Source organism: Patagioenas fasciata, chromosome 1 (genome assembly GCF_037038585.1).
Source record: "Patagioenas fasciata isolate bPatFas1 chromosome 1, bPatFas1.hap1, whole genome shotgun sequence".
Taxonomy (NCBI): domain Eukaryota; kingdom Metazoa; phylum Chordata; class Aves; order Columbiformes; family Columbidae; genus Patagioenas; species Patagioenas fasciata.
The window spans coordinates 21,669,601-21,913,393 of record NC_092520.1 but is presented as its reverse complement, the minus strand read 5'-3'; the positions used below and the strand labels follow the sequence as shown (position 1 = coordinate 21,913,393).

The 243,793-nt window shown below is 37.8% G+C and overlaps 2 protein-coding genes across 13 annotated transcripts; one reads left to right on the top strand and one right to left on the bottom strand.

Moving 5' to 3' along the window:
- The first annotated feature begins 1,422 nt into the window (after nt 1–1,422).
- SACS (sacsin molecular chaperone) lies at nt 1,423–66,158 on the top strand. Of its 3 annotated transcripts, XM_065830822.2 has the most exons (11): nt 1,423–1,679; nt 21,653–22,221; nt 33,095–33,245; nt 36,128–36,215; nt 39,225–39,310; nt 42,878–42,989; nt 44,256–44,402; nt 45,539–47,021; nt 49,459–49,550; nt 52,021–52,047; nt 53,381–66,158. In XM_065830822.2, exons 2-11 carry the CDS (start codon nt 22,199–22,201, stop codon nt 64,939–64,941), a joined length of 13,770 nt encoding a protein of 4,589 aa, XP_065686894.2. In that variant the 5' UTR covers nt 1,423–1,679; nt 21,653–22,198; the 3' UTR covers nt 64,942–66,158. The 3 variants fall into 3 exon arrangements, with proteins under 3 accessions (XP_065686894.2, XP_071660297.1, XP_065686886.2); XM_071804196.1 differs by lacking the exons at nt 1,423–1,679; nt 21,653–22,221 and adding an exon at nt 32,725–32,827; XM_065830814.2 differs by lacking the exons at nt 1,423–1,679; nt 21,653–22,221; nt 52,021–52,047 and adding an exon at nt 32,725–32,827.
- Nucleotides 66,159–68,763: 2,605 nt separating this feature from the next.
- Nucleotides 68,764–198,046, bottom strand: SGCG (sarcoglycan gamma). Of its 10 annotated transcripts, XM_071804235.1 has the most exons (11): nt 197,672–198,046; nt 159,555–159,646; nt 135,935–136,107; nt 132,575–132,772; nt 116,350–116,451; nt 112,294–112,381; nt 98,077–98,196; nt 95,016–95,088; nt 86,063–86,147; nt 81,932–81,996; nt 76,269–80,630 (listed from the first exon to the last, which is right to left on the bottom strand). In XM_071804235.1, exons 3-10 carry the CDS (start codon nt 136,001–136,003, stop codon nt 81,964–81,966), a joined length of 768 nt encoding a protein of 255 aa, XP_071660336.1. In that variant the 5' UTR covers nt 136,004–136,107; nt 159,555–159,646; nt 197,672–198,046; the 3' UTR covers nt 76,269–80,630; nt 81,932–81,963. The 10 variants fall into 10 exon arrangements, with proteins under 10 accessions (XP_071660308.1, XP_071660316.1, XP_071660310.1 ...); XM_071804207.1 differs by lacking the exons at nt 76,269–80,630; nt 81,932–81,996; nt 86,063–86,147 and adding exons at nt 68,764–72,518; nt 74,093–74,216 and having other exon boundaries at nt 197,672–198,036; XM_071804234.1 differs by having other exon boundaries at nt 76,269–81,996.
- Between the last annotated feature and the right edge of the window lie 45,747 nt (nt 198,047–243,793).

The following is a 243,793-nucleotide window of genomic DNA, read 5'->3' as shown; positions in this document are numbered from 1 at the left end:
ATGTTGGCCTCCTCCAGTAAATTGCTTGTGGTAGCACAAATAATTTCACTTACTATCAGATGTACTTTAACATGAAACAGGTTCCTTTTCCTTGGAAGATTAATATATCCTTTTATACAATGCTGCAGATGCCTCTTAGTGTTTGCAGTGTCACTTTAACCTTCAACATGAGAGAAGTCAGCCTCAGCTCCCTGGGTTTTTTTAACCAAAATCTGCAGAGTCATAGTAAAGTTCAGGAGTTCTCTAAGGAGGAGTCCCTTCTGCAATAGCGCTGTGTTTTCTTCCTGTCAGTATTTGTTTTCTCTGCCTCTGTGGGCATTACCCTGTAGATAAGCTATTTCTAGGGCATCTTCTGTGCAGCCAAGGACTGCAGAAGCAAAAAAGAGCTCCAGATTCCCTAAGAATCCCTAGTTTCATAATTTTGGCCAGTCCTGAAGCTCTTCTGAAGTTCTATATTGGTATAGTATTTTAAATGAAGACTGACAGAGGTTTGAAGTGTATGTTTGAGGCAATGGGTTGCTGGACCATGGTAAGGGACAGAACTCTGCACTGACACATGGAATTCAAAGCAGGAAGACTGGCAAGATTAGAGGAGCTCTCAAAGGAAAGGTTTCTTTGCTTTTCTTGGAGAACAACAACCTGACAGGTTAACATGGGTGACTAAGATGAGAGATCTAAGATCTAAAAATCTTACAAATGCCTTAAACTGTCCACTCTGATCTTTTCTTCTGTTCAAGATCTGCTTTACACACAGCCGATCACATGAATGTGAAGTACATAAGGAGCTAAGTTTTAAAATGAGTAAATGCTAGCAGCTACCTGTGCCAACTTGGAAAAGAGAAATCAAACCGAGGATACTACAGGTACCACATAGTATTCTGAGTCTTGATGTAATCAGCACTGAAGAAATTACTCTGAGGCAGTCCTAAAGAGCGTGAGCACTGCACACTGTTGGTAAAGGAGATGGGCAGAAGCAGAATAGTAAGGGTATTTACTAAAGCTGCTATATAGACAGAAGTTTTCAGAGAGCACTTCTTCAAGTAATGAACATTTTTAAAAGTAAACATTATTTGACATAGCTGGATAGTTCAAGCATGAAACAGATAGAAAATCAGCTATTTCTGTTGTAAAAGATGAAATAAATGGAAAAAGTGAAGAAATAATGCAGCAAAATATCAGGAAGTAAATTTGACTGAAACAGGACAAACCACAAAACTGGATCTGCTACAGGAGGTATTTACGTCAAATGTAAGCCATGCCTGGAATAGTATCTCTTGAAAATGTATTATTTTGACCTTCTGTCTCAGTATCCTTCTCTGTTCGACGACCACCCTGTGCCTGCAGTTTGTATTGTGCTTCAAGGATCATATCTCTTTAAAAAGAAAAAAACCCAAACCACACACAGACACACACACAAAGACAGACAATCCCAGACTGGGAAGGGGGAGCTAAAGCCTCTGCTGCATTGGGCTGCCGGGAGACCCAGAGGCTGCAGCAGTGCTCAGCAGCCCTCCGCAGCCCGCTGATTTCGCAAAAGAGACTGGAAAAGGATCGTTTCGCGGTCCAGATGCTGTCAAACACAAGCAACCAATGGAAGAAATGGCACAATGAGCAGACAAGCATGTGGAAGCAGTTTATGAAGAAATAGTTAAACATCGAGCTTTGTCCCGGCTGATGCTGTAAGTACAAGCTCAATAGCAGTGGTGACTGCAGTTGTTTGTGGGACAGGTTTTATGGATATTCAAATGCTTTTAGCACTCACAGGTGGCGAAAGCATTGACTGTGATACATTTGATAGTGTATTTGGGCGAATAGCTGTATCGTCTGTGTCTCAACAGGATTTTTGGGTGAGTCAGGAGCTGCAGTGCGCTAGCAGGGTGAGTGAAGCACAGGACTCTGCCCATCAGCTTGTTCTCCTTTGCTGATGGCCTGTCTGGGCTCTGCTCTCCAGGGCTGCTGGCAGATTGCTGCAGTACCACCCGCCCTGGGCAAAGGCCTCGCTCTGAATTTCAGAGCTGCTTTCAAGCACTGGGATACACAATGCATTTTTTTCGCACTACAATGGCTGACTTAATTGTAAAAAATCCTAAAATTATTTGTTACACAAGCTTACTTCATACCAAATGCTCTATTCTTAATTTTTTTCTTATGTATGCAGTTGTAGAAAGCTTATGAAATTCCAACAGCTTTGCGTGTTACCATTTGGAGGCTGGTTCTTAACATAGCTTTCCCAAAGAGGCTGCCAAGCATGATTTATTACTAAACGAATGAACATTTTCCTATCTTTGGGCTGTTTCTAGGTAAAGCAGATGTATGCATTTTCAAATGTAGACAGTTGTTCTTATGGAAATCTAGTATCTTGTTCTTTGGCAAATGATTTGATGATTTTTTTTCTGCATATGTTCTAATGATCTAGTAGAGTTTCAAAAACCAAGTCAAAAAGCAGAGCTAGAGGAACTTTACTGCACTGTGTTTCTCAGCAATATATTTTTTTTGTAATTAGGCAAAATTCTTTATTGTAGCTAAAACTATGCATGTCAGTAGAGAAAAAAAAAAAACCTAAGTATCGATTATTTTCTTTGTTATTTTATGATGATATTAATTTTGATTTCATCTGTCTAAGTACTGCATAAGGTGATTTGCTCTAAACCAAAGAATGTCACCTATTTGATGGTTTCTGCGGCTGTACCTTGGTACTTACCCAGCTGCTGCAGAAACCACTGGGAGGTCTCGCTCCAGCAGCAGGGGAGGTGACAGCGGGGCAGTTGTGATGAACAGCCTGTGCAGGCCTGTTAGGGAGGATGAGCAGATGTTGCAAGGAGGAGTCTTCTTTTGTGCATCTCTTTTGGGACCTGGCAGAACTGCATCTCCTGATACTGATGCCTGCAAGTAACTACACACTTCTGCCCCCATCACGCTGATCACCTCAGTGGGGATGTAAGGCAGAATCCCCCTTACACCGAGGAACCCACAGTTTTCCTGTTGTTGCTTTTGGAGTTGCCTTCACCTTGTATTCTCAGAGGTATTACAGCTTCACCAGCTTTTTCTGTAAAACAACTTATTGCTTGCTACCAGAAGCTGATTCACGGTATCACAATTTAGCCCTTAAGGAGTTTATAACAAAATACTGTTACCTAGGGAGTGCTTCAGCAGTAAATGTGAATACTAAGGTTGGGATATTGTCTGTGGTTGTTCTTGTCCCTTTCCTCTCCTGTGTCAGGATTGTCAGCCTCCCAACATCAAGAAGCAGCTCTAATTGGAAACAGGATTTCTAAAGATTAAGAGAGTAATCATTCGCATTGTCATGTAAAAGTTATAAGAATACAAAAACCCAATCCCACGTAGAGAATTTCTGTTCCCATACTGAAAATGTGCGGGACCATGACATAATCTAATTAGATAAAATTGTTTTATAGGCTGCCTACTGTTCTGTGAATACAGTGGGAGAAGTTCAGCTCCTGTGTACTTCCATTGTTCTCAGCAGAATTTCACCAGGGTGAATCTGGCATTGTGGGGGTCAACTGGAAAACCTTTTCTTGCTCTGTTCCTCTTTCCTAATTGTTTTCCTGTTTCTCAGACATGATTTTTTATGACCTCCAGGGCAACAGGCCCAGATTAATAGAAAAATAATATGGAGGATCTAAGATGCTCAAGTCAGGACGGTGTTTGCCTGTGGCTCCCTGTAAAATCAATGGAAACACAGGCACTTCCAGGAAAACTGATATACATACCTAAAATTAGCCAGTGGTCATTGTGCCTCACAATGTCCGGGGGCTGCTTGGACCCTGCTCTCAAAAGCACAATTTCTAAAATACAGGATGAGTTTTTATGTTAAAATATACAAAAGTGTAGGTTTTTATAATCCAAAAGAGCATTTTCTTGAAGAGTTCAAATAATGTCTAGCTGCCCAGTTTATATAAACCCTTGGAGCAATGCACAGAATTGAAAAAATGCATGTAAGATTTTGAAGTATTTGGAAGACTTAATCTTTTTAGAAGTAAGTGATAATTAGTTCAGCAATATTTTTTGTTATACACATAATTATTCAGCAATTATTTCTGCCTCAGCTAAGAAATATAACAAGTCACACATTAATTTGGTACAGTAGGTTTTCTCTGTAGATGATATTAAGATTTTTCTTATAATTGTGTATTTAAAGAATATATTTGCATTTTAGCAGTCTTGAACTAAATCTTTAAATAGGGTGGTCTAGCTTATTAGTATTTTTTGCCTTCTTTTTGACCAGCTCAATGGAAAATAGTTACTATTTGGAATTTATAGCAAGTACATTCTTGGTTGTGGTGAAGGTACACCAGAGCTGTGTGAAGAAGGAAGGCTTCATACTGCCTTTGTAGATCTACATGTGTTTACATACAAAGAGATGTGCAGCCATGAAGGTCAGGGTAGAAATAAATCAGGCTTAGCTGCCTTCCCCAAACTTACCTGTAGAAATTGTCTCTGTCCATGTGAATCCAAAATAAGGCACCATTTCTAGCAGGTGATGATTACTCAGGATGTGATGGGGCAGGTGTTCTGAGCTCCTCTAGTGACCTCTCAGGGGGACACATGTGCCCCAGGATCCCCTCAGTGGTAAGGTTTGGCTTCTTTTTTCTTGCAGGAGAATGATACAGCTGGTTGCATATCCCAGTCACCACTTATTTGAGATAAGACAGCTGGTGGAAAATAGGAAAGGTCAGAGCTTTAATGCTCCGGTCTCTCATGAAGAACAAAATAATAATGTTAGTATTCAAATTACCAATTTTAGTTAAAGCTTCAGTGAAACAAAAGTAGCATCTCATACCCTGGACAGGCTAATTTACCTGGCTATCTCTCTGTTAGTTATACATGGTACATGGTGGAGCATTGCAGCATGAACAGAAATTACTATAAGGTTTTAACTAATGTAAGCTGAGATCCTTGAGAACATGATAGTAGCTTCAGAGCGGTCTGATGTGCTTTACAAGCGTGCACCAGTTGTCACCAAGTCCTGTTCCATAAAATCATTCACACTATGAAAGAAATTGCTAATGTCAGATGTCTGGAAACCTCTTGGGAGAGAAGGGGAATTGCAAGTACTGTGCTCTCAGTCCTTGCTTATGCTACCTGTGCTTTCCCCATAAACTGCCCCCTACATATTGATCTTTTTGTCCTCCTCAGGCCCATTCCTATGTGAATTACTGCTTCCAATCAACTCTCATGAGGGTTTTTTGGAACATCAATCTCTCTTTTCTGCCCCAGTCTCCCAGCAGCATCTCACATTTCTCCTACTCCACAGGGGTGAATTTGGAGGTCCCAGCCATCTCTGTGCTGCTAAATAAGAGAGGTAGGGAAGAAAATCTGCTCTGGTCATTATCTCTCTTCTTTGTTCTCAGAGGTGCAGCCAAGCTTGTGCCTGCACAGGGCCAGGACAGGCATGTGCTGAGCTGGGTTCTCTGCTTAGAGCAGTCCATAGACCAGAAATCACAGTATCACAGAATGGTTGGGGTTGGAAGGGACCTCTGGAGATCATCTAGTCCAGCTGCTCTGCTAAGGCAGAGCAGGTTGCACACGGAGATGGAGCAGGTTGGGCACTGGAGGGTGATCTTTTGAACTGCACAGTGGTGTGGAGTCTTATTCCAGATGATAACAAGTAATTTTCACCTCATTACCTTCATTTTCATATTGGACTGGCTTTGGAAACACATCCCTGTCTCTTGGCATAGGGCCATGTTACCCCAGCGGATTGGTGCTGTGCAGTATCCCAGCATAATAGCGTTGATTCACCACAGCAAATTAAATTTAAGAGCTGAAGGACTCAAAGTGCTTTCTGTTAGGTTTGTTTGTTTGTTTGTTTGTTTGGTGGTGTTTGTTTGTTGTTTTTGTTTTGTTTTGTTTTGTTACTTCTGTCAATGCTAAACACAACTTTAAAACTCATACTGGTTGTTTGATGTTTAGGCAATATATGTACATGTACACAGGGACTTCCCCCAAACAGCAGTAGTGATGTGGAAAGCTCATCACTTCAAGACATACACAATTAAACACAATAAATTATTTGGTTGCGTATGTTAGAGAGCACTCCCCTACTGCAGAAAATTGGATCACTAGACCTGAAAGAGCTTTTTCACCTCATCTGTGGTGCCACAAAAACTGATTTATTTCAGTTTCTCATTAGCTGTGACAAGGATGATGTCAGACAAGTTGTGCATGCCCTGTCTTATACATAATAAATGAGAACTACGTTTCTTCTTTCTCTAATGGATCAGTGTTATAGGTGGATGCAAAAGGCACCAGCTTGCTTTATGGAACGTGATGGAGTAAGAAAATTGCTCAGACTCAGTTGAGTGTATTGATCCCAGGGGCTCCAGCTTGCCCCTTCATCTTGATCTCTGGCATCTCTCTCATCATGTTGTAAAATACTACTTTGATTAAGAGGAATAACAATAAGCTCTAAAAGTTTTATTAAAAAAAACCCCAAAAAATAATACAACAAAGTGCATGTTCTTTTTGGTCAACCGTAACACTATAATATAAAAATCTTCCAAATATCCTTTCAGTGGAGCTTCATTTGTTAATTATTAATTTAGCAATTATATTCTGAAATGTGCTTCTCATTTCTTTCTTTCTATTGCAGTGCTTGCAGAGAGTTTTGTTGTTATAAGCTTCTCATTAGTCATAATTTTCTCTAATAAGGTGCTGTTTAATCAAGTAGTTCAAAACACTCGGCAAGCACTCATGAATGCAGCTTTCTGATACGCTTGTTGCTTAATATAGCTGTTTCTGAATAATGTTACTTCAGTTTCACATGCTAAAATGTCCATATCTGGTCCTGTGGTCATTTTCTTTCAGTGTTAGGGCACCTTTTTAGCCTTTTCAACTATGAAAAAAAAAAAAAAAAAGATAATTGAAATGCCTGTTCAGAAAGTAATATCTAGAATTAGGTATGTTGTGAAGCAATAGAAGAAAAGGAAGAGATGTCAGATTGTCAGATCATGGGCATGCCAAATCTTGGCAGAGTTCTGAGAATATTTTTCACAACAGTTGCTGTAGTGAAAGACACCTGCTAAATAAACAGGCTACATTTCAGTGCTTTCACGTTGATTTGCAGCATCAGCAAAGGAGTTAAGTATTCTCAGCTTTTAAAATAATTTCTCCCCACTGTCTTGATATGCTGTACTGAGTGAAATCTCTTTGTTAATATTGTTTCTGCAACATTTGACATTCCTAGACAAAAATTTTCAGCATAGTGTGTCTCAATTTAGGGACAAGCCCTCCTACTTATGAAGAAGAAATTCATATAGATAAATTCCCTGCTTAAAAGCATACTAGTCATAGAAAGAAAATGCCATACCATTTGTCGTCAGTTTGGGCTGACAAATGGCATAGATTAAAATACTTCTGGTCATGTCTGTCAAATGCTATCCATACTTGTGTAACTATGTAGTGATCTTAAGAGCGTCTTCCTGCTGCTTTTACAAAAAATAGAAGATAAGAAAGAAAATGTGCTTATTATATATGTAACTGAAAATAAAATTTGGCCTTGTAAAAAACACTTCAGAAGTCTTTATCTGTTGGTCTGAACAACACCCTTTGCCAGGTAGATGAGCAGCACTCATCAAAGCTTGTCTCACTTTTGAGTCTCTTTCTGAAACAGCTCCTGCACCTTGCAGGAAGATTTGTCTGGCTGCTACATGGAATTCTTCCAGAGAGAGAAGACAGTCAGCAAAATATTCCCCACTTTTTGCTTATGGACCTGCCTCTCTCCTTGACATGAGTCAGGGAGGCATGCAGCATTAAGTCTGTGGTAGTGACTTTATGCTACAAAAGTACCATGTTTCTACAACCTAACCATCATTATTTCAGGCTTTTTGACCTAAAAAGAATCCTACTGGTCCCCCAAAACTCCTACAAATCTGCCATGGATGTCACATGGGGCAGAGAGACCCAGGAGCAGGGCTATGTACGGGGTGTGTGGCCCAGATCTAGTCTAGTTCTGACCTTGAGCACATGTGAGTCAGTATGTACCATTTAGACTGGGGACCAAGTCCTGCTTCTGGGGCAGAAGGCTGCAGTAGTGTAGACACAGTCTAAGTGCTGTATATGTTTCCAAGATGGAAAAAGAGACAACGTCCAGCTGGTCTATAGGCTATATACATTTATGTAAATGTAAGTGGTCGATTAGGGGCAGGATGGAAACTTTTCTTAATCCTTCTGCTCTGCCATACAGCTGCCTCTATCTTGTTGCATAAAGTGAATTTTCTGTCTGTCCTGGATCTTAAATACTATAATACAGCATCCTTCCTGTGCTTTTGTAGTTACAGTCTTGCCCTGCTGATACTGACCCAGACGCTGTTGTGCAAATGATTTTCCTGACTTGACACTAAGGCCACCCTGTTCTATGCTTTTCTTGATTCCTCTAAGCATCAAGCATGAGCTGCCTGTCCTTATTTTCAAAGCCTTTGCAGCCCTCATGCATGCTCCTCTCCAGCACCACAAAGCTGACCTCCCTTTTTGGTTGGCTAATAATGACAGTCTCTAATGTTCCTATGCTATTTTTGTAACTGAACCGCTCAGTATTTTCTCTCATGAAAGTTCAGCAGTTGCAACATGCTGATCTGAATCAAGTGAGGATGATGAGGAGGCACTGTGCAGCTTGTTTCTGAAACCATGTCACATAACGTGGCCTTATGTCCCCACCAGCTGGTGCTAATGGGGAGGAAGGAAATTATAGTTGCCTTTAGCTCCGCCATGCCTTTCCTCATTACTGTCCTCTTCCAAAAATATCTTAGAGAACTCTTGTTTGGTAATGAGGTATTAAAAATGGACAGTCTTTCAGCTACTTTAGTGTTACAGCAACACCATGTCCTACTAACAGGTACTGCAGGCCCTGCTTCCAAGACTATGATTCTGGGTTCAGTACCAGGGTGTTGGGACTGTCATTATTAGGGGATTTTGAACTGCCATGAAGGGAGTTTTCTGAGATACCAAGCAAGCCTCCGCACTTCAAGCAAGCAATTTTTTACTCAAATACTGTAACAACTCAATACCAAGTATTAATCACACACGTCGGTCAAGCTCTAAGCATAAGATACTGTAAATCTGATGCTCCCTGATTGGCCCTGATGGACACAATCTTTGATGGCTTAGTCTCTGAGGCTGAGATGACCAGTCTTGAGAGCTCTTCAAAGAGGGAAGCCAGAATTAGAGGGCTTCAGTTTTCCTCAAGTGCCACTGTGTATTGCTGGAGTTTATGTACACTTTTCCATAGGTCAGGACAAGCCTGTTGCAAAATTACACCTTCTCTCCTCACAGGTCTGATCTATTTGTTCAGGTAGCTTATGTATTTGCAAGCTGGTTGCTGAGTATATGATTTCTTATAACAGTTGCAGATTGAGTACCTCTAGTCCTGATTTGATACTATTATGAAACTGTAGCAAACGAGCAGATGTTACAAAATATTTTGCTTCCTGCCCTAAATCAAGCAGTCCTGTGGTATCTGGGTGGAAGGGAAAATTGATGTGTTTCACTTTTCTGCCTGAAATTGGTCAGTCCTGTTGTATGCCCGGGTGCAAGCAAACAGAACAAAATCTTCAGCATCAACATAGAAATTCCCCGCTGGCTGACTGAACAACAGAGTGAGCTTCTGTTTCAGGAGACGACAGTAAAACAATTTTGCACTTAATGTATCCATTAATTTCTTGGTTTAGAGCCATATATTCAGAAAATCTGAGATGCATGAGTGAGATTTCTTTAAACTAAAGCTTTGTTGACACTATGCTGACAACACAAAAGAATTCCCACACCAGAAACACAAGATAATTTCATTTTATCCAGTTCTGTTGGAGAAACGGGCAGTGAATGCAGTGAACTGGTAACGGGGCCCGCAGGCCAGCAAACTCAGCTGCTCTCAGGTAAGAGGGCAGATGTGAATTTCAGAGTTGAGAGCTCCTCCTCACCCCTCCGTAGCTTGCCTTTTTCCAGATACACAAATTTAGCCACTGTCAGCTTAGATGTCCCAAGCAATTCCCAGGGCTTGGCTGTGCGCAGAGGAGCACTGTGGGCTTGGAAGGAATCTCCTGGAAGAGAGCGGGGATCTGATGTCATGGGCTGTGAGAGCCTTTTTTGGAAGAAAGCTGACACTTTTCTCTGCTTGCATCTCCTTTTGGAGGGCTGCCCGAGAACCTCATTGCTTTCATTATTCGTTTTTCCCCACTGTAGGCTAAATTTATTGCAGAGTAATTTAAACCTACGTAATTTTGTACTCAAAAGATCTACCAGGTTAAAAAGAACTTCTTCCTTTCCTGTACTTATCCATCTAATAGATTTAAAAAGAATAATCCCACCTTTTCTTTGCTATCTTCCCTTTCATTATCCTTGGCTAAAGATACCAGTTTCTCATAGTCTCTGCTTAGAGGACAGGCTGTTGATTCCCTTGGCCGTCTCTGTGGTCTCAAGTCGTGTCTGTGGGGAACTCTCATTAGCTTCTTGTTATCATTTGCTATAGAGCATCTTTTTCTCCTTAACTAATAGTTGTTGACAAGTTCATTGTTTCAAAAATTCAAGATATGAGATTTATGCCATTTCCTTGATCTGGAAAATATTTTTTAATTGAAGCTATTAGGTTGATTTTGCATATTATGTTGTATTTCAAAATTTTGCATTTGCTTTCATGTCTTTAATCAGTCTTTCCTTCCTAAAGCCTTGAACACTTATTGATGTTGCAAAAACAATCTATAGTTGCCCAGATCACTTTTTACCAGTCATACAGTACTAACTTCAGTTTGATTTATTAAAAATATTTCCTACTAAAACTGCAATTTGGTGTTTCAGAGTTCTGGGACAGAGATAATCTGGTTTCTTCCAACTAGAGTGAGTTAACTTGAACTCCTACCTCAGTTACAGTAATTTCAGATTCTACATTTTTTTTTTTTTGCCTACTAGCCATGTAATCTTGGTTCCCATATTGAACACTAAGAATAAAAGGGAAAGCTATTTACCTCTGTGACATTACGTCCATTACAGGTTGTGCATGAGGCTTTCTAATAAAAAGGCCATATCTCAAATTGTGCCCAGAAATCATTTGGAAGCTGTTGCAGAGATGCATAATTCGATGAAGTGGTAAACTGCACAAAATCTGCAGTCCAAAACTGCTGTGAAGGTCCTTGACTTGATGAATCAAAGACGCAGTTATGTCAGACGTAGTTATGTCAGCAATACACACTTGTCTCACCTGGAGATCCCTCAAACCAGGGCTCTCTGCATATCTCATACCTCCTGAAGGAGCAAATGACTTGGCAGCCTCATGATGTTATCAAGATTATCTCATAATAAGCTTTCCAGTGGTTCAACATGAAAAAAGGTTCTTTGCCATAGTAATTGAGGACAGGATAAGTATGAGGAGAAGGCTTGGCTTCTTGAATGCTCCTTTGAGAGCTGCTAATACCTTCCTCTCCATGAAAGCATTGGGAATATTCCGTAATTGCTGACTTGATATTTCCTTGTCAGGCTTTATCAATCAAATACAGATTTCTGAGTTGTAGTACTGAGAACGTCAATCTACCTCAAACATTAGAGGACATACTACAAAACGCATTCATACAATAAATAAATAATTCACATTTATGTGTACCTGATACAGGTTTGTGTTTTGTGGCTATCAATTTTACCTGAGTCCAAATATCTTAAACAAAAGGGAGAACCTCCATATAATAACAAATACTCATTTAATGAAAGAAAAAAAAATAGTTCAGCACTAGAAACAGCTTTTCTTCTCAGGACTTTCGAATTCCTGTGATAAACAATTGTTTACAATCTTACTTGCAATAATAAGAGTAATAATGAAAAAGAGACCCTGAACTGTCCTTAGAAGACAGAAAGTCCAACTAAGAACAAAACTGCTCCTAACAGCAGGCTAACACTCTCCCTTATGGCCATCTGTGCTGCGAGGTGATCCAAGAAGAAGATGTTAGGTCAGAGAAGGTAGTGAGGCCTTCATATAGCTGAGGTTACACAGCATTCAGGGAATGGTAATGCCTAAATCAAACATCAATTTATTTTACTGATTGAAGACAATTTTTTTAAAGATCTGAACCTGTCTGCTCTTAATTTAAATGTTGAAGTAAGATCAGTAGGAAGATTTGGATAAGCTAAACACTCTACTTGAACGTAAAATAAAAAATATGTTTAAAACATTGTGTGAAAGAATAACTTTCCGTATTATGTATATGTATATGTATTGTTTGTGATAATTATTTGGAGTTTGATTTAGTTAATTGGTAAGAAATTTTCCTAAGTATATTTTTTCTGCTTTACACATTTGAACATAGAGACTTAACTATTTGCGATCACCTAAAACAAGTTCTATTCTCATTCAGCATAATTAAGCCTGAACTTCCTGCTAGTTTACAAGGGAGGGGGCAAAACACATAAAGAATTCAGACATCAACATTAGCTATTCAGAATTTAGGGCATAACTGACTTCGTGGTAAATAAATACTCTTCCTAAGTTCATCTTTAAAACAAGAAAATTTACTGTTATATCTTAAGTACATTTCTGCATAAAGTACACTCTTAGACTTCATGATAGCAGTCTTCTGGGTACAGTACTATAAAGTGCCTTTCTGTAACCACAAAGGTTATGTGGTTTTGCTTGTATTTCAGCCACTAGTAACAATGCAAAACAATAATCAAGTTGTGAGTTTTCCAGGTTACTTCTGAAGAAAAGTGTTGGAGGGAGATATTTTTGTAGCTAAAAGAATGATTTTAGCAATGAAAACAAAATCTAATTAAAACAAAAACAAAGAGAAGGAAATCTGTAAAAGTACTCACTCCCCCACTGGGGAATAGTATTTCCAGAACACTTGACTGATTACTTTTCCTTCCAGGCCTGTATCAGTTACAGAGATCAACTTTAACAAAAAAGGCTGCTGACATAATTATCTTCAAATTTTGGTATTTTATATACAAGGGCTCAGGTCCTACCCTGCCCTCAATCAGGTGTCTCATCAGGGACTCAAGAGACTGACATCCCACTGTTAAATAATTCATAAACTCTGATATTGGCAACAGTGTGCTGCTGCAGTGGATAGTCCAGACTATCTCAGATACTAGAAATTATACAGCTGCATTTAACCCAGTGTTTAGGTTGGACTTAATGTACCCTGCTTTAGAGCAAGCAGAGCTTGTCAGTTAAGCTGGGTATCTCTAAATGGCATTGTATTGTGCAGTCAAGTCATAACTCATATTCCTGCAATTTTGTCTCTGCTTAATAGCCTCATTGTTCATGTTTGTGACTACAGAGCTCTTTAGGTTTCTGTATGATGGTTCATAGACAGTCTCAGTTTTCTGTTTCATTGGAAAACACATTAAATGGTTCAGAACTAACCCTAAGAGCCAGTGGTTCTCCTTCTGCTTGTCCTTTTGTGTGGCACACACTGCTTTCAGTTTCACAGAAGAGGTCTTAAAACCTCTAAGTTTTAGAGAACAGCAGTGAGGATTTAACCACATGGCTTTTTCCCCTCAATGTTGGGATTTTTTTCAAGCCTTTTTCTCCAGCTGTCATGTGTTGTGGAGAAATCACTTTGAGACATTTTCTTTGAGTATATAAGTGTACTTCACTAGAATTTGATGAAAGAATGCTTTAAGCATAATTCAACCACACAGTCCCAGATGGTTACTGTAAGATCATTTCAATACCACAGAATGAAACTGTTAATTAGTCATATTATTACAAGTCATTTTTAGAGTTTTCATACGGTTTGTATGTAGTCATTCCTCTTGAGTCACCTTTTCCATAAGTGAAGTATTGCAAATCTTGTGCTAAGCACATTTACATGTTGAGAATTGTGTTTCCTTTGTTCCTTCAAGAAGGAAACAGATGAAGCTGGGATGGGACCTATCTTTGTTTTCAATGAACTTAGTCTTGTTCTTGAGAATAAGTATTGTACTACCACTTCAGGGTAGTGATCACCTTAACTGATGTCTCCATGCAGCACTGAGCTGTGAGGAGATGCCAGCTTCATCCTGAGAACCACAGGGCCATGAGCTCTGCCCACTGCAGTGCAGGGCCATTGCTGCTCCTGGTTTTGGAGCTAGAAGCTTCTCCATGTGCTCAGGTAACTCTGAACCATTTTCCACTATGTGCTACAGATGTATCCACACTGAATTCACCTTCATAAGCCTTTCTCGTGCTTCTTCAGAAATCACTAAGGAAACATGAGCCCTGAGCTAAGTTGTTCTGGTTTTGTTCTACGAAAAAGCACTCCATCCCTCAAATCTTTGCTGGAGATTTTTATCTTGGGGAGCGCTCCCTCTTTCTGTGGACAGATCTCAGCATACTCTGGATTTAGGCAGACATGAAGAGGGAAAATTTTGTACCATAATCAGACTGGCTTGCTCTAGCTGCCTGATTTAATACATTAGAGATGCTCTCCTTTGAAGAGGCTGGGAGCTGGGGTCAAACAGCTTTCAGAAGTAGTCAGAACCACTTAGTGCTTTCATGGACTTACAGATCACTGCTGTGATGTTGTTAGGTACTGTGAACAAGGCAGGCTACCTGTAAGGACCATCTTAGAAAATATGGTTAACTTTGCTCTCTGTCGTTTATCAATTTTTGGCACGATAGCGAAGCCAGCAGTACATAATCATCCTGCCACAGGATTTGTCCTTTGAGCAGATAAAGAAGTCAAAATGAATACATTCAAAGACATTGATTAACATAATTATATACAGGCATGTATTTGGTATCTGATAGGTCACTTTTGGAGGAGATTTGATCACTGTCTGATTGAACTACAGCCCCTGCTTCTGGGTTTCTGCTGGTGCCTGCAGGGATCAGGAAGAATGGACTCTTCCCTTCAACACATTGGTGTATCTTATGATTTCTGACTGCACATTTTGGATTTTTTTTTTTTTATAGCTTTAATTTGAGGCACTGGAGATGATTTACTACAGATAGGTTGTAAATAAAGATACGCTGGTATATGGGATGTCATTAAAGTCTCTTGAATACCTGGTTGGGTATCTGGTTCATGAAGTCAAGGTTAAATACATTCCCAGATTTGTGATTAGCTTGGCAGGGTCTCCTATGGGTTTTGCCCCCAACTTCCCATGTGGCATATAGTCATCACCTCAGGTTTAGCGGGGAATTCTCTTTGTTTATCAAACTTCCTGCTATTCTAGGAACCTATGACAATTATAGAGTTGCTGGTCTATCACTACTACTAGTCTATGGGATCTAAGAGGGATAATTGCTGCTCTTTCCATTGCTGGTGTGACCTTGGAAGGGGTAGGCACAAACAACAATATTTGTTCCAAAAGAGCAATGACTACAAAATTTGCCCTGTTTTCCATCTGTTAAATATGTTTATCCTTGTATATAAAGGAAAAATGCCTACTATGCCAAATACATCAAAACTATCATACTCTAGAAAAATAATCTGTACTCTGTATAAAAATCAAGAAGAGCGCATTTTTATTAATGATAACACTGATATCATTAATAATACAGTATTCATAGTATGAATACTATAAATAGTTTAAATAGTATTAAATTGTTGGCATTTTTGAAAGCTTTTAGTTTGCATTTAATTTTAAAATTGCATGTGGTAAAGCATGAAAGCTCACGTAGTGCATTACAGTGTAAATGCAGGGCCATATACTTCACTGATGACACTACTTTGTATCTGCTGATGACCTGGACCACTCATTTCAGTTGAATTTGCTGCACCAAAACTGTCTAGACAATAAACATATTATGGACATATCTACTTTACTTCCAGCATTTTTAGCTTGCTGGCATATTATTGTATTACACTATATCAGGTCCATCTCATATTTCTGGAGAACAGCTGTCTCTGAGAAGTGACTCTGTACATTTGTGTGGTACCTGGGGTTGTGCGATAGCCTTACATTTACTTTAACCTTTGACAGGCACGCATTTTGAACCAAGCCAGTATACTTCTGTATTGACAGGAACAATTTGTACTTAAGAGGTGCCTGTTTTCTCAAATTTTTGATATCTGGATGCTCTTTTTTTTCAAGGTTTAGCTGCTTCTTCTCGCATGCAAGCTGTATACAGATAGATCTGTTTCAGGCTGTCTAAAACTCTATGACTGAAAGACTGGAGTGGAATTGGCTGAACAGTTACATATGTTAGTATTCATACAGGTTCATTTCTATACAAGATTCTCTATCTTGTTCTTTGTATACTTCAGTAAAGCCTTTGACACAGTCCCTCACAGCATCCTCACAGCTAAATTGAGGAGGTGTGGTCTAGACAATAGAGTAGTGAGGTGGGTTGCAAACTGGCTTAAAGAGAGCAGCCAGAGAGTGGTGGTCAATGGTGCGGAGTCCAGTTGGAGGCCAGTATCTAGTGGAGTGCCTCAGGGGTCAGTACTGGGGCCAATATTATTCAATATATTCATTAATGATTTAGACGAGGGAATTGAGTGTACTATCAGCAAGTTTGCTGATGACACTAAGCTGGGAGGAGTGGCTGACACGCCAGAAGGCTGTGCTGCCATCCAGCAGGACCTGGACAGGCTGGAGAGTTAGGCGGGGGATAACCTGTTGGAATTTAACAAGGGAAAGTGTAGAGTCCTGCATCTGGGCAGGAACAATCCCAAGTTCCAGTATAGGTTGGGGCATGACCTATTAGAGAGCAGTGTAGGGGAAAGGGACCTGGGGTCCTGGTGGACAACAGGATGACCATGAGCCAGCACTGTGCCCTTGTGGCCAGGAAGGCTAATGGCATCCTTGGGTGTATTACAAGGGGGGTGGTCAGTAGATCGAGAGAGGTCCTCCTTCCCCTCTACTCCGCCCTGGTGAGACCCCATCTGGAATATTGTGTCCAGTTCTGGGCCCCTCAGTTCAAGAAGGACAGGGAACTGCTGGAGAGGGTCCAGCGTAGGGCAACAAAGATGATTAAGGGAGTGGAGCACCTCCCTTATGAAGAAAGGCTGAGGGAGCTGGGGCTCTTTAGTTTGGAGAAGAGGAGACTGAGGGGTGACCTTTTTAATGTTTATAAATATATAAAGGGTGAGTGCCACGAGGATGGAGTCAGGCTCTTCTCAGTGGCAAACAATGATAGGACAAGGGGCAATGGGATCAAGCTTGAACACAAGAGGTTCCACTTAAATTTGAGGAAGAACTTCTTCTCAGTGAGGGTAACAGAGCACTGGAACAGGCTGCCCAGGGAGATTGTGGAGTCTCCTTCCCTGGAGACATTCAAAGCCCGCCTGGACACATTCCTGTGCGACCTCACCTAGGCGTTCCTGCTCCAGCGGGGGGATTGGACTAGATGATCTTTTGAGGTCCCTTCCAATCCCAAACATACTGTGATACTGTGATACTGTGTGATACACAGAGTACTGTGTTCCTAACGTGCAGTGGTGAAACTGCTAGAGTTCACATTAATATATAGAATCAAAGAATGTCCCAAATTGGAAGGGACCCACAAGGATCATCAAGTCCAACTCCTGTCCCTGCATATGACAACCCCACAGTTCACACCATGTGTCTGAAGGTGTTGTCCAGTCTCTTCTCGAACACTGTCAGGCTTGGGGCTGTGACACCTCCCTGGGGAGACTGTTCCAGTGCTCCAGCACCCTCTGAGGGAAGAACCTTTTCCTAATGTCCAACCTAAACCTCCCCTGGCACATCTTCCTGACATTCCCTCGGGTTCTGTCATTGATCACTGAAGAGAAAAGTTTGGTGCCTTCTCCTCCTTCTCCCCCTGTGAGGAAGCTGTAGCCACCATGAGGTCTCTTCTCAGTCTCCCCTTCTCCAGGCTGAAAAAACACGTGACTTTAGCCACTCCTCATACAGCTTCATCTCCAAATCCTTCACCCAGGTTTGTAGCCCATAACATACAGTGTTAAAGTTGAATGTGTAGCAGCACAAAGCATTGGCAGTCCCTGTTATAGCCATGGTGAGTGTGGTCTGTGCTCATTCAGACCTACTGCTGCTATTGCATAGCATGAGGTTTTAATTGTGAGAATTAAACCTGTCATACACTCCTGCCTCATAAATTCAGAAGACAGAATTCAGTGAAACAGTGGAGCCATTCTGTATTCATAACGGTATACAGGAGATTACAGACTAGCCCTGAGATGATCCTATGCTACTTGAGATCAGCGATTAGACCTCGAGCATACTTGGTTTCCAGCTTGTTCTGCCCCTCTTAGCACTCATTTGCCAGCCTTCAGTTTTGCCAGGCATCCTTGTTTTTTCCCTTTTAAACACGTGTTTCTCTTGTGCACATGGGTTTAATATAGAGGAATGCAAGTTCTTAATATCACAAGGTGCATCTCCCTGTATTTGCTGGTAAAGCCATTATTGGTAAAACTGAACGGATGTCATGTTTGTGAGATAGGAGTTGTATTTTTTAATTCAATTTACAGTTTACTAAGGAAGCATTTGGGAGTGAGAGTGAATGTCCTAAAAGAAAACCCCCACCCCCTTTACACATGGACTATTTGTATCTGTGGTACTGCAAGGAGCATGATTAGCATGAGGTGATTGTGCTATGGTGTATCCTTAGACCTTGAGGAGAAATGCCAGGTACAGCCAAAGTTACCCGTGACTGCAGCAGACAGACGTGGTTCCTTTGGCTGTGCACATCCCACCAGTGACACAGCCATGCTGCACCTCTGGCCAGCTCAGCTCATGCTGTGCTGTTCACTGCAGCTCTGCTGCTGGAGGACACAGACCTCCTGTTGTGCTGTCTTGTCTATTCCAACAGAAGTGTGCATAAGCAATAATGATTTTGTGATCAAATTGTGCTTATAAACTGCGTAAAGCATGAATCAAGAATAGGCTACTACTGTGCTTTGTTCACAAGTTTTGTCATGTAAGCTTTGGTCTGTGTTCAGTGGCTCCAATGGCTCTCACATGCTTCCCATGCTGCTGAGTGGAGTACTAACAGTTTTGATTTAGTTATTATTGTTGAAGAAATAACGTTATGTAGTATGTGTAGTTTAGACTTATTCCAACATTAAAAGTATGGATGAGAAGTGAACAGATAGATAATCACACAACCTCTAATGGTTTTCACACCAGTAATTTATGGAGTAGTATTAATATACATGTACTTACCGGACTTGAAGACAAAATTAAGTATTTGCACAGCTATGCACTAGTACCCATGCCGATGGCTTCATCCTTACAACTAATCACGGGCAACCACAATACCAGAGATTGTTTTTACAGATTGACTACTAAACCTGCTCTACCAAAATTCAATTAAAGACAGACATAAAATCCTCCAGTAAAAGATGCTTCCTTTTATAAACTAATAAATCCCACAGTAGAAAACTAGCATAGGCAAAGGTTGTAACTGTTTTTTTCCCAGGAGACATTTATGGTTATGTCTATATTAATGAATTAAATGACAGAATGTTCTCAGATGCTGCAGCTCAGTATATGAAGATATAAGGTATGCTCAAGCTCTGAAGAAGTGTAAAGTCAGGAAGTCAGTGTGCCAGGCTCTGTCTGTAGCTGATATCTGACAGCCAAGCTGGCTCTCTTTCTTACCATGGGAGACAACATAGAAAAGACTGTGTCAAAATCTTTCTAGGACTGTAATGTGATCTGGTAGCAAACACCATTGGGTCCCATCCATATTGGCAAGACCAAGCTCCTTCGAGGACTATCAGAACAATTTGCCAGTGTAGAGATGTCACTTCATGCTGTGATATAACTTGCTCTTCTGCTAAGCAAACTATTTATTGAATTAATAATAGCTAGGCTGCTTTCAGGTACTTTAGACCTATCAATTTTCTGGACAAAGTGTTATTGTCAAAAATCCTCGAAGATATTTTTATTTTTCTAGGGATGTCAGTACTAAGAGCAAGCAACATATCAGTTCTTTTGATACAAGGGGCTTTTCAGTGTCCTGGGGAAAATAGCAGTGATTACTGTCTTACTAAGATAATGGATTTAGCTGGAGTCTTGTCAGCATGCAAGTCATGTACAGTCCTATGTGAGAAATCATGCAAAATTGCAATGAGTTAAAAAGCTTCCCACTGCAACAAAGTAAAAGAGAATCTTTGAAAGGCCAAGCCTAGAAACAGAATGCAGTCTGAGAAAGTGTGCCACTCACTAATTATGGAGAGACTCTCTCTTAAAGTCATAATTAGCTTTCTATTATAAACCTTTTTTTTTTTTTTTCTTCTTTTTCCTTCCCCAAGACAATTTAAACTACTTAAATAACTAAGCATTTTTCATGTGTGATTTTACTAATGATGTTTTAGGGAGAACACTATAAGCTGGCCTGGTCTTCCAACTATGGCTGCACCACAGAGTGCCAGGAGCCAAACTGATTTTCCTTGGTCCTTCCCTCCCAGCTGCAACCCATTATGCAGGGGGGCTCCAATGGTTTTAAACTCTCTATAGAATCATTCACAACTAGACAAATGAGGCTGAATTTGCTTGGCAGTTTGCTTAAATCCGTGTTACTTAAGTATGACTTAAGTGAGGAACTTGTCTTTGGGTTACATGCTAGATACACTTCTCAACATCTGTAGAATGAAAAATTTATATTGAAGCCATTTAGTAACACATCATGCTAAGTTACATTGTCCATGATGCTTTTCATGGTAAGCATGCATTCAGAATTCATTTCAGTCTATATACTTTGATATTTCATTTACTAACTGAGTAGGTAAATTCCTAAGTATTAAAAAAATATTAAAGCCACAAATTCTGGCCTCCATTCTTTCATATGGTATTTCAATACCATACTTACATAGTAAACTAGTTCACCTTTTGCAATTTAGCTATAGTTTCCCTTTCTGGGTCAGGAAAAAATGTCTCTGTGTTACTGTTTGAAGAGGGACATAGGCAACTGCACATTATGAAAAGACTTGCCAACACTGTCAGAGGCTCAGAGAAGGATTTACATTTGCCAGATGCAGAACAATAATGAAATACCCCTGTCATCCTCCCAGCTCTCTCAAACATATTTTCCTTGGGTAATAACTTAAAACATATATTGAATGAAACTTTTTCTACTGCTTGACAGCACATGCCTTACCTCACTTACCTGTTATTCTGGCGCCACAAAATTTCTGTGTGTCAACTTGAAGAAAATAGTTCCTGAAGGTATGTGCAGCATAGGGTAGATGCTGACCTATATAGCTGGGAGTGGAGATCAGCTGGGAAGACTTTGAATCCTCCCTATGGAAAGTCATTGCAAACTAGTTAATCTCTTCCCCTAGCTGCAAGATATTTGAATAGATGGGCAAAATACTTCTCCATAGATGTTCCACACAGGCCATTTTCTTTGATGGCATAATTTCATGTCAAGGCTGTAAAGTATATCCTAGAGCCTTTTTGTTTGTTTGTTTGTTTTGTTTAGCAGAAACTGATGCAAAGGAAGAAAATGAAAAATTACCCATTTATTCAGCATACTTAACAGCTTCATGTGATAGTTATTGTACTAATTGTACTATATTGTACTGGAGGAGAAGCAGGAAACCTCACTGTTCTTTTTCAGTTCTCCATGTGCTTACAAGTACTGTAACACACAGGCAGTTTATAATTAGTATCGTGACTCACTTAATACTAGTAACTGCAACTATGCCCTCAGAAGAAATTACTTTTCCATACCCTTCAGTTCAATTCTGTTTTGTATTAACAACCCACCCCTTTTCTCTTGTGTCTCTTCTTCCAGAACTCCTGAGCTGATACTAAGAAGTCGCTTCTAGCAGGTGTGAGGGAGAAGACAAGTCAGACTTTAGCCCTCACAAGTGCTCTTCCAACTGTGCCTGCTGCCAGAAAAAAAGGAAGACAAAGCAGAAACAGCAGCTTCCAGAATTCCCTTCCTTCTCCCGAAGATTAATATAAAACAATTGCACAAGAACATAGCCTGAATTCAGTTAAAGAAAGTAAACAAGACCTTCTGGCTTTCTGAGACCTGTCCTATTAAGTCTGTTCCTAATAATAAGAGGGGGAACTTCTGTGAACAATTAAGCAAGTGGCTCTAAAAGAAAACTGGAGAAGTAACAGATGGTGATGCACACAGACATCTTAAGAGACATCTTTGGGAGTTCAGGGATGCAGTGAACACTGAGTTGTGTTTCATATGCTTGGGTTTTCCAGTGTCCACCGAAGAGACGATGAGCCACCAAGCAATGAAGGTTTAAAAATTATTTGCTAATTTATAAATCAAATATCTGCTTCATGTTCCTATCAGGAAGATATCAAAGAAAAAGAGACAATGGAGATCGAGGATAAGAACAGGTAAAAAAAAATTAAATCCTGAAAGAATTTTCAGTTAGGCTGATATGTTCTTGCTCAAATCCCCATGGTCAGTAAGTTAAAGACCAAATGTTTGTAAAAAAAAATTACTACTTTTAAAGGTGAAATTAATTTCTTACTTTACAAAATCATACAGATGCCACGTTCTGCTGCATTTACTTACTAATTGCCTCAGTGAAATTAATCAGAGTTGCTTGAAAAAATTAATCATTCCTATGAGTAATGGATTCAGAGTCTAACTTTCAGTTTACATGTACAGATTACATTCACTATAGTATTTTTTTAAAAAAAGTGAAAAAGGAAAGTTTTATTCCTGTACTTGCCTAACTTTGAATTCAATATATTGTTTTACTGTATAATCTTGCTAACAGTTAAAAAGCAAAGCTAGGCCCTTGGGTGAACAGTGTATAAACAAATCTTACAAGATAAATGCTTCTTTGAATATGAAGTTGTAATTAGAAATGTTCTTATTTGCTATCAGTGAGCCTGCATGAAGACAAGAGCTTCCACACGGAGCCTTGCAATCTGCAGAATCCCCATCGACATGCAACCCTGTAATATACAGGCTCTGTTTTTGCCTGTGTGTGAAGAACGTGGGCTTTGCATTGTGTTAGAAAGTCATTGTTGGCAACAGCTGACTATTGCTTCAAGGTCTGTTCCACTGGTTTCCTGGATAATTTTGTGAAAATTCAAGAAAGTAATGTATTTTTATTACAAGGTGACTGCAGGATGGAAAATGTGGAGATTTGAATCTCTCTTTCTTTTGGATCAATTAACTAGGGCCTTCTGATGCAGATTTTATACATCTGGAAAGCTCTGAGGTTTAGACATCGTGCAAATTATTCATGCAGCAAGTTCTTCTATTATCCAGTAAGACATGAAGGTCTCTTGTGAAGACCTAGTCTGACGGTCAGCTTGGCTGGCATGAAGGACTAAAATTGGACCAGAGATGGAACTACAGAACTGTCAGGGACCAGAGCTGGCAAGTATGGATTGTCCTAGATTAAGATGCAGGGCCAATATTCAGGCTGGAGGCTGCATTAGATAAAGGTGGGACTGAAAAAAATCAGGTTTCGTAGGTGGGAGAGGCAAACAGACTTGACCTGACACATAATTGACCTTTACATGTGAATGTCTCAATCTGTTCTGCTCAAAGCAGACTTCTTGCAGTGAGTATTACTCATGCTGCCAACAATTTAAAATTCTATATTTCAATATTGACATTTTTGGATACTATTAAATGATGGGCTTTGTTCCACCAAGATCATAAATGACAAATATCCTGTTATGTCAGTTATATAGTGATTTCTGCTCATTTGTTTCCATGCAGTTTACATTTTTAATGTAAGTCTCATTGAAAGTGAGTATCTACTAGACTATGTTGTAATATATTTCAAGATCCCCTGTGGAAATTTTTTATTCCAGTATCAGTCAATGACAAAATATTACAGATCTCAAATATTTTGGTGAATTATTTTACCTGAACTTCAATTTTAATATTGATATCATACCTAGTTATTTTTAATGGTAGTCAAGTGTCAGTTTTCAAATCTGTGCAAAATTAGGACTTTAGGTAGATACCTAATTTGAAGCAAACATATCAGTTTTAGCAGACCCTTGTGATGTCATATCAAGTTAGTCTGCTTCTCATATTTTGATGTATGCCCTTCTTTCTGCATGTCTTTAGTCCACTGCACAGAGATGCTTTTTGGGTCAGGGCCAAGCTTTCATGCTTTTTAGGGTTTTTTTTGCATGCTGTATATAATAACAGGACTGTGCTCCCAGCTGGAGCTCCCGGGAGTTTATGCAATATATGCAAAAAACGGTAGCTAAAGTACCAACTTCTTGTCCAGGTTTTGAAGTTTTAGAACTTTTCCCTTTATTATATATATTTGGTACTATTAAGTTAATGAATGGTAATAGGTGTGCAATTCCCTTAAATTCCCATCCTCAGTACTCTTTCCATAAACATGCAGATGCAATGCAAACACTTGAAAAAAACAAAACAAAACTTTTTTAGCTAATTAAAATGAGCTTCTCCAGAAAGGCTTTATTGATTATGCTGTAGACAGGTTTAGCTTCCATGTTAGTTTGTGTTAAGCACAAGCTGCCATTAATCTGGTTACTATACATCTACAAAAATCTTTAGGTACTGAAGTGCTTTAAAATGGTCCATGACAGGAGGGTGGCAGTACAGTCACACTACAGCGTTAGTTAGCACAACCCATCAGCTGCTAATCCAGACATCACTGACTGGGAAACGCTTTATTGCTGCAATTTTCTTTTTTTGGACTGTGGCTGCTTCTGTTCAAGATAGGCACTAGCAGGCTAACTGAAGAGAAGTTAACACAGGCTTAGTTAATTTTGCACTGAAGTCATACCCATATTTCAATAAAGATTTTACATAAATTATAATAATGGCCATACTGTACCTAATCAACTCTTTCCATGAGTGTGTATGTGTAAATATGAATATGTATGCATAATAAATAACCACACAATCTATTGTACATTTAAAAATCTGCTCTGTAGCCTCTATAGGTGTCCAGGTCCCCATCTCACTTTCCTTAACCTTTGTAGAAAACTCCTTTGACTTCTACATTTTCTGCTTCTCTTGTGTCCAAATATACAGAGGTATGACAAGCAACACACCATATATGTTCTGTCACACTGACAGAGATGTAAAAAACAATATCATTTCTAAAAGCAACCTGAACTCTGTCTAAATAAGCCAAATTACCTTAAACAATCCAAGTAGTAAGAATTTTATAAATTGGATAATACCATCTGTGCTGGTTTGGACTGGGATAGAGGTTTTTTTTTTCCATAATAGCTACTGCAGGACTGTATTTGGGATTTTTGCTGAAAGCATTGTTGATAACACAGGGATGTTTTAGCTACTGCTGAGCAGCCTTACACAGGGTCAGGGCCTTTTCTGCTCCTCACGCCACCTACCAGCAAGTGAGCTGGGGGTGCACAAGAAGCTGGGAGAGGACACAGCTGGGACAGTTGACCCCAACTGAACAAAGGGATATTCCACACCATATGATATCATGCTCAGCATATAAAGCTGGGGGGAAAAAGGGAGGGAGGATGTTCAGAGTTATGGCATTTGTCTTCCCAAATAACAGTTGCACACGATAGAGCCCTGCAGTCCTGGAGATGGCTGAACACCTGCCTGCCCATAGGAAGCAGTGAATGAATTCCTTGTTCTGCTTTGCTTGCTCACACAGCTTTTGCTTTACCTATTAAACTGTCTTTATCCCAGCTCATGAGTTTTCTCACTTTTACTCTTCTGATTCTGTCCCCCATCCCAGCGGTGGGGAGTGAGCGAGTGGCTCTGTGGGGCTTAGTTGCCAGCTGAGGTTAAACCACGACACCATCTGAACCAGGGCAAGAGGCAATTGTGAAAGAAGTTCCACCAGTAAATTGGAAAGAAGAGTGAAATGCAGCTGGGGTGTAGGATGCTGGAAGTAATGTCTTACCCCATGCTACCTTGTGCAGGACAGGACAGGGTAACATAGCTTCTGATTCCCAGTGAACAATTCTGCAACTCTTGTGTACGAGCTAGTGTTTGGAGCCGTATTTACTGGCAGCTATTATACTCATGTGACTGGAGATGTCACGTAACCCAGGAATCCTTGTCCCTTCTTTGTTTTCCCAGAAGAGGATGTCCCGTGTCCTTTCTTCCCCTTTTCCTCCCTTTCTCTCACTAGGACTTACATATGGCTCATGTTTCTTCCTCTGTGTCACCAATCCTTCTGTTGTTTGAAGGATAAATTGTTGCGTGTGTTTCTGTATGAAACCCTGTTACGAAGGAGATAAAACCGATACAGAACTGCTAAAAAGCCAGCATTATCTGAAAGGAAATTTCTCGGTATCATCCGCTACCTGATGTACAGATACTTGCAGAGGTGCTTGAAGTTGTGGCTTTTAATAATTTAAGAAAATTGCATATCTTGAATTTCCTTCTCTTTGATATTCTAATTTTTTCCAAATACATAGGAGTCTGTTCACTGATGATTAGAAAATATTACGAAGCTTTGAAGCATGATTAGATGCAGTATTTAGAAGCAATAGGGATGAAGAAATACTTCTTAAAGTGATTAATGCATGAAGAATCTGGTGCCACTGATCTCATTGTACTTATTGAGTGGATTTTCCTCACTTATGTAGAAAGATTATAGCTTTGTTAAGTACTCTAGAATGAAAATAAGAAAAATGTCTTTAGATTGTATGGAAAAAATACCTCTGATAAGCTGATTACTGTGTATCCTCAATGGATGCAAACCCCTAATCCTGGATTCATTATGGTATTTAGGAAGCTACATTAGGCACTGAAATAAATTTTCAAATTTAGGCTCTGCTTTTTTGATGCTTCAAGGTTAAAGCGGGTGTTCTAAATGTGGCCCTTTTATTGGCACCAATGGCTGCAAGAAAACACCAACAGTAATTTCACATATTGCTTATTAAAAATGTATGCCAACAGCAGCTCTTGCAACACTCAAGTCCCTCCTAATGCAATTCTCTAAAGAGCAGTTGAGGAGTTTATTTTTATCACTATTTTGGTTTAATCGTTTGCACAAATTTAAATGCCATGTATTTTGTACTGTTATTTTGTTATTTGTACTATCTGGAATAGAAAACCCTGTGATTCTTAGAAATGCACATTTCTAGAGAAATGTTTACTGTACTATAGTTGAAAGTAAGGTTAGATCCTCACTTTGAGGATTTAATTTAAAATAATCTTTACCTAGAGGTAGATCTAAGAGGCAGTTTTCTGCATTTGAGAAAATTTTTAAATTTTATCATTTATTTGTGCCTTCTTGCTCTGCTCTTTATTTGCACAGAATAAACTGAAACAATTTTATGGGTCTTTTCAGTACTTCCCATTAGCTTTTGCTTAGTGCCATTGAATAACTGGTTTGAACAGTAAAGCAAATAACTGAGAGATCAAAATCATTACATGGAAATAAATGGATGTTCCTGACCTCTCTGCCTTTAAATATTTTCTTTATTTTTAGTAGCATTTAGAAAGTATCCTGTTCTTTTGATATTTGACATTTAGAAACACATCAGCTTGCAAAAGGAATAAGATAATACTTTCCTTCAGTTCTTTAATATTTGACCGAGCCATGATCCTACAGATAGTTTGCTTTGAAGCTGTCTAAAATGGTTTCACATGAGGAGTGCAGAGTGTCAGAATTGATTTAAACTCACTGCACCAATCTATAATAAAATAGTTTCAGCAAATTACATTGTGTAACAGATTTTAGGGCAAAACTAGGTATTTTGTTTTAATCAAATGCTTCAGAGGCTGGAAGGGTTGTTTTTTTTTTTGTCATTTACATTAGACAGGACTATAGCCATTTCAGTGATTCTGTTAATTGAGCTATTCAAATAATATAGAAACTTTCCAGTAAGGGGTGGCTTTTCGATGAGTAGCACATGTGTCATCAACAAATGGCAGATTTATTCTCAAACTTCTTGAAAGGAAGTAGCAGGCAAGGATAAAGCAAGCTCCTGCCAGTGACGACAAACCAATTCAACCCCCGATCTCCAGCTAATGTGAAATATATACCACGTAATGTTAAAAACATTTACTAGAAACTCTTAAGGAATTAAGAATGAAGATCACAGCAAGTTTTGATTTCACGTTCCGTGTGCCCTGTCTCATGTCTAGTGGTGGTTGTTGAGTCACTGCTGCTGCGCTGCCAGCTCTGCAGGCTGTTCTGTGCTGCACTGCAGTGTGTTTCCTCCCACGTTACTGACCTAGTAACGCTTGTTTCTTATCACACCGCTCCTCTTGCAGACTCCATTCCACCTTTCTAAGCACAGTGATAAGGAAGGGACTTACATCCATCTCTTTCTGCTACTACACACTTATTTTAAATTACTGGAAATATGAGGTCATCCCACAACACAGAATTTTCTGTTTTCAAGAAAATGTCACTATAAAAATGGCTTTCATTTCATTTTATAAAAAATACTTAAATGTTGCAGAGACTCTTTCATTTTTTTTAAATTGCATGTCCCTTCTTGTAGAGGTTATATGACCTCATTCTGAACCAAACAGAACACTTGTTTATAGCCACAGGAAAATTTTCCATATATATTTTTAAATCTAAATGCTGTTCTGCTTGGAAAAGTATTTATAAAAATTATATCATAGGAATTTCTATATGAAGTATTTAAAAATTCTGAACTTAGTCCCAATCATTTTAAACTGCCATGGCTACAAAATTCTCACCTAGTCAGGTCAAATGGAATGTTTTACATTGTCATGTGCAATCATAATATTAGTAGTAGTTCTGTATAACAAATATGTATGTGATATATTTAACTTCACTGGGATTACACAGCTTCTGTAGTTCTGTTTTCTAAAGGCATAAGCAAGATTAAAAATTAAAAGAAAAAAATTGTTTTTTGTTATGAAAATCTGCAGACTGGAACATATACTCCTTTTTGGTCAGACAGTGTAATTTTTATATAATCACTTTTCTAGCACATCTTTATTTAGATATCAGGAAAAAAAATAAACTTTACAAAGGTCACTGTAGTAAGCTGTAAAGACAAGGGATAAGAGGATATGTATAAATCACTTTATAATAAAAAGGAGATTTATATATATATATATATATATTAAAAAAAATATATATATATTATATATTCATTGCCAGATAAATGGCCAGAATGTTGCTGATAGAAATCAGCATTATAATTACTGCTGTAGGAGTGGCTTTAAATTCCAATTTCCTTTCTGCAAGTAGGCTTCTACTGAAACTGTACTTGGAATACTTCTGCTTTTTGTGTCTGTTCATTTGTAGAGTTTGAGAAGAGCTTGTTTTTCCCCAGCAGTGTTCACTTTATTCATTATTACTTAAATCAGTGCCTCCTCTTGTTAGGACTCTATGCCATGAAATTGGTAATTTGCAATATTAGCATAACTGAAATCAGTGTGAGTCTTGCTTATTATCATCAACAGCAACATCAAGCCAATAACTAAAATGGGATGTTGCCCTGTGGAAGGGGCCAGAACTTGAAGGGTAAAGGCATAGCTCATGTCTAAAGCAGCCTTTGGCCCTCAACCAAAACGTCCTTGTCCATTCTGCCTGTGAGGAGTTGTCCCTGTTTTATGAACCATGCCTGATCATTGTCCTGAAGACCGGTCGTGGTTATGGGACAAACTGTGCCAAGGAGCATGCCAACAATTAAACACTGTGGCTGATCAAAGGGCTGGATTGGAAAATATGCCCTAGCCATGCTTGCTCTATTAATACAGAGGTATTAAGAGGATGAGCATCTTTCTTCTATCTGGATGGACAGGGAAAAAAACAACCTGAAGGCAGGAATTATTAAAAGGGAAAAACAGAATAGACAATGCATGATAAAAGAGAGGCAAATGAAAGATGCCCCATAGTAAATAGGAATGGGACATTCATTCCTGCCAGTATGAAAAAAACAGCCTCCCTTGTAACAAGAGGATCAGATTTATAAGTGGAACAGGTATGGCCAGTTTTCAGGAGCTCAGGAGTCCCAACTCCTTTGTCCAGAACCTTGCACAGTTCCAGTTCTTTATCAGTGGTTCCTCCCAACTCCTCCACCTCTACAGCAGAGGTCACATACTAGAGAGAATCTGTGGTACCCAGAGTTTTTTCCTCCAATATTAATGTTAAATCATCACAGGACATAATTTGGGAGTATTGCCTTGCCATGTGATGTGACAGGACTTGAGGAACTTCAGCCAATCATTGATAGCACAATTGTTTAGGCCCCTGAATGCCCCACCATTTGAGATGTTCAGTAGAGAGAGGTGGCTGTTAAGCAAGAGGGCTGTTTCTTGCCAGGGTCCCACTCAAACAACTATGCACGCTTCATAAAATGCTAAATCACTCCTGTGATCTCAGCTGGCAAAGAAGAACTTGATTTTGCCAGTGTGGCTTGGTGGTTCAACTGGTCTGGAGACTGTTTTAGTAGCTGATAGGGATCAGTCTGCATCAGGTTTCACCCCTTCCATCTGGTCCAGTCATCCACACTTGTGCCTCTCCTCCCACACCCTTCTGCAGGTAGTATATGCCCTTGGTATCAAGACACAAAAGACCCCAAACCAACCACCAAAAACCCCACATGAAAGACTGGAAAGCAGCCTTTTCATTCACTTGGACATAGTATGAAAAAATCCATGATAATAAACTCTGAAGGGAATGTAACAAAATGCAAAGTTAAAAAAATGAAATGGTGCAAAATTAAAGGAAGTCCTAAAGTAAAGCAAACAGTTATATCCATCTTGTTTAAGTTAAAACAGTTTTTATATTATTTCTGGGGAAGGCAGGATCAGACCCACAAAATTTCTAACATTTTCTTATAATCCTGTAGCATTCAATATACAAATATTGCTGATTAATGAAATAAGATGTTGCAGCTCTGGCAAAGCTCAGATACTGTAGACACTAGATACTACGCTGGATCCTAATCAACCTGACCTTGGTGGGTTCTAAGCTTCCTTCCAATTTAGTCGCTCATTTTTTCCTAGCTTGATACACTTTCTGCAAACAGGTAGATTTTGTCTTTTCCCACCTCCACAGAAACTCTGCTGTCTGTTGCTGCCAAGTGGCAGTTTTAACTCCCTGACACTGAGTGAAGTCAAACATTTTAGTTTAGTTATGGACTGGAACTGAGGACCTGTTGGAATTCAATGGAATTGTTGGCTGGAGGTCTGTAGTCCATCTTCTTGCTCAAAGCAGGAGGATCACCAATACTGGATCAGGTCAGTCATGGCTAAGTCTTGAAAATCCCATATGAAGACTGCCTCTGGACAACCCATGCCAGTACTGTGCTACTCTCCCAGTGACAGGTTTTTTTCCTATTGTCCAGTGTGAACCTCCCAAGCTGCAGTTTGTTGCCACTGATCTGTGCTAGTCTTACACTACTAAGAAGAGTTCAGTTCCATTGCCTTTGTAACTGCTCTTAAGGTAGTTGTGAGTTGTTACTATATTGCACCTTAGTTTTCTATTCATTAGTTTAAACACGCCCAGCTCCTCCATCTTCTTCTTGTAAGTCACGTACTTGGGTGCCTGACCATGTTAGTAGTTATCTGCTGGGATCTGGAACTGAGAAAGTGCAAAATATCACATTCTGGTCACAATATTCTAGATCCAGCCTCATCAGCACTGAGCAGAGGCTCACTTCCCTTGATATGCTGGTCATCCTTCTTCTGGAGAGAGCATGTTGCTGCCTCATCTTCAGCCTGGTATCCCCCAGCTCCTTTGAAGCAGGGCTTTTATGCAGCCCATAACTGATGCACAACCCATGATCCCAGGTGCAGAACTTTGCACACAATGAAGCTCACAGGTTCCTGTTTCTCAAGGTTGCCTTAGCTCATTGAGATCACAGATAGATTAAAGCTCTGTTTTCAGGAGAGAGCACACTTTCTACAAGTCTTGAATGTCATGAGGACTTACCATACACCTTATGAGCCAAAGTAGAAGACAGAATCACAGAATGGTTGAGGTTGGAAGGAACCTCTGGAGATCATCTAGTCCAACCTAACTACTAAAGCAGGTTCACCCAGGAACGTGTCCAGGCAGGCTCTGAACATCTCCAGAGAAGGAGACTCCACAACCTCTTTGGGCAGCTTGTTCCAGTGCTCTGGCACTCTCAAAGTAAAGAAGTTTTTCCTCATACTCAGACGGAACCTTCTATACTTCATTCTGTGCCCATTGCCCCTCATCCTATTGTTGGGCACCACTGAAAGGAGTCTGGTCCCATCCTCTTGACATCCACCCTTGAGATATTTATAAACATTGATGAGATCCCATCTCAGGCTTCTCTTCTCCAGGCTGCACAGACCCAGCTCTGTCTCTCTTCATAGGAAAGGTGCTCTAGGCCCTTAAACATCTTCGTAGCCTGAATGCATGCCAATAAATATTCATGATCAATCAAGTGACGGACAGAAGAGCAGAAAAATGAGGTTTCCTTCTGTGTTCTGCATACTTGAAAAGCAAAAGGTTTATCAGGTGTAACTTCGCGTGCCCCATGCGGTGGTGCCTGAATGCCGAGAACTACGTGCAGTGTCAGCGCCGGCCTGCCCGGCTGCGGGAGGAATGTGGCTGCGGTAACGTCTCTGGATCCCAGCATTAGTCACGGCTCCGGCAGCCCCACGCCACACACGCACCGCCGGCCAAACCAAGCCACCTCCTCTCCCGCCCGCGGAGCCCGGGCTCGCTCCGCCGAGAGCTCCGACAGGCAGCGGGAGCAACGAGTCCCACGAACTGGGCCGCAGGAAGCCTCCCCCAGCTCCGCGGAGCCGGGGAACTCCGCCTGCAGGGTCTCCCAGCGCAGAGGCAGAGCCGAGGGCCGCCACCCGCTGCTGAGACCCGCTGAGAGACCGGACCATTGGTGCCTGTCAGCCGCTGCCTCTGCTTTCACGGCTGCCTCTCCCTTCGTTCACCGTTTCCTCTTCCTCCGCGGCGCAGCCCTCGGGGCCGGCCCCTCCCTTTCGCCGTGCGCAGCCCCACCCCTTCCCCATGTGGGGAGCGGCGGCCGCAGCGGGAACGGCTAACGGTTCTTTGTGTGCCGCGGCGGGCATGTGAGTGCCGGCGGGACGGGATGGGGCGGGAGGCTGCGGGCGTGCGGCGCTGCGGGAGCGGCTGGGCTCGCAGGCCCGGCTGGGCTCGCAGGCCGAGCGGCTCTTTCACCGCGGAGCGCGGGCAGGCGCCCGCCCGCCCATCGCGGTACCCGCGCGTGCTCTGGTGCCCGCCTCGGGCCTCCGGGATGCCCGAGGGGGAGAGCGAACAGGCGGCGGGACAGGGCGCTGCGTGTCTCTCTTCAGCTGGTGTCTCTCGTTTTGCCGCAGGCTGGCCCGGGTGACCGTCCTCCATGACTGCCTGGGCTGCAGGACCTTCGAGCTGCCGCCTTCCGCGGCTGTGCGGGACGTGAAGGCGCGGATCGAGGCAGAAGGCGGCTTTCCCCGCGCCGAGCAGCGGCTGTGGCACCGCGGAAGAGAGGTGAGGAGGGGCGGCGGGGACACCTCCGCTCAGCTGGTGGCCTCTCACACCGCCGTGGTGCTGGATGTCCCCACTGGCTGCCGTTTGCATCCTGCCGGGTGCTCTGGTGTGTGTGGCCTCAGGTGTGAGCCTGTATTGCAAAGGAAGGAGGTCGTTTGGACAAGCAGCTAACCTTCCCTTGTACTCGATGGTGCCAGCTTTAATAATTTGAGTTTATGTGTCTTTCTCTGATATAATCCATGTGCTTTATCCTTATTTCTTTTGGGGGTGAGCAGAAGATTCACCTGAGAGTGCTTATGTGCTTGTTCTGGCTTCCTTTTGATCTTTAGTTGATTTTCTACCTGCTCACCAGCTTCAACAGCAGAGTTGACATCACCATGACAGGAATCTCTTACATGTGAAAAATTGAGGTCTGCATATAGGAGACAAAGTCAAATGAATGACCTTGTTCTGTTGAAGGCATCAGCCTGGGGTTACTGTTTCAGTACTGCTTGGCGTTCTTCTAGACACACTTTTGGGAAATGGGAACCTGGAGATGTTGGTGGGATGGGATGAGTAGAGGCAAGAAAGGGAAAGGAGGTTGAAAATTAGGTTAAATAGGGCAAGAGGACTTGCAAGTGTGTAAAGGGAAACTGTTTTGTGGCCTTTCAATATATAAAGGGAGTTTATAAGAAAGGAGAGAGATTTTAAATTAAGGCCACTAGTGACGGGCTAAGGGGCAATGGTTTTAACCTGAAAGAGGGTAAGTTTAGTTTGTATATAAGGGAAAGAACTATTTTTATCATGAAGGTGGTGAAACTCTGTAACAGGCTGCCCAGAGAAGCTGTGGATGTTCTGTCGGTGCAAGTGTTCAAGGCCAGGCTGGATGGGGCTTTGAGCAACATTGTCTAGTGCAAGGTGTCCCTGCCCATGACAGGGGGCTTGGACTAGGTAATCTTTAAAGATCCAACCCAAACCATTCTATTGTGCTAGGAAAGAACTAAATGTTAGTAGTTGTATTGCTCAAGAACTTAGATGGGGAACACAAGTAATCTTTGAGTGCTCAGGTTTTCAAACAAACCGTCCACATAGTTTATCTTTTATTTTCTCGCCTGGCTTAGTGTGTCCTTGAATTTGTTCTCTCCAGGCCTTCGTGTTTTGGGAAGAACGAGATCGGTACGTCACTTTCTAAAATTCATGTGGAAGCAAAGATCAGAACAGCACTCTGGCACAGAAAACTGTATTTTGGCAGGGAACAGTCAGTAAGCAGACTGTAACAGCTATTCTGATATATTTTTTTTTTAAGATTAAACTAAGATACATATGGTAATAGTTGTACCATATTAATTTTGAAAATATTTTATAAACTTTTGAACTTTTGGTCAAATTATTTTTTAATTTACTGAGGTAACAAAATCATCATAGGTAAATGTTTTTCCATTAAAGCTACTGCATGCAATTTACAGATGTTAAGTAAAATCCAGTATATTGTTCTCTCATAGTTCAAGTGTTGGATTATTAATTTGAATCCATCGATTCTCCTACTTTCTGCCAGTGTTTTGCTACAAGAATCCTACCTGAGAAAACTCAGGTATTGTATCCCTTTAATACTTGATGATGGATTACAGCGTTCTGTGGATTCTTTTTCATTTTAAAGAGTCCGGAGTGAGTGGTATACCCAGTTTAAGCTATGTTACATCTTGAGACAAGATAATCTTAAGAGTAACATTTCTGTAGGAACCTAAACACACTGTTGTTGTAAGTACTATTTAAAACTGGATTAAGTAAAAAGGAATATGACTTTTTTTCTTATTAATGTTTTTAAATTATGACTACATACTGTGGACTACGACAGTCTTTTGCTTATTGAATGTAGTTAGATTCTAAGCATCAACATCTGTGTAAGCACCAACTTCTCTCTAGTGATCTGTTTTTACCTTCTGAAGTGAGGAAGTAATCCTGAACTTTGTTATAAACGGAGACTAATAAAATAATATAATTTAACATAATAAAATTTTAATATAGTTTACTGTAAGTGGAAACTAGTTTGGATTGGTTAAGTTTCTAATTAGCACAGCACAACTTCTAATTCTACATTTGTTTTTGTGGTATGTGGTATCACATCACATTGTACTTGACTGTTTTAGCATCACATCATATATGACTGGGACACACATATAATATGAAACTAGAATTGCAAAAAAACCATAATGTGCTATGATTACTGAATAGCTTTTCCTGTTAGGGAATTTATTGCTTAGTTTGCCCCAGTTTCTCTGTGGTCTTCCTGGTGAAGTCCGTAGATCTGCATGGAGAGGTAGTGGGGAGATAAGGCTGTCAAAGTTTTCAGAGGTGTTTCTGTGCCATACTTTTGTCTCTACACGTTCTGTATTGCTAGCTGCTTTGAGCTGATACTACTTGTTTTAAAACTCCTGTGAAATTGCACACCCCTATGTACTTTTTTGGAGTACACAGACCACATACTTCCTGTGTATCTTTATTTTTTTTTATGTATGTGCGCCTTAGAACAATATCTGCTTTTGTCGTATGCTTCCAGAAGTTCCCAGAACATAGAACTTTTCAAATGTGAAAACAGGAGGTCATGCCTTGCTCTTGGTATGCTTCTGTTGGCATTTTTTCCACCTGATTTGTTTGTGGCTGGTTTCTTTTGGTCCTGTAACTGACAAACTGATACTTCCTCTGAGGACTATCAATAGGCAAGGGAGACCAACCTAAACATGGACAAATGAAAGTGCTGCTAAAACTGAATACTGGATGTTTCAGAGTATTTGTGTACTAGATAAAACCAAACTTAATAGAAAATATATATAGGAAGTGAAGCTACAGAAAACTATTTATGCTGCAGAATGTTCTGATCAAGATCCATCTTATATTTATTACAGTTATCTGATGGTATCAAGATTGTGGATCTTCAGAAGTCTCAAAATCAAGTTTTTCTGAATCTTCAGTCAAAAGGGTTAAAAGGAGGAGGTAGGAAAAATGCTAGTCTCTGTTTATCAAAGCATTTTGTAGCGCAGTCTGGAGTTAATTGAAAGTATTCTTCTCTTTAAATGGGAAATGATTTTCTCACAGGTCTTAGATATCATTTCACTTGTTCTTTTCATTCTGCTCTGGGAAAATAAAATTTCTCTTTTTAAGTGCCTTGGTGTTTTTTTGTTTCTTTGTGATTTCATGTGTAGAAATTAGAATATTGCTCTCCTTTGCCACTAATGAAGCTTGCCTTACAGTACTATTAATAGCTGCCTTGACTCATATAAAATAAGCTAAGTACTTACAAGCAATTCAGATACTGAAAGGGTATCTTTTTAGTAACCACTATGTAGAAAACTATAGCATTAATAAAAAACTGTATGTTTAGTTACATTTTCATTACCAAAATTGCTGATATATCTGTATGATATCCTGGATTAGATTATGATACCTGAATATCTTCAGAAATGCTCTAATTAAAATCTGCAATGATTGTGTTACTTGTTTGCTAATACTAATATTCTTTTAATGATAAATTTATTATAAGGGAATTAAAGAAATGATAGTGAGATGGTAGGCTGAAGAAAGAGACCCTTCTTTTCATGCAGATATGTTATTTGATATCACAAAATATTGGTGGTTTTTAGCCTATGTAAGTCATGAGTGCACTGCCTGGTGGTTTTCTAGTGACAGAGAGTAAATAACTGTTTGTATATTAGCCAGAAATTCATGTTCATATTCTCTAGAATGTCCAATGGTTAGAAAACACCTATGGAAATGGACCTCATGGTTCTATGGATCAAACATTTTTCTTCCATTCTTGACTGCATGATCTGGTAATTTTTTGCTGTATGTAAGCTGTGCTAGACTAAACAAAGTTTTTTTCTTTCATGAGCCACTCTTTGCTTTGCAAGTATATGGATAAGATAGTGTAGTAGCGCTAAGAAATCTTTGATGGGAAAGAAAAAATGTTGCCGTTTTTCGTGCCTATGAGTGGAGTATTTGACTGTGAGATTTTCTTAGAGATATTACTCTAAGCAGTCCGTGTTTGGATAAAGCACTTAACTTTTTCTGGCCCACGGCTCTGATGTAAGTCAATGTAAAACATCTGAAGGCTTTAGTACCACCAGCCTTTTGTGTTTCTTCTGGAGTCTGTCAGTTCTGAGATTTTTCCTCACAGCAGATAAATCAAGGAAGGCCCTGAATTTCTAACCGCAGGAAGTGCATGGTCAGCAGAGCCAAGCACATTGTTTGCTGAATTAATCTGAAGATCACCCATGTCACCTCTATGTTCATTCATCACTGGTGTCCGTCACATAATGCATGATCTTTTCATAAGATCGCAGAAGAATTCATGCTAGAAGGGGCAACAGGAGGTCTCTGTTCCAACCTTCAGCACCAAGCAGGGTCAGCTCTGAGGTCAGACCGGGCTACTCAGGGGTTGGTCTGGTCCAGTTTGGAAAGCCTCCAGGAATGGAGACTGCACAGGCTCTCTGGGCTGCAGTTCCAATGCTTGACTGTATTTACTGTGGAAAAAGTTTCTCCTTCAGATGTGTGGCAGAAGTTTTGTGTGAAATATGACAAGCTCTAACACTTAACAAAAATCAGTTCAACCTTTGACAGGGTGCAATAAGTCATGATCTCGTGATAAAGTAATTTTTGTGACATACATAGAACAGCTCTGCTATTAGATGTAAAGAGTTACAATGATGTCTATCTTAAGTGCTATCACTTAAAAGTTAGTTGTCTGGTTTTGTGGTTCCCATAGTGAAATGTGTTGTAGTTTCCATAGTGAAATGTGTTGTTCAAACACTTCCTCCTGCCTGCCCAATTCGGACTTAGAGAAGATTGGGTTCTTGATTTTAGAGAATTTCTCCTAAGAAAAGAAACACCAAAACTTTCTTACTATTCATCAGCTCACCTTATTTTGGAAGCTTGCATGTTGACTTAGATATACTTCTGTGTAATGTAAAAATAATAGAAGTTATAAATACTTTCCACACTTCCAGCTATGAGTTGTCATTTCTTTTTTTTTTAATTTATACTATTAAGCTGCTTTAAATAAAGAGTGCTAAGAAAATTTTGGAAAGAAAAGATGTTGGGTGTTTTCTCAGCAAATAGATCTCTCTTATCTGTCTCCTTTTTTCTACATTGCTAAGGATTCTGTGGAGGGGGTTTTTGTTTGTTTTATTCTATGATATATATAATGTATGTGTGTTTGAATCTATATTTCATAAACACATGTATGCAGAAGGGAAGGTATTAATAACTTTAAAGGGAAGTGATGCAGCACCAGAGTCAGTTTTCCTTGTGGGAATTGCATCATGAATATTTGTTTGAAGCATGTTTTAGAGGTTTGGATTTAGGGAGCTGCTCTTTATTCTCAGAGTGGAGTTCAAATTGAATCCTTTCATTCTGTGATAGACTCTTTCTCTTAGAGCAGAACTTCATGATGCTTGGTAGTACCTTTCTGAGACTCTTCCCTCCTGTGCTGAGCCCAGGGAACACCAAAGCCAGCACCAGGCCCAGCATCACCATGTGCCAAAAGAAGAGGTGTCCAGTGGACCCAGACTATACTGTGCCTCTCTGTAGCTGTCAGGGGGGATTGTCACTGGCTATAACAACATTAAAGCCACTGCTGCCCTAGAATACTGTCCTGCTACTTAAGAAGTAGTAGTCCTTTACAAGTTGCTATATTTAACCTCTAGTAGTTGGAGCTGGGATATAACAAATGCAGAGACTTAGCCCCCAAATTTTTTTCATCCAGACATGAAATGGTATGGTGACATTAACATCAAGACTGCTATTTTACTTTTATAAAAATGTTTATAATGTAGTGTTTTTGCAGTCGATTTTGGAAATGGCAAAATTTCACAATATCAGCCCTTGAGTTAATAAAAAAAAAATTCTCTAAAATCACAGTAATTGTTCAGGGAGTTTGTTTTTTTTAACCTGGAACTAAATGCATAGTAGCATAATACACAGATTAATTTTTGGTTGTTTTTTTAGGTCGTTTTGGACAAACAACTCCACCACTTGTTGATTTTCTTAAGGATATTTTAAGAAGATACCCAGAAGGAGGACAGATTCTTAAGGTATACAACAACTGGTATTTTTAGCAGTCCTTTCATATACCTTACATAATGCCATTAGTTTAACACTTTCCAGCAAACCTTGCAGTTGTCATATCTCATTAGATATTCATATTAGTGCAGGAGAGACATGTTTCCATTTCTGTGGACAATGCAAAGTGAATTGTGTGGCTTTTTATTTTGTGTGTTTTACCTTCTCTGAGTTTTCTTGTCACAGATGCCATTGTAATTTATAAAAAAACAGAGATAAAAGGCAGATGTTATAATTAAGTCAGGCTTCGTGAGGTACTTTCTGTAAGCAAGCTATCTCAAATGTTTCTTTTGCTTGTTACTTCATTATTCATCTCTTCTACAAGCTGTGGTAAACCCACATGAACATACATACAGATTTTTGGCAGAGGTTATCTTAGGATAAGATTGGGATAAAATGAAGGCTTTGATACAAGATTTTGCTGTAGAGATTATTGGTAGCTAAATATATTTTCCCCAGTGGACTCTGACAGTGTCACAAAGTTTCATCATTAGACTAAGAACACTTTTTAAATGAGAATCTTCGAGTAGCGTTTGAGAGACTTGCTCTAGAGTGATAAGAATAACAAACCTATCAGTTTTATGTGGCCTGAAAAACATTTTTAGTTTAGATATTGGTTCTTATAACAAAAGAATGCCACAGGATTTTCTGAACTGAGGTTAGTGTTCTTTATGGTGTTTTATCATGGATCCAGGAGACTTAAAATTATGCAGCAGTAGAGCATGTTATTTTGTGATGCTCCGTATTTGAAAGTTCTGTGTACAAACTTGACCATGGAAGTGATGACCTTGATTTAAGCACAAAAAATTTTTTTGGTAAATAGAATGGTGCACTGGTAGACTGCTGTTCACCCCACCTTTACACATGGCTGGAGCACATCTCCTGTGAAGAAAGGCTGAGAGAGTGAAGGTTGTTCAACCTGGAGAAGAGAAGGCTCTGGGGACACCTTGTTGCGGCCTTTCAGCATACAAAGTGGCCTATAAGAAAGATGGTGAGAGGCTTTATACCAAGGCCTGTAGTGATAGGACAAGGGGCAATAGTTTTAAACTGAAAGAGGGTAGGTTTAGATTGGACATAAAGAAAAGAAATATTTTTACAATGAGGGCAATGAGACACAGGAACAAGTTGCCCAGAGAAGTTGTGGATACCCCATCATTGGAAGTGTTCAGGGCCAGGTTGTATGGGGCTTTGAGTGACCTGGTCTAGCAAAAGATGTCTCTGCCCAAGAGGAGGGGGGTGGTTGGACGAGATTATCTTTAAAGGTCGCTTTCAACACAAACTGTTCTATGACCCTATGATCTGAAACAATACAGATCATCTTAAATTCGTCAGGTCCTGCAAGGGGAAAGACAGGTATCTGTAGAAGATTATTTGTTTTTGTTTATCATAGCTTTGTATGCTAACATCTGGAAATGCCAATTTGATTTTTTTGAAGAGCATCTGAGGTGATTACTTCATAGTTGGATATTAAATTCTCATCCAGAATGCTTCACCACATGGATGTTAGGAGATTTGTTTCCTTAATGTATGGGAACACTAGGCTCTAACTAATGGGGTTTGGTACAGATATAAGTGTAAATCTATTTGTATATATAAAACACACCCATGCAAATGGTGACAGATTATGAGAGTTCCTGCTATATCTTGGAAGAGTTTATTTGCAACTGTGGAACTGAAAGTCAATTATTTTTAGTGTGAATGCTTAAGATAAGCATAACTTCAATTGTTTTGGCAATCTGCTTCCTGGATGTGTTCTGAGCAGTGTCTGTTCATAGGATAGGTGCTTACATTTTTACTGTTTCCCAGTACTAGTTAAATCTCTAAGATGTGTTTGAATCATGAAAGGTTCAGGCTTTCGTAACAACTTAAACCCAATTTTTCATTCCAGTGTGAAGAAATAAGATAGGTACATTGAAAAGTAAAAATATTCGTGTTTTCATTGTTTATAATTTAGAGTTAAGAGACTTTTAGGGAGGGGTTACTATCAAGAATTTTGCTGATCTGTTAAAATGAATTTCACTGTTTGGAGTCTTCAACTACAATGTTGTTACAGCTGAATGTACCAGATGCTCCGTGTGCCACAGCATGAATGCAAGTCTCTCACTACATGGTGGTTTCTGTACCTATTATAATGTTTCTAGAGGCTTTGGCTATCTTTTCTTGAATGATTATTCTAATTATTTTAGAAGAAGAGTTGCATGTTTTTTGTAATTAAGTACTTCATGGAGATCCTTTAAAATGTGTTGTGTATGCTGAACTGTGAATATAGTTCTTGCTATGTGATCTTGCTTCAAAATTATGTAGAAGTAAATATAAATGTATTTTGATTAGTTGTGTGATGTGCTTTATGGACTGAACATACTGTTACAAAGTGAAAAATTGAGGGTTATAGTTTTGAAACCAGGTATTAGATAACAACGACTTTATTTTACTGTCAACAGCAGATTAGAATGCAGCCTAGTCTGAAATGTCTGCCACTGTTCGTTGCATTTTTAAAGTAAAGGTTCGTCTTGCTAGCAAGTCTTTTATTTTTGTGCATAATTGAATGAAATTTATGTTGTATGAATACATTGGATGTGTTGTGATGTACCTACATAGCTTTTCAATTCAGCTGAGAGACTTCCTTGTGTCAAATATACCACCACAAGCACACACAGGTGTGTGTGTGTATATACATATGTATAGGTGTGTATCTTTGGAGCCCTGGTACACCTTGATTCAGTATAAACAGAGCATTTTGTGAAGGTATTTTTAATCATGCTTGCATGTCTGCAGTGTGTAGTGCTATTTATATAAATGGGACTAGATAGCCATATTTTATTAATGGTACTATTTACAGAACTAGTTTATTGACATTTTAGTTCCTAGAGTTTTCCATAGCTCTTACCACTACTAATACTGTTTAACATAGTCCTCTTCCCAGTTTATGGGCTTCATTCAACTGGTGATCTCTCTTGGTTCATGATTTACAGAGTTACTGGTCAGAACTGTTCTGCAGACCTTTGCTGAAAGGGTACTGGGAATGGGCACTGTGGCTCTTGAACAACTGGTTCATACTGTGAAACGTTAACTTAAATGGACTTGAGTTGATGTAAAGCAGAGAGCTGTGTATTACCTTTTTATGACTTGTTGCCTCAGTTGACTTAAAGCTGTTTTGCGGGGTTAACATTAAACTTTGATATTTTTTTTTTTCTTTTGCCATTTTGCACTGTTTTGAGACTTGTACAACTCCAATTTGGGATAATATAGTTATAGTAGTAACAGTTTAGTAGCTTATTTCTAAACTATAACTACTGATTATGTATCGTATTTGAGCTCCAAATTCAAATCACTTTGATAGTATTTATCTGCATATTCCTTTTATAATTATTTCTGTTTTCATTGAGGTAAACCAGATAAAATTATTCTGGTTGAAAAGTAGGAAAACAATTGCACCTGAGACAATTGTTTTATTATTTTCTACTGTTTAAGTTGGAAATCCATTGCTAGAATCTGTACAACATTACTGCATTATACTTTCTTTTTTTTCCCTGTCTCAGGAACTGATACAGAATGCAGAGGATGCTGGTGCCACAGAGGTTAGGTTTTTATATGATGAAACTCAGTATGGAACAGAAACTCTATGGTCAAAGGACATGGCACAATATCAGGGTAAATAAAATCTGTATTAATTTTGGCCATTATTCTTCAATATGCATGTAGTTCTGTTTGTTTTCTCCTTTCTGTATGGAGATTACTCCATTGCTACTTCCACTTTACTAGGTTCATATTTTGTCTATGTTCTAATGCTGATAATTCTTTTCCAAAGCCACTGTTTCGTATTGAAGGCCTTATGCTGTCTTCTTGCAGGCTGTCAGTAGCATCTTTCCAGCTACTTCCATTTAATGTTGGTTGAGAAAGAGTAAAACAATGTGAAGACTAAGTCCATTCTCCCAGGGTGACTGTGTGTCCTGTAGTTCACTCTATATCCCAAAATACAAGAAAGGATTTTTAGTAGAGCAAGTAAACAAAATTTAATATGTAAGACCTAGGATAAAAGAATTCTTGGGGCATTAGACAACCATTTTCACATTTTTTACATATTAACCTCTACCTTTTGAGAGCTATCTCCAGTTTTTAATGTAAAAATTACCCTACCTCTCTACATTTCAGCACTTTCCAGGCAGTTCTGTTCGCTTCCCTATCTTTTATTCTCTCACCCTTATACCAAACTTTTCTCCATGCAAAGGTTTTTACATCATCTAATACGGCTTTGTGTGATAAGTATCCATTATGTATTTATCAAACAAATTAATTTGCATAATCATCCCAAAAGGCATTCAATTGTGATATGAAGATTTCAATGATGAATGACCCAATAGTTCTTTTTCTCTAGTTTTGTTTTTTTCAGTTGTTAATCAGCCTCATTATGTCTTCTAATTTGAACCTGTCTGTCTGACTTTCTAGACACAGGTTATTGTCATATCTTGCCATGTATTCCCTTCCAGTGGAAGTATTAATAAACTGTGATTAGTACATCTTTCAACATCCTTTTGATAGACTGAACAGACTGAGTTTAAGCCTTGTGCCACAGGACATGTGTTCTTTCAGAAGTTCTGTTGTTTTCTGCTTTCTGTTCAGTTTTTCAGAATAATTCTTTTAAAATGTGGACACCAGAACTAGATACCACATCAGAATATAAACCTCTTAAGTACCATATACAGAGGTAAATCCATCTTCTTGCTTCTGTTTTTGCTGCTACCCTATACCTCCCTTTCATCACTAAGCATAATTTGATGTCAGCTTGGAACATAGCTTCCTCATTAAATTTGCACATGCATAGTTTAGAGACATAATTTCTCAGTTCATTTCCTACAAATTTTTAACAGTAAGTAGTTTTCTTCTGTCATCTTTTTAATGCTTGCCTATTTATTATAGGGCCAGCATTTTATGCATACAATGATGCAGTTTTCACCCCTGAGGACTGGCATGGTATACAGGAAATAGCAAGAAGCAGGAAGAAAGATGATCCCCTGAAAGTTGGAAGATTTGGAATTGGCTTTAATTCAGTTTATCATATAACAGGTACTCTCAGTAGATATTTTAAAATGAAGATGTTGAAGCTTTAAATTGGTTAATTATTTTAGATATTCATCAAGCACTTAATATTTTCTCAATAGTCCATTTTTAAACAAGATCCCTGGCTAAGTTTCCTTAAGAAATGTTTGTATTTTTCTAAAATTCTGTAAGGTGTCCTTTGGATTTTGAAGGTTTTTGGAGGATATTTGTTTCTTCTAGTAACATCCTTATGTACTTAGTTCCTTTTATTGAAATGAACATTCCTTTACACTGTTACTTCAGTTATGCACAGTTGTTCATTTTATAGAGGCCCATAATACAGGGTAGATATGCAAGCAGATGTGAAAGTTTAGACTAGACTGAAGTTTTATGCAGGTTCTTTGTATAGTTAGCAGGTGTCGTATTTCATGCTATAAAGGATATTCCATGATAGAGCTGTATATACATTTACATTTTAGATAGTCCATACTTTTTCACAAGCTGGTAGTATTAAGTCTTGAAACCTATTATTCTGTCAAAATGCTTTACTGCTATGCAGAGGAACCATATAGTGTAAACTGCCTGGAGTCTATGTAGTAATTATAATAGTACAGGGTAAGAGGCAAATTTTTGCCAAAATAACATTTTTAACTTGTGAAGTGAGTTTAAGACACAAGATGTATTTTTTCACAATATTTTATATAGCAGAGCATAATTTAAACGTTCATTAATATGTTCAGTGATTTGATAATTTTTGGAATTTATGCTTTTAAATGTACACAATTACTGTTTGCAAACCTTCAAAGTCTGCAAAGTATGAATGTAATAGAATACATCTTTAGTAAATTAAATTGTGTTTTTTTCCTGAAAATATTGTAAATATAAAAAGCATAGAGTTGAAAAAAAATACACTTCTTGTTGCTCACTGTTTGCTAAAATTCAAGTAGGTGAATGACTATTTATATATTTAATTGCAGAAGAGGGATGTGCTTTTTTCTTCCTGTCAATAAGCACTGAACTATGTGTTATCAGAATTATACTAGGTTCATCACAATTGTGTAACATTTGTTTTTCTTGCCGTTTTAAAGTTTGTTCTGTAAGACTGTAATTGAAAAGTATATTGTCATAGGGTTATTAATGGTTGTTGGTTTTTATGTATACAGATGTCCCAAGTATTTTCAGTGGTGACCAGATTGGAATGCTTGATCCCCATCAAACCCTTTTTGGACCTCATGAATCAGGCCAGTGTTGGAATCTAAAAGAAGACAGCAAGGAAATCAATGAACTTACAGACCAGTTTGCACCGTTCATTGGTGTATTTGGCAGCACTAAAGAAACCTTTAAGAATGGAAACTTTCCTGGTACCTTTTTTCGTTTCCCACTTCGTCTGCAGCCTTCCCAACTGAGCAGCAATGTTTATGACAAACAGAAGGTTTTGGAGCTGTTTGAATCCTTCAGAGCAGATGCAGACACAGTGTTGCTCTTCTTGAAGAGCGTTCAGGATGTTTCATTGCATGTTAGGGAAGCTGATGGAATTGAGAGACTGATTTTCAGAGTAACTGCTAGTGAGAACAAGGCCTTGAAACATGAAAGACCCAATTCTATCAAAATCTTAGGAACTGCAATAAATCAGTATTGTAAGAGAGTTCCAAGCAATAGCATAACATGTGTGACCTACCATGTAAATATAGTTGTAGAAGATGAGAGTGTTAAGGATGCACAGAAAACATCTTGGTTAGTATGTAATTGTGTAGGTGGTCGAGGCATGTGTACTGAACTGGATTGTTTAGCTGATGACTTGAAATTTGTTCCTACTATTGGAATAGCCATGTCTTTGTCAGCTAATGGGACAGAAGAAGGAGCCATAGCAGATTTTTCAGGAAGAGCATTTTGTTTTCTGCCTTTGCCTCCAGGTGAAGAAAGCAAAACTGGACTCCCAGTTCATGTTAGTGGTTTCTTTGGTCTCACAGACAATAGGAGGAGTATCAAATGGCGAGAGTTGGATCAATGGAGAGATCCAGCAGCTTTGTGGAATGATCTTCTTGTGGTGAATATAGTGCCAAAGGCATATACCACGCTTATTTCGGAAGCAATCAAACGAATGGAGACTGAAAAGAATTCGGATTTTCCGTTGTCAGCTGAAAGGATTTATAGGTTATGGCCTGATGAGAGCAAAATCAGGGTACCTTGGAAACCAATTGTAGTACCTCTCTTTAAAGAGCTGCTCCAGCATACAGTTATTTACTCAATGAGTAATCAGTGGATAAAGGTGGAACAGGTGCACTTTTCTGAAATGGATGAGAGTTTGGAGTACACACAGTCTGTTCTCAACTACCTCCAGAATACAGGGAAGCAGATTGCCAAGGTACCAGCAAATATTGCTAGTGCAGTGCATCTTACTATTTCTACTACTAAAGCTGTGAAAAAAGTGACTCCTGCTGTGGTACGGCAAGTACTAAGGAAATCTGGACACAGTGGGCCTGCTGAAGAAAAGCTTCATCTTTTAGAATTCGTGCTTTCTGATGGAGTCTACAGTGAACTGATTGGATTGGAGCTGTTGCCATTACAAAATGGAAATTTTATTCCTTTTTCCTCATCTGTATCAGAACAGGATGTAGTTTACATAACCTCAAAAGAATATCCCAGGTATACTTAATATTTTAAATACTGCTTTTTTTAGATTAAATGCTAAAAGAGAACTTCAGATTGTTATTTGCTTATTGGGAAACAAGATGATATGCAGCAGCCTGTAATATAATGAAATAATGCACAGATAAAACTCGTTTTTCTGTGTGTATGCACATGTTTGTGTGCATATGTCTCATTTGAAAAGTTTGACAGCTACTTGCCATTATTGTGTGCATATGTCTCATTTGAAAAGTTTGACAGCTACTTGCCATTATAACTTTATAAAAAATCATGGGATCCAGGCTTTAGGGGAGTACCTCAAGATGTATTTCAAATTGGCTTTCTTCTGAGAATTATAAATAGGAGAAGGTTAGAAACTTGCATACTAGGAAGTGCATTAAATTAGATAATGATAAATGCTTTTATTAAACTTAAAACTTGAGATTACTTGGGTTTTTTTATTTTAATATAACACAGTTTCAGTGAAGGCTTTAGTATTAATACTAAACACTTGCTGCTTTTAGGAAGTAAGTAGATACTACCATGGAAAGAAGTTGGCTTGTCTTCTACATTTGCTTTCCCTTTGGTCTTTTTAGTCTCTCTCCAATAATTTATTTTCCCTTGCTTATTTCACAGCTGCATCAATATTCCAATTGGGTTCGCATTTCTTTTGCCAAAAAAGCTTGCACGGGCACTGGGCGGGGAATAGGAAAAAGCAGGGTAGCCGGAATAAGTGACCTTTGGGTCACTGGGAAGAAAGCATGACTACTGCTTTTTATGTCTGTACTGGGTTATGCACGTATAGAAGATCTCTTAAATCTGGACCCTCCTCCAAGCAGTCTCTGACGAGGTACTTCCTGAAGTCAGTCAGACACACTGGATGTCCTACCTGTAGCTGTTCTTAGTGATGAAGTGTTACCTGTATGCATGGTCACAACCACCCTTCCTCTCCTTTCCCTCAAAGTTCCACTAGTTTTCAGATGCTCAACTTGAGAGAATATGACACTTGGCATGTGTTTTGCTGCTTTTACTGCCCTATGGACTGGTTATAAGGGAAGTAGGGGCGGGTTGGTGCCAATATAGATATTATTAAGGTAAGAAGTGCTCCATACATAAATTGTGGTTTGAATTTATGTATACACAGCATATCTTCACAAAAAGCAGTTGGATGCAGGTAACTGGTCTCCCATGTTGCTTGAGAGGAGTTTCTTTTCTTTTTTTTTTTTTCAGGTCTGCTACTTATCTTTTTCTATTATATTCTAAACCCACCATCTTTCTTGTTCTAGACAATGATGCAGCTAATTTATCAGGGGATTGACACTACTCAGAGCCTGTGATTCTAGTGTCTTCTTTAAAAATTTCTCTGGTGTCTGTTGTGAGATGATTCATCTTTTCCTATTTTTTCACTTTGTTAAGCCGGTACACTAATATCAAAAACATTCCCACAAAGACTAACAGATCACAGCCCTGCTTCAGACTAGTCATAAGACACTATTTGGGGAATTTAATTATACCACTAATGGACTTAGTTTGTTTAGTCTTGTAAAACTGATACAAAAGCATGCTATACAAGGCATAAATCTACTTGATAGCTATGATAATACAGAAATTTGAAATAGTAATGCTTTATTTTCCTCTATTCTTCCCTACAGTAATTATTTTAAGTTCTAATTTTATAAATATGATAAATGACTTATGCTAGATGTTTTAAAACACTTTCAGCATAAGAGTTTGACTCTTTGTGTATTCAAATTTGGAGTCTGCTTAAAAAGCTGAAATAAGGTCTTACAAATTTCTTTCTGTTAACACTTGTGGGAGAATAAGAAAGATTCCATGTTGATTTACATATAACTGACGTGCCTGCTCTCAGAGTTTAACTGGATAGTTATTTTTGATTTCAGGAGGACCAAAGCCCTAAAAAAACTGTTTAAAGTGCTAACAGAAAGGGGAGGGATGGGCAGGATGAGACTGACTCTTGCCTATGATAGTCTTAACCACTCTCTGCAGATCTTTTGGGATACATAGATCTGCATGAAGTCCTGGAACTACGTGTTGTATTTTTTGTATGCTTTTAAATAGAATCTTTATGAGACATAGAATAGTAGGCACTATTTTACCTCTTTTTTTTGGTTAGAATACAAATAGATGAAAATAGTTTTCTAATCCCAATTTTTCTATCAAAAGAAAACTTGCTTAGTGCTGCTTTGAAAAGAAGAGTAGTTGGAAAAACTGGTTGCTTACTACTCTCCACTTCTAAATGTATGATTTTCTTATTTATAAGAAAAACGCCCACTGAAAGCCCAATTCTGCATATGTAAGCAATTGCTTTGCATGCGACTGTCTTACCATGATGATTACTGTGCTGATAATTTCTATGCAGCAACATAAATAAATTAGATGCTTTGCTAAAGCATGTTCTGGGGTTTTTTGTTTTCCTTTTTTATGATGTGCTTAGATCACTCTTTCCTGGGCTGGAAGGAAGGTTACTTTCTGATGACCTGAAGCCTGAGGTCCTCGCTGCTTTGAAAGAAGCTGCCAAAAGCCGAGGTAATATGTCTCTTGTGTTCTCATACAGTGAAACAGATTGCTAATGGTTGAACAGACTAATTCTAAACTCAAGTTCAAAGTAATGTTTTTTTGAAATGGAGTTCACATAAATAAGTTGGTAATCTAAAAAAATATTTAACATATGATAGACTGTTGTTTGAATTGGAAATCACACAAATGAAAACTATAAATGAGCAAAAATGCGAAAGCAAGGGAAGAAGGATGAAAATGTACAATAAAATAATAGATATTCACTTAGTAAACATACATTGAAGGTTCAGTAATTTTGTGCAAATAGTATTCCTCCACTTAAGACAGTCTGAATAATATTTTGCCTTCGTAGTATCTGCACATGCAGCAGTTATGTCATGGTTTTAGTATTATGAATCATCTTTTATCTCAGTATCACAAGTGTTCAAATCAGTGCATTTTTAAAAAATCAGATGAAACTAGCTTAAGCATCTAGCCTCAAACATGCTGTAGACCATATAATTTCATCCAGTGTTCCCTGAGTCTTAATTCATAGCTTATGGTTGTGTCAATGTGGGCCTACTGGAATACTTCCAGTCATGACCAAAATGATTGGTGAAGTTTGCATCTGTAGATAAGATGCTTATTAAGACAATATTTTTGCCTTTTTTTTCTACTTGGAGTTTCTATTCACCTTTCCACTGTTGCATTTCATTATGCATTCGATTGGTGAATTTGAAGTCTGAAGTCTCAGAAGTCCTTTCATGTAAACACAATTTGCAAACAAGTCACTCTTCAGCTGATTTTAAAATAGTATATGGTGAGCAATTTTACTCTTAAATGCCTAGAAAATGTACTTTTGAGAAAAAGATCCTTGTCTCTTGTTTTTAAATTGCTCAGTGTATCAGAATTTTTGTTCAGACTGAAGACGTTAGAACCAGACATAGAATAGTCTGAATCATTGTGTTGACTTGGTTTTCTTGATACCCTTCATCATGGTCTTCATTCAGTTGCAGTCTCTTTTTCCTCAGTCTATGTTGTGACCCCTTTTCCGCCTTCGATCTTTTATATGTTCTGTTTATTATTCTCTCTGTTAAGTTGGAAACCCCCTCCTTTTTCCGTTGTTTGATCATTACATCATTATCAAAAATAATAAAAAAATAGGGTAATTCTGAGGCCATTCAGTGATAAATTTTTAAAGTATGGTAAAAGATCTATGAAAAGATTGTAAGAATTGGGAGTGACTTATTGCACAGTGTAAACAGTGTAGATATTTAAATAATATTAATTGTATAGAAGATAACGCAATCAGTGCTGGAACTGTCATTCAATATGAAGAACAGCAAGTCTGAAACTGCTATAAAGAAAAACTTCGTTCTAAAAAGCAGAATTGTCAAAGCCTTATTGCCATATCTAGGATAGAACAATAAAGAACTATTGTTTACTCTAGTAGTAGTTGCTGAGACTTTAAAAGAACAGAAATACACAGGGATCAAGACAGCCATAGTGAGATTAAATGGATGAAAAATTGTTTATAAGCCAGGAATGCTAGCTTTGAAAAATGCCTTTTCCTTGTGATGATACCTTAAACTGACTTTTAAGATGTATTGTCTAGGGAATTTCCTCCAAGTGAACATCACAAAGCTGTCCAAAACCATGCTTAAATTAAAAAAAAATCAGAGCAAACCAACCAAAACAAAATACAGGTTTCATACACTATATACTTGAATACATCTTAAACAGAAAAAGAGGTGTGACTGAAATGAAAAAACCTTGTATATTCATAGAGCAATCCCTTGCTGAGTTGTAGGACATTCTTTCATTTCTGGCCTTGGTCTCTGGCTTGCAACAAAGTCTATCTGGTCTTTTTAGTTCCTGGGATGATTTTTGGTCACATTTAAGGTCTTGCTTCTGACTTGCTTATTCCTCTGGCAGTTTCTTTGAACATTTTTCTAGGTACTTGTTCTTGCTGCTCATTGATTTGAACAACATTTTTTTAGTAAATGAATATGACAAAGTATAATTCTTCTATATCTTCTAGAAATGCCTAAGGACTTTTAGATAATCCATTGCAAGATTGTAGTGGCCTACTTTTCATTCTACCTCCTCCTAAATTGTTCTCCATTCTATGGTTTTGCATAATCATAAAGCAGAACTACAGTACCATCAGAGTTGTGTGTTATTAATAAATAATGAGTATTAGAGGGGTTTGGGGCAGGTTTTGAAACCTGCCCTGTCAAGAACTTTTCTTATATAGCTGTAGAAATTGTATCAGAGAGATTCCTGATACAGTTGCAGAAATAAACAATTTCTTGTATTATTTCTTTGAGAAGATGGGATGCAATTTTTTTCTATTGTGTTGTACAAAGACAACCAGATCTCATTTTTTCTCTCCTAAAATGCCTACTGTATTTTTCTAGTTAATAACTGTTTTTATATCTAGTGTATTAATGTGTAACTCACAAGACTATTACTAAAAATAGATTTGATTATATTCTAGCCCAACAGCTTCTCTGGGGATTTTCAGGTATGGTTATTAACTGAAGATGTACTGGTTTGGATTGAAGCTTGATATTTGTGTGAATTTGATGATTAGCTATTCTCTTTACCCCAGCTTTCTTGTAAACAAAACTTGCCAAATAGATCTGCCGAAAGATAGATACCGAAGATAATTAGGAAAAGAGTTCTAAACACAGTTGAGGGGAAAATGCACATTGATGAAAGAAGCCTTGTACTTATGTTACACAGAAATGATCATTATTTTCATTGTTTTAAAATATGTTTTTAATAAATTGCCATGCCATAGGAAGATTTCCAGTATTTTCAGATCACATGTATAGATTTTCAAACAGTATTTCTAAAGTTCTGTAATGGGATTTAAGCTTAGCTTATCAGTAGATTCTGCTCTTGCTGGCCCGCTGCTGCAAATATTTCTTACTTCCACAAGGCTGCTGTGTTTCCCTGTGTTTTCTGTTCAGTAGAACTAACAATGTGTAGGTCCGTAGGCATGAACTGAAACAGTTTGGTTTTTTTCTGAAGGATGCCTTACTACCAATTTGTAGCAGAGCAGGGACAGTAGGTAATATCTTTAATTGGACTGTTGCTATCTAGATGGAAGAAAGATCTGAAATCCAAATATATGTCTTGCTTCCATTTGTGTAATTGTTTTTGATGTTGGGAGGTAGTGGTATTTTTATATTCTATGCTATTTTCATACTCCCAGACATCTTGTAGTTTTAAAGTATAAGCTGTCTAAATCATAGAATCATTTTGGTTGGAAGAGACCCTTAAGATCATGGAGTCCAACCATAAGCTAATCATGATAATTAAGACATGAAAGTTAATATCTGTTCTTTTAATGAAGATTTTAATAATAAGAATAAAAGCATATACTTCTAAACTTAGTTTCAGCCTGCCTTGTACAACCAAGTTTTGTTGCTTGTCAGTTTTGCAATTATAGACAAACAAATAATGGACTAGATTCTTGTTTACTGCTAGGCAAATAAGTGGTGTAAAGAATCAACCAAACAAAAAAATGTTTGAAGCTTCTACTTTGATTGTAAATCAGTAGTTGCTATGTATGCCTGAGAACTTGTGTCAAACTAACAAATGCAATAACATATTGATGATTTTCAATTTGTTTTTATTTTCATACTAATATGGAATGTATTCACTTGTCATTAACTCCTAAGAGCCAGTGGAGTTGGTATTTGCATTTCTATTTAACAAACATTTTTTTTCCACAAAAAGAAAAGGCAGGGCACAAGTTAAATTCCTCCCCTTGGCCCACAAGCAAAAGCACTTCGTTACGTAACTCTGCTCTGTGATTTTCATGGCTTGCCCTTTTGCTGTAATTTCAGGAAGGCCGTGCACTCAGCTGCAGCTTCTGAATCCAGAAAGATTTGCCCGCCTGATTAAAGAAGTTATGAATAGCACATGGCCTGGCAGAGACATGGTGGTACAGTGGTATCCAGGTTTGGAAGACAAAAATCACCCTTCAGTTTCCTGGCTTAAGATGGTCTGGAAGAACCTATATATACATTTTTCTGATGACTTGAGTGTGTTTGATGACATGCCACTTATCCCCAAGATGCTGCTGGAGGAAAACCAAACATCAGTGGAACTGGTTAGATTTAGGAATCCATCACCTATCATTCTGGAAGACGAATCTGAGACTCAGCTCCCGGAATATTTAGCTGATATTATTCAGAAAGTTGGTGGAGTTGTACTTAAGAAACTGGATATTTCTATCCAACATCCACTTATAAAAAAATATGTACATCCACCATTGCCAAGTGCTGTTTTACAAATAATGGACAAAATGTCTTTACAGAAGCTATGCAGTCAGGTTGCATCGTTCCCGTCAACACATAAAGATGCTCTTAGGGCATTCTTAGCTAGTTTAACTGATGCAAGTGAAAAAGAGAAAAGAATTATTCAGGAATTACCAATATTTAAAAAAATTGAAAAATCATCTGATGAAAGTGTCCCTGTTTTTACTGGGCTAAAAGGTAGTAAGGTATTACACCACACTGCCAAAATTCCTCCTGGTGTAAGATTTTCTGTGCCAATAATTGACAGCAGTGATGAAGCTACTATTCGCTTAGCTAACCTGTTGAAAATAGAACAGCTAAAGAGCACAGATTGCTTGAAGTTTGTTATAGAAGACATAAGAAGTGATTTTTATTCATATGATGAAACAACACAGATAATGCAATGGATTCTTGAAAATCTGACTTTTCTGAAAAATGAGAATACAGATGTGATAGATTGGCTGACATCACTAAAGTTTATTAAGATTTCACAGGAAAAGATAATGTCAGCAAATGAACTCTTTGATCCTGAGGTAGAACTTCTGCAGGATTTGTTTTATGCTGAGGAGGAAATTTGCTTCCCCCCTGTTATTTTTACATCTTCAGATATTCTTCATTCTCTGAGACAAATAGGCTTAAAAAATGAGGCTAATCTTGAGGAAAGTGATATTATAAGAGTGGCAAATAAAATTGAAAGTTTGCATGCTAACTCCAACACCAATCATGATTTACTGTTAAGAAAAGCCAGAACTCTCTTGATGATTTTGAACAAAAACCATACTCTGCTTCACTCATCTGAAACAAAAACTGTGCTGAAAAAAATCAAATGGATTCCTGCATGTAAGGAAAGACCTCCAAATTATCCAGGATCCCTAGTTTGGAAAGGAGATACTTGTAATCTGTGTTCACCACCAGAAATGTGTGAAATATCTCATGCAATTTTAGTTGGTTCATCAGTTCCTCTTGTGGAAAATGTGCTGTTGGATACAGCTAAAGCCCTTGGCATCTCCACCAAGCCCAGCATAAAAGCAGTCTTAAAACATTTCAAGGTGGTGGTTGATTGGCATGGTTCTAAAACCTTCAGCGATGAGGACTATTATCAATTTCAGCATATCTTGCTTGAGATTTATGGATTTATGCATGATCATCTAGAAGAAGGCAAAGAAGCTTTCAAAACCCTGAAATTTCCCTGGGTTTGGACGGGCAAAACATTCTGTTCCCTCTCACAAGCAGTAATAAAGTCAGTACCTGACCTTGATCTGCAGCCTTATCTACATTATGTACCAAAAACGATGGCAAAGTTTCACCAGTTGTTTAAATGTTGTGGTTCAATTGAGCAGTTAACACCAGATCACGTTTCTATGGTCATTCAGAAAATATATCTAAAAAGTGAGCAGTCTCTCTCAGAACAAGAGAGTAAACAAAATCTTCACATTATGTTGAGCATCATCAGGTGGTTGTACAGCAATCAGATTCCTGCTAGTCTGCATACGCCGATGCCGCTCTACAGTGGGAAACTTCCTTATAAGCTTGCAATGAGGCCAATTCATGAGTGCTGTTATTGTGATATCAAAGTTGATGACTTAAATGATTTGATTGAAGATTCTGTTGAACCAATAATTTTGGTGCATGAAGACATACCAATGAAAACCGCTGAGTGGTTAAATGTCCCGTGCCTTAGCACAAGATTGATTAATCCAGAAAATATGGGATTTGAGCAGTCTGGGCAAAGAGAGCCTCTGACTGTAAGAATTAAAAACATATTGGAAGAATACCCTTCCATTTCAGATATCTTTAAAGAGCTGCTTCAAAATGCTGATGACGCTAATGCAACGGAATGCAATTTCTTGATTGACATGAGAAGAAATATGGACATAAGAGAGAATCTTCTGGATCCAGGAATGGCAGCATGTCATGGTCCAGCTTTGTGGTCATTCAATAATTCTGAATTTTCTGACTCTGATTTCCTAAATATAACTCGATTAGGAGAGTCTTTAAAAAGGAGTGAAGTTGACAAAGTAGGAAAATTTGGACTGGGATTCAATTCTGTCTATCATATCACTGATGTTCCTATTATTTTGAGCCGGGAGTTCATGATTATGTTTGATCCAAATGTTAACCATATCAGTAAACATATTAGAGATAAATCTAATCCTGGGATCAAAATCAACTGGAGTAAACAACAGAAGAGGCTCCGAAAATTTCCCAATCAATTTAAGCCTTTTATAGGAGTTTTTGGTTGCCAGCTGCCACTGACTGTAGAATCTCCTTACAGCTACAAAGGAACGCTTTTCAGGCTGTCCTTTAGAACTCAGCAGGAAGCTAAAGTGAGTGAAGTCAGCAGCACATGTTACAATACAGCAGACATTTACTCTCTTGTGGATGAATTTAGCCTTTGTGGTCACAGACTGATAATATTTGCTCAGAGTGTAAATTCAATGGTTTTGAAATACTTGAAAATTGAGGCAGATGATCCTGGGATGGCACAAGATGTTGTCACTATAAAAAAAAATCTGTGTTCCTCCAAAGCCTTGACTGCTCCAAATGTATGTGTTTTAAAGGAAGCAGCTAAACTCATGAAGGTCTGCAGCAGCAGTAATAAAAAGCCTCCCACTGAAACACCAAAGTCCTCGTGTATCTTACAGATAGTAGTAGAGGAATTTCACCATGTATTTAGGCGGATTGCGGATTTACAGTCTCCACTTTTCAGAGGTACAGAAGATGATCCTGCTTCTCTATTTGAAATGGCTAAATCAGGACAGATTAAAAGATCAGCCGATGAATTACCACAGAAGACAGTAGATTCAACAACATGGCTTATATGTTCTTGCATGGACACTGGAGATGCTTTAAAATTTTCATTGCATGAAAGTGGACGAAGACTAGGTCTTGTTCCCTGTGGTGGAGTAGCAGTGTTGCTGTCTGAAACCCAGGATCAAAAGTGGATTGTGAAACCTAATTGCAACAACATAGGTGAAATATTCTGCTATTTACCTCTACGAATAAAAACAGGCTTACCTCTTCATATAAATGGCTGCTTTGCAGTTACTTCAAATCGGAAAGAGATCTGGAAAACAGATACTAAAGGAAGATGGAATACAGTATTCATGAGGCATGTTATTGTAAAAGCTTACATAGAAGCACTTTGTGTTCTACGTGACATGGCAATCAATGGAGAGCTAATTGACTACAGTTACTGTGCAGTGTGGCCAGATCCTGATTCAGTTCATGATGATTTTTCTATTATTTGTCAAGGGTTTTATGAAGACATAGCTCATATGAAAAGCAAAGAAGGGATCAAAGTGTTTTCTGATGGTTCCTCTTGGGTTTCCATGAAGCATGTAAGGTTTTTAGATGACTCCATTCTGAAACGACCAGATGTTGGACCGTCAGCCTTTAAGATCTTTCTGAAGTACCTTAAAAAAACTGGTTCCAAAAATCTGTGTGCTGTAGATCTCCCATCCTGGGTAAAGACAGGATTTGAAGAAGCAGGATGCAAATACATATTATTGGAGAATACTTTCTCTGAGAAACAGTTCTTTTCTGAAGTATTTTTCCCCAATGTTCAGGAGATTGATGCAGAACTGCGTGATCCTTTGATGCGTTATGTTCTCAATGAAAAAGTTGAGGAGTTCTCAGGAATTCTTCGTGTTACTCCATGCATTCCCTGTTCATTGGATGGACATCCGTTAGTTACACCGTCAAGACTGATCCATCCTGAAGGAAGAGTTGCAAAGTTATATGATGCTGAAGATGGAAGATTTCCTTATGGCACCACTCAGGATTATCTTAATCCAGTTATTTTGGTTAAACTAGTTCAGTTGGGAATGGCTAAAGATGATATTTTATGGGAAGATCTAATAGAACGTGCAGAGTCAGTAGCTGAGATTAACAAGATTGATCATACTGCAGCTTGTCTCAGAAGCAGTATTATATTGAGTCTTATTGATGAAAAACTGAAATCTAGGGACCCTAGAGCTAAAGAATTCGCTTCAAAATGTCAAACCATCCCTTTCCTTCCTTTCCTTAGCAAACCAGCAGGCTTCTCACTGCATTGGAAAGGCAGTGATTTTCAGCCCGAAGCCATGTTTTCAGCAACTGATCTTTTTACTGCTGATCATCAAGATATAGTTTGTCTAATAGAACCAATCCTTAATGAAAACTCCCACTCCTTTAAAGGTTGTGGTGCTTTGTCATTAGCTGTCAAAGAATTTTTGGGTTTACTGAAGAAACCAGCTGTTGATTTGGTCATAAATCAGTTAGAAGAAGTTGCAAAGTCATTTGATGGAATCACGTTATATCAGGAAAATATCACTAATGCTTGTTACAAATATCTACACGAAGCAATGTTACAGAATGAATCAACAAAAGCTATGATAATTGAACAACTGACAAACTGTAGCTTTATTCTGGTTGAGAATGTGTATGTTGATCCAACAAAAGTGTCTTTTCATTTGAATTTTGAAGCAGCACCCTATCTCTATCAGTTGCCTAATAAATATAAAAATAGTTTCCGTGAGCTATTTGAAAGTGTGGGTGTAAGACAGGCTTTTACAGTTGAAGATTTTGCTGTAGTTTTGGAACTAATAAATCAAGAAAGAGGGACCAAACAACTAACAGAAGACAACTTTCAGCTTTGCAGGAGAATAATCAGTGAAGGAATATGGGGCCTCATTAGAGAGAAGAAGCAGGAATTTTGTGAGAAAAAGTATGGTGGGATTCTGTTACCTGATACTCGTCTTGCACTTCTGCCTGCAAAATCTTTGTGTTACAATGACTGTCCCTGGATTAAAGTTAAAGACACAACTGTTAAATATTGTCATGGTGATATTCCAAGAGAAGTTGCAGTAAAGCTTGGAGCAATACCAAAACGCCATAAAGCTTTAGAAAGATATGCATCCAATATCTGCTTTACTACTCTTGGAACAGAATTTGGCCAGAAAGAAAAACTGACAAGTAGAATTAAAAGCATTCTTAATGCCTACCCTTCAGAAAAAGAAATGCTGAAAGAGCTCCTTCAGAATGCAGATGATGCAAAAGCTACGGAGATCTGTTTTGTGTTTGATCCTAGGCAGCATCCAGCTGATAGAATATTTGATGAGAAATGGGCACCACTTCAAGGACCAGCACTCTGTGTTTACAACAATCAGCCTTTCACAGAAGATGATATTAGAGGAATTCAGAACCTTGGAAAAGGTACGAAAGTAGGAAATCCCTGTAAAACTGGACAATATGGTATAGGTTTCAATTCTGTTTATCACATTACTGATTGCCCTTCTTTCATATCTGGCAATGATATACTTTGTATTTTTGATCCTCATGCTAGATATGCACCAGGTTCAACATCAACAAGTCCTGGCCGCATGTTTAGAGACTTAGATGCAGATTTCCGAACACAGTTCTCAGATGTACTGGACCTCTACTTAGGAAATCACTTTAAACTGGATAATTGCACAATGTTTAGGTTTCCTCTTCGAAATGGAGAAATGGCAAAAGTGTCAGAAATTTCGTCAGTTCCCTGCTCAGATAGAATGGTCCAAAATCTTTTAGATAAGCTGCGTACCGATGGAGCAGAACTCTTGATGTTTTTGAACCATATGGAAAAGATTTCTATTTGTGAGATAGAAAAGACAACAGGAGCCCTGAATGTGTTGTATTCTGTGCAAGGCAAAATCACCGATGGAGACCGACTGAAACGAAAGCAATTCCATGCGTCTGTAATTGACAGTGTAACTAAAAAAAAGCAGCTAAGTGAAATACCTGTGCAACAGATTACTTACACAATGGATACTGAGGACTCTGAAGGAAATCTTACAACTTGGTTAATTTGTAACAGGTCGGGCTTTTCTGCCATGGAAAAGGTTTCCAAAAGTGTGGTTTCAGCTCACAAGAATGAGGACATTACTCTTTTTCCACGTGGAGGGGTAGCAGCTTGCATTACTCATAATTACAAAAAACCCCACAGAGCATTCTGTTTCCTACCGTTATCATTGGAAACTGGATTACCTTTTCATGTCAATGGACACTTTGCTCTGGATTCTGCAAGAAGAAATCTATGGCGTGATGATAATGGTGTTGGAGTAAGAAGTGACTGGAATAGTAGCCTAATGACAGCGCTGATAGCACCGGCCTACGTTGAGCTGCTGCTTCAGCTGAAGAAACGGTATTTTCCAGGCACTGATCCTACAGTATCAGTGCTGCAAAACACACCTATTCATGTTGTGAAAGACACTTTAAAAAAATTTTTATCATTTTTTCCCGTTAATAGACTTGATATTCAGCCAGATTGGTATTGCTTAGTGAAAGCAGTTTACAGTTGCATTTATGAAGATTTGAAACGTCTTCTACCTGTTATGCGAGCTCCCAATATTGATGGTTCTGATTTGCATTCTGCTGTTATCATCACATGGGTTAACATGTCTACTGTGAACAAAGGCAGACCATTCTTTGACAATTTACTACAAGATGAGTTGCAACATCTCAAAAATACAGAATACAACATTACAACACGGAAGACAGTGGCTGAAAATGTTTACAGACTCAAGCATTTACTCTTAGAAATTGGATTTAATTTGGTATATAACTGTGATGAAACTGCAAATCTTTACCACTGTTTGGTAGATGCAGATATTCCTGTCACCTACGTGACACCTGCTGATGTACGATTATTTTTGATGACATTTTCTTTTCCAGACTCTAATTGCCACATTGGAAAGTTACCCTGTCGTCTTCAGCAGACAAATTTGAAACTCTTCCATAGTCTCAAACTTCTGGTTGACTACTGTTTTAAAGATGCAGAAGAAAATGAAATCCAAATTGAGGGCTTGCCACTCCTTCTTACCCTTGACAATGTTTTGCAAATTTTTGATTCAAAACGACCCAAGTTCTTAACAACATACCATGAACTGATTCCATCTCGCAAGGATCTCTTTATGAACACGTTGTATTTGAGATACAACAATATTTTACTTAGCAGCGAAGTAGCAAAAGTCTTTGATATCAGAAGTTTCTCTGAATTGTTATCATCTGTGTTGCCTAGAGAATATAAAACTAGAAATTGTATGAAATGGAAGGAAAACTTCGCAAGTGAATCTTGGCTTAAAAATGCCTGGCATTTTATTAGTGAGTCTATAAATGTTAAGGAAGAACAAGAAGATACGCAAGCAAAATTCGATGATGTTGTTGAAACTTTGAAGGACTGGACTTTGCTCCCAGGTGTAAGGTTTACTGTCTCAGCTAATCACCTTGTTGTGCCCGAGTGCGATGTTTTGCTGCCCCTCAGCATTATGCATATAGCTGTTTTTCCAAATGCTCAGAGTGATAAAGTCTTCCATGCTTTAATGAAAACAGGCTGTATCCAGCTGGCATTGAACAAAATTTGCTCCAAAGACAGTGCTTTAGTGCCTTTGTTGTCAGGATGTACAGCAAATATAGATAATCCTTCAAGCATTCTGAAAGCCATACAACACATGGTGCAGACGTCAGCTTTTAGGACTGAAAAGTTAGCAGAAAGTGACTTTGAGGCTCTCTTAATGTACTTCAATTGCAATTTATGTCATTTGACATCTCAGGAGGACATTAAAATTTTAAAGTCTCTTCCATGCTATAAATCGATTAGTGGCCGATACATCAGCATTTCAAAATATGGGATGTGTTACGTCCTCACAAAAAGCATCCCATCAGTAGAAGTAGACAGATGGACACAGTCGACTTCATCAGCTTTTCTTGAAGAGAAGGTTCATTTGACAGATTTGTATACTCTGCTTGGCTGTGTCTCTGTGGATGATCTTGAAGTGTACTTGAAACATCTTTTGCCAAAAATTGAAAGTCTGTCTTACGATGCAAAATTAGAACACTTGATCTACTTAAAGAATCGGCTAACTAGCATTGAAGAAACCTCAGAAATGAAAGAACAGCTGTTTGAAAAGCTTGAAAGCATTTTGATCATTCATGATGCAAGCAATAGATTAAAACCTGCAAAATATTTTTATGACAGGACTGTAAAAGTCTTTGAAGTTATGCTTCCTGAAAAACTCTTTATACCTCAAGACTTTTTTAAGAAACTGGAGCAACTTACAAAACCAAAAAATCCGGCTGCATTCCTTCCATCATGGGTAACTTTTCTACGACATATCGGATTGAAATTCATCATTTCACAGCAACAGTTATTGCAATTTGCTAAGGAGATCAGCATGCGAGCAAATACAGAAAACTGGTCTAAAGAAACACTACAGAATACTGTCGACGTCCTCCTTCATCACATCTTTCAAGAAAGAACTGACCTTTTCTCAGGAAATTTTCTGAAAGAATTGTCATTAATTCCTTTCCTGTGCCCTGAACGAGCTCCAGCAGAATTTGTCAGATTCCATCCTCAGTATCAAGAAGTTAATGGGACACTTCCTCTTATACGATTCAATGGGGCGCAGGTGAATCCCAAATTCAAACAGTCTGATGTGTTGCAGTTGCTTTGGACTTCGTGTCCCATTCTTCCTGAAAAAGCAACACCTTTAAGCATCAAAGAGCAAGAGGGAAGCAGTCTTGGTGCGCAAGAACAACTTGAGCAAGTTTTAACTATGCTAAATGTTAATTTGGACCCTCCCCTGGACAAAGTTATCAATAACTGCAGGAACATATGCAATATAACAACTTTGGATGAGGACATGGTGAAAACTAGGGCCAAGGTCCTAAGAAGCATTTATGAATTTCTTAGTACAGAGAAAAGAGAATTCCGCTTTCAGCTTCGAGGAGTTTCTTTTGTAATGGTGGAAGAAGGTTGGAAGCTCCTTAAGCCTGAAGAAGTGGTAATAAACCTTGAGTATGAATCTGACTTTAAACCTTATCTTTACAAGCTTCCTTTAGAACTTGGCACTTTCCATCAGTTATTTAAGCATTTGGGTACTGAAGATATTATTTCAACAAAGCAGTATGTTGAAGTTCTAGGTCGCATATTCAAGAACTCTGAAGGAAAGCAATTGGATCCTAATGAAATGCGCACAGTTAAAAGAGTAGTTTCTGGCCTGTTCAAAAGTCTTCAGAATGATTCTGTCAAGGTTCGGAATGACCTTGAGAATATGAGGGATTTTGCCCTTTACCTTCCCAGTCAAGATGGTAGGTTGGTAAAGTCTAGTATCTTAGTTTTTGATGATGCACCCCACTACAAAAGCAGAATCCAGGGTAACATTGGTGTGCAAATGCTTGTCGATCTTAGCCAGTGTTACTTAGGCAAAGACCATGGTTTCCACACTAAATTGATAATGTTATTCCCTCAGAAGTTGCGGCCTCGCTTACTTAGCAGTATTCTTGAAGAACAGTTGGATGAAGAGTCCCCCAAAATTTGTCAGTTTGGAGCCTTATGTTCTTTGCAGGGAAGGTTACAGTTACTGTTGTCTTCAGAACAGTTCATCACAGGACTCATTAGGATCATGAAGCATGAAAACGACAATGCTTTCTTAGCTAATGAAGAAAAAGCAGTAAGACTTTGCAAAGCTTTGCGAGAAGGTTTGAAAGTTTCCTGTTTTGAGAAGTTGCAAACAACATTAAGAGTTAAAGGTTTTGCTCCTATTCCTCACAGCAAAAGTGAAACGTTTGCATTCCTGAAGAGATACGGAAATGCAGTAATATTGCTTTACATACAGCATTCTGACAGCAAAGACATAAATTTCCTGTTAGCATTAGCAATGACCTTAAAATCTGCAACTGACAACTTGATTTCTGATACCTCGTATTTAATTGCCATGCTGGGTTGTAATGATATTTACCGGATCAGTGAGAAGCTTGACAGTTTAGGAGTGAAGTATGACTCTTCTGAGCCATCAAAACTTGAACTACCAACACCTGGCACCCCTATACCAGCTGAAATTCACTATACACTTCTTATGGATCCAATGAATGTATTTTATCCTGGTGAATATGTCGGTTACCTTGTCGATGCTGAAGGTGGTGATATATATGGATCATACCAACCAACCTATACCTATGCAATCATTGTACAAGAAGTAGAAAGAGAAGATGGTGAAAGTCACAGTTTTCTAGGGAAGATTTACCAGATTGATATTGGGTATAGTGAATATAAAATAGTGAGCTCTCTTGACTTGTACAAATTTTCAAGACCGGAGGAAAGCTCTCAAAGCAGGGATAGCACACCTTCCACCCCAACCAGTCCTACAGAATTTCCGGCACATGGACCGAGGATGATTCCACCTCTCTTCACTGGTAGAGAGAGCCACAAACCAGTGCCCTCAAAACATCACTCTCCAAAAAAGATAAAGTCAAACTCATTGCCAGAAATACTAAGAGAAGTGACATCTGTGATTGAACAGGCTTGGAAGCTTCCAGAATCTGAAAGAAAAAAGATTATTAGGAGGCTGTATCTTAAATGGCATCCAGATAAAAATGCAGAGAATCTTGATATAGCTAATGAAGTTTTCAAACATCTACAGAATGAGATTAACAGGCTGGAAAAACAGGCCTTCATGGATCAAAATATGGACAGAGCCTCAAGAAGGCCATTTTCATCTTCAGCTTCTCGATTCCAGTCAGATAAATTTTCATTTCAGAGATTTTATACTTCATGGAATCAAGAAGCAACAAGCCACAAATCTGAAAGGCAACAGTATAAAGAAAAGTGTCCATCTTCCACAGGGCCATCTTACTCGCAACGCTTTTTTGTCCCACCTACCTTCAGGTCTGTTGGCAATCCCGTAGAGGCACGTCGGTGGCTTAGGCAGGCCCGAGCTAACTTCTCAGCTGCAAGAAATGACCTTCATAAAAACGCCAATGAATGGGTCTGCTTTAAGTGCTACCTTTCTACTAAATTAGCCTTGATTGCAGCTGACTATGCTGTGAAGGGCAAATCAGACAAAGACGTAAAACCGGCAGCCCTTGCTCAAAAAATAGAGGAGTACAGTCAACAACTTGAAGGTCTCACAAATGATGTACAGACATTGGAAGCTTACGGAGTAGACAGCTTAAAAACTAGGTATCCTGACTTACTTCCTTTCCCGCAGATTCCCAATGACAGGTTTACTTCAGAAGTTGCGATGAGAGTTATGGAATGTACTGCTTGCATCATAATAAAACTTGAAAACTTTATACAACAAAAATTGTAAGAGATTTGAAGAGGTCAGGGAACTGTTTTGTCAAGAGCTTGGGGATTTAATGTGATGGGATACAAATGCGATTGTGCAGGTTACTGAACATCCAAGAGGTTACACATTGCCAAGCAGTTTAGAAGCATAGTGCACAAAGGCGGATAGTACTGAAGTACTTAGAAGTGAAATTTATTTAAACAGGATTTTTTTAAAAACTGAGCCTACTCTATAAGCAAACTATAAACCATGAATATTTTTTAAAATTTGCAAGGAAACTGAGCTGCAAAAATTAGCTGTATGTACAACATTGTGATTAATTGGTGTATTATTGAACTGCACTTTACATAACCAAAGCTTAGCTTTCTGTTAGATGAAGTCTGTAATTATAACTCCTTATTAGATTTTATTTCATTTAATATAATATTTCCAAAACCATTATGTCCATTTTCAATGTACTAATCTTAAGACTGGAGATAGAATGAAATGGGAGGTGGGATGGAAATTAAAATAACTTTGGAGGTTATTGCTCCAAAGCATTTCTGTATTCTTTTGTGTTCTGTGGACATTCTGTCACTCAGTAATACTCTTATCAGCTGGATCTGATTATGAATTTGCTGCAGCATTACATTGTGAACATTTAAAGGAAAGTTTAGTACCTATGAACTGGTACTGTTATTTTCATGCTGAATAATGATACTTGACTTAACACGCAACTTCATGTCATGCATTGATTGCATTTACTGGGTTATAAAATAATTAAATATTTAATTTACTTTTTTTTTTTCTTTTTCCTAGAGCCTGTCATTTTTGTTTAGTGAATAATGCATGTGAATGATATAAAATTGGTGAACATTATTATATGGTGGTTTATGATTTTTTTTTTAAACACCAAAACTCAGTTTTCAGATGTCTAAATGCTTGACTTTTTTTTTTTTTTCCTGTGTCTGTGCCTTTGTGTGTGTACATATATACATATATTTTTCCACAAACAAACATTGATAAGAGTACAGTTCAGTAACCCATTTTTGGTGTACACTGAGCACTGGTTTTTGTTACATGTTTAAAGGTGCTGCAATGTAATGCTGTTTTTATTTTGTTGTTCACTACAGCCCCAGAGAAGTCTGATTTTTAGTTCCCACTCTTCTAGTTTGTAATACTTTTGGTAATGTCATGCAATATGTTCAACATTAGCTATTTGTAAAAAAATTTAAAAATAAAAAAATATGGAAGGATAATGCTATATGGAAGGATTTTTCTTTGCTGGATCAGACACATTTAACATAAACGTTAAAAGACTTTCCAGTGACATACTATCACAATGTTTACTTGACAGCACAGTGAAACTGTAATTCAACTTAAAATAAACAACAGTGAGCTTGCAGGGCTGATAAAACTGCAATAGTGTTGTAATCCCCAAGTAAAAAATCATGCTGAAGGCTTCTGCAGTTTTGTGCAGATTAGAAAGGGCTTGTTCCCTTCTGAAAAATCTTGCAAATTGTAGTGGGAAGAAATGTGATGTTTGGAAAACAATGCTGCTTCTCATTGCGAAGCCCTATTATTATTTCTGCTATGAAATATTAAGTGCCATACTTTTAATAAAGAAAAATGCAAACATGTTTCAGTTTAATGTGTTTTGGTTTTATAAAGGAGACCATATTTACCTATTATTTCAAGCCTTCTTTTACAAATACACAATCTCTTTTCAATTCATTCTAAAGAACTGTACAAATATTAAAATACTATTTAAAAGGAATTTTTTTTCTTGCAATAACAAATGTTTGCAGTTTTCTCTAAGAAATGGTATATTTTGCTGATTTTTTGCAATAATTAGCATGTAAGTAAAACAGAAATCCAAGTGTGCCATAAAATAAATCAGTTTAGTTAATTTCCAGTGTTTTTGAAACAGATTCCTTTGTGGCTCTTGGTGCATGAGGTCAGGTGAATAGTATTCAGGGCAAGCAAAATACTAACAAAAAGAAACCATTCTCATGTTTTTCAGTTTAAATGGAGCTAAAACATAAGGCAGCACATTAGCATGAAACGAAATAACAGAGGAGCAATGTGAACACTTTCCTGGTTGTAGGAGAGATCTTGAGGAAGGAAATTTTTAAGCACATATCTGTGTTTTCTAAGCAATTTATCTTGCCTTCCCAATATTATTACGAACCATTAAAATTACTGTGCAGAACTACTGAACTAGTTTGTTTTATTTTGTTTATTTTGCATATTTTGTTGGGTGCTGACACTGTGAGTAAGAAAATGGTCCCAGAAGCTAACGGTCTGAAGTAACTTTAAATATTGAACCAAAGTGAGCAAGAAAACCTGAATGACAGAGAAAAATTAATTTATTCTATTATTCCTGGGTTGATACTGTCAATCAGTTACAATAAAATTTACACATGGAGCAGAGACAGTCAAGAGTGGTATCTCAACTGGAAGTCTCTTATTTTTTCTTCTTATTTGCTTACCTCACTGTAGCAGCCCAAATAAAGAGGCCTTATGAGACCAGGAAGCCATATTGTGATAGAAATTGACTTTGTAAGTGCCCTTTAATCCCTATTTGAAAAGAAATAAATAAAGTGCTTAATTCATGCTTCCTTTTGGCTCAGCTGGGAGCCTTGGGCAGCGCCAAATCACATATTTGTTCCTAAGTTGGGCATAGCTCAGAGCAATGTGTGATGATTTCTAAGGGTCTGTAGAAGTAAATGTTAGTGTGTAGGTTCCACGAAAGTGCATGTTACAAGTAATTCTGCACATTACACAAGCTCACATGAGAGAACAGGTCTTTTCAGACAGTTATGTGTCGCAGTTACCTTCAACAGATGCCAGTAATGTGTCCAGGAAAAGCAGCTTCAGCAATGCTGGCTTCCAGGACCAGAGCTGTGTGACTTAGCGACGATCAGTGGAACAAGAAGCTGATTTAACTGTAGGTTTAGTAGCTTAAATCTAAGCAACTGCGGTTGTAACAAGCCTTGGCAGGTTTGTTACTATTTATGTTCTTGTGGAAGCTTCATATTTTTCCTCCAAACCAATGGCATTAGCATCTGTTCTAGAAAGCCTTGGTCACTTGCCTCAGCAATTAGTGACAAGAAAGAGACCTTTTTTTTTTACCTTTCTCTCGAGGAAATAGATTTTTGTGTAACCAATCACCAAAATAAATGGTTTGTTGTATGAAGAAATGCAATTTTGCATTATTTGTACTCAAAATATCATCAAAATAAAGTTACTATGGTGATCTGAAGGTTTTAAGAACTATTCGTATAAGGACTACATTCATTTGGTACTTGGGTTGCTTTAAATGAGGCTTTAATAAGATCTATTATAATCACTCCAGTTAAAGCAAAGGAGGGGTAGTATAAACTTTGAGATTTCCTGTTGCTATCTGAACACTTTGAGGATGGCTGGATTGGTTTTGTGGAACACGGGCAGAAGTAATAGTTCAAAAATAGTTAACCCTGACAGCCAAAGTAGACGATTCCATTGGAAGCAGCACACAGTTTTTGTCACAGAGAGGTGTTTGTCAATGAGTTTTTCATCAAAACGATTTATAGTTTCTTTGTTTTGCTTTCCAGATGATAAATTCAGGAGCACTGGCATAATTTTTGGCTTACTTTCACCTACTAGAGAGCAAGACAAAATAATTCTATATGTCCAATGAAACCTAACTGTAAAGCATTTTCTAAATTCTGGAAAGTAGATTTTTAGTTGGGGCCAAGATTTTAATATTTTTAAATAAAGTACATTTCACATTCTTAAGAGTGTTGGGAAGATAACTGTGTTTTAAAAATGAAAACATTCATTTAAGCTGTGTTTTGTTCTAACACAAAAGGAGAAGCAGACTTTTCAAAATGTATAAAGTTTATTCAAGAACTCAGTTTTCAGTTAATTCTTGCAATTTCCTTTTTCATAAAGCTATATAAAGACAAACAAAAGTCAATCCTAAAGCACTGTGGAATGGAAACAAAGATGGTTGTGTTCGGGCAGTCACCAATAAAGATTTACTATGATTTTGATATTTTTACTTTTCCAGTGTATAACAATCCCAACAAGAACTGCTGTAAATAGTTATTTTTGAGGGAAAAAAAATGCAAACACTACAGTTCACTGTGCTGGGTAGTGTTTTGTTTTGTTTTTTTCTCCATTTGGATAACACTCTTGAAAATAAACTAGAGAAGTGTGTATTCTCACTTTCCTGTGCCATAATCATCTGTTAATCTGTAACTAGTTACTAAAGTTCGATTCAATTTGAAACAGTAATTTTGGTGTATTGAAGAGAGATTGAAAGACATCCATATGGAGATGATCAGAAATGACAATTTAGTGGTATATGAACTATATTGAGATTAACGATTCAGATTACAACATCAGCTGATTACACTGGTAATTCTAGCATAAACTTTGTTTCTCCACTAACCACAACTAAAAGAAAGAATCCCAAAAATATTCTTCATTGACAAGAAGTTGCCATCCATAGTTTAAAAAAATCTGCACAACTTACATAATGCAACGCTATTTTCGATGTCAGTTTTGTAGCATGATGACAAGAAGAATGAAGTTTAAACAAAGAAGAGGGGGAAGATGGTGACTTGGATCACGGCTGCGCTGAGGATACAGCAGACCTGTTTAGTTTTTGGTGCTACTCATAATCCATCTGTGGACTGAGGCAAGTCCAAAATGATCATCTTCACCAGAAAGGCAGTAATTACTGCAATGTTTAACTGAGGTGCCATAATGCTCAGTGGTGTGCTGAGCCAGGGAACTGCACCCTGATTTTCCTAGCTGTATACCACAGCTTTGTAAAAATGTTAACTAAACCAGAGCGACTTCAATGCCAGAAATTGTAACAGAAGTGACTTTCATATACCTGGTAGTTTAGGGGTTAGGTTACTCTTGCGCTACAGGGAAAGTCTGGATTCAGTCCCTTGCTCTGTACTAACTGGCAAATCACATTTGAAAGTGTGCCTCCAAAACACAAGCTTGAAATGCATAACTTAAAATGCTGTTTCCATTGCCAGCATAATAAGCAGATTGTAACTAATGTACTTATTTACAATATCTGGCTAACATGTAGGGATTAGATTAGGTGAATGAATAGTTTGGTACCACATGGAAGTGGGCGCATGTTCCTTGATGTCACAAACATAGGTATGATGGCAATTGAAATGCCTTCGAAACTAGAATTCTCTAAGGACTGAGTCCCAGTTTTGCTGTTGTTCATCCATAAAAGACTGTAGATGTCACAGCCCTCCAGGTTACCTGTAGCAGCAGTTTTTAGATATCTGGCACATGCAATGGAATTTGCTGTCCTTTATTTTAATACACAGACTTTCTACCCAATAAATAAGCCAAGATTATTAATAATTTGGATTGTAAAGCCTTGCACATGGAGCTGGAACCACCTAAGCTGACTTCAAAGGAACGCTAAAGACATGTTTCTGTTTAAGTCTGTTTTGGCTGAGGGCTTAGCTGTAGAGACACAACTGAGAGAGATAGTTGTAGAATAGGGAGAGATCACTCTCTTTAGGGCCAACAGCCCTGGACTCACTCCTGAAGGTGAATGTCTAAGCCCAGGAAAAAGCAATTTCAGAAATGGAAGTGGTGTGGCTTTCTACTTTGCTCTTACGCAATATGTCACTAATCAGAGCGCTCTCCAAATAACATGGGACGCCTCCATTCACTTGCCTCCTTTGCCTGAAGGGACCCAAAAGCTCAGCTTAAGCATGTCTTCTACTTTTCCTATTGAAACTTTTCTAGTCTGCATTAATTGCTGAAGGCAACACCCTGCTAATGAAGGGCAATTTCAGCATTGTACGTTAGACTCGCTGGATAAATCGCAAAGGCAGCCCTTGAGGCAGGAACTACCCAGGAGTTTATTACTATAGCAGTGGATGCTGTTAACTGGGGGTCTTTCTCAACTCAGTATTTTGTGAGTATCTGGGATCACAACCGAGTGATGGTTTCTTTGCTTGTCCATCAGCGCTGAAGTAGCGAGTTTAAAAACCGGCATAGTCTTAGTCATCCTTTTGTTCTGATTCTTCTGCCTTAAGGATGATGGTTCTTTTCTCTAAAGGATGGAAATTCTGTTGTTTAATAACAATTATAGGTAAAATTTTTCCTGTAAATAGACACCAAGGCACTATGTGATAGTAGCTCCTACCTGGGCAATAATATCATCAAGTATATAGAAAACATCATCAAAGGAGTTAAAAACCCATGAGGTTTAAACAACAGACTACTAAATACAAATCCTGCTACCCAGAGATGTGCAAACAATTTATTTGTGTTCAGTGCAACACTGTACAGGGGAATGGGTCTCCAGTTGTGTTTCTCTACAAGGTCAATAAATGGTTTGTCAACTCTGGTGAGCATTTACTTTGTATCCAAACTCCTAATGTAAAAAATAACAGAGAGTAGTTTTACTCTCTCAGTTTGTGATGGAGTCCCACTCTGACAGGATCAGAAGTATCAGTCAACAGCTGCAGATGAAAATGAAATAATCCTCTTAATTGAATCTTGTGGGCTGTACAAAAGTATTTTTTCCCCACTGCCCGAACAGTTCCTGGTGTCAGACAATCTGGAGCCACAGTAAGGATTTTTTTTCTTTATACTTGTCCAGCTGGCAGAGCAAATTGCCTTGTTGAATTAGCGTGTCCTAAAATATAAAGGGGTTTAAATGAGCATGATGGTACAGGCAGTACAACAAACTATTGCTATTATAAAATGTGCTAACATATTTCTCTGTTGTATAGTGAACAGTTCCGAGACACAGGGAGGTGTAAATGACTCCCGGAGTTTTTTCTATTAGTTATTTTTATAGGAATCTCAGTAATAAGCAAATCAGCATATATGTTGCCAAATTAAAACAGAAAGCCATTAGCAAATAAACACCTTTTACACAGAACTTATACAAATCCACATTCTTCATATCTTGTGTTATTGCAAGAATGAAATTGCATAGACCATTTGCTGGCACTTTCTGAATTTCCCAAATAATGCTTTGTCTTAGCAAATAGTTCAAGTGGTTTCCTCCATTTAATTTCACCCACTAATGCAGTGTTTACATGTAGTGAGAGAAAAAAACCACACAGCTCAAAAATGTTAACAATGACATAATCATCTGACTGAATAACAGTTGAGCAAGGAAACATTTTCCTTTTATTATTTTTTATGCTCTCTGTAAGGCTGTTTTCAAAGTGTTACTGACAGAACATATAATTTGATTCAAGTCATTCTTCTGAAGTTGAAATGTCATTTGTGCTTCTTCCCCTTTCACCCTGTAGTCCAGAATTGTAGATACAGATTTGTTTCCTAAAGTGAAGTACTTTGTTTCTCAAATTATTGAAATTCTGCTTTCAGTAATTCGCGTCAGCAATCATATAAAACTTAGACTAGCAAGGGGGTGTGTGGCCTTTTCTGGTGCCTCACTGGCAGACACGGCTGTATTCTTGGCAAGTGGAGCCCACACCGGCCACTGACAAGTAGAGCTTTCCATCTGGACACACGCAGATTTCGTAGAGCCCCTGAGAAATCCCGGATCCACCCCTGGTACCCTCGGGCAGTTTGGGCAGTCGCACAGTTTCAGCATCAAGCAACAGCTGCATGGGAAAAAGCAGGATAAATGGGCTCATTAGAGATAATGATGCAATAGTGTGCCATAAAACAACTTGACTTTGTCTAGGCAGTGGTTTAAGAATAGCCTTCTGCCCAGACTTGTTATATACAAAGCTGGTCTGAGGTTTAGGCTTGGCAGACACTGGAACACAGGAGAGGGATAAGCTGGTGCCCATCTTCTTCCTCAGCAGAGACCTCATGAAGTTCAACAAGACCAAGTGCAAGGACCTGCAAGTGGGTGGGGGCAATCTCCAGTATCAATACAAGCTGTGTGGCGAATGGACTGAAAGCAGCCCTGAGCAGAAGGACTTGGGGATGTTGGCTGATGAGAAGCCTAACAAGAGCTGGCAATGTGCGCTTGCAGCCCAGAAAGCCAACTGTATCCTGGGCAGCATCGAAAGAAGTGTGGCCAGCAGGTCAAGGGAGGTGACCGTCTCTCTCTGCTCCACCCGGAGTGCTGCATCCAGTCCTGGGGCCCCCAACATAAGAGAGACATGGACCTGTTGGGGAGAGTTCAGAGGAGGGCCAAGAAGATGGTCAGAGGGCTGGAGCACCTCTCCTGTGAAGACAGACTGAGAGAGCTGAGGTTGTTGAGCCTGGATAAGAGAAGACCCTGGGGAGACCTGATAGCAGCCTTCAAGTACCTAAAGGGGACCTACAGGAAAGATGGGGAAAGACTTTTTACAAGGGCATATAGTGATAGGGCAAAGGGAAATGGCTTTAAACTGAGAGTAGATTTAGAATAGATATAAGGAAGAAACTCTTTATCATGAAAGTGTTGAGGCACTTGGACGGGTTGCCAAGGAGAACTTGTGGATGCTCCAACCCTGGAAGTGTTCAGGGACAGGTTGGATGGGGCTTTGCGCAACCTGGTCTAGTGGAAGGTGTTCCTGCCCATAGCAGGGAGGTTGGAGCTAAATGATCTCTAAGGACTCTTGTAACCCAAACCATTCTGTGATTCCATGGCAAGAGACAAGGCCCCTGCACGTACACCACAGTGGGGCATGGGTGTTGCTGCTGCCGCTGGACCCAGGTCTGTCCTGGCCTGAGTGCTGAAGCCTTGCAGCCATGCCAGCTGGTTAAGGATGGACATACAAGTTGGTCTGGAGCCCGTCTGTGGAAGAAATGGCTTTGTACAGCCTCGCAGAGGGGATAAACCTTCTGCCTCATGTTGCGTGCTGTTGCTCATGGGGCAGCTCTTAGTGATGTCAGCAGAGCTTCACTCCTTGATTTAGCAGCTCTGGGGCTGAATGTCCACCTCTGGGACAAGGTCCCGCTGGGGTGCCTGGGGATCACTGTGCTACCGGGGAGCTGAGCACTATCAGAGTTTTATTAGAAAGTATTTCTTTAAGCTTATCCAACATTATGTCAGTCGGTAGTATTATTTAATCAGACCCACAAATAAATGTCTTATTACTGGCACCATGAATTTTAATATCCCATCTCCTAAATTCTGAGGAATTAAATTAACGGAACTTGAAAAAAGACTTGAAGTTATTAATTATAATTGGACAGCAAGATCAACCATAGTTATGGAAACAGAAGGGCTTGTACTCACCACACCATCACTGCTGTGAAGTTTGATATCCATCTGTGAAAGAGCTTCAATATTCCCAGCTTGCGCTTTCATATTAATTCCTCGAGGTGCATCCATGCTCAAAGATCGAGTCGGTGATTCCAGCCTGAAAGCAGGAAATCTGACAGTAGCACATTCTCATATGGTCCTTTATTTTAGAAAAATAAGTAAACTTTGAACAAGCACTCGAAGGATCTTGCCTAGATGCAGCTCCTTTTTTCTTCAGGCAGACTTCAAAAAGGAGGTAGCTATTTAAAAACAGCAAAGTTTCCCAAATGAAAAATATAGATGAATTCGTAAAAGAAAGGCAAGGTATTATTTCAGAGATAACTTCATATTATTTCAGTAAAATGGTAATTTATTCTTTAAAACTGAAACCCATTTTTACATTCTTTAGTTTGAATTTATTTTCATTTTTGACATAATAAGTTATTGAAATTAATATAATTAGTGCAGTTTGGAAGTTAAGTTTGGATGTTAATCAACAAGAGTTTTGACACTGTTATCAGTCAGATCAAGATTTCACTCTGTGTATGTTTTTTTAACTAGATAACATTTGAAACTTAAAAACCAATAACTTCATTTGCAATAAAAACTATACAATATAGCAGAAAGTTGCAAACCCTACAGTGCCACAAGATGGCAGGAAGGTACCGTATTAGCTGAGCAATCACCTTGTCAAGTCAGCTGTACAGGATTAATGACTTTTATTTTCCAAAGAGATAAGGCTTTGTTTCTTCAGAATTTTGGTATCATTTCCACGATAAGTAGCAGAGAAATACTAATTAGAAATCATGAGAAGGAAAGAAAAAGCCCAAGCTTAGCAACAAGCTAGTTATTATATTGCTTCTTTTGACCATCACCAAGAACTGCTTCATCTGGAGGTGCTGGGAACACCACAGGATCAGAGTTGATACATACTGGGCTTTGCTCCTCTTTCCTGATGTCACCAGCCTCAATTTTACACTCTCAGCCAAAATTAAACAGGTGAATATTAAGGCTAGAGGAAATCAGCCAGCTGGTGGTCCCACTTTACTTTACATGCATGTTGCCTTCTCCATTCTGTACGTTCACTGGACACATATAAAATAATGTGGGCTCCACCCATAACACAGAATTCAGACATGGGTCCCTGTTCCCAGGTCTGCAAATGCTCTCGAACTGTGTCTTCTGGAAATGCAGGGGTGTGTGTGGGTGTGTGTTTGTACGAGTGTCTGTGCGCACGCTCCCAGCAGGTGCTGTGCTGGCTCCACGTGTGCTCAGCAGCTGCTGCCCTGGGCGAGGGCAGGACTGTGCCCCAGCAGGTCCTTCCCTAGGTACGTGTCACACAGTGAGTCCTGATGCTGACTGCCAATCATGCTAAAGGAATGCAATGATTTCACACACGATCCTGATGTAGCTGTCTAAAGGGTTTCATTTACTCAGACTGCTGCTGTTCTTTCTTTTTTTTCATAGTTACTTGATTAAAACTAGAATTTAAAAGAAGTCAGTTTTCTGCTTGTGGGAAACTTCAGTTGTACCTTGGGAGTTCTGAAGAAGATAAAGCCAGCTGATATCTCAAAACCTAAACCCATGATATATGAGCACAGTCAAGCACAGCCACTGAAGCTTTACTTTTTATCCCCAAATCTGAAAATAACTCAGGCAATATTGGCTTATCACTGCTGACCAGAGGTAACAGGAGATTTCTATCTTGTTTGATCTTCAAAGGTCCCTTCCAATCCAAAACATTCTATGACTCTATGTTTCTATGATCTGCCTCTCCTCAACATCTTCTGGCTTAGTCACCTTTAATTAATTCAAACTCCAGACTGATAACTTAAATGCTAACAATGGGTAACTGCATCATGGTTCCATATTATAGGACTATATCCATAAAATAATTTGATGTCTTATCCCATGACTCTGAGATGGCACAAACTACTGTCATGATCAGGCTGAGTACAAGGGCATGAGTAAGAGCCTGTTGTGCATCAGCCATCTAACATAGTATTAGTAATCTTTATTAAGCAGTGTTTGTGATTTAACAGCTTTTCTATGACTTTTTGCTTTAGATCCTTAGATGTACACTTTTAGGAAACTGGAAGTCAGTTTTTCCTTGAGTGATTTGTATGGGAGGTCTGCTTCATGAGACTATTCTCCAATGCATATTTGTACGCATTATATAATGAAAAATTAATCAAAGTTTGTATTTTCAATATTTAAAGTTTAATACATTTTCATAAGTCAGTGTCAGGGTAGTTGAATACAATTGTTGCCTTGGTTTGTTTTAGCAAAAAGCTATAAACATTGAAAAAAAGTATTTAATCTATGTAAATAATCTATAGGTAGCCATAAATTTTTATTTTTAAGCTCTATTGAATATTACAAGAAGGCAGACTGTGACAGATTTTTGAAGAGCATATCAGACCTGGAGTTTGAAAAGCGGTCAAACATCAGAGAAATATTTCTTAGTTTCTACCAAAATGAATGCTGGCAAGCAGCCTACAGCCTTCGGAAGCATTTACAGATTTATTATATGACTTACATATTATTTAAATTACATGGCAGAATTACATTTGCTATATTAATCACAATCCTGAATTTCTGCTGTTTATACAGGTCCTATTTCTAGATTAACTAAGGGTAGATTTACCTGATTAAGTCACTGGAGCTTCCTGGCAATGGAAAGTGCAGTGAAGCTTAAGCAATGATTTTAAAGCCTTCTGGAGCTATCGTGCGTGAGATTTTAGCAAAGGCAACATGGAGTAACACTAACGATATATTTCTTCACACAGCATTCAAAGGTTCAGTGCCTCAAGTCCAGATGTAATAAAAGGGAAACAGGCACCTAGTGCAGACATGACATGACCGAGTTGAACCTTGACTTTACAGGTCCCTTTTCAGTCCCCACTTGGTCTCAGAAGACAAGTGACTTCCTCAGCCCCTTAGACATTGATCTTAAAGTCACCTAAAATTCTGCAGTGGTCCTGGCCCTGAGGCACTTCCAGTTTGTCACTGGTGGGCAGGTTTGAACTTCTGTATGCTGCAAGGGGGACCTGGGGACCAGAGAACTGTCCTAGCAAAGAGCTGACTGATGGAGAAACTTGCATGAACTCAGGGTGTCCCAGAAAGATATGAATAGAGCACTGCAATTATTAACACTGATGGTGTTTTAAATAGACATTAATAAAGTAAAATGTGCTCTTTTTTCATATCAGCGAACAGATGACAGGAGGAAGTTGCTCTGCACTGTGAATGATTTGGTCAGTCACAAAGACGACACATGACTGTGTGCAGATAATGGCTGATAAGAAAGTTTCAAGATCTATTCCCTAGGCAATAAAACGAGAAAGACAGTAGGTTGGGCAGAGCAAAATGTTGATGTGCATCCCTCAAAAGTCTTTGCAAAATAAGAATTCAATTTGCTTCCAAATGCTGGAGGGCGCATGGACACTCAGAGGACAGAAGTTGATGTCTTAGAGTTTTTGGTCCTTTTTTAGTATTTGTTTGAATTCAGGCAGTAGACTAATGAGGAACTCTATGGTTGTCACTTTTATATAATATTTTTAAATTACAGGCATATAAATTACGTTTAACAGAATGGAGTGAGGATCTTTATCATCTAGAGGAATTAATCTTTGTAATGTGCTTTCCTAAATGAGACATCTGTCACAGCCTGTATCTCATTTGGGAAGATGGATTCTGTACTTCGGTAGCTTTTAGGTACTGTGCAAGTGGTGTGGGGCAAGAGGAATTGATTGGGACAGCACAATATTTGATATGAAGAACCTGACAACCCCATTATATGTGTTCTGAGGAGCACTCTGGACAAGTTGTTGCCTGAATGCAAAGACTGGACACCCAGAAAAGCTGGAGCATCTTAGGTATTCTCCAGGAGAGCACAGCTTTCAGGTTAATTTAATCCAAATATAATCCAGTTCATGCGTCTCAAACACTTCCACAATGAGAAAAAATATTTGATGAGCTCAGGCAGTTGGGAGATTTCCCTCAAAAGCGTATTCCTAATTTTAAATTAAAACACTCATGTAGCCATATCCATGGAACATGAAGCAATGGAAACCATACCTCGGTCAACTCGCAGAGTAGGTGCTTTGCCTTTCCCTCCTCCACCCTGATCCCTTCAGCCACCTGGAGGTTTGTTGGCAAAGTGCAGGGAAACCACCTGAGCTAATGAAGGGCAGGGAGGGGTGAGGGAGTAAGTGGTCCCCCCTCCAGAGCAATTTCATAGCTCTGTCATCTGCTGGATATTGGTCCATTACAACTAAAGCAAATGATCAGAAGGAAGATAATATTTTTATTGGTGTCTTCTTCCTTGTTGGTAAGATAGTTCCAGAAGTTGACTATACTGTCTTGGACGGCTGCCAAAGAAATCTGGTACTGAAGTGTGCAGAATAGTTTATGAAGGATTGTGTGAAAGTCTTCTGAGGGAATATGGACAGCATCCCGGCTCTGGATCTGAAACTGTCCCAACAACCTACAACAGGGGTGTCAAACCCATTTTCACATCAGCCTTGTGGTTGCTTTCAAAGGGCCAAATGAAATTTTAGGACTGTACAAATGTAACTACTCTTAGTTTGACACCCCTGACCTATAAGCCTGGAGATTCCCACCCTCTCCTATAGGCATGTTGCTAGCTTGTGAAGACACCAGGTCACCAGCAACTGCTCAGCTGGCCATGTTTAGGAGGATGTGAGAGGAGTGATAACCTGCTATGGTTGTGGTAAAGAAGCAGCTGAGTTGAACCCTGACTTTGAATGTCCCTTCTGAGCTGGTGCATGCTGCGGGAATATCGATTTCTTCTTTCATCCTGTCCTGGCAGGAGATGGAAGAGTACCTTGCTGATATTATAAGTACCACAATTATAAGTACCACTAAAACCTGTTTTTAGTACTGCAGAAAGAGTACCACAGTCTTACAGAGCCCAAGTTTCCTGCTCCAGTGTAACACAGTTTGACTCTTAGAGCAGGACAGAGGAACCAGCTTGCTCTTGTGAATTTGGGGTACAGTTTATTCCTTCCTTCTGGTCACTTCTTATCCTTTCCATTTTATGAGTCAGCATCTCTCCTTAATTCAATGGGGACAGAATTCCTGGGTATGACTTTAGACTGAAGTTCCCCAAATGTATGCACTCCTCCCAGCACCTACCCGAGGAAGACCAGGGTTACTGTAAGTCGACTGGACAGACAGATGGACACTGCCTCTGAAATTGTGGTGCACCCCACTGGGGTGGCCACACATATATACAGTTGTTTGGGTTTTTTTTTGTTTTGTTTCCCCCGCCCCGCCTTCCTTTTGGTTAAAATAGCCTGACTAACCTTACCATACTGAGAAGATTTTATGAAATGTAAACATGGCACTAAAGTTTTAAAGGCATGGTACAGAATTTAGCAGTGTATAGTGTATTAAGTTAAATGTGTTCTTATATCAGTAAAAGAGAAACACCTAGGGCCCTTGTACGCAGGAGAAAATAAAATGCCAAATATACTAGACTTGATTTATTTTACCTTATAGCAGATTATTTCACAGCAGTAAGTTTGTTTAGGTCATTAACAAGATATTTGTCTGGTGTCCACCTACATGGTGGGATTTTTGTGTGAAGCCCTCTTAAGCAATGAAATATCATGAGATGAGTCCAGATGGAACCTAAATGCTGGCTAGTTCAGAATGCCTTTTCATTAAAAGTTTTTCACAAAGCTCGCTAGTATTGATTTTTATGAGAGTTCATAAAATATACTAATCCATCACTTCCACTTCTCTAATACACTCAATCTTCCTCCCATAGTGCTTTAGTATAATTAAAATAAATGGATCCATGCAAAAGGGTCAAATAAACATCTATATTAAGGTTTGATTTAAGAACAAAGTCATATGAGGGGGCAGAAGATGGTGACAGATCCCATGCCCCTTTCTGTCATTCAGTATTTGTAGAATTGAAGATACTGCTTCAAACTTTTTCCTAAGCATTGGCGTGGGACCATGCATGGGAAATACACTATTAAATACTGAAGAATGTGAAGAAAAAAGAGGAGATTTAGAAAATGTAATTCAGAAGAGCTGGAATAACGGTACAGGCTTCACTAGTGTGTTTTTGCATATTGTTCTTATTTCCCTTGAACTTCCGTGAAGATGCTAAAATCAAACCTGATTACCCTATAAAGACGTCTCCTACTCTTGTTTTTTGAGTGGGCTGTTAGACCCACCTCTCAGTAAACAATCTGCATGGCTTCCCACAGTTAGAAAACGTTTAAAGAAAATGAAGTGGTTTGACTAATCTGTTCCGGGGTGAAATAAAGGCACTACAGTGAGCCTGCATTCCTGTGAAAGCACACACCATGCAGTTCTCCTTGTGCACATGTACTTTCAAGACTAGGCTCACCTTTTTCTGAGATTATGAATATATGGAACTTTTCTGTCCTACTTTATTTGCTTGAGAGAAATGTGAAGAGTCAGAAGAGCAATGGTGACAGGCCTTATCACAGTCCATGAAGATGAGTTCTGAGGCTGCATAGGAGAGAAGCTGTGAAAATGGGGCACAGAGCATCAGATGCTGTCGGCACATAACCAAACCAGCTTTTTCACATTGTTAAGTATGGAAGAAACCCTCATATGCCTTTGGCGTGCAGAAAAGAGCCCTGTCATGAACACCTGTCCTTGAGTTCAAGTCTGACTCGAAAGGTGAAAGGGGAACAGAAAGGAAATTAGGTAGTGTTTGGAGGTCATGGAGCAGAGAAGGAATAGAAAAGGTAAGAAATGAAGGGAAAAAAAAGAAAAAGAGGGAAAAAAGGGGGCAAAGGAGAATCTTTAACTTGTCAAGAAACTAATTTCTTGAAAGTCAAAAAGCAACCTAGAGGATTCTGTGGGCTTAATTGGCCTTGGCTCTCTGTAGGTGTTTGCTTTCAGCTCTGCTCTTTGAATGCATGTTAACCTTTAAAAGGCAATAGGAGCATATTGGCTTTTCGATTAGTCTAAAAGCAGTCTAATTCACTGGCAATGAGGCCAGACATTGCAAGGGAGTAAACCATAGCCAGAGCATGCCCTAGGTACACAGGAAGAAGAGATTGTCAGCATTTATTTACGGTCCAATATACAGAACTTCAAACCATATTCTTTCTTTATGAGGAAGCTGATTCTTGTTGACATGATCTGAGCAGAAGTAAGCTGGAGCTGTGGAGGTGAATAGTGAGCAGCAGGCATGCACAAATGCCGGCTGCCGGTTCCCACCAATATTCAATTCACTTATCTCCCAGTAGCCCACTGTTCTGAGGTCAGGCAAGTGGGGAGGGTGATCAGGGTGGGAGAAGAACACGATTACCCAGAGCTACGGATGTTGGTGTTCTGCCTTGTGGCTTTTGGTTATTTGCCAGCAGGTCCAAAGGCAAACAAGGCCAAAACAACAGGACTGAGATCTCAGCCTCAGTATATGCCTCATTTCTGGTTTGGTTTGTAAAATTATTCTATTTGGAATGGTTCCTAAAATTACATCTTCTTGCAAACAGGAAAGATGAGTTTTGCAGCCTGTTACAACAACCATGTATATCTTAAGGACGTGGAAGCATTAATATTCAACAGTAAACTTTGATAGCTCTTACTGAATGCCCCAAAATACAAAATACTAATGACTCATTAAAGCTTCTGCCCTGATTAGCTTCTGCACAGTAATGGAAACACAGCAGTTACTTAGTCGAGCCTTGGCACAACATTCTGATTTGACATAACTAATGTAAATCTTTCAAATGCTGATTTTTCTTTCTAAAATTTCCCATTTTGCATGACACATATTGAATTTCTTCATTTAAATGTGGAATAATTGCTTCCTACCTGGATGATGCTGTCTTCCATATTTCTTCCTTTCACTTTGATACTCTGAGCTTCACTGAGTTAAACTAAATGAAGTATAATGAAAAAAATTTGACTGAAAACCAGCATCCATTTTCCTCTATCAAGTCTATTAGTTGGTCAATGGTTATACTACACCATCCCGATTTTTGCAGCTTAGTTCAAAGAAACCATTTTCCAAAGGTTATTGCTCCTTGGAGTTGCCTGCACTAGGATGCATGTTCTGTTTCAGTAAGACTAATGTCAATATCTACAGCTCCCTTATACTAAATCCCATGTTAGTCTATTATTTACATCACAATAAAATGTAATATGCAAAACAGTACACAGTACACAATTTGAATAACAATTACTTAAAAGGAAAAAAAAGAACTTTTTATGCAGTTTCTTCCAAGTGCATCTGGCTATGTCACTGCAGACAAATTCATAGGAAAACTTAAAATAGCACAAAATAGAGCTTAATTTTAGAATTGTACTTAAGTATGCTAAAGCTAATACCTCTCCAGAATACAGTTACTGTTGCAGAAATGAAAAAGCAGATCACTGGCATCTTTTGAAATACAGAAAAGTTGTCTGATAATATCAGGAGAGAATGAATATGGTAAAATTTAATTCAGAGAAACATACTACAAGGGTGTCTGTTTAAAAGCAAGTGCACATACACAGGAACTGCATTAAACAAAACTTATTTGGCTGGAATGAAGCAGCTGTACATAAAGCAACTCCTTTCTCTAGTAATTATGAAGCTTCAGTGGCACCACATTGCAATTTAGGGGTGATAAAATAATCGAGCAATTTGTTGTAATTTGATTTTAAAAGTAACTTCTTTCTTGACTCTCTTCTGCGTTCTGCTTAAATGAGTTAATGAAAAAGTAATTTTGGAAGGTCTATCATTTTGTCTGCAATCACTAAGGAAAGTCTCAAGATGTGCTGGGCTTTGCTGGCAGTTTGTAACCTCTCTGGCCTCTAAAAAGAAGACACAAATACATATTGTAATGCACTGAAACATCCCATATACTTCAATAACAGGAGAGCTACTCTGAAATAATTACACAAGTATGCGAGGTTCTGCTTTTTCTGGTAGCCTTCTTTCTTGGGACAATAATATACATATGTTGACAGTTCTAATGTGCAAAGCACTAGCAGTTGCTACAAGAGGGCTACTAATAGCAGGACAGGACTTTTGTATGGCATGTATAATATTGCTGTAGGAGTCTTTAAAAATAATTTTGGAAAATAATAAGATTAAATAGATTATTTTTGTCTGATATCAACAAGGCATAAAGTTTTAATAGTGTATTGCTACTGAGCTTAAAAAACAAACTCTCAAATCTATGACAGATTTTATATGATCAAGGAAAAAAATGTCTTCTAAAAAGCTGCTGTTACTTTTATAGCTAGAATTTCTAGAGGGCACAAAGTTTATTAGTTTCCCCTCCCAGATGTCTGTGTCAGTAAGGACTAGGAGCACTTCATTACTCAACCACTTCAGGGCTGAGTTCTCAGCTCTGTAGGGGAATAAAAGACCATTGCACCCCTTTCATGTTTCCCTTTCCACCAACTCTCAGGAAGGAGCTGTACACGACACATATATACAGATATACATGACACAGCTGGGTTTATTGTGCTGGGCTGAAATGAAGGGGAGCCACAGTGAAATGACAAAATCCCATTGATAGCAATGGCATCGATACTTCATGAAGAGCCATGTGGGGGATGGAATTGAGAAATCAAGAATTCAGATCAGAAAAAATCACTAGGCTCAACTAAGCATAGCTCACCTATAGGGAATGCATTTTCTAAAGCTAAAATAATCTTTTAATGACCTCATAGAATCTTGAGCTGCTGCAGTAATGGATTCTTAGACCATGTGTTTTACATTAAACACAAATTAAATCAGAATTAATCAGGTTTTGTGGATAAATTCACTTGTCCATAGATACATTTATCCATACAGTCAAGTCCATTACTTGCTCTAGTGTTGAATCACAGTCCTAAATTTAAAGACTTGCAACATCACAGAGTCATAGAATCATAGCATAGTTTTGGCTGGAAGGGATCATCAAACATTATTTAGTCCAACTCCCCTGCAATAAGCAGGAACATCTTCAAATAGATCAGGTTGCTTAGAGCCCCATCCAACCTGAAGGGGCCTCTGAGCTGAAGGACCCTAGAAACCAAAATGGATTGTGTTCCTGTAATGACTACTTTGTTAAGAAATCCATGGGAGGCTGACACACAAGTATTAAGATTACTATGGAAAATAAGTCTGAATTTGCTGCAGAAGATCTGCAGAAGGTTTTGAAGAAAGAAGAGATTCAGCAAATTGATAGCAATGAAAACATTAAGACTGCTTTTTAAATTCTCCATGTCTTTAGAGAGTATAAGATGACTATGGATTTTTACCAACTCAGAAAGAAAAGACACATCTTTTAGGTAAATACGATGGTGTTATGATTTTCCTGAAAAGACAAAGTTCTAGCATGGCCAGGACCTCCAAGCTATTTATTACCCTGGAAGGACGCATTATCTCATGCCTGATATCAAACAAGACCCAGTAATTGGCAGCATTTGATAATCCTAGGTACAAGGTTATATAAATTATGACTAATGATTTAGATGAATTTATGGAATATAGGGTTACAAGTAGAAAAGCTTTACTCTGGGATTTGATCATTTCCCAGCACAGTGCATGGCTTTGTTTCTTATGATGAATTTTTGTTTCTTCAGAGCTTAAGCAAACACGGCATAGTCGATAAGTGCGTGATTCCTCTTAACAAATGTAAATGCCTATAGAAAGGAGTGTAGGTGGTCCCCTGTGCATCCTTCAGAATGAATGGAGAGAAACAGGCACTACTAGGACATAATTAATCTGATCTATTTCAATTGTTTCTGTTAGGATAACGTGTAACGTGCTCTAACAGTACCTGTTGCCTTCCACCAAAATGGTGGGATCTGATGAAGATAGGTACGCTCTAGATGTCTAAATGAGTTGAATTAATTACACCTAAACTCTTTGCCCGAGCAGTTGTAAGCACCTAGGGCCATGCTCCAGGTATATTAGTGTCGCTGAAAAAAAAATGCATCTCTGTGGGGAGATTGTGGGAGGACGCCTTCCTACTTCAGTGAATGAATGGTGAATCAGTGCCTCTGCTTGCAGAGGGAAGGGAATTCTAAATCTGGATGAGCATCTGAGATGCATCTCTGTATTCTGGGTACAAGGAAGTCCTCTGGGTTTGGACTCTGCTGTGTGAATGCAGCCTGAATATGGAAGAGCTGAAAGGTAACCAGAAGTGTGTGCTGAATTCTCAGTGGAATTGCATGCAAGAATAATAAATAAATCACTTAGGATCAGCTAAAGTGGTAGGCAGATACAGATGAGGTTTTTTGTTTGTATGTTTGGTTTTGTTTTTTTAACCCTAATCCATATGTATAAGTGTGGTTGATTTTTAAACAAATAAGTCTATTTTTTAATATTATCTTTTCTTATGCTAAAAATGATCAAGGATAAAGGGCAGATCCCTGAGGCACTCCATTGCTTCTGGATGGCATTCTCAACTGTTGGGAGTATTTGCTGTTCTTGAAGATATCAGCTGGTATGTTCTTCAGCATATTTTCCTTTCCTTTAATTTAAACAAAAAAAAAAAAAAAAACTCATCATGGTTTTATGACTTGAAATAGTCTGTGTTCCAAATTTGTTCCGTATTTATGTTCTAAATCTGAAATGAGTGGCAACAGATGATTCCAGTAAAGTTCAGTTATGAGATTCTGGATTCAAGGGAATTGTTCAGCGTAAGCACGGCAGACACTGACACTGCTTATGGCGCAGGGGGTGATCTCTGTGCACAAGCACAATTAAAAAAGCAGATTTGAATAACAGATGTTTCCAGTTCCCAAGGTTTTAGTTAACAGAACTTATTTTATGTAAGCAATATAAAAGAAACGTTCAAAGTTCTAGGACAAATACACTTACATGTTCCCTTAAAAAGAAAATAAAACAGTGCCTAGTTTTAATAGTACTTTGAAAAGACTATAAAAGCAATTTAAACCAACATTTATAACCTATTCAAAAACACAGTAGATGTGCTTATTACAGTGTAGTTATTTGTTTACCTGTTCTCCATCCATCTTAAATATTAAGGTGTTTCTGCCTGTTTGTCCACTGTCACTCAATGCAGAGTTGTTAAAGGAATGAAGACTAAAGATCAGAACAAAGATATGATTAAAATAGAAGCTTCTCTCAAGACTGACAGTTGTGATAAAGAGTGGCGAGCAAAGCTAATTCAAAAGAGGTCTCTGTGATGACCTCGATTTTATGATGTGCTGACTCTCCAGGTAATTAAAAATGGCGAAGGCCCCAGTGAATGTGATTGAATCTGGCACATCACAGGTGTTTCCAGCATGGCTATCTTTTTCACATGACTTTAATTATATTATAAAACAACTTATTATAAAATTTTACTCTTATAAAATAACACTTTTTGCACCACTGTTGTAAAAATCTGGTTAGTGTTTTCATTATGAGTCTTTATTTTCATAAAATTATCTTCCAGGTTGAAATTTGCCATGCATTTCTTTTATATACCTCAACCACATTTTACTTTCATATGCAGAAGCATAGAAATATTTCAAGTAAATGGAATTCTTCAGTAAGTGTTGCTCATAGTGTCAACTTGTTCTGCATGAAAAGAAACACTCAGGTGAAGAGGGCTTTGCTGACAAGCAGGTCCTACCCTTCCCCTCTTTCGATTATTAGTACAATGGCTGAATGTGCCCAACTCCCATCAGTTTACACACAACTGAAGTATCACGACTGCACACACAGGCTGAGGGAGAGTGGAAATAGTGTGAGTAGTGATTGTGCACATGTACAATATACCCTGGAAGAACTACTGTTGTTAGGAAATGCCTCCCTTGCTTCCTCCACTGTTTGCCACACGCACATCCCTATGGTGGGTGACTCCTGCTTCATGCCTCCTCCACAGCTCTCTTGATATATGTGCAGACAGGCATGTAGGTGAAAGATAATGCAAAAGATGCTCTACCCAACTCAACATTTCGTTTTAGACCAATGACAGGACAATCACAGACTCACAAATAGAGCTCCAGGTGGTCATCTGCAAGGTGTCTATAACTGCGACAGTCATTAATGAAGTTTTCACGGTAGCTTGCGCTCCGGTGCAGTATGCTATAATCACTGATGACAAGTTCACTTTAGTAATCTCACTGAGCAGTCTGACATTGTCAGGTACCTAGTTGAACAGTGTAGGCATAGAAATCATTACACTTTTGCACTACTGATATAAGCAACTACGGAAAACAGGTAAATGGTTTCGTCCTGTACAAGTGGCAGAAACAACTATTGATTTTAATGTGTTAAGTGAAATCTCTGAAAAACTGAGGCTTTACACAGAATCACAGAATGGTTGAGGTTGGAAGGGACCTCTGGAGATCATCTAGTCCAACCCATCTGCTAAAGCAGGTTCACCCAGAGCAGATCGCACAGGAACGTGTCCAGGCAGGTTTTGAACATCTCCAGAGAAGGAGACTCCACAACCTCCCTGGGCAGCTTGTTCCAGTGCTCTGCCACCCTCAAAGTAAAGAAGCTTCTCCTCATACTCAGACAGAACCTCCTGTGCTTCAGTCTGTGTTCGGTGCCTCTCATCCTATTGTTGGGCACCACTGAAAGGAGTCTGGTCCCATCCTCTTGACATCCACCCTTGTGACATTTATAAACATTGATGAGATCCCCTCTCAGGCTTCTCTCCTCCAGGCTGAACAGACCCAGCTCTCAGTCTCTCTTCATAAGAAAGGTGCTCTAGGCCCCTAATCATCTTTAGGAAGACCATCAGCCACCTGTCTGGCTTAAGGGAAGGTCAATGATGGCAGTGGGCAGAAACCTGTCATGCGTTTTCAGGGAGACCTTACCTGGCAAAAGGGCCACTAACACTGGTGCACGGATTTCTTCTCCTCCTGTTACTGAAGTGTATTTCAATCTCTCACTGGTTTCAGAGGCCAGCAGTCTTTTGACACAGGAAAGGTGCTGCAGGTGCTCAGGAGAGCAGGTCTGACTGCCAACACATCTGACTGCCAACATAGGCTCACCGGGAGACCTGAGACTCTGTTCCCACTGGTCACCTAATGTCCCTCCTACCTCAGGAGGGAAACATCATCTGTGAGAGCTGGGCAGAGTTCCTCTGCAGACTTAGAATCACAGAAGGGAGGATGATCTAAGTGGCAGAGGTGAGCCTGTATTCTAAGGTCATATGGTCCATCCATACAATGACATATAAGCCCTGCAGCTGAAGCACTGTAGTTTGCAAACTCAATTGCAATGAACAAGATTTTGTAAGAACATGAGTGCACACGAATAGCTAGTAACACAAGACAGACAAAACAGATCATATTTGGAAAATACTTTTCACTTTAAGATTAGTATTTTCAAAAAAAATCACTGCTTAAAAGATTACTAGATGTGAAGTATTACCCAATTCTTTGCTAATAAGGTATTTTTAAATATCTGAGTCAGCAGCGTTTCTGAAACGTTGATAAACATGATGTCCCGTACCACATTCAATCCTTTTAATCTATGTCTTTTCATAGATTGAGTCCATAGGATGACTGGAAATATATTTTTTAAGCTGGCAAAAGAAGTATTTGATCATGTTCTTAGTTAACCTGAATGCAGTAAAGTATGTGAATGAAAATTTATACCTAGCAAATTCATGCCAGGGCTTATAAAATTACATTTCAGTAGAAACATCTCACTAGTCAGGGAGCAGAGATGCTTTACTGTCTTGGTTTTAGCTGGGGTAGAATTCGTTTTCTTCCTACTACCTGGTACAGTGCTGTGTTTTAGATTTAGAATGAGAATAAAGTTGATAATGATGTTTTAGTTGTTGCTAAGTAGGCAAGGACTTTTCAGCTTTTCACGCTGTGCGAGGTGCGCAAGAAGCTGGGAGGGAGCACAGCCAGGGCAGCTGACCCAAACTGTCCAAAGGGATATCCCATACCATATCATGTCATGCTCAGTATGTATTTTTGGGAAGAAGAAGGAAGAGGAGGACGTTTGGAGTGATGGCGTTTGTCTTCCCATTATGTGTGACGGAGCCCTGCTGTCCTGGAGATGCCTGCCCATGCAAAGGAGTGAATGAATTCTTTGTTTTGCTTTGCTTGTGTGCGCAACTTTTGCTTTACCTATTAAACCGCCTTTATCTCAACCCACAAATTTTCTCACCTTTACTTTTCTGTTCTTTCCCCCCATCCCATCTGGGAGGAATAAGCGAGTGGCTGTGTGGGGCTTAGTTGCCGGCTGGAGTTAAACCACGACATTTACAAATACTGACTCATAACTGCAGACTCAGTTTTCTGTTACAAAATTCATTCTCTCCTGACTGACTGGGCTTTCTATTTGCATAACGAATGCAAATAAAAATCACTGTATTTCAATTAGTCAGATGGTATTTTTAGGCAATTAGCATGTAAGCATTAGTATTACAAACATGATTAAGCAATGATTTAGCAAATGTTTTTACCCTGGTTGGCTTCTATACATTTCTTTCTAGCTTTCCTTAATAATTTTTATTCGTATGCTCATAAAACCCCACAACTTCAGTTTCCAGCCTTTCTCTCTGTCTTATTATGCAGTTTACCCTAGCAAATCTATACTTTGAGGGCAAAAGGAAATCGTATTATGAATGGGGAATGGAAAGGATAAAAGTAAAGCTTAGTAAAGAGAAGCAGAAGCCGTAAGAAAAGTGGAGCTATTGGATGCCACAGAAGCAAAAACTAAGTGAGACATATTAATTTTCAATATACAGATAGGAAGCTCTACCAGCAAGTAATCAGTACAGCAATTTACTTTAACCAAATATCTAGAAGGCGTATAATAATGCTGTCAAACTAATAATATTCTATAACACAGAGTTCACAAGCTAGCAATAATATATTTTAATGCTTTTCAGTGTTGGACATAGGTATTGCATTAAAATATGAAGCAATGCTTCTTAAATGATATATTTAAAGTTTTGGTCAATGACAGTATTACACATTTGTTTAAAATAGGTCTATTTTCCTATGAAATACTGAAATATTTTCAAAATATACCCATAAGCTGTTACATGAGAGTATTTTATATATATTCACAATCATAGTCTGACAAATGTTGACTGTCTGGAACATCATTCCTGCTATGGTGCTTTGCAAATGCAAAAAGGATGAAATGATGTGGGTCACTTTTAAACCTGGATGTAAACTCTCAGTTGAACTGGCAAAATACCATGAACTGACTGTACTAAAAGTGATTGCCCATGGGATTTGTGCTCAGAAGGTAGAGTTGCTGGCTGTCAGATATCCATTTATGGCAAATATAAGAACAAAGCTAGCACAAATCTATGAGCATTTTATTAATTACACACAGTACACAGATCGTTAATATGTAGAAAGATGTCACTTTTGTAAGCACATTTCCTTTAGTTTGGGAAATTCAAGTCCTCAGTTCAAAAATGTTGAGATTTACACAGGTTTGCTCACCCATTGCTTTCCCTTAGAAAACCTCAAAATGTGTAGATCACAAGAAGCGAACAATATCAAAATGACAAAACTATGTATGAGTTACATGTTATTAAAGAATATGAAATATAGATGAATAGAATAATATGCTAGATCATATTCTAAACTGCTATAAATTATTAGAAAAATATGTTACAATCAGACTGGAAAAATGTCTAAACTGAGACACTAATTTTTCCACAAAGAGATAATTGAGGATAAAAGGGTGTATGTACTGGCCTGAAACTCTGGGTAATATCAGAAGTACCTAACATGGAACCTGGGGAGAAGCTGTTTTTTAGGGAATCGCTAAAAATTACTACAGCAGCTAGTTCCACTAATTGTTGTTATACATTTCCCACTTACATTTTGGGTCACAAGTTACAAGTCTGAATATGGGCTTCTATAATACTGTTTAAATTCCTTCTTTTGGAAAGCAAGGTATCTGGTTTCCATTAAAACTCTGCTGTGATCCAGTTAGAATTGTCAGCTAAAGTTCATGAAAACGCCCAGAAGATCTGATTGAGGCAAGTTCTCAACATGCCAAATACACATCAACGCACAAGGGCTGTGGCCACTTTCATGGAAAACCATGGAAGAGGTAACACTTTCCGTATTTGTATAATATTCTAATTAATATATAAAATATACATTATAATATATATAGTGTTATATTACATGTAATACAATCCTATTGATTTTGATATTCAGCAAGGAATTATGAAGCATCAGTTCAATTTCTTCCTCATCTTGAGGGGGATGAAACCTGTATCCATTACCTGTGTTTACGAGACTACAAACCAGCTTGGAGGGAATAAAGAGCTGGATTATGGCCATCACTGGGCTGACTGTCAGTCTTTGCAGAACCAAGTAATATGTCAAGAAACAGAGCAAATAAGGAGTAGGTATCCTAGTTGTCAGGACATTCATCTGGTTCTTTTTCCAGAACTACTTTTGAAATCATAACTGCAAACCCCTGGTCTCCTTCTGTTCTTGTATGAATGCCCTGAACACAAGATTAACTTGTGCTTCCTCTTGCTTGCTCTCTGGTGGTCCCATGACCACACAGAAGAACAGGTTCAGCCAAAGGAAAGGAGAAATGTCCCAAGAGATAGGCGCTTGCTGTCAAAGAAGTGCTCCTGCACCTGGCCACTGTGTAACCACTTGACTATACCAGGCAACTGAATTGCACAGAGAAGTACGAGTCCAGACATATTTCTGTTCTCACTAATTACAGGTGGCTCATTTTAACCAGGTACATCCTCAGTGGTGTTTGTCTCAGAAGGATACTTCCTGGATATACCCAAATCTGCACATTGACGGTAACTATGCCACTGAGATGTTTGTTGGATGTTTCTTACATGTAAGATCCTGTTTTTAGGTCTCCACTACACCCTAAAGTCTTAAGAAATTTTTTAAGTGGAAACTAGGCATCTTATACGGAGACAGGAACTCCAGGAAAGGAATTCAAAAGTAGGCAATGTTATTTTAAACCCAGGAACGCTTCAATTTTGAAATGTAGATTTTGTTATTATAATTCTTCCTGCCAGTTGGAAGTGCAAGCACATCTCTGCTTCTTTACGGGAGAGTCATGAATTCAATCTATTAGACAGAAAAGGACTCTATATATTTCCTTGAAATTATGGGATGAAAAGAAAGTTACTGACCACAATGTAATTGCATTGCTCTGTCTCCATTACTTTGCTATAAAAAGATACGTTCTAACACACTTTCTCTTTGTTTCCGGAAAAGTCATCTATCTTGAAATTTGGCATTTGGACAGGAAAGCCAGCAGAATGTGTAATTTAGCAGGCCATTTGTGTCAGCTTTGTTTGCGATCCTGCCCTAAATCTGAATGACGGAGAATGAATGTGGCCTCCGTTCATATGACAGAAGTTGAAAAGTTATGAACATTAACAGTTTTCTAGTCAGCTCCTTGAAACATGCAACTACATTTCTATTGGATGGGTTTTCTTGAAGTGATATTCCCTATATTTAATGCTGCAGACCATGGCACCTGTTATCATATTCACCCAGTATCACATATTCACCCAGCACACCACATTCCCATGGCACAGCAAAACCACTGAAGTAAAAATAGAATAAAAAATAGCAGAAGATTGACAGATGGAGAAAATGTGAAGATAAGGCTTGATGTGAGCAAATAAGTTCTATTACCTATAACTTGATATTACCTTAATCTGGAAAGGAAGCATTTTCAAATTTAAAATAGAAAAGTAATACCTAAAATAGCATTTAAGATTTTCATATTGAAGTGCTTTTCAGTAGGTAGCTTCCTGTACTTAACAGTGTGGAATGAAAGAGAATATTTATAAAGCATTACAAAATTGCCATTCATTGGTAAACTTGTCTCAGCCCCTTCACAACAGAATGCATGGATTTTGTTTGCACTGACGTTTAAGGTTACCCTTGAAAATAACCTTTTTCCAGCATGTAAATTGCTCATCTCTGTCTACATCTTAACTTAGCATCTGCAATGCAGACAGCGCATTAGCTTCTCGATCCTCCTCAGAAATCCTCCATGCAATCATTGCCATCTCCGCTTTCAGACTTGACACTGATTACAGGTGGTAAAGATGGGGAAAAAAAAAGAAAAAATAAAAAGGAATGAGGCATTTTGAACTGCTCTGGGTGAGCATCAGTTCTTGAGGGCCAGCTGGGACATGAGTGAGTGCTGCATTCATTGCACAGCCTCATGTCCTGATATTTAGCATTTTTCTTTGGGTGAAGCCGATTTGGTTTCTAGTGCAGCTGTTCAGCAGCTCTGGATTTATGTCAGATATTAATGTCAGTCGCAAGTGTTAGTGTTGATGTGGCCATGTAGCTACTTTCCTGACATAATAATTACTAGCATAACTTCTGTATATTCTGGAAGAATCTGTACTTGCCACTATTTTAGGTTAACTGAAGACAAAACTGAGTGGAATTTTAACTATTACACTCAAACTCTGCTAACACATACCAACATTCTAGATCAAAATGTGCTTATAGTTGACAGGGTAAAAATCATAAAGAGCTAAGCCATGAAGTAAACTCATCCGTGCAGGAGAACTTTACAAACACTTTGAATTAATCTCAAGGGTTTCCTTCAAACGATATCCTATTTCAAAAACAGATGAAAAATTTATAATAACAATAGTTTTATGTAATCTGAAACAGTGTAATTATTTTTAAACAAAATGCAGATAAGAACTTAAAATGTAACATAGCATAATGGCTTCAGGATAAAACTGCTAGCTTCAAGCTTATTAAAATATTATTAATAGATGATGCATTTGAAGCAAAGTAACAACCACAGAAAATAATTGATATGTATCCTATTAAAATTGGCAGAGAGATTCTTGGCTTTGTAATTACGAAATTCGATGTCCTACTTTATTAAAATGGAGATAATCACAGGAAATGACAAAATTGCAACATAATGAATCCAGTCCCTCCAAAACCAGACAATGTTCACTACCGTGTAGAATCCTACTTATTGGTCAGTCACGTCCAAATTCTACCATACCAGAAGAAACACCTTTTTGAAAGCGGAGATCAACATGTAACAATGAATGTCTTGCACTCATTCTGCCTTAAAATGCAAGCACAAGGTACCTTACTCTAAGTAAATCTTATATATCAAGAAGAAAATACAAAGAAGTATCTTAATAGTCTCTCTTTAATTTGCCATTCTTAATTTGAAAATTTAGTCACCGAGATACAAGCCGTGTTCTTGAAAGCTTTAATCATCTTCTGCTACTCTCTAATAGTTATCCCCCTTGGAAAAGAAATACTAAGAAGAGAAATTATGACAGAAAGTAGCAGACTGCCAAGGTATGAAAGGACAGAAGTATAATTGTTAAAGAGATCCTCTTTCATTTCAAATCTTTCTGTGAACTGGCTTATAAAATGAAACATAACATGTTCATGACTAGAGCATAAATTGAGTTTATTACCTCATCATAACCAACATATTATAAACTAATTTGGGATACTCAAAATTACATAGAATAATGCACAAAGAAATGCTATCCCAGAGTTAAGGGACTCTGAAGCATACAAGGTACTTCATAAATATTTTCTCACTCCAAGTAGCTTTTTAGTTATACAGACTTCTGCACGTTTCCAAATTTTTCTTGTCAGTCTGTTTCCTCAAATTGATAGTAGTTTCTAAAAATCTTGACTAACAATAGGTCGATGACGTACTGCAGACAAGCAATTTTTATTGTAGAAAAAGTCATACTTAAATGTTTCAAGACTGAAAAGTGGAAGTTTACAGAAAAGCTCCACAGTATTTCATGTGGCTTTAAGTATTCACCATCACCAATAAATCATTCATAATATACTTGAAAATTGCAGAGCAATGTATAATTTTCCTTCAAAACAATATTTTGTGACACAAAAAGGAAAAAAAGTTCTGTAAATGCTGTTGAAAATCCCTTGTTCAGAAAAATACAGACATACCAAACAACATTTACTTACAAGATTTATGTTTTTATATGTAAATTCTTACCTAAGCTGTTTAAAAGCTTCTGCCTTTACAAGCGGTGTTTCTACAGAGTGTTCAAAAAGTGCCCCTTCAGGCCCTGAAAAAACAGAAAAATACTATATTGTAACAAGTTCAAATGTAAAACAAAAAATACCAACAGTGATTTATATGGCCACATTGATACCAGAAATTAAGATACAAAAATATATAGAAAAAATTAATAAGATAATTGACATACATATACAGTCCTACTATTACAGTATTGACTAGAATGACATTATACACAGGTAATGTAACATACAGGTGTAAATTCCTAAAATGAAATCTAAAAAGTCTGAAGACAGCATAGTTTTAAAGTAGTTGGGACAACTAAATAAATGAATAAGACTTTTACAATGTAACTTTCATTAGAGTTAACAGAGATAATTAAAATCCTACAAAATCTTTGCAAATATTACAGACTTAAAACATCATATTTATACATAACACAAATTCTGGGCTATAGCTTCAAAGCTTTCCCCCTATTTTGGGGCATGGAGGGTGTTGGTCTTTTTCCTCCAGTAACAAGTAAAAGGACAAGAGGAAATGGCCTCAAGTTGTGCCAAAGGACATTCAGATTGGTTATTAGTAAAAAATTCTTGACAGAAAGGGTTGTCAGGCATTGGAACAGGCTGCCCAGGGAAGCGGTTGGGTCATCATCCGTGGAGGTGTTTAAAAGATGTATAGATGAAGTTGAGTGCTAGAGTTAGGTTATGGTTGGACTTGATGATCCTGAAGGTCTCTTCCAACCAAAATGATTCTATGATTCTATAAATGTCTGCAAAAGATGCGGGACATTGCTGAAATAATATTAAAGAAGATGTAATTGGAGTACATGTTCCTTCAGGTAGCATTGTCATAAAGGGTTAAGTTGAGCTTCAGTTTCATACACTTAAATATCTGTGATGTAGGTGTCACAGATGAGCAATGTGCAGAATTTAGTTGCCTAATTATATGTACCTATTGTCATCTAAAATACCCTTGTACATCCTGCCATGTGGTGTCTCACATACTCTATGGTGTTTCAAACACTGCTGGGTGCTTATGTTTAAGCATCTGAACTCAGTCACTGTATTCAAGAGAGCTGAGCCAACCACTGAGCTCATCCTAAAGTGGACAACGGCATTTGGTTGACAGAAGAGGTCTCTACAAGAGATCAGGTGTCTCTTTCAAGGTGAGATGAATCACGCTCTAGGCTGTATTGACTGTGAGTTGGGTTAAGTTCACTTGTGTGAACATGGGCACCTGGACTCATCTGTGACTCTGAGGAGCACCTGAGACACTGCTGACCATGGCTTTCCCCAGCCACTTGCTCTTCTTCAGAGAGCAGAGAGAGTCTGCCACAATTTTATTCTACTGTGTGGGCCAGAAAATGTCTCAACTGCAATAATATGAGGTCAAACATACCAAATGTTGGAAAATGACAGTTCCTGAGGTGTTGGGTTGGATTAGCTTATTCTAAGACTTTTCATTTTTCCTGAAGTACCATAAATTACATACATTTGCACTCTTTTGTATTACATTTTAGTTGAAAACTGTTAGGTTTTCTTACAAATTGTTACTGAGCTTTTCATAATTCACAAAAATAAGGAGAAGTAAAATCAAATAGTTTACTATATTGTACTTAAAAACCTGCAAAATATTCTTCGTGTATTTTAAGCCTGAGGTAATCTATAGAACTTCTCAAAATTTATTTCACATCGATTGTGTTCTCTATCTAAAACGTTTAAAAAATTTTCTCAGTAGGCTAAGTATTACTAATTTATCCTTCATGCAAATAGTATCATTTAAATCACAATTTTAATAAATTAATTTGAAGCAAAGTAGGCATGAATCTCCTCTCACTTATATTAATTTTACACTGAAATAACCTCAATGACTTTAATGGATGTGCTTTCCAATTGTACTACAGTGTGAAAAAGAAGCAGGCAATGTGTCTTTCTACAATATCTGCTAAAGTAAACAATTATCCTTGCAGCATAAAGATTAATATTGGACAAGTTGGAATGCACATTTTAGCATAACAACTTCAACTCATGTATGAATGATTTTTACTTAGAGCAGATATAGACCTTTTCCAAATCAGTTAACAATTGCGCAGTTTTTCATATCTTTGTTAAACATGCTTTTCTATTAAAGTTTAGCATCCCTTGGGCAAACAATAATTATATGATATGGTTTCCTGGTTAAACAAAGTTGTAATTTCAATTAGGTTAAAAAGTAAAAAACTGAAGATAAGACCCTCAGGCGTGAACAAAATTATTAACACATTTATCATAACTTAACTTCGTCTTTGAGACACTAATTGTATAGTTACTACCACATTCGTCGTTTCGCACAGTGAAAAAATATGAACATATCCATTCAAATTAAGACCTTAAGATTGCAGAGGACCCATAATTAGCAAAAGTTAAACATGATATTTGCAATCGGGATAAAAATATTAAAAATGTAACTGAAAACAAGTTACAGGATAATTTAAGTATTTCCTTTAATAAATTCTTCTGCTTAAAGAGAAATCACAACTTGATGTTATCTGTTTTAGTACAATCTTAATGCCTAGAAAATGAAGGTTGACTTTATCAGGTCATGTGAAAGGAAATAGCTTTTCATGTGATAACTTCGACATCTTACTTTGTAAATGAGTATCTTGGTGAGTTGCAGAAATAGCCTAAGACAAACTTGCCTTTTGACAGATGACATTTAAAATATACTACAAACAACATCCTGTGACATATGTGCTACACACAGAGCAGGAATACAACGTCTTTCACTTTGAAAGATAAAATCATCTAAAAATATCAGAGAAAGTCTAAAAAGTTTTCACAAATAAAACTCAATACAACTCAAACTGGAATATTCAGAATTTTTTCAGTGTCAGTTAACAGTGTGCACTAGAAACATTAAATAATTCATAAAAAATAATGCACCAATGCTAATCGTTTTAAAATAAAATACACACAAACAGACATGCATGTCTATATATACATTTTTATTGTGTTTTTCTTGTGGCTATTATTTGGGCATCTCTTAAACTGTTACAAACCTGTGACTCGAAGTTTATCTGTGCCAATTACAACTTCATTTTCATCCACTGTAAAAAGCGGCTTGCCATCCTTTGAGCTGATCTGAAACTGCTGACCATGGAATTCTACCATTTTAGGACCTGTAAAGCACAGTAGAATAATGGAATAACTACATCAGTTTTCTTCAACTTCCTATATAAATTGCTAATAATCTGAATTGTGGTCTTAATAATTTAGTGACTCATTTAAGTACATTAAGGATCAGGAAGCACTCAGCTCTTCTAAGGACAGCGGCCATGTAAGTACTTAAGTTGAATAAGTCTATTTATATGATCTGATTTGTTTTTCAAAACTCTGCCTGGAGTCATAACTTCAAATTAGGTTTCCAGGGAATTTAGGAAATCCCTCATGAATTGATCAATGCAAACATTCATGTTCTTGGTGTTGAAATGGCTAAGAATCTTTTATCAGTATGAGTCTATAATTTCTCTTTTTTAACATAGAAACTAATTATCAAAGTCTTCACAGCATTCTCCCTTTTGATTCTGGAGGCTCAAATGCTTTAAAATTTACAAGCACCCCATGTAAGGGCAGGGCCCTCAGCTCTTTGTAACAAAAGCCAGTTTAGCTCCAGTTTATCTACCAAATGTTACTGATCATGTTCTTAGGAGACTTCCAAAAAGCTGCAACACTATTTACGATTGAATCTAGTACTCCAAAAATTAAAGTAATTGTATGCAAAAGAGTCTTTCCATATTATTAGATCCTAAATTCAGTAAATCATTCTGTTCTACAGTACTGTCTTGGTAAGCAGGTATAAATCAAATCCTTAATATGCTACTTTCTGACCACCTGATCAATTAAAAATTCGCATCACATGAGTTTGAATGTCTGTTGGATAGAATAATCATCTAAATCTATGTTCAGAATTAAAATTACAGAGAACGGTCAAAGCAGTTAAGACTACTTTTCAGCACTTTATTAAAGGTAATTCACAGACCATGCATGGGGTTGAGAGGCACTGAGCTGCCTTCTCCCCCATAAGAACGTGTCTTACCATGTGTACTCCTATAAACATTAAATATCTTCCAGGCAGTAATTCTCACAGCAAATAGGATATTTTATTAGCTTTTATGTTAAAATGGCATTAGATTACGGATGATTGATCCTGCTAAGAAATACATTCAGGTACTTCCTAAAATCTGCATAGTAGCTGATGCAAGAGATACACAGCATAAGGTCCTATACAAATTGCTTACTACTTCACTCAGTAGATGCAAATTATTGCTTTTAATTGCTCACCAAGCAAGGAAAGGGTTATAGAGGCCATAATGTCCCAAACTGAGCCAGAGAGCCCAATACCAATTCTACTTGAAAACAACCAGGACAGAGGGCTGAACTCTGCAGCACATTATACTCTGTTGGACACATGCACCCAAGCACCACCTCACTGATCTCCATGTGGCTGTTCTCTACAGCTCCTCCAAAGCACATGGTTTTATTTCTGAGAACTGTATTACAAAAAGTGAGCTGTGAAAACATCTTCATTCAGTGAAAACATGTTATGCATTTTTTTTTTTTTTTTTTTAGTGAAAGAAGCAGTACTGGTTAAGTGAAGAAAGGATGGATCTCTATCAATGCTTTCCTAGAAAATCTTGGTTAAGGTGTTTTGTTGTTTCTATTTCTGCCCAGTAGCAGTAATCAAATTGTCCATTTACGTAGTGTAGGTAGATCTTTGTTTATTCAAACAAATCAAAGGCCTAAGTAAACTGGCTGTTATTGACTTCCCTGGTGCTGCAGGGTCTGGTTCCTCTTCTCATCCTTCCCATTCATCCACCACCGTGATTACAGTGTTCAGCATGTGTGCGAGAAACACAAACTAAAGCCTCTGCTGCCCAATATAACATAGGTTGAGAGGTTCAGGCACACTGAGGGTACCACATTTTTGCTGGAAAAGATTTAAGGACTGATTCTCAGTCTCTTCTGTTGAAGATGTTTTATACCGGATAGAAAAGAAAGGTACTATTTGGAGCCTTGATTTCCTCCACAGGAAGGGACCTCAAGTGTCTGGTTTGCAGGGTCAATACGCTGGCTGTAGGACTGCTGGAGAAAAGTTGCTCTACCACTTCTTTTCCTGATGCTGCTTACTGTCAGAGCTCATTCTAAAAAGCAGGCAATTAAAATATCTGCTGGATTAGACCCAGTAGATGAGACAGAAATGAGAATGCTTACTCCGTAGGCTCTGACAAGGTTAAGTATTTTTCTTTTCAGTGCCGTCAATATTTTAGTAGGTCTGGCATGCCAGAAGCGAATATTTTTATATAGCAATAGAATATTTATTGATTAACATCATTAATAACTGACTAAGAATCCTGAAGACTGACATTTTAGGTATATGTACTTTAAAGTAAAGTAGGTGCCCAAGAACTTCTGCAGACTGAGTTCTAAGCTGAGAGGTTTTATAGTGCGGGTAATCTTTAAAATACTAATTAAGAAATGTTGTATGTTTGTGCAAGCCTGCAAACAACAGGCAGCAATACAATATCTCTAAAAGACAACGAAGAAATAGATATTGTTAATTTATGTATAATTGCTAATTATTTGCACATGATCACAGAAAAATACTATGATAAAATACTATATGTTTAGGAGGAATGCCTCTACTGATTTCCTTGGTACAAAGGCAGTCAGCTTTGAAAATAAATTGCTGGACCTGAATAGCAGCACTTCTGTTCTTTTCTTCTCAGCATCTTGGAAGACAAAGAAGTTTTACCTGATCATAATGCACTGGAAAGAACAATGGATTTAAAAGAACTGGAGAAGTGTGACATGATATGCACCAGCTCTGGCTTGATGTCATCTAGCCAGTACATTTATCTTCCTGATTTGCTAATTTGCAGAATCTATTTTAGAAACAGTCTTGTCAAAGGAAGATTTTTCATGTTTCTTGTAGTTAGAACAGGGAAGAACTACCTCAAACAGCACTAATCAATTCATTTAATTTTTACATCTGCGTATTGCCAGAAAATTGACAGGTTTTTTTTTTGTTAATTGCATTGTTACAGAATGTAGATTAATTCACAGAGAGATGTGACATGACAAAAGAAAAAAGTTACGGGATAAAGGATCTGCTTTAACTGTTTGAATTTAGGACGCATATATACACACTAAATAGCATGTACATACCTTGGACCAAATTATTTTCCTTTCACCTAACCAAAGCAAAGAATGCATGTTGTGCAGACTGATTTTCTCAGCTGTCCTCTCGAATGCAAGTTTCAGGCATGGTATCCATACAGAACACCATACTGATACAACAGGAGATGCAATCTATATAAGTTTAATTAAATTAGTACATGCATGCACTAACCCCATTCCAACAGTGACTGGAACGAGGCTGGGATCCAGTCTTTCCACTCCCAGCTGATTTTTATCATTAGACCACCTAAGCCCATTCTTGGGCTTTCCTCTTTTCTTCTGCTCAATATCTCATTACTCCAGGCAAAGCAGAACACCTTTACCCAGATAAACTGAGGGAGTCCCATTGAGACAGGAGAAAAACAGAGAAAAATCTCCTTAGAAGGGGAACAACAGGTATAACAGGATTTGTAGAAAAGTGTTCATCCTGGCTGAGCAGTAAGCTTTAGCAAACTAATCAATACATCTCTATCAACAAATTAGAGAAAGTCAAGGCAGAGGAGACACAAGCACTGCCAATCTCTGCTAATCTTGTGGCATGCACCTTGGCACAATCTCAACCTGTGCCTCCCAGACAGTGTCCCTGACCTGGGGCTGTTCCTCACAGGTGAGATGGATGAAGCTCTCCAGCTCAGGAGGGCAGCACGCTGAGCTGTGTCCTGATTGCTGTGCCAGACTGTGGGGCCTGGCCTGGTTTGGTCGCTAAGATAGATATAGTCTATTCCTACCTGCTAAACACTTCCCAACTTTAGATGTCTCTGCTCATGCACTGAGTGAGTCATTAAAGTATGTAGGGGTTGTCATTGCTTAAGAAAAGTTTGGTGCCTATTGCTCTTAACACTTCTTATTTTTTTCCTGCACAAGAGTTAGGATAATCTAAACATTGAACTTAAGCATGTAGAGGGGCAATTAGGTAGGATTTAAGATGGGTCCATTATGACCTATGCCTATTATATATTGAAGCTAGACTTATATAAGCAAAAGCACTACAAGCACTAACAGCACTCATTGCACACTACATGCTTCCCAAAGGAGTCTTAACTGGAGGCTTGTTGAAACTACAACTCACGGCCTTGCCCGTGTTGGGTTTGCATCCATAGTTCTCTTCTGGTTTATCCTGGTCCTTGCAAACTTGAATGCATCTTTAACAAGAATCTTTAGGTCCATAGTTTCCTCAGCATGAATGCCCCCGTAAAGTGCGACAAGGATTGTCCTATAGATAATCATTATTATCAAAGGATAGTATGGATAACAAATGATGCATATTAGATCATTAGAGGGAATGCTAGGGTAAACCAAATTCAAGCGTATGTGTTATTCATGCTAGAGATGAGACATCTCAGTATATGTGGAACAACTTTCAAAAAGCAAAAATAGGCTTTCAAAGAAATGCAAATAAATTTAGGTAACCAAAAGTAGCCATTAATTTCTCTTTGTTGTATTTCACAATACACATGCATTAGCTATATTGCAATAACATTCATCGTATTGTGACCCCAGTAAGACTAATTTTCAGCTCATAAACAGCAGCCAAATTCCATATCTGAAACTTTAATCTCCTAATTCCTAAATGCATTTTGTTTATAACCCTATTATACTAATGGCATGTAAATCAACTAATACTGTGTAATACTTGTTGATAAAATCCTACAATTAAAAACATAACATGACTGAATGCAGGTTACAGAGAGCATTTGAACTCTTTTCCCATTGCTGCCTGAGGCATCACAGGAATTCCCAGGACAATCAGCTATCCTTGCTAGTCAGGGTGACCAGTAATTGCTCATTGTTTCTTTTCACTTCCTTCTTTAACATGTGTAGTTCTGATACAGACCTCATGTGTGACCATCACATCACACACCTGTTGACACTGAGGATGTCACTTTAAATGCTGAAAAATTGTTCCAAAAACAAATGATGTATTGCTTGCAAAGAAGCACACTGCTAAACAGCATTTCTTTTTGTTTCTCCTCCTCACTCCCGACTGCCCTAGGTGGTTTTTCCATGGCAGGAAAGCTTTTTGTTTAGTGAGTCCATTTCAGTGAAAAAGCATTTAAATAAATTCCCTTCTACTGCTACCCAACCTTTGAATTCCAGGCCGATACAAATGTAGAAGGACAAGTTGGCAGAGAATCTCCTATCAAAAACAGGACCTGCCATAAAATACATATCCACAAAGACCTCAACGTCAATAAAATTGGTAACATGTAGACAGACTCTTCAAATTCAGTTAGTTCTGTCAAGTACTAAGCACTTCTAGCGTGTCTTTAGATCTTTCAGAAGAAAACGCTTTCCAACACCGAAGTTATTTATTTAACATATTTTATTTTCTTACTCTTTTCTGCTACCTGATATGTTGGATAACCTATGGCTATCACCTATTCACAGTATCACAGTATCACAGTATGTTTGGGATTGGAAGGGACCTCAAAAGATCATCTAGTCCAATCCCCCTGCTGGAGCAGGAACGCCTAGGTGAGGTCGCACAGGAATGTGTCCAGGCGGGCTTTGAATGTCTCCAGGGAAGGAGACTCCACAACCTCCCTGGGTAGCCTGTTCCAGTGCTCTGTTACCCTCACTGAGAAGAAGTTCTTTCTCAAATTTAAGTGGAACCTCTTGTGTTCCAGCTTGATCCCATTGCCCCTTGTCCTATCATTGTTTGCCACTGAGAAGAGCCTGACTCCATCCTCATGGCACTCACCCTTTATATATTTATAAACATTAATAAGGTCACCCCTCAGTCTCCTCTTCTCCAAACTAGAGCCCCAGCTCCCTCAGCTTTTCTTCATAAGGGAGACGCTCCACTCCCTTAATCATCTTTGTTGCCCTACGCTGGACCCTCTCCAGCAGTTCCCTGTCCTTCTTGAACTGAGGCGCCCAGAACTGGACACAATATTCCAGATGGGGTCTCACCAGGGCGGAGTAGAGGGGAAGGAGGACCTCTCTCGATCTACTGACCACCCCCCTTGTAATACACCCAAGGATGCCATTAGCCTTCCTGGCCACAAGGGCACAGTGCTGGCTCATGATCATCCTGTTGTCCACCAGGATCCCCAGGTCCCTTTCCCCTATACTGCTCTCTAATAGGTCATGCCCCAACCTATACTGGAACTTGGGATTGTTCCTGCCCAGATGCAGGACTCTACACTTTCCCTTGTTAAATTCCATCAGATTATCCCCCGCCCAACTCTCCAGCCTGTCCAGGTCCCGCTGGATGGCGGCACAGCCTTCTGGCGTGTCAGCCACTCCTCCCAGCTTAGTGTCATCAGCAAACTTGCTGATAGTACACTCAATTCCCTCGTCTAAATCATTAATGAATATATTGAATAATATTGGCCCCAGTACTGACCCCTGAGGCACTCCACTAGATACTGGCCTCCAACTGGACTCCGCACCATTGACCACCACTCTCTGGCTTCTCTCTTTAAGCCAGTTTGCAACCCACCTCACTACTCTATTGTCGAGACCACACCTCCTCAATTTAGCTGTGAGGATGCTGTGAGGGACTGTGTCAAAGGCTTTACTGAAGTCAAGGTAGACCACATCCACCGCTCTGCCATCATCCATCCACCTTGTTACATTCTCATAAAAGGCTATGAGGTTGGTCAAGCATGACTTACCCTTGGTAAAGCCATGCTGACTGCCCCTAATGACCCTCTTATCCCTGATGTGCCTTGAGATGGCACCAAGGATAAGCTGTTCCATTACTTTCCCAGGGACAGAGGTGAGGCTGACCGGTCTATAATTACCCGGGTCCTCCTTCTTGCCCTTTTTAAAGACTGGAGTGACATTTGCTTTCCTCCAATCCTCGGGCACCTCTCCCGTTTCCCAAGACTTGGCAAAAATGATGGATAGCGGTCTAGCAATGACTTCAGCCAGCTCCCTCAGCACCCACGGATGCATCCCATCTGGACCCATGGATTTATGGACGTCCAGACTACTTAATTGTTCCCTAACCCAGTCCTCATCGACTAAAGCAAACTCCTCCATTAACCTGGCTTCATCCGGGGTCTCAGGGGTACAGGGTTCCCCAGGACATCCTCCAGCGGAGTAGACAGAGACAAAGGCGGCATTCAGCAATTCTGCCTTCTCTGTGTCTTCTGCCACCAGGGCACCCACCTCATTCATCAGTGGGCCTACATTGCCTCTGGTATTAGTTTTATCTGCTATGTATTTGAAAAAGTTCTTCTTGCTGTCCTTGACCCCTCTCGCCAGCTGTAATTCTAAGGAGGCCTTGGCTACCCTAGCTGCCTTCCTGCATCCTCTAACAGCAGCCTTATATTCCTCCCAAGTGGCCAGTCCCTGCTTCCATGACCTGTAAACTCGCCTCTTCTGCTTGAGCATACCCAACAGATCCCTATTCAACCACGCAGGCCTTCTGGCTCCCTTCCTCGACTTCCTACGTGTGGGGATGCTCTGATCCTGAGCATGGAAGAAGCAATCTCTGAATGCAATCCAGCTCTCTTGGGCCCCTTTTCCTTCAAGCAGTCTTGCCCATGGGGTTTCCCTCAGCAGTTGCTTGAAAAGGCCGAAATTAGCCCTGCCAAAGTCCAGGGTTGCAATTCTACTTGCTATTCTGTTCCTGCCACACGAGATGCTGAACTCCACCATCTCGTGGTCACTGCAACCCAGGCAGCCCTCAACCTTTACTGCTTCAACCAGACCCTCTTTGTTAGTGAGGATGAGATCCAGCAGTGCACCTCTCCTGGTCTCCTGTATACTTCAGTCTTCTCCTTCCACCTAGAATCACGGAAGTGTTGAATAGAAGCCAAAATCCTGGGTGTTTTGGTGTATTGCTATGCAATTTCATTTTTTAGTTAATTTTTATTACATTAAAGCACCTTACTTAAAATAAGACCTTATTACAAGTGTACTAAAATTGTAATACACCTACAAATTCACTTCTAATTTCATAAGGAATACAATACTAATAAATGTAAAGTCATTACTTTCAGAAGCATAACATTAGTCAGATTTTCATATAGAATGGTATGGAAGTACTTGCTTGTCTTTTATTATAACAAGTACATTATTACAGAGCATTTGCAGCACATTGCATATATGCATTTTACATCCATATCACACATCACCTTTAAAAACATCTCTAATATATTAATATAACGCTTGCTGCTCCTGTTTCCTCTTTTTCTCTCAGTTTTCTCTTTATGCAATGGATGCAACAATTATGCCACCTCAGATCAAAGTAAGGATGCCTTACTGGCAGCACTTCTCTATGGCTGAACACAAGTCTAGACATTAGTTCTGAATGGTCATTGCAGGCACTGGAAACCCAACATAGTACTAGGTATTTAGGTGGCAGTACTTTCCCCTCTAAGAGTGATTTAGGTAACTTCATGTATTTATCTATCTAGGCATTATCCTTACAAAATACTCTATTTAAATATTAAAAAATAAAACCATTATATATTTCATTGTAAAATGGATTATTGCATGTAGGAACAACTGCAGGAATAGGAGACCATGTTTCTCACACAGTAATTTGACCAAAAGGCTATGTTGTCACCTTTTCTCTCAGGCCTAATGAACCAAGAATCTGTCACATGATGAATAATTTCAACAGGAAAGGGTGAAACACACAGGCCTCAGACAGGTAAGCTGAAAAGGAAAGTACTAAAGGAGATGAGGATGATAATTTGAAACCCTATATGCACAGAGAACAGCTGATCTGAGTTTCTCATCCCTGAGTGAATACTTTAACCACTCTGTCTCCTGCATAATGGATAATTCCTCTTCCACCAATTATTCTTTTTTACAGAAAGCCATGAGTTTATTTTCATAAGGCCAGCTCCAGCACTGTGTTTCAGGAGTAGTCTGTGCACGCCTATTGGATCTGGGCAGAGGACAATGTGAGAGGACCATTAAAGAGACAGGGTATTACTCCGTTGCCTACTGTCTACTGCCATTATATTAATATGTACTTTGGTGCTCCCTGCCTGGACTTCAGCTCATTTTAGATGCCCTAGAGTATCCAAGACTTCTACATTGGGCTAGCTAGTCTGACATGGGGTCTGTAAACAACCTGAGCTTTTCCAGAGTGTCAGCTTAAGACTGGGCAAGATGGAACCACAGAAGAATGCAAGCTAGAGGTCAGCTCTGGAGGTCACCCAGTCCTACCTCCTACTCACAGCAGGGTCAGCTTGGCTGGAATTTTGACGAAGATCAGGCTCTTGTCCAAGTGGAATTTTAATACCTCTGAGTAAGGCAAGTCAACAGCCTTCCCGGGTAACCTGTTCCCATGGTTATCCAGTCTAACAGTGGTATGTTTCCCCTCCTTCTATCCAGTTGCATTTTGCCTCACTGCAACCTATGACCATTGCCTCTTGCTCTTTTGCTGTGTACCCCTGAGAAGAGCCTGGCTTCCTCTTGTCGCTAGCCCTCCTAGTAGCAGGCAGAAATTAGAAGACCCCTTTTAGCCCTCTTTTCTGCAGGTTAAACAAACAGAACTTCTTCAGCCTCACGTGCTCCTTCTCCCTGAGTGTCTTCATGGCTCCCTGTGGGAGTGTCCCCAGTTTGCTCTTACTGGAGGGGCAAAGCTTGACACAGTATTCCAGATGCAGCCTCCTAGGAGTGGAATAATGCAGCCCAGTATGCTATTAGCCCTCATTGCCACAAGGGTACACTGCAGATATACGTTCAAGTAGTCCACCAGGACGGCAGACACAACTTCTTCTGCAGACCTGTCACAAGAAAGATAGGGATCTAGCTCCTTTTTTTTTTTTTTTGCCACTAAGTGCCATAGGGAATCTTGTTACACTTAAGAAATACTGTTACACTTGAAATTACTAGGATTTTAGACATACTTAATTGTCCAAATTCTCCCATAGATTCTAATCACAAGAAATGTCAGCTATTTAAAGCTAACCTTTACAAATTCATCTAGCATTAACCTATTCTGACAATTCAACCTTCTTTATACGTTAGAGGGAGGAAGTACAGGAACTGTCCTCACCTTAAGCAATAAGCATTATCTTCAAATTATCATCCAATGACTTATGTTAATTCTTCTTATACCATATGAACAAAAATACCTTTGGGATTTCAAATTTACTGAAGACTGGAAGTTGAGAAGGTTATAAAGTATTTAATAATTCCTCTTTCTTCACTTACTCCCATTGAAATAAACAGAAAATAGAGCTACTCAGGTGAGACATAGGTATCCATTATTTGGTTCCTTTTCCAAATAAAAATTTATTTCCCAAACATTAGTCTTTTTTTTTTCTTCAGAGCTAAGCTCTGTAGACTTATATGCATATTGCTTTTCTCTTCTTCTAGACAGAGAGAGAGAAGTGACAGCACAGGATTCAAATTCCCCTGACCAGGTTAAACTTCCCCTTAACTGTGATGCTGGCATATTTAAGCAAGTTGGCAATGCAGATTACCTTCTAGAGGGTCTTTAAAGTCTGGTTTAAGTCAGCATTGCTGACCCTGAACATTATCACATATTTCTTCTTAAGTTTATCATATTTGGTGACAGGGTGTGTAAATCTCGCTGTGTTAAGCACCTTACATCAATGGGATTTTTTTTCAGAAAAGTATACTTTTCATTTGAGTCTAAATATTAAACTTAAGCTGTAACGACTAAATTACTTTTTTCATAAATAAGTTTTCATAGTGATATGCTTAGCTAGTTTTAAATTAAATGTATATTGATTTGCTACTTACTTTTTTCTGCAATTTGTTTATATTCTTTTCAATATTACATCCATTTAAATACACAATTGTCTCACAGAAGATCAATAGCGTATGCATTTAATATAAAACAAACAGCTGTGAATCAAAACAGGAAATTAGAAAAGAGGATGTTTAGAAGTCTGTAGGAAGTTTTAGCAGCCACCTGTCATTCTCTAAATTTTGCTTGATCTGTGTCAAATAAATTTCACTTTAAAATAAAACTAGCATTTATGTTTTGATATGATCAGATTCATGGATACCTAAATTTTTTATACTTCCGGAAGTAAAAATCCCTACTTTAATACCCTTGGAACAAATATTGTAAATTCTTGATCACAGGAAGACTTAATCACCTCAAAAATACTTCAACGAAGTTTCCAATTTATCTTTCTATTAATTACTCCTATGTTGTATCTTTCCTTCTTGTAACCCAGTTGGAGAGCAATTAAAGCTGTGCAAATAATCATCTTCCTGCAGTACAAAGATCTTCAAGAAATATGTCCTGGCTTTTATCTTAAAGATAAAAAGTAACTTATTTGGACAAAAATGGAGTTTTTAATGAAAGCCTTCTGGGAAAAATAAAAGCTAAATGATTTTACAATGCCATTAATTAAGTTGAGTTTATGAAACTGGCTTCAGGGTTTTCCATGTAAAAACATCATCAAACTCTTCTTACATACATCATGCTTCATTAACACTGTTTTCTTCCTATTATGCCTCTGATGAAAAAATACCATCACTTGAAAATGAAATGTCAAAGTTCTGAGAAGAAAACTAGAAATTATTTGACATTGGAAAGTAGTACTTTATAGATGGCAATTAATGCTAATGAAGCAATATATTAGGTACTGACATCTGTTTCCTTAGAATGTTGTTCTTGTTTGAAAAAAGAGGGGTGGGATAGCACAAATAGTCTCATTGTTACAGCTGTTCAGATTAATGTGATGGACCTGAAAACAGTTTCTAGGCAGAGTTTTGACTCTAATTGTGTTTCAGGCTGCATAAAGCATTTTGACTTTTACCATATTCCCATGCTTTCTGAGTGGTGCTGATTTCATATTTTCAAAGTGCAGAACAGCTGCATAATACAGTTCTATCTAAAAACTTATGTTACTGTTCCTTGGTGTAAATGATTGAACTAGAAAAGGGTCAGCAGTCCATTGTATGGGATCTATTCTCACAGATCTTGCATGACTTTGGAAGACTCTTTGTGCATGTGGTGGTGCTGGTTTTGTTTGTTTTAAATTTTTGTTGGTGTTGTGTCTTTTCATTTTTTTTTCTGTTTTGTTTTGGTTTTTGCTCATGAAAGACATATTACAAGCAGAACTTAGGGTCTTCTGTAAGTTGAAGCCTCCTTACATAATCCTTGGAAAACATATATTTTCAAAAACTGGTCCCACTTTTCAGTAAAGATAGTTGGAAACATGCTGCTTCCTTACTATGAGGCACTGCAACACCATAGCAAAATCTGACTGTATTATATTAATCTCCTGGAAGGCTGTATATGTAAGTATACGCTTGCCTAGATGAAGAATCATTTACTGTTTGATACCAATGTTGTTCTTAAGTATTTGAAAACTAACTATGTAGTCTATCTGTTTCTTTTATACACATTATATATTTGTTATCATTCATTATTGAAAAAGTTTGATAATGTTTTAAACTAAGTTGCTTTTATGACCCACAGTATAAATCAAAGTTGCTACATTTCTTTTTTATTTTAGGATTGAATCTTGGACAATAGTTAGCAGCTTTCTTCAACTGTTTGCTTGGATTATCAAAGAAAGTTCTAGACATTTCAGTTTTGAAGGCTGATGAGCAAGCTCTGATAGTGACATCTGAATCTTATTCATTATTTTAAAGACAGGAGCTATTCTAATGAAAATAGTTACCATCTGTTCTGTAGACATCCTTGCCTTGCCTATAGGCATCTCTCTCCATGGCTTTCTTAATTCCCTCTGACTCTCCATCCTGAACCTTCCCACATCTGTGCCTTATTTAGATCCCTTCCTTGCTCTCGGTTGGCCAACACCCTTTTTTGAAGTCCCATTTATCTCATAAATATTCCCAAAGCAATCACATCCTTGTAATCCCTTAAATAAAAGTCCCTTCTTTTTTTGCTTTAAATTATTATTTTAATTATTTACTTGGTTTTAATATGAGTTTCTTTGGTCATATGTGAATTTCAAATGATTTTAAAGAGTAACTCAAAAATAGGCACCCTTGTCATCCAGAGCCAAGTCAAAAAAGAGTAAAGCATAGAATTTTTTTTTGTTGTTATTATCCCTATTATTTTGAAAGTATTCTTTTCCCGGCAAGCAGATAAATGCATTTGCATTAAGTGAAGCTGCTGAATGCAGAGTAATTATGGAACACTGTCCAAAACACAACAAAATCCACAGCATTTTTAAAGAGCTACAATGTCCAGATAACTCCTGCAAAAGGTATGTCATGCAGGTAAACTGAGGGGAACATAGAGACTTTAAAACAAGAGTGTTTATGGTGGAAGTTGCTCGCATTTTATGTCATTTTACTGTATCTGTGATTCATGAGGGAAACCTTTTTCATTCTTGTGTAATATGTGCCTGTTATCCTCATGTGAGGAATTTCATAGAAACTCCTCAAGTAAAGATTAGTTTCACATCTCTCTTGTGAATTACTTCTGTTGAAGACTGGGTATTTAAATCACTCTTAGTAACTTATTAAAATCTTTTAACAGATCAATTGAATCACAGTTTTCCATGAGCTAAAAGGTATTTTTGTTATGATCTTATGAGTGATACTATATTATATTGTCGTCTTTGGCATGATCTCAAACTTACCTGTACAGCTCCTTCACAATGGCAACTATTCATATTTATAAGATGAACAGGGTATTAAGACATAATTCCAGCATGCTGGCAACTGTGGAAGGCATTAATTCTTTAGCAAAGGCTTGTGCATATGAAGTTTTTAGGACATCTGCTTAAATGTGTTAGTTTCTGGAATACTAGGAAATGAAGAGAGACATACAGGTCTCTCTAGCCATGTTCTCCTGTTGCATTTTCTTAGAAAATGATTCACAACTATCAACAGATATTTACACAAGAAAAAGAGTAACTTCTGCAGTGACCTTTTATGCATGACTCTGCAATAAAAAAGTGCTTTAAATATTTACAGAACTAATGCTTAACTAAGAAACTGAAAATATATTGTTGGTACATATTGAGTGGCAGCTGGACTACTCAAATCTGGCCATAGCAGTAAAAAAAAATCATGTATAGTGCTTTATATCCTCAAATGTTCCTTGCAAATATTCATTACAATGTTTCCAAAACAGTGAACAAGGAAAAAGCACTTAGACTTACCCACATTTAATCTCCCTGTGACCTCCCCATTTGAATTGCGAGCATTTACAGTCACATTGTGAGTAGACTGGAGAAGCAGTGATGAGTCCTGAAGAGTAGAGCAAAAAAAAAGCAGATACAGCGCAATAATTAGAATTGTTAACAATTTTTTAAATTTAGTCTACTGTTTATATTAACTCAGTCATTGAAATAACTTTGCAGCTACAAACCATCCACAGATGTCATCAAATAATTCGGGCAGAGATTTTTTTATTACTTCAACTATATCAGAGTTAAAATAAGAAAAAAAATTATAGAGAATACTTTGGGTAAACAAGGTCTGTGTTTTCAGCCCAATTAACATGGTTGCTAACATTTTATAATTTGGAAAAAAATGTTTAAGTACTAGATTTACTATATTTCAATACACAATCGTATGACAGACATTTAATTGAAGTGAGACATTTAAGACAGAATTTTAATTAAAGTGAGGAGTACCCCACTTCGAAAATTTATACTGTCATACTAACTTGGTGAGAAACATGCATTTGCATTCTGCTTCCTCGACGTTCAGTGCAGCCTGTATGCTTCGGCTTGATTTGGGCACCTGGCACTGATCTCCTGGCAAGAAAACTCAGACAGTGGGTGGTAACGAAAGTGGGACGCTGAGTAGCTCAAAGCTGACTCTAGCGGGTGACAGTATAGATTAGATTGTCACTCTAAATTAAATTGTCTCCCTATCCTCCACTCAGAAGGATGACAGAAGTATAACAACAGACTAAACAGCGTCACCTGCTTGTCCACATCCCTGCACCACGACTTGAGGCTAACACATCCTGCGCTCTGCCGTATCTGGTGTCCCAGTACACAAAAGCACCTGCAGGTCACAGAGCAATGGCACTCACATTCAGTTTCACTTCCCTCACAGGCTGTATCACAGCTGGGACATTTGCAGAGCCTCAGGCCTACTCATTGCTTTGTGCTACTTATGGAAGCCAGGGCACGTCAAGCAGGTGTAGTCAGTATCTTCATTCACCCCTATGACGATCCAGACTAGCTGTGGCAGGCAGTTCAAAATTTCATGTCATTCTTAGACTGCAGCCAGCAAGGCATTACTTCACCAAAACATCCCCTGGTGTTAACTCATGACTTGGGTGTTGTGCTTATTCAACTCCTTCCAGGTGATGCAATTTCCATTACATATTCCCAGACCCTCCAACTCAAACTCTCTGCATTTCAGGCCCATTGGAGCCTCTCCAAACTGCTCCTTGTCTTGAAGAGCAGATGAGTAACTGTTTTGAAAGACCTAAATGCCCTCTGTGCTCTGTCAGACCAGATTTATGGACAGTAATGAAACAGGCTCATGGCAAGAGATCTGGCAGGGGTCATTTGGAAGTGTCCCAAAAGTTTGTGAGGAGTGCATTGAGTGGGCTCTTCTTGTGTTTTTCTTCAGTTTACCACATTAATTATCTTTAAATGCAGATGATTTTCAGGGAGATCATACTGGCCATTATCTTTAAGTATCAGAAAATAACCTGGGGTAAAAAAGGTCTGATCACACTCATTTGGGTTGGCCAATTGAGCCACATGGGCAAATCTAAAAAGAGGGGAGGAAGTTTTTTGCAGTACAGGTGCTTTCATACTAAAACATACTTTGTATCTAAAGGACAGGAACCTAGTAACCAGTAAGAGTGTCTAAGCAGATCTCAGTTTCTTACGTGAGTATCAGGTAACATGTGATATGAAGAGGGTATTATCAAGCTGCTTGCAACTTTAGAGGGGATGCTCATTCCTAGATAAATGAGTTTTTAACTAATGGAATCTTCTTAAGATCAGTCTCTTTCACATATATGGCTTCTGGTACTTTTTCTGGACACAAGAGAGACTGTGCAGCACCTTGAAGGGCTAATCACTGAAAATCCCTCCCAGGTGATGTTCCCATTGTAATTTAATGCTTAGAGTATGAGAGAACCTCAGAATTTTACTACAAACACTCATCTAATAACAGTGATAGAAACAATACACAACTTGGAATCCAACTTATGGGTTCGTTTTTTTTTAAAAAGGTATCTTACAAGCAGGAAGACAGGCTATCTCAAAAGAAGTCACTAAGCGAGCAAAATATATTGTAAATGATATCAGGAAAAAGTGAAAGCTAACAGAATTAACACGAACAATGAGAAGTCTTAGGAAAAAAGTAAGCAGTGTGTCAGATTGAATATTCATGTTAACAAGTTAGTATGAAGCAGAAACGGAAGTTCAAAGATCAGATAAATATATTACGTTTAAGCTCATGTGCTAAATGACCCATAAATCTGGGCATCTTTATTACACTTACTTGCCTGCTGTTGGTTGATTTAGAAAAATAAATTAGTAATTTGTAATATCAAATGGAAATGCAAATAAACTGTATTCTACACCTGCAGCTTTCACATGTCTGTTGTTGACTAATTAAAATCTAGTAACATATTTATAAATGCCCATCTTTTATCTTTCCATGAATATTTATTAGCTAAGATGCAACAGCGTTGCCCATAACTCTGTGTTGGGCTCATAATGAAGGCATAAACTTGTAACAGGCTCCAGAGATGAGGCACAGCAAGTAGATTTTCTGCCACATATTTTCTTAGCACTTTGGAGACCTCATTAGGTGAGAAAAGCTGTTAGGAGACTGCAAGGGGAACACCAGGCAGGCAAGGGAGAAAGCTGCTCTGGTAGCTGTGAGTGCTCCAATCTTTAACAGACAAACTTAGAAAAAGAAATCATACCAAATAAGCAACTTTATGAGAATAAATACATAGATGGCACTCAGGAGATCAAGCTACAGGCAATTAAGCCTCTAGAGAGCTCAAATATTTTTAAAAAGCAGGCAAAAAACCAAAAAATCTGATGCATTATCAGTTCATAGGGGGCAGAGATATGCGATAGCCCGAAGGTTCTAATTAATGCATGCTACTAATGAACAAAATGGGTCATTAGACAGCTAAGTTTATACTAGATGCTGCCACACCTCTTTCTTCCTATATTATGCTAAATACATTAAGAGCTGGAAGGAATATTAAAAGCACACAAAGTGTAGCCTAACACTGTACAATGATATTTGAGGCAGAAGGAGTTCTCAACTGTTAGCTATGTCTTATTGGATAAACAACCTCTAGGGGAAGCCACTAAAAGACATAAGTAGTATTCCCACTGCCTACGAGGCAGAAAAGAATACAGCATAAGAAACAAAATGGAAATACAGATTTAGCAATGGAATTTCACCATTTAAGGAGGAGCTGTTCCTGCTACTGGAAATACTGAATAAGTTTCAGAGTTCACCAGGATAATTAAAAATCAATTCAGTTTCTCTCTTTCTTTCTCTAAGCACTGTACTTCAATAAAAATCTTTCATACCATACCAATACTCAGGGCTATTTTGAAGTTTCAAAGCTAGATAAATATTTTTTTTCTTTTTATTCATAAATATTTTCTTTGACCAAGTATGTTATTCTTTTTTTTTTTACCCCAATAATAATATTTTCTGTCTATGCAAAAAACATTCAATCCTAAATATTCCCTTTTAGTCTTATATATTTTGTATACACAAATAAAGATATCATACATCTATTCTTCTAGAAGTGACAAAAATTGAACTTACTAGTAAAATTTTAACTTTTCCAAAAAGATCCATTAATTTTAGAGCTATTTAAACTCTTCTGGAATGGATGAACAAACACAACAAGCAGTTTCATAGGGAAGACTGCATTAAAAAATAATCTCAGTAAAAATAACAAACAATTTTCTACACATTTCTAAAATTTTAGCATCACTTACATCTAATGACCTTTATTATTCCTTTTTGAGATATTTCTTATTGCATGCCTAAGAGAAAAATGTTAATTTTGCCATAGTATCAGGCCATCAACCTAATGATCACGCTTATAAAGTAGGGAACAATATTTTTATATACACCCATATCTACACACGCACACACATATATTTATTTCCATGATAGGTGTATGGACTTTGCCTAACTTCAAGTGTTCGGAAGTGCATTAATTTTATTTTAGCATTACTGAAAGAGTATCTGCTTACCACTCGAGAATGGATTTCTTTGGCATACAGAGGGAATAAGAATTCTGACTCCCCTTCCAGACGAAGGCCTTCTTTCGTAACACGCAGGTGTCCCATTCCAGTCTGAGGAGAAGATGCAAGAATTACACACATTTTATTATTATTGCAGCATTTAGTTTTTGTTCTTTTCATAAACTGGAAATTTCCAGAGCTGCCTGCCTCCAGTCTATCAATAAAGATACTAATGCACCTGAAATTTTGATAATTCATCGTTTCTTCCAGTATTTTACTTTAACAAATTGTAGCTTTCAAGAAAAAACAAAAAGTTATTAAAGTGGTGGGCTTTTTTTTTTTTTTTTAATATAAAAATACACTATTATAGTCATTAACTTAAAAAGAAATGCATCTGTATTGGCTGTGGTGAAATACAATTTGTACTTGCCTTCTAAAAGTGTCATGAACAATAAACATTTACATATAAGTACTCACATAAAACAAGCCTTATGTTAACACCTCAAGGTTTATCTTATCAAGACTGTATTTTACAAGGAATGTAATACTTTTATTTGCTTCTATATTCAGTAATTACTTCTTTCTTTTAATTTTACTTTTCATTCCTTCGTTTATTATTTTTCTTCTCTAATTTTAGTTCAAGGATCTATCACACTATCATCTCCTTTTTTCTCTCTTTCACCTGCTTGTGTGTTTTTGTACCTTCCTTATTCTCTCTTAGTTGCTCCCTTCTGATTTTAGCCCAGTTGTGCTTTACAGGCCATATCTTACCTGTTTTTTCAATGTTTCCTAGAATTGATAATGTGAAAAATGAGTGAGGAATTACTAGAGTAAGTACATCTGAGGACCTGCAAGCTTCAGCTGCAAGGTATTTCACAGCTATTTAGCTAATTTGTAAAGGATTCACCCCTCCTCCTGCCATAAAAAGTGAGAGAAAACTTCGTAAAAAATTTGCAGCCTTACAGCTCAGCCACACATGAAAACATTTTGAGTCAATTGCCTCAAACTACAAGTAATATGTGGGAGGGCTAATTAATAAACAATAAATCCAAGAGTTATTTCCCCTCCAAATATTTTTGGGTTACTCTCCATATAAGCAAAGAAGAAGAGATACATCACAGGCCACTGATGATATATCAATAACCTGTTCATCTAATGAATTACGCCCATCACTGAAAAAAGTTGCAACTTTAAGAGACTGTAATTATTTTCAAATGCGGTATGTTCTCTCCAATGAGACTAAACATATGTTTTTTATATATAATGCAAATAATATGTTTAGCTATCCTTCAAAGAAAAGCTGTAGCTGTTTTCTTTTAACAGGTTTGAAGAGGGACAAAGAGAGAAACAAGCTTTGCTTGAATTCCATAAGGTAAAAAATACTCATGTCAGCAGTTCACTGCACTGGCAATTCGTCCTCAGCACGGATTTATTTCAGGAAACAGGCTTTTAGAACAGCAATTTATAGAATCTGTTATTCAGTGTCAAATATTTAACTGCTCTGAAACACATAATGTACTGACTTTTCTCAGTGGAAGTGGATACAACTTTGAAATTCTAGACCATGGCAAAGCTTTTAAAAAGTATATACTGATATCTCATGAGGCAATGATGAGCCCCTTATAGCTTTCATAATCACAGTTCTCAGGCTTAGTGATTTAGAAATATGTTTTTTCCAGTGAAGACTATGGACAGTTTTTTTTCTAACCTGTAATACAAAACAAAGATCACTTCAACATCATAAATATATAAAGGTTTTAAGATAAACACTTTTGAAAAAATATGACATGAAATATCAGGATATTCTAAAGAAATAACACTATCAAATGGGTCTCATTTAATTAACTAAATTTAGGATCTCATTATAGCTCTGATCCCATGTCTTTTCTCATCTGGTGAAAGTACATTATATTAACCATCAGGTTTAAACACAGTTTGCATATTTTTCTTGGAATATAAGGAACTAAATAAACAGTCTATTATAGAGTAAGTATAAAAATGATACTAAGATTTAAGAAGGCAGAGGAAGAAGTAGCAATTGATTCTTGCTTAGAAGCAGATTGGGGAAAATTAGAAAACCCCTGGGTGGGTCTCTATCCTGCCTTCGGCTTTGCCAGGAATAAATTCTTAGTAGAGGCAAAAAAACTATAATTGATTTTGAAAAAGAAGATTATTCCATTTACTTGGCATACTCTTTCCAATGGATTCAGGTTTTTCAACTATTATTCTAAAAACGCTATATAGACAAAGGAATGTCGTTGACATCAAGAATAATTTGCCATGTCACAAAACTTAGCACTTCAACTTGTAAGTTCTTATTCTTCAGCAAATCCAGTCATATCACTCAGGATTATTTTGTATAAGTATGTTCTCAAGTATGTCCTATTTTCTTCATCAAATATTTAAGCATGGACACAAAGCTCATATTCTCACATATTTGAATAAGAGCCTCATTATCCATTCTCATTGACCACTTGGCAAGTGCAAAAACATATGGAAATTTAGACTTGGGTTACTTGCGTAAGTGACTATCTGTGATGACAAACAGATAAACTCTGTAACATGCATGAGAACAACAAAAACGTGGATTTCATATAATGAACCTCACTTCTATTACCATTGTGACTGTAAACAATTATTATTTTTTTAGCACCATGATATTTGAGCACCTCAAGATTTCAAAAGTACTGAGTTATGCAGTACTGTGAGATGGGGAAATTCTATTATCTCCTGTTTATAATTGGCAAATTGAAGTTACATGGAATATAAAAGAGAGGGATTTAGGATAAACAATTACGCTAATGCACTGAGATCCAATGACAGGTTCCATAAAAGGAGGAGTATAATAGTTGCACATAATGTTCTCTCAGCAACCACTATGCTTCTTACATTACCATTTAGGAGAAGCCAGATATTATTTCCTGAGTATTGTGACTCCCTCAGTGAGGAACAACCTTGATGCTTTCAGTTTCAAGGATCTGATTCTGTTCCTATTCTAATTGTTGAATATAAATATTTCTTTTGACTGTAGGAAAGGGTCCAAATATCAGTTAGACATGAACTTTTATGCAGTTATACAATCAGCTATTGTTTAGGGGGGAAAAAAAAAAAGATTCATTAAACATAGAGGATGTATGGCCAGTCTGGATTCTTGTTATCCTGATGCTGATGCTTGAGTGTGCTTGGCCCTGAGTTGTAACACGTTGTTGTGCATATAACCCCGAGATCAGTATTTTCCAATCAGTCAAAGCTCCTAGTGAGGCAGAGACCGAACTGTATAGAAGAGGAGGATGAAATGGTCTCTCTGTAGACACTAAGCAGATTTTGCTATTGCTGCAAGAAGTTTACTGGCATGGGAACTACTGGCAGCTGCCAAACCCTTGTGCACCAAAGATGCAATTTAGCATTAATGTTCACAAAGGTATGACCAGTCTTCATTTCAAAACTGCTAGCTGTATTCTAATTGGAGTAACAGGATGTCTTCAACTGCAGAAGAAGCATTTTTCATCATTTGAAAATGCTTTTGAGGAGGTAAGTGCTTGTAAAAACAGAGACAAGGCCTTCCACAAGGAATTCAAGCTCTTCGTGTGGGTTCAAGCCTCATAAAAGCTCAACAAAAGGTTCTTTGACTCAGAAATCATGGTCTAAAGGATATTTGAGAGCTATTCAGCAAATCTTCTACATAGGGATACTCCAAACCACCTGAAACAAGTAGCTACCACTACCAGAATCCCAGGCAAGATTCATTGTGCTGTGGAGCATCTGGATGGAAGGACTATCTTGGATGAGTTATCATTCTCTTAGGTTCTAGACACAACAAATGTAAAATATTTTTCCTTTGAAAAAAGTAGTTCCATTCTCCACAAAGCCAGCAGAGAATTGCAGTATGTCCACAAACTGTGGAGAGGTCCTTAAGTTTCTTTCAGAGGGCTATGGAAGGACCAAAAAGTTCCAAAAGCCATACTGATGGGTCTGGTGGTATGGCTGCCATCTTTTGGCTATGAGTATCTATGCTGAGGAAAATATAGGGAAGACTGGATAAAGCAAGTTTGACAGGATTGGTGTAGCTAGTGTTAAAGAGCTGTCTTCTTAAAACAAGATGCAAGACCTTTCCCTTTTTCACCTGTTGTCACAGTGGGACCAGGAAAGTCACTTGGAAAGAGAGGCACATTGCTGTGGGACTACTAAGAGTGGAAGCAAGCAGCTGTAGCTGTAGGGTGCTTGCACTCACAGTGACTTGCTCTCAGGCAGCTGAGCCTCCTGCTGTTTGTGGCTTATGGAGTCAAAAGAACATCAGATGATATATTTGGGATTTATCACCCAAGTCAATATAATAATGTAGATGTCTGCTGCTGTAGGCATATGGTCCTTAGAAATTAGGATGAGGACAAGGAAGATTCATTCAGTTTATGATGAGTATTTCTAATCATCTAAATTCAGTCAATAACTGTAGCTTGTGCATTTTATGCCAACATAAAAACTGATCAACATGGGGGCTTCCTATATTGGATCAACAACTGTTCTTATATCACCACTGTTTCTGCACCTTCTCATGTTAGGCAACTCCAGTCCTCAGACTCCTCTTAAAAATGGAAATTAAACATCTGGTCTATGTATCAGCTAGTAGCTGCACAGGAAGATGTGTATTTTCCTCTTTTGGGGAGAGAACAAATGCTGGAAAGACAGGCATATCCATATGTTAGCATGGTTCCAGCAATGAAGTCTCTAAATTTATTCAAACATTCAATTTGCATTGAACTAGCTCCTGACTCAGGAGTTAATAGCATGTTTGATTTGGAATACCTGCTACCTCAATATTCAAATTTTCCAAATAGTAGAAGCCTACACATGCTGTAATTGCTGATTGGAACCAATAATGATATTAACTTCAGACTAGATAGGATGCAGCATTTCCACTAAGATGACATCTTTTCTTACTCACAGGATACTTACATCCTACTTTTAGGCCAGCCTAGGGAAAGACTTTGGTAAGTTCAGACCAAGGCATCATTTGTTGTGCCCCAAAGCTAGTTCAATTAATGGCTTTACAGATCCGGCTTTCACTGCAGTACTTCTTGCAGCAACTACTATTTAGAGAACTTGCTTTGCAAACAAGAGCATACTGTTTCATTGAGATAATAGGGCTGTGGGTTGAGATTGTTAAAGAGCAATCAGCAAAACAGGATTGGTAATGAATCTGATGAAACCCTCTGTTTGACTTACAATATCTATTTTGGAGCTAAGTACGTGCTTGGTATAATAACAGTACTGACGCTTCATCTCATTTTCTGTTGCAAGGACTCTATTTCCTGGGCTCAGACAGAGAAGGTTATCAGACTCCTCTACTTAGGCGACAGCAGAGTCTTTTCTGTCAAAGACATTGGTCAAATCAGAGCCGTAGCAGCAGCAAGCACTCCTGATATAGAAGTAGGTCTCAGCTGGCTTTAGGGCTGGACACAGACTAAAACACTCTTTGCGGATATGACTAGAAAGTGGGTAGGTAATATTCCACGATACAGAAAAGTAGACGGCAGCCTTGAATGCAACAGGTTTGCAAGGAAATATCTATGAAAGATGCAAATTCATCACACCATTACCATCTGTTTAGATGAGATTTCTTTCTTAAGACAGGATTAATATTTAAGATGCATACTTCCAAGAAATTTTCAGCTCCTCTTTGTCCTGATGTATAAAATAACAGACTTTCTTAAATAAAGATATTAATTACAACATGTATTATTAAAGAGGAAAAAATAGCTTCTCAAAACAGCTTTAGTTACAGCTTTGTTTCCTTGTTTGGCAAAGGACCAAATTCTGTATCTGTTTCTGTGCTGCACAGACAGACATCTCAAAGCTGGATAATACTCTGCTAATAAAAATACCATTACATCTGGCATTACAACTTCTGTGACTGATTTACTCAAGATTAGAAAAATGCACTGCTTCTCCCACTGTTATAAGTATTTGTTCAGGATTTGAGTTTTAATAAATTGGCTAATTAATTTCGTTGTATTAACATTTATAGTTAAGCAACGTAGTTAAATAATGGAATTAAATATTTTTCTTTGATTTGTAGAAGTTGTCAAAAGGAGTTTCTGCTGAACAACAGTGCATAATGTTTATTTCTTGAATTACTGTGAGGAATCAGGGATATTTGCATGGTGTATATGATAACACAGACTATGTATTTATTCAATATTGTAAATCCTGTCATTTGTACTAGGGAACATTTCATATTATGGTTTCAGTGCTCTATGCCTTTTGTAAGCACCCAGTGACAAGCATCTCAATCCTGACAGAATTTACTGTCTAAATAGTCAAGATGACAAAAATGTGAGATGGAAAAAGGATGAAGAGATGTTGCAGCCCTCACAAAGCACTGCTGAGGACGTCTACAGCTCTGTGTGAAAAAGAATGACCTAAATACTTTATGTTTTGCATCTATCAAGCAAATTTATTTTAAAATGATATGATCATATTAAAAGTCAACCACTGCAGTATATTGCGGTGAAAACCAGATCATCTTAAGTAACAATCCAACCTCATTTTGAATTACCCAGCCTTTCTCTCATCTTAGTATTACTGATTAAATAAGGTCTAAAAGCAGAGTTTTGGTCATGTCTGCCAAATGCTATCACAACCATATTTTTATTCATGGTACAAATATTTATAGTGACCACAGAAATTTTACACATAAAAATTTAATCACCTACTATGACAATTCTCTAGTGACATTATTGATAAGTGCATTTTTCTAAGTCTTATCAAGCAAAATGGAAAACACTTTTTCAAGTTTCCCTAGAGGACATCACAGCAAGCTCTACTCTAGCACTGAAAATAACATTGTCTTTAAAACAATGGCATAAATATATTCTATACATCAACAAGTTGATAGCTGAACATGTATTTGTATAAATTAATTATACAATATACCTAAAAATATAACATCAATGACAAAGAAATGAAATACGAAGTTGGAAAGGGTGAGAGCTATTTGCAGTTCTTGCCATGTTACAATTCAGAATTGTTGACAATTTCCAATCCATGCCCTAGTCTGTAGGTAGGACCTGATCCCACATTTTCAAAGACAGTACACTTTTTGTTTGGTTAAAGATGAAACAAGAATATTTTGAAAACTAAAAGTGTTTTGCACTCATGTAATAAATTTTTCAATATAAAAAGTCAGGAGAAAGTTTTAGGGGAATTCACATATTTCCCAGCACAGGTAATTGAGGAGTTTTTACTCAATTGCATTTTCATTCTTTATTATTATTATTACACTTCCATAAATTACATTTTCCCCACAACTTTCTGTATACAGAAATGTATATTTGAAAAAGTTCAGTATGCAGTTGGTAGAGCTATATATTAGACAATTTAAGTATAGAGAAACATGAGTTCTTATAGTCATTTTGTCTGAGCAGATACTGAGGCACAGATAGCTTTTAACTGGAAGAAATTTTAAAAGCTGAAAAATAAATATCTTAAAATATATGAGACCATTGTAAGATGTACAGAGAATACATAAGAAGTTGTCACATGCATGCTTACTGAAAAGGAAGGAGGACAACTGTTAGAACAAAAAACGAACAAATAAAACAGGTGATGGAGGGGGTTTGTGTCATTAAGGAGGTAAAGGCATGAAGATATGACATGGAACTGTGGAAGGCCTTTGAGGAATCAAGAACATAAAGATTTTCCATTTAGTTCTGTGTCCAGGGTAGGTAGGTTTCTTAAGGTGAAGGACTAACAGTAGGAAAAAACATGCTAGATAAAAAGGAATGGAAGAAATCACAGGAGTGGTCATGTGCTTCTAGAATTCACAGGCTTGGGGATTTGTAAAAACAGTTGTAAGGCTACTAGTAAGATATTTATTAAATATTTCAAAGTCTTTGAAGACCTGTAAAAGATCATAGAAACCACTGGATTTCTTGTTAGTTTACATCAAGGCAAACAAAAATGGTGGTACAGCTTAGACATAGGCTGTTGTATGATTTCTTTTGAGGAGTGATACATTCCGTTCTGACTCTGCATGTCTTCTACATACTGGTACTCTATGAAAAGCCTATATGGAAACACAGGTTCTGTGTGGGGTAAGAAAGAACCAATAAAACAGCAAAACTCCAAAGGTATAAGTCAATATTAATACTCCTGCGAGCAGCCAGATCTCTACATTTTGGAAGAATGGATTTTTAAGCTTGGACTAATATTATGAGAGGTTGAATCTGTTCAATGGGAAACTGCTTGTTACTTAATATTTATAGTATTTGTATTTATTATATAGCATTTATATTGTCCTTTCCTAATCTTATTACGCTCACAGGTCTCAATCTGGATGGAGGCCCTGTTGTGGTGGATGTTGCAGGAACAAACACAAGGTATTCATTAGCTGCAACACAACAGACAAGACATGAACTGGAACATGACATACGAACCATGTAAACAACGTATATTGGGCAGCCATTGTCTGAGAACAGTGGTGACTTTTCTGTCTCACTGATTTCCACCAGAGCTTGGCAGGCTCAGGTCATTCCAGTGTCAGTCTCAGAACTGATGCCTCCTCAGTGTCCCACATGGAAAAGTGGCAGTTGAGGAACTCCGCCCAAGGTTTCTGACCAGACGGCTGGATTTCTTACACAAATATATATGCAATTATTTGTGTATGGAACACAGAAATAGGAATTAAACCCAAGTTGTTAAATTTCTCCATATTGTGGTTATTTCAATAGGCTGGGCTTGACTCTGGGTACTAAACTGCAGAATAGGCACACGACAGTGTGCCCCCATCACCCATGCCGGCACCCCTAGGGAATGTGGCTTTGGAGCAGGAGAGGGACAGCAGCACTGCCATGAGCACTTGGGCACCTGGGAAGTCCCTGGGTCCCACATTATGGAAATGCTGATTTGTTGTCGTCAGTGTCCTCAACCTCAACCATTCTCTGTCAACTTACGTTATTCTAAGAAATGCAGCAGTAGATTTTTTCTGAGTATGTGAATTTTGGTAAAAGTGTTGTTGAGTATATGATGATCTAAAGATACATAAAAAATCTCTAGGGTGATTTAACTTCTTTTATGAAGTCAGGTAATAGCACTAGAAAAAACAGAATGAGTTTTATGGACAGAGAACTTTTTCAGGTCACTCTTGAAGTACACAAATTGTAAAATTCTCCAGGTCTCTGACTCATCATTCCTATTTCCTACAGGACAACAGCTCTCCTGGCTCTTGGGAGCAAAAATATACACCAAAACCCCAGGAAAACATGCAGCTGAATGTTAAAAAGTTACTGATTGTGTCAAGGCTCAGAAAATAAGACGGTAGTCAGATCATAAGACCAGAACATCTGGTTTTCCTTTGGCAGATTTGCCAAAAGCAGCTTTGTTTAAGTTTCCACATAGAACGTAAAACTAGGAAAGCAGAATGAGAAGCCCTTATGAGCTCACTGGTCCAAAGTTCTTAAACTTGCATGCACATCATAATCGCACTGTGTTTAGGCTTTTAAACTCTTTATCACTATAAATTATTCCAACAACAGCAAAGATATTGATATTTTTTTTCATTTAAACAAGCACTCTTTCACACTCTTTTACATACATGATTTGATTCATAAAATAATCCAGGTTAACCAAATGCTATAAGAAAATATATGTATGTAAGCATATATCATGGTACTGAGAAGTCTGACTTACCTTGATAACAGATTTTCTGCAATAAGTATCACAATATCTTTCTTTTCAGCTATTACTTTTTGCATTAAATATTTAAATATACACGATCTGATAGAGACAATGGGAATAAATGTGGCCTAGTTGGAGGCACATTTTATTTAACTTAATAGAAAAATGGCAAAATACAGCTGTTCGGGATTATTCAGAGTAGAAACTGGAATATTGCTATTCCGACATGAAAATATTTTAGTAAAATTTAGGATAAGAATATGTGAATAATTAAATAAATATTTCATTTGAGTATTTACAAATGTAACAATTTCAAATGGCAACCAATTCCATGAAGCATACACTGTTAACGATAAAATGCATGGAAAGGCTGTACAAGTTCATTAGTTTATGTCTTTGCGGTGAAGGAGAACTCTTGCTGTGAAAGAGTGTTCTTTACTGTACATTTTTATTGCTGTCTAGTCTGGTTTTAAATGTTGCAAATGATTGGGCATCTCCAATTTAACAAGGCATGCTATTACACAGTCTGGTAAGTCTCACTGTCAGAAAGTATTACTTGATTTTCAGTTAAAATTTTGCTTTCTTTATTCACCACATTCATAGTTTCATATTTTTCATACTTCCTTAAGTAAGCCCATTCCACCTTTGGTGCCAGAATTTTTCATGTGCTTACATAGTTGTTTATGTTAGTTTCTAATTATAAAAACGATATAATATTTATAGATCTAGATGGGTATAATTATCAGCCTACTCATCACAGAATCACAGAATGTTAGAGATTGGAAGTGACCTCAAAAGATCATCTAGTCCAATCTTTAAGATTATATATTGTTAAGTTTTCGACATTTTCTTATACAATTAAATATAAATCAACTAGGATTGCCTTATGGAAAACAATTAAAAAATTTTAATACTGTGTCTATATTAATTATTGTCCATGAGAACTCATGAAGATTAACAGAGTGATGCCTGCGATAAAAGTTTCTGGGAACAGGTATATGGGTAGAGCACTCACTAATTACAAGTAAGCCAAAAGAAAAAAAATTGCTCCAAACAGTATTTGGAAAACCCTATTTGTATATGTTTGTCCAACTGTAGCAACTGTCCTATTTATTCCAGCACCAGAAACAGCTGTGCATAAAAGAGAAACTGCAAGTAAAGACGACTGTCTAGCCTAAATGTGCAGCGACCTTCCCAATTTTCATTGCCTATGTCTTTATGTCCAGCTGAAGTGCAGGCACAAGAGCAGGTTAAACATTCAAGGCCAGGCTGGACAGGGCCCTAAGCAACCTGATCTAGTTGAAGATGTCCCTGCTCATTGCAGGGCGGTTGGACTAGACAGGCTTTAAAGGTCCCTTTCAACCCAAACTATTCTATGATTCTATGATTTGTGGTGTTTTTAGGAAGGACATGCTTAGAATACACATTGACAGACTGGATATTGTGTTCGTGGTCCTCCATGTACCAAGTTCATTCTTGTCATGATAAGGGGATCCACAGGCTATTCTAAGACTTAGTATTAGGGCTTGACTTTTCTCTTGTTAGTTACTCAAACCCAAGTAAGGTCCAACATGCATGGCAGAACATGGGATTGAGTGCAGATTCAAATCATGTTTGACTGACAGTGCATCTAAAACTAGAACAACCTGTCTGCCTCCTACTCACACTGTGTTTACAATCGTTTGTCAGAGAATAACCTTCATGCCAAACTCTGGACTGGAGAAAGGCAACTAGTTATCCTGGGAAACACCCCTGTTTCATGACTGCCTGTCCTAATCAACATGAAACAGGACAATTGCCTTGACCTTTCTCATCCCAGGAGACCGTGACAGCTGTGGTGTCCATGGACAAGATGCTGGCCTTCGTTGCTGCCAGGAGTCACTGCTGGCTCATGCCCATCTCGCTGCCCACCAATGCCCAGGGTCTTCTCTATAGAGCTGCCCCCAGCCAGGCAGAATCAGCCTGTGCTGGTGCCATGGGCTCTTCCTTTCCAGGAGCAGGATTGGCCTTTGTCCTCGAATTTCATAAGGATGGACCATTCCTCCAGCCTCTCTAGGCTCCTCTAATGTCAGGCCAAGCTTTTACAAGTATTGAATGGCATACCCTAATTGGTATAATCTGCAAAGACTTGGTAAGCATTCTGTCACCTCTTCTAAGTCACTGATAAATTTGTTAAAAAGGACCGGACCCAGGACAGACCCCTGTAACACTTATTACTGGCCTCCATGTAGAGTACAACACATTAGTAACTACCTTCTGAACTGGATCACCCAGCCATTTTTTTTTTTACTTGTCTGGTTGTCCACCACTCACAGCTGTAACATTCTAACTAGGGCACAAGAACATTTGTAGGAGACTGTCAAAAGTCTTGCTAAGGCACGGTAAATGGTATCTTGTGCCCTCTCATTGCCTACAAATCCAGACATTTTATCATAGAAGGTAATCACATTGGTCAGGCATCATTCACCCTTGGTAAATCCATGATGACTGTTCTCCATCACCCTGTTCTCCTTCTTGGACCTTGAAATGTCTTCCAAGAGGAATTGCTCCATCATTTTCCCAGGGACTGAAGTGAGGCTGAGAAGCCCATAATTTACTCGACTCTCCTTTTGGCCTCTTTGAAGACAAGTGCAACACTTGCGTCCCCCCAGTCACTGAGGATCTCCCCAGTCTCCATAACATTCCAAACATGGCAGAGGGTGACTTTGCAAGAGAATCAGACAGTTCCTTTTTCACCCATGGATGCAGCCCACCTTGTAGACCTTGTTGTCCCTTTTAAGTCTTAACTAAAGCTAAGTTTTTGCTTTCCTGACACAGGAAGCCTGACATTTCCTGGCTCAGACAATGTTTCCAACTTCTTTGTAGCCTGTCCTTGCTTCCAACTCTTCTATTCTGCTTTTTCCATTGTCCAGTATACACACCCAGAAGTTATCCCTGACACCCTCTAGAAATCTTCAGTGCCACCACCCTGCCATGTTTGTCCTCTCAGCAGGTGTCAGGGATGTTAAAAGATCCACTCTTTCAGACCTACCAAACCCTATATGACATCCTAATGCTGATGAAGCCATAAATCCCTTAAGATTCTCGGTTTCTACACTCTTAGGAATAGCAGTCCCCTTTAGTTCTCAGAAAGCCTCAATACATTAAAAACAAAATCTGAAATAACGCAAAATTTTGATATGTTTTGGCCAGGGAAGAAACCCAACCCCCTTTTTTTTTTTTTTCCCCCCAAACTTTCTAATTTTCGTAAAAAACTAATTCTACTTTTTGAATTACTCTGTTTCATCTTATTCACCAAGCTCAGGGCATAGTTATTTCATCCCGTTTTCTCTAAAACAGCTGAACATAATGAATGAACAGCTTTCTTCTCTCACCCCCACAAAAACTTGAGAGCCCATTCCTCCAGACTCTTGGAGAGAAAAAAGAAAAAATGAGGCATATCTGATACCTGCAAATCAATCTACACAATTTGAGAACACTCATATGTTACGTAACTGGGGTAGTATGAGAAAAGAAATATATTTTCTGTTCAGGTTGCTCCCTTTTAGTCTAGATTTTCTGAAATGACACTAAATTCTGCTCAATTTAGTCATGTTCAATTAATGCTGAAGGCCTGTTAAACAATGGAGTTTAGGAAATCTTAGGAATCTTTCATCATCCTTCCAAATTTCTACAAGGAGATTAAAATCCATTTGTCTTGCAACATGTCTATATCCAGTTCACGTTCTCCTTTATCAGTTTAGCTTGTTTGCTAGTATTCATCACACTGTCTATTTGGGTTGAGACAGAAGAAATGTGCACGGATTAATTCTATGCCAGATCTTGCTAAAAATCTGTTCATAGTTCATTATTATTAATCTGGATCTATGAACAGACATAGCATGTGATTTTTGTATACTGCAAGTGACTATTTAATGAAAGACTTAAGGATGCTTTACAGAAAAAACCCCACATCATCCTATAAAATAAACTTTAAGGTCTAAATAACAATTTTTTCAGCTTTGAGTGGGCTCATGAAAAGGGTTGTGCTATAGTACTATGCTGATCGATCACTAAAGCCCCAGAAACCCTATGCACTACACTGCAAAACTATTTTTCTAATAAAAATGCATACTAAAATACTTCTATAAATTTTCTTTGAGCATAAAATCTCTTCAGAATTGTATTATAAAAATATCTCTAAAAATCTTTATAATGTTTTTGCTAAATATATTTATCAGCCTTAGAAAGAATGCAACTTGTTTCTTGTATTATTTTACAGAGAAAAAGTTGTTAATATTTTATTAGCTATTAATATTCTAATATTGTTTAATACGGATAACATTTTAGTGCATTTTTAAAAACTAGCACCAAATACTTTTAAAGTATTAGCTAAAAATACAATATCTATTACTAATATTAAACATAATAAGTAGTATAATTTCCACATAATATACCCAGAACACATAATAAATGTAAAAAGTATTATCACAGCTGACAGAATAATATTTGCTAAATAACTGATGACTGCATAGGATAATATTTCGCAATTAGTTTAAAACTCTTCCCAATAATGGGTGTGTTTAATTGCATAAGCAGGATACATATGAATCAATACATTTCCTAAAAAGGAAAAACTTGAAGAGTTTGGAACTCAAGAACCCTAAAAACTTATTCCTGAGAATAAATTGTTACCTCTCCTTTTCAAACACTAACCAAAAACTTGGAGGCATAAATGCTGAATTCCATGAGGAAAACGGTTTGACGATAGCGCTGGTAATTTCTACGACTCTTGCCTTCATTCTTTACAAACAATGTTTCCTTAGACACAGGAAAGAACTGTGACGCCTCAATTATACTTCCAGACTTTAAACATGCAGTTAACCTGTGTTACTTTTTGTTAGAGTTTTCTTAGAGGCTAGCAGTGCTTCTCTGGATGACATTTCTGGTATATTCAGTTACTTCTTTTCTTGACAGACACCCTATAAAAAAATACCCAGCAAAATAAGTTCTCTGTTCTTAATGATCTCACTCATACTTTTGCTGAGGATCGTGACATACATGTGTAATTCGCACAAATGTCCTTATAGCTAATATTTATCTGAAATATAGATATTTCCCTAAAATTATCCCAAATGAACAAAGGCATTACAGTTCAGTCACTATCTAACCAGGTATGTCAGAAATACAGATTATTTACCAGAGAATTTGGAAAACTCTTATAACCGTTCAATTCATATTCCACCCTCTGGGAGAATGTAAACCTGCACTAACTGAGCTGTTTCTCCACTGCTCTCGATGCCGAGGCAGGAGGACACTGAGCCTCAGCAGACCAAGGCATTTGGTGCCTTCCTCAGAGACAACTAGTAGGAGACAGGAGCTTCTACAAGTGGAGTTTCTGATGCTGTTGTTTTAGACCTGACTGATTTTGGAGAAGAAATACCCAGTTTTGTACAATGAAAACAAACCAATAGTAAATAATTTTTAAAACTCCTTAAAAAATATAAACCTGAGCCACACGGATAAACAATTTTAACAGTTATTCCTGTTCTTTGTGATTCATGATGTGCAGTCACTAAGTGCACATTTTCCATGTGAACTGCATAACAGAAAAATTATATGTGATCTAAGATGTTCTGCACTGTAATCTGTATGACAGTTACAGTGCTGAAAAGAATTTATGTGGAGGAAGAAACTTGATGGGAAGTCAAGCAGTAGTAACCACACTAGTAAGCAGCACTTAAAATTAACCTACTTTATAGTAAGAGAAAGTAGAGTACAGAAATGCTTCCATGAAGAAAAAAAGCCCTTCATTTAGTGACAGAGGTATAACAACAACTGATAATGGGAACTTTAATATAGCACTTTCTCCAGTAGCAGGGGCAGACGTGTAGGAATTTACTACTATTGTTTTTCTTGTCTACTCGCATCACCTGTGTATCACACCTGCATGTTAGGAACAAATTACCTTAGCTTCAATATTCACTGATGCATTTTATCACATTCTGACTAAAGCCACATCTTGCAGACTTCTGAAAGTTATACTTTAATCTACTACATGCTAAATTACATTATAAAAATTAAAATATATAGCTGCTTAGCCTCAAGCACAGAGTAGTGATAATTATTAATACCTCTGAGCTGTAATTCATTGGGCAAATAAATTGTTCAATTTTAGATGCTGATAAACAGGAGAAGGAAGCTAAGAAAAACCAGCAAATGTCAGTAATATTTTAACACTAAGGAATTCTGTATGAGATAAAATAACAGAAACCAGATTTATAAAATATAAACTAAACATAAACTATGAGACAACAGTAAAATACATTATCTTAGAATGGTTAGAATTCACTTCAATATAAGGTATCAACTGCAGTATTTTAGAGATTATTACGGGGATTACAGATCAGTAAATATGTTCAAAGATAGATATTTCTTATATACTTTCAATGAAACCAGAAATTACAGTTGAGAAGGAAGAAAAAAGAACCATCTATTACATACAGAGAAACTGACGTACATATGAATTAAGCAAAGTGATATGGCAGGAAAAAAAGGAAAATTAAAGGAGGGTACTTACTGGAGAAAACCACATCACTTTAAGAATCCAAATTGTCAAGGAAAAATTCACAACTAGGATGATAAGCAGGAGGAGAACAAACAGGTAGAGGCAACGCTTTCTCCAGCCATAAATTCCAATTTTGTAGATGTATTCATTCTTCGGCCTCTCTAGGCTAGTGCCTGGTGTTGTTGTAGTGTATTGTTCACGTACCATCTGCTATGTAAAGAAAAAAAAAAGAACCTTCTAGTTGTTTGAGTTAAAGTAAAAATATTTATATAAAAACTCAAGGAATATACAAAGATATAATTATAACAGCAAGTTACTAGAAACTATAAGCTCTTATGAAGTTTTATCTGGAAAGCATTTTCATCATGTCCCATTCATATTATATTTACATCTTACTTTTTGGTGCACACAATGTGATGTTTAAATATATGAACTGCATGAACTGCCATTTACAGGAGGCTTAAATTTAGCCTATATAGAAAGGCAACACTTTTTTCATAATATTCTAATTCTCACATCACACAATATTTCATAGGATCATACAACAGTCTGTGGCTTGCAGAACAATATTATTTTACTGAAAAAATGGTTATGAGTGGTAATGGTACCTTGTATGCACAGGTTTAAAAACACTTCTACATATTCTTTCCTTAATTCAGCAATAAAATGCCTTGTTTTTGTTGCAAAACTTAACTGTGTACCACTGGAATGCCAAAATATAGTAAGCTTCATAATCTGTATATAAAGAAATTAAATGGTTCTTAATAATGTAAAGGAAATTATTATTTCTTAATTTGTCTGCTATTCATATTTAAAGATATATTAGTAATAAAAACAACACTTACTGGGTTTAAACAACTTCCTTCACTTTATATTATACTACTTAAAGAAGCATTCTTTGAATTTGAAGAAATCTTACCAGATTGTACTTCCTTAAAACATGACGATATTCACTAACTTTCGCCTTTACAGCACAGAGATCACCAACAATTCAAACCATTGATTAAAGTTTACAATTTCAGCCAAGAGAATAAAATCTCAGTGGCTGAAACTCTTTGTATAGAACAACAGTGAGCAACATCTGTCTCATTTCCACTGACATGAAACAAAGCAAAAAAAACCCCAACCAACCAAGGAAAAACCAACAAAACCACAAAAAAAGCTTACCCAACCAACCCAGCAATAGGTATTGGAATTCCGAGTACTTCCCATGAGACAGGTATATCCACAGGCATCTTACACCAAAAACTACAATAATAAGAGTGACTTCACACAGATTTCCCACAATGTCTCCTCTCAATTCTGAATTTCCTTCTGGTAATGAGATCACTGGGCTCTGCACACACAACTTTCACGTCGTGATTAAATTACATCCTTGCCCGGCTGCTGAATTACTCCACGTCATTAAAGAAGCTCTTTTCAAGTCTCCTGGAGAGCCAGGCTGTGTCTATAACAAGCTTGTGGCCCTCGGTTCTAACCCTCATCTTTGGAAATACATCACATTTTTTGTTCCTGTAGCTTTTTATCGAACTACAAGACAGAGAACACAATATACTTTTACAATTGAACAGAAGTTCATGCATTATTGCTTGTCATATAGGTAATCTTCACCTTAATTCTGCACTTCCATTCAAAAATATTTTAATTTGTTATTTGTTTATACTAAAAAATGAGACAATCATCAGTAGTTCATAATGTAACTGCTACAGTATTATGGGATGATATTATAATAATTTGTTGCTGCTATCAGTCTCAGTTGCTCATGATTGTGTGTATATATATATATATCTTTTCATCTGCTGAAAATACTGATAATAGCGTAAAGATTTATTAGTGGAGAATCCTAGATTCTGAAATAACTAGACATTACTGCTAAACTTTGTAAATTTACAAGATGGTACTTAATAGTCACCCCATGAACTACATTTAAAACTATCAGATCATATTTTCAGTTCCATGTATTACTCAAGCACCTAGTAGCAACTACAGGATACTGTTTTTACATGAGTTGCTACTATTCTTTTACTGTTTTCCCACTAATCATTGTATAATATACCATATCACTCACATAGAAGTTGCCTTTTTTCTTAAGCCTACTTTACCATGCTCTGCCAAGTAAGACAAATCGGGACATTTCTACATAACAACAGGCTTCACAAAATGCTTGGAAAACCTTTACTCTTACTTCCACAGAGATTTCTCCTAAGCTTTGCTTGTTTCTTGTGTTGCTGTCCCATACATCTTCAAGGTAAGTTTTTCAGAAGAAACACCATTTGATAAAGAGTAAATGAATTCTCAGATTTTTATGTTTTTATGTCAGCCTCATCAGAGTGGTCTCTGAGGTTGGGACTCATCTCACAGCTTTAAATACCAACAATTTAGCCTTCAATATCTGAGCCAGTCAGCCTGGACTCCCTTTATGGTTAATGGAGATAAACCTACCCCTGCTGGGAATTACTTATCTGACTTATTTTAGATGTATGCTTTAGAAACCCAACGAACTGCAACTTAAATGCGTTAAACTTTTCTCAATAAAAAGAGAAATAAATAGAGCCTGGTATTACTTTTTCAGATGTACATACATACACGTTTTAAATGTAAGCATTTGGTCAAATTAATTTCAATGAGAATGATTTCCAGAAGCATGTACTTTAACAACAAAATAGGATTCTTCTGATTCCTATTCTCATCTGTTCCATTTTTAGCCTGTTGGTAAAATGTTTATTGTGCGAGTACATAAGATATGTACAAGCTGTTTAATGAGGTGAGATCAAAACCCATTATGTGTTTCACCAAAAAGCCTATGAGTTTTGTGATTGTCTTCAGCCCTTCAGAAATACCACAGAGCATATCTGCGTGTTGCTCCCTGCACAAATTATTTTTTCCTGACAGAAAACAGTTCTGTTGTTCCTGAGCATTATTAATATTCCCAAAAATTGCTTTGGTCTTAGCAAATGGGTAATGCTGTCCTAGACAACCGACTCCTTTGAAAAGGATTGAACTTTTCTACTTAAGATAATATTTCATTAATTTTAGGAGAGTTAGTGGCCCAGTACCAAGTAATTACAGAGGAAACCCTTTAAGAATCAATACTGATGGACTGTTTCTTCTGGAAGAATCACAGAACGGCTGGGGTTCAAAGGGACCTCTGGAGATTACCTTTCCAACCCACCTACTACATCAGGTTCACCCAGAGCAGATCACACAGGAATGTGTCCAGGTGAGTCTTGAATTTCTCCAGAGAAGGAAACTCCACAACCTCTCTGGGCAGCCTGTTCCAGTGCTCTGGCACCCTCAAAGTACAGAAGTTTCTCCTCATGTTCAGACAGAACCCCCTGTACTTCAGTCTGTGCCCGGTGCCCCTCGTCATACCATTGGGCACCACTGAAAGGAGTCTGGTCCCATCCTCTTGACATCCACCCTTGAGATATTTATAAACATTGATGAGATCCCATCTCAGGCTTCTCTTCTCCAGGCTGAACAGACCCAGCTCCCTCAGTCTCTCTTCATAAGAAAGGTGCTATAGGCCCCTAATCATTCATGAGCTGAAAACACACAGAAGAATAATCTCAGATCCGTGTGGAGAAGTCAGAGCAAAATTATTTTATAGGTTTGTGCTGTTTCAGGTAGTTGTGCTGAAAGAAAAGCCTTAGGTAAGCCGATCTCACAGTTAGCTGGTGAAGCGCCCCAGGATTCAAGAGGGACAGAAAGAAAACAACAGATCTTTAGTACTACGATGAAAAATGTGATTTGTAAATGGAATAACTATGAAACTGCAGGTTGGTTGTGTAGGAGCACACTAAACAGACACCAAGAAGGAAGTGGTTACTTAGACACCGGGCCGCACACAAGTTAGCTGGAGAAGGAACAAGTCTGCACAATGAATGATGATTTTGGCCACTGCTATCGTTACAGACTTTTACAAGGAGGCAGCACAGTGACCAACTACAGAGAGTAAGAACAGTCCTGGCGACCTATAGCACAGATAAAACGGCAATTTAGTTGCAGAATGAAAATTCTGACATCATTTAAATGGGCGGTGAAAACGTGTTATTTGGATCTTCTACTTAATTGAAAGTGTGATTTCTTGGTGTTCCTATTCAAGGATCCATACAACCAGAAGTCAAGTAGGATTAAGGTCACTGACTCGCATATTCCTTATGGATTTTTGTATATGTGGCAATAATTCATGGGATTGAGCTCTACTATGGTTCTTTGCTATTTGAAAGTATTTTCCAATTGTCACAATCTGTTTTATTGGGATCCATTTTTATCCAATTACTTCTTGCCCATTTACAACAGATACTGAAAGCTAATTATCTGCCAAAAGATTTTTCATAGGTTTTAAATGACAGACATAACTTGTGAATTAGCTTGTACATTGCAGATATTTTGACCACATGAGATTTTCTAATGTGTTCAGTGGTTACTTGTAAGTGTTGCACATAATGCATGGAATTCATACCTACAGGAATACCTACATGAGCCGCCAATGAAAGAGTTCTATGTTATTTATGTCGTGTTGCTAAAGCTGCCCTCTAAAGACACGTAGCTATGAGAGAACATTTGCTTGGATCTATTCTAGCTTTTTCCATGCAGAACTTGAAGACTGGTCTATGTGATTTGAATGATTCAGAGGTCCAGGATATTTTTATATTAATACCTAGATATCGAGAAACTGTCCATCAATAACATTACTGTTGGTTAGTTTGGGCATCAAGTTCAAAAAGGTATTCTGATAGCTCTGGAATATTCAGATAAGACAGCTGTGTTTTGAAGAAGGAATTTGCAAACTTATCAGTAAGCCTGCTTGGAATCGTATTATTTTCAGGAATTATTTATCTGTAGGAATTACTGAAGACAGAACACTATTTCAATGAAATTTGATGACTAGATTAAATTTTTCTAATTCCTTTCAACCCTCCCTCATTCTAACGTGTTGTATTTAATCCCGCTCAACCTTTCTTTGCTGAGATTTGTCTATTATACAGTATATCAGAGTTTGAATTGTAAACTAGTGCCATCAGCTAGAAAGAGTTGGGTCGCTGCAGCATAATTTATGGAAACCAGCAAAGAAATTCATATGGCCTAGTTAACTGTTTGCATACCCTGCAGTGCAAACTTACACAATAACTATGACACAGCCACAGTTAACACCTCTGCACGCCTTAAGTACCACTGCAACAGCTGAAAGGCAGTCACTGGCAGCATCGGAAGAAGTGCTATATTTAAAATGATTATTTGTCTAATATCTGTGTACTTTTGAATCTCATTTACAGTAAAAAATGGTTTTAAATTTTTGTTTTCAATCTTTCAACTTAACCAATTTTTCCACCTTTCACAAATTCCCAAAACATTAATTAGATCAGAAGAAAGTAATTTTCACGATACTTCCATCAGAAGGACAAGCAAAAATACTACACAGATTTTTTTTTTCATTATTTCTAATTTTTGTATAATTTACTAATATTTTAAGAAGTACATAGTTTCTGTTATGAGAAATCCCATGCCTTTCATGAGAAATGCCTTAAAATGCTTCTTTTTCTGAAAAAAAAGTGAACCTCCCGTTTCTGAAACTCAGTCACCACAACAGGTAGGTTTCCTTGAGTGAACTCAAGCACTGTAATGTGCAAAAAAAAAAAATAAATCTCACAATTATTTACTTTCCTGAGATTTTAAACATGTTACTTTGCCTTGGTAGACAATAAAAATCTTTTCAAGAACACAAAGAGCTTAGAATAATTGATGTAAAAGTGATTTGATGAAGATATGGGTGGGACACCCACAGCTAGATGAGTGTCTCAGCCACAAGGCTACTGGCTACACCTCAGGGATCTCTCATTACTATTACTGATTTTAGAAATAAGACTTCCAGAAGAGAGAAAAGAGCAGGCTGTACAGCCATTGTTTTCACCTAACAATGAAAGACTGAGATCCAATAATGGTGTCAAGATCATTTAAGTGTTTACACAAAGGACTGCAAATCTACCAGGAGAATGGAAGATACATAATGTATTGCAGGCAATATCAGAACAGAGATCATTGCAGGCTCTTCTGGCTGTGAGGTTTTTCTTTCTCTTCCATGGACTTAAAAATCTTTTCCATACGAAGCAGAAGCCAGAATAGATTAATTCCATTAGAGCCTTTTTTCCTTATTCATACATTTAACAAACTGTTTATAATTAAGCTAGGTATAAACTAAATCACTCCCATTATGAGTAATTTAAATTCTTAGTTAAGGAATTCGACTAATACAAATAGACAAAGCAGAAGGAGACTGCTTAATTTGCTTTTTTGTCCTCTACAGTATGACAGAAGACAGGAATTTGTTATGGAATGATGGTATACATGTGTTACTGTGTTCAATTGTTCATGAGCTGATGAGAGGCAGGTCTTTGATTTATCATGTAACAGTTTTCCCAGAACAGAATCATAGAATCAGAAAACATGAAAGTTGGAAGGGACCTGTGGAGATCATCTATTCCTATTCCCTGCTCAAAACAGGGTTAACTTTGACATCAGAACTGGTGCAACCATACATTATCAAGAATTTCTTTTCCTCAATAGCCTTTGTGTCTCTGAATACTCTTGTTAAATTTCGATTGTTTACAGTCTCTGTGGCACTCTTACATGTAATTTGAAAAAAATATTTATGCTTTTTTCCTAGTTCTTATATACTGCTTGGACTCCTGTACTGTGTTGTTACATTTACTAACATGTTTTTGTGAATACCTTCCTGCTTCTAACAACTTCTCTCGTCCTGCTTTTTAGCTATGCTGGTTTGGCCATGTCTTTTAAGTACATATTTTACCTCAGCATCTCATATTATATTTTGAAATAGTCACATGCAAAAATTTGTTTTCTTCTCATAGGCTGCTTCCTTTCTACACAGTGCCCTTTTATAGGGGCTCTCAATACTCCATCAAAGATATTTACTCTAACATCAATATGGCCGATGTTACAATACACTCCTCGACAACAACATGAAAGAGATCTTGTGCACTGATCACAATTAAGCCAGGAAATTACTCTGCTTTCTGAGAAACTGCTCCCCAAAGCAGTCAATTATGGGATCTAAAAATGTGGTCTGAATGTTGGACCTAATTATGACATTTATACTACAAAGGTAAAAGGAAAAATAGTGTCGTAGTGCTTCTGATGCACTACAGTGAGTCACAGTCCTTGTAATCACCCTGTTCACGTCATTAGCTATAAATATAGTCCTTAATATTATCAATTTTATTTATACTATTAACATTATAATTATTATTCTGTTCAGAACGCACTTTTCAGTCCATGACCACATTGATACAATTGCTGAGTAGTTGATGTAACTGCTTTATCAATTTGTCTTTACAATAAACTTCTGTTAACACACGGCACCACTTGCATATCCTATTCTGTCTTTCCTGTATGTCCTTGGTGTTACTCATTGACTGCTTTCTTTCTGTATGTTTTCAACACGACTAACATGACTATTCAGGTTCATTTATTTTCTTAGCTTCCTTAACGCTAAGCATTTTAATTTTCCTATCTTATTTTGAGGCTACAGAAACACATACAATTTCATTTTTTTTCTGAGTCATCCACCTCCAATTTAAATAAGACTTTGTTTGTTCACCATCTCTTTCTGCCGGGGTTTTTTTTTGTACCTTGTAGCTGGGGATGTCTGCTTTTTATGACTTCCCCCTTCATATCATGCCAAATGTCCTCCTCTGCACTATTCAGCTTTCCCCCAAATTTAAGTTTAGAAAGCTCGAACCTCTCTTAAGTGTCAGGTGCCTGATTACATTTCTGCTAAAATGAAGATGTCATTCCTATTATTGGTTCCTTCTAGTTCAAAAATATTCCCAGCTCATGATGAATCTGAGCCCCCTTCCTTACTCATGTTATTTCCACATGGCCTTGCATGTGGTAGTATAAATATTCCAAATTGCTGCCATGGAGGTCCTGGTCTTCAGTTGCCCATATCTCAGTCTAAGCTTTGCCTTCAGAACCTCTTTGTTAGTTTTCTAGACTCTCAGTAGCTTTAGGGGTTCCCTCAATTTCAGGATTGCAGAGTTGCACCCTTCTCCTCAGTGCAGGTGACTGAACAAGCAATTTTCCACAAAAGTCTGCTGCCTTCCTTCACCTATCAGCCAAACAGACAGAGTAAGGCTTCCTAAATTGTGATAGTAGGTATTAATTATCACTAGTTTTTTTTCTATCCCAAGACACTGCTGTATTTGACGATACCCTTGCCAAACTTGCCTTTTTGTGGGCTTGCAACTTGTTTCTTCGAAGACTGATTCTAGTAGCTGCCTCTCAAGGAAATCAAGAGGTTAGAAAAATGAATGAATCTGCCAAGACAGCACATGCAGAACTTGCCTGACATCCTCCTCTTTGTTCCTGCCCTCCTACTAAGGTACTATTTTAATTTAAGGTGCTTCTATTGTCTTGCAAATTGCACTGTGATATGATTAAATCATTCCAGCTCTCAAGTAACAGGGACTCGGGTACCAGTAATTTGTGTTAAGCCTTGCAGCACTCCTTAATATAAATTTCACTTCCTCTTAAATGGGGGAGGAGGAAACCAGGGATCTACACTTGTTCACTTCCCAGCTACAGAACATGCCGTATGCTGGAGCTGTCTCCCAGTCAGGAATTCTCTACCTGTGCAGCTGCCAGGGAATTATGCTCTTTTGCAACTTGTTCATGATCCCTTTAAATATTTTAGGGAAATTCTGCTTATAATCCAATCACCCAAAGGGTCAGGCTAGATGTCACCAACCATGCAAATTTTAGAAAACTGAAATAAATGATTGTTTCCTTGAAGTATTTGCTCAGGATGGGAGAAACCCAAGGGAACCTAGTGTAGTCCATTGAGACAACAGGAGTCAAATTCAGGATAACAGTCATGCCTAGATTCTAAAAATCTCCTTAGCTCAGGATCCAGCAATAGCTCAACGGAAAGTGTGAATTCCAGTGAACTTCCAAGCTTGAAATTGCTTTCAGATTTTCTAGTCTAGTGTAGTTACATACAATGGGTTCAGAAGTCATGCAAATGCTGATAGTGGCGAGCACATAAAGACTGTCAGTTCCACTGCCATAATTTGTATCCTTCACTCCCTGACTTGGTGTGTTTTCTCCCCTCCTCATAATGATGAACAAGCCAAGAATTGAGGTTTCTGCTAAATAAGAAGGAAGGACAGTGTGAGGATAGGGTGACACAGCTTGCAGGGTAAGAGGGAAAGGCAATTCCCTGTGCTTATGCTGGGAAGTGGCACCTGAAGCACAGGGAAGATGTTCCCGCGGTCACTGCCTCAGGAATACCTGCTCCACAAACTGAGGCCTGAAAGTTAAACACAGCAATTCACATACTTTTATTATTTTAGCTGGTAAGAGTTGTAGAGCTCTGCATCTTAGCAAAATGAATTTTAAGGAGGTGGATACCAAATGTTTGGAATTCATGAGGAAACAGTATAGATCAAAAGAGAGTTCACTGTACAACTCTGCTACTTTTTCTTTCCTTTTTCTCCTGTATGAGGAGGAATACAAATGAAATATGAATGCAGAAAATGCTACTGTTTAAAAAAAACCAACACAACCTTTCTTGGTAGTGCTAATAGGCCTGTTTTCTGTAATTAAAACCACAAATGTGTTCCTGAATGATAAATAATATATCATATACTCTTAAAAAACCCCACAATAACAAAAAGCCTTTCTTAATAGATACACGATATATTTTGACATGGAAGTTACAAAACAAAAACAATCAAAGAAAACTAAATGGACTGGAAGAATAAGTAACACCATAGTTAAATCCAACCCTGTTGTTAAGAGGAACTGTTTAACTGCCTGTGTTTACATGGACAGGCCTCTAAATGATTAGCTTGAGCCCTGCTCCACTTATCATGAGATAGGTGGAAGCAAGGATCAATTTTAGGCAAGGAATGCTGAGAGCTATGTTGCCCTTATGGAAAGGCTAGAGGAATCTCCCACTTCCTCTCCTTATAAGTTAATAAAAATACTGTCTTTATGGAAAATAAGAACAGTGTGGGTTTAGTCTACCGTGGAATGGGCTGCCTCACTGAAAAGGACAAAACAAAATTAAGCACAGAGGGATGACTTGAGGTTCTAGTAAGTTTTCCATCTATAATTTATGAAATGATTATAAATTACACAGAGAGCTGAATACTGTACACTCTCTTTTTCTGATCATTTGATCCTTCCAGGTATCAAAAGACTTTTCTTCATGTGGAAGCGGAAGGTTTCCCTTTGGGTTGTCTTTCTTCGCAAGTAGTATAGTTTTACAATGCAATCTAGGTATTATCTAACACTCCGAGAAATGCAGAGAAGATGGATGGCAAGTTTACAGAAATTTTACTATAATGTACCAGAGGTAGGTTTTGTTCACTAGCATTTTAGTTCTTTTATTCAGTGACAGCTACATGATTCCTTTATTCAGAACAGACACGCACATTACTTTGGATGCAGATAAGGCCTTTCTGGTTTTATTACAGTAATTTACTGAAAAAGTTTGCCACTGAATTCTTAATAGTTTGCAAGTAACTTGGTGAACAAAATTCTGAGTAAAATATCAAATTATAGAATTTTGGACAATTTCAGAGATGTAAAATCCAACAATTGCTTTAGTTACCAGATAAGGCTGTGATAGTTACTGTCTATAGTATATAAATGATGTTCTTATGATATGTGATACAACCCAGACATCCAATTTAAAATCATTATTAAAAAAAAAATTAAATCAGGCAACACAAGAATCAGTTGAAATCAGAAGCTAAACATGACAATTAAAAACACATATTTAGTCAGACCAAGATTTAGCAACATCTTGCTGTGTATCTACCTAAGTCAGTCAGTAATTAAAATTAATAACAGTAGCTGTCAGCACAACTTGATATAAAAAGTTTATTTAGTTCAGTATTTACCAACATATTTGAAAGTATTTTGAATTTTTAATAATTATAAGGATTAAAATTCAAGGAAAATTTTTTTTACTGGTTAACTTTCATGGCAATAAAGAAAAAAACCAAAAATAATTCAGCATGAGCTAAGAACTAGAATATGCTTCTAATAAAAAGATACTTCTTAGGATACAGGTGTATCTTGTAAATTGTTAAAGTATTAGAAAAAATTAAGTGATCCTTTTTATTTATTGATCTGCATCTTCATACATTAATAATATTTCTAATACTGGTGTTCAAACTGTTCTCCTGTGATCTCTAAGATATATTACTTCTGTAGTTCCATGGCACTTGATAGTGAATTGTTTACTAAATGAGCAAATGCAATTTCTTAACAGCCAGGTCTTCAAGCACGTAACTATAGAAGAAACAATTTCAGTATTTTTTCTGTAACAGAACACATTAAGCCCCAGAAAACAAGCACTGAAGCAAATGGGAACACTGTAGTCTGACAGTTAGCAGTTTCTGAACTACACGCAATGAGATGTTCTGTGGAAAGAACACAAATTAGCTCACAAGTAAGTCCTCCTCTCTCCTAAGGAAACTGTCATTCAAAAATAGATGGCGTAATTACAAATCTATGGAGAAGATTTCTTCACTGGTGCGCTGATCCCTGCTTGATGCCAGTCAAGATATCATGTACATGGGCTGGAAGGCTGGGGTTTTGTAAATATTCGAATCAGACATTTAACATTGTCATTATTATGTTGCAATTAAGTAGTGATAGCATGGTTGTGGCTTCTCTGTTTTAGAGAATAAGGGAGTTTAATGGCATGAATGCCAGCCACTCTATTCCTGTTGGACTCCTCCATAGGCATGTTTAACGTAGCAGTACAGATGTAGCTCTTGTTTTGGATTATTTTTAACATAATTGATTTTTCTACTTTTAGGATGCTCTAAAGTATATAAATTTCTGTTTTATGTAACTTCCTAGATAAAAACAAAAAACCAAAAAAACCCCAAACAAACAAACAAAACACAAACACACCACCCCACCCCCCAAAAAAACCCCAAACAAACAAAAAAATCCCCCCCCACACACAAAAGAACAAAAAAAGGAAATATGACCTACTATTCATATTGAACTGACTCATCTGTAGAGTCCGCATCTTTAGATCTATTAATATCACACAGACCTTGATAAAACCAGTTGCAACAGTAGCTGTTGGTCTTCTCTATGGAACAGAACTAGGAGAGAATGAGATATTGTAGCAGTGCATTTCCTACTTATTTTTCTTCACAGCAGGACAGCAGTAATACTAAGGAACCACAGATTCACTTCTGTGCACATGGTGGAAGTGTCTTATTTCTGTCCATCTGTCCCAGAAACTGGATCAGCTCTTCCCATATAAAACTAACCTTATATCTGTTGTTTTCTTACTTATTTTAGCCAGATCATCAGCTGAATTTCTCCCAGGTTTTGTTAAATCTCTTTCTGCTTCCCTACCTTCTTACGGTCTTAACATCTTTCTTTCACCCCTTGTACAATCTCAAGTCTTCCTTCTCATCTCTTCTTTTCCACTTTTCCTCTGCTCCAATTTCCTGACTCCTTCTCTCCAGCTATTTCATGTTTTCACTTATATCTTAAAAACTTTATTCTCCTTTAGCCTTCACATTTATTGGTAGCTCCAATCTCTTTGTCACATCAATCCCTAGCATTTCTTCCAAATCCAACACTCATAGCTGACCAGGCTAAGTTCCTCTGGAGGACTGACCCACTCTATTTATTTCCTATTCTTTCCTCTCTTTCTGTGGCTTCTGTTTCTTCTGCTTTAAAATCAATTATTTCTCCATCTCCTTTGCAGACACTAGCAGAGGTGTAGGCAAACACCTCACTGAGTGTATATATTCCCAGAGGAGACAAGGTTAGGGCAACAAAGATGATGAAGGGAGTGAAGCATCTCCCTTATGAGGAAAGGCTGAGGGAGCTGGGTCTCTTTAGCTTGGAGGAGACTGAGGGGTGACCTCACTAATGTTTACAAATATATAAAGGGTGAGCGTCACAAGGATGGAGCCAGGCTCTTCTCGGTGACAACCAGCAGCAGGACAAGGGGTAATGGGTTCAAATTGGAACACGAGAGGTTCCACTTAAATTTGAGAAGAAACTTCTTCTTCGTAAGGGTGCCAGAACACTGGAACAGGCTGCCCAGGGGGTTGTGGGGTCTCCTACTCTGGAGACATTCAAAACCTGCCTGGACACCTTCCTGTGTAACCTCATCTGGGTGTTCCTGCTCCGGCAGGGGGATTGGACTGGATGATCTTTCGAGGTCCCTTCCAATCCCTGACATTCTGTGATTCTGTGATCTCAGCTCTCATTTCCCATTTCCAGACCCAAACCTACTGCAGGGAAAACAGTACTTCACCTCTATATTCCTGGCAGAATTTTAACTAGTCATTCCATGGTGATGGCACATGATAATACAGTCTGGAGAACAGCTGCAAGAAAATAAAGTATAAGCAGAAACTTTAAAGACTGACTGAAACTTCTCTCTCAGGGATGTGAAACTAACTGCGATTTTTAGGGATAAAAATTTTTTACATTTGGACAGATTTTTACAGGGTCATAAAAATGCATACTTTTTTTTGGTACATACCATCCTTGATTTGCTGACCCAGGCCACTTTTTACGCAAAGAATTTTCCAACCTTACTTCTAGAATAATAAACTAAGCAGGGCCAAGGTGTGTGCTGTGAGCACCGGTGCTGTGTCACTGACCGCGTGTGTCCTGGAGCAGCCCGGGCTCCCAAAGGGTTTTGCTGGGGATGAGAATTAGTCATACGGATGCAAGCTGAGTCATGCCATTTGCTGAGGATTAGCCTTTGCTAGCACATATGTGGCTTACACACACAAAAAAGATTCAACTCAGTTCAAGTGAACATTATGCTCATTTTCCACTTAAGCGAACTATTTCTCCTCCATTGGTTTGTGTTAATAAGAGCTTGTGATACCATTTAAGTGGTCTTAATTAAATATATGGAACAGAATAGTAATGAGTTCTAAAATAGTAAGCGACACTCATTTTCCTATATAGATTAAATTTCATAAATATTTCAGTCTTTCTTTTGAGGAGATTACCAAGATTATGAAATCCCTGTGTGCTGAAGAAGAATGCCATCTGTTTCACAGTTTCAAACCAACTTCTCAGAAAAATGTTCTTCCTTTTATAAAAGGGAATAATTAATCATTTGAAATAGAAAAGGCTTTCTCAAACTTGTGATAGTCCAGAGGAAGTGAACTGTTTTGCATCATGTGGTAGCTCCATTGGCCTATACAATAGAACTACAATTTCTGTTTTTACTTAAATTTGCATGTAAGCACGAAAGATGGTGTTCTAAGTGACAAAAATTCTGGAATATGCTCTGATATCTATAGATCCACTTTTCTTGCTTCCCAGCTACAGCATTTTAATAGTTACTCCAAACTGAAAATACGTGAAAATTCTACCAAAGGTGAAACAAGTTTGTGCTCTTTAAAGATATATTTCTGTTTTATATTAGAAATTGGAAGCCTGGCAAATAATTTGACATTTACTATATTTCATGCAATTCAAATTCTTACTCTTGGTACTGTATTTTTATACCACAACCTGTTTTACCTGCAAAAGCAATATATCCAGAGCTGGAAGAAAGTGCCAGACAAAAAAACAAGAACATATGAGTCTGTAATTCATTTCCAGACTGCTCTACAGAACTATTCCTGTATTCTCAACTACACATTAAAATCTCTACTGTCCTTTAGAGAAAATCTCTTTCACTTGGATTTACAACATTATTGACAAAGCACTTGGGAGACAACTATGGAAATATATATTTTTAAGACATTGCCTTTGTTGTTTCAGTAAAATGGTTTCATGTTGCATTACAATGGACTAGGAAGATGTCCACAATACCTTCGGAAGTCTAAGCTTACAGGACTTCATCCTTTTATTCAAGGCTTGTAACGTAAAACATTCTTTCCCAATTGCTTGCATACATTGGATCTTGTCTGTTTGCCTACTTTACATTTTACTTATTCATATGAAACTCTTCCTTTAAAATCCCTTTCTAAGCATTTTTAAACAAAATGAAGATCACATTTTGGCTTAAACTGACATTATTGCTCTTTCAAAACATCAAGAGAGGGATAATCTGCCTGGGGGTATTTTACTCACTCTGGCAATGCTGAAATTCTCCCTGAATACAGAAATTAATAGGAATTGCATAATATTTGAAGGTTTATTTGTGTTTCTCATCACTATTCTACTCTGTACTTCAGCTCTTGGAATAAAGGACAGTGTGAATATATTGTTTAAGCAAAGCTAGAATCATGTAGTTAGCAATATCAAAACATATTGAAAGCTCTTGAGGCAGAAAATTAAGATGTTATCTTGCTTCTTTTACCAGAAAGGAACATAAAGAACATTTTTTCTTTTGAACAAGAGTGAATACAGAATCACAGAATGTTAGGGATTGGAAGGGATCTCAAAAGATCATCTAGTCCAATGCCCCTGCCGGAGCAGGAACACCCACATGAGGTTACACAGGAAGGTGTCCAGGCGGGTTTTGAATGTCTCCAGAGTAGGAGGCTCTACAACCCCCCTGGGCAGCCTGTTCCAGTGTTCTGGCACCCTCACTGTGAAGAAGTTTCTCCTCATATTTAAATGGAACCTCCCATGTTCCAGTTTGTATCCATTGCTCCTTGCCCTATCATTGGTTGACACCAAGAAGAGCCTGGCTCCATTTTCGTGACACTCACCCTTTACAGCCCTCCTCCAGGCTAAGCGGCCCCAGTTCCCTCAGCCACTCCTCATCAGACTTGTGCTCCAGACTCCTCACCAGCCTTGTCACCATGCCCTACAGATAAGTATAAAAAGACAGAGGGTGGCAACCTGCATGGGCAGCTGGTAGGTGATAGTCCCTGGAGACCTCCTTGAGGAGGAGACAGAGGCACCCAGCTGCTGACTTTGATGTCTTGGGAGTTCTGCTGCTTGCTGAGTGATCAGATATAGGATATTGCAGAGACTTCTGAGGCTTATCCAGCCCTTCTTGCTCATCACACGGGCAGCAATGATACTCCTAAGGGTGAGCACATGAAGAGTGACTGTGGAGCTCTGGGGGAGGGGTAAAGCAGATAAAGGCCAGCTGCTTTTCTCATCAATCCTTTCACTGGAAGTTTCGTACCAAAGTGAACATATCTGGCACATCCACATCTTACTACTTAGCTGGTGTCAGAGGCAGAGTTTTGGCTTTTATGACCACAGGAGCCTCTTTAGGGAATGAGAACTATCGATAAGAGATGGGATCCATCTGATCAAGTTCGGCAAAGGCTTATTTGCTATCTTAGTGAGGAAAGCTTTAAACCAGGTACATCAGGAGAGGGTAGCTATAGTCTTAAGAGAAGCGAATGCATGGGGAGCAGCAAAGCAGCATACCGGGGACAGCATGATGGAGAAGGTCTTTTCCCTTTCCCGAGAAAAGTGGCGTGACTGGGTCCATCTCCAGCACCTGTACATGAATTAACACAGCATGGGAGACAAGAGCAATTAGAAGTTCATGCACAGATGCAGAGCAATGATCTGACCAGAAGTACATTTGGACAGTCCGCATGACTGGAGTGCTGCCATGGGGGGATATGAGCACTCGGGAGGGCAGGGAGGCAGAGGGCTGCAAGATGTGCCAAGGGCTGAGGCAAACACACACAGTTTTGCTGTGAAACAGAAAATAAGACATTCAGGAGCTTATGGGAAAGATCAAAGGACAGATCAAAGGACATGTGATGCTCTGCTAGGAGTCTCCTATAGACTCCCTGATCCAATAGAGCAGGAGGATGGGCTAGTAGATCTCCAGAGGCCCTTTCCAATCTAAATCAATCTAGGATTCTGCAGTCTTCAGAGCTGGCCTTCCATCACTATTAGTAGTTCACTTATTTTATTCTCGAGTTCTTTCAGAGGTCTTTTGTCAATATCCTCTGATTTTGAAATATTACCAAACATTTTATCTGCAAGTCCCCTATAGATAAGCTTTTTCTACAGTCCTTTTAATCTGAAATAGATCCTTTGATGAGTACACCATAAAGTGGGGTTCTAGCACAGAAAGTGCTACAGTTTCTTCCACAGTTAACAGAAACGCAAATAATTCATTTTGCATACTTTTTATTTCCTTCCCTTCTCTGAGGACTCTTTTTATCGTCTTATCATCCATTTACCATACAAACTACCTGGCAAGTTCTGGTAGTTCTGCTGTGTGAAGAAAGATTTCTCATCACTTATAATGTTAATTGCTCCTTAAACTCTTTGCCCAGCTGGACTGTTTTTAGATTTAACCTGACAGAGTTCACAATCTTTTCTATTTTGCCCATTTGCATACAACTTCAGATTTGGGAAATATGACTTCTTGCTTCTAATTATTACCCATAATCTGATGATTTGCGATGCTGAGTTACTTTCATCGCCTCTCAAACTTTTTTTTACAGAGAGCATATATCCAATCCGTCCTTCCAATATAATGCTCTAAATATTTCCTGAATACTTTCAGCTTCATTTTTGGCAAGCATATTCATCATTATGAAGTTATTTTTGAAGCTAAGCACAAGCTGGGTGTGGATTTTGACTCGAACTGTACACACTAAGTACATTTTACGTACTTGACACGCATAATGAAATACCTTATTCTGTCTTGGGAGGAAGGTGAACCTAAATTAAATGTTAGATTAACTTTTGCTAATATAAAATATTGATTTTTTTTATTGCAATAACACCTTTCCATGAAGAATAGGTATTCTGCATTGTACATAATTTCACTAAAATTATTTTGCCTATAAACTTCAGAGTTTACATATTTGTCCAAACGACAAACAGAATTTACTATGTGTTTTTGACCACAGTTTAAAGTGTTTCAAAGGATCCAACCTCTTTCTAGCATACAGCATTGCACCAAGTATTTCCGATAGTAGTTGAAAAAAAACCTGTCTTCTCTAGATAAACATAGTAAAGTCATACTAATTGGAATTGAAATAATATTCCTTCATGAAAAGATAAATAAAAACATCACAATTTTAAGAAACAGGAAATCTGGATTAATAGATCAAAGAGTAACCTTAATACACTTCTCCTGCACTACAGAGTATACGTTTTTTTATTTATTTAAAGACTATTTATTTAGCATACTTTCAATTCCTCCTTTGTCATCAATGCATGTTATCTTAAGAAAAGAAATACCACAAAGTTTTGCTTTAACACACGAAGTTAAACTTTGCAGACAGGATCTGGTAGTTTGTCACTTTGAGTTGCAGTGAAGATTAGGTTTCTGCGTACAAAATTTCATTTCTTAAGGACCATTAAATGCAACCAAGAATTGTTTTGTGGCATTCAGTTTTTCTTCCCTGGAGACAACACTAGGAATCTCAAAACACTGGTAGGCATAAAACTTTTTAAATCTTTTTTTTACTCATTTCTTGTGCTTTTTCTGGGTGTTTGTATACTTAGGAAAGTGTGACAGATGTGCCAGAACTGCAAAGCTTCTCAGGAGGAGAAATGGGGAAATAATCTTCAATGGGGTTGCTGAACGTAATGAAAGGCTTCAAGTTCTTTAGAAATGTGAAGGAAATGAAAGCAATCCCTCTGATGGAGAAATATCACAAAAGAATCTCTGCTATCATCATCTTCTGTGGATGTCTATCAGACAAAGAGTAATTTTAGATACTTTAATACTTTAAAAAAAAAAAAAAACAATTACATGTTTTTTATTTAAAAATACTTAAAAAAAACCTTTTTATTTTCTAGGTGTGTGATAGAGGATTCTTTTTATGATATAACAATGATTACCAGCAAAGCCAAAATGATTCTTGTATAAATACTGTTCCTAATGCAAGTCTTGCTTGGACAGAGCTTTTAGCAAAAGTTCTTTAACAATATCCTCAGTGTTGTTTGTTCTCAGGAAAAGTATTTTGTGTACTCAGTGCTTGCAGGGCGTACTCTCTGTGAGAACAAAAAGAAACAGCTCTATTTAAGTACATAAAGACACATGTATTGGCATAAACCTTTCTCTTTTTCCTGTTCTTCCTGCTGCTTTTCTGAAAGTGCTACTTGCAGGTTGCACTCTGTTATTTCCAGCTCACACAGTAGACTTCAGCACAATTGCAAAACAGGTAACTCCTTTCTGCAGTGCTTCGGTTGAGGAACTTGAAAAGCTCTTTATTTAGCCTTGCTAAACGATTTCATGTAGCAAATGGAATTATACTGCTATTCTGTGACACTTTTTTTGAATAGTGATGTGAAAATACACCAAAGAAACGAGAAATGGAACTAGATGCAGAGGCCGGAGATTAAAATTGATCCTCATGTTTTCCCTTCCAGTTCAAGTGATTGTTCACAGGTATGTTTTAAAAAATATGAAAGAAGACTAATTTTACCTTGCATCTATGAAGTCACAACTGTACCTTGTTTGAAAAGTCACACAAAACTAAACTAAAAATTCAAAATTCACTTTGCTTTTCAGTAGCAAGGGAAGCAAAATGCTTTCCTATGTATACTATGTCTCATTATATATTTTAAATCTCTGCCCTTTTCTGATGAATTTTAAACATCAATGAACACAAACTGATGTGCTTCTGTTTCATTGCAGCTCTGGTCACTCATTTTTACTTATACAGAGGAAAACCAGATAAATTTAAATGTGTATTAGACACATAAGGAAATCATCAAAAGAAATACTACGGCAGCCTTTTTTGGTGATGTTGACTTCAACTGCTTAGGCAGCAGCTGACTCCAAGTTTCTTCAGCAGCCGTGACAAAGTAATAATGCAATGCAAGGAACACAGAACATGAAGAACACAGCAAAATGTTTAAATACTGGTTTTGATCAGTATGCCACTTCTTGGATTAAAACCAACAGGAAAGACACAGCTGATATTCCAATTAGCTGTAAAAATAAATTAAGATTAAACAAAACTTGGAAGTACATGTGAAGCATATACACTCCTTAACTGGCAGTTGAAGAACAACCTTACACACCTTTCTGGAAGATAATAATGTGTCAGAAAGGTTTTAGATCAATTTAAGGACAACAAAGACATTTCTGTTCGCCTCTAGTGTACAAAAGTAAAGAGTGTCCTCATGGCTTTAAAATCTATTACTTCAATCTAAAAGAAAATACTGGATAACATTCAGCTGAAATTTAAAATCTTCTACCACAATGTTGAAATCTATTTCAGGACGTGAAAACCGTCTTTTAAGTGTTATTATTTCATTTAGCTGTGAACTAACAAAATATGACATCAGACAGGTAACAAAGAAAGTCTCCACAGTATAATTTAACTACAGTCAATTAAATACTGTAAGTAGACTCTTGGGGATAAGAGAAAAAGGTTAAGTATTGCATACACTCAGGAAACAAACATGAAAGACAGAGGTGGAGACTGTAAAATATGGGGAGAACGTGCCCAAGCAAGATTGAAGAAAGTCACAAAGAGAAGGGAAAGTTAGCAAAAGATGGAATCTTCTGATAAAGCAAAGAAAGAGAGAATAATTTTCCTTTCTGTTGCCTTTGTTTTCATTATTTTATATTCTAGCAATTTATATGCTTTAATTATTAAACAATCCCAAATCAAAGCTTATTTCTAGATAATTTTTTGAATGTTAGTTTTGAATTTTTTCCTGAGTTGAAGTCAGATGTTACTAGATACCTGAAGATTTCTGATATAGGAAGATAAGTAGTTTTAATGTTATTAATTTAAACAGCATTTTAGATGTTTTCAATATGGCTAAGGGGACATAGTTTTGTCTTCCATAAACATGACTAAAATCAGTTAAATCACCAACTGTGAATCACAACACCATCAGTTCAATAAATGTTCAACTAAACGCAAGATTAGTAAAATATATTAATCTAAATCTAAAAAGGCAAGTGCTTTTCACAAATCATGAAAATTGTTACCAACAGAATTTGAATTAAATACACAATTAAAAAAGAATGTGGGGTACTCAGATAAACACCAACGGTAATTATCATATGTAGCTTTCAAACTGTTTCTTCTCTGTTATGACAATACATTAATAAAGTCTTATACAATGTCATGAATATAAGAACTTTATTTCTGTTTGAAAGCATTATCTTCACACATGCATTGAACGTAATTATTAAATGACTCATGAAACCATGCAGAATGAAATATACTATTATGTAATGCAGCTCTGTGTTTAAGCAAGATAACAGTTTTCAGAAGCCTTCTTCAGTACTTTCATTAAATGGAAAATACCTACCATAACAGAAAACTAAAAGTAGAATGTTACAGAGAAGAAATGTTTTGTGGGTAAAAGAACTATCTCTCATTACACCAAATGGTAGGACTGAAAAGGTAGGCAAGTTTTTTGGCATATAGGATCTTCATTGAGTCTATTTGAGCCTTTGAGCCTAGAAAAATAGCCTGAAAAGTAGCATGAGCAGCACAGGAATACCATCTCCTGTCCAGGTCTTGCTGCCCACCCTACAGAAAGTTTGGCTTCATCTCCATAAAACTCTATACTATGTCCATCCATACTACACAAAACTTGGCTCTGGGTGCCCTCTGGAGTAAACTTTCACCTCTTTAACCCTCAAATATAACTGTCTTTTTGCAGAATCAGAACATAGACTAGAAGCCCTGAGGTGTAATATGGAGGTATAAGCTTATCAGGATATTGTTACAGGAATGTGGAGGGAACCAAACCTGGCACAGCTTTGTCTGCCTCATCCATGCTGACTTTTGGGAGTGTTCACCATGTCACCTGCGCCAAGCCCCAGTCAGTTTCTTTGTCCTCTACATTACGAAATCTATCTTATAATTTTCTTATCCCTAGTATGAAAACTTTCACTCAGGCAAACAGCCTCTTCTGCCAGTCTCTCAAATATCCTCCTGTGACTTTTCAGCTCACAGGGAATGCTGATAGTAAAGTAATACTGTTACTTTTTGGGCTTTAAACTCTGAATTCATCATTTTCCTTCCTTTTATTTCCAAGTAAAATTAAATCCATTATTACAGTCAATTCTTACTGATTTACAGGTACTTTATGGAGGTCCATCAGTAACTTGAGAATACTGCTAGCAACCAAACTCCCCAGGCACATCTTCTTTGGTAAACTGTGATGCCCTCCTCATACGGAAAGTGGACATTAAATCTGACACATTGCAGATTGGATCAGCTAGTAAGAGAAGCAGTGGAGTAATCAAGACCAGTAGCTAAATAATAATAGTAAAGGGAATATCCAGGAGAATATTTCTGAACCAATTCTGGGGATGCCAAAAAAAAAAATTAGGCTGCAATGGACCTCTGCAGATCATCTATTCCAGTTCAAAGCTGGACTAGACCAGACCTTTGGATGCTGCTTTCAGCAGTCCGGAATCACAAGAACATGTTTTTTACTTATTACTGTCCCTCACTTCGATCTCTGTTTCCTTAAAACTGAGGAAATTGGGTGCAGCAGAACTTTGCAGACACATCTCCTTCCATCAGCAGCCGTCAGTGACAGAGGCTGCACACTTGGAAATTCAAAGTAGGACCTATGTGAAACTTTGACTTGAAACAGAGGGTGATGGACACTACACAGCCAGCCTTTCCCAAAAGCCACTAGTATGCAGAACTAACGAGCCAATGATGCAAAAAGCCCATGTAAAATTTAGTATCTTGCACTATGGGAAAAAACTAACATGAAGAAAATGTACTGAGTCTTCTTTTCTTCCTCAGAGTACTGACCACACAGCAAATAAACAAGGAGGAACTGAGGAGTTTAAACAAGCTTTACTACAGCATGATTCCACCTCTGCAGCCCATTATTGAAAATACATATATACGTGATTCTTACAGAAAACCTTCAGGATATACGTACACACAAATAAACATATTAGATGTCTTAGTGAAAACCATGTGGTTTTTGGCTAATACCAGCAATGTCCAACACTTAGCACATACCATACTCCATTTTTAAAAATATTAATGTACTTTAGTGTATATTCCTCTTCACTTTCTTATACAGTAGTAGTTTTCCATCCTCCACAGAAACATAACCAACCATGACATGAAATGCAGGAGCTGTTAAACAGCTCCTGGCAGATATACAGAAAGGTTTAATGAGAAGACTGGCCCAGGTAGCCAAAGCTACGGATGGATTAAATAGTGAGAATATTGTTACCCAAACTGAAAATTTGCCCAGGATATTGAACTAAACCGTTATCCAAACTGCCATAATGCTTTTAGCCTGGTTTAATAAACAAAAAAGCAACCACATTTTATATCATTGTCTAAATTGTCTGTCTCCCATTTATTTCCCTCTGTCCTACAGTAGCTTTTGAGCTTCTTGGGCAATTTCAACCAAATTCAACAGACAAGCAGAGGTCTCAGAAACACTACATACCTACAAAGTTTCTGAAAATGAGAGAGAACAAAGAAGAAACCCCGTTTATGTCTCCACTGAGAGACTGCAGTGGGCAATAAAACCTTATTAGATATCAGAAAACCTGTATGAAAGACCTTGTAAATGTCTCTGCTACAGAAAACCTTCAGTAACTGCTCGTTAAACATCTAAGACAATCAACCTTGTGAAATAAGTCCACAGGAAATCCAGCTTACTTAATTCCAAGTCATGAAAATAATCAAAACCTGTAAGAGGTCAGGACCTGGGATTTTTATCTCATGTAAAAGGTACTACTTTTCACAGGAAGGAATAAATCTTAAAAGGCTATTCACGGAAGAAGATCTTTGTACACCCAACATTTCTGTGCCTGTCGACAGAGGCTTGAGTTTGTGTGATACAATACATCCATTTCTTTCTTTCAACGATTCCACCAAAGCTCTTTTCCCTTAGCTTAAAACTTACATTCTTGCATGAGAATTCTCACCACAAAGTAGAGTCACACATCTGTATAATTACCTATTACAGTAAGGATGAATATTGTATCTTCATATTGTTAATAGAGCCTTATGCTTATGAATGAAAACTAAAATACAACCTGCTTTTAACCAGGGAGAAGTTGCACGTTATTAGCAAAAGGGTAAAGGTTTAGAAAAGAGATTTTAAATGGCTTCCTCTAATGCTGGGCTTAATTTAGATCCTTTTATTTTTAATTTAACACTATGCAGTTGTTCTTACCCTTTGGTGGTATTCTAGGCCCATTTGTTCTTCATTGCATAGTGGAAAGGAGGTCTATCTCTAATATGTGAATAGCACATTTGTTTAGAAGACAAATGGGCGTTCATCTCAGACGAAGTGGCATCAGTTGTGACTATGCATCACAACTAAGGCTTCCAAAATCTTATCTCATTGCAAACTTTCATAACTCGATGGCACAAAGTTACTACTGTCACTCATGCAAATCACTCATTTGGATGTGGCTACGCAGGCCAGAATTCATCTTGCCAATCACAGACAACATCAGGCACATTTCCCTAGGACCCCTCCACAGAGGGTCAGTAACCCACTGATACCCAGTTAGTAATCTGCTTTCAGTCAGTGAAATTATCCAAGAAAAAATGTATTTGAATTCCAGGAGATTACAAAGTTGGAAAAGGAGTTCTGTATACACATAATTGGACGGTCCATATTAATGCAAGTATGCTTCACAGAACTTAGAACTGATTTTGGTAATAGCTCCTCAGACGGAAGGTTATTATCACACTGTCAAGCCAAAAAGCGTTGAGCAGAAGCATGAATCCATTCCTGACTAAATTTAACTTTCAGTATTTGATAGATAAACTGAGAAAAACTTAGACCTACAAACAACAGAGATTTGCTATTTCAAATCAAATATGTATATAAGCACAGAAATATGATATTGGAAAATATTTTAAAAGTACTAAAAGTTCGTTTCTTAGTATTATACAAGTGCAAGTTTAAGCTATGCAACTTAATACTGCATTTAATTGTAAAAATAAATATAATTAAACTGTCAGAATCTAAAATAATAATTGTATATAAGTATAAGCACTTAAATTTAGGTCCTAAAATAAATTACATAAGCATCAAAATGATCCTAAAATGAGGAGAGAATCAGCCTGAAGTGCTGAACAGAAAATCAGATGGGGGAGAAGCTCAACAGATCCATCTAATAAGAAAAGAACAAACAACACCCAATTCAACTATTAGTATGCTAATATTTTAATAGAGACATAAAAAGAAATTTTAAAAATTGTTACTTACCTTAGAGATCTGAAACAATGTGGACTTCTGGATAAACTACAACCAGTCTCTTCCCAAGAGAGAATTGTCTAACTTTTCCACTACTTTCAAATCTGGAGTGGAAGATATTTTAGGCCTGGCCAAATATCACTGGAAGAAAATTCGTTCACATGTTTGGCTGTGTTTTGCATTCCATCCTGTTGCTCTGGCATACACACGCAGCTAATTATAATCTGTGACATAGGCGGCTAATTCTACTGCTAAAATGGTTGTGTACTGACTCCAGAAATGAACTGCCCCACTGTAAGACACAACCAATCCATAATTCATACTACAATGGCCCAACCTGTCATATAACACCAGCTGCTTTATTAAAACCTGAGAATATGCAGCACTCCATAGAATTTGCACGTAAAAACTCTTACCACAGTTAGTTGCTGACAGAACACGATGCAAAACTAGAAACAAAAGAGACGCCTGCTTTATTTTCTGAGCCTATATGCAACATCCAACTCAATTTTAGTAGTTGTTTTTCTGAATATTTTTAATTTTAGTGATAAGAATATTTTAACTATAATCTATACTGGCTGGTATTTGAAGTCTCTTTAAAAAAAGGAAACACGTATTGTAACATAGCTATAATAGCACATATAAATTTTATACAATAGCTACACTAACAATTATCAAACTTTCTAAAAAGTTAAGCCATCCTTGGTGTTTAAGAAAGATGCATATATATAGCAAGAAATATATTTAAAATGTTGCATGTATTACATATTTTAAGATGATTTTATAGAAATTATGAGACCTATTTTTTCAGTGCCATTTAAGCTTTGAGTTCTCAAATGCAGAAGCAAGAATTCCAGCCCTGCACTGCTTGCAGTAGGTTGACTACATGATGACCAACAGACTTTCTGTTCAAACTACTATATTTTAGAATCTGTGCTGGTAGCTGTCCGCAATTCAAAAAGCATTAAACCATACATCTGTAAGTTTTACAGAAAAAAGTTCAGTGCTATGTGAAGCATTGCAACCATCATTTATATGTTTGGACAATTTAATTTCTCAAAGCATAATGTTTCCTTTTTTTCTAGCCGTGTACTCACATTGTTATCATGCTTTAAAAGATGAAGCTCCTATCAGACATTTAACAGCTGCAGATCATAAATTTAGGACTGACACAAATCCAACTGATCACAGGCTTACAAGATACTTTTTCCCTTTATAAATTCTGTGGCCATTAATCCTTTATCAGACTCCGTTTACATATACAGATGCAGTTGTTCTTTTCTATACAAAGGAATTAATTCACTGGTATCTGACAAAAATGACAAATACTTTTCATAATAAAATATTTATCAATATCTTTAAAACAGCTTTTAAATTTAATCTCATGGATTTATTGAAGATAAACTAGGATGAAAGCATTTTTATGTAGTGTTAACAGCAAAGCTTTTGTTTAATTAAAATTCCCTGTTAAGTATTAGAGGAAGAAAACTATAAATGCCAGATAATTTTGAATTGTTCATTATTTGCCATTATTTAGGTGATTGTGTATTCATGTCCAGGGATTTCCTGCAAAATCTTTTGTCTATTCTTGGAGAAAAGTAGACAATCGGATAAAACTAGAAGACCCCAAAAAATGTTAACTCTATTTTAGTATGTTTCCTTTTGTCATATTTGTAATTATTGGATTTCTCTATTTATAAAATAGTGCCCAGCTACAGAAAGAGGTTAGATTGTATCACCTGGTACCTCTCTTTATGGACAGAACTTTTGTGTTATTTTCCATGTATGATTACTCTTCTTGGCCTAGATTCGTGATGTCTTTTGTCTGCTCTTCTACCTATCTAATACCTGCAAAGTAGAAATTCTAAAAATGAAAAGAACAAGTAAATACCTCAGTTAGTATCTTCTGAAGTTCTCATGAAGTAGGACTGAAGCAAGAGCAACTGTCAGTGAGTTCTGTATCATTTGAAGGCAGTTGTCTTCCTATTTAAATGCAAAGAATGGAAAGACAAAGAAAAAATTGTTATGATTATGGGCAAAGAAGAAGACATATTCCTGAATTGCTCTCCTAACTACTTTAATTGACAACATCTTACGAGTGATGGATCGAAATCCACTGTGGAACACAAATGAAACACTGGACACCCAATGTCTGTTCGGACTGCAAATATTCATGACAGCGCAGTTTACAGGAAATGAGAAATGAAAATTAGTCAAAAATCTATCTGAAAAGTAATAAAAAAAAATTTCTGTTGCAACGTTAAAATTCCGTGTAGCATTAGCATGTATTAGTACAATAAACAATGACTTAGATGATGGTGTTTCATTGCTTTCGTACAAAAACTAAGTCTTTCTCTCCGTCCAATAATTATCTTCACTGCTCAGGAATGCTGATGTCCCATTCCTCACCAAAACCTGCCAACCTCCTTTTCAATTGGATTTTGAAAGTCAATGACTGACAGCTTAGTCCTGGAAAGGTAACTAAGAAAACGTATTTATCTTCCACATTGTCAGAGTCCACTCATATCAGCACCTGACTAACCAGAACTATTTGCAAACTTACATCATGAAAAAACAATGGAAAAAGATATTGTGGTTTGAATATTCTGCCATTAAAAGATGTCGCTTTCTAGAGAAAAAAATACTAAATTTTGACAAAAAATTCTGTGTATACCTACAAGATTTTAAGAATACCAACTTATCCTTCAGAGTACAAGACAACACAATGGTAGACAAAGACTATCACATACCAGTTTAACTAAATCATCTAACTAAAACAGACACAGAAGCCATTTGGTCCTGTCAACTTCACAGAATCATAGAATGTTTTGGGTTGGAAAGGACCTTAAAGACCATCTAGTTCCAACACCCCTGCCATGGGCAGGGACACCTTGCACTAGACCAGGTTGTTCAAAGCCCTGTCCAGCTTGGCCTTGAACACTCCCAGGGATGGAGCATCCACAGCTTCTCTGGGCAGCCTGTTCCTGTGCCTCACCAGGGGAAAAAATTTCTTCCTTCTATCTAATCTAAATCTCCCCTCTTTCAGTTTAAAGCCATTACCCCTTGTCCCACCACTACATGCCCTTGTAAAAAGTTTCTCTCTAGATTCCTTATAGATCCATTTCAGGTACTGGAAGTCCGCTGTAAGGTCTCCCTGGAGCCTTCTCTAACTTATTCAGATATTTTTCAAGTCTGTGACAAGCTTAAAGAGTCTGATGAGGATTTGCTAAGCAACGAATATTCTAGCCTTTATGAAAAACAGAGTTCATCTTAGAAATAAAGTACTACACAATGATTTTACAGTTAATTATAAAAGAAATTTTAGGAACAGAACAGAACATTGGACATGGACAGGACCCACAACAATCATCTAGTCCAACTGCTTGACCAATCCATGGCTGATCAAAAGTTAAAGCATATTGTTAAGAGCACTGTCCAAATGTCCCTTAACCACTGACAGGCTTGGGGCATCGACCACCTCTCTAGGAAGTCTGTTCCAGTGTTTGACCACCCTCTTGGTTAATAAATGCTTTCTAATGTCCCATCTTAAACCTCCCCTGGTGTAACTTTGAACCATTGCCATGTGTCCTGTCACTGGATACCAGGGAAAAGAAGTCAGTAATTATTAAACTAAAAAAATTAACTATGCATGTTAGATTTTTCTCTATTTGTCAAAAGGCAGGATGTTTCCATAGAGGCTTATATACTGTAGTCAGGAAATAGCTTCTTAGATCATGCGTGCAGCCAGAAGAGTATCTGTCTAGAACTCAAATCATGCTCTTACTTCATTTGCAGCATCTTTCTCTTTGTGGTCTAAAACTAGTCAGTCACACTCCCTCTTCAGAAAAACAAACCAACAAATCCAACCAACCAAACCAAAACAAAAAAACCCCAACAACAAAAAGATACAATAAAACAAGGAAGATATCCAAAGCCTCTTGTATCCCCAAATACGCATTGCAAGAGATCGTTAATAATGGAGTTAACTAAGAAGTCTTCTAATGCTGCACAACTATAATTATGTGGCAAAGAGTAAATATAGCTCAAATTAGGTTGTGTGGATGTATAACTACAGATGAAACAGAAGGTTTGCCATGTGAAATATTGAGATACCTTGATAGAGGTTCAGAAAGGTCAGGCATTACAGCAAAAGCAATTTATGTCAATGTTAAAATGGGACATACTTTGGGAAAAAAGTAAAATTCACATGAAAATATATACCTATAATGATGCAACAAAATAACCACCTTTTCATAATTTTTTTTTTTCAGTTCTCCTGACTTCCCACTGTTGTTAGGGGCTCTAATATGACAAGAACCAAGAACTGTTGGAAACAATTTTTTGCTTCCGTCCAGACCATTTAGAGTTCGCTATGTCCAATGTGCTTTTTAAATCTGTAAGGGATAGGACGGCAGGCCATTTATGGATTCAGAGCCATGGTGAACGTCTAGAAAGGGATGTCATCTTCTAAACTTGAGCAAAACAGTGAGCTAAAGGAGGACTTAATCTTTCACATATAAAAAGAAACATTTGAAAGTTACCGTCGCACCTATCAAAGCTATAAAAATGTAATTGTTTTAAAAAGTTACTGAAACAAGGTGGAAATTACTCCAATGGGAACCTTTTGGAATATAAACACAGGACTCTCAGATATCCAAGGCTTTAAGGGAGAGCTCTCTAGACTCTTTTCATTACAATGATATGTATAAGGAGATTTGAAACAGCTCTGAAACTCAGAATATTTGTTTTATTAGAGTATAAACAAACCAAAACAGAAAAACCAGAAAATGACTATGCAAGACAAGATAAAAATAAAAGGACTTATAAATAAGTATCCAACTGCCCAACGTGTCAGTGCACAGCAGGTCCTTATGTCTTGTTTCTTGGAATTTTTTCCATCTGTGAGCACAAACAGCTGGCTGTGGGTCTGTTCCCTGTTCGTCTCAGCAGTATTTCAATCTCTGCTTCAGCTGCCATCTCCCAGCTCCTGGCTGCCACACTCCTCTTTCTCTATCCCTTTTGTCACATTCTGTCATGTAGACTCTCCTCCCCAGCACATTCAGCACCTCTAGAACGGGAACCTTTTTCACCTCCTGTTCCTCCAGCTCTGCTCACTCTCTTTTTCAAAGTAACTTGGGCACAAAACAGATTTATATAAAACAGATTAAAATTGTCACAGAAAGCTAGGTGGTTTATTGTTGTTGCTGCTTGCTTTGTTGTTGTTGTGCGTTTGTTGGGGGATAGGTTAAACACTAACTTCTGCTTGGATTTGCATCTTCACACAATCTGATTAAAAACTATTTCACTTCTGTGGGTTTAATCCTTTAAAGAGGTTAAGTAGTGAGGCAGACAGTGAAAAGCTGCATATGTACTTTGTGCTCACTGCTGCACTCTGTGCAAAGATGAGCCTGGCAGGTGAACTGGGATAGATGTAAGATGGAATATGTCACTTTTCTAAAAGCAAACAACTAGGCCCAGGTTTGTTGACCCTTTCTAAGAGTTGAGGAGGGAAAGACTAATTTGGAGTCTGCAGCTTGCATGCAAACTGGAAGGCATAAGGGAGAGACCTTGCTATAGTAGTATCTTAAAGGCAGAAGAATGTTGCCTAACTTAATACTGATGAGAAAAAAAACCCCACAAAACATTAAATGTCCAAGCAGATTTGGAATTATTTTGTCCTATTGTATGGCTGGTACAATTTAAGCATTCTCCTAAGCATGAAATTCAACTACTGTTGGCTTGAGGAAGTTAATTGTTAGCTTTTCTCAGAAAGTAAACAAGAAATGTGTACTTTGGTTTATATGAAACTCTATATTATTCTAGACAGGAGAGTGGAGTAAAGCACTTTAATAGGTTCATTGTTTTTGCATTGGGATTTTTATTTTAGGGTATGTTTTACTGTGCACCTACTCACAGCTCCGTCTGCGAGCACTCTGTGACAGACAGAATAGTATCTTTACAGTTGCATTCTGTATAGCATGTCAAATCACATCTATTATACAACAGATGCCAACAGGACTGACAATCAATAAAGAACTGCGTTTCATGTTCTTTGGTCATAACATTTCCTTTTACATCACTTGTCCTGCGCTAAAAACAAAAGCAAAAACCCCAACCCCATTAAACATCCCAAGCAGGATAGTGTTGCCTTCTGAACTCTGAAGCATTCAAGTGAAACACATGACTGTCACCCAGTATAGGCAGCTATATAAAACCAAACATTGAATGACCGTCCCTCCATGGTAGAATAGGTTAAATAGCACTTGGAAGCTCTGCGTCTGTACCCATATTCTCATATTACGTAAAGGTTTGTACAGATACAAACCCTAAAGAAAATTACGAGTCTACCACACTATTTTCCTTCCTTTCTACTTCTTTGATCTCCTTTCATTTTTGTTTCCTTCCCTACTCACAGATATATCAGAAGTACAGCTGATCGAGAGATATAAAAGTCCCTCAATTTTCTTTTATCATTAAATGTTACTTCTCAGTAACATGATATATATTTAATTCTGGCATAATAAAGAATGTGTATTTAATCTGCACTTGAAATAGAAGCACATAAAAGCATTTAAAACTCTGTTTAAATCCTCTGATTCAGTCTACTTCATTAGTTAGAACAGTTTTTCCATGCAGTAGCAGCACGCATCTTACCAGAGAGCAAGCATTAGAGTTAAGACACACAAGGAAACAATTTCCTTTTCCAATAAGAAAATTACAGTACTCTGGCCAGGACACTATAACAGGAACCATGGTCCCAGAGCTCATTCCCCAAAAGACTCAATGCCCAGAAAGTTTTAGTGGATTTCAATTTTATATTTGAAGCAACTTACTATTAAATTCTTTTCACAGAAGGAACCTGCATTAGTTTAATTTTCTTAAAACTGCAGTCATCAATAACAGTGATAAAAAGATGGAACACTAGTTAATTACTTAAGAGAAAAGATACAGTCTTAATATAGTGATTCTTCCCTGTTAAAAAACTGGAAAAAGTTATTGTTGGATGGTCATACTACAGGCCAGCATGTATGCTCAAACAGAATGAGTAAGACTGGCTGTTTAGCTAGTATAAATTAAATTAATACATTCTTAATCATTTGTTATGAATGACAAAGAGAACTTCCTCCATTTCTTTTGTTGCACAGGTTCAGCTTTAAAAATCTCAGAAGTACTTCCAAATAATGAACTAAAATTTAAAAGCTAACAGAAGAAAACAGAAAAAGATAGAATTGAAGGAGGAGTAAACATGTTTTAGCTAATACGTAAAATGTGGTCGCTTACCTAATTAAATCTCGCTCCAAGAGAAATGAGCATGTTAGTTTAAATCAAGAAGTGAGCAAAAGAAGCATATATAGAATCTATATCCTAAATTATATTTAGCAATTATCTAGACAAAAGGAAGTTTAAAATGTTTTCATTTTACATGATTGCTTCTGTTCACATGTTCTGATGAAAATTCAGTGTAAAAGAAAAAGAGGAATAATGCAGACTTCAGCCGTATAAGAAAGTTACATGAGTTTACATAATCTATTTCTAAACAATTTGTCTTTATATTTACACATATAAACCAGAACTTTGAAGGGCGTCTGCTTAAAACCTTCCGTTACAGTGATCTCCTCCAAGTAATCCAGAAGTTTTAAAATCTCAATTACACTATAAAATATAACTTTTGTTTCTGTGTTTTTGTTAGACAACCTGGAAGCAGCCAGATGAGGCAGAATATAAATAGAAGACGGCTTATAAACACGACATTTCCTGCCCATTTCTCTTCGTTCAAAGAGAATCCCTGTTTTCAAACCTGGTATCTGGCCCCTCAGTAATTTTATAAGTTGCAGAAAACTCTGAAGTTTCCTCCAGAATTAAGGTTTCCATTTTACCACCTGTGAAATGTCACTTGCAGCTCTGTGGGCTTTGTGGCAGTTTCTCCTCTTGCCTGCTCCTGTGGAACTGCAGGCTCCCAGACCCTTGCTGACTTCTCTGCCTTTTTACTCCTTGGTAAACTTCTGTTTTCTAAAATCAGTTTTTTTTCTGGAGTGTTTTCCTATGTCCTTAAAGCAACAACCAACTTTCTCTGCTTCCATAAGGTCTTACCTGATTCAGCCACTCTTATTAATAGAACACAGCAAGTAAGAAGAACAAAAAGCACCCAAGTAAGGCAATCTGCTTATCCACCTCTGTTCATTCACATTTGCACTGTATGCAGCAGGATGAATTAGCTAACAGACAAAAGGATACACTTTGCTTCAACAGTTTGCACAGTATACACCACATTATAACCAAATCACGCGTTCTCTGAAATCAGACATATTTTCACTGTTACTGAATGAAACAATTTCTTGTGGACAGTGTAGGAAAAGCTTTTATCCAATAGTGATTATCTCCTGTGGTTTTTTTTTGGTAGCTAAGAAAATGCCATTTTCTCAAAGCATTTTACTTTTTCTTTAAAACCATGCTGTAAAACACTGAATGATTAATGGTTTCCCATTTTACAAGTCGCTATAGTAAAAGTGTTCTGAAGTCGATTATTCTTAATTTTGCACTCAAAATCATGCTACACACTATGACTCACTAAAAGAATGTCAGGGTAAAAAATCTCAGTGTTTTAAAATACCAAAGATGGGGGGAGAGTGAGAAAGGCACAATGAAAAGCATTTTTAGTGCTATAAAGCTGCCTAAACCACATATACATTAGCTACTATTTTGGAAACTACAAAGACACAGTATTTTGTAGTGCTTCTCTTTTTCACTCTGGAACCAAGTCCCTCACTTCTGAACTGCTAAGGTCAGTTCAGATCTGTACCGTACCAGTACAGAGTCAACCCAGCAGAACAGTTCACAGAAAGCATTCCTCACCTTGAAGGCCTGGGCAATGTTTGGTTAACAAAATGAAGGTACATTTAAAAATATAATTTGAGGATTTCCTGAGATCACTCCATGGAGGCTTTGTACTGAACCATATTTAAGAATGCCAGACTGATGTACTTAATCCAGAGTCACTTTTCTGGATCAAGATGATCGCCCTCATCAGACAGATGATGGAAGCTCAGTGTTTAGCTGAGATCTACAGGAGGTTTTCCCCAATGGAAAGGAAGGAGAAGGACAAACAACTTTTCTCACCAACCCCATAATAAAGTAGCAATTTGTGCTCTGACCTTCTGCGGAAGAAAATCAGTTTTAAAGAGCAAGAACAGAAGTGTACGGCAAATAATTTTTAAGAAACTGGTTTGAAGATCTGAAATTGTATAGAAGTAGAGCCTCAGTACCAAAGGTTAAGTCACTGTCCTTGATCCAACCAATCTTTCTGAATTATCATTCACCTCTAAGACTGGAAAAATAACAATTATTAATGTTAATAATATACCCCCAACAATCTGTTGGCCCTGCTGAGATTTTAGCTTTGCCAAAATGCAAGCAGAAAAATTAGGCACAAGAGAAGTGTATTTAATTAGGAACTTGCCATCTGGCATAAGCAAGTAAATTATAAGTGTAACCCTTTTAGGATAGAAGAAGCTATAATCAACCAGGGAATAGACCATAAGCTATTTCTTATTTGATTGAAACACATAAATTAGGTATGGGAATAGTGTAATTATCTAGTATTTTGAAGGGTTATCCACAAGGCTGAGCTGTGGGCAACCACAGCAAGCAGAGTAACCATAGTAAAACGGCTGACTTAAAACTGACAGATGCAAACTAATGATCTTGGCAGCCTTTAAGAATCTGACACCCTACCTTATTAAGCAAATTTAGAATATATTTGGAAAATAAATAGCTAAAGTATTTTAAACAAGGAATAAAAGCATGCTTAACATTCTTTCTGGAGTGCTATCTGGAACAATGTTTATTATAATTGGGCATCTCATTCTGACAGGCTGTTTTGAAAAAAATGAACAAAAGTCAAGTACAGAAATAGGCAACAAAATGAAGTAGGTTATACTCAGCTGTTCTTGTAGTGCAAAACAGGAGAAAATTGCTTTGATTTTAGTAATAAACATAATCAACAAACGCGTAAGTTTCGCCTTTACTGAACTTGTGGTTTGTAATAGGTTCAGAGTAACTAGTCAAAGTAACAGATGTTACGATTGAAAGCATTTCTCCCTGTTATTTAGTCAAAACATTTTACTTCACATCTTTACTCTTTACATTTAGTTAGCTTTGCACTGGCTAAAGTGAGAACAACTGCACGGTACTTCTTAGGATCACCTCATTTATGCTCTGGATCACCATGGTACCCAGGCAGGTTGTTTCATTTTCAGCTGCGCAGTCAAACTCCCTGTCCATCACCTGCCAGCAAATGGCAGCAGGACCAAACAGAAAGCCAAGTCACAGACCGCCCCCTCCAGCAGGAAAAAACTTCCAAAAATTCAATGGCCATTTCCTAAAATAAAGGTGTCTGACAGACTCTCACCTAATATGTTACTGATTTTTAATCCCTCAAAGTAGATGAGCATCAAAATCAGCATAAAAGAGTGCTGTCCTGGTCAGCTACTGCACAAAACAGAATAGACCCTTCTATTCACAGAATAATCACCTGCACACCCAGTTTAACCATGACTTAGAGCTATCTGTACTTTTTGCAGCATTTTCTGAGGAAGTGTCCTTCATGTTTCACAGGATCACAGAATGTCAGGGATTGGAAGGGTCCTCAAAAGATCATCCAGTCCAATCCCCCTGCCGAAGCAGCAACACCCAGATGAGGTTACACAGGAAGGTGTCCAGGCGGGTTTTGAATGTCTCCAGAGTAGGAGACTCCACAACCTCCCTGGGCAGCCTGTTCCAGTGCTCTGTCACCCTTACCAAGAAGAAGTTTCTTCTCAAATTTAAGTGGAACCTCTCATGTTCCAATTTGAACCCATTACCCCTTGTCCTACCGTTGATTGTCACCAAGAAGAGCCTGGCTCCATCCACATGACACTCACCCTTTATATATTTGTAAACATGAATAAGGTCACCCCTCAGTCTCCTCTCATCCAAGCTAAAGAAACCCAGCTCCTGGAATATTGATAAGAAGTAGCCTTAAAGGATGACCAGTAACACACAAGTACTGAGTACCAAACCTTTCAGATTTCCAGAATGTGCACATATCTTTGGGGCTCTTTTTCTTTAATTGTGGTTATTGGACCTGAACTGATTTTACCTGCCTCATAGGATTCTTAAAATTCTGAGCTTGGTAAAAACATTAATACCAGACCACTTAATTTTTATATTCTCAAACAAGCTCTGGCAGATAATGTATTTTTCTTTTCTGATTAACTGTGCTTGATGTCCTTGGATTTTAAGCTTTTTCTAAAGTCAAGGACATATTGGTTTACTATGAATAGCTAGTAGTTCTTATTTCTTATATAATTTAATATTCCTTGGCTGCTTTCTATGTAATAGCCCCAGAAGAAGAAAAACAATGAATGAAACTGCATTTGTCATTCCAGTCTTCAAAAAGGGCAAGAAGGGGGACCTGGGTAACTATAGACCAGTCAGCCTCACCTCCATCCCTGGGAAAATGATGGAACAACTTATCCTTGGTGCCATCTCAAGGCATATCAAGGATAAGAGGGTCATTAGGGGCAGTCAACATGGCTTCACCAAGGGGAAGTCGTGCTTGACCAACCTCATTGACTTTTATGAGGACATAATGAGGTGGATAGATGATGGCAGAGCGGTGGATGTGGTCTACCTTGACTTCAGTAAAGCATTTGACACAGTCTCACACAGCATCCTCACAGCTAAACTGAGGGAGTGCAGTCTGGACGACTGAGTAGTGAGGTGGACTGCAAACTGGCTGAAGGAGAGAAGCCAGAGAGTCGTGGTCAGTGGGGCCGAGTCTAGTTGGAGGCCTGTGTCTAGTGGAGTGCCTCAGGGGTCAGTACTGGGGCCTATATTATTCAATATATTCATCAATGATTTGGATGAGGGAACAGAGTGTACTATGAGGAAGTTTGCTGATGACACCAAGCTGGGAGGAGTGGCTGACACGCCAGAAGGCTGTGCTGCCATCCAGCGAGACCTGGACAGGCTGGAGAGTTGGGCAGGGAAAAATTTAATGAAATATAACAAGGGCAAGTGTAGAGTCTTACATCTGGGTAGGAACAACCCCAGGTTCCAGTATAAGTTGGGGAATGACCTATTAGAGAGCAGCATAGGGGAAAGGGACCTGGGGGTCCTGGCGGACAGCAGGATGACCATGAGCCAGCACTGTGCCCTTCTGGTCAGGAAGGCCAATGGCATCCTGGGGTGTATTAGAAGGGGGTTGGTTAGTAGGTCGAGAGAGGTTCTCCTTCCCCTCTATTCTGCCCTGGTGAGACCACATCTGGAATATTGTGTCCAGTTCTGGGCGCCTCAGTTCAAGAAGGACAGGGAACTGCTGGAGAGGGTCCAGCGCAAGGGCAACAAAGATGATTAAAGGAGTGGAGCATCTCCCTTATGAGGAAAGGCTGAGGGAGCTGGGTCTCTTTAGCTTGGAGAAGAGGAGACTGAGGGGTGACCTTATTCATGTTTACAAATATATAAAGGGTGAGTGTCACGAGGATGGAGCCAGGCTCTTCTTGGTGACAATCAATGGTAGGACAAGGGATAATGCGTTCAAACTGGAACACAAGAGGTTCCACTTGAATTTGAGAAAAAACTTCTTCTCAGTGAGGGTGACAGAACACCGGAACAGGCTGCCCAGGGGGGTTGTGAAGTCTCCTACACTGGAGGCATTCAAAACCCGCCTGGACACCTTCCTCTGTAACCTCATCTGGGTGTTCCTGCTTCGGCAGGGGGATTGGACTGGATGATCTTTTGAGGACCCTTCCAATCCCTGACATTCTGCGATTCTGTGATTTTAAAAACAGACACATAGCCTGATACATACCTGGGTGCATGTGACAATATATATATGGTCTTTCCTGGTTGCCACAGGACAGAGTAAACAAAAAGGATGGTGTTAATTTGTGCTACTGGAACAGTTCAAGAAGAAAAGATCTGGCCAATACTATAGTCAGATTTTCTCCAAAGAATGGTAAAGGAAGAGGAAGCAATATTTTTTTATAATTGTGTTCTCCTAAATTTTTAAGACTGAATCAAGGAGGGATAGGCATTTTAACACCTGGGGCTAGAAGAGAAGTTACCTCCAGCCATACTAATCTTCATAATGGGGTCCCTAAATACACCATAGGTTGAACACTGGGAAGTCAGGGAAGTGTTGCATTTGTGATATTCAGCATCCAGCAGCACACAGGAATACTCCTTCTGCAGCCACATGGATGCCCAAGTGACTGCAAAAGGTGAAGACAATGACTCACCTTCAGGTTACATATCCAGAAACTGGAAGGAGCTGAAAGAAAATTTGTTTGGACTGTTTGCTGGGAAAGTTGTTTAATCCTTGGGGCAGACTGTAATGATACTTCATGTGAAGGGCATACACAGAGAGACCAGGACAAGGGCAGGTGATGCAGTACTGTAGGAAAGTTTGACCTTATTCTGACATCAACTAATGGAGTTAATCTCACTGCCACAAGAGACAGACCCTGAAGGAGCATTCTGAGGCTGCTGTTTTAGTAGCCAGCCTGCTGCAGGCAGGTATCACTTCTGCTCTTAATGTTTAACATGGAGGCTACAGGGTAAGGAGGACAGCCTTTAAGATCTGGAAGACCAGCTCTCTGAGCAACAAACCTGTACACACTCAACATTTTCCAGTAACATGTTTTGCAAGATGATACAGGAAATTAGTTCACTCATTTAATCATACAATGTAACCGCTACAGGAGAGGCAAATAGATAAAAGGAGTTTCTTCAGAATTTAATTGTGCCCCTTTGCTCAAGTAGCATTTTATATCCCCATATATTGCAAGGTCTTGTATCCTTCCCTTGTCTTTCTCTGCAAGAGAACAGATTTAATAGATCTCTCATTGCCAGTCAGTGGTCCTCTGGTCAATACCAGCTGCTGCCTTCTGCTAATGAAATTGGTGGTGGTGATGGTGTTTCCTCACTCATGTTCAAATAAACTGAGGTAACTATGTGAGCAGTCTTGGTTAATCCTCAAACCATGCCTTAAAATGGACAAATCATATAAGGATCTATGTATAACAAATATATATTTCATCAAACAGACATTGATCAGGATACAGAAATACATATGAAATGGTATGCACTAAGCATTGTATGTAGGCACTGTGATATAGACTTTAAAGAAATATGCAATCACTTTTTGATTAGCTAGGTTATATCCCCTTCACTTTGATAAGACTAATGAAATGAAGAAAACATCTAATTTATGTAAATGCTCTCTAAAATCTGAAGTATTCCGATAGATTTGTCTAAGTAACAAGTCAGTCTATCCAAATCGCACAGCCGTACTTTATACTCTAAGCCAATACCATAGATCACATGCTTTAAGTTTTAAACAGTTTTAACATTCACAGATGCATTAAATAATTTTGAAACTAAATAGAAAGTTTTAGCTGTTACATTGTGTTACTCCAATTACAGTGACAAAACTGGTTTCTCAAGTCACAGTCTTGCAGAGATACACATATTAATTAGAGTATATATTTTTTGTACTTCCTAGACTGCAGTGGGATCACTGGCAAACAGAAGTATAAGCATAAATTTAAATTTTCACATAACTCCAGTCTATGCAATTACCTGTTTGGTCCATATCTGACAAGACAATTTTAAAAAAGATACACTAAACATATTAGTATAGCTTCATGGATTACATCAGTGGATTTTGTTTGGTTTGTACTATTATTTCTACTTGTGGCATATTCTTAAAGTAAGCCTATACCCTAGATAGCTTGCTTGCTTTGTCAATGTAATTAATCTTAACTTGCAGTATGAGCGTTATATACCCATTTACAATAAAAAAAACACCAATATAATTAACAGAAAATATTTTGGGCTATAGAAATTTTTACATGGCATATTAAGAAAATAAATATGACAAGACAGATTCATAATCCTACTTCCACGCTTAGTAAACAGTAAAATTGACATGTTTGCTTATATTCCTCTATGAAAGATATAAATATCTTCAAATATATTTTTTTCAAGTGCTCTTACTGGAAATAGCACACAAAATGAACGGTTTGTTCTGTGTAGGCCCAGGGAATAGATCCAGAGGAGGGTAACAGACCCAGTTAGCAACATTAGCTAAAAAAAATAGCAAGACAAACAGATGGACACATATGGCAGCTGACAGTGTGTCCATTTCTTATGAACTGAAGTTAAAAAAGAAATATTCTTATATTTATTTCACATTCCCAAAAGATAATTATGCATAAATGAGCTGTGGGTGATTTTTTTTGTCTTATTGAAATGGTAATTTTCAATTATCAACGCAGTAAAGGTTCTGTGTGGCTCCCTCACAAATAATAATTATTTCAAACTTTGAGATACATACTTGGTGTGTTTGGTGCAGAAGCAGCACTACTGATAAGGGGCCACCTCTGAAGGATGCTTCTCTGTATTCAGTAGATTGCAGTGCAGCATCTGCAACAATGTCAAGTAATAAAAAATCTCCTACCTCATTCCTAAGCCACTCTCAGGCAATTAAATACAGTTCTTGTTTTTACCTGCTTTAGTAAGGATCCATAAATATAATTCTTTTGAGAAAACATTCAATTTTCAAAATTAATGCTTTCCTGAATGTGAATAGTGTAAATTTTTCAGCAAGTTGGGTGCATCTCAGTTACTGCAGACCTGGTGACTTGCCTTTGGAGATACCTGTAACTTCTATTTTATTATAGACAGATGCCTTAGTCATTTGCAGCCATTAGAAAATCCTGGATTCTATAGAGCTGTTAAGATAATTTTTATCACAGTTAACTGTAACAATAAAAATGTGAAGTATAATTTTGTGAGTGAAATCACCAAAAGTTTGCCTAGTACATTTGTGCTAGTCTGGGTTAATAATCAGAAACAATAGCCTTTTGTATGAGTTACATAAAAACCTCAATGGTTCACTTAATAATTTAAATAATAATTAAAAGAAGGAGAATATTCATTTTTTAAGAAAGGAACCTTATAAAGCCACTGAAAGTGGCTAAAAAGTCTCCAAAAGAAAGTTTCACAAATTAACATGCTTTGAAAAATCTACAGACTTCAAAGCAGCTAAAGCTAAAAATTTTCATAAATTACTCAAACTATAGCAATGCTGAGAATTTGGCTGCTATAGACCATTTGCCGCATGTCTTCCATTTCCTTTATAGTGCTTACGAAATTAAGATGAAAGCAGAAAAGGATTTTATAACTGTGAGGTAGTCACGGAATCTCACACCGACAGTCCTAAAGAACCAGGAGGTGCCCAAACAGAGAGAAGTGTGGATGTGCCAGGTGTTCTGCCTGGGAAGCGGAACTGCAGTCAGCCTCTAACAGAGAAACAGGTAACTGTGGAACTTCCAGACAACTTTGGGGCAAAAAAATGAAGTCCTGGTGTACCACATCAATCCTTCTGCCAGAGTTGTCTCACTGCCTTAGTAGCTACTAAGCATGCATCTAGAATGTAGGTCCCAATATAGAAACAATAAAAGAAACATGAGGACCCTACACAGTTACAATGATACCTTTTTTTTTTTTTAAAAAAAAAAAAAGAAACAAAACAGAAAACAAGCAGTCTCCTCAGAAAGGTATTTAAGTGATTAGAAAACCTTTTTTAAGAAGTGAGTCCATTGAAGTTTCCCAACCTGTAAATAGCATATTATCTTCCACTGCCTATAAACTAAATTTTACTTTCCACTTTAAAATCTGATTTGATGAGTTGCTATTGAACTCCATTTGAGATTAAATTTGGTCACGTCATATTTACCTTTCAGCTGCTTCAACTAATTCACAAATATATGCAAAAACGTAGCATAAAACCAAAGTGTTCACTATCTACAATGCATCTGTCACTAAAGTAGATGATTTTACAGCTTTTTACCAAGAGCTTAATTCAAGACACAAAAATAAATTCTCTTTACATCAAGCTGCTGTCTGTGAAACTCTAATTCAGCATTACATATGGGAATTCTCCTATCAGCATTCATAAACACAGCATATTGTAGCTGGGCAGAGAAACAAAGCTTATCTACAATGCTTTTTTTTACCCTCGTCCAACTTCTTCCACAGCTTCTCAACTGAAAGGGCTGTTGTATCTCCAATCCCTTCTTTACCCTGATATTCTTGCTTAGTTGCACTTCTGAAGCTCCTTCTTGTGATGGTGGCTTTCAAAACCAAGGGGGAAAATTCTTCTTACCAGTAATGGTCTTCCTTCCTTGGGTAACTCACAAACATGTTTTAACAAAAGGTGTATTCACCCTAACCACAAAAGACTGAAGTCTCCCCTTGCAGAGCCCAGGGGAGAAATGCTCTAATCCCTGCCCCAGTAACAGTGCAGGAGACAGAACAGACCTACTGCCAGTTCTGTATCACTGCCACCTTCCATCAGTTCCTTTCAGATACAGAGACATGCATGGAAAAGTCTTGCCTTCTCTATCCAACGTATACATGGACTAGCAATCACTTTCTCTGAGGGGCTCACGTAATTATTCTACCAACTGCTGTGCCATGCACTACCCAACCGTCAATAAAACAGTGGTGTTTTGAAAAGTTCCATTATAAAAGTGACTGTTCACTTTAGGAATGGCACAATGCTCGATATGTGAGTTTACAGCAAGATGTTCAAAGTGAGATGCTAAAAAATGCACCTACTCAGGTCACTCAAGTACTGGTAAAATGCTGCTATCATAACAGGTCCAAACACAACATCATATTAGGACAAATTACGTTATTGACAAATTGCTACACTGAAACAAGTGAAAATGCTACACTTCCCACAGTGGAAATGAAGAGTTCAGGATGTTTCCCTAAGGCAAAGCTAGAGCAAGAACAACTTTTTGATGTTGAGTATTTAACAAAACAGAGCTAGCTCAAGAAACACAAGGCCAACAAAGAACACCAGGAGGTGACTGTCCAAGATTAATTTAATTGCATTTTGGTGTAATGAAGAAAGCATCAAGGAAACATACTGAGTGACTTCTGTCTTTCAAAAGGACAACATGGCAGTTGGACCAGATTATTGCTTAAGGTCCCTTCCAACTGAACTATTCTGACATATCTTACATTTCTGTAACCTGGATTTCATTTGCAATTCTACTGTCTCATCACTCAGCATCAGAAGGTCCTTCTGAAATTATTCAGTTGATCCCAACTCTTACTTCTTTTGAAATATCAGATGTCCAAACCCCTGCACAGCCCCTTTTCCAGGTCTTCTCTATGACAGTGCAAGTTGTGTGCACTGTGCAAGACCTGCATTATGCAAACAGGTCTCAGCATAGGCTGTTGCAGATCTCCAAAGATAATGTTCCTCCACTGCAAAAATTTAGCATATACTTTTTTTAAGTTTTAGACACCTGCTTAACTTTTCAGTATCCTTCTACTTGTGGCATGGCTGCTTATTTTCTTAAACTTCTCATTAAGGAATCTCTTGAAAGCTTTCTGGAAATCTAAGTAACCTATAATCAACAAGATCATTTTAACCGACAGTTGCGGTTTAACTCAGCAGGCAGCTAAATACCACACCACAGCTCACTCACTCCCCCCAGTGGGATGGAGGAGAGAATCGGAAAAACATAAAACTCATGGACTGAGATGAAGGCACCTTAAAAGGACAGAAAAGGAAGATATAATATTAGTAACAATAATAATAATGACACAAAACAAGTGAAGCACAATGCAATCAGTCACTACCCACTAACCAATGCTCAGCCTGTCCCTGAGCAGTGGCCCCTGGGCCGGTTTTTCCCCTAGTTTATATACTGAACATGATATCATATGGTATGGAATATCCCTTTGGTCAGTTGGGGTCAGCTGTCCCAGCCGTGTCCCTTCCCAGCTTCTTGTGCACCCCCAGCCCACTCGCTGGTGGGTGGTGTGAGGAGCAGAAAAGACCTTGGCACTGTGTAAGCACCGCTCAGCAGTAACAAAACATCCCTGCGTTATTAACGTTACTCTCATCCTAAATCCAAAAGATAGCACTTTATCAGCTATTAGGAAGAAAATTAACTCTACCCCAACCAAAACCAGGACACCGATGTAATTTTCTGTCTGCAAGGGCACATGATGTTATACCTCCAGAATGAAATTTAAACTGCAATTGCTCAAAAGGCTGATCTAAAGTTTGACAGCAAAAATATCTAGCCAGATCCCAAGTCAAATGTATACAATTATTTGCTTTATCTGTTTCATTTCATGACCGCTCTGCCTTCATCATAGAATGTCAGGGACTGGAAGGGACCTTGAAAGGTCATATAGTCCAATATCCCTGCCAGATCAAGAACACCTAGATGACACATCCTTCAGAAACTTAAGAACTTATCTCCTATCTTACTCCTCAGGGTACAACAACAACAAAATCTATGTCAAAAAGCTCCATCTAAAACTATCAGATGCATCAAAGAACAGAAATTACACATGACAATGCTAAAGACTGACAGAATACAAAGAATGCTTTTATTTTAGCTTCCATTTTTCTGAGAATTAAAGAACAAGTATCGAAGCAGTGGCAGTATTAAAATAAAAGTTGAGAACTGTCAACTTTTGATAACAAGATGATTTTTAAAGTACTAAAAACCAAGCCAGATGTTCCTAAGTCTAATGAGAGCAAATTGGCAGCTTAAATGGTCAGGTTTACATGCGATGGGTATACACTAACGTGGAGGATGAAGACACAGACTCAGGCAGGGTACAAACTAAAGACCTTTATTTACACAAACTGCTATGCTTTATAGCTCTTTCTGCTGTCCACACACTATCAGCACTATGCTGATAGGGTAAAGCCTTGTAATTCTTCTGCATATTCTTCTATCACTGTATTGGTTAAAGTCCTTTGTCCACACAGAGGCGCAACTCTGGAAACACATCCTGTTTCTTGCTGTTGCCTTCTCAAAACTTGCTCATTCAGCTTCTCACAGGCACAGGTCTGTCTCGTCAAGGTTGAACCCTTCCTCATATCCTACATGCTAAGATTTAAAGAGTCTTTAAAAAGAGGCAGCTTACAGTTTACAGAAAGGCAGAAGAGGCTGTTATACCAAACAAAATTCCACAGAACTGAAATAGAATTATTAATGTAAGAGAAAATGCTACTTTATTCAGATAAAGTTATCTATTTCATGAGTCGGTGCAAGGAATTCTAAAATCTACTTGGGTAACCTATGCGAGGTGATTTAGGCACGCATCATTCTTTTAGCAAACAACTTTGTAGGTGATCTGCGTGGTGTCAGCCTCTGGCCACAAAAGACTACAACTATCCAAGCACCTAGATTATGTAATATAACTTGGTTTCAAGGGAAAACAAACAAAAACAAAAGAGAAAGAAAAATACAGCTTTGTGAGGGTTCTAGGTAGTTCTACTGAAAATGAAAGTACTCCTCGAATCTAATCTTGGGCTACTATTATTATTAGTTTGCCTTGAACCCAAATGTGTACTAAAACTACTGCAAAAAATAGTGTAAAGTAAGTGTACTGCAAAAAGTGTACTAAGACAATGTAATCAAAACCACTGTGCAGGTATTTTTTAACACTGTGATGACACAGCCAGATACAATGCATAAATATTTTATGTAAATATGTAAGCAACCTGACTACAAAAGGGACAAATAAATACATGCGTAGATGCAGTAGGCCTCCAAGTAACAACAAATTGCCAAAGAACAAAATAAGCACAAGATATTAACAAGACCAAGGACTGCAAAGAGGCAGAACATCAAATACACAAAATAAGTTCAGTGATATCAGGAGACAGTAAGACATCCCTTACTCCTTTTTGGGGGCAGAGAGGGAAAGAGGAGAAAAAAGGGCAATACAGAAGAAAAAAACAAGGATTCTCTCATGAAAAGGGCTCTCAACCTTGATCTCAGTGACTGAAAGACCACAGTCATCAGTACCAATCGTATGGCACCATCCCTGTGGTTTTACGCGTAGACAGCTAACCTGGAATATGGTTGTTAAAGACTCACATTTTCATATATGTAGTGATGATGATTGAAGTACCTACAATTTGCATAAACTGTGTTGTTAATGAATGAATGTGGCAAAGTTTTGCTTTAAAATTTAAAACTGGCCTGATTTGTAAGTCTTCTAAACACTCCTATTACAGCAAACTGCAATTCCCTGATTTTATATATGAGTGTACATACATACATCTACATGTATACAATCACACAAACGTATGTATATCCATGATTATACAGATACACCCATTCAGCTACCACAATAAGGATGACATATTCTCAGTGTGATGGAATCAGTAAGTGTGAACCTGAAATATTCGTAACCAAATGTCAGTTGGACATGGGATTCCTGACAGATGGGAAAATTTAAACAATTGTTTACCCAGCTGTAGCTACAGTATCATTCTGTTCACCCCTTTTCTGCTTTACAAGGCTGCCATAGCTCATGTCATAGTCCAAAGTGTTCTGAAGTAGCTGCCACACCATGATATACTTCTGCATATATGCAGCAGGGATGCAACTTATCTCCCCAAAGAGTCTCAGTCTTGAGAAGATCGACATGAGCCAGTCCCCACTAATTGTCTCAAGGAACATGCGTAGTTAGTGAACACTTTTTTTCTCTGAAGTAGTTTTCTGATTATCCTACAACATTATGATCCCTGTTACTTTTCGGTTATATCTAAATCTTTAAATATTTGCTGCAAAATGATCCAGTATTAACAGACTAGCTTGCAAGTGAACCTGTCGAATATTAATCTACAGTCTGGCTGTTCCAGCATTCTCTTGGAAGCTGATGGGAGTACTCCAATAGCTAGTAACTTTCTGAACTTGGTTTCCCACTTCCCTATCCCTTTCTCCAGCCTATAATCACACAGGTGGATAGCTCATCAACTACACCTTTTTCCAAGTTATATTAAATAAAATTCAGTACTCCCCAGTGTAAAATAACTCCTTTGCTTCTGTTCTGGAGAAATAATTTTGGACTTCTAAAACTTACAGCCACTGCAGTATATATGTCTATCTTACATTAACTGTATGTGCATTACACAAAGTCATAAATTATTTTAAAGACCTGTTGAACTATGCACAGTATGTTATATTTAGCACAGGCAAATGCCTCCCAAAATATTTCCAATCAAAGCATCCTTGAAGAAAGGGATACCTTGCCAGTCACTGTGAAAAGATAAGCCCTCATTATGAGACTATTTAGTTTTGAATATTGTACAAGTTTGTATACGAAAAGTTCAATGTTACACATAGTACTTCCTTTCTTACAATCTAACAAGAATTACATTTAGCTTGTTTTTACTTAGCTTACAGTAGGTAAATGACAATCCTTTACGGTACTCATATTTAAATCTTCCAAGAATTTTAAGAAACATACCCCATAAATACAACATAAATGCCTAACATAAAATGCTGAAAACAGTCTGCAAAAACACTTCACTATGAAGAAATTTACACTCATTTGGTTGTGACCTGTAATTTTTCAGGATGACAGCTTGGGCATGTGAAGTATTTGCAAGATCAAGTATTCCCCTCTCAAAACAACTTCCATAGCATTTAATAGTCCTTGATATCTGCTAATGTTTATTATGTCCATTATTACGAATGTATGTATCCTGTACCAAATATTTATCATAATACTTTAAACAGGTGTGATATATTTTAAGAATATCAATATTCCAAATATCTAATATTTACATATCTGTAAGACTTGTTATAAGACTTTCAGTGAAGCCAACAGCTGAATTTGTCTTTTTATCCATGCAATGATATGCAACAGATGTGCTTTTACAATTTCTTGTAAAGGGTGCTTACTCATTGGCAGTGCATGAGTATAATTCACTTGATACTTAGCCTTCTCTCAGTTACCCTCTTTTCTAGAGAGTCCATCAGCAATAACAGGCAAATCCACTTCTGGTGCTTTCTTCGCTCAGGATCCTTGGGACAGAAACCAAGGAACAAGCACCATACCGGACAAGCCCTTCTGGTGGCAACACATTTTCAGCAGCCTGATTTGCAAAGGATCCACCCCGTCACAGCAGCAAATGCAATCTCACACCAAAGGAGATGCCATAAGTCTTCAGAAAATGTCAGCGGCTGGAACTAGACAGCCAACACAGAATGATCCACAGCCTTCTCCTTGTTATTGTCCCACAAAGGTTTTTGGGAAAATAAGACACGTGGAACCCTACAGTGAACATGGAATCAGCCTATATTTCTGGAGGGGGAAAAATATTTTTCAAAATGACTCTTAACATTTAATTTTCAGCTTTGCAGCTATATAAGGGAAAAGTTTAGGCCTGAGAAGTTTGGTAAATATCCCCTTGGCCACTTACTGTGACTTTATTTGTTACTTATAAAGGAAAATAAAGACATGGTATTTTTGTGCAGTTCAAATATTTGAACCACATGTTAGGATTGCTTTTAATTAGTAATTACATGCAAGGTCAAGCTGCTTTGACACAATTGATTTTTGACAAGGTGCTTCCACAGTTAAGCTATAAAAATACTGTGACTTTAATGTTACCATCAACTCAAGTTTGACATGTGAAAACGTGATGTGTGTAGCCAGGAAATATTGGATACCAAAGTGCATCAGCAACTCTAGCTGAGAAGTAAATATGTAAACAAAATATTAAAAAATTTACATGTATATATATATATATGGGTATATATAGAGAAATATTTAAAATATATACACATAACAAAAAGGAGGTTGTTCCTTGAAGTTTCTTGTGAGGTAATGCTTACTATATTACAGGATTCCATTCTTCCATACCTTGCTAAAGGTAAACAAGATAATAGAAAGGACTTGTGACACAACACCACAGCTTTTCTTCCAGTTATCAAAATATTCATTCTGCCACCTATCTGCTGAAGTAAGTCTTTGAATTCTCATTACAGTTTCAGCATGGCTCGTCATAAAAAAATGGAGAGCAAGAAGTAAAAAAAAGATACTTGGATTCTTATGTGATTGCAATACAATCTGACATTTCTAAGTTACACTATACCTTCTGCCAGTGAACACAAGGTTACATGGCATGGGAAGTGTCTCCTGTCACTAAATAAGCTATGAGATTTATTCACTTGGAAAGCTGGGCCCTATTTAGTCTGTTATTTACAGAAGTTAGAACATTATGACTTCATTATGAAATTAAGACACATAACCAGAGTACAACTTCTCAGTAACATATTACTGTATATTCTCTGTATTTACATCAAATCTGTGTTAGATTTGCTACTAAAATGTCGGGCAAATATTCTGACAGACATGATGCACTCCTAACAGCATGAAATAGTGTAATGTCTTACTTGGGTATTTACTTCAATAGACAACAGTGAACTATTCAAGAACGGTAATTCACCAGAACCACAGCGTTAATTATATTTGTTTAATTGTGGGAAGAAGCACTAGCAAGTAGAATGTTCTCTTGCCTGTAAACAGACACTTCTGTAACTGAAAAGTCCAACGACCATCATTCAATAATGATGATGGAGAAGACTTATAAAGAATGTAGAACTATCAAACTCATTGAAGCAAACATCATGATCTCTTATGACAGCTGTGATGAGAAAAACTATTCATTAATTTCCTACAGTATACTATAACTACACTATAGACTCTTCAGTAAGTCAAACCTAAAGCAAACTCATAAAACAATATGTTTTACCACTATCTTACTTTAAACTAACCTGCAATGACCTCCTGAAACTGCTTAATAAGAAATCTTCCTCTAGGCTAAGCAAAACTTCCTCTACAGTTTCTCTTTCCACTTACTAGAGCTCACTGTGGATTTTTGCCATGAAATGAGGCAGACAGCTTTTCACTAAGCTTTCAAAATTCAAATGGCTTATGCTCAGGTCATGAGAAGAAAGAAAAAGTTATCTATACGACGATGAATAGAAGTGATAAGATTGCTTTATGAGAGGCAAGAGACATGAAGACAGGGGAACAACATGCAAAAGAGAAACAAAGAAATAAGATGAGAGAAGCAAACAAAAGGAAGAAACTGAGAAATGGTGGAGAAGATGAAAACAACCTGCAGTGGTAACACACACTGGCAAGGAACAACTGCAGATAACGGAATAGGACAATATATGGAGAAATAGGCAGAAATATTTAAAGGAAGATGAAACAGCTAGCTGGAAAAGCACATTCCCATATACAATCTGAAAATTAACTCAAAATTCTCACATTTTGGAGTGTTTTGTAGAATAGCTGATTGCCAGCAAATCCACTGAAAATTAAGATTCAAGGCCCTAGCAATAACATATGTAGTGGAGAGGACGACCTGCTAATGCCATCAGTATCTCCATTTCCTCAAGTGATATAGGGTTGTTTTGCATAGGTATGGAGGATGACTGATGGCAACTCACATGAGGAGACAATATAACACCACTGACAGTTTTTATTACTCAAGTTTTTAAATTACTGAGAAAAGAGGACATAAAAATAACAGAGAAGTCATAAAGGCAATGACAGCAATTTTAGCCTTACAGAAACAAAAGATACTATTTTATTTTTATCTCTGAACAGAGAGTAACAGGATTATCCCATAAGAAAGGAGTCAGATGTCCAGTACTTCACAGAAGTAGACAGAAAGTACTTGCTGCTATCAATTATTGGAAGCTTAGAGAAGTTTCCACTTTCCTTAAGAACTGAAGGGCTTTGGAACAGAAGCTTGTTCATTCAAATGATTTTTAATGAGTAGAGACAATTACTAAAGTTTCAACATTACTTTGCAAAATTTAATAGTACTACATAAAAATTGGAAAGCTAGAAAAATTGTCTTGCTTAGATAAGTCAACACAGATCACCAGAACTACCACCTCAGTATTGACATGCAGTATCACCAAAATCACTTCATTTTAGTTCTTGACTGAATAGTGAATATTGTAAAACTCAGTTACTGTGAAACAGAAGGAATTCTTTTGCTCAGCTTGTAGAGGTGAGCTCACCCGTGTCTACCTACAGAAAATAAAACTGCTTTTCCCTGGACACAAAAGCATTTCAACTACTCCCACTTTCATATCTTCTGTTGCATTAGTATCCGAGTAATTTGTAACTTTTACAAGTGTCATAAATATCATTTTCCTAGGGAGTCATAATTATTCAATTAAACATTTGATCCTCATAGATTTTTTTTAAACATTACTTATAATGAAATCCTAAACACAATGACAGAAAAAGAAATTTAAACTTCTCTGTTTTCAGCTGCTCTATTACCAACTCAAATTCTAGTTTTAGAATCTCTTACTAAATTGTTCATAATAGCACAAATGTTTCTTAGTACAAGGGAGTTATTGAATTCAAAGTAGTTATCAGCAGAGAGAGAACATGTAACATGAAAGTTTGAAGTATATTGGCAAATACCTATGTTCAGAAATACAGTATTTTAGTTATTTAATTAGTTTTGTGGTTCTATAAAATGTTTCAAGAGTCCTGCCTGAATAACATCATGTTTAATGGTGTTCTAGTGTAGCATGTTAAAACTATGCCAGTAAAAATCACAGAATCTCAGAACGTTTGGGATTGGAAGTGACCTTGAAAGATCATCTAGTCCAATTCCACCGCTGGAGCAGGAACACCCAGATGAGGTTACACAGGAATGTGTCCAGGCGGGTTTTGAATGTCTCCAGAGAAAGAGACACCAATAAGTAAATAAGATAGTTCATGCATCTCCCATGGCATTGTGCTTGCTGCATCTAACAGACTTATATTGGCAGCATAGTCACAGTAGTTTACACAATAGCTGCTGAAACTCAGACACATACATATATCCACACACATCTCTATGCAAATAATTATCTTAGGAGTTAGGGATAGCTATCTCCAATTATATATAGGCTACTGCACGATCCTGCACTCTTTTGGGACATGCTGTCCACTTCATAGAGATATAAAGACATACCTTCCATGTTCAAGACTTATTTCACCTGCCATAAGAGTATATCCTGTCTCAGAAATGTTATCAGAAAATTATTCTGATTTTAATACCCATTATGAATAGAAAAATAAAACTGCTTTGAGTATCTTTCAGGCATTTTTACATACGAGCATTGTGTTGTTCCTATTATCAACACACAGTTTCAGTTTAAGATTCTTACTTGTTCCTGTCAACTGATTCTAGAGAATCATGATAAGACTGTTTTACAAGAAAGAGATAATATTTTCTTTCCATTAGAATCACTCTGTTTCCTTAATCTTCTGTGACTACTGAAGGTATCACCAGTTGTCCCTATTTCTCATGCAGTACCAATTGCTTTCTTGTGACAAAAGCCTGGAGCATCTCAGTTTTATCTCATGATTTTTTTCCCGTTAAAGACCTAGATTGTGAAAAAGCGTAATTCATGTATTTAATGCTACATTAGTTTACATCTAAAACGAAGAGGAAGAAAAGACATGGCAGCCTCTCCTTTAGAATAACATCTGCATTAATAAGCTATTCAAAAGGATGAACAGAAAGAATGAATTCTTTTTCCAGAGTTATTCAGAGAAAGTCATGGCAGTCTCTCCAAATGTTATCAGTATCTCGTAACTTCAGCTGCTGCAGTTGATTGCAGACAGCTTGTTACTACAACCAGCTTCAGTCAATTCACTTATTGTAAGGTATGCATTTTCTTCCTTTTTTCTTTCACATTACTAGAGATAAAATAAAAATACTCTCACCAGTGGTTTTAGTTAACTTATTGCTTTTATAGAGTCATTGTCTTTGGACAATACTGTAAAACAGAATTAAGAAAGAAATAGTTACTTATTGCTAACGTATTTTTAAATTGCCATCCATACATATTTTCCATTTTTGCGCACCACAAAAAGACAATCTGGTAATTTTGAATCAATGGGGTCAACTTCGGCAGCATAGGTATCTCATGCATTTCTAGAATGTAAAGGACTTTACAGTGTAAAATCACTTTGAACCATTTCTTTTATCAGTAAATTCCTGATGAACTCAGATTCCAAACTTACAAGATTACAGATAGAAAAAGGTGGAAGAGAGGCCAAGATATGCAATATATTTGATTTTATACACATAAATAACTTTTTATGAATAAATACCCTTTTTACAATGCAGTCCCCAAAATCATGGCTCTTATCTATAGTTAAAACAATTTCTTATTCAACAAATTAATATACAAATGTGTATTTTGCTGTTGAAAAATTTCAGGAACTATCATTTTGATTTAGGGAAATCAGAATGCAACATCAAGATTGGAAGAAAAAAAAAAATCTACACGGGTGTGCCTACCTGTCAGCAAAGCTGCACTCTGCCAATGGAGGACTTTCTCAATTACTCCCAAAAGAACATGTTCCAGGTGCCTTTGAGTATCTGAGGCATCTACATGGAGCTACCAAACATGGGAGACTCCTGACCTTCTACTGCAACAACTACTGGCCAGTCAACTGAACTGTGCCCTAACTGTGTACTTTAAAAGCAGCCTTGGAACTCCTTTCCTAAAGTTTTTAACAGCTACAAACACAAGGACAGTATTTAACAAATAAGCATACTCACAATTATATTGCTCCTCTGGTAAATAAGAAGAAAGCTGACAGGAAAACTATTTTTCAGAAACAACACTACAGGACTGTGCTAGTTTGACTGAACGTGAGTTAATTTTAGTCATGCAGTTAGAAACTTTTATTTTTTGTAGCTAGCACAGTCATTTGGATTTAATTTGAGAACAAGAAAATAACACCCCAGGACAGAGTTAATGTTTTTCTTCAAGTAACTTTCCAGTGTCTTTGAGTCCGAACTAAGTGAATGTAAGAGTTTGTTGTTATCTTGGTTGTTGTCTAGGAGACCAAGGTCTTTCTGATCTCTCTGCCTCCAGCTGTGAGGCAGCTGGGAAGGGGAGCGTGGATGGGGCAGACCTTGACTGACATCCAGGCTGATCAATAAGAATATTCCATGCCATTAGCATCATGCTTGATATTTGAAAAGAATTGCATTTTCCAGCTAGGGAGACAAAGATGCATTCTGGTTCTGCTCTGTTCTGGCTGAGTTCCATTCGGGAGTTCTTTTAGTTCAGCCTTTTGAGGTTCTGCCATTCAGCGGTGGCCTCCGGGCCTTCTTGGCTTTTTCACTGTCTCTCTGGGATCAACTGTTCAGGATCAGGGTGCTCTCTTCACAGGACTGGCAGCTCAGTGCAGATGGAGTTTGTGAGGAATTGCAGTATCTTTATATTCTATTTTCCATTTTGTTTTTATTGCAATCCACGAGTTTCTCCCTTCCCTTTCAATTCTCTCCCTTATTTGGGTGCAGAGGGGTTGCAAGCAAGAGGCTATCACGATTGCAATTGCTGGCTCAGTTTAAGCCATGACAAGTAAATCAAACCTGAAGACGGTGTGTGTGGTAATCTTTGAATCTTTCTAAAGTTCCAGCAGGCCTCAATAGGTTGAAATTTGATTCAAAATTCCTTCAGAGCATAAGTTACAATTCACAAGAAGGATCCTGTTTGTGCAGGTAGTTATACTGGTTGAGAGATACCTTGATATTTGACATGAAGTTTCAGTAGGATCTTTATCCCTGTGAAAAACCTGTATATGTGAAACACATCAAAAATATTTGTAGCTTCCTGTAAATAATATGTTTGATTGTTGCAACTCGTGACAGAAAAACACATAGTAACTCGACCTGCCAAGAGAAAATTAGGTACTAAGAAGCAGTATTCTGCTAACTAATAAATCCATATTATCTTTTTAGAGCTTTTTGCCACTTGACTAAAAACATAATTGCCAGGAAAAGTGAATGAATTTTAGACATAGCTGTGAGGTAAGCTTGTAGACAACTCATCCAAAGCTGTATTCCGATAGCTGCAGCATTAGGTATGCCAAAACCTCATGGAGGTGCAATTTCAATGAAATTAGGATCCTGTATGCAGCCATAAAAATGATTTTAGCCTAGTCACTCCTGCTGCTAATTAGAATTTTCTGCACACTGTGCAAAAGGACTCTTTGAGTCCATGCTCATTCATTCACACAGTGAGCTGGAAGCTGCAGTACTCATGGTAAAGAGACTGACCCTGAGTCAGAGATGATACCTGAAAATGACAGTACAATCAATAAACCCTAATGATGGATAGATGAGAAGCAGATCTCACAGATGGCCTCAGCTTTTGGATATTGCATGAGGAGCTGATTTCTGGATAGGCATGGACCTTGAAGTACGCCCGGCAGCCAAGAGTGGATGGAGCAAATGTCTGCTGGAAACATGGGCTAGAAACATGAGAAAAAATTCTGTACTTGTTCAGCAGCTTGATGATAGGACTAAATAAAACACATGAATCAGAATGCATGTCCAGAAATTATTATCTGGCACTATGAGGTCTTCAATCAGTTTTGCATTCATCACAGATAAAAGTCTGGCATGCTCAAAGATGTATGTGCAGGTGCCAAGTATATAAGCAACCTGAGACAAGAATTTACTGGCATGCTGAGGCACACTTGCATTTTTTGTTTGAATGGGGTACTGAATGGATTTGTTATTAGCATATTTTTTTACTCAGCTGAGAAAACAATAGCAATTGATGCTGGTTTTGGGTTACTGACTGAACTGTCTGTAAGTTAACTTATCATTAAGACACACACACAAATAATCCTGAATACAGATCCAGACAAAAACTGCCATAATTTACAGGTACTTTCAAAATATTCCAAAGAATTCAGTAAGTGCTGTGTAAAAGACATTGCATAATGACAGTAACAATTCAAAGAAAAAAGTGTCAGATTTCTATGTCTTAGATAGATGACCACAGGAACAGATAATCCCCAAACTGAGAACAGGTTAGCAATCATTAATCAGAAGAAAATAGAGATACGCAGCAGCACACTTTAGGGGAGGGATACTTTCTTTTAGCATAGGTATTTCATTTGTCTTAGATCTAAGATTAACCCTCACTTAAGGAAAAATAAAAGAAATGAGAGTGAAAACTCCCTTATCATCTAGACATGCTTCCTTTATTGCTAAAAGGCTAACGTTTCATAAAATACAATCTCTTCTCATGAAAAGATTCTCTAAATAGGGAATAGCAAGGTAGGTGGAAGCTGGCCAAAGAGCAGAATCATATATATGTCAATCATCCAGTATTAAGAACGCAATAACCCATGTTGATGGGTTACTGCAGACACTTCAGAAGTATAATGACTTCCCACAATAAAGCAGGTCTGATGAGATTGCTATTTTGCTCTCAGCTATTAGTCAAATACGTTGTTAAGACCGTATATGCTAACAAAGGGTATTATTAAAGAAGATCAAAAAATACCTTTTTACCTAAATGTATATGTTTTCCTTGAAACCCTCTCATTTTACTCGGGAGACTGGGTGAGGCATGGGAGTTTCTCCGCTGGTCTAAGTTGACTTTGCCTTTCTTTTGAGAAGTTAAAGTTCAAGATTTCAGTAGCCTCATGTTTGCTATAATCCTAAACATACAATGCTCAATATTAACAAGAAACCAACTATACTCCTTAAAATGTACTATCTTTGATCGCATTTTCAATTTCTTAATGTATGCCCTTGCATTAGAATCAATAAAGACCTTCACAATACTATAGTATTGTCATAGATTTCCAAGCCATGTTCAGTTGCATCAAGAACTGAAGCACATTTACAGCGCTTTATCTGAAATAATCTTTTGGACAAGGGAAAGCCTTTATTGGCACCTTGGAAAAATTCTTTGCAAAACTTGACTGGAATATCCTTGTAATTCCACCCTTAAAAAAACAATTATGAAGGAGTCTACTTATTTCCCAAACCACAGCTTTCTTTGGCCTTTTTAGTGGTCTTTAAACTGACTAGTACAACTTAACATCATGATTGTTTAAGATGTTTTAGTTCAAAGGAGTAAAAAGTGATTCAGACCATCTAAATTGTGTGCTGTAAGTTTCTCTACAGAGACTGAATGAGAAGAAAGCATTGAATGCTTTTGATTTAAAACTACATTTGGCAAGATAATTTACTCAGTATCCAGTGGAAGGCTATCTGAACACATTGGTTTGACACAGATGTCCATTTGCAGCTGAACACAAGCATCCATAGCATGCAGCTGAATGTAACGGTGGGCAGATTTTGTGTATCAAATCACTATCTTGCTTCTGATAAACAAGATGCTTATGAAAAGAAAATGTAAGGAACAGGTCGAGGACTGACATTTCCATCATCAGCATGTTCTTCTACCTCTCTGCATATGAGATGGACTAAGAGACCTCCTAGCCCAGAAACTGCCTCTGGACATCTCCACCTGATAGCTACCAGTGAACTCACCGTCCATCAGTCTGAATACTCTGCTTTGAGGTCCTTTACACATGTGCCCACTATAATATCCTCTGGCATTGAATTTGACAGCTTAATTACTTAATAATTTGGTTTATTTTATTGCTGACTGATAGTTTCATTGAATGTTATCACACAATGAGAAATGGTGAATAATAAGCCAATCTTCACCTTTTTTCATGCCACTCAATGTCATCAACTTCTGTCACTTTACCTTTTAGTGCCTCTTTTACAAGCTGAAGAACTGTAATCTGTTTGATCATCTGTTGAAGAAGGCATAGCATCTCCTTGACATGTTTTCTGCTTTTCCCTGAATTGTTTATAAGCTTGTATAATTTTTTTTTTGAGATAGAATAATTGAAACTGCCTATGGCATTTAAAATTAACAGAAACAGGGAATCCACGGACCCACCGTAGTCCCCCACAAGATCCTTTGAGAAGCTACTTAGAATCTATTGAGAAAGAAAGTTACACATCCAGGAAATAATGCTGCTGTTTTAGTAGCAGCTACCTTGTTTAATTCACTAACGTTCAGCTAAAGCTCTCACCTTCTTACTGGTTTACTTCTTCAAACTGAACAGGATATGTTCCACTATCTCTTATCCCAAGACCTCACTGGTAACCTGACTCATCTGGGTAAAAAACCAAACCAAAACAAAACACACATTCCCAATCTCTCTTCCCAGGTTTTTAAGTAACTATTTGCCTTTGAGAGAATCTTCTGTCCTAAGACTCAGGCTCTTTGCAAGTTTTTGGTAAAAAATATTTTAATAACTTTGAGGAAATCTATTAATAGTTCTCTTGCACGTATTCTTTCTTTATGCCAGGAGATGAAACTCAGACACTATTCCAGAACTGTTTATGTCGTATCGTACATCAAGGAAGAAGCAGGTATGCTGAAGCTTTTGACAAATAGACTAGGAATCTACATCAGTACCCTCTCACTGCTTGCAAAGGAGACGTCAATCAGATTTTGTACAAGCAACCTGGAAAGCCCGCTACTTTAAATTTTAAAGCAGCTCTTCAGAAGCATACACCCATTGTAGACAAGCGATGGAGGAGGAGGAGAACAGCAGCAAGAATGAAAAACTCTTTATAGAACAGAACTTTAAACAGAGAAAGTGGAAGCAGCAGACAACAAGACAAAGGGCTTCCGTAGGGAATTTGTGTCTACAAATAGTGCCTTGTCCAAATGAACAGATCCTCCAAAGTGATCAAACCCCAGTGCAGAAAAGAAATGTGAAAAGCCCAGAACACTAAAAGATCTGAATTTTCACAATTAGTAGATGACTGAGTAGAAGCTCCTAAGGTTCAGCTTTCACTGGAATTCAAGAGGTTTTGAGAGTGTCTCCTGCTTTTTTTATTTTAAACATCAGGTTTTCCTGTCTGTTACAAAATAACTGGAACAAAGATGCTCACCATCCTTCCTGCTGATGCTGGTGACAATGTAAAGTAGAAAATGAGCTTCATAAAAACAGCAAATTATTCATAAACACATACAAGGTAGTTCTGCTCTGTCAGTTAAAAGTGGAACCTCCCTTACAGTATGTATTTTTCACTTAAAAATATATAACTTACTAAAAACATTAAATAGTCTTGAAAGAATTGTCCCTCCCCTGCAGAATGTCAGAATTGCCCTTCATTTGTTTAAGAAACCATGTGCTGAAGCCAAAGCATCAAGTGCTGTGCTAAAACAAGACATATATGTTTTTATGATTGCAACGATAAAGTTAGTTGCAATATACATCATGTGAAGTGACCCACATAGCTTGCACCATTCCAGCAGGTTAGAAAAGAAATGATATGATTTCTCAACTTTCTTTCACCAAACTAAGGCTTTGCTGTAGATTATCCTTTCCCTAAAGCAAAATCATGAACACATGCAAACTAAGTAAGTAATTTTTTGCCTGGGACAAACTGCCAAATAAATGAACCTTTCTTTTCTTTTAGAAAAATCTTCAACTGTATTTTGAATATAGTAATAGTTTTTTCAAAGCAAGAAATTCAAATGATACACGGTCTTTCTTCATAACACTTCTTGGGACGGCGGAAAACCTCCAGAATTTCCATTACCTCATTCCACTTGCAACATGCAAATATATCTGCTCTTTTGAAAAGCTGTTGTATGCTCAACAACAAAATTGATTTCATGTTTTTCTAGCCTTTCCAATTATTTTCCTTAAAATTTTAGAATATCTTTTTTAAAGAATTAGCTCCAAATATTTCCAGACAGGCTGATCTCCAATTCCTTTTATAGATGGAGTACCTCATATACATGACAAAATACATTTTTTCCAGTTTGGCAAAAACAGTAGGAGGAAATCAAATTCCAAGAGGGGAAAAAAAAACCAAAAACCCTAACCAAAATAAGGTAGTTTCAAAAGACACATGATTATTAGAAAAAAACCCAAACACTACACCAGCCTCAAAATCCTGTTGAATTCATCTGTAAGAGTTCAATGAACCAGGTAAGCTAACTGATAAAAAAGTTAATTTCACTGGTAATATATAAAAAATATGATGTTTTCTTGACAAATGAGACCTGCTTCCCCACACATATTATGTTTTTCACAAATAAATGTTGCAAATTACTTTACGATTCCTTGTTAACAACGAAACTTTACATAAATATCTGTCATTTTTTCCAAAATAAACAATTTCCTTTTTTCTGCAATCAAATAAATTGCTGGGATTAGCATAAATTTATATGTACTATTTTGTCGGGTTTTTAATTAATGCTTAATTTTGTTTTATACAGATTGTACAATTTCTTCAATCTTGTAAGTTTTTCCTCAAAACTGTTCTGTTCCAAAAGCTATCTAGTTTTTTATCCAGAGAAACATGTTTTTACCAGTAATTTTTTGTGATAATATAGAGTAATGGTGTTCACTATAAAAAATCCAAATTCCATAGATCAAAAATAAATAGAAGCTGTATTTCCAGGTTTATACAAACACAAAATGATGAAGTTTTCAGAATTTGTGTTAAATGTTCACCTTCAGAAGTAGTGAATGCTTAAAGCACAACAAGAAGGAAGTAATGTATTTTGGTATTTGGGTATTATTTACATATGTTGCAGTTTACAAAATTAATTCTTCAATTTCAGAGGCTGATACATGTTATGTGACTTAAATCAACAGCAATATTGACAAATATATTAATTTGGAACATCACGGTCAGTCTCTCTGCTGAGGTAGAAAAAAGATGATTAGATGTTCAGTATCATTTTGTTAAATCTAAACCTCCATGTATTAGCAGAAAGCAGGTAAATTTAAGATCAATTTAATATAATGACAATTTAAGAGACTTTAGATTCCCACAATTTTCAGGGACACACACTCTTAACAGGGAATGAGTTTTTTAACAACATTTGTAGTTTTCCTCTAATGTTTTCCTAAATGTGTACAAATGTTGACCTTGCATCACCTTTAGAAATTATCTAAAACAGCGGTGCCAAACTAATTTTCACCACAGGCCACATCAGCCTCACAGTTGCCTTCAAAGGCCCAAATGTAATTTTAGGACTGTATAAATGTAACTACTCCTACATTTATACAGTCCTAAAATTACATTTGGCCAACCGCAAGGTTGATGTGTCTCCCGGTTAAAATCAGTTTGACACTCCTGATCTAAAACTTGACATATTATTCCCCACTATTTGCTGACTAATGTCACTTACTACAAACAATTGTCACAACTAGAAAGTAAAACTAGTACTTCATTGACTTGGTAATTTTCATGAGGTCTGTGAACAGCATTTTAATTACAAATAGTATACCTGATATGATTGCAAGGTGCATTGCCCAGGAGTATTTTGACCTGCCAGTCAGGAAAAGGTATTTGGTTGCTCACTGAAAACTACTGTATTAAAAAGAATTTCTAAACTATAAGCCTCCAGAGTGCTTTCTTTCCTTGAAAGTTGTGATATATTGTTAACAAACCCTTCATAACAGAAACACATACTACTCCTGCTTTGGGCCTTATGACAGCTGATAAAAGACAGTAATACTCCTATTTATACACACATACAGTACCTATGGAGTGAAACCTGTTGCGCTGATGTTATTTTAGAAATAGGTTACAATACCATATTCAGAGATTCACTATTGCCAACGCCTTGCCAAACTGGCAGACTTTCTTAAGAGGATCTCCTCCAGTCTGTCCTGATAGATAATATTTATTGCATTATTAATAACTTAAATGACATAATACACTTGTTAAATCTGAGCATCACATTAACACAAGGAGAGATAGAAGTCAGACGGTGTAGAGAACTAAAATTCAGAATCATGCTAAACTGAAGACATGATCCAGAAGAAAATTAAGATGCAATTCAAGAAGGTAAACAGTTTAGTTAGGGATAATCAACTGAGACAATACAGGATAAAAACAAATAACATGTGGCTGTTCTTCAAAACGGTATTTTGTTGGTTACTTACCAAGAGCTAAAAGTGATCAGCAATAAAATATTCTTGCATAAAAAGCAACACATTGCCTTGAAGTGTAAACTAATCTTTACAGTTCACTTGTCGATAAGGCAACATCTTTATTTTTATAGATGGTACTCAGCCTAAGGAATAACTGAAAGGAATTCAGCAGAAGATATTAACTACTAGAGGTCTAGCAAATGTGACAAAAAAGAGAAAAAAAAGAAAGAAAGAGTCTTTTAGTTGAGAGGAGACTGAGTGGAGATGTAACAGAAGACAGGGAAAAACACACAGAAAAGGCATCCAAAGTGAAAGCTCACCCTGCTCATTCTGCAAGAATACTATTTGTTTGTGGCCACCAGAAGGAATTCTTTCCCAAAAGGAAGCCCTCACCTTCTACAGATTTATAGTAGGTACTCCTCAGTGCCTGGGTGCTGAACTTGTCACTGAGATGGAATTTTCTTTAGTCACTATTCTATTTTGTATCAGTCTCTTGCTGCTACAGAAACACTTCACTCAGTTTCACCATGATCTTACCTCATCTAATCACACCAGATAGAAAATTCGTTACTTCATTGTTGACCCTATCATGATTCAGAAAAAGCCTTCAAGAAAAGGCCTTAAAGTGGAGCTGTACAAGGTACAAGGTTTGCAAATTGCAAACAGAACTGCAAGAGAGATGTTGTATATGCAACCACAGTTTTCAGGGAAAAGCAAATCTCCCAGGTGTCTCCCCAGGCATACCTTTACCCCAAATCCTCAACACATGCATTACCTTCAAAAGCTGGTAGCTTAGTTTTTAAACACAAAAGTTCATGTCCAAAAAATCCTCAATACCTAAATTCCTTATGTTTTTCCTCTTTTAACAAATTTTCCACACTTCCAAACCTTAATGGTAATTAATTGCTTCACCTGGTCACTTACGTTGCTTAAGATTTCACATGATGTAAAAGAACATGTGTTCAACACACAGTTAAGTTTAAGCTCCTGACTCCTAACACAAGCTCAACTTTTGATAGCTATAGCTACATACAACTTGGACATGTTGTCAGAACAGAAAGCTTATTAGCAAACAAAGCATTTTGCTTCAGTATGTTATAAAAAGGCAAAACTCCACACTCCACCTCCAGGTAGCTTAAGTAGTGCTGCATCAACAGCACTTTTGGGACTTAAACTGAGACACTAATATGGGGAAATTTAATTCACCTATTCTCACGTAACTCACAATTCTGTTTACAGAATTAAGCACTTAATATTTGGATGCCTATGGATTAAATCTGGAGTCAACATCTTAAATTAGACCCTACATCACTATATTAATTCCTTCTTACCTCTTAACTATACCCTAGCAGTCATTCTACAAGTGATATATTCACTTTCATAGAAACAAACTGAAAAGTTAGTCAATGACAGTTCAGAACGACACCTTCTTCTAATGCACTACACATACTTGCTCCTATGCAAACCAAGTTTTAACTGTCATGCTGTCAAGAAAAATGATAATTCCCTAGTTATATCTATCTTTTCAAGGAAGTAAGAGCTAGAGAACATTTTACAACAGAAAATTGTTTCATATGTTTAATAAAATCTGCCACTTGCATGAAAGCCCAGAGACATTTTACATTGGAAGTTGACAACGAAAAAAATGCTACCAAAGAACAAAACCCCGCAAAGTGTAAAGCATTTCAAGCTTTATACATGCCTGCACTTCTCTTTTGTCAGCTCTCACACAGCTTAATGCTATATAAAAGTCCATTAACAAAAAACTGAGCATACAGAGTCTCCAAGCGGCATTGAGTCATTAACTGTGATACATCTTTTTAAGGAAGATAACTTTGTATGAAGAAAAAACCCACACTGAAAAGTCACGTTAAATATAGTGCCTTATCAATGTCCAAAGAACAAACATAGGCATTACCTGCTTTTGAATGCTCCCCTGCATTTGCTCCCAAATTTGTTATATTATTAAAAACAAAACAAAAAGCTACACAAACTTTTCTGCTCTTATGAAATTAAACTTATTGCATTTAAGTTTTTCCTCTGGCTTTTGCAGCAAACATTGAGGGATTACCTTGCTACTTGAAAATTTGGAAGCAGAACAGAACTGCAGCTGATAATTCTCAAGGTAGATTCTCTCCAATCTTATCAATGGAGTTAGCGCAGAACATTTGCTATGAGAGGGGAACCTCAGTTTTTTGAAACTACTTAAATCTTTTCACTCTCAGGGCAGTCTGTAATGTGCGCTTCTTTCTTCTGACTGGTAAGGAAGGGACCTTTGGAAGGTATAGATTTTTTTTTTTTTTTATTGTTTGTTTTTCATTAAGATGGCTCAATGTTGTTTTTTCACCTTGTAGGAAAGGTGCTTAGAACCTCTGCGGGGCACCCTGTTCACTTTTTATTCCTTAAATGATTGCAGAAGAACTAATGAAAAAATATTAATCTGACTTATTGTCCTTTATAAAAATTATGAGCAAATGGGTAAGAAAATAATTGTGAAACATTTAATGGGGGATTTAACCTCTAATAGTGTTAATGATAATCTACATATTTTTATTCAAACTTAAGACTTAACCCACAAATATTCAGTTAAAAAAGCCCCAGCAAAGTGTGACTCAAAAAAAACGGCAGTACATTTACAGGTATGTCATACAAGACAACACATACACTGAAGTCTCATGCGTACTGCTATGCCTTTACTTCTGGTAAGATTCTGTTGTTTGTTTTCTTTTCCTAAACATATATACGCCGACACAAGGAGGTAGGCAACTTTCACAGAAGACTGAAATGTGACTGTTAAGGACACCAGCATTATAACTCTAAGGATACTTAACCCTACCTCTCCGCAACAAACAGCACCCGAGGACGCAAGAACGACTCAAGTTCAGCGAACTGCCGGCAGCACCAGCCGCAGCACCCATTGCCCTCAGAGCTGCGTGTCTCCCAAAACACCGCCGTCCCCCCTCACCCCGCCCCAGTCTGCGATCCTCTCCCGTTTCTGTCTCTGTGGAAACTTTCTGCCGGCCGCAGCACGGCCACGGCTGCCGAGGCCAGGGGATCCCCCCCGGCACCAGCGCGGTTCTCCCCAGCCCTGCCCCACCTCGCCCCGCCGGGAAATCAGCGCCCCAGGAACCCAACTCAGTTCCTAGAGCACGAAGCAGCGGGTCTTGCTGAGGTCTGTAATAAACCGCCGTGCAACCCTACACCGAGGACTGTCTCCTCCTCTGCCCTTCGCCCCTCGGGTAACTTTTCAGAGGACACTTGGCGCTCTCCCAGCACTTGAGGCGGGCCGAGCCGGGGGCAGACGCGCACGGCTCAGGGGCAGGCGTGCGGGACGGTTACCTGACGTCCCCGCTCGGCTGCAGGGCAGAGCAGAGTCCCCGCGGTCCCCTTCATGCCCGAGGGGCTTGCCAGCCCACCCTGAGGCACAAGTCTTCATCCAGCTCGCTCCCCGCAGGCAGCACCTCCTTCTCTCGTCCTGGCGGGGCTGCAAGCCCCAGGCGCTGGGCAGGCGCCGCTCTCGCAGCCTCGCCGGTGCGGCGGGAGCGAAGGAGGAACACGGGGAGGGAGGAGAAGAGGCCGAGCCGGGGGCGGGAAACGAGCTGTGCCCTCCCTCCTGCTCACGCCGCCGGGCGGACACTCCGCGGCCGGGGTGCAGCCCCTCTTCCCGCGCCGCCGCCGCCTCCCTCCTGGCCCGGCCGCCCTGAGGGAGGCGGGACTCCCTCCCGCAGCGGCCACACGGCGGCGGGTCCCGCCGCAGCTCCCGCTCTCCCCGTGGCAACAGGCACCCAGCGCGGCCCTTACAGGGCCCGGCCCTGGGAGGTACAGGGGGCTCCCTCCGAGCTCCACTGCACCGCTGACCCCTCCACCAAGTCGCAGCCCGTCTCTCCGCCTCTCCGTCGCCGCCAGATGGGCGGGCAGCAGCCGGCGCCTCTGGAGGGCGCCCCCGGCGCTCCGCAGAGTGCGCCTGCGCGGGGCCCGGGACGGGGTGGGCCTGGCCCAGGTGCTGAGGGTTTGAGTTCGGGTTAGGGCGGAGCAGGGAATGGTGGGGGTCAGTGTGAGAGGTACAGGTTTGGGAGCGCTTTTCCCTGAGAGGCTGAGATGTGTTTGTAGGAGCTGGCGCAGCACACAGGTTGTGGAGGGCACACGGCGGACAGTGGGTGGATGCTGGAGGAGGTTGAAGGAATATGAGATTGGGTAGTTTGGGAGAAGAAAAGCAGATCTGGGAGGCAAAGAAGAAAACGTCCATCCCTTCCTTTCCTTCAGAGATGAAGGACTTGCAGATTGGGAAGTTAAATGATAAATATATATATATTTTTTTTTTCTGACAAATTTTACAACAAGAGTGTTCGTAAAGGCAGAGAGGAGTAAATACCAGTGGGATAACTGCAAAGGAAAAAGGAGTAGGAAAAGGTTGTCAGGCAGCAAAGGAGAAAATGTATTCTGTAAGTAGACAAAGGCAGGGGTTTAGAAGGTAAAGAGATAAAGGGTTTGAGGAGGCCATAGTCTTATGGGGCTTGGGAGGAAATACATGTGAAACTGAGATGATGGGTATGGAGGAAGGGTTTGGCTTTTTTATGGAGGTTAGAAAATGAACCATTGAGGGCGAGATTTTAAAGGTAATTTCAATTAGAAGCAATATGTATGAGTGAAAGCATTGGAAAAGTAAGAAATAAGGGAAGCACTACAGGAATTATTGGGCAAGAAGGGACTTGGAGATAAAAAGAACAAGTCACAGCTTTAAAAAGCTATGAAATCTGAACAGAACATGCACAAGTGTTTGGTCAAAAGGAGTGGGAATATTGGTAGTATATGGAATAAGAGTTATACTGTCCATAAATTTTTTTCTGTAAGAATTGTGCAGTGTATCTTGCCGTTTTCCAGCAAGTCTTCACATTCCACATGGGTAGTGGAGACCTGGATTCCAGCTTCCCAAAATGAACTCACCTTTACAACCAATTTGAACCAGCATAGCAAACTGGATCCTGAACATCCAGGAGTAGCAGTAAAAGCAATATCGCCTACAGACTTGATGTCATTCTAGCCTTTGGAGAACTAAATTGAGTTTTAACTTCTAGCCAACCAAATCTGAATGGGCATGTAAAATCTTTGATTCTGATGTTTGCTTTGCTGAGGGAAGGTCCTGCTGCTGGACTGAACTGCTGATGGCAGTTCATGAATGGCTGCTGTCCGTCAAATGGAAAAAGACTGAGATATGAGATGGGATACACACTGTGATTAATGAAACTGGAGTAGGTTTTACATTGAAGTATAGTGAGAGGAGGAAATGCTGGATATCAAATTCATCTCTTCATCCAGATTTTCATTTATGGATGGAATAACCTCTTCCTTCCTTGACTTCCTGCAACTCTTTTGGCATGACCTACAACATTTCAAACTGTTTCTCTTTTTCAGAGTCTCATTCTGATCCCTTCCAAGCCCTGTATCTCAGCTATTCTGTGGCAGCTGTAGTGAACTTGTTTCTGGCACAAGACTTGTGTTGTATGAGTGATTTATAATAACCAAGCTATTGTAGGCACAGACTAACTAGGATAGAGATTGGATTTAAAAAAAAAAAAAAGCTATCCTGCTTTAGTGTAGGACTATGTAATCCATATCTTTCCCTTTGCTTTTCTCTCTTCATTATTCTTCCTGCCCTCAATTGCACAGAATTTTCCTTCTTGTTGTGGCTCATCAATTCTATTGCTGTACCAATGTCTAAAAATAATTTAAAATATTTTGTATGTATAGATATTTTTATAAAAGTTGTTATCAGAGATCAAGAGGATGATACTTCAGTAGCCATCTCTTGCATAAAAATGGTGTACCAGTATGAACTTACAGGTGATGTTGTAGTATTGGTGAAAATATTGATGATTGTTAATAAATATTTAGCTGGTTGTTTATAGGAGTTGGTAAATCCAAGAGAGTTACATGTGGAGTTGCTGCTCAGGACTGGTGAAAACTCTGTGTGTGAAAGAAGGATAGGTCAGCATTTTCAATTTATTTCTGAGATGCATTTTCCCTGATTTTTTTGGTGGTCATTGTGAAGCAACTGAGATCTGTAGCTAATTGTGAAATCTTTTATGAAAGGCCCCACTCAGAGGTGCTGTTTGCATTGTGTTTAACGAATCTCTTTTGCTCCCTTGTACTGCTGTGTTTCTGGATTTGAGATAATGTACTCCAAATTATTTTCCTGGATACACTAGTGAGTTACATCAAAATAAGTGGAAAATTCAGTCATTTTCTTAAAGAAAAAAAGAAGTTGCTAGTAATCAAATTAAACCTTTCTTGCAGAAAAAATCATACAGAACAGGAATGACATGCTGGTAAGTGAAAGTACTTTAAGAACATTCAACTTGCTAGAACATTGCAAGTTTTGCATATATATATTTACTGTATATTTTCCAGTAGATGTACCTTCATAAACTGTAGTTTCTCATGGTTATATACAAGCATATTTTTCTACAAGAAGCAAGTAATACTTCATTTGCTCTAGCTTGTTTCAAAAACTATGTATCTGCTAGTACACCATAATATATATGGATTTGTACATCCAAATTATTGGTCCAAGTAAAATGTTCATGATATATTTTAATCATTGGGACAGCAGTAGAATTTATGATGTTGATCACCTAGATCTTGCACGTAAGAAACTGTTTCATAGGAAATAAAATATATTATAGATAGTAACTATAAAATCCCTGAAGAAAACTAATTTATTTTGAGTGACTGTGCATTCACTTGTTTTTAAAGACAAATTGCTTATTCAATGGAATAAGCAATGAGTGAGATACGAATGTAAAGACATTTGGTTTTGTAATTAACTGGTTAACATGTTGATGTGTTGGGTTTTGTGGCATCTATACCATTACGTAAAGAGCTGAATTCACCTTCTCCTTCCTCACCTGTCCCCATCCCCCATCAACTGTCCATGTTGCTAATGTCTTTGTTTTTTCTTCCTACTCAGCTGTAACAGAAGGTAAACGACTTTCTCAATAAGGAAACTCAAGGTCAGAGTTGGGAATAGCTCACACTGACAGTGTGGATCTACCTGTACTCAGCTGGCTCATAGCAGCTTATTCATCTTTCTCTAAAGATAAAGCCTGTGGGTTATTGCATGGCTTGCCTTGGTGCCCAACTTCAAAAGTATGTATGATGAGTTGTGAAATAGCGATGTTGTTTCTGGGAAATCTCTCTGGCTCATGCTACATATCCAGTTTGAGCACTAGGAAAAAGCACAACAAAACAAAACAACCAGCCCTTCCCGCTCCCCTCTCCCCCCCCAACCAACCAACCCCACTAAACTGAAAAACAGGTTATTAATGTTTTGTGGGATTATTATGCCTGTGTGTTCAGCTTCCTTCTGAGAAAAAAAATCTTAGGTAGTTTTATGAGGCCATCACCCTGGACGCCATCTAAATTGTGTAAGTTTAAGGTCCAAAAAATACAAGGTGGTCTGCCTCAGGACTAGAGGATGCAACAACTGTTCCAAGGCTTTATATGATCATGTGCTTCTTCTGTGAGGACCTGTGCAAAATATAAAGTAGGTGCCTTCTAGTGAGCCCTTGACAGCCTATTATTCCCTCCGAGAAAGACAGAGTTTTTTCTGAGCTCCATGGTTAGGTGTCAGTAATAGTTCTCCTCTTGAAATTTGAGGATAGGATGGCAAGGTGTTTCTTCACATTGAGACCCAGGATCCATGAATAGGACCCAACCTAGGTGTGAACTCCAGAGAACTGAAGCGCTTGGGGGACCTGTAGAAGCACAGTGACTTCTGTCATAGCCCAGTAGCAATGAATATATTACTGCGGAGGCTACCTTTGTCCACTGGTACTAAGAAAGCATAAAGATGTGCAAGGTCTGGCATAGGAATTTTTTTTTTTAGACACTAGTTGGTTTTTGGATCTGGCTGGGGATCAAAGAACTGTGGTGAAACACAGGTTATTTGACCATATTTAATTAATCACCATTTGTACACTTGGAGTCCACACAGTTGTGTTACCATATTTATCTGTAGGGTCTTTGGTTTCTGTCCCTCATTTCTGCTGTTGTATTTGGATTGTAAGTTCTTAAGGACAAAGACTACCCTTTTGCTCTTTGCACAGTGGCTTGCACAAACTGTTTATGGTTTCTGTCTAGGACTCACAGTGACTACAGTGATAAAGTGATAACATGGATATTAGTGACAATGATAGCAATATTTATACCATTAGAAAATGATATGGAAAGCTAGAAGATACACAAATTCTATCATTCAAAGTTCTGTGGCATAAAAAAAAAGGGTTTTTTTCTCATACTAGCAACTGTGATCTCTTCTAATAATTGAAATGATAAGCATCTGAATTTATGATGAAAACATCCCTTCTTTTACAAAGATCAGTTTGGTTTTGCAGCTCAGTAGATATTGACTAGAACAAACAAATATCAGTTAAAAAAATCTTAATTTGAAGTATCTTTCAGCTCTCATTCTTTATTGTGCTTGATGTCACAAATATACTAGTTATTGTGGAGTCTTTCACATAAGATTTTAAGCCATAACATTAAAACACTAGATGCATGCAACTTTAGCACACTTTTTGTCTAAAGAAATCAGTTTTTCATTTTATAAAAGCAGAGGGAGGAAAACTTTGTTCTGTGGTATCACCTCTGAAGATGTCTCGTCATTCTAAATCCTCAGTGGACAGAGCTGCCTAAGGCTTAGCCCTGAAGTGAGCACCTAATGTCCCAAGGCTTGTACAAATTCAGACGCAGTCTATTTCTGTTTTTCGGTTACCCCTTGTATTCCTTGCACAGCGTCTGGAATCCATGATTGTCTCTCAAAGTTGTTAAGCTCTTTATACAGCCTCAAAAAGCCACAAGTATCACTGGAGCATTTTGGAAAGCATTTTTTGAGATTCCTGTCTACAGCTGGTGAATCTACGGGAGCTTAGGCGATGATTTGAGGATTCTGTTTTAAGTAACTGAAGTTTGCAGCTTTTTCTGGCACCTTCTCCACTGAGGGGCCCCAATGTTTAAGTGCTGGTTCAGTCCTGGGCTCCTGTCAGTGCAAACGTGCAAGGTGCAACCGAGGGGAAACCCAGACAGGGGCATTTCCTCCGTGTTCATTCCTGGCAGGCAGTGTGGGTGAGGACCATTCCAAATCGCATTCCCTCTGTTTAGGGCAGTTCTTGCAAAGTATCCCTTCAGACTTTGCATACCTGCTTTGTTTCCTGTTTTCCTTCATTCCTCGTTACTTTTTCCCCTTTTATTTTTGAACATATACTTTTGAAAATTCCTTACTTCAATGGAATTTTACTATAATTAATTCAGACTATGTATTTTGCTTGCTTTTTAAACCTTTCAGTTCTGACCAATACGAATGCACTGTTAGTGGAGCACACACTGTTCTCACTTCCACCAGTTTTGTATGAGTTTATATTGTATTACGTTATTCCCAATTGCTATTTTATCTTTTTCTTTCCTCTGTGGAGAAAGGGACAAACTAATTAGATGTTAAATGCCATATTGCAGTTCTAAATAAGGAATTATTCATCAAAAATAACCTTTTATTCTGACACATCTTGTTACAGTAGGGCACAAATTGCCTCCAAGGTGGTTTTTTGTTGTTTTTGTTTGGTTTGGTTTGATTTTGTCTTTTTTTTTGTTTTGTTCTATCTACTTAAACAAAATCAGCCAGTGATACAGTGTAGCTGAGTAAGTGTTTTGGTAGCCTCGCCGTAAAGGTGGTTCAGAAGCATGAAAGTGTTATTGTAAAACAATTGTTGTAGAGTGGCAATTTAGTGAAATAGTACTTGTTTCACAATTATATGTGTTAAATAGTGTTATATTTGAAGTGGTTAAATACAACAACTAAGGCTTTCTTGTCTTTTTTGGAAAAAATTGATTCATCTCCTGAACTTATTAGAATCTTTATAATTGTGCAAAGAAGATAAATCTCAGTTACAGGTATCCTAGCAGTGGTTGTAAACAAGCCTTTTAATTTTCTTCTGAAAACTGGGTTTACAACGTTGTTAACAAAGTTGGTGTGGTCTTTCTTGTTTGTTTGTTTGGGTTTTTTTCCTGTCTATCTAACTTGTACTCTGTCTCTTGTCAAATTGTCATAGACATGCATATAGCATAACAATTTTTATTTTCAGGCCTTTGCTGTCAGCCTAACAATGTCTTTCCAGGACACTATATAGGGAAATGTGAATTCCTTGGGCTCCTTATAGTGGTAATCAGTACTTTTGAAGTTTCTTTTGTGCCGTTACTTAAACTTTAGCAAGTACATCATGTAGTCCTGAAGAGGAATAATTTTGTTTTGTTAACTCACTGTTCTGTCACCCAGATGAATGCATACCCATTGTATGTCATGTAAATGTAACAAGTAATGGGTAAAAGTAATAATAAATCTAGTGCTTCATTTATGTTACTACTCTTAAATGTTATTTTACACTTTACTGTGCAGTAGTTGTACTGTAATTAGCTCTGCTATCATGCGTTATATCTGTCATAAAATTTTAAGTTTCATTTATGTTGTTGTGTGCATTTATGTTTCACTTTTTACTTTTAAGAATATAGATAACACACGTCCCTGTAAGGAGCACAAAGAAAGTAAATAAAGAAGCAAAATATTATTCATTACAACAATCAATACAGAGGCAAATTGATGCCTAGTAGTACTAGCATGACCATGTCATGTGTAGGCTATTAGGAATATATGCAACTCACTCCAGTTGTTGTACTCAATATATTTGGTTATAAACGTGGTTAAATATTTACAGAGTTGACCATTTATTTATGTAAAGTAAAGCATAGAAGAGTTCCTTGATAGTACCTAAAGATAAAGCCATTTAGAATAGTTAATGAGAAGCAGCATAGCATAGACTACAAGTGCATCCTGTCTTATGCCACAGTCTCACACATGGAATAGTGATGTGCCATCTGTCCTCTGCCATTGTTTCTGTTCTGACTAAAACAAAAAAAATCTGAACTGTTACAGAATCCTCATGCTTATTATGCATAATTAAAGCAACTTTCACCTTTTAATCTACAGGCTACACTGATGTTTAGAGATGTATTCTTCCTTGAGAGTTGAGTGACACAGTGTGCTCCAAATTTCCACTCATGTGCTCAAAGAAGAATATCTACTGTATTTTTTTATGGAAGTTCAGAAAGATTTTGAAGGTAGATTCCAGAGTGACAGATCACTTATGACTTGTAAGAAAATACACTAGCCTGTGAGAGCCCTCAGTCTTGTGTTTCTACTGTTCAGAAACACGATAGACAGACAGACAGTACTGTTGACTGACAGATGTACTTTCCCACTGAAAAAGAAGGAATTGTAGCAAATGACAGCGAGAATAAAACAGCTACTTTAGAACTGCAGCTACGTCTGCAAAATTGGAACCCAATTCCAGGAAAATACAAGAATTTTCAGTAACAGTAATTGAAATGAAATAGTAATGAAGAAAGCCACTATTATATCATAGAATTCTTTAATGTATTTTCTTGGGGAGGCAGGAGAGAAGTAACTCAGCCTTTATTTTTATATTCAACACACAGATTTGGTTTTTTTTTTCTTAAAAAAAACCAGTTACGACATCAGAAAGGACAACCAAATAGGTTTTGCTTCTGTGTAACTGGTGTAAGATATAGTGTTTATTTGCAAAATATAAATTAATTTAGGATGAATATAATTTAAAAGGTAAGAGTTGTCCCCTAAAGTGGGGACAAATGTTTCAGTATCTTCTATGTACCCCTGCTACTCCAAATTCTACTTCAAATTTTCAACCTTCAGTGTTATCAAGAACATAAATGTAGTTCTTGATTAACTTGTTATTTCTAGGATCTGCATTTCCAGTGTTCAGTTTGTAAGCACATCAGTTTCATTCTTTAGAACTGGTGCACAGTGAAGGAAAGTTTATCTATCCTTCTGTGGCTTCTTAGCTCTCTGCTTAACCCATATTATTTTGGATTTCATTATGGGAATCCTGTCTTTGATTGTACATTGTGTATGACCTGGGTACCCGGTGCAGGTTCCTACATTTCATACTGGGAACTAGAGTTTGCATTAGCTATGAGGATTGGCTAAAATCCTATGCATTCTAGTGGGAATTCAGTGTATGGATATCTGAAGCCATATGCTTGAAATTACCTTCATAGAACCATAGAGTAGTTCAGATCAAAAAGGAGCTCTGGAGGTCATTTTAGTCTGTTCCCTCCTCAAAACAGGTCTAATTAGGTCACATTGCTCTGGGCTGTGTCAAGCAGAGTCTTGAACTCCAAGTCTGTAGACAACCTCACTGAGCAACTTGTTCCAAGGCTGATTACCCTCAAGGTAATTTTCTGCCTAATACCTAATCAGAATTCCCTGTGTTTCAATCTGTGTCTCTTTCCTCTCATCCTACCCCAGTGCACCTCCAATAAGAGTCTGGCTTCATCTTTCCTGAATCTATTCAACTTTATTTGCATAAACACATTATTGGGTATATTCCTAAGTGATGAGAGAGCCAACTGTCTATTCATTTCTATGTGATATTGGGAGAAGCAGAGCCACCGCTTTTCCTCTGTGTCTTTAATAGAAGCACTGCACTCTGTGCAGAGTTTTCACATTGGATCCTTTGGGCTGCCTCATCTATTTCCCTTCAGCTGAGGTGGGATCTTGGCACCAAGCTGTGGAAGCTGAGTCGTTCTGAGTATGTGTAGGTGCCAAACTGTTGGCAACTAGAAAGCTTGACGTCAAATCAGGAACCCCATAAGATTAGGCACGCCAGAGAGAATATTTTTTTAGCTGCAGTTTTGTCTTAGGTACTTAATACCCACGCAGATATTGTTTTAAGAGTCATGTCAATTGCCTATCTGTAGAGTCCACTGCTCTTTGATATTCTCTGGGGGATATCAAAGATGATGCCCGGATGTGACTCCAGTAGTGTGCAGTTTCCCTCTGTGTCCTTTGCCATTTTGCCAGCCCCATATGGATTTCTTAGACAACTTAAGACATCTCAAAAGACATTATACAACGCTGTGGGATCTGACAGGTGTGGGACGATCTGTGGGAGACCACTGTCCTTTTGGGGCTGCAGCCGTAGGCCAGGTGAAACTCCCAACAGGATCTCAAATTGCAGGAACCGTTTGCTGGCTTGCAGAAAACTTGTTACTGGCTCCTTTACTTCTTCACTTCAGGTTATGTGGTGGAAACTTTTTCTCCTTTCTACTGCTTCTATACTTCACTATGCCGTAGTATGTCACCCTGCTGTCAGCATTAAATTATCACTTAATTGGTTATGAATTGCATGCTTTATTAAAATCAGTTTAAAAATAAATTGCAGTTCAATAACATACTTTGATGTAATTCAATATTATTAGCAAAGATGTTATGCTTTTTCCATACTTCACTATACTTATTTCAAACAAATAAATATTTCACTAAACATTTTATAAAAATGTAGTGAAAAGTACAACTCCTTCCTTACACACAGTTTTATAGTACATGAAATGTGCTTTGCAAACTTTTTCTCCAGTTTTGTTAGGTGCAGTCACTTACTGTTTTCCTATTTTCCTTTTAGTCATATTTCTTTGAAGTTACAAATACATATGTAGAATGTATCTCCATGTATATATAGCCATACATTTCTCTTGCACAGTGTATACAACAATAAATCATCTCACTAAGTATTTTGAGGGGTACATGATGAGCGTCTTTGGGATATAAACTTCATTGTACATATGAGCTGAAGTCTTTATAACTATCCTTGAAAGTCTTTTTTTGACTAGTGGGATTAATTATATATCTCACAGATGACTGTCATGCGCTCTGTTTACACTATAGGGAAATGAAATAGGATAGTTAATTTTCTTTTATTCTGTTAAAATGCCAAGGCTTAATTAAACTGCTTTAGCTTAAGTATTGTGCAGCTACTTCAGCTGTCATGAAGCATACTAGAAATTGATTTGCCGTTGCCTACATGCCCAAAAAAACATTCAGCAGGCATTGTAATTGCATTCAAAATTGGTTTTATTAATCATAGCTGCTTTCCGATTTCTAAAATTTGTATGAGAAACAGAGTGTATTAAAACAAGTTTCATCCATATGTTCAGGGAGCAAAAGCAATGCAGGTGCCAGATATTTGAAATTTACATTCAATTAACAGCTGGCTTTTGGTCTTATATACGATTTTTATAATATTGAAATTTCATGCATTTTTGAAGATTTTACATAATTATTTCAGTTATACAATAAAAAATAGTGTCATGAATTAGCAAGACAATTGCAAAGCCATAAAGACATAATTTCTACAATTATGAGAAATAAAAACATAGCATCAGACAATGAAAACTAACCACCCACTTGAAGCAATACATATTTATATGCAGTGTATATAAGGGGGTTTTTGAGTGTTGGCAAAAGTGATATTAATGTTGGTTACTTCAAGCTCTCAGCACTCAGCCTTCAGTGTTCTGAAGAAAACAGCAACTATTCCAAACAAGAGAATGCAGCAACTACTGAATTTGCATTTCCAGTTAAAAAAAAAAAAAAAAAATCACAAAGGTAAAAACTGGCTGTATAATGGGACCTTTAGCATTCTCTTTAAACACTCAGGGAAGGCTGTGTTAACAAAATCATTTTTCCTCTAGCACTCAAATTGTGTAGGCTGAGTGTCTAGTGAAAGCTCTCACTGAAGTCTGTACGCAGCCTATTTTGCAGTATTAAGTATCTGCTTCTGTAGTAATGAAAATGTAATGATTTCACATGAAATTGAGTAATTTGCATAGAAATAATTGCATAATAGGAAGAATAATAATCACCAGTACATTCTGCACAGGGCTAACCCTCTAGGTTGGGATCCTGTATTAGGCCTGTGGCAGATGCACTGTCTCCCCCTGACCCCACGCCTCTGAGAGTAACAGAAACTTCTAGGCTGATCAACCACTGTGGTCATGCATATACCCCTTGACTGACAGACAGGGCCATTGACCAGTGAGACACCTTGGCTGAGAGAAGTTTCTGGACAACTGCCATAAGTGACCACAGCTCAGATTCAACTAAAGTGTAAATGGAGCCTGCTGGAAACCCCCTTTGAGTTGGTCTTCTTTGGGGCAGCGGATATGCAGCTGTAGACTCTTCTTAGACTGGCCATCTAAGGAACATTCCTCAGGGACTGAGACACCTTACTCATCTGGTAAGCAACCTGGGTACCCTTGGGGATCCTCACTTTGACACGGAGTGGGAAGGTGCACATTTTGAATCATTACTCTAGAGTTTTGGAATCTAATCCACTTGAGATCTGAGTCAATTGTATAGTAATTGAACACCTAACCAGTATCCAAACCTGTGTTGTATAGTGTTATCAGAGCGCTGAATAATTTTGGATAAACTGCATTTGTAGTTGGTTTCTGTTCAACAGCTCTGATTAGAACAAAGTCAGTTCACAGCTTGTTGCTTGCCTGAATTGACTTTTGGGGTGCCTCCATGACAAGGCCATATACTGGCATTCCATTTTTGATGCAGCCTTCCTGTTTTCTGTTCCCCAAGAGTAGCTAAAAACTTGAACTTCTGTGGTTGTGATTAACATGGGGTCATTTGGAAAGTTCTGGATCTCAGATGCCAGGAAAGCATAAAAATTCTGGAATTTTTAGTCAAGGTACTGATTGGTGTTGATCCTGAACTGCAGATTAACTATTGTAAAGTGTTATCCTGAGTGGGAGAGTGAAGTTCAAATACCTGATTCAAATCAAATGGAAGCTGATCTGAAACTGTTTTGCAGCCAGTTCCCTTCATCCCAGTTCCAGACATTTCATTATTTTGGAAAGGCTGAGCTTGGATTTGCTTCCCTACTTGTAGTTTGTGCTGCCTAACTTAGTTTGTCTCTTGCTTGTTGTGCAAGCAGACCTTTCCTCTTGAGTACCCCTTCTTTCCAGAGGTATTAAGCAATTAATCTGAGGATGTGGTTTACAACTAGCAACAACTTATTAATTGAGCATTCAGCTTTGATGCAACTGTCACCAGGGTACACACGTGCCGTGAGAGTGCATATCTCTGAGGGTGATATGAACTTCTGCAAATGTAATAAAAAAATAACACGGTGATAACCTTATCAAAATGTCAGAACCAAACAAGTGAATTTCAACAAGCTGAATGTAGTGTTATAGGATATAATTAATTACATTAACTATTTTTATAAAAGTAAACTGAAGCTTTAGGGGCTACAGTGATACACAATTTTATGGTATTTTAATAAAATGAAGGGAAGAAATCCAATATGCTCTGTGTATGGCCTCTACCATTTTTTTTTTTTTTTATAGACATTGAGCTATTAGTCACAATTGCATAGAAATAGTTCTATGATATTTATATTTGGAGAACCAGGTAGAATAAGTGGTTTTAAATATCATTCTGGCAGGAAGCATGGGAGGTAGATCGCCATGTGGTGTAAACTGTCACGGATCCTTCCCTCTTATCGATGTGAAGCTGATGAGGATCTGGGATATAGACTTTTGAGAGTTAAATCACAAATCTAAACTTTACTTTCATGCACATCCATCAAGCACTTTAGTGATATTTCGTTTAAAATAAAAAACTTCAGCTGACATAACACACCTTAGGATCTCCAAGTTAAATTCTCATAATAGTTGTGATGTTTCTGGAACAGTAGATATTCAGGCCATTTAATTTTCCAAGGTTTGTCTACTCCACTTGGTTTATTTTAAAAGCACACCCTGTGAAGATGAAAATACTTTTCTGGGAGATTACCTTCACTTTTTCCCCCTGCTTCAACTGTCACCTGGCTCAGATACAGTAAGTGACATTATTTCATACTCATTCATGCAGGGATGCACTTAACAGGCTTGCAGGAAAAGTGATCATTAGTTGATTGCCTGTGGATAACTCTCACAGGTTTATTTCTTCATTTCAGTGAGGAATGGAAGCTGCCACACCTCAGTCTGCACATTTATGAATACAATTTTCATTGGCATGGAAAAATGCCCATGCGATGATAAAATGGCCAGCACAAAATATTAGCTGATGACAATAATATGTAAGTATTTGTAGATCAACCCATACTTAAATAGAGGAGAGAGCGCTGGAGAAGAAAGCATTGGACAGTCAGTTAATAGCCAGTTTAGGCAATAACGCTAGAGGTAATTCCAAAGTTGCTAGCAAGTAGTGTTTGATATTTCTTAAGGAGCTAAATGCTGTTGAAGAGAACAAAGTATTTTAATTGGAGTATGGATAGGAAGTGGGGGGAAGATTATAGTGATGGGGGGAAAAAAAAGAGTGCAAGTGCACTGAGGGAAATAAATAGAAATTATTAATCTGAATAAAAGATGCTGTTTTGGTTGAAAAGTAAAAAATTTCAAAAAAAATCTTTAGAATTAAAATATCCCCCCCACAATAAAATGCAAGTTATGTAATTAGTATTTCCTTTCTGTATTTTAATAAGTAGTTCTTCAAATAATACGATACATTAGTCAATGAATTATGTATGGATTATATAATTGTTTTAAGTATTGGAAACATTTGTAGTGTTTTGTTTGTATGCTTTTTTAAATATAAATTGAGAATTTCACAAAAGCACTTTGTTTATCTATTGCTGCTTTTTGTTATGTGCACAGATCCTTCTGACATCAAAGAAAAAGAATTAAATATTCTTACAGTTAAGGTAGGAAAGTTTCCTAATAATAGTCTGTAAGATCTGTATTATCAGTGTCTTTCTTATAAGAAATGTCTCAAGAATGCATATAGTTTTGAGTGACTGTCCAAGACGGTCTAAAAGAGTGGAAAAAGTCCTTTTATTTGGCTTTATGATCAGTATTTTAGGACCATAGTCAAATAGAACGTGTAAACTTCCTTGTGAGACGAGTCTGTCCAGAATACCTTGTTTGGTGAAGAAGTAAAACATACAAGTGATAACAAAGACATTCAGAAGATAAAAATATCTATGAAATACGAAAACTAAACCAGCCAGATCTATCAACAATTTTAGGAAGGATGGCGTTTTTTAAGATATATTAGGAAACGTGCTAGCGAGATTCAGTAATTTTTTTAGAACTTTGTTTTCAAAATTCCTTGTGAAATTTTGAATCTTTGGGAAAGGAAGAAAGGCCTCATAAATGCTTCTTCTCAACAATTGTTTAGCTAAAATTTGGTAAAACCTTTAGCCAAGTATGAATTCTTTCATAACAAGCAGGTAGAGGTCACTGTTGGTGTTGGGATGAGCAAAGACACCTTGCTTTTTTTAGTCTCCTTTCTCTGGTAGCATCCATATGTCACATACAGAACTGTTCTTAAACAGCCTACCTGCCTGTCAATGTACCTACATGTTCATCATGCTTCTCTACTTTAGCAGGATTTGAGAGTGTATTTGTAGAGAAAAGCAAATACATTTAGTCTCACATAATTGCTACTAGAAACTATGCGTTGTCCCCCCACTTTTAAATGAATCTGTCTAGGAAGTTTCCTTGTGCGTATTTCAGTTTATCTTTGAATTTCGATATATATTATTATTTCTTTCTGCTTCGCACAGATCTTTTCATTAGTTAAAAAAGTGATTTTTATCAGGTTGCTGATAGAATAATGGGCATTGAAATTAATTTGAGTTGACCAGAAAGATAACTCTTACATTTCCTTTATGACTCAGGTGGGATGAAGTAGTAATAAAAGGGGTGAAAGCAGAACACAAGCTAGTGTGTAGATGTGTGTAAATTAGCAGTCATTTTGGAGTGAATAGCAAACAGCCATCATTCAGAAATGTAATTTTTAAGTCTTTTACTGTGTTGTTAGTTTGAAATTTTTCTATGACTCAGCACAAGTGCTTGTGGAATTAAACCAAACAGTACATTTTTCTTAAACTGGCAGAATTAGTTGATCCTTTGTGTAATTAGTATCTCTTTCCATTGACTATAGAGAAGATCTGGGCTATGTAGAGATCTTGAATAAGACTAGATGAGTAAATGGGGATAAAATGAGGAAACATTGATCATAAGCAGTATATTAAAAAAATTAAAAATTGTTTCCACTGACAATATTTGAAAAAGTAAGGCTTTTTATGCTACATGAAGTGTGCATGCATATTACCATACGACAATATAACATGTCCATGACATAACTCCATTGTGTTTACTTGCAGAGGTGCTCCCATGGTGCATTGATCTTATAAGGATTACTTATGTATCACAGAAAAGTAAACCAAGTTACAGTATTTTTTGCTCTTCTATCATGCCTGTTCCCACCAAGGCAAAGGCTGGAGGGAGTAGAGTTGCTACTGTTATAATACTAGTGGTACAAACAGTATTGCAGCATTATTACCTCTAGGGACACACGACAACCGCACTAGTTTTATCTTCCCATGATGGAACAGGAGAGCTCCTGCACAGCTAAAAGTGTTCCACGTATGCTTTGTTGGGTAATTTGGACATTCTGGGTGATGGCTGAAGAGAACGGGGAGACTACTCAGTTTCAGCTCCATACGTTATCCTGAAGGAAGTATATCATGAGGATTATCCTGACAGATGCTTCAACTCATTAATTGTAACAATTTAATGAAATGCATGCAGTAAAAGGAGACTCTCCATTAAATGGTCACATAGTAACTCTCTTGTCTGTAGAGTCTCTCTTCGGATTTGGCTCCAATTATGAGAGCTGTGGAGTGTTCGTGTGCAGTGCAGCACAGTTCCGTCCTCTTTTCCCAGACCTCCTTGTCTTTCTCTTAGTGTTAGTTTCAGTCGGATAATCACATTGAAGTGTCTCACCAACTGTCATCGCAGAAGCATACTGCCACCTGGCTGTTGTTATGAGACTGGATTAATTTTAAGATAAACTTTAATTTATTGTGAAAAGTAGTATCTGACTGATCATGGCCTCAGAGATCTGTTTTTATGCACAGCTCTTCTATCACAAGGTTCCCAGTAGAACATTGAACACTTCTCTGCATCACAGTGTCTTCAAAAAAGTTGTAATGATGCTGATCAGTGCTAACATCTGAATTCCATTTAATTTTTTTCTCTGATTATTGCATGTATAAAAATTATCTTATGGAAAAGGGCTCCACATAATAGACTTAATGAAAAGCATGTGCATGGTATCTTATCCTTTAGCATCTGGAATTTATACAGGTAATGGTGCATAACACAGCAGAACATATGGCTCACAAAATAACAACAGCCTATTCTGTGGAGAATATAGAGGTCATCTGGTCTTCCCATTTATACTTCAAGCAACTGGGAAAATAGATTAGCCTATATTGAGGATTTGGCATGTAGTCAATGAAAAAATGTAAAATTAGATCAGTAGGTCACACAAATTGAATACAGCATATTAGCTTTATGTGGAGTAACATGTCTTCATGCTTCTTTTGCACTGTTCAGCCTCTGGACTATAAGACTCCTGGTTTGAATCCTGGTTTACAGTGTGGAGCAGCCAGTTAGAAGAAATTCAGAGCTGATGTGTTTTTGACAAATTTCATTAAATGTAAGTGAGAGAAATAAAACCTCATATTACTTGGAAAAGAGGATAATAACAAATTCTGATGCACAGATCTGTCCATTAAAAAAAAAAAAAAATCTGGATTTATACAGGGTAACTGAGAGCAGAGTGCATAGACCACAGATTGCAGTTGTAAGACAGAGAGCTTGCTGTCTGACAGAGGTGCCTGCAGCCTCTGCCTCCCGAATGACATACACAATGATGTGGTAAAAGCAGCAGAATGAGTCTTGTAGGAAAGGAGGCGATGTGAGTTATGCAAAGAGCAACTGATTAATGTAAACACGTTGTAAGTAAATGATTGATTAATAGGCATGACTAATACATAAATTAAGTCATATTTTTCAGCTGCAAACATTACGGTCCCACATTTTAAAACTGTATAATTACAGTGATTATGCATGCAAATCAGATAATGACACAAGTAGCCACTTAAATGCACAACTGGCCATTTGCATATAGATTTGCATGCAATCACATTGTAGACTCATTAAGTACAAAACTTTGAGTAATTTTGTGGGCACTGTCATTCTCTGAATGAGCCAGATCCTCAGGAAAAGTAATATATGACAGTACAGTTAGCTAAGGTGCCTAAGCACCTGAAAACAAATTTGAAGTTACACAGGCAAACCTGAATTCTAACATTTTCTAATCTCTGCATGGTTAATTTTGTGGCCTTAATATTTTTGGTTTGTTTTGGCTTTTAGATTGCCTTTAAATTGTGTAATTAGTGTTCAGACTAAGCCATACATATAAGCATTAATTTTTATATCTAAGCAAATTTTTAAAGTGAGGTCACTGTCCTTGTTCTGAAATCTGATGTTCTTCAGGCTGCTGTAACCAGGCTGGGTAAATGTTAACTCATTTCCAAAAAGGGTGGCCTTTTCAAAAGCACATAAGTAACTTCAAAGCCTGTCCCATTTTCACAAGATGACTTAGTCGTTTAGAATCTAAATCCTGGCGACTGCCATTGGAGTTAAGACTCTTGAATCATTTGCACGTGTCTGGATCTGCTATCGAGACCTCTTTGTTCTTAAATGTTCTTAAATGTCTAAGGAACATATTTTAATAGCTGTATAATTGCCTAAAATATGGGTGTTCAATGAGAATTTAATGTTATTTTGTTACTTGACATATAAATTGCTTATAGCTACTTCTGTGTCTATCTAAATGTATTTGCAAATCTGACCTTAAATAACTTTTGAAAGAAATGTGGCTTAAAATTCCAATTAACTTAGGTACTTTACAGTGTTGACTCAGTATATTAACTCTACAGATTTTAGCATTTTTCATCAATCATCCATCAAAAAAAATAAATAACAAATTAGTTTGAAATCTTGATCTTTAATCCTCACTGCAACTGTTGTAGCATGAAGACCTTTGGGGAAAATCTCATTAATCTCTTTGGGGGAGAACTGAGATCTGAGTTTCTAATTGATTTTTCTTTAATCCATAAATATTCCCCATTGTCTGTGATTGTAAAATGTTATTGTAAAATGTTATTGATGAAGAGCACTCCTTAGGTTTGCAAAGATACAGGCGAGTCCCACAAACAATAATCCATTGGTTAATCAAGTACTACTTTTACTTTTTAAATACTTCTATGCCAGATTTTATTTTCTTCCTTACTTGCAATATAATTTTTGAGTCAACAGTTAAAGTGGAAATCTGAGAGACTTTTACAGATGCCTGGAACTATTAGTTTTAGTGTCATGTCAGTTTGGATAGTCTCGCCTCAATTAACAATGAGAAGGGGCTGTTGGATTAATAGTTTTTCAGGGTTCACAGCTGTGATATATAACATCTGAAACTCAGTGAACCCTAAACCCTCTTTGCCAGCTGTTGCTCTTGAATAGCTTTCAAAAAGAAAACCACATTTTAAATCTGAAAAGACAGGTTTGTAACCTTTTAATGGTGGAATAAGACTGAGAAGAGTAAAACAAATTATCTGTGTGAACTTTTAAGTTTATTGCTGATGAACTTTACTCCTTTTCACAAATAAGAGAGAAAAAAAACACAACACACCTTTGTTTTAATCCGTGTAATACTCAGACCACATAGTTTGGCTTTCTTTCAAACTCGTGAGTGCTTTTGGAAGGAGGCCCAGTGTTTATAAATATCACTGAGTCACAGGACAGCTGAGGCTGGAAGGGACCTCTGCAGATCATCTGGTCCAATAGGGGTCAAGGTAGAGCAAGTTGCTCAGGGCCATCGCCAGTCAGGTTTTGAGCATCTCCAGGGATGGAGACTCCATGACCATTGTGGGCAATCTGTGCCAGTACTTCACCACACTCATAAGAAAAAAGCTTTTTCATAACTTTGAGTGGGATTTCTTGAAGGTAATTTGTACCCATAGCTCTTGTCCTGTCACTGTGCACCACTCAGAATAGTCTGGATGTGTCTTGTCTCTATGAATATCCTCTCCTTGAGACTAAACAGCTCCTCTTAGTCATTTGTATGTCAGGTATTTCAGTCCTTTCAGTCATCTTTACAGCTCTTCACTGGACTCACTCCAGTATGAAACAGTATGGCCAGCAGGACCAGGGCAGTGATCATCTCCCTGTACTGGGCACAGGTGATGCCGCACCTCAAATCCTGTGTTCAGTTCAGACCTTTTGTAAGGACTTCAGAACTGGTCTGTATATATCTTCAAGGTGATACAAGACCTTTAATATTATAGTGACAAAATAGAAACTAACAAAAATAGTAAGAATTGATATTAAACACTGATATTAACTCATGAACCTAAGAAAATCTCGAAAAATCTACAGTGATCTCCTCCAATCATTTCCCTGTGCTACACATAGATATGTATGTGCAGCCTACATTTAATATTTGTGTGACATTAATTTATATATTTTTCCTCAGTTCCAATGACATATGAAGTTCGTTTTTCCTTTCCTCTGTGCAGAGTACTCATACCTTCCTGGAGTGTTATAATAGTTCCTGACCGTATTTAAATTATAAGGTTTTATTTAAAAGTATCCAATGTATAATAAAAACTAATTTACATTAGTATAATGAGGTATTTAGTCTAAATTATTCTATTGAGAGTAGCTATGAAAATTGTTTTGAAGGATTTATTTTCCACTTACGAGTTGCTTTCTTGATGGGGATTACATCCTCAAAGGAGAACAAGTAATTGATAAAAATAGGGTTTTTTTCCTTTTAATAATATTTTCACTCCCATTATCTTGTAGTAGAATAAGATGTTAAATCTTTACAATTTGAGACAATGAAGTAATAACCATCCCTAAATCCTTTCTTTAGTTCAAAGAGTTTTAAATTGTCAGCTACCTGCATTATAAATCTCACCTAACACGGTTGTTGAAGGTCTCAGAATTTTATTTTCTGCTTTGTTCATTTGTATGGGAGCAGTTCTCATTTGATTATATTATACAATGAAAACAAATCTCTGGATTTTCCACATGCTAGTGGCTTTATTAATATTGTAATAAAGTAATTTACAACCCAGTGATGGGGCTTGCCTGCTGCTTAAGAGTCATAAATCTGAAGCAGATAGAAAAAACAGCCATTGTGTGGCTGTATGTGATAGTCCTTGAGTACACTCATGGTCACTTTTGCCCACATCAGAGCTGGAGTCCATACTCTAACTTGTCTGCCATCCACCTGATACCATGAGGAAGATACTGACCATAATTAACTCAGTGTCCTGCCAGCCTGTGCTTAGTTGGACTTAATGGTATCATCCTTATGACCATGGAGCATCATTTGGTCCAATCCTACCTTTACACAAACCTGCAGAGCTGAAAATCTACACTGGTGAAAATTACACTGGTGTAAAACAGCACTTAGTTCTGAGATGAGTTTCTGTGCCCACGCTGTCTGTCTGCTCTGCTCTTTCACCGTGTCCCACAGTGGTGTTTACACAGTCTCTGTGTACCCAACAGAGAGATCTTGTGCCTGTTCTCCTGATCTTCCACCTTTGTTCTTCGGTCTTTGCAGCTGAGCTGTTTAGCTCACCAGTAGAGCACTTGGGATGCAGCAGTGCAAGCTGGATGCTGAACCTGACTTCCACAGCTTTTCTACAGAAACATTTTCTCATAATTAAAAACTGCTACACGAGGCAAGTTGCAGATATCTCCCAGGAGGGAAGAGAAACACAATTTTGGATCAAAGCAGTGGTGCAGGGTAAGGAAGAGAGAGGAAATTCATATTTTGCTTGCTTTCTTCTTCTTTAACCATAAACTACAACACTGTTTCTTTCGTCTTCATTCAAGAGAAGGTAAAAGGTAATTTATTCAAATCTGAAATTCAGAATAAAGGCCTCCAATGAATTTGGCTTAGTGCTGCATTGTAATGGGTATTGTGAGCTAATTAATGTTAGTACTGAGATAAATAATTTATTTTGGGTCAAGCCTTCTAAAATGATGTAGTTAATCAAAGAGTACAAATAAGAAAGCTGCTTTGTCTAGATTCTGCTTTGCTTTAGCCTCTGAGACATCGAAGCAACATTACTTTTCATTAATTGTCATCTAGTTAAAGAAAACATCAATTAAAGACAATTACCATTAGAATATGTAAACTTGGAAAAATATATTTAAAAAAAAAATATGACAATGTTTTCCATGTAGTTTATGAGCTACATGTGCCTGTTTGGTTTGGCCTGTAATTTTGACAGGTGGAATTATGCTTGATGGCTGCATGATCTGGGAATGTGTATCTGTCATGGAAAACTTATGTTTCCAAATGGGATTATATAAATGGCCCATTAGGCAGTACTCTTTTGTCTGAACTCATAGTGTTAGAAAGTGCTGTGATGTCCAGGTTTTCAGCCCTCTGGGATTTGGGCATGGAACATCACCTTCAGGTTAAAACAACACCACAACCAAATAAACAAAAAATTAAACCAACCAAACAAAGAAACCAAACCCCACTTTTTATATTATTCTTGCAAGAATTCAGATTCTAAACAGCGTAGTCTAGAAAAATATAAATTTACGTAGTAGCATCTTCCTAGGCGTTGCCTTCTTCTCCTAACTTTTCAGAAGAGAGTTTTGTTGCTATGTTTTTTGAAGTAATGCTTCAAATCAGAATGCTTTTTAACAGGAAGTGGAGAATGCCTCACAGTTCAAACTGCATGCTTACAAAGTCTTCAGCTTTCTATTTAAAACTCTGAAAAGTTCAGCAAAAAGCCCTTCAAAAACTCATAACCTTTTTAGGTAACACGTGTATGTGTAGATATATATACACAGACAAGTATAGAAAATATTTACTGTGTGTTTTTTAGGAAAAACTATTTTCAAGTAAGTATTTTATTATCAGTCACCTAAGCATGGTTAAATAGGTTATTTAGTTATTGTAATGCTGAAGTTTCTTGGATAGTTCAGATTTAACCTTATTGCTAAGAATTCTTTGTATCCTTGCAAAAATTACAAGACTTTCTATAGCATATAGGTTATTCTTTATCTCATTTTTGAGAAGGAACAGTACGTATAGTTCTGGAAAAGTGTAAACCAAGTGAAAAGTTAAACTAACATTTTAAAGACATCTAAAATGTGGGTTTTGGAGAAAGTGATTTCTGAACATTGGAAGGACTTCAGCACAAGCAATTTATTAAGTGTCCTAGGGATGCGTAGCAGGAAATTACAAACTGCTCAGTTTATCATCAGTTGTAACCAGTTGTAAGAAAGGATTAAATATGACTAACAGATAAAAAGATTAAGATAGAGGATCTTGTTTAAAAATAGTCTCACCACTGTTAAATGTCCAACATTCACAAGCAAACAGTCGCAGTCACAAGCAAACAGTTACAGAACAGAGAAGCTTGTGATCAAAAATAAATGTTTATTTTCTTCAGAAATGATTCTGTTTAATCCTAATATTACAGTAATATTTGAGTAGAAAAATGCTAATTTGACCATGGAAAAAGAACACATAAAAAAATAGAGGCTGTTACAGTTTCTGTGTCTCATGTAAGCAGAGCTGTGGTGAGAGTCTGGGGAAGATTTCTGACTTGGTTGAGGATGCATACCAGAGCGGTGGTTCTAATGTCAGAAGGTCAGATAGGGCCATCATCCAGATCTTTTATGGGGATGCACTTCTATTTATCTCAATGGAAGAGTTCCCAAGTCGGTACAAGGAACAAAATGAAGAAAAAGTCCTGGTTCTTTCTTCCTGGCTTTGCCTACACGTGGTGGTTAGGTTCTTTGAGCCCCAAATATTTCCAGTTATCAAGGAAATCCTGTAAAATATTGTATCCAAAATACACTTTAAAATATTCCAATAAATCTTTATGCCTTAGCAATATTTTACTTAGTCATTTCCTGACTATCTGACCATCAGCTTTATTTAAAAGCTTTGCCTGCAATATTCAAGATCATCAGGACTGTGTCATGGCTCTTCCTTTTTCCTGAAGACTGTTCTTTCTCTCCGGTACCGTGATTGTACATTATAGCTTCACTTTAGTCTGCACCATTTCAAATGGAAAAAAAGGCTTTTGTCTAAAAATACTCTCTGAAAAGAAAATGAACTTCATTGTGGAGCTTTGGGTCCATTTTGAGCCCAACTTCAAGAGCAAACTCTACATTAAAAGATACACAGCTATATATATATGTGTGTGCAATCCACACATCAAAAAGAAAGTGATTCATTATAATAAATCTGTTGCTAGGAGGCTTTAGGTACAACCGTTTACGTGAGTAAAATGGGACAAGAAATAATTGTTATATTATCATGTTACAAACCAGTTATAAAAATGGTCTTTTAACTCTGAGCATCTCAGAAAAGATGGTTTCTGTGCCTGAGCTGTAGCCCCAAGCAGTAATGCAGTAGTGTTTTACAGTATCATTATAAAACTATAGTGGGAGTGAGTGTTGCCAGAAGAGATACTTTGAGGACCTGACTGAAAAAATTAGAAAAGTCCTTTTTTGTTAGTACATTGCTGAGTTAGGAGCAGAGAGAGACCAAATGAACTGAGGCCAGGCCACTGTCATCCCAGGCAATCATTCCAGACAGGTCTATTTAGAAATTTAACAGTGTTGATTTTAGCTAATGAGAGGTTCATCCCACACCAAAGCTATCTCTAGCATAGTTCTAATGCAATTACTTTTACTGCCATTTATGATCTGATTTACTGAATTACCAACACACCTCTGACAGAACTGGCCTTTTCCTTCCATGCCATATGTCTGTAGATCACCTCATGTATGTAACTATGGACAAGTAATAGATGTCTTTGGGATATCCTTAGAAGGTGAGTTTGGTTGAAGTTACACTCCTCTAGGCAATAGGGCCAGCCTAAGTACTCTTGTTAAGTTTATTTTCACTGTCATTAAGTCTTTCTGTGAACAAAGCAATTGCAGTATATGCTCCTTTTCACGACTTTTCCTTGTTTTCTATAATCGTATTGCAGTATGCGGGATTTAAATACTCTACTGTAAACTTTTCCCCAGTATTTCCAAACAATCCAAACTCAAGAAACTAGACTCATGCTTTCAGCAAACTAGAGAACTTTCAGGTAGAAGCAGCTGTTTTTAAAGCAATTTATAGAGTTCCAGACTAGGGTTAGGCTGCCTGCATAAATATTGGTTGTTTGAACCCCACTCTGTTCTTATTTGTGTAAGGAACTTTTTTTTGAATGTATTAAAAGAAAAAATAGTGGGAGGAGGTGGTGGTGCTGTTTATAACATGACTGCCCATTTGAAAAACTAATTTAATTTGTCTCTGAAGTACAATACTTTGTACATAGTTCTGTGACTAAGCTGACTTCTTTGGTAGCAAAAGTTAGGTACTGATGAACCATTCAATAAAAAAGGGAGTGAATACACACACACACACACACACACACACACACACAAAGAGCATGATTATGCTGCAGGGGTTAACACTCAGTATTATCCTGGCATTTAAAGGATTTCTTCATGTATGGGGCGGATAGTCTTTTAGAGAACATCATATTCCCCCATTTCATAGGATCAGAGAGTTGTTGAGGTTGAAAGGGACCACTGGAGATCATCTAGTCCAACCGTCCTGCTCAAGCAGTGCCACCTAGAGCCAGTTGCTCAGGACCATGTCAAGATGGCTTTTGAATATCTTCAAGGATGGAGACTCTTCAACCTCTCTGGGAAACAAGTGCCAGTGCTTGGTCACCCTCACAGTAGAGAGTTTCCTGATGTGTAGGCAGAACCTTCTGTGTTTCAGTTTGTCCCCGTTGTCTCTTGACCTGAATTTGGATTTGTGTTGCTTTTTCTTAACATGTTCACCTGGTTGTTGTTTTTATTTGAATTGGTGGTTGAATTTTCAAGCCCATTTGACTGTTGTAAAGTTGAAGAGAACTATTCAATTTGGCCTAGATATTTCTTTCTTTAATCTCAACAATAGAGTGTTATTCAGCCAAGAGAACACCCTCCTTTTGATTAGACGTAGTGCATTTTTCTACACTCCTTGCATTAGTTCTAGATCTTAACTAATCCATGTTAAAATATTTCTGGGTGAAAGTCACACTTTTACCAAAGGTATTCTGAGGATTTTAAAATGGTGCATAGGTCTTAGATGGCATTCAACAGTAAAGACCTTTGCATTTAGAATGTGTATTTTACACATTGGTAAATTATCAAAATATCCTACCTCTGAATATATAAATAGGTGTGAAATCTTTGGTCACCTAAAATCAGTTGTTTTTTGCAGTTTCAATTGGAATAAACACAAGGAATTCAAAATAAGTGTCTGTGATTTAGTAGCATAAGAGCTAATAACTTTCTGTTGTATTTCATAACTTGTAAGTTACAAATGTACTTTGAGAAATTTGCCAAGACCTCTATGAAACATACTGTTGCTAGATATTATAAAGGAACTAATTATCAAGTGTAATTTTTTTCTGGAATATGAAATATTCTATAATAAACTACTAATCCAATTGAAAACAGTAATTACTAAAAACTGTTTGCTTCTTCCATCGAATTTCAAATGTCATCAAAGCCCATCTTTGACCTTACACTTTGCTGTCTGAAACTTTTATTTTTGTCACAGAATGATGGTACAGGCTTATGAAAAGATGACTCATTTAACAAAAGGAAAATTAAATTAAAAAGTAAGACTTCATACAGTCTTGCTTCCTTAGACTTCAAAGATGAAGTGAAACTATTTCAAAGCTTTCAAATGGCTAAATTATTCTTGCTGCAGTTTTTACTGATTCTTTATCATCTCATCTGTGAGGTTTATTACATTAATCGTAGCTGGAGACTTAGATTCCAAGATGTAGCCATGGTTAGGAACATGGAGCTATGAGGCCAGTTCTTTAAACATTCAGTTCTACCCTAAAATAGTTGTTTAGCCTCTTCCTGTGGAGTAGAAAGGCTGCAGTGGAAATCCATTCCACTTACTTTAGGCAGCTGTCATGGGTCAAAAGAAGGGATTGCCTCATGTAGTCCCTGTCCCTTCCTCCTGACCTAGAGGGGCTTCAAGAAGCTTTGTGGGACAGGACATGTGGTGACTGCAGATTTAGTGTGAGGCACTAATCCCCACAACTGGCTATGGTTCTGCAGAGGAAACATACTTTCTCACATTTATCTCTTATTCTGCTCGCTGTTAGTAGTACAACCTTTATGATACCAGCTGTCCTGCCTCAAGTCCGCAACAAAGCTATGTGGCATTTTTGTCTGCTAAAGCATTAGAATAATCCAAGTACAAGAGAACAGCATATTTCCCCGAACCTGGCCTGTCACCTCTCTTCCTATCTGATTTTGTTTAGTCGAAGCCACACTTTAGTCATCGTGCTGCCAAAACAGGTGTTGGAAGAATAAATAAGTGTTACTGTTCCTTAAGAAACAGAAGATTGATAAAGACATGATAAATAAAATGGTGTATGTCCTTATTCTCAAGGATAAAGTGATTGTTCTTTTTGCAGAAAGTAGTGGCTTAGATTGCTTGATATCATATGAAATATGTAACTTGAGTCAGTATTGACTTCCATATAGAAGGTTGTGAAAATAGTACTAATGCAGTACAATTGCAAACCCAAGCAGATTGTGGCTAAGCTTGTCATTCAAAAGGAACATTCTGGTATTGATAGTACCACATACTGAAAGTACAGAAACTTCTCTAATATTAAGGGATAAATAATGAAATAATTGATAGTATTTTTATATGGAATTTTCAAATATTTTAAATTGATTTAGTGAGCTAAGCACATCATATGCATCTCTGAATATCACAATTATTGATAAAGTTTGGATTTTTCCCCACAGATTTCAATGACAAACAGGACAATTTTGATCGTTGCTCTGACTACCCAACCCAGGTCGTGCAGTTCTGCAGCTGTACTTCAAGGCCAGTTTCAAACAGATAACTTCTCATTGGAAAAATGTCCTTCCAGAAGGATCACCCAGCTTGATTCATGAAATTCAAGTCACAGAGAACCACCCAAACATCTTAGCAGACCTTTCCAAAACTGTTAATTATCTTCAGCTTTGATAACATAAGAACATGAATATATGAATATGGAACCAAGCCAGTACCCAGTATTCAAAGCTTTGGTTAGGTATGAAAAATAAAACCCAAAGCAAGTCAGAAGGACATTTTTGCTCCACTTCAGCGAATTTCTACCTTCTGTAAGACTGCAGATACAGGAAATTTGGTATAGAGTTCAAAATATGGGAAAATAGTCTCCACAGGTTATTGCCAGCTCATAACATGTAGCCAGATATAATGTGACTTTATAATTACAGTTCCCAGATTACAGTTTCATGTAATAATTTTTTTGTTTCTGTTTTTAAAGCTGGTGGGTTGCTCAGTAATAAGCTGAAGACTGCCAGCTGGACAATGAAAACATTGTCAGAAATATCTAAGTATTTGTAAACAAAATAGGACTAATTAATTATGAAGGACATACTAATACAAAGTGCCAGCTTCATCTCCCTTTTATCCCTGTAACTTTAACCACAGATTTTTTTTTTCCCTCTGCTAAAGAAAATCTGTTATTTTCTGTCCTAACTTTTGGAACGGACATGGGTCCAAACTTGCTGTCTTATTTAAACAAAAGAAAAAATAAAGTTCTTATAATTCCTTAAATGCATGAAGAAAGTTCTTAATATCTGTAGCATACACACAATTCAAAGTAAGCTAAATTTACTTTGATAACAAAAATAATTTGCTGCTGACTTCAAACCCTGTAATGACTAATAACTGCAGTAAACCCATTCAATTTGCTCCTTTTTTATATACTGTAACTTTTTTGACTACTGCAAAACTCAGAGAGTTTTGATAACTTTCAAAGATCTGTTAATCTTGCATCTTGCAAAACTGTGATACTCCAGTAGCAGCTTTTCTGTATTTGAAAGATTCCCATGTATATATAAACATTCAGCAGTCCATATTCATAGTTCAGCCTTTTTCATGTTAAGGTGTTACTCAAATACAGCCCCCTCCCCCCCCTTTTTTTTTCCCTTCTGAAGTTTAAAGCGGAAAAAAAAAAAAAAAAGAAAAACTGATACAGTATCCCTTCAAAATGGCAAACGAAAGACAGCAACTGACATATCTCAACATTTTTCAGATTTTCAATACACTTTAAAAAATAGTCTGTTATCAAAATAACATGGATTGGACTTCAGTTTAACCTTTCAGGGTCTTGATCTAACAGCATGCTGTTAGAATAATAAAGTGTCAAGAAGTCCTGCAGATTTCCATGGAGTTCTGTAAGGATGCAGCAATCTGTTCACGCATTATTAATTGCAGGACGGGTCTCTAGTTTATCGGGAAGGTTAACCGACAACAGCAACCAGCGCAAAACCTCAACTATCAAACCCCTTCTTTCATGTAGAGATTAAGAATAGCTGAAAATGAAAATTATTTTGCATTACAAGTAGGCAAATTGGTAACTAGAGAAAACCTTACAGGCATCAGAAACAAAATTTAAAACTGCATGTATTTTAAATGGCAAAAATTAATGTTACCTAGGTTATCTATCCTACAGTCAGAATAATTCTACTGTGAGTGAAATTTCTTATAATGAACTCATTTGAAGGTAGCAGTGCCCCCAAAACATTTTCCTCTGGAAAGACGAAAGAACACTCAGAATTGTCATCTGTTTTTCCCAGTTAAAATTCCACACTGTACTTTTTGAATATCAATGCTGTTTCTCAAGACTCTGATGTTGAAGTGAATTAACAACATCTAATTTTATTCCTATGTCACAAAGTGACCCACATCTCCTGGGTTCTCTACGATGAGGACCAAAAATGGAGCAGTTGGGTTGTTTTTTTTTTTTAATAGAAAATGAAAGGGGAAAGTACAACTGCAATTATCAACGATACTAAAGAGGGGCTAAAATGAGCCGAAGACCTTGACTGAATCAGAAGAACTGAGAACTTGACTGAATCAAAACCAGCTGGGAAGTTGTGCTGATTGTATTTAACTTAGATTGTTTATCACATTCTGTCAAAGAAGCAAACAATAATATCACAGTGAGGTGGAAAATCCTTAAAAAAAAAAAAAAAGAATAAAGCAAGCAAGCACAGCATTACTCTGACCTCTACAAGGGGAGATTTTTTTTCCTGCTGATTCTGTTCTTGGTTTCTTTTTGGGTTTACTGAGAAGAAGTAGCTGTGCCAGTGCCATTTTTCTTGAGTGGAGGAAAGTGACCTACATGTCCAAGTCCTCTGCCCTGTGTCTCAGTGCTCTTTCTGTTACACTAACTGGAATTTTAAATAGATAATTAGAATTTTTCTACAGTTTAAAACTTTTATAAACAGAGGTGAACCATGGGAGTGTGTCCACATGATGACCTTCTGCATCATGTGTTTGCCATCCTGTATCTATAGGATAGAAATGGTGCAATCAGATGTTTAACATGAGTAGCCATAGGCAGCAGCATGTTATTTTTTGCATATATTCTGTGGAAATGCCCACTGCATGTCTGTGAAGGTGTATTAAAAAGAAATGAAAGTTTTCAGAGACTTACCTGAAAGGTCTGCCAGTTTCCATAACAAATATTTGAATCTAAAATTCAAAACATATTATATAGATATATTATGCAGGTTAGAACATATTGTTCCTGTTGGAATTATCACAACAATGAAGTATTCAGGGAATTTATGCTCTAGAATTGAGTTGTTTAATGTCAGGTAAAAAAGGTAATCTATAATGAAAAACCTTTCAAAACAAACCAGATAGGTTTTCACATTTGAGAATATTGTAGGTCTAGAGTTTTTCTGATACAGGTTTGATGTAAATTTATCAGTCTCTACAATTAAATATTTTGAGTATGGTCTAAGAGGCATAAATAGTGTCAGAGTTTGCAAAAGCACGTGTAAATTAGATGGTTCAGGATAAATACATATTGAGGGCTAATAGGAATTTTTCTGTTCTTGATCAGAATGACAAATCTTTTTGAAAGGTAGTGTTTAACTGATCTGTCCTTATTTAAGTACCGATAGGAAAAAAGGTCTCACTTGCTCTGATCCATCTGCTGACATAAACAATAGAAACCAATTTTCTTGTTGTTATTTGAGAAATACATATTTAACTGGACTTTTTGAAAGAAGACATGCAATATCTCTATCATGTTATGTTGAGATGGCCTAGATTTTCCTCTGGGTTGGGTCCACTCTGTTGTAGTGGTGCTGCTGTCTGCTACACCCAGTCCCAGAGCAGCGTCCAGCTGCTGGGGGCAGCAGCTCCCATCTCCAGCATCAGCGGATGCAACGTCTCTGCCCTTCTTGTCATGTCACTGTCACGTTTCTTTCAGCGCAGACAAAATGCACTTGGGAATCCAGACTGAACTTGTGAGGGAGATGAGCTATTTGAATTGTGTTCTTATCTTGTGCTGCACTCATGCCTCATTTCATTTGTACTGGCTAATTTAAGGCAGCGTAGCTGGAAAAGGGAAAAAGCCACTGAATTTCCATGCCCAGCGAGACAAAGATAATCTTAGGCAGAGGGTAATTCTTCAGCTGCATTTTGCAACTCAAGTGCTTCCTATGCAGCAAAGTTATATTTGCGGTTGTCTCTATAATCTTTCTAAAATTACACAGAATTTGGAGAAATTTACTGCTGTTCTTGGACTTCCTGAAGCTACTAATGGGGAAAGATAAATAGAATGCATTTGTGTGCTTCAAAATATCTTCAACAAATCAACTCTGCAAAGGTTTTACTTCTCAGGAGCACAACATTACAACAAAACAATTGTTCCAGGGAACAGAAAATCATTTTTCACACTTTACCCTTGTTGATGTTTCAATTCTATTACAGTGGCAGTTGCTAATTTGCTAAATAATACAGGTCACTTGTCAGAAGTTTCTTTTAGCATGTTGTTATCTCTACTGAAAAAGAAGATTAGTCTAGCACTTCAGTTACAGGGCCTAGGCAGGATTTCATACAGAAAAACATCAACATGCATCACACAAAGTTTTCTCCTAAGGCCAGATAAGTATGGGAATTTTCATTTTGACTGTTAATATGAAGTAGCATCAGACTATAGATACAAAGTTTGCAGTACTGAATACTTAGCTATAAAGTTACCCAGCTTATGAATTACAGATATGACTTTCCTTCTGTTTCAAATTAATTTCAAGAGAGATTTTTGTTTGCTTTTTTTTTTTTTTTTAAATGCAACAAAAGCTCTTCATTCTCTGATATTAACTGGTTATTAAATGAAGTTAATGACTGAAATAAAATTTGTTGTCAGTCTTATAGTACACAATATTATGTTAGAAGCAGCACATAATTAAGGTGTTTCTCCTAGCAGTAATCAAAGATTTCACCAGTCATTAAGTCATTATAAAAACCTGTTGTCTGTGCTATTTATTTGGCAAGTATGAAGTGTTCTACTCTTTTTTCCTCATTTTCCTCAGTTACTCTGATTGACAAAATCTGACTGCAGCACTAGAAAGACACAGTCCTGCTGTAAAGAGTTTATAGTCTAAAAGACAGAAGACTGAAAAAAAGATTAAAGCACAGTTATCTGTGTGATTAAAGCTGTGGTTCATGACTTTAATGATGGTGTTTTCTGTAGGCTCCTAACTAGCCAATAGTTTTTCCTATTATATTTGGTATCCTGAATCTTTCTGACTGCATTTATCATTTACTTATTAATTCTCTACTTCTAGCATAGACTTATTCTCCACAACGTCAGTCTAGTTTACCAACTCCCTTAACATCCATCTTCCCTACCTTGTCCTGACATTTGAACAAAAGAAAACAACCAAAAAGATGCCATCAGAGAGAGACCACAACACCAATCTTGACTCTCAACATGGAAAATATTTTTTAATCTATTAAGTCAAATAAATCTATTTTCTTCACATGATAACCATATGCCATGAAGAGCTCATGGCTTTGTTTTGTGGCAGGAGGTGTGGGAAGGGGAGACGACCTGTCCATAATGATGGAATTGGTTTGTAGCCCCCAGGTTATATGATCCATTTCTCAGAGACCAAAGGATCTGAAGTTTCCCCCTGGTAGGCACCTCTGCAAAAGCACATCACGGGCTGGCCATCTCATTGTGAGATTACAGCGATGGCATGATAAATTGGTTCTGTTGCCAATTATGAATGAGAGCAGCCCTCAGCAATGCAAATCCAGCCAGAAATCAAGAGCTTCATACACAGGAGGTTTTATACTTTTTACGTTTGTTGTTGTTGTTGTTGTTGTTGTTGTTGTTGTTGTTGTTGTTGGTTTGGTGGTTTTTTTTTGTTTTTTTTGGTCTGATCTTTGCTCAGTATCCAAATACATACAGGCTTTTATTTTTAAATTGCAGACTGCTTTTTTTTCATAAGGTCAGCAACCCAGCTGGAATAGATTTTCTAGATAGCTCAGCAACCAGCAACTCTCATTCCTGTGTTCACTGACAGGCAGTCAGAAGAGCTTAGCGCTGCAGGTAAGATCTCCTTAGTCATTGCAGTCAGTTTTCTGCCCTTGTGAGCAAACAGGAAACACATATCCCCTTCATAAACTTATTTAATTCAATTCTAAACATATGAAAGTGTTTTGTTCCCATTACTCTTTGTGAAAAGTTGTTCCAGACAGGTCTGTGGATAGATTTGTTTCAGTAGCTTCAGTGGTAAAAGATACTCATGTCTAGTTTATTAACCCCAGTTGTTCTTGTGCAAGCATTGTTCTTTAGCACAGACAATTCTATTTGCTCATAGTGTTTAACCCAGCATCTATATATGAGCAGACATATTTTCTTAGTCTGCATTTTGCCAGGCCAAACAAGAAAAGTCTTTCATGCTCTGTCTGAGCACATTTTTCAAGTCAGAAGTCATTCTTCTTGAGCATTAGTGATACGCATTAAATGCCATACTGAGGATGAAGTGTCACGAGCACCTTCTACAACAGCACTGATGTTTCACTACCTGGTATTGTATTTTGTTGTTTCATAGTGATAGCTCATTGTTACCTCCCCTTGTGATCATTGTTACCTCCCTTGTGATCATTTTCATTCATTACCTTCTAACTTGCAGCACAAGTTCCTCTTAACTGTCTCCAAATCCTGGATTCATCCCAGCCAACTCATTTCCTTAGGACTTTGTGGTCCTTGTGTAGACCATGGAGAGGTGTAAGCACTTACAGCAAGACTTCAGAACAGAACTGCTCTCTGAAGATGCCTCTCTGTCTCTTTTTATTGACTTCTGTGCAACAGACTTCTTAAGTAGCTGGTGGGGTGCCCGAGTTAAAGATTGATACAAATCTGAGTACATGGCACCTCTGATCCTTGTCCTTAGGGTCTTCAAGCTCCTGCTCTAGGTGTTATAAATTCCCATGGTATCAACTGTGCCTCTTTGTTTTATGTCACCAGCAAATTTGTCAGCACAAGTTGTGCCAGTTTCATTCATAGAAACATTAAAAATCATAAGGCTGAGATCTAATCCACAGCAAAATCTGCAAGAAATCTGTTTGCATCCTCTGCTTCAACACTTACCTACTGCACCCTCCTTTTAACTTATCTCCTTAATGTCCTCTGTTTTTTGTCCTGTAGTGACCCAGATCACATTTGCCTGTCTTCTAAAGTATTGGTATTACTTTTAGTACTCTCCAGACACATGGGACATCACTGTCCAGGCGATGGATGTGGAACATAGGGCTACCTGAGTAACACTATACAGGATCTGTAATTTTGGGTAGCACTGTATGAGATGTTTATTGCAGAAGGACTTGCAGAAGAGCTGCTCCATGTGCCACCATGACAGCTGTGCCAAACATTCACAGAATTATCCCTTATAACAAAGTTAAAAGCTGCAGTAAAAGACCGAAAGTCATCATTCTTTAAGTGCCGCAAAACAGACCAGGGGAAACAAACTGCCAGTGTCCTGGGTTTTCCTTTTTGTTAAACATAGTAAACATTTCTTAAGCAAGGTGAAGAATACAGTGTTAGAAAAACCCTTGTTGCAGAATCTGCAAGTTGATATGGCAGCTCTTCCAAAGCTTTGGAAGATATCTGTCTTCCATCAAAATTCACTAATGTCTTGGGTTTTGCTTCCACTTAAGTTGAAATAATTTCCATTCCCATCATCTGCCCTGCCTTTCCCCCCAAATTTAACATCATTATCTGTATTGACAAAGGAAGCGAGTACTCATTTAGTTTTGAGGACCTTCCAAGATTATCTTTAATCTTGACCTTCTCAAAAACATACTTTTTCCTTGCTTTATATTAATTAAAATGACTGAGAAATGTTTGCTGCTGTTTCAAATAACCTTTGCAGGCTCTGTCAGAGCTTGACTTGCTGTCCTCTTGAACTCTTGAAATGTGACTGTTTATTCTAGCATTTCGCTGGGAGGTGAATGCCAAGCCCTTCTGAAAACAGAGCTCCAGGAGTGAGTTCCAAGCTCATAAAAATTCTAGCCTGAATACTTAAGTATTTTCAAAAGAATACAAGAAATGAGGAAGGTTAATTACCAGTGACTTTCATGTAAGTCATTTAGATATTTTTGAAATTTTTATCCAGAGTGTAAAGAGTGTCAGTCATGTAATCTGAATCTTTTGTAGTTAGCTCATTTTGTATACAATGAAGAACTACTCATTTAAACCTCCTGTATTTTGAAGTACAAAAAGCCTAAAATTTTTCAGAAACTGCTTTCCATGTATACTTATGATCAGTATCATTTCATTGCACATGTTCCTTATTTACCATTTCACACTTTTATTTTGAGTTGGTACAAAAATTACAACATACCAGCTAGTAACATTTTTGCTTGCTGTTTTATCTAAAAAAATGTTAACATCTGTTTTATGACAAATTAGAAAAAATTATCATATTTTAGAATCAAGAACTGAAATGATCAAAGCCACCCATTAAATCTTTTTGGGGCTTGAAATAACAATTATAAGACAGTTCCTTCAAATTAGTTTGAGGCATTTTTTAAAATGAGATACTATTTCATTATTCTACATTCTGGATCATTACTGGGGAACCATCTGCAAATGTACTATCACTTTTAATACAGACAATTTTTTTTTACTTCTGTTTCATATATAACCACTGGCAGTAAACTGGAGATTTAAAATGCTTTTTAAAATTAGGTCTCTTGGTATTTCTCATTGAGTATATATATTATGATGATTCTGGCAGCTAGGTAAACACAAATAGACTTTTTCCTAAAATACAATAAGTTTATAGAAATTAGGAAGTAAGAATTTGACATATTCTCAAGGTTATATAAAGACGAAACTATTAAATACCAAGACTGTGTACATAAAAGACTGCCTGTCTCTATACTTTAGACACAACCTGCATATAACTGGGATAGTAAGTTCAGAGGACTGTTCTGCCAGTACAAACACCCATGCAGGTGCTACGGATACTAAGGTATTGCCTCTATGTCAGGAGAAAATCACTGCAGTTTGGGTCGCTGATCCTCCATCCATTGGCGTAGAATAAGAGTGACATGGAAGAAAAGATCATTAGTTTTACAGCTTCCATCTTGTCTCAGAACCAAACTCAGGACTGGAATAGTTATTTTATTAAAAAGTAGTAATTTCTGCACAAGCAAAGAAGTTTAATGTGCAGATCTTTTTTTATTTGGCATTATGTTAATATGACATAAGGGAAACCTGCCCTCTGCTGCCTTTGGGAGATGCCCCATCACTCCCAAGCCATGGGATATATTCCGTGTGTGTCTGTATTCCTGACACCACCATCTGCTTGTTGAAGATATGGAATGCTTGCCTAGCACACGACAGGAGTGGTTGTCCCTGCTTTGCCTATCCTGTGGTCCTTGTGCTGCGACAGTACTGACGCCTTTTAATACACCCTAACCTGTGTTTTGTTCAATATGCTCATCAATAACCTGGAGGAAGGGACAGAGTGCACCCTCAGCAAGTTTGATAATGATACAAAACTAGGAGGAAGGGCTGACACATGTGCTGTGCTGCCATTCACTGAGACCAGGACAGGCTGGAAGACTGGGCAGAGAAGAACCTGATGAAGTTCAGCAAAGGCAAGTGTAGGGTCCTGCACCTGGGGAGGAATAACCCCAGGCACCAGTACAGTTTGGGGGCTGACCTGCTGGAAAGCAGCATTGTGGAGAAGGACTTGGGAGTTCTGGTGGACAACAGGTAGACCACGAGCCAGCAGTGTGCCCTTGTGGCCAGGAAGGTCAATGGTATCCTGGGGTGCATCAGGAAAAGTGTGACCAGCAGGTCGAGGGAGGTTCTCCTCCCCTTCTACTCTCCCCTCGTGAGGCCACATCTGGAATACTGCATCCAGCTCTGAGTTCCCCAGTTGAGGAAGGACAAGGAGTTACTGGAGGGAGTCCAGCAGTGGGCTACAAAGATGATTAGGGGTCTGGAGCATCTTTCTTATGAGGAGAAACTGAGAGAGCTGGGTGTGTTCAGCTGGAGAAGAGAAGGCTGAGAGGGGATCTTATCAATGATTATAAATATCTCAAGGGTGGGTATCAAGAGGACAGGACCAGACTCCTTTCAGTGGTGCCCAATGATAAGATGGGGGGCAACGCGCACAGACTGAAGCACAGAAGGTTCCATTTAAACATGAGGAGAAACTTCTTTGCTTTGAGGATACCAGAGCACTGGAACAAGCTGCCCAGGGAGGTTGTGGAGTCTCTTTCTCTGGAGGTGTTCAAAACCCACCTGGACACATTCCTGTGTGATCTGCTCTGGGTGAACCTGCTTTAGCAGATGGGTTGGACTGGATGATCTCCAGAGGTCCCTTCCAATCCCAACCATTCTGTGATTCTGTAATATTCTCAGGTTATTATTTCAAATTTTTTAGGGATGCAAAAGGCTTCAAATTTTGCTCATTTTTACTCTTTAAGAAATGTGAATAACAATTTTTGTGCTCTGAAATAACCATGAAAAGAAAGAAAAAACAGAAATAATATAAGTATTTAATTATTTCTGGTATTTTGCTCTGAAAAACTACTAAGAATCTCTGGAAAATGTTTTAGCATCTGACCTCACTGAATAATATAATAATTTACAATGTAAATATATGTAATTTTCCTTAGGCATAGTAGACTCAGGGGGAAGATAGAAAAAAAAGAGGTATGCAGTCTTTCTCTGTAAACACATGAAAAAAACTGCTCCTGAAACTGGTATTCTAACCCCATTTTTCTTTGACAACTCTATTTTCATTAAGATTATATTACATTATTGGTTTTATATGATATTGTGGGTTTTAAGTTACTGCTCTGGCAGTCTAAAGTGGAGACTTTAAACAATGATAAATATTAATAAATAACTCTTAAGATCTTAAGAAGGAGAAAATAATTGATTCCTTTTAACAAACTTTTAAGTCTCAGTTCAAAAGGAATAGGCTTATATTATGTTTTAAGCCATGGTGAGGAATAGATGTGTTGGTAATTGAAGGTCTCAGTGTCTCTCAGCAGAAAGACTGCTCTAGGCTTTTCCATGTGCCTGCTGTGAAGTGGTTGAAGGAAGAAAGAAGGACCAGAGGAGAGGTGGTAGGGTCCATGGATCTGCTTCCCTGGGATCACATTAAAAAGATGTGGCTGTGGGAGTTAACTTTTAAAAATGTTTTCTTATCAGCCTCATCTCCCTGCTTGTGGAGCCCAGCATTCCTCATCTCTGGCTGGATGTATACAAGAAACCGGAAAGCATTTTAGCAAAAATATTACAGTCTGTGGATTTTTTTCTTTTTTATTAATTTTTTATTTTTAGCACTACTCATCACTAGTGCTGATATGTGTCTTGACTATGGTGTCTCAGACTTTCAAGATTTACATAGTTACTTGATATCTAGTATTGTCACACTAATAACCTAATAAAGTGTCTCTCTGTTCTGTTCAAACTTAAGGCAGATACTTCCAGTGCCACCCCTTGCATTTAGAGCCAATCGATTGATCTCCGTGATGGTTTTGTGTTGAAACTGAAGTGTGAGCTTGAAGGGAGGCCCTGTGTGTCCTAATTCCCCACATCTCAGAATGTGTAAAGCAGTTCTGGATGGTGGGGACAGGCTTTGTTTTGGAGGAAATCAAAAGAGAAGCTCATTTCCTGGATGCATTAAATGCACTGCAAGCACAAACACACATAGACATAGGAACCAGAGACTCACCCTTCAAACAGCTTCAGGCTGTACGCTTCATGATGATGTTTGATCCAGGGGACCAGAATAAATCCAGCCACATAATATCCCTGAGTCACAGGTTATGTGGGATCAGGGTGCTCAGTACTACCTCTTTTGGTTTACTAATCCACTCCTTTAATGTAGAATTCGTTGCTTGCATAGACATACCTGAGTCTCACAGCTAGATTCCCCTCTTCTTAGAGGAGCCATTATATATATATGTATTTTTAATACTGAGTGACTTTCAGCAAAACTGAAATTATAACCTATTTCTACTTCCTAAAGATGCTGTAATGTCATTATCTATGGAAATTCAATGTTTATAGAAAGTGATTTTCAGTGACATTCCGTTTTCATTCACTTTTCCAGCAGGACTGATTGATGCTGAGTGGGTGGCAATCAAGTAACCTGCCAAGGTCACAAACTGAGTTGTCGCTTTCCCTAAAACAGCAGCCAGCATCCTGCTGGCTAGCAGTTGCGCTTTATACAGGCAACCTTCACCTGTTAGGAATTAATAGAAATGGCCACGTAACTACCAACCACTGAGAAAAATGGAACAATATCTAATGGTTCTCACCTTAATGGATCTAGTTTTCAGGTGAATACTAAAGAAAGGCAGAAACAATTCTGTTGGCTTGATTACAGAATAGCGTTTTCTTCTGCACTGATTGCAGTCACATTATTTTGTTGGCATTCTGAAGAGTGTGTATTCGGAAAGACTAATAAGTATTTAAGATTAAAAACATAGCCCTGTGCTCTTCTTATTCATTACCTACTTTGATAAAGACGAATGTTGAAGTTGCCCTGTGTGAATTGTAATGTATGGAGGAGGGGCATTCGTTTGTGTGTGCTTCTTGTGATGAAATTATTTCTTGTATTCTTAGTGATGCTTCATCTCCTGCAGTCCAGGTATGCTGTTTTGCTCCATATGAAGTCTAAATATGAAGAAAATTACACTTTTGCAATTCAGCACAGAATAACTGAAGTGTTCTTTTTAGTCAGAATTATTGGAAATATTTCATGCCACTTAATTCTTCCTTGTGCTCAGAATCATCAACTAAAGGGATGAGAAAAGGGTAGTGGAGCCTGTAAGCATGAGAAAATAATTATGAAATGCTTGATTATGTCACTCAGTGGCAGTGTAAGCATACTTTGAAGGTACATATCAGCCTAAGGTTCCAAAATCAGGGATGATGTAGAGAAAATGAAATTATCTCTATCAACAGTAGAAGAATAATATGAAAATAAAATAAAAACAACTTTCCACAACTTATAATTGCTAGGTGATTTAGATTAAATAAATATGTTGCCAGATGGCTTTACAGCATGACGGAAACAGAGATACAAACTCAGAAAACTCACCCACTAACTTAGGAAACATCCTCTACAGTGCACAGCAGCACCTACAGATGCAGAACCCATCCCCCTGTTATTCATGTACATGAAAAAATACATAAAGGAAGCCAAAAAAACATTGTGATCAGAAACAATTGCAGGAAGTCCAGTATTCCTTTTTCTGTGTCTTTATATACTGTCAGGCTGTGATGGATTGACCTTGGCTAGATGTCACGTACCCACCAAGCTGCTCTATCGCTCCCCTCCTCAGCTGAATGAGGAAAGAAAACATAACAAAAAGCTTGTGGGTTGAGATAAGCACGGAGGAGATCACTCATCATTTACTGTCATGAGCAAAATGGACTCAACTCAGGGAAATTATTTTATAAATTATTTTATTAATAATTGTAAAATTGTTTATTAATCTTTATTTATTTATTTAACCTCTTCCTTCTTCCAGGGCTCAAGTTCACTCCCAATTTTCTTTACCTCCTCCCCCTGAGACGTGCAGGAGGACAGAGAATGGGGGTTGCAGTCAGTTCATCACATGCTATCTCTGTCACCCTTTTCTCATCATACTCTTCCCCTGCTCCAGCATGGGGTCCCTCCCATGGGAGAGAGCCCTTTGCATCGCAAGGGGAGCAACCTGTATTGGGGGTAGTGTCTGAGAGTCTCTCAAACCTAGAAAACCTCCAGTGTCACCCTGAAACGTGCCCCTCAGCCAGATGCAGGTAGCACCACTGCAGGTGAGTCAGTCACTGAGCTGTGTCCCTGCCAGAGGGTCTCTGCTCTGAGGCTACTCTGCTTCTTCTGATAATCCTGCATACCAGGATGGTGGAAATAGGAGTTATTTCCATGAAACCAAGCTGTCACCCAGTGAAAAGCAATTGCAGAACAGAATGTTTGAAGATAAAACATATTTTTAAATTTTTCTTTAATTCATGCACTTTTTCATTTAAATGGATGTTGATAAGACCATAAGAATTGCTTTATGGAATGCAACAGCTTTCTGCTTGTTAAAAATAATTTTGATTCAAGCACAGAGTAAAGAAAGTAGCCATGTTAAGTCTTTAAACATTCATATTATTTTTACCTGTGTGATCTAAAACCAGATTATTTTCATTAATTTTTTTTTCCTTGATTAATTTAAGGCATTGCCTTTGGATGAAAATATGCGAATAAACAATGTATCTCCTAGTGAAATTACCAAAATATGCGGTGAGGAGCCCTAATTCAGGCAATGATCTTTGGAAATGCTGACTACAAAACATCCGTCTGCCTGATATTCTAATCACTGTATGTGCAATCACATAAAAAACATTGACAAACTGACAGGTTGTGCCTGACTGGTTTTGAACATCTGCCTGATAAGCAAATCCTTATTAATCTTAAGCTTCTCTTTTCTCAGTGTTCTGCTGCTTTAAATCCAAATCACCAAGCGATATTCCCTCAGAACAAGCATTTTAAGCAAATATAATATCTCATAGTATATGATGACTAACATCCCTCTTGCTCCAGAACGAGAACTAAGTATTTTCTTGTTACTTCAAAGAATCTCTAGCAATTGCTGTAATTTAAAAATACACTACACTGTATCATTGAAACAGATTATTTAATGTTAGATCACTTTTTCAATCTATTTAATGTTGTCACTTTGTTTTCCATCACTCTGAAAGTTTGTTATGCGTATACTTAAGGAGAGTTCTTATGACTAGAATAAAGTTTTCACAATTCAAGACATACTCTGTAAGTGACATTGTCACTTCAGAAACTCCACTATAGACCAACCAAAATTAAGAAGAATATGGTAATCCAAGCTGTGAAGGAAAACCTACATAAGTTTCAGACTGGTCTCATCCAAGGGATCTTTCAGACATCACATTGGTGTGATCCTAAGCAGCTATAAATGTTTCAGCTAAAACTAGTTAACCATCTGAGAGACAATCCTGTAAGGAAGATGAAAAAAAAGAAACAGACCTTTTTTTCCACAAACCTCTCCCTGTCGGGCTGCCTAGCAGTATAGGAGCTCCAGGGATCATTCTAGCTCAAAAATTGGAGAGAGGGATCAATAAGGCTGCTTTACTAAGAAATCTGTGCACCTGGTGTGAAGGGCCATGCATTTCCCTTGCCATTCACATTGGTGCTCCCGTTGCTGAAGGCCTGGAGTAGTTTCAACTCATTTGCCATGTTGCTGCACTCAGGACTGTTTTGTGTGGACAAAGAGCAGATTCAAATTCCTCAGAGAAAAGCAAAAGTGAGGAAGCCAAGAATTTTAGATGCTGTCTGGGAATATCTTGCTGGCCATCTGCAGTCTAAACTAATGAATAAAACAGCTTGTCTAGTGCATGGTGTGCTTTGCTGCAATGGGGTGTCTAAATCTGTAACAGGATGTTTTACGGTGCTTACTGGAGCCTTTGTTTCCTCCCATATAAATAGATAAACTAGAAACTGATCCTACCAAGGAAGTACAGATAATTTCTTCATTGACATGGCCAACCAAGAGGAATATGTCCATGCAGACAGCTGTTAACAAGAATCTAATCCCCTAAAAATATTTCAAGAGACAAAAAGAAAAGTAGCCTGTTGTGGGTGTGGACATAATAATCCTCCCAAAACAAGCAGGTCAAAACTGCCAACGAGAAATGTAAAATCTGTTTGAAGTAACTTTTTTTCACTGGGCAGCTCTGATGCGGGTCTTGTGTCATGGTTAGAAGACTAGTAGCCTTATACATCTGGGGTCAATTAGATAATTTACCAAACACCTACTTATTAGGTACAGCCTAATGGGATGCTCATAAGTACACCTGAAAGTGCCTTATTATTAATGTAGTAAGTAAACCCCCAAACCAGCTTAAATGAACGAACTTGCTTGAAAAAGACATTTTCAGACTCTGAAATCTTTCCAGACTTTGTTCATTCAAAGACAATAGCTGGCAGGCTGCCTAAGAAAGTGAATGTGATAAAGACAAAACTATTATATCTGGCACTTCTTTTGCGGGAAACTGTAACTCCTGTGTCTCATTTTTCTGCTCTGCTTGATAATGTAATAATTCCCATGAAAGGAATACGCAGAAAAATAATGAAAAATGATACAATTGTGCAGTGAAAGATAAAGCTATTTGAAACTCCATGGTTCCAAAGTACAGCACAGTGCTTTAGCTGTGTGGCTGTCTGTTGAAGTCAACACGACTCATTTGCCTCCAGATATCCACACTACCTTGAAAATTGAGTGGAGTTCAATTGAGTCTTCATCTTTGTCTATCTGGACATAGCTCTAGGTGCATAATTTCAGGCTCTGTGCGTGCAGGGGGCAAGTACCATAGAACTGCATCTAAAATTTACTTCTAATCATAATCAAAGGCCATTCAAAGAGGGGGGGTGATACCCCAGTGTTAACAGTTCCACTCCTCTTTCCTGATCCACAATAAATTTCTGCCACACCTGAGTGTCTTTTGAAAATATTAAAGATGAATATACACAAAATATTTCAAAATAATAGAGTACTCTCTGCAACAGGTACTCAGATATAATTATTAATGCCACTGTAGCAGTCAATCAGCTATGGGCAAACTGCAGGTTTACTTGTAGACATTGTTGGGAAATAATTAATTCAAGACCAAATCCAAATTTTACCCAGTTCATAAGCAATCTTTTTATTGACTACAGTAGTCAGCTTTTGAAGAAAACCCTAACAGCTCCCATTAGATGTGTACGTTGAGATTTTGACCTACCTGATTAATTAAAAGAAGCAGTGAGCATTTTTTTCTTAAGCAGCATTAAGTAGCATTCAAATCTGGAAAATAACATCAAGTGTCAGAATATCTCTGTTTCTTAAAGCACGGAAGCACTTTACAGGCTCTGTGCTAATGAGGGCAGAGTGCTCTTTGCAGGCAAAGCATCATCACTGGGCAACTCAGCCTCCTGCCTGCTCCGCTGTGGGCTGTGCTCCCCAGTCTCCTCCTGTGGGTAAATTAAGCTCTCCCTCTGGGTTGCAGAGCTCTGTGATGAATAATGCGCTGCGGAGTCAGAGACAGAAACAGAAAGAAATCTAAGAGCCGCAGAGTACTCCTGCCATAGCGGAGCACAGGACCCAGGTTCAGGTGTCAGAGATTGATTTCATTTAGATGCACTCAAAGCACTTAGAATACAGAGCATCCTCAGGGCAAAGCCCTTCAAAACAATTGCCATCTGCCTTTGAGCCAAAACATTGTTCTCCAGGAGATAAACCAAGTGTCTGTATTTTTGTGAGATTACAGCTGCTAGATACACTTTGAGCTAATCTGGCAAGTTCTGAAAACAATAACAAGAGGAAAAGATCGAAGTAATTTAAAGGTATTCCTGAATCCATAAATAACAGTTTCTTGTACAGATAGATGACATTTGGGGACTGAGTTAAGAAGATCAAATCAGTACCACTGATATATGACCCCAAGGAGCAACAACTCAAGAACTTATCCTTGAGGGACTGCTTCAGGGATATAAGCAGCTCCAAATTCCTGCACTTCACTAAATAGTTATTTTATGTGGACATGATGAATAACACTTCAACCAGGCTAAAGCCAGCTCTGGTACATGCTTATCTTATTACTTTCAGATTTGCTGGCAAAAATAATGCTTAAGTATCAAATAAAGAAATACATTTATCTTTGAACATCTGTTACCTTACAATGAAAAAATGTCAGTCCTGCAAAGAGTGGCAAAGATAACGCAATGTGGAGATGTGAAATAAAAATATTGGAATATTAAAATTGCTTTAGTAATTGTATTAACAAAATAATAAATTGTAGTATGGAAGCACTTTACAGCTGCCAGTAGAAGAGAGAGAGAGAGTAATCATTGCAACAGAGCCAGCAGCCTGACCTGGAATAGCACATCCATCAGCTGGACAAGTAAATAGAACAACTGGGAAATGACAGTTATATGAGAAACTTTACTTTTAAGTCTTAAGGATAAAGAAATTTTCTATTTTGCTAAGTTGGATATACATTTTTTTAAAATCTTCTTACTTCAGAGAAAAGGTAAATACACTGTATGTTAATGACTAGGAAATACAAACATTTCTTATTAAATAAGGGACTCTAAGTCGTAAAATGAGTAAGAGTTGTTGACAATCTAATACAGATACTGAAATTGTTATTGAACTAATTAAAATGTTCACTAGAATAAAGAATCTTTTAGATTTAAAAATATTATCATAAGCTGCCAAAAATAAAGATTTAAAAGGCTGAAAATGCAATTCCCTAAATGACTTAAATCCCTCAGTCTTTCCCTGCAGTGTTTTGGGTTTTACATCAAACTCATCATAGTGTTTAGAATAGAATAAGGAGAAGCTGCCTGGAAGAAGATACTTATTCCAAAGACTGGTTTCACAGAATCACAAAATGGTAGAGGTTGGAAGGTACCTCTTGAGATCATCTAGTCCATCCTCCACTGCTCAAGCAGAGTCCGCTACAGTAGGATGCCCAGGACTGTGTCCAGTTGGATTTAGAATATCTTCACAGATGGAGAATGCACAACCTCTCTGGGGAACTTGTTCCAGTGTTAATCACCCTCATATTAAAAAAAAAAAAAAAAAGGGTTTATTGTATTCAGATGGAGTTTAATGTGTTTTAATTTCTGTCCATTGCCTATCATCCTGTCATTGGACAGGAGTCCTGGCTCCCTTAATTGCCTCTCAACAGGTGTTAGTACACATAGATAAGATCTCCCTCTACTCCTTCTCTTCTCTTTTTAATTCAGCAGGACACAGGGTAAATATCACAAAAAATTCTGAAGTGAAAATACTTGGAAATTGTACCCCCCTGCTCCAGATTTTTAATCCAAGTGGGATTCCCAGACTTTGTTCCATCCCAGATTTTATGGGGTATTTTGAAAAATCTTGGGGAGGCTTTCTGCTCTTGGGTCTTTAATTGTAATAAGTTGCTAATGGAAAATTGTGAGCATAGTTAACTTCAAAAGGTTTGTTTTCCTTTGTTGAAGAGAGGATCCTAAATAGTGACTCTGCAGTGTTGTGTCTGACTGAGAAGAAACATTCTACCCTGAAATTCTTAGCCAGATCTAAATACATAAATCTATAAATAAATGAGGTTATAAGCTAATTTAACAAAGTGGCCATAGCTTGGCCTTTAATTACATTCCCACAAAAAATTACAGTATCAATCA

What these genes read in the sequence shown, in the direction of transcription:
- SACS (XM_071804196.1), top strand. Translation starts at nt 32,766, where the DNA reads ATGTGGGGAGCGGCGGCCGCAGCGGGAACGGCTAACGGTTCTTTGTGT. An exon ending in TTCAGTTTATCATATAACAG is followed by an intron (nt 44,403 to 45,538) that starts GTACTCTCAGTA and finishes TTATGTATACAG; the next exon opens with ATGTCCCAAGTATTTTCAGT. An exon ending in AGAAGCTGCCAAAAGCCGAG is followed by an intron (nt 49,551 to 52,020) that starts GTAATATGTCTC and finishes ATTATATTCTAG; the next exon opens with CCCAACAGCTTCTCTGGGGA.
- SGCG (XM_071804207.1), bottom strand. Translation starts at nt 136,003, where the DNA reads ATGTTTATAAATATCTCAAGGGTGGATGTCAAGAGGATGGGACCAGAC. An exon ending in CACAGGGAGATTAAATGTGG is followed by an intron (nt 98,197 to 112,293) that starts GTAAGTCTAAGT and finishes TGTGCTTTACAG; the next exon opens with GTCCTAAAATGGTAGAATTC. An exon ending in AGATAAACTTCGAGTCACAG is followed by an intron (nt 95,089 to 98,076) that starts GTTTGTAACAGT and finishes CTGTTTTTTCAG; the next exon opens with GGCCTGAAGGGGCACTTTTT.